Below are 288,358 nucleotides of genomic sequence, written 5' to 3' on the forward strand. Positions count from 1 at the left end.
ATTCAGTACTGAGAAGTTACAAGATTGAGCTAGCAGTCTATGATCAGTAACAAAGCAGTCATTTGATTCACCTTTTTTTGCATTTGCTTGTTAAAAATAAAACGCTCAAATGTTTTATTGAATTGAATTTTGCAATGATGATCAAATTTAGCAACTATTACTTCAAACTTAGTTTTATATTGATCCACCGTATATTGAAAAGAGTTATAGATTTCGATGGCATGTGGACCAGCGATAGTTAGTAGAAGAGCAATTTTATGAGCATCGGTAGCCTTATTCAAATCGGAAGCCTCTAAATAAATTTGAAACTGCTGCTTGAACACTCGCCAGTTAACATCAAGGCCAGTGATCCGGAGTCGTGGAGCTTGAGCTTTGTCCATCAGTCCTGGATTCATCGACGTTCTGCAGTAACAGGTTGGTGCTTCGAGATTCAAATTGCTTCTTAATTTTCTGTTCTAGATCCTCAGTAAACTAAATTATGTAGCTTTGTTTAGAAGCACCTGGTACCATGTTATATTACACTTTGATGTAATATGTCATTATTCTTTGTTTTGAGATCCAGAATGGTTTGATGAGTGGATGGTAAAGAAACCAGCAATCTTAAGATTGAAGAAAAACTAATTTATTGAATAAGGATTAAATTAAATAAAGTTTGCACACTCTACAGAGCTATAACTATTAATACAGTGATCCAAAATCTAATATTAACTAATAATGTACTCATGCTACTTCTTTCTCTAACCTAAACTAGTCCCAGAGCTGTAAACAATTCCTCTCCTCTGCTAACACGACCCAAGATTCCCTGAGATCTGATATTTATACTGGGAACTGGTGGTGTCATCTGGTGTTTGAATTACACTGAGATGTAATAATTAACCCTTTGCTAGTATACCTATATACATATCATTACAAACCCGGGCTGGATTCTCCATTGTGGAGACAAAGTGCTGCGCCCGGAATCGAATCGCGGGAACTGCACGCTCCCGCTGGGAGTGCCGGCCAGGAGAAATTCAGGCTGTGCAAGTGGGCCAGCACGCTGCCCATGGGCAGCCCAAGTGATTCCCGGCCCCACTGGCACCTGATTCACTGGAGTAGGAAATTGACATGCTGGAGCAGCTTTTAAGCTCTCCATTCATTCCAGCCAAGTGGTTGGCTGCACGAAGACCTGCCCCCAGGTTCTGGGAGTCGGTGCTCGACAGAATGCTGGACGTCATTGAAGAGAGGAGAGACACCCTCTTCCCTCGGATGGAGTGGAGACTCAATCATGCCATACTGAATAAGGCCTGGGATAAGTTAGCAGAGGTTGTGAGTGCTACCAGCCTCACTAAGAGGATCGGCATGCAATGATGTAAGAAGATGAACAACCTCCTTCGGGCAGCTTGGGTGAGTCATCACCTCGGTGCTCCTGGCATCACTCCCGTCCCTCACTCGTACATCTGCCCCCAATCTCCTAGAGGCTAACAACACCCCATCGGATGCATCTCCCTTACAAACCACCCTCCACGAAACCCCTACACATGCATTGTCCTCAACGCAGAGAAAAAATGCTGGAAAATCTCAGCAGGTCTGGCAGATCTGTAGGGAGAGAAAGGAGCGAACGTTGCGAGTCCAGAGGACCCTTTGTCAAAGCTGTGACGTAAGGGTACAAAGCTGAGTCCTTTGCTGAGAACAGCACGCTCAGCCTCAGAGATGGGGAAGGTCGGAGAGTATGGTGAACACGCAGCAAGGGCTGGGGCTAGATGAAATGGGGTAATGGGATTGGGACTGGTGGTGGACCTAGGATGGGCAGTGCTGTTTCAAAGTTGTCAATGAATGTGTTCCTTAACATCTAGTTAAGGCGTCGAATGATGCGAAGGATGAAATTAAACTGGGGACAGGGATAGCTTTGAGAGAGAGTAAGACAGTGCTGCTGAAGAGAGATATCGAGTGTCTTCATGTGGTGGCGCATGGCACTGTGTGTGGCTTTCAGAATGTGGCGAGACGGCATTGAGAGCATTTGACTAGCTTGACCAGTGACAGAGGGAAATGTCACGGGCACAGAGGGACATGTCCGAGGGTGAGGGACATGACTCAGTCTCAGTGCGATATGGCTGAGGGCATCAACACCATGGTTCAGCTGAGGGCGGGCCTCCAGGACTGGCAGTGCCAGGTGACGGTGGTGCCTCCGGAGCTCCCCAAGGGAGGAGGAAGTGATGGGGCCCATGCCAGCACCTCCTGCAGGGGAGGCACTGGAACAGCTCAGCCCTTCCAAATCCCTGCACCTGGCACTGGCTCATCTGCTGGGCAGCGGGCAGAACAGGCTGATATGTTTTCACCCGAATGTCAGCCGGGCCCATCCAGGCACAGGACCTCGAGAGGCCGCCCGGCAATGGCAGGATAGAGGGTGAGACAAGCAACAGGCCGCCTCAATTTCTGATATCTTGTCTGGTGAAACACATAAAGGAAGCGGCAGACCACGGACGTGTAGGAAGATAGATGGCACTTAATATGACATGGATGTAGAGACAGTGGTAGAGGGGTAGTTCACTCTTGAGCAAAACAAAGCCAGTGAATAGCGGGAGAGGTCGAAAATGAGAACCGCGCCAGGCAGCAAACAGTTTGCGTGCACCTGGCCCAATCGGGATCTCACTGTCGCGTGGCGAGAAACCGCTTAAGCCCTATTTCCATACAATTAACGGGAGCGACCCCTTATCGCTGGATAAGGCGACGCCTTATCCAGCGGCCTCCAAAGATTCATCGGCTTCCACAGGAAGTGCTCACGCTGACGCCGATTAGTACTCATTTTTTAAAACGTGACCCTGGCGGAAGATCTTCTGTGAGGGAGCCGAGGAGATGAGTGGCCATCTTTGCTCACAGGGAAAGAGCCAAGGGGCATTGGGCTTGCTGCCCGAGTGCTCAGAGGGGGTGGGGGGTCACACAGCTGGGGGTGCGGGTCTCTCGGCTGGGGGTGGGTGATCATCTCCAGAGGTTGGCCGTCATGGGAGAGTGGGGGGAGGCGTTGGGGGGCAACCAAGGGGAGGGTGCAACTGCACGTGGCAACACCATGCCACCCCCTGGATCATGTGTATTAATTCCAGGGGCAACACTTGCGCTTGCCCATCTGTCCCACCGACCACCCTTGACCCCCACTGATTGCCGAGACCTCTGGCCGTGCGGCTGAAGGCTATTGCGGTTAGGGAGTTGGCAATCGTGGTTAAGTGAGCACGTCACACAACTGGTGGATTCCTGTGGGTGTGCGGGCCATGTAGCACGTGGGAGTCATTCCCTAGCATCCCAATCACACCATGATGTCTGGATACTGTGCCTGAACACTGCGGGAGGCAACACCACACATGTAGCAGCCGAGATGCGAATACCCAGTGGGTGGGACACAGCTCCGGGGACATGTCCACAGCTAGAGGGTGGGTGAATGCCATGGGGAGGGGACCAGCACTCAGACCTGGTGATGTTTTGAGCAGTGGTGCTGCTGCTAGACCAGATGTTGGAGACGGCGGCAGCAGCAGCGTCAATAGAGGCTCGAGGCGGCTGACCATGTGCCGGATCCCACTCCACACCCTAAGGACCCAGATGCCCATCAGGCCAGGGAGAGAGCCAGAGGCAGAGTCCGCGATGGCCCAGGGTGTACAGGCGTCGCTGGTCATTCAAACAAATGACAGGAGGAGGCTCGGCCTGAACAAGGAGATGGTGCGACATCTGTGCCATGTCCTCACGGACTGGGCACCACATGGAGGAGGAGGACACCCGCTCCCGGTGGCCGTCAAGGTCACCGCAATCCTGAAATTTTACACCTTGGGTTCATTCCAGGGCTCGAAGAAGGGCATCCGTGCCATCTCACAGGCTATAGCTGACAGAAGCATCTGACAAGTCTGGATGCCCCGTTTGCCCAGGCGAAAAACTACATCATCTTCGACATGGACCAAGCCCAGCAAGATGCCCGGGTAGCAGGTTTCTCCACAATCACCGGGATGCCCCAGGTCCAGGGGCTGATAGATGGCACGCATGTTGCCTTGCACTCACCAGGCCATCTGAGAGTGCCCTACGTTAACAGGAAGGGGTTCTACTACCTCAACATCCAGCTCGCGTGTGACCGCCACATGAAGATCATGAACGTGTCTGCACACTTCCCGGGGAATGACCACGGCAGCTACATCCTGGGGCAGTCGGTCATCCTCAGCCTCTTTGGGGACATCCCAGGATGGGTGGCTGGCTCTTGGGGGATAAGGACCCACTGAGGCTAATGACACCAGTACGGAGGCTGAACATCGAAGCAGAGACCCGATAAAATGAGGACCATATGGCCACCCGGGCTGTCATTGAGCGATGCACCGGACTCCTCATGATGCGGTTCCGATGCCTCGACCACTCCGGTGATGCCCTGCAATACACTGCCCACAGGGTCGCCTGCTTTGTTGCGGTCTACTATGTCCTCCACAACCTCGCACAGCAGCGGGGCGACAAGATGGAGGTTGGTGATGAGGAACATATGGCCCTCCGAGGTGTTCTCCTCGGAGTCAGGAGAGTGGATCGTCCGGGATGGGCTGGTGTCGTCGGCTAGAGGACCTGCAGGAGAATAGACATGTGGTCAGTGGAAGGGTGGGTCAGTCAGAATGGCAATAACAACTCACGTTTGACAGGTCCTCCGGGTGCAGCCCAGTGGTTACTCACCTCTGCTGCGTCCACCAGCTTCCACGTTGGAGACTGCCCTGTCCTCGGCCACCCTAGTCACCACCAAGGTCCGATCCTCGAAGGAGATGAGGATTCCGAGGAACGGCACCGCTCCGCCAGTCTGGGCCTCTCCCAGCAATTGTGGGGCCGCTTTTTCTGAGGGTACACAAAGCGGGCATCGGTAGCCACATGCGCGGTTCACAATGGTGGGGGGGGGGGTGTGTGAGGGGAGGATTGGTGGGGTTGAAGGGAGAGCTGGAGTAAAGGGAGGTTTATGGCGAGTGGATGGAACAACCACACCAACTCCCGATACTTCCAGCTGCACAGGGGCACCAGACAAGGATGCCCACTGTCCCCGCTGCTGTTCGCTCTAGCGATCGAGCCACTAGCAATTGCGCTCAGAGCAGCAAAAAGCTGGAGGGGGATCCGAAGGGGGGGCAGAGAGCACAGAGTCTCGCTCTATACAGATGACCTGCTCCTCTATATTTCGGACCCACAGAGCAGTATGGACGGAATCATCGCGCTCCTGAAAGAGTTTGGCGCCTTCTCAGGCTACAAACTCAACATGAGCAAAAGCGAGATCTTCCCGGTACACCCACAAGTAGGTGGGGCAGCCCTAACGGGACTGCCGTTTAAACAAGCCCGACACAAATTCCACTACCTGGGGATCCAAATAACCCATGACTGGAAAGAGATCCACAAATGGAACCTCACCAGTCTGATAGAGGAAATAAAAAAGGACCTGCAAGGATGGAACACACTCACACTCTCCCTTGCGGGGAGGGTACAGACGATCAAAATGAACTTTCTGCCCAGGTACCTCCTCCTACTTAGATCCATTCCGATCTACATCCCCAAAGCCTTTTTCAAAGCACTAGACAAACTAATCATGGCGTTCTAAGGGGGGGGGGGTGATAGCCACCCTCCAGTCCTGGAACCAACTACGGCAGCAATTTGGCCTGACCAAAATATCGGACAAAGCTCCCATCTGCAACAACCGTAGGTTCACACCAACGCTGACTGACGCCACCTTTAAAAAGTGGGGACAGGACGGAGGGACACTGACTGTCAGGGACCTATACACAGACGGCAGGATCGCAACAATGGGTGAACTGACAGAGAAATTCCAGCTAACCAGAGGGAATGAGCTAAGGTACATGCAACTCAATAAATGCCTACGAAAGGAGACAAGGCCCTACTGTAGCCATCTAAGATGGCCACCTGCAAAGGACCATGGGATTTATGGCCAACCTAGGACTCAGACAGATACAGAGCCTATGTGTATTTGAAACACAGGTAACTAGACCTGTTCGAAACCCCCCGCTCGTTTGCATTTTAATGGCCCATTTTCTCAGGCCAATAGAACTCCAATCAAGAAACCGGTACAGCCACAGATGGATCGGCGCTGTGACGGCACGCTCAAGAAAACAGCAGATGCCACAAAGCATGCTTTCACGAGTAACTGTGTGAAGGACTCGTATGATCCAGAGTGTGGTCCTTGAGCGCAGCAAATATGACAACAAAACCAACCAACACAACAACAACATCAGAAACAATGGCAAGAAGCGTACCAAAGGCAACAACGTCGACAAGAAGCACGACAAAAACAACACCAATGGAACTACGACTGGTACGACATGGTACAACTCTGCAAATGAGGGACACTGTTACTGTTCAGCTCAGTACAATGGCATACCATGGCAGGACAATGCATCTTACCAATTCACGTTTGCTGCACTACCAACAGGCAACCTGGCTTTCAGGACAGATGCCATCAAGAATTACCACCACAAGCATCAAAAGAAAAAAAGAGTCCAAATCAGACAACGAAGTGATGTGACCACTTCTTGGTTCCTTCAGCACAGGGACACTGATGGCATTTACAATGCAATGCCACCATCAACATCACCAACTCACCAACCAAACAAGAAAGCCACTCGACCATAATAATTAGTGAATGTTGGACTCCTGCATATGATTTGGACTTATTGTTTAATGATCACTGTTATCATAACTTGTACAGAGTATCACTCATCTACCTAGTTTGTTCAATTTTCTTTAATACTGTACAGAAAATATGTCACACAAAAAAGGGGGGATGTTGTGATATACATCACTGTAAGTACACAAAGGGTTAATGTACATACACTACACCTAGCTAGACACTAGAGGGAACACCAGAGACATGACACACAGATAGTCAACCAATAGGTCAGTAAGATAGGACACGCCCAATGGGCAGTCACGATACGCACAGAGGTGACACTACCACAGGAGGGCATTACACCAACCCATATATAAGGACACTGCACACATGATCTTCCTCTTTCCAGTGGAGACTCTCAGTGAGTACAGACACAGGGTTGATTACACATCACTCCCACCACGTGGATTGTAGCAGACTGGTTCGTCAGTCTGAGTAGCTTTAGAAGGATTAACAGTAGCGTCGAATCCAAGTAGGAGAATTGTTGATAGTTTAATAAACGTGTTAAAGCTACCTCCAAGTCTGAACCTTCCTTTGTCAGAGTGCACATCAAGGAAGCAGCTTATGCTACGACAAGAGCATAACAAAACAGGCGCCACTCCCTTTACTCAGAAAGCCCAACTGCCAAGGTCAATGACCGCTAAGGACCCGCCCAGCTACCCGACCCTTTATTGGCCGAAATCGAAGACTGTGATCAGTGCCCTGTCGAACTATTGGGCCCAAGGTTAAGGACCGCCCCAAAGAGCGCAAAATCCCAGAGGGATAAAAGAGAGCGCAGCCATGTGTTCTGTCTCTTTTGGATTCGGCCTGTGCCAGCCCAACTGCAGCAGGAATAGCCAGCCAAGTTCAAGACCAACAATCGCTACCTGACAGATGAGCCCAGCAGAGACAGAGCCACTTTCTTCGATCCAGCCAAGTGAAATCCAGATAAAGGCCTTATCCATTTGCACAATTCCGGTCCCCTGAAGTTAAGTATAGGTTATTGCAGCTGATAGGTGGAGTTTAACTCGTGGTAGATATTGTGTTTGCATGTCGACATTACTCTTGTGTATGTAAATAAACCATCTTTTGGACTAACTAACTGGTTGTGTGGTCATTTGATCAATATAAGGGAAGGATTGTGGTTCACCAACCTTATCATTAATATTAGCAACAGTATTGGCGCCGCTGTTGGGATCAAAGCGAGCAACAGTACCCACAACCACCACGACAGACATTACTGGAAGAGTTACTGGATGCAAGCATCCGAGATAAAGGGAACTGTAGCGACATGTATGAACGACTGGCAGAAAGGGCCGACACCGTACTGGACGCAACAAGAAAGAAATGGGAGGAGGACCTGGGGATTGAAATAGGGTGGGGATTCTGGTGCGAAGCACTGCATAGGGTAAACGCCACCTCCACGTGCGCAAGGCTTAGCCTGACGCAGCTAAAAGTGGTACATAGAGCCCACTTAACAAGAACCAGTATGAGTAGGTTCTTCCCGGAGGTGGAGGATAGAGGTGAACGGTACCAAGGAGGCCCGGCCAACCACGCCCACATGTTCTGGTCCTGCCCCAGACTTGCGGGGTACTGGACAGCCTTCTTCGAGGCAATGTCCAAAGTGGTGGGGATGAGGGTGGAGCCATGCCCGAAAGTATCAGACCAGCCAGACCTATTCCTGGGGAGGAGAGCGGACGCCCTTGCCTTTGTCTCCCTGATCGCTCGCCGTAGAATCCTGTTCGGCTGGCGGTCAGCAGCACCACCCAAAGCTGCAGACTGGCTGTCCGACCTCTCGGAATCCCTCCAAATGGAGAAAATCAAATTCGCCATCCGAGGGTCAGACGACGGCTTCCACAGAACGTGGGAGCCATTCACCCAATTGTTCCGGGCCCTGTTTGTGGCCAACGAACAAGCAGTGGAATAGCCAGGTAGCCAAGAATCAGGGGAAAGTAGCCAAGGCATGAGAGGGAGAGATAGACCGGGAGGGGGGGGGGGGGGACCACAGCTAAACCTAAGAGGAAAGAAAGGCGAACCACAGGAGGGGGGAGGGGGCAGGATGCGGGAAGGGGTGGCAAGAGCGAAGAGGCAGGGAACAATAGAGGAGAACCAGAGAGGTGGGGGGGGGGGGGGAGGCAGGGAAATGATAGCCTGAAGGAGGGCTTGGGAAACAATAACAAACTTGGCATCTACAGGAACAGAGGGCAAGGAGAATCCAGGCGAAAGACGGGACGAACGGCTGAAGCGGAGGTGAACACGAGACAACGGCAGCGAGGTCTGTCTGGAAGAAGCAAGCGACAACACCAACACCAGACCCATTTGAGTATTGCCCTCTGTAATTGTTTCTACGGCACCCAAATGTATATCTACCTCCCCAGTCCCAGGGAGGAGACTGGGGAGGTAGATATCCATTTGGGTGCTGGAGAAACAATTACAGAGGGCAATACTCAAATGGGTCTGGTGTTGGTGTTGTCGCTTGCTTCTCCCAGACAGATCTCGCTGCCGTTGTCGTCTCGCGTGGAATGCAGTTACAAGGTTTTGTTCAAATAAATGAACTTAATGCAAGCGATACAAATATTATGAAGACAAATCGAAAGACAAAGGCAGCAAGTTCACAGGAGCACCATCACCTGGAAGTTCCCCTGCAAGTCACACGCCAACCTGACTTGGAATGATATTGCCGCTCCTTCACTGTAGCTGGGTCAAAATATCTCCTTCCCTAACAGCACGGTGGGTGTACCTACACCACATGGTCTGCGGTGGTTCATGAAGACAGCTTCCCCTCATCTTCCCAAGGGCAATTAGGGATGGGCAATAATAATTCTGGCCGAGCCAGCAAGGCTGAAATCACACCAGCTGTCAATTGCTGAGTGGACTTCAGATCATGGACTGGGGTTAAAGGGATCTGGGGATCAGGCAGGACGGTGGATCTGAGACCAAGAAGAGATCAGCCATGATCTGAGTGAATGGCGGGGCAGGCTCGAAGGGCTGAATTTTCTACTTCTGCTCCTAATTCTATTGTTTCTATGTTCATAACCCTGTGATTTACGATCATGAAGTGTGGCACCTCTACTTCTTTTTATCTTTGCGGCAACAACTTGCCAGAATAGCAGTCCAGAGACAGATCAAACATTTTCTGGTGCCGCTTCTCCTTTGCACCCAGCCCCAAATCATAATAACACAAACCAAATCCTTTAACTTTGCGGACTGGAATTTCCGACCCGGCGAAAAGTGAATCCTGCTGACCTTTTCACTCAGACTCCATGGGCGGGATTCTCTGATAATGGGGCTAAGTGTTGACGCCATCGTAAATACCGGAGCGTTTTACAACGGCGTCAACAGACCCCATAGCGCACCGATCCTGTGGCCCACAAGGGGCTAGCACGGGCGCTGCGAGAAGCGCGGGGCAGCGGCCTGAGATCAGTATCTCTACTCTAATACGTTTGTTTGCCACTTGTTTATGTATATGTACGTGAAGTTACTTTATCGTAAATGTACTTCATTAAAAGTGAAATATATTTTATTTTATGGTAAAGGGCCTTTAACCTCACGGTCAAATACTAATATTACATTTGCTGAGACAAGAATTGAAAGTGTACCAAGAGTTTTATTTTTTAGAGTATTGGGTAGGAGAAGTGCAATTAATTGTTTAATCTTCATTTCCAACTACTGTTAAAATTTTTCTGGTGCTTTGGTACAGTTGTGAAATGGTTCCTGGGTGCCCTCTTACTGACATACACTCCAGCTGACGCTGCGAAGATGGCCGCCTGCCGTGCTGTCTCTCTCCTCTGGCCTTGACACCACTTCCCCCCCCCCACCCGACCCTGGAGGCCCGACCCCCCCGACAGCCATGGCCGTGCCCGTTTTACCAGCCTGAGGTCCCCCCACGCCGACCCCTACCTACCTCCTCCGACCGACTCGCTGACGATTTTTCATACCACATTAGAACCACGCCATCGGAACTCCGGCCCATCCGGGGCGTAGTATCGTTGGAGGCCCGGAGAATCGCTCGTCGGGCCACCTCTCGCGATTCTCCGGGCCGTGCGGCGCCCGCCGCGATCGTCTGGGCGGTCAGAGGTTCGCGAACCGGATTCTGGACAGCGTCGTGGGCCGTTCCGGCGTAAACGCCTATTCTTCTGCCTCATGACTTTCCTACTCAGTTAGATATGAACTTTGATCACTCCCACACCCCACCCCTTCACCCCCCCACCCCCAAATTAAAGATTTCTCCCACTTTGACATCATTTCTTGGTTCCAAATTCCCATATAGCTGACTAATAATTATGTGTGCCGGTTGCTTGGCACCTCTCTCATCCCACTACTGAATGGGTTCCCTCGGCACTATACTCCCTCCCGCTCCTCCTATCCACCTTTCCAGCCCATATCTCTCTTCCTCGCCATTGTTCTCGCTCTTGCCCGCCTTGGACTGATTATCCCCTTTCCTACCCTCTAAAGCTCTAAAGCTGTTTTGCCCTTTAATACTGAACTTGTGTGCAACGTTGAATGCTTGTGTGCAACATTGGAGAACTGGTGGAAGTAAAATATCAAATTGGAGCCGAGGACAATGACACAACTTAATGGCTGCAAATATTTTGATGCTGAAGTGCAAGACTATTTCATTCTTAATTTTTATTTTCCATAACAATAACATGGAATTGCAGCCAATTATTGGGTGTATATACAATACATACAATTACATTATAAGACATGATGTATCAGCTATATATACAATACAGATACATTATAACACATATATAATACATACTGTCGCTTTATGACGTGTTTGACATGAGATGGTATACAACCTCCAAATATTGCAGTACCAGTCACATGGCACTGCACACTTTCAAATTGAATGTGACAGCCTTTCTCCAACAATTTTCAACACGGAAATCCTTGAAGTTGGAAAAAGTCTTTGAACTGGAGTAACAGTGCTCAGTCGGCCGAAGGCAGCAACATGAACATGAGGTGTGGATTCAATGAACACCTGGGAGATAGTTTGACACTGTTTTATTTTCCGCCCCAGCATTCTCAAGACATTTATGAAGTAATTGGCATTTCATGCTCATGAAGTGGCAGCTTCTCAGACTGATTTCAATCGATTAACTTCATCAGAAAATTAATCAGAAAATTAATAATTCGCCCATTATATACGATTAAAACTCAATCCCCTTCTTACACACCTGGATGAATAAAGCAATTGTCGACCATATTTATTTAGTTGTCTTAAATGCCTAAAAGGTTTCAAGCAGCATCAAATAAGCTAATGACGACTGATTCTACAGTATACTAACTATACAACAGCTTGAGGTGGGTAGATGCCCTACTTGCTACTTTGTACAAATGGTGACTTCAAACTACACACAGGAGTTTAGAAAATCAAAGAGACATTAGTCTAGAAATTGGTGATATGTGTTCATGAACACTTCAAAGTGTCATCCTTTTGATTCCTATTATAATGCAGTTGTTACCTTGTGGTTTGGCAATGTGTTGTCACCCCCACCCAAACATCAGACGATAACATCTTACAGATAGTCCCATCACCAGTATTGCTAATAGTGACTTCTAGAAATTTGTCTTTTGGCCTCAGATTTCAAAGTTTCGATTTGCCGTGGCTATGTACAGAGGTTTTTTTGATCATTGTAATAATGTTATCTAACGAAGAGAAGAGAAATGCATCGCCAAGTTTGTATGATAAGAGATGATCGCACATTCAATATGCCTGATTTTTGCAGAGCGGGAGCTTCCTTGCTGTTTCCAGAGATGTAATCTGCCTGGTGACAATGGTCCGTTAACTGTCTAAAGTGCAATATGGTACCAGAAAACACCATGTTGAAGTCTGGCCTTAGTTTTAAGATGGGGATGAATGCTGAATATCTCATATTGACTGTCACATCAATTTTGTATATTTTTTTAAAATTCTGTTTATTCTGTACAGGCTCTGTCACTACTTGCTTCAGAAAACTGCCAGATAATGGAGGTACATGGGATGTTCTCCATCCATTGCTGAATCGTTACAATCCATTTTTGAGTGTTTCCTGAGAAGCAAATCTTAGCTTTAGTTTGGGCCCAGGTATTTTGTTTTCGGTGTTATTTCTATCCTCGTCCTCTCCTTTCTGATGTATATCTGTTTCATTAGAACTCTGTAAATCTTCTGGTTCTTCCTCGTTAATCCACTCGGTCCTGTGCGGTTGCTGAGGGGTGACTGACATGGACTTGGGTAGCTTTGGAGAGTTGTTTGCTGAGTTACTTTTATTGCCTCCATATCCTCCAACTGTACAAAAGGAAACACAAAACACAGCTTGAACTCTTTGTATAATAAAAGTCCCATCAAAATCTTTCAAGGCAAATTGTTCAATTGTGGGAAGCACCCAGCAGACCTCAAATGAGACCACTGAATGGGTTAATAATAGGATATAAGAACAAGAATATCAAGCTTCCAGGGAACATAGGAACAGGAGTAGGCCATTCAGCTCCTGGAACATGCTTTGCCATTCATTAAGATCGTGGGAGATCCGAGGCTTAACTCCATATATCTGCCTTTGGCTTATATCCCTTAATACCTTTGCTCCCATGGGAGAGCCATGGGGAGATGGTAGTGTGGTGGTAATGTCACTGGGCTACTAATCCTGAGGCCATGGGTAATGCTGTGGGGACATGGCTCAAGTCCCTTTAAATTCAATTCAGTACCTCGGGGATATAATGTAGCCTCAGTAATGCTGCCCATCGATTTTCATCTGGCCTCTTTCACGGCCATCCTTATCTTGCCTACATGTGACTCCAGACCCACAGCAATGTATTTGACTGAAATGCCCTCTCGAATGGCCGAGCAAGCCACTCAGTTCAAAGGCAATTCGGGATGTGTAACAAATGCTGGCCTTGGCCAATGATGCCCACTACCCAGGGTAAATAACAATGTCATTGAAGTGACCCATGGCCTGAGAGGTGGTCCTTGGGCTAATGAGGCTCTTCTCTCAGAATGTGTAGGGAAAGCACTGAGGAGCAAGAAAGCCACCCTAATCTATCAGGGATCCGGAGACAAGCGGATTCCAGACTGGTAATCCCAACCCCCCAAAATAATACTGAGACATTCACTGAGTCAGAGAAACAGGTCTTCTCATGGTGATACATAGCATAAGGAGAAGTCCAGGAGGGAGATTTTTTTTCCCTTTGGATTTTGGACAGAAAGTTTTCAGCCGAGACCAAAACTTGGATATTTGCTTGGGCTAACTGAGTTATGTGGGAGGATGGGCGCAGGCGGAATTTCGAATGACTAACTCGGATGTCTAAGTTTCCCTGAATGCTCTGGAGTATTAATTCTCCAGCATGACCATTTCTCTTTACACGTCTCCCCAGGCTCGCTTTCCAGTTGGATGGACAACAATCCGGAGCAAACCACAGGCACAGGTAGATCCAATCCGCAATTGATCATGGTGATGTATCAAATACCACCCAATTCCTGGTGCTATGGTGGTGGGAGGGGTGGGGTTTGAGGGGGACCGGGGGGTGGGCGGTGTCAGTCAGGGTCGTCTGATCCATGAACTCAAAGGCCATTTGATTCTGGGGTGCTCTATCATTGACCCAGAGCCAGCCAGGACCAAACCTTGTCGTTCTTTGCATGAGAAATGTATGGGTGGCTCTTCCTGGCCCGCAAGCAGTGCTGGAAAAGCCATTACCATTTCCCCCACTGCTCTCCTCATCGGCCTTTAACTTGTGGGTTTCCTTAGGCCTGGTGATTCAAATATATGCGAAGCAGGTTAAATCTAAAAATTCCAACCTCTTATTTAAAATGCCAATCATTCCATGAGAGAGGGTTAACAGTCTGCCCCTCATTTTTAAAAACCTAGAAATCAATGAGTCAGAATCAGCATCCCAATAAACTTAGTAATTTTCCCCATTTAAATTCTTATCTGCACCCAAATCCACACACTCGCCCATTTTAACAATTTCCCCAACATGTAAGAGAGTCACAGAAAATAGGTCCAGCAATGGATGAGTCACAGACATAGCAGAGCTTTACTGCAATAGACATGCTGGAATGAAGTTGATTTGCACGTGGATTCTTTGTAGTTCAGGTTGGGGATTATTGTCTGCAATAAGAGGGTCATTGACAAGGGGGAGTGTTGCAAGAGGATGTAAAAAGAGTATTGTGGATCCATTAAGTCAGGTAGTTTTGTGCATATTGTGCTGTGGGGGGGTGGGGGGTGGGGTGGAGGGGACGTCCTGGGAGGGAGGGGGGGGAAGGGGGGACTGCCTGGGAGGGTGGATGAGCAAGAGATAACATGAAGGGTTGGGGAAACTGGCACGTACGGGTGAGGGCCAGTGTACAAAGCTGTGTAAATATATCATTTTGCCATGTATATATCTTGCTCTGCGCGATTTCTCGTTTTTTTTTGTTACGGGGGTGGGGTGTTATTGTTTGTAAGGGAGAAAAATTGTGTTAAAAAACTTTAATAAATATTTTTTTTTTAAAAAACAATGAAATCGTATAGAACAGAAGATCCGACCCATCGTGAATTTGCTGGCTTTTTGAAAGAACCATCCTTGTAGTCCTAGCTCTTTACCCTTAATCCTGTAAATATAAGTGGTGAAATTATGTGTGCATGCTGCAGTTATGAGTAGGGAATTTAGTTATTGAATTTATTCAAGGCAGAGATAATTTGATTTTTGACTACCAATGTATTTAAGGGATATGGGGATAGCACAGTGAAAGTGGAATTGAAGTGGAAGATCAGCCATGATTGTTTTGGATGGTGGATTAGTCTCAAAGGGCCAAGTGGGCTACTTCTGTTCCCATTTCTTCTTTTAAAATGTTTTTATTGGCGCTTTTCAATTTTACAGAGCGATACTTTTAATGGATGCTGTGTCTGGTATTTACATGTTGTACAGATTCTTATTTACATACATATTTCTTGACATACATTCTTCCCATCCCCCCCTTACCCCCTCCCTGTCCCTTCGTTGGAAGCCCCCCTTCCGCCAGGATACCCTACTGCTGAGCACCTCTCCTCTGTTCTGCGGCTTTTGTTGTTGACCTCTGGGTTCAGGGGGGGAGGGGTGTTCCTGCCTCCTCCCTTCTCCCGTTTTTTCCCCATGTTTCGCTCTGTGGCTCCCTTGGGTTCCCTCCACAGCTCTTCCCCCCTTCCTCCTTTGTACCTCCTCATTGTATGGGCTCTTGACTACTCCCCCCGCCTCCTCCTCTTTCCCTCGTTGCTGTTGGCTTCAAATAGGTCTTGGAACAGGCCGACAAATGGCCCCCACATTTTGTGGTAGCCCTCATCCGACCCTCTGATGGTCTACTTAATCTTCTGCAAGTGGAGAAATTTCACCAAGTCTGCCAGCCAGTCTGCAGGTGTGGGTGGTGCTGCTGATCGCCAGTCGAGCAGGATTCTCCGGCGTACGATTCAGGAAGCAAAAGCCAGGGCATCGGTCCTCTTCCCCATATGTAGCTCTGGATGTTCCGATATTCTGAAGACTGCCCCTCTCGGGCACGGGCTCCACCCTCACCCCCACAAACTTGGACATTGCCTTGAAGAACCCTACAAGTTTGGGACAAGTCCAGAACATGTGGGTGTGGTTGGCCGGGCCCCTCTGGCACTGTCCACATTTATCCTCCAACTCTGGGAACAACCTGTTCATTTGTGTTCTGGTTAGGTGTGCTCTGTGCACCACTTTAAATTGCATGAGGCTGCTATTTCTGATGTTCTTGTTTGTAGAATGTGTGGTTCTGTGTATATTGCACTTGTAATGTGAAATTCAAGCTCAAGGACTGCAGGAAGGTTATAAAATGGGGCTCTTTTATTACACAAGCATAAAATCTTGATAACCCTTAACAGAAAAGCTTAACTGAGAGGAACAAACTAGTTACAATGGATATTAATGGCCAATACCAGATTCACCAGGAGACTGTTGAGAGTTTAACTCTGGAATTTGAATCAGCCAGGTAGCAAAGTTCAACTGGTAGAGCATCTGCTGCCAACTTCCCATGGCCAAATGACCCACATTATCTGGTCTCCCAGCCACGATCTTCCACTCCTCGGGGCCTCTCTAATTCAGGACAGGCCACCTCGGACTTCTGCAGCCGTTCACGCACTTCGTTGCCATCCTCATGGTGCTCCAGCCACCATCAGAGGCTTCAGTCCCATATTCGTGGCTTGGCTCCTCAACTCTAGGTCTCGCCAGCCTCAGGTTCCTGCTCCTGATCTGTGTTGCTGTCTTGCTCTCCTCCCCCTCTCTCTTTCGCTCTCTGGCTTCAGATCTCCCTGGCTTTTCTAACCCATAATCTGCACCAGACTCTGCCCCTTCGGCTTAGGCCCCGAACCTTCCAAGAGTATCTTTCATGATCTGGAGGAGGTCCACAGTGCCAGCCATGTCCCCTGCCCAGCGCCCTTCTTGGACAATGGCATTTGATGACAGGATTCCAGTGCCCCATCCAGGATGCTCCGCATTGGAAGGGGACTGGCCTCTAGTCCCACACTGACGCTGAAAGTCTGGACTTGGGGGTCCCAGTCATCTCTCAAAGAACAAAGAGAACAAAGAAAAATTACAGCACAGGAACAAGCCCTTCGGCCTTCCAAGCCTGCGCCGATCCTGATCCTCTATCTAAAACTGTCGCCTATTTTTTAAAGATCTGTATCCCTCTGCTCCCTGCCCATTCATGTATCTGTGTGGTGTTTCTGGAACTGAACTAGCAATCTAAAGCTAAAATTCTAACATAGTGTGAAGGAATTCAGATATAAATATGAAGTTTTAATAGAATCCAGCTATACATAAGGAGTTATAAGATTAATAGAGTGACTGTCCGATTAAGTAGTGATTAAAAATTAAAAGCATAATATTTCTGCTGGATAAAGGTTTGAAAGTTTATATATCAGGGCATAATTGTGTGCTCAAGGCCAGAACACCCTGTGGCATAGGATGTGGTGTATTCTCTAACACAAGGCAGTCCTGAAAATATCAGGGACTGGCCTCTACATCAACTCAACAAGCCATTGATAAATTTTAATATACTGCAATGTACCAATGGATAACCTTAAGGATGACTCTAAACAACTTGTCAGCTGAATCCTGGAAACTAGATGTGATCACTGTCTGCAACTCCCAGCATTCTGTTTGCTTGAAGAATGTTGACTAAAATGAAGGTGCTGACTAAAAAAAAGGATGTTGTGCAGCATGAGTGTTCAACATGCTTCCTGTTTGTACAGTTCATTTATGGTATAAATATTGGAGACACACTGTAGGATTTTTTTGATTCATTGTATTCACTCCAGTGTCTCTCAAAGTATCGTGCAATGATGATTGTTCTCCCCTTAATTGAAATAGAGGTGTCTTGCTAGACACGGTAGATTTCTACTTCGGAATTTATGATAAATACTACTTTAAATATCATTAGACATCTTAAGTCTCTCTGTAACATTAATAAGATCTGGACTCTCTAATAGAAATATGGGCCAGGATTCTACAATCCCGCGGCCAAGTTCTGATGCCGGTGTCAAAAGTGGCGCGAGCAATTCCGGTGTCAACTGGCCACCAGGCCCGGATATGCACCCCATCCTAGGGGGCTAGTATGACTCTGGAGTGCTGTCCGCTGCTCCGCCGCTTGGAGGCCGGCGCGCCACGGGTCCGAGCATGCGCGCCACGGCCGGCGTGAGTCAATGCATGCGCGCCAAGGCCGGCGCGGGTCCGCGCATGCGCGTGGGTTCCCGTCTCCGCGCCGACCCCCGGACAATATGGCGGAGCCCATCAGGGGCCCGGCGCGGAGGAACATAGGCCTGCCGGGGGGACTTGGCCAAACTCGGCGGGCACTCGGCCCGTTTTCAAAGGACCCCGACCGGCGCGGCGGCAATCCCGCGGGCGCCCGAGAATCGCCGCTGGAGAATCGGCGGGCCGGCGTCGGAGCGGCGTGGCACGATTCTCGCGCCCCCCCCCCCCCAGTGATTCTCCGACCCGGCGCGGAGTTGGAGAATCCCAGCCAGGATTATATATTTTTTCACGGAACTGTCAATGTTATGATTATCATCAAACATGAATTGCATGTTCAGTTCTTTCGTATAATTGGGAAAACATATTACCTCATATTGCCTCTCTTATCCACACTGAAGAAAACATCGCTGTACATTCTTCACTGGAGAAGGATATTGTTCAGGAGAGATTCTCAGTCCCTTATAGTATCTGAGTGTTATAATATTGCTAAAACTTATCAACCATGCTAGTCAGACCTCAGCTGGAATATTATGTGCAGTTCTGGGTGCCACACTGTAGGAAGGTTATTAACACTTTGGAGAGAGCGCAGAAGAGGTTTACAAGAATAGTCCCAGGGATGAGAAATTTCAGTTATGAGGATAGATTGGAGATGCTGGGACTGTTCTGCTAGGAGAGAAGAAGGCGAAGAGGAGATTTAATAGAGATGTTCAAAATCATGAGGAGGCTGGACAGAGTAGATGGGAGGGGGAGGGTGGAAGGAACAAGAATTAAATGGCACAGATATAAAGTGATTTTGAAAAGAAGCAAATGTGATGTCAGAAAAAGCTTCTTCACGCAATGAGTGATTCAGGTCTGGAATGCTCTGCCTGGACGTGTGGTGGAGGCATGTTCAATCGAGGCATTGAAGAGGGCATTAAATAATTCCTTGCATAGAAATGATCTAGAGAGGTGCGGGGAACAGGCAGAGGAAAGGTACTGAGTCACAATGTTCATTTGGAGGACTGGTGCAGACACAATGGGCCGGACAGCCTCCTTCTGCCTCGTAACAATCCTGTGACTCTTTGAAAAAGGACGGTAATATTCTTTGGTGCTACCTTTCCTTTACAGAGAGTTTGATCAGTTTTTCAGACCCATGTAAGTGTCTGTGGGGTCTGACTTTCTCAACCTGAGGTGAGGATGATCATTTGAAGAGTACAACTGATCTGGAAAAGTCCCAAAAAAGGTTTAGGATTATAATCCACTCCAATGGAACGCTGTGATATTTAATTCAATTAATCTTTCATCAGGAAAAATCATCAAGCACAAGAGGAAAATACCTTTGTCAGTCTCGTTGCTTTATAAACATTCTTTTTTCTATTTTTCAAAATGGCAAGTTGCTGAGCTTAGAAGATTCCTCCAGCTGATCGGGCGGCATGGTAGCACAGTGGTTTGCACTGTTGCTGCACAGCTCCAGGGTCCCAGGTTCGGTTCCCAGCTTGGGTCACCATCTGTGCGGAGTCTGCACATTCGCCCCATGTCTGTGTAGGTTTCCTCCGGGTTCTCTGGTTTCCTTCCGAAGTCCAAAGATGTGTAGGTTAGGTGGACTGGCCATGCTAAATTGCCCTTAGTGTCCAAAAAGGTTAGGTGGGGTTTCTGGGTTACGGGGATAGGGTGGAGGTGTGGGGGTTAAGTGGGGCGCTCTTTCCAAGGGATGGTGCAGACCCGATGGGCAGAATGGCCTCTTCTGCACTGTAAATTCTAATTCTATGACATGCTGGTTTCTGGAAGTTTCTGAACAGTTTGAAAGACTAATACTTCACACCTCCTGAAATGTAGCACTCTTCACATCGTATAAACATTCCAGCCAAGCAAATATAATGGCTGAGCAGCCGGGATGTCTGCCAAGCCATTAGGGACAAAGGCAGCTGTTTGTGACTCCTAATGTTTAATTTGGTGCTCCTAGCCCCATGGTTGCCTGCCCCAAAACATGTGATTCAACCAGCGGCCTGGTTCGCTGAATGGCTTAACCATCCCGAAACCACCCTGTCACATGACCAAGACTTCAGCTGTCAGAAATCCATTAACTATACAGATTTTGAATGTTATTATCAGTCATTGCTTGACTTCAGAAGAGAAGCAGGACTCATCTCAGCAGCAGAAAGTGCCCATATCCAGGTTTAAAATTTCCTTGTGCACATCTACACTGTGAACCACTAGAATGTTGGAACTTCTGTCTCTATGCCTTCAAGACTAATTCATCTCTATGTGCCTTCTCCCATCGTGGAAGTCCTCGCTTCTGGCAAGATAGAATACCCTGCAACCTTCCCATTTTATAATGGTAGCATATTTTTCTGATCAGTTCAGTTTGGAGTGTTCCAAACCATTATTAATAATCCCACAGCAAATTCGAGATACGGTAAAATAAAGGAGATTGGTTTATTTCATACACACACATTGCGGGAAAGGGGTTTTGCAACATCTGCCCCACAGCTGGTTGAATGGTTTATATATAATTGCTACTGGTTACAGGCAATCAAGCTGCTTGAGCAGTGAAGAAGAGGTAAGATTACAGCTGTATACTGATGCTTGGTTTTCTATTGTATCTGTAACAGATACACATCGCAATAAATCATCATTCTCAAAAGTGTGGACATGCATCATTTTCATTTAGGCTTATTAGTCATAGTCAACAATCTGTTTTGAATGATTCCATCTCTCCCAAATGATTCTAACGTCTCGTTGACATCCAGGCATGGTATGTGATTTGATTTATAACCAAGGTAATGGACTGTGGAAGCAAACTTAAGGGACTTTGCATCAGAACATTCTTTGAGATAAAAGGAGAAATTTTAATCTACCATGCCAGGTTGGAATCCCAGGAAATCAGGTGAAATTCTGATTTTACTCCCCCACCCAAATATACTTCTGGGCCGGGATTCTCCCTTCCGGGGTCTAAGTCCCCACGCCGGCGGGAAAACCAGCAACAACGACTCCAGCGTCAACAGGCCCCAAGGTGAGGAATTTTCACCTGTCTCGGGGGCTAGATGGACGCAGGAGGGGTTGGAGCCGGTCCAGCCGGTCCCGAAGGGACGGCGCGAGTTCGCGCATGCGCAGAAGCGCCGGCGTGATTCCGCGCATGTGCAGACCGGACGGTGTATTTTGGCACATGCGCGGGGGGTTTTCTTCTCAGCGCCAGCCATGGCAGAGCCCTACGGGGGCCGGCACGGAAGGAAGGAGTGCCCCCACGGAACAAGCCCGCTCTCAGATAGGTGGGCCCCGATCACGGGCCAGGCCACAGTGGAGGCCCCCCTGGGGTCGGATCCCCCCACGCCCTTCAAGGACCGCCCCCACCGACTTACCTGCCAGGTCCCGCCGCGTGGGACCATACGTAACCCACGCCGGTGGGACTGGCCAGTAACGGACGGCCGCTCGGCCCATCGGAGCCTGGAGAATGGCCGGGGGGGGCCGCTGTTAACGGCCCCCGACCGGCGTGGTGGGAATCCCGCCCCTGCCCGAAAAACGGTGCCGGAGAATACGGCAGCCGGCGTCGGGGCAGCAGGGTGGGATTCGCGCCGCCCCCTGGAGTTCAATAGTGAGTGGAGTTGGGCAGAATGTGAAACCAAGATTACAGCCAATCTTGTTCTTCTCCTGGCCGGTGGGATTGGCTAACATCGCTCTCATTGGATGGAATGTAGAATCAACATTTAACCTGATCCAATAAGACTGGTGATTAAGCTAAAATGTCTTCAAAAGTGTTTGCCTGTACATAGCACGTTCTTCCAGAGATTGGTGATTTGCAACCATAAGGAAGATTTCTGGGTTGCAATCGAAAACTATGGCACTATAGGCAAAAACATCTTGCTGGATACTGTAATGTGGTGGTTATGTTACGTGACTGGTAATACAGAAGCCTGGATTAATAATCCAGAGAACATGAGTTCAAATGCCCTGCATGCCAATTTAATTCATTTTTTAAAAAATCTGGAAATAACAAGCTTGGATCAGTAAAAGTGTCCATGATGTTGAATTGGTGCTAAAACCCAACTGATTCACTATTGTTCTTCAGGGAAGGAAGCCTGCTTTCCTGCCAAGAATGACTTTTGTGTAGCAAGCAACATATTACCACAATCCTTGAAGCCATAGCAGGGGTATACTGTGTAGGACACCCTCACATCTATTCAGGCACCAAACAACTGTTTCAACATGCTAATGGTGTGCTAAATGATTAGTCGGATAACTGCAGGCAACTCATTAGACTGGTGTTCAGCTGGATATCCTCAGATATCACAGAGCTGTCATGCACCACAGCTTCAGAATACAAATTTCATTGATCCATGATCAACCTTGAGACTTGCCTTTGTAGGTTAAACGGCAGCTGGCTGGGAAATAAGCACTCACGTCCTTATCCAAAAAGTGGATAATTGCAAATGCGCGAACATCCAGAGACTACAATCCTTTCCTATTCATGCAAGTGGTTGGTTTAGCACAGGGCTAAAGAGCTGGCTTTTAAAGCAGACCAAGGCAGGCCAGCAGCACAGTTCAATTCCCGTACCAGCCTCCCGAACAGGCACCAGAATGTGGCGCCTAGGGGCTTTTCACATTACCTGCATTTGAAGCCTACTTGTGACAATAAGCGATTTTCATTTTTTCATTTCATTTCAAGTGAAGGTCACTTTGCAATGCCTCACATAAAGGGCTTGGACGACAACCTGCAGCCCACTACTCAACTTGCAGAATTCTTGTTGTTTGGTAAAAGTTGCTGTTGCAAGACAAAGGGGGTTGTTTGAGTAAGCAAGGCGACAATTTCATTTGATACATCTACTGCGGTGATTTTGAACGTGGACTAGCCGTCCGTGGGATTGGCGGCATGGCGGAAAATCCCACGAGAATTGGGAAACACGATCTCTCCCGCGAGAATCGTGTTTCCCGCCCCTTCCCGCCCGTCACCGGCAACTGTGATCTACATCAATTTAAATATGATTAGCAGGCCCACTGCCGCATGATCACTCCCTCACTAAATAGTCACACCAACAGGTTCACAACAGCTTAGGCTGGGCATAAAGTAGTCAAGGGGAATCCCTCGGGGGGGGGGCACAAAGGTTATTATAGCAAACCCCCCCCTCCCCTCTCCCCCCTCCGGAAGTACCTCCGACACTTGTTGGCACTGCAAACCTGACGGTGTCAACCTGGCAGTGCCAACCTGTGCCATGTGGCAGTGCCAGTGCAGGCCCTAGTGAGAGCCCCATGGGGAAGGTGCATTGATGTGTGGTGGAGGGACAGGAGAGTGGATACTGAGGGTGGGCGATGGGGGAGTGTCGGTTATACTTCCATGGTGTTGGTAGGGGGAGTGGATTGCTGGCGATAAATGTTGGTGGGGGAAGGGGGGGGGGGCAGTATTCCGGTGAGGATTGTTGTGGGCAGGACCTCGGAAAGCTCATGATTGGGTCTGGGAACATTAGGCTGCAGAGCTGATCGGGGAGCCCTTCAAAGATGGTGAGCTGACCTCTGTGGAGTTGCTTGATGGCTCAATGAGGCCCCGTCCTGCCAGAGTGATGGCGTAAACAACTCACACTCTTTTTTCTCCCTAAGAAAACCCTGATCTGAAAACTATAAAGTCACACAGCACCCTGGGCTAGTGCGTGGTCAATTCACACCCCACTTGACATAGAGTTGCAATACAGTTGAAATTTGATTAAATTTAAAATACCCAAGGACCTTGGTTGAGCCCAAACAACTACAGTCACCAGGATGGTAACTTAAAAACACAAATATCTTTTATTATGCACAGTATTATAATTAAACAGACAGAAAATGTAACTATCTACTAACCGCTTCCTAGTCCCCCCTTCCTAAATCTCACCACTCTCTACACACACACAGACAAGCCACACAGGCGGTGGAAAGGGAAAGAAACTATTGATACAAATAAAAGGATAAGGATTTTTGATGTGCTAGAGTGACTTCCAGTCAATGGCTTTCTGAAGTTCAGCCTTTGGCTTTGGTACTTCTTCCTTTGAGGCTTGAGATGGCTTTCTCTCGCAAGGTTGTCTACCTTTCAGGTTCACAGCAAAGGATGTTCCAGGCACTCACTGCCTTCAGAACAATAGAGCAGTTCTTTCACTTCAGCAAGCAGGAGAGAAAGAGAGAGTGTTCCCTTCACTTCCAAGGTCTAGACGCCTCTGCTAAGTTCTCTCAGAAAGTATCACGCAGGCACCAATCATTGACTTCTGTCAGGCAGAACACTGTCTCTGGTCAACCCACCAGTTGCCTGTTAGCCAATTGAACCAACTCCCTCCAAAGCTAGTTCCTAATATCCACTTGGTGCTGAGGAGTATGGTTTCTCCTCTCCAAAATACAAAAGCTGGGGACACAGGGCGGGATTCTCTGATCCTGAGGCTAAGCGTTGATGCCGTCGTAAACGCCGTTGCGCCGTCAAACGGGCACCGTGGGTCTGCACATGCACGCTGGGGCCGGTGCAAACCCGCGCACCCGCGCCAGCCCCGATGCAACATGGCGGAGAGCTACAGGTGCGGCGCGGAGTAAAAGAGGCCCCCATCAGGAGAGGCCGGCCCGCCGATCGGTAGGCCCCGATCGCGGGCCAGGCCACAGTGGAGGCCCCCACTGGGGTCGGATCCCCCCTCCCCCCCCCCCAACCAGGCCGCACCCCGCAGGATGGATGCCGAGGTCCCGCCAGGTAAGACCACATGTGGATGGCGCTGGCGGGACTCGGGCTATCTTGGCGGCCACCTGGCCTATCCAGGGACGAAAATCGCCGGGGGGGGGGGGGGGGGTGGGGGGCACGTAGAGCGGCCCCCAACCGGCATCGCGCCAACCTCACCGGCACCAATGGCGCCAATTCTCCAGTCACCAGGGAATCAGCAGACCGGCGTCGGGGCGGCATCGCATGAATCGCGCCCGGCCCGGCGATTCTCCGACCCGGCACCGGGGTCAGAGAATCCCGCCCACAGTGTCCTGGCAGACAGTTGCTTCAACTTTGAGTCTTCTGCTTAAAGGCGCTTTCCAATTATGGGTCCACAGACCAAAATAATAAAATAAAATAAAATAAATGGGAACAAAGGAAATTACACAGCAGTTTTCAGTCTGAGCCTGACACTTTGCCAAATCCTGGTAGGATTCTGCTTACTGTGTGTGGGAAAGACTACAAACGAGAAATATCGCTTTGAAATGACTTGGAATGAACAGAGAAGTTAAGGGCTGTAGAGAACTGCACAACCATAAGACCATAAGACATAGGAGCAGGATTAGGCCACTTGGCCCATCGAGTCTGCTCTGCCATTCAATCATGGCTGATATTTTCTCATCCCCATTCTCCTCCTTCTCCCCATAACTCCTGATTCCCTTATTAATCAAGAACCTATCTATCTATGTCTTACAGACACTCAGTGATTTGGCCTCCACAGCCTTCTGCGGCAAAGAGTTCCACAGATTCACCACCCTCTGTCTGAAGAAATTCCTCCTCATCTCTGTTTTAAAGGATCGTCCCTTTAATCTGAGATGGTGTCCTCTGGTTCTAGTTTCTCCTACAAATGGAAACACCCTCTCCATGTCCACTCTATCCAGGCCTCGCTATATCCTGTAAGTTTCAATAAGATCCCCCCTCATTCTTCTAAACTCTAACGAGTAAAGAACGCAACCGTTCCTCATACAACAAGTTCTTCATTCCAGGGATCATTCTTGTGAACATCCTCTGGACTCTTTCCAAGGGCAGCACATCCTTCCTTAGATACAGGGCCCAAAACTGCTCATAATACTCCAAATGGGGTCTGACCAGAGACTTATACAGCCTCAGAAGTACATCCTTGGTCTTGTATTCTCGCCCTCTTGACATGAACGCTAACATTGCATTTGCTTCTTAACTGCCGACTGAACCTGCACATTAACCTTAAGAGAATCGTTAACAAGGACTCCCAAGTCCCTTTGTGCTTCTGATTTCCTATGCATTTCCCCATTTAGAAAATAGTCTATGCCTAATTTCTTCCTTCCTAAGTGCATAACCTCACACTTTTCCACATTGTATTTAATTTGCCCCTTCATTGCCCACTCTCCTAGCTTGTCCTAGCAGCCCGCTTGCTTCCTCAATACTACCTGTCCCTCTACAGATCTTTGTATCATTTGCAAACTTAGCAACAGTGCCTTCAGTTCCTTCTTCCAGATCATTAATGTATATTGTGAAAAGTTGTGGTCCCAGCACAGACCCCTGAGGCACACCACAAGTCACCGACTGACATCCTGAAAAAGACCCCTTTATCCCCACTCTCTGCCTTCTGTCAGTCAGCCAATCCTCGATCCATGCCAGGATCTTACCCTTAATACCATGAGCTTTTAATTTATTTAACAGTCTCCCATGCGGCACCTTGTCAAAGGCCTTCTGGAAATCTAAATAAATCACGTCCACTGGTTCTTCTTTGTCTAACTTCCTTGTTACCTCCTCAAAGAACTCTTACCGATTTGTCAGACATGACCTCCCTTTGACAAAGCCGTGCTGACTCAGTCCTATTTTACCATACACTTCCAAGTACTTCGCGATCTCATCTTTAATAACAGACTGTAAAATCTTACCAATATCGAAGTCAGGCTAACCGGCCTATAATTTTCCGTCTTCTGCCTCCCTCCCTTCTTAAGCAGTGGTGTTACATTAGCCACTCTCCAGTCCTCTGGGACCCTTCCTGCCTCCAGTGATTCCTGAAAGATCATCACCAATGCCTCCACAATTTCCTCAGCTATCTCTTTTAGGACCCTAGGGTGTAGTCCATCCGGTCCAGGTGACTTATCCACCTTCAGACCTTTCAGTTTCCCCAGAATCTTCTCCTTAGTAATGGTCACTACACTCATCTCTGCCCCCTGATTCTCCTGGAGCTCTGGCATCCCACTGGTGTCTTCCATCATGAAGACTGATGAAAAGTAACTATTCAGTTTGTCTGCCATTTCTTTGTTTCCTATTATTACTTCTCCAGCCAGATTTTCCAGTGCTCCAATGTCTATTTTTGCCTCTCTCTTACCTTTTATATATTGAAAAAAAAACTCTTCCTGTCTTCCTTTATATTACTAGCTAGCTTGCATTCATACTTCATTGCTTTTTTAGTTGTCCTCTGCTCACTTTTAAAGGCTTCCCAATCCTCTGGCTTCCCACTGATCCTCGTCACTTTGTATGCTTTTTCTTTAGCCCTTATGCTGTCCTTGACATCCCTCATCAGCCTTAGATGCCTTGTCCTCCCCTTAGCATGTTTGCTCCTCCTTGGGATGAATTTCTGTTGTGCCTCCCTAATCACCCCCAATAACTCCTGCCATTGCTGTTCCACTGTCTTCCCTGCTAGGCTCCTTTTCCAATCAACTCTAGCCAGCTCCTCCCTCATGTCTTTGTACTGGGAGAAGTGCCTCCATTAGGTGAGTTTAAGACAATACAGAAATTTGCATAACTTGTTTATGGTTTCCTGAACAAATTGCACCCTCATAAAGAAGGGATTTGCAAGCGCAGCTGTGAACTGAGTGTTTTGGGTATTAGGATCTTTGGATATTAAAGGTACCCTGCAAGTCAATACTTGAGCACAACCTGACCTGCCCTGTAATGCTCCATTTCCTCTTATTTCATGAAGGACAGATGGAGGGGAATATCCAGGGAAAACTTAATGTTACTATACTATAGCTGGACAAAAAAGTGATTAGATCCCAATTGTCAAAAAAGGTCCTGAACGGCAAATGACAGCACCAAAGGAAAAAGGAAAATTGACTGAAACTTGAGTTATGAACCTTCTTCTAGAGGTCTTTAAATTAATTTCAATCAATAGCAACATCTCAAGCAATCCTAGACAGCCTATTGTCAATTGCTGAGCCATGTCTGTACCTGAATAAATGGGAGGTCTGGTGAGACATCGGGAGGTTGCACAGATGTCTGAGTGAAATAATTGGGAGAGTATTCCTGGGAACGTTCTTCACCTATCAACCTTTCCTTGGTTTGCCACCTTACCGTGGTGGAGCAGTTTTATCATTGATCCCAAGAGCAATGCCTTCGGGAGTCTTAAATTCCTGTTGGGGTCACCCATGACGGATGGGATGGAGGGGAGGAATTGGACAAAGCGCAATCCAAAACAAGTCCTCGATGGTAGATTAGGTGGAAGATACTCGTGTGGTATCAACAGCTGCAATGGCGGATGAAGGCTGTAGTACGGGGGAGATGCCCAGTGGGTCGAGGTTCCCTTTCCATTGGAACTGGACCTACCCTCTGTCAAGGACAGTGCGTCTGCTGATGTGTCGGGCATACCCACGTTAAAATATGTCCCGCGCCAGGCGTCTACCTAGAGGAAACCAGTGGCGCCACGGCAATCGGTGAGTGGTGACGGAGACAGGACAGCGAGATCTGGAAGTCCCTAGCTTTGGAACGACATGTAGGCAGTAGAGTTTGAGTTAGTCGTCTCGCTCTTGGAATAGGAACAGGGGAGCATTTCGGCCACTTCCTTCACCACTGAGCAGCCCTCGTCAGGATCCACTCTGCTCACCCTGCATGGGCTAGGCATTCTAATGTCTTTACTATGCAAAGTTGGAGCAAATGGGATTGCGGGCAGTGTCTTGAGATGGATAGAAATCTGGCGAGCAAAACATTGGAACAAATGGGTCTTTTTCCAATTGACAGTGACTAGTGGGGTACCGCAGAGATCTGTGCTCGGACCTTAACTATTCACACTTTATATTAATGACTTAGATGAGGGAACTGAATGCATTATCTCCAAATTTATAGATGATACAAAGATGGTGGGAGGTTGATCTGTGGGGAGAATGCAGAGATGTTTCAGCCAAATTTGGACAGGCTGAGTGAGAGTGTGTATGCATGACAGATGCAGTATGATGTGGATAAATGTGAGGTTATCCACTTGGGTAGCAAAAATAGAAATGTAGATTATTATTTGAATGGGTGTACATTGAGAGAGGTGGATACTCAGCGAGACCTTGGAGTCCTTGTGCATCAGACACTGAAAGTAAGCACGCATGTACAACAGACAGTAAAGAAGGCAATTGGTATGTTGGCCTTCAAAGTGAAAGAACTTGAGTATAGGAATAGGGATGTTTTACTGCAATTGTATAGGGCATCGGTGAGGCCACAGGTTGAGTATTGTGTGCAGTTTTGGTGTTCTTATCTGAGGAAGGTGTTCTTGCTATGGAGGGAGTGAAGCAAAGATTTACCAGGCTGATTCCCGGGAATTGTCATATGAGGAGCGACTAAGTCGGTTAGGATTATATACATTGGATTTTAGAAGAGTGAGAGGGGATGTCACAGAAACTTATAAAAATCTAACAGATCGATTCAGAAAGAATGTCCCCGATGGTGGGGGAGATCAGATCTAGGAGTTCTGAGGATAAGGACCTTTTAGGACTGAGGTGAGGAGAAGTTTGTTCACCCAGAGAGTAGTGAATCTGTGGAATTCACGACCACTTAAAAGTAGTTGAAGCAATGTCGTATAAATGTTGTATAATTTCAATAAGGAATTAGATATAGCTCTTGGGGCTAAAGGGATCAAGGGATATGGAGGGAAGGCGGGATCATGGTATTGAACTTGATGATCAGCCATGATCATAATGAATGGTGGAGCAGACTCGAAGGGCTGAATGACCTCCTTCTGCTTCTATGTTCCACATATCTGTGTCTATGTAATGGAGTGGAGGAAAACTGGAGAGCTGTGAAGATCGCCATCATCTCAAAATGTGAAAAAAAACATTGGCTACAAGGCCAGGAAACACCAAGGCAGGTCTGATGAGAATGATCGCACCATCCAACATCTCATCAACAAGAAGAGGAAAGCTCTCCACGCCTGGTAAAACATCAAAACCTGCAAGCCAAAGAGGAGAACTCATCAAAAAGCAAAGGTGGAGATGCAAAGAAGAACTAGGGAAATCAAGAACCAATGGTGGACTGAAAAAACTAAGGAGCTGCAATGCCTCGTTAACAAGCAAGATACCCTTGGCTTCTTCAGTGCCATCAGGGTCCCAGCAGGCCAATACCCTAGGCCTCAAACCGGTACAGAGGAAGGTCAGAACCTTCTTGAGAGGCAGAAAATATTGGCCTTCGATGGAGAGGACACTTCAAAGAACTCCTAAAACGTGACACAACGGTAAATAAGGACGTGAATGAGGAAATCCTCAACTCCCCATGGATGAAGTCGAAGCCGCCATTAAACACATGAAGAATGGAAAAGCCGCAGGAGTGAACTGGTTTCCAGTGGAGATTTTCAAACTAGGAGGAGAATAGGTCATTTCCATCCATCAGCTGTTGCTGAAAATCTGGGACAGAGAAAATAATTCCGGCTGAACTCAGCGATGCCTTCATCACCACCATTTTCAGGAAATGAGACAAAGTGAGGAATCTCCTTATTCTCCAGGTCCGGGGGGATCATTGCCCGAATCATTACTAGTCGCCTTCTCCCAATCTCTGAAGAAACCCTTCTGGTAAACCAGTGTGGCTTATGACCTTACCATGGAACAACGAACATGATTTTCACTGCTCGGCAACTTCAAGCAAAATGCCAGGAGCAACATCAAAGACTCTACAGACCTTCATCAATCTGACCAAGGATTTTGGCTCAGTCAATCGGGAAGTGTTTTGGTAGACCCTGTCAAAGGCTGGGTGTTCAGAGATATTCATCAACATCCTTTGACTCCTCCCCGACAAGATGTCGGCCACAGTTCTCACTGCCAGAATTAAGACAAAAACCTGCGAGGTCAAATCTGAAGTCAAGCAGGGATGGACCTTTGACCCATTCTTTCTCCATCTTCATTGCCACCATCCTTCACCTTGTCAAGAGCAAGCTTCCCAGTGAGTGGACATCATCTGCAGGATGGACGGAAAACTTACCAACCTCAACTGGTTGAAATCCAAGAATAAAATGACACTGACATCGCTCATGGAGCTTCAGTAAGTGGATGAAATTGGCATCTCTACTATCAGAAGAGAATCGCTAAGCCATGCTTGACACCTTCGCGGAAGCATACTGGTGAATCGGTCTCAGCCTCAACTTCAAGAAGACCCAAGCCCTTTACCAACCCACCCAAGGGAATGATCCGGTCTCTCCCTCCATCAAGATCAAAGGAGAAAACATCCAAAATGTGGAGGATTTCCCCTATCTGGGGAGCCAACTCTCCTCTCCGGCTGACATTGATGCAGAGATCCAACATCAGATCTGTGAGTGCCTATTTCGGACGCCGGAGAACGAGATTCTTTGATGTTCATGACATCTCTGCTGACACGAAGATCCTCATGTACAAGGCGGTGATCCTCTCAACTCTTCTATATGGCCCAGACATTTGGACTACATACAGGTGCCCCTTGTGCTGGAGAGGTGCCATCTGTCTGAGATGGATTCTCCACATTAGCTGGGAGGACAGGCATACGAACATCAGTGTCCTTGAAGGAGCCCCAAGATCACCAGCATCGAGATTAGGATCATCCGAATCCAACTCCTTTGGTCGGCCATATGCTTAGGATGCCAAAGTCCCAACCACCAAAGCAAATCTTCTCTGCTCAGCTCAAGAAAGGCTTCCAAACAAGAGGAGGACAAAAGAAGCACTTTAAAGGCTTACCTAAAGAAATGCAACCTAGACATCAACATCCTGGAGACCCTTGTTCAGGAGCGACTTACTTGGAGGAACCTCTTGAGTGAAAGGACACAATTCTTCGAGGCCACCTGACAGCAAGAGGAGGCCTGGAAAAGGAGCCTGAAAAAGGATTATCAGCAATCTAGAGTCAAAGGACCAATCCTATCTCCCGGAAACACCTGCCAAGTGTACGGTCAAAATGCAGCTCCAGGATCGGGTTCATCAGCCATGCAAAGACCCATAGAACCCATGACCAGAAACATAGAATTTTTTAGATGGACAATCATACTCGTTGGCGAGTGATCGCTGAAGAGAGGACATATATCAACCTCCCAACTGCATGTGCTCTAAATGGGCAGAGTGCTGGCTTAATACAGCAGTAGTTGTGATTAAGCTGTATGGAGTTGGAGATGGGATGTACAATGGAAGATGTGTGTCACGAAGACCTGATGCACAGGCATATGTAGGAATCGCCCAGCAAGCTTCAACTTTTGGTGGGCTGATTCTGTGCTGCTCGGGACTCTCGGTGGATGTCTCGGACCCTGAGCTTAGACCAGAAACTTGGACCAGATACCCAGGAAATGTTACACAGTTTAATGCCTCGTCTAACAGCTGTGTAACTCAACTAAGCATCACAGCCAAATCCCCCATTAACCCCACTGACCACCCAGCAACCCTGACCTGACCTAATCCACCCACATCACTACCCTCCCAAACTGATCTGACCTCACCATCCAACAACACCCCATTGACCCAACCCAACTACTGTCCAAACATCCCATGACCCTCCCAAGCTGATCTGACCCCACCACACAATCACCCCTCAGACTCAACCCCAAATTCCCATGACCCCACCGAACTGCGCTAACCACAACACCCAACAACCCCCTCAACCCAAGTCAACCACCTCAATATTCTCCCAACCCATATGACCCCACCAACCAATAACACCCAGACCTGGCCGATCTACATTCCAACCACCCCACCACCCTTCTGAGCTGACCTGATCCAAACCGATGAACCCCCATGGCTACCCGCTTACCCATGACCACTCGACTACCCACCAGCCATCCAACTGCCCACTCGACTATACCAGACTACCAGTCCCAGTCCGACCACCTGACTGCACCCAATCAACCTTGGTCTCTCGACCTCCACCTCCCCCCACCACCAACCGAATACCCACTCCACTCACTTACCCTCTCCACCCAGCTCACCACCCCCCACCTCCTCCACCTACCCCTCTTCTATTATGGGCCAGGGTTTAGAGAACCCAAAGTATGTCATGGAGTTCACCTGACCCACAACTTTTAATAGATTTTGGTTATGGGGAGCACAAGGGCCCACTTTACAGGTGTGATGCAACAGAGGACTAAAAGTATTTTAAAAACAAAACAATATTTATTCTATGTTTGGTTCTATGAACCAAATGGACTGCAGTTGTTCAGGAAAGCAGCTCACCACCATTAATAAATAAAAAAGTCCACAGGTGAGTTATTTGCCGCAGAATTCCCAGCCTCTGACCTTCTCTTGCAGCCACAAACTTTACATGGCTGGTCCAGTTAAGTTTCTGATCAGTGTTGACCCCCCAAAATATTGATTTACAACCACAGGGGAGGTGATTAAGCTCTCCAGTTTGAGATGATAATTGGCTGACACTTTAATGGTGTGAATTTTACCTTCCAACTTACCAGTCTCAGTTTGGATATTGTTCAGGTCTTGCCGCATGCGGGCATGGACTGCTTCAGTATGTGAGGAGTCACGAGCGGAGGCGAACACTGTGCAATCATTAGCGAATCTCTCCCCTTCTTACACTGAGTGAGGGAAGGTAATTGATTTAGGTGTTGATGATGGTGAGGCTTCGGACACTACCCCGAGGATCTCCTAAAGGGTCACTAGCCCAGTAACATTATGATGCTATACTTCCACGTGCTAGACGTTTTGTGGAGAAGAGGCTGATTTTTGTTGTCAGGACTACATACTATGAGGAAAGGCTGGAGGCTTCTGAGAAGTGAAATTATATAGAGTTACATTAAACAGTAATTGGAATGTGCAAGGTTAATCTGGAAAATGTACTTATACTGTGGCAAATGAAGTTTATGTAGACAGAGAAAATAGGAGCAGTAGGAGGCCATTCTGTCCCTCGATACTGTTCCACCATTCATTATCATAGATTATCATAGAATTTACAGTGCAGAAGGAGGCCATTTGGCCCATCGAGTCTGCACCGGCTCTTGGAAAGAGCACCCTACCCAAGGTCAACACCTCCACCCTACCCCCATAACCCAGTAACCCCACCCAACACTAAGGGCAATTTTGGACACTAAGGGCAATTTATCATGGCCAATCCACCTAACCTGCACCTCTTTGGACTGTGGGAGGAAACCGGAGCACCCGGAGGAAACCTACCTTTCGTAAATCCATACTGACTCGCTTCGATTCTGCCACTATTTTCTAAATGCTCTGCTGTTAAATATTTTATAATGGGCTCAAGCATTTTTCACATTACAGACATCAGGTTGACTGGTCTATAATTCCTTGTTTTATCTCAATCTTCCCTTTTAAATACTGGGGTCGCATTAGCTACACTGCAAGCTGTAGGAACTGTTCAAGAGTGGATCGAATCTTGGAACGTAACCACGAATGTGTCCACTATTTCTAGGGCCAATTCCTTAAGTACTCTGGGATGTAGACTATCAGGCCCTGGGGATTTATTAGCCTTCAATCCCAAAAAATTCTCCAACATTATTTCCCTATTAATACTGATTTCCTTCTGTTCTTCCCTCACTAAACCCTCCATTCCCCAATATTTCCGCTACGTTATTTGTGTCCTCCTTTGTGAAGACAGAACCAAAAATATGTACTTCGTTGGTCAACCATTTCTTTGTTCCCTGCTATAAATTCCCCTGTTTCTGACTGTAAGGGACCTACATTTGTCTTCATCAACCTTTTTTTCTTCATATACCTCTGGAAGTTTTTACAGTCAGTTTTTATGTTCCCCGCAATCATATTCTCATACTCTATTTTCCCCTTCTTAATCAATCCTTTTGTCCTCCTTTGCTGAATTCTAAAGTGCTCCCAATTCTCAGGTCTGCTGTTTATTCTGGCCAATTTTTATGCCTGTTCCTTGGATGTAACACTATCTCTAATTACCATTGCAAGTCATGGTTTGGCCACCTTTCCTGTTTCTTTTGTGCCAGACAGGAATGAACGATTGTTGCAGTTCACCCATGTGCTCTTTAAATGTTTGCCATTGCCCATGCATCATCATTCCTTTAAGTAATGTTCCCTAATCCATCATAGCCAACTCATGCCCAAAACCACTGTAGTTTCTTGATTTAGATTCCGGACCCTAGTGTCAGTTTAATTTATGTTGATTTTAATTAGATTTTCAAAATAAAGTTCGAAGAAGTTAAATCTTGTCCATTGGTTTTCCCATTGGGGGTGTTCGTTAAATTTGGATCTTTTGGTTTCTGGCCTCTTATTGGATTCATAAGAACATGTAAGTCAGTGCAGAAATAGGAGGATAGGGCAGGTGAATGCATGGCTGGAGAGGTGGTGCAAGACGGGTGGTTTTAACATTTCTGGAACAATGCGACTGGACCTGGGAGAGATGGGATATATACAGGTCAGGCGATTTGCACATAGACAGAGTCGGGGCCAATTCCTTGTGGTGCAATTTGTTAGTGCTATTGGGAAGGTTTCAAGCTAACTTGGCAGGAGTAAGGGAAGTAGTCGGTAATACTAAAGATGGCAACTACAGTCCACGGAGAATTGAGAGAGACAACTAACACTAGAATAGGGAATAGTACGGTACTGGTTGCAGTCAGAATAAAATGATATGTAATAGTGTTTAATAAATTAGGTTTACTGTGCGTGAATGTGCACGGAGTGCGGTAAATACGATTGATGTGCTGCAGGCTCAGATAGCCACATGATAATATATCGTGGTGATAATGGAGACGTTGGCCGGGATTCTCCCCTACCCGGCGGGGCAGGGGGGTCCCGGCGGGATGGAGTGGCGGGAACCACTCCGGCGTCGGGCTGCCCCAAAGGTGTTTCTCCGCACCTTTCGGGGCCAAGCACTCACCTTGAGGGTCTAGGCCCGTGCCAGAGTGGTTTCCGCTCCACCAGCTGGCGTGGAAGGACTTCGCAGGGCAGTGGAAGTCCGTGCATGCGCGGGAGCGTCAGCGGCTGCTGACGTCATCCCCGCGCATGCGCGGGGGGGGGGGGTGTCTCTTACGCGTTGGCCATCATGGAGGCTGTGGCCGAGGCGGAGGGAAAGGAGTGCCCCCCCAGCACAGGCCCGCCCGCGGATCGGTGGGCCCCGATCGCTGACCAGGCCACCGTGGGGGCACCCCCCGGGGCCAGATCGCTCCGCGCCCCCCCCAGGACCCCGGAGCCCGCCCGCGCCACCAGTCCCGCCGGGAAGGTAGGTGGTTTGATTCACGCCAGCGGGACTGGCATGACAGCAGCGGGACTTCGGTCCATTGCGGGCCGGAGAATCGCTGGGGGGGGGCCCGCCGACCGGCACAGCGCGATTCCCGCCCCCGCAGAATATCCGGTGCAGGAGAATTCGGCGGCCAGCGGGGGCAGGATTCACGCCAGCCCCCGCCGATTCTCCGACCCGGCGGGGGGTCGGAGAATCCCGCCTTAGGTTCAAAGACGTGCAGGACTGGGCACTAAATATTCCTGGGTGCAAGGTGTTGAGCAAAGATAGGAAAGGGAAGAAAGGAGGAGGTATGGTAGTATTAAGTAAGAAGAACATTGTAATGTTAGAGAGAGGGAGAGAGAGGATGTTCCAGAGGAATCAACCCTACCCCTACTTTTTCATGTCATTTGCCATAGTTTTCTTACAACAGCTTTCATTTGCACTGCACTCAGATGCAACCATTTTGCCATCATCTCACACCAGTTTTTCTTAAATGCTCTCATTTGTCATAATTTGATATCACTTACAATCTGAAGCAATCATTCTATCTGACTTTCACTCAGAACTGACAATTTAGCTATGATTTTCACACAGAACCAAACATGCAATGTCAAACAAAGCCATCAATTGCCGTCCTGCACTGATCACAACAAAATGTGACTACATATACAGCCAAAATTTTCCCAAGTCCCAACTGATTATGTATGCAGTCAGGAAGGTCAAACACCTCCCCCACCCCGACATCCCCATCAATATCTCTCTCTCCCCTGCCTCTCACCGTACCCCCTATTCACCTGCCCAAACCCCTCTTACTCCTCTCCCCAAAGTTTCCTTATTCCCCTTCCCTTCTCCCCTCCCCCTACTCCCAGCCACCCCTACCCTTCCCTCCTCTCTGCTCTCCCTCTTCCATTGGGATCTCTTCCGGGGCAGGTGGGACCTGCACAAGAAGGACGGGTTTATCTAAACTGGAGGGGCACCAATATCCTGGCTGGGAGGTTTGCTAGAGTCACTCGGGAGGATTTAAACTAGTATGGCAGGGGGCCGGAACCAGAGCGTTAGCATCGAAGGTGTAATAACTGAAGGGGAAATAGAGAACAAAAATAAAAGAACAACAACATCACTCTGTCTGCTCAAACGCAGTGGTCTGAAGTGTATTTATTTCAGTGCCAGGAGTATAGCAGGTAAGGCAGATGAACTTAGAGCACTGATTAATACTTGGAACTATGATGTTGTGGCTATCACAGAAACGTGGTTAAAGGAAGGGCAGGATTGTCAGCTGAACGTTGGAGGATATAGATGCTTCAGGAGAGATAGAGGGAGATGTAAAAGGGGTGGGGGAGTAGCATTACTGGTTGAGGAAAATATTATAGCCTTACTACGGGATGACACCTCGGAGGACTCAGGCAATGAGGCAATCTGAGTAGAGCTCATGACCAAGAAGGGGGCAATCAAAATGTTGCGGGTTTGTTACAGGCCCCCCAGCTGTCAGCGAGAGATTGAGGAGCAGACAGGTAGAGAGATTTTGGATAGATGCAAAAGTAACAGGGTTGTTGTGGTTGGGGATTTTAATTTTCCTTACATTGACTGGGACTCACAGTGCTAGGAGCTTGGATTGGGCAGAGTTTGTAAGGTGTTTCCAGAAAGGCTTCTTAATGCAACATGTAGATAGTCCAACTGGGGAAGGGGCAGTACTGGACCTGGTATTGGGGAATGACCCTGGACAGGTGTTTGACGTTTCAGCAGGGGAACATTTTGGGAGTACTTTTTCGTAAGCTTTAGGCTCCTTTTGGATAAGAGGGTAACCCTCAGATTAAGATGCTAAACTGGGGAAAGGCAAATTACGATAATATTAGACAGAAATTGAAGATTTTGGATTGGGTGCAGCTGTTGGACGGTAAATCAACATCAGACATATGGGAGTCTTTCAAGAGACAGTTGATTAGGATTCAGGAAAATCACTTTCCTGAGAGAGCGAAGGATAAGTATGGGAATTTTAGGGAGCCTTGGATAATGAAGGATATTTTGAACCTCGTCAAAAAGAAAAACGAGGCTTTGTATGGTCTTGAAGGGTGGGGACAGTCAAAACCTTTGAGGTGTATAAAGGGAGTAGGAAGGTACTTCAGCGGGAAATTAGGAGTGCTAGGAGGGGTCATGAAAAGTCCTTGGCTTTTAAGGTGATCCCAAAGCTTTTTGTTCATATGTAAAAAGCAAGAAGGTGACCAGGGAAAGGATTGGACCACTTAAGGACAGTGGGGGGAATCTATGCGTTGAGCCATAGGAAATGGGCGAGGTACTAAATGAGTACTTTGCATCAATGTTCACCAAAGAAAAGGACATGTGGAAGAAAAATCGACCGTAGATATCTGAGGAAATAAGGGAGAGTATCAAATTGAAGGAAAAAGCATACAAAGTGGAAAAGATTAGTGGGAGACTAGAGGACTGGGAAATCTTTAGGGGGCAACAGAAAGCTACCAAAAAAGCTATAAAGAAGAGTAAGATAGATTATGAGAGTAAACTTGCTCAGAATATAAAAACAGATAGTAAAAGTTTCTATAAATATATAAAACAAAAAAGGAGCGGCTAAGGTAAATATTGGTCCTTTAGAGGATGAGAAGGGAGATTTAATAATGGGAGATGAGGAAATGGCTGAGGAACTGAACAGGTTTTTTGGGTCGGTCTTCACAGTGGAAGACACAAATAACATGCCAGTGACTGATGGAAATGAGGCTATGACAGGTGAGGACCTTGAGAGGATTGTTATCACCAAGGAGGTAGTGATGGGCAAGCTAATGGGGCTAAAGGTAAACAAGTCTCCTGGACCTGATGGAATGCATCCCCAGAGTGCTAAAAGAGATGGCTAGGCAAATTGCAAATGCACTAGTGATAATTTACCAAAATTCACTAGACTCTGGGGTGGTCCCAGCGGATTGGAAATTAGTAAACGTGACACCATTGTTTAAAAAAGGAGGTAGGCAGAAAGCGGGTAATTATAGGCCAGTTAGCTTAACTTCGGTAGTAGGGAAGATGCTGGAATGTATCATCAAGGAAGAAATAGCGAGGCATCTGGATGGAAATTGTCCCATTGGGCAGATGCAGCATGGGTTCATAAAGGGCAGGTTGTGCCTAACTAATTTAGTGGAATGTTTTGAGGACATTACCAGTGCGGTAGATAACGGGAAGCCAATGGCTGTGGTATATCTGGATTTCCAGAAAGCTTTTGACAAGGTGCCACACAAAAGATTGCTGCATAAGATAAAGATGCATGGCATTAAGGGGAAAGTAGTAGCATGGATAGAGGATTGGTTAATTAATAGAAAGCAAAGAGTGGGGATTAATGGGTATTTCTCTGGTTGGCAATCAGTAGCTAGTGGTGTCCCTCAGGGATCAGTGTTGGGCCCACAATTGTTCACAATTTACATAGATAATTTGGAGTTGGGGACCAAGTACAATGTGTCCAAGTTTGCAGCCAACACTAAGATGAGTGGTAAAGCAAAAAGTGCAGAGGATACCGGGAGTCTGCAGAGGGATTTGGATAGGTTAAATGAATGGGCTAGGGTCTGGCAGATGGAATACAATGTTGACAAATATGAGGTTATCCATTTTGGTAGGAATAATAGCAAAATTGATTATTATTTAAATGGTAAAATATTAAAACATGCTGCTGTGCAGAGAGACCTGGGTGTGCTAGTGCATGAGTCGCAAAAAGTTGGTTTACAGGTGCAACAGGTGATTAACAAGGCAAATGGAGTTTTGTCCTTCATTGCTAGAGGGATGGAGTTTAAGACTAGGGAGGTTATGCTGCAATTGTATAAGGTGTTAGTGAGGCCACATCGGGAGTATTGTGTTCAGTATTGGTCTCCTTACCTGAGAAAGGACGTACTGGCGCTGCAAGGTGTGCAGAGGAGATTCACTAGCTTAATCCCAGAGCTGAAGGGGTTCGATTACGAGGTGAGGTTGAGTAGACTGGGACTGTACTCGTTGGAATTTAGAAAGATGTGGGGGGATCTTATAGAAACATGTAAAATTATGAAGGGAATAGATAGGATAGATGCGGGCAGGTTGTTTCCACTGGCGGGTGAAAGCAGAACTAGGGGGCATAGCCTCAAAATAAGGGACTGAACTTAGGAGGAACTTCTTCACCCAAAGGGTTGTGAATATATGGAATTCCTTGCCCAGTGAAGCAGTTGAGGCTCCTTCATTAAATGTTTTTAAGATAAAGATAGATAGTTTTTTGAAGAATAAAGGGATTAAGGGTTATGGTGTTTGGGCGAGAAAGTGGAGCTATGTCCAAAATAGATCAGCCATGATCTCATTGAATGGCGGAGCAGGCTCGAGCGGCCAGATGGCCTACTCCTGCTCCTAGTTTTTATGTTCTTATGTTCTTATGATACTTGGGTAAGGTGTGTGGATAGTCTGGGTCATGTTGACATCAAATAGGAGGAGGTATTGGGTGTTTTAAAAAACATTAAGGTAGATACGTCTCCTGGGCCGGATGTGATTTACCCCAGAATACTGAGGGAAGCAAAGGAGGAAATTGCATGGGCCTTGACTGACATCTCTGTATCCTCATTGGCTACAGGTGAGATCCCAGAGCACTGGAGAATAGCTAATGTGGTACCGCTGTGAAAGAAAGGTAGCAGGGATAATCTAGGAAACTATAGGCCGGTTAGCTTCACATCTGTGGTAGGTAAATTACTGGAGATAATTCTCAGGGACGGGATTTGTACCCATTAGGAAACAAATGGACTCATTAGTGATAAACAGCATGGTTTTTTGAAGGGGAGGTCGTGCTTCACGAACATGATTGTGTTTTTTGAGGAGGTGACAAAGATGATTGATGAGGGGAGGGTGGTGGAAGTTGTTCACATGGACTTCAGTAAAGCCTTTGATAAGGTGCCCCATGACAGACTGGTACAAAAGGTGATGTCACACTGAATCAGAGGTGAGGTGGCAAGATGGATACAGAACTGGCTCGGTCACAGGAGGCAGAGGGTAGCAGTACATAGAACATACAGTGCAGGAAGAGGCCATTCAGCCCATCGAGTCTGCACCGACTCACTTAAGGCCTCACTTCCACCCTATCCCCATAACCCAATAACCTTTTTGGTCACTAGGGGAAATTTATCATGGCCAATCCACCTAACCTGCACATCTTTGGACTTTGGGAGGAAACTGGAGGACGCGGAGGAAACCCACAGAGACACGAGGAGAACGTGCAGACTCTGCACAGACAGTGACCCAGCGGGGAATCGAACCTGGGATCCTGGCGCTGTGAAGCCACAGTGCTATCCACTTGTGCTACTGTGCTGCCCTGTGTTTTTTTGAATAGGAGGTTGTGACTAGTGCTGTTCCGCAGGGATCGGTGCTGGGGCCTCTGTTCTTTGTACTATACATAAACGATATGGAGAAAAATGGAGCTGGTCTGATTAGTAAGTTCACGGGTGACACCAACTTTGGTGGAGTGGCAGATAGTGTTGTGGATTATCAGAGAATACAGCAGGACATAGATAGGTTGGAGACTTGGGCAGAGAAATGGCAAATGGAGTTTAATCTGGACAATGGAGAAGTAATGCATTTTGGTAGGTCTAACATAAAGGGGATTGCTTTGAGCACACAGGGATTGTTTTGAGCACACATACATAACTTTGGGCAAAGGGGATAGCTTTGAGCATTCAGTGATGGCTTTGAGTGAACAGAATAGTTTTGCATAGGCGGGGTTAGCTGTGAGCACAAGGGGACAGCATCAAACATACAGGGATAGCTTTGAGGGCAGAGGGATAGCTATGAGCACATGGGATAGCTTTGGGCACACGGGGATAGCTTTGAGTGCACGGGGATAGGTTTGAGCACATGGGGATAGCTTTGAACATGCAGGGATATCTTTGAGTGCAAAGGGATAGTTATGAGTGCACGGGGGTAGCTTTGAGCACATGGGGATAGCTTTGAGCACACGGGGATAATTTTGAGTGCACAGTGATAGGTTTGAGTGCACAGGTATAGGTTTGAGCACACGGGGATAGCTTTGAGCACACGGGGATAATTTTGAGTGCACAGTGATAGGTTTGAGTGCACAGGGATAGGTTTGAGCACACAGGAACAGCTTTGAGCACACGGGGATAGGTTTGAGCACACATGAATAGCTTTGAGCACACGCGGATAGCTTTGAGCACACGGGGATAATTTTGAGTGCACAATGATAGGTTCGAGTGCACAGGGAGAGGTTTGAGCACACGGGGATAGCTTTGAGCACACGGGATAGCTTTGAGTACACAGGGATAGCTTTGAGCAGACTGGGCTAGCGTTGAATGCTCAGGGATAGCGTTGAGCAAACGGGGACAGATTTGCGTTCACAGGGTTAGCTTTGAGTCCACAGGTATAGCTTTGAGAACACAGGGATAGGTATCAGAGCTGCCAGCAAATAGCTGGAGAATTCGACCATGATAGATGACCAAACCAGGGGTCTTGGAGGCCATTAGAGCTCCCAGATGGTTGGAGATATGGTAGTACCCTTGCACTGGCTCCTGACATATTGGCAGTACCAACTTGGCAGTGCCACGCTGGCACTGCCAGGGTGCAGTGCCAAGTAGCAGTGCCAAGGGCAGGACCAAAGGGAACAGAGCATGAGGGGATGTGGCATTTGGTGACCCCATATTGGGGTGTCACTGAGTTGTGGGGGTTGCCCTGGTATTGCCGATGTGGGGAGGGGGCTGGTACCGGCAGGATGGGCGAGGGGGGTCTTTTGTACTATTCTGAGATAGGGCCCTCTAAAATTACCACCTAGATCTCTGAGGAACCAGATCTTCTGGAATGTTAATGCCCCACCCCACTCACTGCCGGTGCAAATCACACTCCCTTCAATAAAATTACCATGGGCGCAATGGGTGAATCACATGAGAGCCCCAAATCGGGGTTCATGCCAGACCCTGGGCTGATCACGAGTCACCCGACGTGCCCCGTCACAGTCACCCCCCACCCCGCCAAATACGCGTGACAGCGGACTTAGTTTTAAGCCTGCTGAAACTCGCCCTAAGCACGGGAGGATTGGGATTGGAATCAAGTCGGAACAGCGGGTCCGATTTTCGAGCCCAAAATGACACTGCCATTTTTGGGGGGGAAAATCCTGCCCAAAATCTCTGAAGAATTATTGGGGCCCCTCAATCTGCACGACCAAATTCCTTGGGCAATATTTTACTGTCCTTCCACGGCGGGTGTGAGTGTGTGTGTGTGTGTGTGGGGGGGGGGGGGGGGGGGGGGGGTGGCGGGCAGTGGTGGTGGTGGTGGTGAGTGGTGCTGGAAAAAATCCATTGACTTCGGTGGGATCGGAAAATCTCACCAGCGGGAGGGCCCGTAAAATTCCTTCCCTTCACATCTGCTTGCCTCACACAGACACACAGCACTCCACCGGGAATTCTCATTCAAGGACTGTACCCCTGTGTTGGCAGCTCAGTCTGTTGGCTGATCTGTTTAACTAAGTGGAAACTGAGTTGCAATTTAAGACGCTGCTTTTTTATCAAGGTCGGATGTTTAGAGGTCATGAAAATGTACAGGCGATTTGCAGTTGCAACATTTCCACCGACAGTATTCACCTCATTTACATTCAGTACCCTGCTGGAATAAAATGTCAGCGCATCCACGGATATTAATAAAATGAGCTGAATCTCATTGGGGCTTAAGATACTCGTCTTGTACATACTCTACTTTGAAAATGATCAGAGTGAAATTGGACTTCATTGCTCCTGATTTTCAAACAGAAAGCCATTGTAAAGCCATCTCAGAGGGCCAATCCATAACTTGCCGATACGAGCCCAATGTGATTTGACACCAGCTTGCCGCTGCACCACTCAAAGGGATTTTAATCCGATGTTCAGCCCCATATTTTATTTTCTGTTGATTATTGCAGTTACATAAAACACCCATTGTCCCTCTCCACTAACACCATGAGTGGTTTCTCGGTGAGAATTGTAAACCCACACCTACAGTGACAGAGCATGCCATTTTTAGTCACACCTCCCTCTCACTGGCATATTTGCTCCACATAAAGCTTAAAGCTTGATTATTAATGCTCCCAGAGGTGCTCATGTGCTCGGTAAGCTCTGTACAGAAGTAAAAGATGGCAATAGTCATATTGCACAGACACAGCCGCTTATATATTGCAAGCTGAATCCTGAAGCTTGCTACAGACATTACAATGGGATCCACAGCTAGATTGCTAAGTTATTGTTGAGATCCGTCAGCGGATAAATTTGCTGTCTGTGGTGCCTGATGCCTCAGTTGGATACAGTCCATCATGTATTGCATCCCAGATAATTACTTTAAGTGGTTTGAGACAGTTAATTTGAACTAATGTCAGGCAGATGGAGCTTTGTCATGGAGGAACTTCACATTTTGTGATTCACAGGCTATATTCCTCTGAAGGTGAGTAATTTTTAATTGTACATTTTAATTGCCTGCCACATCAATTTACCTGCTCACCCCACTCCAAACGTAACATTAAAGTATGGGTGTATTACACTGGATTCTGGGGCTTATAGCATGTTCTGGAGATCAGATCATGATAATAAGGCATTTGTTTCATGGTGACGACTCTTGTGACTAATTGAATCACTTAGTAGATTCTAAGAGTAATTTGGGGACAGTACTCCATTTTCCAAATGTTCTCAAATATCTTTATAGCCCGCAAGATAAAAATGACATACAAGGGTGGCACGTGGCGCAGTGGTTAGCACTGCAACCTACAGCACTGAGGAGCCGGGTTCGAAACCCAGCCCTGGGTCACTGTCCGTGTGGAGTTTGCACATTCTCCCCGTGTCTGCGTGGGTTTCACCCCTACAACCCAAAAATGTGCAGGGTAGGTGGATTGGCCATGCTAAATTGCCACTTAATTGGGAAAAAAAAATAATTGGGTACTCTAAATTTAAAAAACAAAGGACATACTGAACCCTGTATTGTAGATAGGCAAGTCCACTTATAATGCTCGGGAACAGGTTATGGACCAGCGACACCAGATCGCCATTGTGAAAAAAATGAAATGAAAATGAAATGAAAATCGCATTGTCACAAGTAGGCTTCAAATGAAGTTACTGTGAAAAGCCCCTCGTCGCCACATTCCGGCACCTGTTCAGGGTAAACAGGTGTCTGAGGCAAGGGACTGAGGGAGGGGAAATGGAGAGACCCAAATAGGAGATGGGACAGGGACAAGTCCCAGGAATCCCAGACAAGGGGTAGGGATTGGGAGGTCTCAATTAAGTTACAAATAGTAAGCGGGCAATCAAAGGTAGCTCAGGGGAGGTCCTGGCAATCAGGAAGTAATTGGAAGAAGCCCTGGGGATCTAAGAAGGCAGTGGAAGATTGGTGACTCTGTGCTGAGGGCTGTTGGTGTATAAGTATCCCTTTGGAGCAGTAGCATTCTGCTCAGCATGGCTGACAATCTCAAATCACGCTTGTGAGTTGGTGCTTGGGTGCATGCTTGGGAATCCAGGGGGAGTGAAATCTGGGGAGGAGGGATTAAAACCCTGTGAGGTGGGCCATCGATGATGCTGTCTGAGTTTGTGTGACCTTTGGAGAGAGATCCTCAAAGGTGAAGACTGGAATCCTTCAAGAGAGGGGATGACACTCTGGGGCTATTAGCCCCAGCCACGATTTACGATGGCCTGTTGAATCAGGAGAGAAGGGAAATTCGGGATTCTTGACGGGCATCAAACCCGTTGAGTCTGCCAGACCACGGCACTTGGTCAAATCAGGTTTTTGTCCAGAGTGGGCAAGAACTTGATTACAACTAATCTACATGCATTTAAATATAATTAACAGCTTGAAGCCAAATGCTCCCCTCTCCAAAATAATTTCCAAGTGCCGTTGATCAGCACCTGATTGGCACCAATTACCTCCTGGAGAATCGCGGCCAGAGTTTCAGTAAGATTGATGGACCCGAAGTATTATTGATGTCTGGATAGTTCTTTGAGAAATCTGTGGATTCTATCTTGGTTGTATCTGTCATTTATTTTGCAATGCGGTGTGTTTGACCACAGTTGGCTCGTTAATTCATATATTCCTCATGTTAAGTTAAATGTTACAGTATAAGAGAGATATTGCACATTATTTTATCTTTCTGACCTTACATAGTATTTTATTTTGATCAAAACACATGGAATCTTGTGGCTTTGATCTCTGAGCAAGTTTCTTAAATGGTAATCAGAGATGGAATCTCATCCCTCTGGGTTTCATAATCGTTAAAGTGACCAATGCCCACCTTCCTAACCTCCATCACTATTCTCTCATCCTCTTTCCTTTAAAACCCCAACTTCATTTCCATATCTAGTCTGAGATGCCTTCTCAAACCTGGCCACTTCAATAATGCTAAGTGCTTTCTATGTTAGAAAAGAGGAAGTGGAAGCACTTAACTGCTTTGAGGTGGCAAGTCACTGTAAAGCAGAACAAGAAGATTTATAAACATAGGTTAGGATCAGTGGAGGGTAATTCAGATGCATCCAAGTGTGAAGGGAAAGATAAATAAACAAACTTCCTGGCAGCTGTGTTTAAGCCATTAAGCTGTCAATCAAAGACTAGTTAAAGGCACTGCACTGTGAAATTGAATGAATGCTTACCAAGTCATAGGATCTCTTGGGATTTCAAGGTTTTTCAAGCCCTGTGGGCTTTCTAGGAAGGCTCTGACACTTCAAAAAGCAACAGTTTTAAAAGCATAGGGCTGAGGAAGCAGATGTGAGGAAAGGGAAAGTGGGGGGTCAGGTCACCCTCATGCATACGTGCAGTGGGGGGGTGGTGGTGTTGGTGACCCATTATTCCCGTGGTTGGGGGAGAATGCCCTTCCTTCACTAGGGGTTGAGGGTTCTCCCCTTGTTAAGGGGGGGAAGGTCAATATTTGCATTGTGTGGGGAGGGGGGAGCTTGCCTCTGGACACTGCGTTCGGGGCACCCATTTGAAATGACAGCCTGCGCCAATAAGTGCTGGGAAACTGGTGTGTTCACTGTTGTGTGTTAGATTGCAGAGCAAAGGTCTGAGAATTCTACCTCGGTGACACTCCTAGTGCAGGCGGGACACAGTCCTGATTCTCCGCTGGCGGGAGTGCTTATTTTCCGGATCAGAGAATCCCGCCCAAAGAGGAGAACCCGCGAGGCTGGGACTGCTTTCCTTGTTAGGTCTTAGCAGGGTGAGGAAGCAGCAGTTAGGAGGTGCATTCCATTTGAACTGCCCCTACCTTCCACCAAGTTAAAATTTCAGTGAGTCAGTGCCTAATCTATGGAACAGCCTTTCTATGGAAGTGGTGGAAGCAGCTAGCATTGATTCACTCTAATTAGATTGATGCAAATTACATCAATTTCCTTCAGAAAATAACTTTCTGAGATGCAGTTTATGTATAATTTCAGATCTGAGGTGTGGCATGTTTAGCAGGACTCAACATCTTGACATTTCACAAGAGATAAAATATGAAATAGATTGGTGATAGCTTTACACGCAGCCACACGTTGAGGAAATATATGGGGAAATAATGTTTCTTACCTGTAAGGGATCGAGCTAGTTTGCCCTTCTTTTGTGATTCATCAGCAAGACAAATTGATCTCCTCTGTGATGTAAAGAAATAGAGAGTAATTTTTGGATAGTGCTCCTTTGGCTGCTTGTCACCTGTCAGCAGCAATTCATCAGCCTGAGAAGGCAGCAACATTCTACAATTGTTGAGGTTCAGAAACCAGCCATCCTATAGACAGTACTGTGTCTGCATCAATCACAATTCGTAACTTTTAGCCACTAAAGAGTAAAGCTCCCTTCCTCCTTCACTTGATCCAGATACACTTCCAATGTGTTCAACACCTCCAGAGATTCATCATGGCATGTTAGGGGGCAGATTCCAGAATCTAAATCCCATCTTTGCCTTTCTGATCAACCATCCCCCTCACCTCCCCCCACCCCCCCCCCGCCCCCGACCCAAAATATCATTTGACGTTATTTCTAGCCAAATTTCAATCAATCTTCATGTATCTGGCTATCAACCTAGTATTAAGCTATCCTGGAGTTAGCATGGCGCAGCAGGAGGCCATTTTACCTATCAATTGCAGTCCGTGAAATTAAGCTCCCACCATTAGTAACTTTCTTGATACATACACTGCTTTAGTAATTGACTGGTGAATTCATTCAGGCGTCTGCTCTGAATCTAAAATGCACAGGTCTTAATGAGCTTAAACATTGCCAGTGCACAGTAAGTAACCTCAGGCCCACTGACCACCATTTCTCACCCCCGTTAACTTTGGCCAAGAAAAAACAAAATCAAAGTGAAGAGAGAAATGTGAAATGCATGGCTGGTGGGCCTGCACACCCCCACCTTCCAATACCGCGAACTGTAGAAAGAAACTCTTCAAAAATCATTCTTAAAACAAAAAAGAAGAAAATGAGGCTAGTTATAACTTTGCTGATAGTAGTACTTGTGAGAGATGTCTTTGTACACTGCTCTAAAACAGACATTAACTGACATTCTTTAAATGGAGTAATTTCTACATTGGAAAGCATGCAAAGGCATTCCAAACAGGTATGATAAGGCTGGGAATTTTCAGGCCCGCAATGATAAATAATCTGGTCATAATCCCATTGCTGTTGGTCGAAATTTTCTGTGTGCAGATGAGCTGTCATGTTTCTTTGATTACTGCAGAGTAGGGTTGTCAACTGCGATTAACTGTATTCCAAAAGATTTCATCACATGACTGGCCGCCACACTCCAACTGTTAGTCGGCCAACACCTCCATCCTTCTGACAGGACTGCCTTCCTACCCCAAGCGAAGACCAAAAAGACTCATTGCCCTATCGGATGATGCATGGCTATCAGCCAAACAGCCTCCATTTCCCCCATTTTCAATATTTTTTCTATCGCCAGTGAAGAGAAATGCTCAAAGAAAATTAAACAATGAAACTATCTTCTTTAATACCCCACTGGCTTTTCTCCAGTGTCTCACACAGCAGTGCCATGGAGATTGATCTTCAATTCCTGAGACACTCCAAGCCAATAACTGGGATTGCATTTCTATGTACATTACTGGCTGAAAAATCCTTTTGGATATTTACTGTTCTTGAAAGGCATTATAATAAATGATATATTTTTTTGCCTGTCCACTAATATCAGTAATTTCTAGACTTCCATATATTGATATACAAGGTGATATGTATATATTGGCCGGAGTTCACCGGCCGTTCGCTGGCGGTGGGTTTCTCTGGTCACCCCGGGAGTGCATCTCCACCTACGGGTTTTCTGGTGGCCTGGGGTGGCTTCAATGGGAAATCCCATTGACAGCGACGGGAGCAGCGAATAATACCACCGGCGAACGGTGCGCCGCTGAGAAACACGCAACTGGGTGGCCGGAGAATCCCGCCCTTAACCTTAATCACAGGGTATAACCTGAAAATCAACACAGTTGTGCACTTGTGATAAGCAAAATGTTGTAAGAATGAAACATCAAATCATTGTCCCAGTTGATTCAATGTACCTGCATTATATTCAGGACGCCATCATCTTTGAGGAGGCTCTCTTGGCGACGCAGAAAGATCTCTTTGGCTTGATTAGAATTTTTTCCTTGGGGCAGGGTATGCCTGTTGTAAGACTGCGTCTGTTCAAACAGAACCAATAGATCAAAGTCTCACTTTGTGATGCCACACAACCATTATTCACCTGGCCCCTTTCAACACTCATGACAGGTTTCATCACGTTTAATGATAAAATAGATTGAAAGGAAATTGAAGTAGAAAACATTGAAATAAAATAAAATATGGAGTAATAGAAAGTTTCAAATGATAGGTTTATTCCAATATATCCCTTGACACTTGAGGGAGCGATACTTGAATTTGATGGGGTCGGAGGGGGTACTTGTAAAATTCTGATACACATGGAACGTGGTCGGTAGTGCGTGGGGGAACCTGATGCCTGGGCTTTCACCATATATGTTATGGAGTTTAAACTCCACAATTAGCAAGCTCCCTACCTACTTTCGGGGTGGAGTCAATCCGTGACAGGGTGGGATGGAGATTCCGATCCACATTTGCAGGGGTCTACCAATGCAGTGGTGGTGGGATCTGATCGCAAGGGAATGTTTTCACCAAGGTCTTCTGAACACCAATGTTGGAGGTGTGCAACGCCCAAGGGATGTTGCTTTATATGGTGTTTTAAAAAAAATTCTTTCATGAGATGTAGGCATTGCTGTCTCGGCCAGAATGTATTATCCATTCCTAATTTCCCTTGAGAATGTGGTCGCGAACCACCGTCTTGAACCACTGTAGTCCATGTGGTGTAGGTACATCCACAATGCTGTCAGGACATGAGACCTAAGGGCATCTAACACATTTCCATTTGCTTCCTATTTACTACACCCATCCGACACATCCATTTATGTTAAAATTGTCCACATGGGCCGGGTTTCCTAATTAATTAGACTGGTTACCCCCATCAGCTCAAAAATACTTTGCCCACAAAATTGTTTAAAGGTGAGCTGATAACAGCACAGCGATAGGTACAGGGCATGTGGGTTCTGAATATAAATTAGAGTATGTAAATTTAATGCTAAATCAGGTGCAGAAAGAGAAATAATGGAATAGAAATATTAGGTTAAGAGAGAGAGAAGGGATAAAAAAGGGCAAGCATGCTTTTCTTAAAAAATGGTATTCGTGAAGTCTCCCCTGAAAAATTAAAACAAAAGGGAATGGGACTTCACATTTATATTATTTCATTTTTAGTGCAAGGGAGGTTGATTGACAGTCACTGAATTTACTAGAATGGGAACAACAAGGCTCAACTGTCTTTGCTGAGTTTAATGGAAAATAATTGAGCTGAATAAAACAATTGCTAATTAAAAGGGGGGAGAGATGCCATCTTTTGTGAGACCAAAGTGGGGAGTGGTGCAACTTGAATAACAACGTGTGGATCTTCACAACCAGACATCTCTTCATCTGGAGTTGCTGGAGCATTTAATTTAGATTCTTGTGCACATTTGGATAGCAGGACGCACCATTGAGGTTGAGGTCTTCTCTTGGTAAGAGATTGAGATGAATCAAATTGGTGGCTGACGAACTTGACTGACACTCATCCTAGATAAGGCTGGAGCAGAGAGGCATTTGGATCCCTGCTGCTGATTCCCAGCTACTTTTTCACTGAGCACACTGGACGAAGTGGGTGGAGGGAAATAGGTGATATGTCATCATATTTCCCCCGTTACTGGTAAGCCTGATGCACGGTGGCACAGTGATTAGCACTGCTGCCTCATAGCGTCAGAGAGCCAGGCTCAATTCCAGCCCTTGGGTGACTGTGTGGAGTTTACACTTTCTCCCCGTGTCTGCGTGGGTTTCCTCCGGATGCTCCAGTTTGCTCCCACAGTCCAAAGATTTGCAGGTTAGGTGGATTGGCCATGTTAAGTTGCCCGATTAAATCCAACCATTCCAAATGGGAAGCATAGGGCACTCACTTCTAAAGGATGGAATGAAAGCAATGACATAGAGCAAATTCTAACTTTAGCCCACAGCAGTTTCAGAGCCAAAGTGGGTGAGGAGCTTTTTCTATAATAATTGCAAGGCTGGTCTTGTTGAAAACTGACATTCCGCATGAGCATTAAGACTTCATTTGGAAACTTAAAGGAACTCTGTTAGGCAATGAGCTTTAATTATCGGTTAATTCTCAGAGGTGTATTGGCGGACATTATGAAGGATAATGACACCATTTGAAAGTGAGGAAAGGTAGCTGATATTCTAGCACCTCAGAGAGTAGCTTGGATCAGAAAGAATGAATTAGGTGCTAAGTCCATTTAAACGCATGCAACCGTGTCTATGTTTCAGAGTTTGATGCCACAAGGTTCTGTTCATAAACCAAATTAAATGGAAGTGCGGTGATTTGTAGAAATACAACATATCTTGATAGAATTGAAGGGATAACAAAGGTTGGTTCAATCTTAAACTTGCCAAATGTGACAAAAAGTACCTTCATGCTGTCATGGCAACAATCAGTTTTTCTCCATGCTCTATTGCTGGACTCTTTATCAAAATTGCAAGATCAAGGTTATTCCATGCTTGGTCATTTTTTTAAACTTCATTGATGGGATGTAGCTACCACTGTGGCAAGGCCAACATTTATCATACATCCTTAATTTGCCCTGAGAAAGCAGTGTTGAGCTGCCTTGAACCACTGCAGTTAGTGTGGTGTAGCTACACACACAGTGCTGTTAGTGAGAGAATTCCAGGGACACAATTCAATTAAATGGGAACAAAGTTCCACAGCGAGCGCATTTAGCCGGGTGTTTCCCGGCGCTTGCAGCGCCAAGAAACACCTCGCTATAAAACACCACTTGCATTGAATAAGGGGCCTCAGCAGGGAACGCACACAAAAAATGCCAGCTTGGCATCTTGGCAGTGTCACTTGGTCACGTTGGCAGTGCAAGGCTGGCACCCAGGTGGCATTGCCAGGCTGTCCGGCTGGTAGTGCCAGGGTGGCACCAAGGGGCATGCACCTGGGAGCCTCCAATCCCCTGAGAGACTCCCACGAGTATCATTCTATCTGGTCCCCATTTGTGGAAACGGGTACTGAACGGCGCCCCCCCCAAAATCTTCGAGGCGAAGGGGATAGATCCCAACGCCTTGGGTACCTCGAGAAACTGCATATTAAAGTGAGACTAGCTATCTCGCTCTAATATGCAGATTTTCTTTAAAAAAGAGTTAGCTCTCATGAGGTGTTGCAAGCCGGGTAGATGCCAGGACTGGGGTCTCCCAGACTCTATTGGCCACGCTGCGCCATGGTGAGCTGTCTTTTGGGTGCAGCATGGCCGTTGGATGGCACCCCAGGTTTTTGATTCAGCGACGATGGATGAAGGAACAGCAATATATTTTCCAAGTCAGGATGGTGTGTGAATTGGAGGGAATTTTCAACTGGTGGTGTTCCCAAGCGTTTGCTATCTTTGTGCTTCCACGTGGTATTTCTGTAAGTTTGTAGATACACTTTATACAGTCTAGGTCATATTCATGCTACACCACAATGTGGGGGGAGGGGGGGGGTACAGTTCAGCATTAATCTGACATTAAAAAAGTAATTGAACAGTCTTCACTGAAAACCTTCAGTGATGTCATAACAACATATGCTTCTGCTAAGACACTTTGCCACATAAATTAGACCCTTAAAATATAGTTGCATTGTTTCATTACCATCTCTGTGTTTGGATGGGGATTCACTGAATTCAGTGTTCAAAGTATTAAAGGTAGCTCATTGAATCAAGCAAGTCTATGCTAATTGGTTAATTTGACATGTTGGCTGGACCCAGACTGATTGACTGTGAAACGCCTTTGACCTTTATTCTAAATGGCAAATTTGTTGGGAAATGTCAAGGTAGCAGAGATCATGTGACTGGCTGTTAACTTAAATAATCAGGAGAAATGCAGTTGCTCTTTGCCACACTGATTTTACAAAAGATGTTGAAAAACATACCGATATTTGACTCTGCACTAGTCGCCAGGAGACAGATAATGGCAGGGAGACTGAGCTGGGTTTGTGACTCGGCAGCATCGTTTTGGCATGTGGGTGACGAGAAACTATTTTTCAAAGATTTATTTTAGATGGAGGGGTGTCTCAGCGGAAGCATATGTTACCTTGGTGTTACAGGGCTATAAATCAGTACAAATTTGCAGTGGCGACTGTTCAATTGTGTATTTAATGTCAAATTAATTAGTCTGTTGATTCATAGCCTGTGCGTCAATGCAATAAACTGTATGTTCATAAACTTACCAAGGCTGAGATCACCGCATGGCACAATGTGATATAGTCCTATAAATTGTATTGCAGTCAGAAGGGTTCTCTGTATGATCCCCGAGTCTCACAGTAGTTACTTAGTGGTTAAACAAACAAAAGGGTCACCCTTTTGGAACAGCGATGAAGAGATATTTTCTCTCTCGGAGGATTGTGCGACTTTGGAACTCTCTGCCTCAGAAGGCGGCCGAAGCGGGCTCATTGAATATATTTAAGGTGGAGGTAGATAAATTATTGTTGAGCAAGAGATTCAAAGGTTATCGGGCGGGCGGGAGTAGATGGGACTGTGGAATTTGAAAAGTAAACAGATCAACCATGATCCCATTGAATGCAAGCTCAAGGGGCTTCTGAATAGCCTACTTCTATCCCTATTTCTTATGTTTCCATGTAAAGACACACAAGGGTAGATTTTCAACTCTGCCTCCCAGTTGTTGCCATAATAGAAATCGCCCGATTTTCACCGATATATGCATTGTGGTTAAGTGCCAGTAATCCAGAGGCCTGGACCAGTAATCCAGACATTATAAATTCAAAGATAAAAGCAAATTACTGCGGGTGCTGGAATTTGAACCAAAAACAGAAAATGCTGGACAATCTCAGCAGGTCTGACAGCATCTGTGGAGAGAGAAGGGAGCTAACATTTCGAGTCTGGATGACTCTTTGTCAAAACTAGAGAGAACTGGAAATAGGATGAGATTTATAGGATGAGGTGAATGCTGTATATCGTCCATGTCTCTGATGCTCTGACCAATATGGAAACAAGACTGGCGAATATATTCAATGTACAACACAGGGAATATAAAGTGAGGAAATCCACAAAGCACAAGAACATTTTGAACCAAGTTGTTATAGAAACATAGAATTTACAGTGTAGAAGGAGGCCATTCAGCCCATTGAGGTTTCACCGGCACTTGGAAAGAGCACCCTACTTAAGCCCACGCCTCCACCCCATCCCTGTAACCCACCTAACCCTTTCGGACACTAAGGGCAATTTAGCATGGCCAATCCATCTAACCTGCACATCTAGGACGTGTGGGGGATAACCGGAGCACCTGAAGGAAATCCACGCAGACACGGGGAGAATGTGCAGACTCCGCACAGGCAGTGACCCAAGCCGGGAATCGAACCTGGGACCCTGGAGCTGTGAAGCAACATTACTAACCACTGTGCTACTGTGCCGACCATATACGCAAATCACTCTGGCATCATCTTATATTTCAGTGGGACCATGCAGTACTGCAAAACAAACCGGGCGCCCAAACCAGTGAAAGCTGGAGCCCCGCTGGACTGAGAGAGCTGTGTACTTCAGAAATAAACATAATATTGCAGAACAAAGAAACTTTCATGCATACCGTTTGCCTTATTCGATAAAGATTTCTTATCAAGAGCTCCTGGATGTTATCGAACTGTTCTGAAGGAACCGGACTTTTGGAAACTTCAGCACTTTTTTCATCGCTGTTAAAGGAAGATTAAAAAACGTGATTAATTATCGCAGCATCTCGATGTTGAAAATGCACCAGCTTTTGCCAATTAGTTTCCCAGGAGTTCTCTCATGAAAGTACAAGCTGTTAAATCCCTGCCTTAAATCCCTGTTATTCATCATTTTAAATTGCCATTTACTATGATACCTAGGTCACAGTAATTCAGCATCATGATCAGGGGATGAAACCTGTCTGGTTCATATTTAGAGATGGCTGGCTAAAAAAAACTCCTAAAATTTAAAGCATTGAATGCAAGCTCAAGGGGCTTCTGAATAGCCTACTTCTGTCCCTATTTCTTATGTTTCCATGTAAAGACACACAAGGGTAGATTTTCAACTCTGCCTCCCAGTTGTTGCCACAATAGAAATCGCCCGATTTTTACCGATACATGCATTGTGGTTAAGTGCCAGTAATCCAGAGGCTTGGACCAATAATCCAGACATTATAAATTCAAAGATAAAAGCAAATTACTGCGGGTGCTGGAATTTGAACCAAAAACAGAAAATGCTGGAGAATCTCAGCAGGTCTGACAGCATCTGTGGAGAGAGAAGGGAGGGACGACACTTCGTCAAAACTAGGGAGAACTGGAAATAGGATGAGATTTATAGGATGAGGTGAATGCTGTATATTGTATAATGCTGTATATCAAGGCACTGATTTTCGCTGTCCCCAAACCCCAATTGCAAAGTCTGGTGGGCGGTAGTGCATGCAGCTGAAACAATGACAGTGACTTATCCCCACCAATTGCACTTTCTTCCACTGTGTCCCCTCTAGAACCTGCTCTTTTGAGGAGACGAGCCCAAGTGAAGAAAGTGGGTCCCTGCTTTAAATAAGCAGTTCAGGCCCGAGGACCAGGTGTATCAGAACTCGATCTACAATGAGGGCTGGAGGCCTGGGAGTCAGGGTAGGGTTGTGGACAGTGTATCAGGCAAAACTTTCCAAGTGTTAGATCCTTGGCTCGAAGAAGCTCCATTAATACCCTTTGTCCAATTTTCTTTTCTGTTTCTTTGAAGCCGATTGTCTTCTGGCTGTTTCGGAATATTGCCTGTGTTATATTCCATGATTGTAATACGTCATTACTCTTTGCTTATTTGCAGAATGGTCTGATAGCTATAGTTCAATGAAACTATCAGTCTTCAGTTTAAAGCAAATAACATTTAATGAATAACAAATATAAATACTAATGAGTTTGTTTACTCTTCCACAACTATAACTAATGATAAAGCAAATCAGATGAAGTAATTACTATGTTTCACTACACATGCCAACTAAGCTATCTCTCTCTCTCTAACACTCTGCTATCTAGTCACTCCTGGTACGAAGAGGTGGAAAGATCCTCTTGAGTTCAGTTTATATACCTGGATCTTGTGCTGCCATCTAGTGGTTGTCTAACACTATGATGCTGTTGTTAACCCTTTACATACCACCAGATATACCGATCACTACAGTCTGAGAGAAACGCAACCCGGTTTACCATTGGGCGCTGCTTCCATGAGCAACGCCTTCTATGTTTCTTTGTTCAATTGACCATTTTATAATGCGGGAACCTAGGTGTGTTGTTTGCCTGTTGGGGGGGGGGGGGGGGGGGGGGTGGTTACTGCCGAGAATGACAGTCTACTCTCTAAGGTTAGTCGCTGGATATTAAAGGAGTGCCTGATTTTTCTCTCCCTCATCCAGGGACATTGAGGTCAGTTGCAATGTCCTATTGCCGCCCCAGCTGAGACCTGCTAAGGCATCATGGGTTTCAGTTCACTGTCATCATCAGAAAAGCAAGTAGCCAACTCTGTTTCACCACCCCTGTTTCCTTGCTCACTTGATTTTGGATTAGGCTAAATATTTTAGCATTAATTACAATAACATTGTCGAACTACTTGCTTATGCCGAATCGTGAATCGACAGGGAGCATGGCCACCACATCACGCCCACATACAATTTACACCAACTAAAGCTGGCACTTTGCTACATCTGCTGCTGTATCATTTGCAAGTGACACTGTGGGCATGTGTTACAAAGCGGGTCTGCTGTATTTCCAATGCAGGAGACACGTCAAAACTTGAAAACCCTAGCGGCAGAGCTTGTAATCAGAGTCATTGGTTTATAATGACTGAATCAGTCACGTTCCACTTGCTACATGGGTTTGGGTCTCGGAGTTGGAATTCCGCAATTATGTCCAATCAAATAGTCAGTTTCTCAGCTCAGTAATAACAATGTGTATTTATATCTCGCTTTTAAAATAGAGTAAAATGGCCCAAGGAGCTTCACAAGAGTTTATCTACCAAAGATTTGACAATGCGCCACTGAAGGAGATATCATAACACGACAAAATCATAGAATTTACAGTGCAGACGAAGGCCATTCGGCCCATCTCGTCTGCACGGGCCCTTGGAAAGAGCACCCCACTTAAGCCCACACAGACAGTGACCCAAGCCAGGAATTGAACCTGGGGCCCTGGAGCTGTGAAGCAACGGTGCTAACCACTGTGCTACCGTGCTGCCCTTGCTCAAAGAGCCAGGTAGCAAGGAGCTCCATAATGGAGGAGAGGGAGGTGGAGAGGCAGAGAGCTTTGAGGAAATTCCAGCGCTCAGGAACAAGGCAGCCAAAAACATAGCCAACAACGGTGAAACAAGTAAAATCGGGGTCAGAACCGGAGGGGCAGAGAGATCTGGGAGAGTTACGGAGCTGAAATGACAGAGACAAGGAGAATTTGAAGACAGGGAAAATAACTTTAAAATGTTGGATTGGGAGCCACTGCCAGCTAGCTGGAAAGTGGAGTTCAGGCAGAACGTGATTACATTGAATAGTGGAGCAGGCTCATGGGGTTGAGTGGTCTATTCCTGCTCTTATTCCAGATGTCTGTATGAGCACAGGATGGGTGGATGAATGGGACTTGGTGCAAGTTAAGATCTGGGCAGCAAAATAAGCAAAAATCTATGTAGGGTGGGAACTGTGAGGCTGACTGGGACAGAAATGGAACTGTCACGTCTAAGGGTAAGGCATGCGAGAGGGCTTCTGCAGCAAATGAGCTGAGGAAGAGTTGGGATCAGGTGATGCTTACGACCTGGAGGTAGGCAGTCCTTTGATGGACAGAACTTATCGCTGGGTCATACAAAATTATCTGCAAAAAATGAATTAAAACACACTATTTTTTAATTATCTTAGCGATTTTTCTTCAGGGTCTTTCTGCAGTGCCCTGAAACCCTGATGGGGTTAACTACCCTCTTCATTCACAGTGTTGTGGAGAAGCCGGGTCACCCTGATTTCAACTACGGCTGATTTAGCACAAAGGGGATGGTTTAGCACAGTGAGCTAAACAGCTGACTTGCAATGCAGAACAAGGCAGCAGCGCGGGTTCAATTCCCAGACCGGCCTCGCCGAACAGGTGCCGGAATGTGGCGACTAGGGGCTTTTCACAGTAACTTCATTGAAGCCTACTTGTGACAATAAGCGATTATTATTATTATTATGACATGTGGAGGCGAAAATGGCCACCAAAATGTCCGTCCCCACATCTGCCCCCAGCCATGTGAGACCGAGGAAGCTTTAACTCCCAGGCCTCATTTAAATCTTCCATTGGTGAGTCTCATCTGAATCCGGGAGGAGTGTGTGGTGATATGCATCACTGTATATACACAAGGGGTTAATGTAAATACACTACAACTAAGTAACCACTAGAGGGAGCACCAGAGATGTCATGACATGCAGACATACAGCCAATGGGTCATTACAACAGGAGACAACCAATGGGAAATCAGGACACCCTGAGGTGGCATTACCACAAGGGGGCACTTCACAACCCATATAAAAGGACAGGGCACACGTGCTCGGCCTCTTTCCACAGACAGACACATAGAGAGTACATCAGGGTTGATCAGCAGCATCACACCCAGCACGTGGCTTAGAGAAGGCTGGTAAAGATAGACTGAGTTACTACAGTTAGATTAGCAGAGAGTCGAACTCATTTAAGAACTGTGTTAATAGTTCAATAAACAAGTTGAACTCATTTCATAGTCTGGAGCTTCCTTTGTCAAAGCATACATCAATGAAGCAGCTTATGCTACACAAAGCAGCATAACACAAGAGTGATGAGAAGACTGGTGGCTGGGTGGACGTAGGATTTCAGGATCTGAGGGGTCACTGGCATAAATTCAGTGTTCGTAGGTGGGGTAAGGTGGTTAGGGGGCTGTCTGAGGCAATCTTGGCCAGCAAAGGGACATGGGAAGGTTGAGTGGGGAAGGCCCAAGGTTTCCTGGGCAGGGGGTGGGTCCAGAGTAGACTAAGGTTCAGACATCACAAGGCCCTCAAGAAAACCTTCAAAAATTCAAATATTGGTATTTATCTGGACATGCTCTGGTCACAAATCTGCCTGTCATAGGGATTTAGTGAGCGGACGGGCACTGAGTGTCATGGCTACAACTGGCATTTAAAAATCAGTAAATGATCCCAAATTACAGAATTGAATCTGACATTTAAATACTCAGGAATGGTTGGAAATCCCCCTCTACCAAATTCACGTGTGCGCAAATGTGTCAGAAACACAGCACTGAGCCCCTGACTTCCAGCACTGAGCTCCTGACTCCCAGCACTGAGCCGCTGACTTCCAGCACTGAGCTCCTGACTTCCAGCACTGAGCCTCTGACTTCCAGCACTGAGCCCCTGACTTCCAGCACTGAGCCCCTGACTTCCAGCACTGAGCCCCTGACTTCCAGCACTGAGCCCCTGACTTCCAGCACTGAGCCCCTGACTTCCTGCACTGAGCCCCTGACTTCCAGCACTGAGCCCCTGACTTCCAGCACTGAGCCCCTGACTTCCAGCACTGAGCCCCTGACTTCCAGCACTGAGCCCCTGACTTCCAGCACTGAGCACCTGACTTCCTGCACTGAGCCCCTGACTTCCAGCACTGAGCCCCTGACTTCCAGCACTGAGCCCCTGACTTCCAGCACTGAGCCCCTGACTTCCTGCCCTGAGCCCCTGACTTCCAGCACTGAGCTCCTGACTTCCAGCACTGAGCTCCTGACTTCCTGCACTGAGCTCCTGACTTCCTGCCCTGAGCTCCTGACTTCCTGATCTGAGCTCCTGACTCCCAGCACTGAGCCCCTGACTTCCAGCACTGAGCTCCTGACTTCCTGCCCTGAGCTCCTGACTTCCTGCACTGAGCCCCTGACTTCCTGCACTGAGCCCCTGACTTCCTGCACTGAGCCCCTGACTTCCTGCACTGAGCCCCTGACTTCCAGCACTGAGCCCCTGACTTCCTGCCCTGAGCTCCTGACTTCCTGCACTGAGCCCCTGACTTCCTGCCCTGAGCTCCTGACTTCCTGCCCTGAGCTCCTGACTTCCTGCACTGAGCTCCTGGCTTCCTGCCCTGAGCTCCTGACTTCCAGCACTGAGCCCCTGACTTCCTGCACTGAGCCCCTGACTTCCAGCACTGAGCCCCTGACTTCCAGCACTGAGCTCCTGACTTTCTGCACTGAGCCCCTGACTTCCTGCCCTGAACTCCTGACTTCCAGCACTGAGCTCCTGACTCCCAGCACTGAGCTCCTGACTTCCAGCACTGAGACCCTGACTTCCAGCACTGAGCCGCTGACTTCCAGCACTGAGCTCCTGACTTCCAGCACTGAGCTCCTGACTTCCTGCACTGAGCTCCTGACTTCCTGCCCTGAGCTCCTGACTTCCTGCACTGAGCCCCTGACTTCCAGCACTGAGCCACTGACTTCCAGCACTGAGCCCCTGACTTCCAGCACTGAGCCCCTGACCTCCAGCACTGAGCCCCTGACTTCCAGCACTGAGCCCCTGACTTTCAGCACTGAGCCCCTGACTCCCAGCACTGAGCCCCTGACTTCTAGCACTGAGCCCCTGACTTCCAGCACTGAACCCCTGACTTCCAGCACTGAACCCCTGACTTCCTGCACTGAGCCCCTGACTTCCAACACTGAGCCCCTGACTTCCAGCACTGAGCCCCTGACTTCCAGCACTGAGCCCCTGACTTCCAGCACTGAGCCCCTGACTTCCAGCACTGAGCCCCTGACTTCCAGCACTGAGCCCCTGACTTCCAGCACTGAGCCCCTGACTTCCAGCACTGAGCCCCTGACTTCCAGCACTGAGCCCCTGACTTCCAGCACTGAGCCCCTGACTTCCAGCACTGAGCCCCTGACTTCCTGCACTGAGCCCCTGACTTCCAGCACTGAGCCCCTGACTTCCAGCACTGAGCCCCTGACTTCCAGCACTGGGCCCCTGACTTCCAGCACTGAGCCCCTGACTCCCAGCACTGAGCCCCTGACTTCCAGCACTGAACCCCTGACTTCCAGCACTGAGCCTCTGACTTCAAGCACTGAACCCCTGACTTCCAGCACTGAACCCCTGACTTCCAGCACTGAACCCCTGACTTCCAGCACTGAACCCCTGACTTCCAGCACTGACCCCCTGACTCCCAGCACTGAGCCCCTGACTTCTAGCACTGAGCCCCTGACTTCTAGCACTGAGCCGCTGACTTCCAGCACTGAGCTCCTGACTTCCAGCACTGAGCTCCTGACTTCCAGCACTGAGCCGCTGACTTCCTGCACTGAGCCCCTGACTTCCAGCACAGCCGCTGACTTCCAGCACTGAGCCCATGACCTCCAGCACTGAGCCCCTGACTTCCAGCACTGAGCCCCTGACTTCCAGCACTGAGCCGCTGACTTCCTGCACTGAGCCCCAGACTTCCAGCACTGAGCCCCTGACTTCCAGCACTGAGCCCCTGACTTCCAGCACTGAGCCCCTGACTCCCAGCACTGAGCCCCTGACTTCCAGCACTGAACCCCTGACTTCCAGCACTGAGCCTCTGACTTCCAGCACTGAACCCCTGACTTCCAGCACTGAACCCCTGACTTCCAGCACTGAACCCCTGACTTCCAGCACTGAGCCCCTGACTCCCAGCACTGAGCCCCTGACTTCTAGCACTGAGCCCCTGACTTCCAGCACTGAGCTCCTGACTTCCAGCACTGAGCTCCTGACTTCCAGCACTGAGCCGCTGACTTCCTGCACTGAGCCCCTGACTTCCAGCACTGAGCCGCTGACTTCCAGCACTGAGCCCCTGACCTCCAGCACTGAGCCCCTGACTTCCAGCACTGAGCCCCTGACTTCCAGCACTGAGCCGCTGACTTCCTGCACTGAGCCCCAGACTTCCAGCACTGAGCCGCTGACCTCCAGCACTGAGCCCCTGACTTCCAGCACTGAGCCCCTGACTTCCAGCACTGAGCCCCTGACTTCCAGCACTGAGCTCCTGACTTGCAGCACTGAGCCCCTGACTTCCAGCACTGAGCCCCTGACTTCCAGCACTGAGCCCCTGACTTCCTGCACTGAGCCCCAGACTTCCAGCACTGAGCTCCTGACTTCCAGCACTGAGCTCCTGACTTCCTGCACTGAGCCCCTGACTTCCTGCACTGAGCCCCTGACTTCCAGCACTGAGCCCCTGACTTCCTGCACTGAGCTCCTGACTTCCTGCACTGAGCCCCTGACTTCCAGCACTGAGCCCCTGACTTCCAGCACTGAGCCCCTCACTTCCAGCACTGAGCCCCTGGCTTCCAGCACTGAGCTCCTTACTTCCAGCACTGAACCCCTGACTTGCAGCACTGAGCCCCTGACTTCCAGCACTGAGCCCCTGACTTCCTGCACTGAGCCCCTGACTTCCTGCACTGAAACCCTGACTTCCAGCACTGAGCTCCTGACTTCCAGCACTTAGCCCCTGACTCCCAGCACTGAGCCCCTGACTTCCAGCACTGAGCCCCTGACTTCCAGCACTGAGCTCCTGACTTCCAGCACTGAGCCGCTGACTTCCTGCACTGAGCCCCTGACTTCCAGCACTGAGCTCCTGACTTCCAGCACTGAGCCCCTGACTTCCAGCACTGAGCCCCTGACTTCCTGCACTGAGCCCCTGACTTCCAGCACTGAGCCCCTGACTTCTAGCACTGAGCCCCTGACTTCCTGCACTGAGCCCCTGACTTCCAGCACTGAGCCCCTGACTTCCAGCACTGAGCCGCTGATTTCCAGCACTGAGCCCCTGACCTCCAGCACTGAGCCCCTGACTTCCAGCACTGAGCCGCTGATTTCCAGCACTGAGCCCCTGACCTCCAGCACTGAGCCCCTGACTTCCAGCACTGAGCCCCTGACTTCCAGCACTGAGCTCCTGACTTCCAGCACTGAGCTCCTGACTTCCAGCACTGAGCTCCTGACTTCCAGCACTGAGCTCCTGACTTCCAGCACTGAGCCGCTGATTTCCAGCACTGACCCCTGACTTCTAGCACTGAGCCCCTGACTTCCAGCACTGAGCCGCTGACTTCCAGCACTGAGCCCCTGACCTCCAGCACTGAGCCCCTGACTTCCAGCACTGAGCCCCTGACCTCGAGCACTGAGCCCCTGACTTCCAGCACTGAGCCCCTGACTTCCAGCACTGAGCTCTTGACTTCCAGCACTGAGCCCCTGACTTCCAGCACTGAGCCCCTGACTCCCAGCACAGAGCCCCTGACTTCCAGCACTGAGCCCCTGACCTCCAGCACTGAGCCCCTGACTTCCAGCACTGAGCCCCTGACTTCCAGCACTGAGCCCCTGACTTCCAGCACTGAGCCCCTGACTTCCTGCACTGAGCCCCTGACTTCCAGCACTGAGCTCCTGACTTCCAGCACTGAGCCCCTGACCTCCAGCACTGAGCACCTGACTTCCAGCACTGAGCCCCTGACTTCCAGCACTGAGCTCCTGACTCCCAGCACTGAGCCCCTGACTTCCAGCACTGAGCTCCTGACTTCCAGCACTGAGCTCCTGACTTCCAGCACTGAGCCCCTGACTCCCCGCACTGAGCTCCTGACTTCCAGCACTGAGCCTTGACTTCCAGCACTGAGCCACTGACTTCCAGCACTGAGCCCCTGACTTCCAGCACTGAGCTCCTGACTTCCAGCACTGAGCCCCTGACTTCCTGCACTGAGTCTGACTTCCAGCACTGCGCCCCTGACTTCCAGCACTGAGCCCCTGACTTCTAGCACTGAGCCGCTGACTTCCAGCACTGAGCTCCTGACTTCCAGCACTGAGCTCTTGACTTCCAGCACTGAGCCCCTGACTTCCAGCACTGAGCCCCTGACTCCCAGCACAGAGCCCCTGACTTCCAGCACTGAGCCCCTGACCTCCAGCACTGAGCCCCTGACTTCCAGCACTGAGCCCCTGACTTCCAGCACTGAGCCGCTGACTTCCTGCACTGAGCCCCAGACTTCCAGCACTGAGCTCCTGACTTCCAGCACTGAGCTCCTGACTTCCTGCACTGAGCCCCTGACTTCCTGCACTGAGCCCCTGACTTCCAGCACTGAGCCCCTGACTTCCTGCACTGAGCTCCTGACTTCCTGCACTGAGCCCCTGACTTCCAGCACTGAGCCCCTGACTTCCAGCACTGAGCCCCTCACTTCCAGCACTGAGCCCCTGGCTTCCAGCACTGAGCTCCTTACTTCCAGCACTGAACCCCTGACTTGCAGCACTGAGCCCCTGACTTCCAGCACTGAGCCCCTGACTTCCTGCACTGAGCTCCTGACTTCCTGCACTGAGCCCCTGACTTCCAGCACTGAGCCCCTGACTTCCAGCACTGAGCCCCTCACTTCCAGCACTGAGCCCCTGGCTTCCAGCACTGAGCTCCTTACTTCCAGCACTGAACCCCTGACTTGCAGCACTGAAACCCTGACTTCCAGCACTGAGCTCCTGACTTCCAGCACTGAGCCCCTCACTTCCTGCACTGAGCTCCTGACTTCCAGCACTGAGCTCCTGACTTTCTGCACTGAGCTCCTGACTTCCAGCACTGAGCCCCTGACTTCCTGCACTGAGCCCCTGACTTCCAGCACTGAGCCTGACTCCCAGCACTGAGCCCCTCACTTCCTGCACTGAACACCTGACTTCCAGCACTGAGCCCCTGACTTCCTGCACTGAGCCCCTGACTTCCAGCACTGAGCCCCTGACTTCCAGCACTGAGCCCCTGACTTCCAGCACTGAGCCTGACTCCCAGCACTGAGCCCCTCACTTCCTGCACTGAACACCTGACTTCCAGCACTGAGCCCCTGACTTCCTGCACTGAGCCCCTGACTTCCAGCACTGAGCCCCTGACTTCCAGCACTGAGCCCCTGACTTCCAGCACTGAGCCGCTGACTTCCAGCACTGAGCCCCTGACTTCCAGCACTGAGCCCCTGACTTCCAGCACTGAGCTCCTGACTTCCTGCACTGAGCTCCTGACTTCCAGCACTGAGCCCCTGACTTCCAGCACTGAGCCCCTGACTTCCAGCACTGAGCCGCTGACTTCCAGCACTGAGCCCCTGACTTCCAGCACTGAGCCCCTGACTTCCTGCACTGAAACCCTGACTTCCAGCACTGAGCTCCTGACTTCCAGCACTTAGCCCCTGACTCCCAGCACTGAGCCCCTGACTTCCAGCACTGAGCCCCTGACTTCCAGCACTGAGCTCCTGACTTCCAGCACTGAGCCCCTGACTTCCAGCACTGAGCCCCTGACTTCCAGCACTGAGCCTGACTCCCAGCACTGAGCCCCTCACTTCCTGCACTGAACACCTGACTTCCAGCACTGAGCCCCTGACTTCCTGCACTGAGCCCCTGACTTCCAGCACTGAGCTCCTGACTTCCAGCACTGAGCTCCTGACTTCCAACACTGAGCTCCTGACTTCCAGCACTGAGCTCCTGACTTCTATTTTAATCGTCTGCCCTATTTGGCCCCCCCATGCACCAATACCCTGACTCCCTCCCTCCCCACCACCCTCCTTTCCCCTCTCTCCCCACCACCCCCATTCCTTTCCTTCTGTTGGTACAGAGGCGAGGGTATCTGGTCTCTCCAGCGCAAAGTCTAGTGCTTGCACGATTTTTTTTTTGTGGAAACGTGTTGTGGACTGTTTTAATAATCAGAGTACCCCCCCCGCACATTGGTACTGAGAGGAGGGTACCCTGTTTCCCCAGCACAAATTTAGCGTTTGGACCATTTGGCCTTGTATATATTTTTTACTGTTTTAATAAAAAAATATGGCCAATCCACCTACCCTGCACATCTTTGGGTTCTGGGGGTGAAACACACGCAGACATGGGGAGAATGTGCAAACTCCACACGGACAGAGCCGGGATCGAACCTGGGACCTCAGCGCCGTGAGGCTGCAGTGCTAACCACTGCACCACCGTGCTGCCCATGTTCAAGTCCTCCAGGAGACTGAAAAACGCACAGCCCATTTTCTAAACGAAAAACATTTTCTGTAAATAGACTGCAGACTTTCCAGCATTTTGGAGATGCTGTTCATCAGTACCTGTTACTACATCTCAGTATTGCAGTGCGTTTATGCTACTTTAACATCAGTATGAAATGATTTCTAGTTCACAACAACTACCCTGCATTTATCGGGTTTTAAGGAAGATTGAAGTAGCTGCTTTAGGGGGGGGTCTCATTCTGTGTTGCTCAGTATCAGGTTGAACCCTTACCCAGGATTAGGCTGAACTCCCTGGGCTGGATTCTCTGGTCGCCGATGCCGAAATCGCGTTCGGCGAACAGTTGGAGAATCGCATTTCCCGACCGAATTGGGGGCGGGTCAGCTTTCGCGATGCTCTGCAGAGTGCGCCGTGCACGTATTGATAGCCTCGGGCCATTGCCTGTGGTCCCCCTTGATGCTCCGCCCCCAACTGGCCGAGTTCCCGATGGCGCGAGCCACGTGTGGTCTCATTCGTTGGGAACTCAGCGTGGCGGCTGCGGACTCAGTCCAGCGCCGCCACAGTCGGAGGAGGGCCGATTCCCCGGCAGGGGGAACATTATTTGGGGCTGGGGGCACCGTGGTGGGGCGGTCCGTGGAGCGCGAGCCGGCTGAAGGGGTGGAGGGACTATTTCGAGGGCCGGGACCGCGAGCAGCCTCCACCATGAAGCACGGCGCGGCCGTTGCAAGCTGCAGCTGTGCGCATGCGCGGCCACGGACCTGGGAATTTTTCGGAGCTATCGGCAGCTAGAGCCAGGTGCTCTACGCTGCCGTCCTGCTAGCCCCCAGCAAAACGGGGAATCGGTGGCCGTTTTGCCCCAGTTCTTCTGGGGCAAAACGCCAACGTTCCCATGCCGGCGTGGGTATACAGCCCCAGAATCGGCAAATCCAGCTCCCTATATACCAGTAGAATTAGTGTTAAACACCCTTCACAAAAATGCTTAAAATGTAACGAGACTCGATGGTTGCCTTATGCACTTTGATGCTAATCGATCTGATGTAAATTTCCAACTGTGTGGTTTGTTTCCTCAACTCACCATTTCGGTATTAAAGAGCCTACACTGTGCATAATGCAGCTCAAGGATAGACAGAGAACCCCACGCATCAAGCCAAATGTAATCAAAGTCTCCCCTCACTCCACAGGAAGCAGATGTTTATAAATCTTCCCAACCAAAGCAACCAGTATAGTTGTTCGCAATAATTCAACACCTTCAGACAAAGAGTAAAAGTAAAGGCACAGCAGTTGCTGGAGAATGAATTATGGATTTCCATTACTACAAAGGTTCATGTGAAATGCTTCAACCTGGACCATTGAAACAATCAGATAGAGATTTGTTTTGTACAGAGCGCATGATGGGTCATAACAAATTGGCAGCTAATTTTGGATTTTTTTTTATTCGTTCATGGAAGGCTAGCATTTGTCACCCATCTCCCGTTTCCCTTGAGAGTGGTGAACATTCCTCTTTGACTGCGCCTGTGCATGTTGTGTAGCTACATCCACAGTGCTGTTAGGGAGGGAGATTCAGGATTTGAACCCAAAGACAGTGAAGGAACGGTTTTATATTTCCAAGTAAGGATGGTGTGTGAATTGGAGGGGAATCTCTCGGTGATGATGTTCCCATGTATCTGCTGCCCTTGTCCTACTAGATGGTAGTCTCAGGTTTGGAAGGCGCTGTTGAAGGAGGCTTGGTGTTGTTGCTAACTTTTGGTTGGTTCAATTGGCTCTGTTTTATAATCTTTGCTCTCGAGTCACCAGGTATCTTTATGATACCGCCACGAGGTTCAAGTTCAAGCAATGATCAATAACTCAATACACCGATTAGTAAGATTCAAATCAAAGCACATTTATTATACGCAGTAATCGCTACTCATGCACAAATTCTACACCTAAGCTACTTCTACGACTAACAGGCTTATACTTAGCTTCGGACTGGCCCACCAGGTCAGGGGAACAAATGGCCTTTCATTCGGGTTCTGAGTCTGCGGGATTCGAAGTTGGTATGGACTGGTAGCTAGGTGAACCTATCTCGTAGCGAGCGTTGACTTAAGACTTACTGGATATCGGCGGCAGTTGAACCGGTCATGGTAAAGGTTGGTTCGCGTTGCTGAGTGACCCGGTCAAGAAGAACGATTTGAACTTGGGGGCTTAACTGTATAGTCCCCAGGGGATTCCCGCCTTTCGGGGTGGACCCTGTACCTGGTTCCAAGTGATTGGACTTTGTTCCAATCGCTTGGTTCAATTTCTCCAATACTGGAGCGGTTCCATGATCAATGGGCGGTCTTGAGGTGCTCGTTAACCTCTTTTGTGTTGGCTCCTGCTGGCACCGGGGAGTCTGGTTTAGCTTTGTTTGCCCCAAATGTTGCGATTGTTCCCGGGGATCGCTCATCAGTATGTAGATGGCTGCTACATTATTATGCAGATGGCTGCTTGTATCGATGCTGTCTGGGCTTTTGCAGAGTTTAATACACAGTAAACTTGCACCTGCTGGTTTCTGCCTGTGTTGGCTGAATTTCCCTGCAGCCTTTGCTGTTCTCCATTTTACATCGGGAGTTGGCCAACCCAGGTGAAATGAAATGAAAATCGCTTATTGTCACAAGTAGGCTTCAAATGAAGTTACTGTGAAAAGCCCCTAGTCGCCACATTCCGGCGCCTATTCGGGGAGGCTGTTATGGGAAGGCTGTTAGGTGGCTACAGTGTGTTGCGACAGGACTTCTTGTAGATGGTGCACACTGTTGCCACTCTGCACCCGTGATGAAGGGAGGAAATGTTGAAGTTGGCGGGTTGAGTGCCGACCAAGTATGATTGTGGATGGTGTTGAGCTCCTTGAGTATTGTTGGAACCTCACTTATCCAGGCAAGTGGAGAGTATTCCATCACACTTCAACTTGTGCCTTGGTGACGTTGAACAGGCTTTGGGGAGTCAGGAGATGAGTTACTTGCTACAGAATTGCAGATCCTGATCTTGGCTGGAATTCTCTGACTGTTTGGATTCTTTATTCCTGCTGGCAGCGCATCCCCACCCATTGGTTTCCCGGTGGCATGGGTGACTTCAATGGGAAATCCCATTGATAAGTGGTGGGAAGAGAGAATCCTTCCGCTAGCGTATGGAGCGTCGCCGAGAAACACATGGTTGGGGAATGGAAAATCCAGCCCGTGATGTTTAGCTGCTTTTATAGAATTGTGTCTTGTCCATCGCTTTGAGGTTTCTACTTTCTGCAATCCAGAACTATACAAGTGGCACTGGCCAGCATTGTACAGAGATCAGCATGTAGATCTATATTTTGGCTACAAATTAAGATTTGTTAACAAAAGATAAGCAGAAAGACAAACAGAAAGATAGACTTGGATAGGTAAAAATCTTTTGTTGATCTGGGCTAAAGTTGCATGTACAGCAAAGTTGAAGCTTGGAATGAAAACTCTGCACTGACACGAACATTGACGATTTATCGGGGTACAAATTAGTCTCAGGCAAAATGCCAGGCAATGGCCATCTCCAATCAGAGAGATTGACATTCTTGACATTCAACAACATTAGCATGGGTGACTTCCCCCACACAGGTCCAGACTACCAGAAAGGATTTCCAGTGAGTGACAAAAACAAGATCCTCCATAAATATCAGACATGACACAATTCCTCTTGCTGTGCCTTCCTAACTGATAGCACTGGCGTGGCCAACATGTACAGAGGAATAGCAGCCAGTGGAACTTAGAACTTTGCAATGGTCAACTCAAAGATGAATGAAACAGTGCTCAGTTTGCAACAGGAAGTCTACTCACGGGAGAGAAGCGAGGGATGGTGCTCCAACCAGCTGGCCCGCCTCAGCCAGCTCAATGGCATGCTTCTTCTCCAGCTTCTGGTATAAAACCACAATGCTGGATTTCGACAAATGTTGCTCTCTGATGAAAATCTTGTTGAGATATTTGCTGTTGAAGTTCTCCAACCTGTAAGAAATGGGAAGAAAATTGTAATGGGGATTCTGGAAATGGTTGTGTTTGGACAAATGCAGCTCAACCGATTGCAACCCACTTGCCAGTCCAGATAAAAGAGGAGATTTGATGGAGGTATTAAACATCATGAAGAGTTTTAAAGGAGTAAATAAGGAGAATCTGTCGCCGATGGGAGGAGGTTTGGTATTGGAATGACGCAGATGTAAGATGATTAGCAAAAGATCCAGAGCTAATCCATTCCGTTTCTGGTCAATGGTAACCCCCAGGATACTGATATTGGGGGATTTAGCAATGGTATTGCCATTGAATGTCATGGGGAAATGGTTAGATTGTTGAAGATGGTCATTGCCTGAAATTAGTGTGGCATGGACGTTACTCGGCACTTGTCAGCTCCATTCTTAATATTGTCCAGGTCTTCCTGCCAATGGACACAGACTGTTTCTGTATCTAAGGAGTCGTGAACGATGGTGAACATTGTGCAGAAAACATCCCCGCTTCTGACCTTATGATAGAAGGAAGACCATTGATGTAACAGCTGAAGATGGTTGGGCCTTGGACTCTACCCTGAGGGAGTCCGGTAAGGGCAGCACGGCATCATAGTGGTTAGCACTGTTTCTTCACAGTGCCAGGGTCCCAGGTTCAATTCCCGGCTGGGTTACTGTCTGTGTGGAGGCTGCACATTCTCCCCGTGACAGCGTGGGTTTCCTCCGGGTGCTCTGGTTTCCTCCCACAGTCCAAAGACATGCAGGTTAGGTGGATTGGCCATGCTAAATTGCCCTTAGTGTCCAAAAAGTTTAGGAGGGGTTATTGGGTTATGGGGATAGGGTGGAAGTGAGGGCTTAAGTGGGTCGAATGGCCTCCTTCTGCACTGTATGTTCTATGTCCTGGAACTGAGATGATTGACCTCCAACAAATACAACCCTCTTCCTTTGTGCCAGGTATGAGTCCAAACTATGAACCCATGCTACCTCTTAAAGAGGAACAAGGAGGTTCTCTGCTGTTTTGACTGATATGGGGCGTCATTCTCCGATCCCCCGCCGGGTCGGAGAATCGCCGGGGGCTGGCGTGAATCCCGCCTCCGCCGGTTGCCGAAGTCTCCGGCACCGGATATTCGGCGGGGGCGGGAATCGGGCCACGCCGGTTGGCGGACCCCCCCGCTCGATTCTCCGGCCCGGATGGGCCGAAGTCCCGCCGATAAATTGCTTGTCCTGCCGGCGTGGATTAAACCACCTTTTGAACGGCAGGACAAGGCGGCGTGGGCGGGCTCCGGGGTCCTGGGGGGGGCGCGGGGCGATCTGGCCTCGGGGGGTGCCCCCACGGTGGCCTGGCCCGCGATCGGGGCCCACCGATCCACGGGCGGGCCTGTGCCGTGGGGGCACTCTTTCCCTTCCGCCTCCGCCACGGTCTCCACCATGGCAGAGGCGGAAGAGACTCCCTCCACTGCGCATGCGTGGGAAACTGTCAGCGGCCGCTGATGCTCCCGCGCATGAGCCGCCTGGAGATGTCATTTCCGCGCCAGCTGGCGGGGCAACAAAGGCCGTTTCCGCCAGTTGGCGGGGCGGAAATTCCTCCGCCGCCGGCCTAGCCCCTCAATGTTGGGGCTCGGCCCCCAAAGATGCGGAGCATTCCGCACCTTTGGGGCGGCGCGATGCCCATCTGATTGGCACCGTTTTGGGCGCCAGTCGGCGGACATCGCGCCGTTTCGGGAGAATTTCGCCCACGGTTCCTTCCAAAACTGTAAGCATTCACAGCAACACTGTTTTTGGATTGGAGAAGCAATCCATGTGAAATGCTTTGTGTTTCTGAGAGAATAAATTCCAGTTACTGACTGGAATATTAGATCACCCTTTAGTTAACTTACCAACTTTAAACATGTAATTTCCTAAATAATAATTCTATGTCCTTATATATTTGTAAGTAAACTGCAGAGAAGCCTTCAATGGGAATAAGAATCTATAGGATTTACCTTCCAAGGTTTTCTCTTATATCGGATATTTACCCGAACATAAAGGGGAAACTTTTAACCAGGAAGGGGCCATGGGTTGTCTGTGGATTGGAAAATAAAGTCAGCAAATTGTACGTGTGTATGGAAGCTGGTTCCTGTCCACACTTGAGTTTAATGTTGGCACATCAAGCTGACTTTGTGCGACACCCTGGGGAGAGTCAGGCTGCTTACTAACACAATATTCACTGAATTGAAGTGGTATTTCAACAGAACCTGGATGAGGACCAGCAGCAGAAGCCGAAGTCCCCATTGGTCAACTGTTGCCCCCCTGGCCCACTGCGAGATCCACCACGTCAGGTTCACGACTGCTGAGATCACAAGTGAGCCTCGTCCATGTGATTCTCGGGCGCGTGGACTTGAGAATCATGGGAGGGCAGAGCATAGGGCTCCCAGCCTGCTAAATTCATGCAAAGAGGTCATTATGGAACTCATTCAAGCCACTGGGGAGGGGTCGGGTACGACCCCGATTTTGCCCCAACGCCCAATTCTTCGCCCCATCAGGGAACGCATTCTGTGCATCCGGGCAATGGGGGGGGGTGAGGGGGGGAGACTGGCTGGAATTTTATCTAAGAAGACACACATGCAGCAAAGAGGCTGGCTGCAGGTCAAGAACCTGTTTGTTCTGTCAGACACTGCATTAGCAAACAGGACAGTCGCACAGTACAGGCATGATGCCAACCCACGCTCTGTCAATGAAGGATCTCAATTCAATGGAACCCTGGCAGGAGCCAAAATGGCTGCCGGGAATCTTGATTGTAAAGGTCAGTGGAGGCAAGGAAATGGAAAAGACCAGCAGGTACTCGGATCATCTTCTGCATCTGTTTTTATTTTCATAGCCTGCTACCTTGGAAGGAAATCTTGTTCCAGGAGGTTGTGGACATGAGCAGCAAAGCAACAACCTGCAGCAAATACCTTGATTTCCTGAGGCACTGTTGCTCAGCCGGAGCGAGAAAGCTGATTGTCGCACGACATGACATGTGCCAGGGCGATCACCTCCTTCAAACTCTGTGTTTATTCCTTGTGTCTTGTGGAGCAACATGGCTCTGGGTGCTGCTGCTGCCACTGGGATGCTCCTGTTCCTCCTTCGCAGGAGGCCAGGCTACTGTGGCACAGGCTGACAGCAGGGAATTGAGATCAAGGTCAGTAAACACCAAGGGTGGCGAAAATACTCCCAAAAAGTAAGGTTAGGCCTTCAAAGCAATGAACCAAATTGTTCCAGCATAAACCTATCACAGCAGCTGGCCAGGAGCATTGCAATCTCACGTTTTAAAGCCTTCCCAGCCTATCAGCTTCATTGATCAATGCGCTTCCGTTGCAATCTTGCCTTGTTGACTCTGATAACTTCCACTTGGGAAAGCCATGCGCTGTTTAACACAAAATGCTGGGTTAAAATCTCAGTCGATGACTTCTTTAAATATTTAATTACTTACCCTACAACTTTATGGGTTTTCTCGTTTGCCTGCAAGCCCACCCGCATTAATCTCAGATGTCAAGAGGATTGTGTTGTGTTCCTGATCCAAGACCTCATTTTGGGGCTTTAACCATCACCGCCGGCAAGCCCCGCCCCTTCCCCACCTGTACCTGAATCTGTCTCTCTTTGGCAGTTAACTTTCTGCCCGGTAACTCTCTGACTCCTCAATGCCTGCAGCATTATTTCAAGAGATTAAAACTGGCTGCAGATTTTGACCATTCTGAATCCACTGTCAATGGGTTCTTCCTCCCTTACTTCTAACACTCAACATCTCCAAATTCGGTCTCTGGATTGTCCCCTTACATATGAGAGTTGAGGTCATATAACACAGGTCCTCAATACCGGAATTTGAGAGTGGGGGAGTAGGGATGGTAATTTCTTTTTAAATTCATTTCCGGGATGTGGGCGTCGCTGGTTACGCCAGCATTTATTGCCCATCCCTAGTGGCCCTTCACAAGGTGGTGGTGAGTTGCCTTCTTGAACCGCTGCAGTCCTTGAGGTGTAGGTACACTCTCTGTGCTGTTAGGGAGGGAGTTCTAGGATGTTGCCCCTGCAACAGTGAAGGAGCGGTGATAGGTTTCCAAGTCGGGATGGTGAGTGACTTGTCGGTGAACCTCCAGGTGGTGGTGTTCCCAGGTATCTGCTGCTCTTGTCCTTCCAGATGGTAGTGGTCGTGGGTTTGGAAGGTGTTGCCAAAGGAACCTTGGGGAGTTACTGCAGTGCATCTTGTAGATGGTACACATGGTTGCTACTGATCATCAGTGGTAGCCTTGGAGGCAGAGTCGTTTTCTCTAACGTGCCCCACCTCCTAACAGGCTTGGCACTGCACAGCATCCGCAACGCAAAAGATTTGGTATTGGACCCCCTCATGGTCAATGTTAAATACCCCTTTTGTCTATTCCTCCCGGGCCAGCTCAATGACAACCTACAGCTGGAAGGAGTACATGTGGTGCAGGCTGGCTTCTTTGAGGCTGAGCAGGATTAGCATTACCCCGGACCTGACTTCTCCAAGATGGTGTAGGTAGGGACGGAGGAGCTCACTGGAAACAAAGGGTTAGAATGTTTGTGGAAGGGGAGGAATGAAGCGGGTTGCTTTGTGCTGGATGGTGTCGAGCTTCTTGAGTGTTGTTGGAGCTGCACTCATCCAGGATGAGTGCAGCTCCAAATGGTGAGTATTCCATTACACTCCTGACTTGTGCCTTGCAGATGGCGGACAAGCTTTTGGGGGTCAGGAGGTGAGTTACTTGCCGAAGGATTCCTAGCCCTTGACCTGCCCTGGTAGCCACAGTATTAATGTGGCTAGTCCAGTTCAGTTTCTGATCAATGGTAACCCCAGGATGTTGATTATGGGGGATTCAGCGATGGTAATGCCATTGCATGTCAAGAGGTGATGGTTAGATCCTCTCTTGTAGGAAATGGTCATTGCCTGGCACTTGTGTGGTGCGAATTTAACTTGCCACTTCACAGCTCAAGCCCAGATATGGTACAGGTCTTGTTGCATTTGGACATGGGCTGCTTCAGTATCTGAAGAGTCAAGAATGGTGCTGAACATTGTGCAATCTTCAGTCAACAACCCCACTTCTGACCTTATGATGGAAGGAGCTGAAGATGGTTGGGCCTAGGACACGACCCTGAGGAACTTCTGCAGTGATGCCCCGGGTATGAGATGGTTGTCCTCCAAGAACTATAACCATCTTCCTTTGTGACTCCAACCGGCAGAGAGTTTTACCACTGATTCCCACTGAAAGAGAGTGAGAGAGATATCTTTAGTCTCCCCACGTATCCATTTCATGAGGCAGCACTGTAGCACAGTGGTTAGCACTGCTGCTTCACAGGTTCAATTTCTGGGTTGGCCAATGATGGACTCATTTTCTTGGCTACGGAGGGAATAAGATCTATGACCAAAGCCTAGCCTTCTGCTCTGTTCTCTCTGGATCTATTCAGCAAGGACGCTCACAAAGTTTTGTGGAAGGACCCGCATCAGGTTGGCCCAGATGGTGCTGAGAGTCCAGTTGCTTCATTCACCTTGGGGCAGCACCCTCAGCAACCTCTTGAGGTACAAGCTCCCAGGGCTGGACAGACTGACCATAGAGTTTACGGTATTCTGGGTCCTGGGTGAAAGTTTAGGAACCGGGTAGGTGCCTAACAAACCCATCATTGCCTTGTTATCTAGGAGGAAGGACCTCTGTCACCTTAAGAACGTGTGCCCAGTCACCCTCCTCTGCACAGATTATAAAATCCTTGTCAGGGTCATGTTTCTATGTCTTGGCACCATGCTACACCATATAACCATGGTGGTTCATGAATATTTACTCAGGCTCTGTGAGCATTCACAGAGAGCGCTCAGGCTGCTGGAGTGACTAAAGTTGGGTACATGGTGGATGGCTGAGAAGCATGCTGGATGATGCCACAGCAACGTGCACTGTGTGCCTGTTGATCCCCAATTTGCAGCCAAAGCCATTCACAGCCTTAAAATGGTGATGTTAGGTTAGGTGGATTGGCCATGCTAAATTGCCTTTAGTGTCCCCAAAAAGGTTAGGTGGGGTTACTGGGTTATGGGGATCAGGTGGGGGTGTGGGCTCCATTAAGGTGCCCTTTCCAAGGGCTGATTCAGACTCAATGGGCCGAATAGCCTCCTAAGATAAGCCATGATCTCATTGAATGGCGGAGCAGGCTTGAGGGGCCAGATGACCTACTCCTGCTCCTAGTTCTTATGTTCTGCACTGTAAATCTATGATTCTATGTTTGGAGCCGACGGCACTCGTGTTGTCAAGGTGGCTGAAACATGCCCCCCACTCGGGTGGAATCTCACATTGGCCCTGCACCCTGACACCCCGCCCCTCCTCAGACGCTGCAACCCCACAATTTGAGTCGTCTCGTGGAAATTCCCTCCGTGCCTTTTCATTCAGCATGGACTGCTGCTGCACCCTCCTCATCCCTGCCCACCATCCAGACACGCCATGGGATTCTGTCCTACTGTTCAAGGGTAGCAATTTCCATTTTTATGTGGAGTGTCTGAGGCTGCAACTCCTTTTCAGCTAGTTGAAGGGGTTGCACCTCATTGTTTGATTGCACTTCAACCCCGCGCCTGTGATCTATCGTCACCTCATTCAGAAGAGGAGGCAGGACGACGGGGGATTGAGGAGGGCCTGGCCAAGGTTTATCCTGAGCCTGGCCAAGGTGGATTCTGGGCCTGGCCAAGGTGCCAATAACAGGTACAGGCAGCAGCCAGGTTAGGGGATCACCTCAGGATTGTCTTTCCCTCTTTAATGGCTATATTTGCAGCCGGGTGGCCCTGGAGAGGGGGAACAGGATTCCCTGCAGCCCCGCACCGAAATCGCCTTTTGGCGCGGGGGCCGAGAGTCGATGTTCACGCGGCAAACATGGCCGGCGCTGCTCCCGCAATTCCCCGGAGAATTGCTCGCGCGCGTATTACGCGGCGCGGCTGGGAAGCCATTGTCAGAGGCCCCTCAGCGATTCTCCGGGCAAAACTGGACGAGTTTCCGATGGCGTGGTTCTAACCACGTCTGGCCCGTCAGGAACCTTGGGTGGCGGCTGCGGACTCAGAACGCGACCGCCCTGGGGTCTTTGGGAGTGCGTTACTAGTTAGAGGGAGTCTCTGGGAGTGTGTTAATATTTGCGAGATGGGGGTATTTGAGAGTGTGTCAGTAGTTAGAGGGAGTCTCTGGGAGTGTGTTAATATTTGCGAGATGGGGGTATTTGAGAGTGTGTCAGTAGTTAGAGGGAGTCTCTGGGCACGTGTTAATATTTGCGGAATGGGGTCTTTGGGAGTGCGTTAGTAGTTAGAGGGAGTCTCTGGGAGTGTGTTAATATTTGCGAGATGGGGGTCTTTGGGAGTGTGTCAGTAGTTAGAGGGAGACTGGGAGTGTGTTAATATGTGAGGGATGGGGTCTTTGGGAGTGCGTTAGTAGTTGTAGGGAGTCTCTGGGAGTGTGTTACTACTTGTGAGATGGGGGTCTTTGGGAGTGTGTCAGTAGTTGTAAAGAGTCTCTGGGAGTGTGTTAATATGTGTGGGATGGGGGTCTTTGGGAGTGTGTTAGTAGTTGTAGGGAGTCTCTGGGAGTGTGTTACTACTTGTGAGGTGGGGGTCTTTGGGAGTGTGTCAGTAGTTGTAAAGAGTCTCTGGGAGTGTGTTAGTATGTGTGGGATGGGGGTCTTTGGGAGTGCGTTAGTAGTTGTAGGGAGTCTCTGGGAGTGTGTTACTACTTGTGAGGTGGGGGTCTTTGGGAGTGCGTCAGTATTTGAGTAATCACATCACAGCCGCTGGCAGAACGTTATGGCATTTTTATAGTTTATTTGATTTTTACAGCTCTGTTTTTTTTGAGTATTTAAGAATGCTGTTCAATAGGACAAAAAATATATATAACATATAAAATATATAAATTGCTCCAGAGGAAAACATTGGGAGCATTTACCTTCCTGACTTTAATACCTCATGAATATACATTCTCGTTATTAGTAAGATTTGGTATTTGTACTGTTGGTGAGATTGGTGTTTGACCAGTGCAATCTGCAGAACATTATGCAATCTGCAGTGCTGATTGCCATCGCAGAACACACATCAAATTGCACATTAAGTTTGACCTGGGACCATAAATGCACAAAATAGAAAGGTTATCTCACCAGAGGCAGCAAGATTTAAATATTCTTTCCCTGTTGTAACAATCATTGGAACTCATTCACACGGGACGTCTGTAAGTTACATCACCATTAAGCTGGCACAACAATTGTCATCGGGTGAGGTATTTTCCATTGCTGTACTGTTTCAGTGATAATGGGAATGATTAGGAACCTTACAATTATACAGCCTCGTGTCATTTCTCTTCAAAACATCTCAAAGTATTTTATACAGTGAATGATTTGGGGGTCTAGTAACTTTGAATGTGGATGAATGCAGCAACCATATTGTGCACTGTTCAACCTGACAAATGGCAAAGAAATAGAGGACCACATCATTGGCGCTGTGAAGGGGGGGGGAGAAAGTGGGGTGATATGGAAGGATCGAGGTGTTCCAGCGCCTGACAAGAATGGGCCCTATCACTTCCTCCTCCCTCGGGGTGCTCTGGAGCACCGCAGCCATGTCCGTGTGCGTCCGGGACATGTCTGCCAGTGACTGGGCTCTCCTGTCCTGCGTCTCAGACATGAACCGCACAGTGTGCCTCAAGCCTTGGATGTTCTCATACACCGCACTGGTGGCTTGACCCAGTCTTTCCACCGCAGATGCCACCTTTTCATTGTTGGTCTGGAGGCCATGAATTGTCCGCGCCATCTCCTGCACAGGCGACTGGGCTCCTCCGACTACACTTGCAGGCGCTGAAGAGTTGTTGACACCCCCCTCCAGTAGATTCTGTCTCTGCATCTGCCTCTGCACCAGTGATGGGATCACCTTTTCCAGAAGCGCAGCATCTGTCTGGCGACAGCCATTCCCTGGGACCAGGCAGCCCTCAGACTACCCGCTTCCTCGAGAGGCCTTGCCTGCACCTGATGTGCTGCATGTGTGTGGTGCTCACCAAGAGTGACCTAAGAGCCTGATCACTAACATTATTCACTGAGGTGATAGTATCTGAGATGGTGGATAGTGCAGGTGAAAGCAGTGCTGAGATGTCAGTGTCTTCCTCAAGGTGGTGCTCCAGGGTGTTCTAACTGTCCAGTTGGGGGGCAGTGACCCCGGACGGCTCGGCCTCATCTGATGGGGATCCTGCAAGATAAAACACAAGTGGTGAGATACTGGGAAGGACTGGTCTGTGGGCGAGGGGTGGCTTACTTGCTATAGGGTCATCTGCGGTGCATTGGACTCTTACTTGTTTGGCGCAGGCTGAACTCCATTCCAGACACTGCCTTCTCCTCGGCCTCCCTCGCAAGTTGCAGGGCCCTTTCCTCAGAGGGGGTGAGGACCCGAATATCTGGGATTCCCCCTCCCGTCTTCTGGTGCTCCTGACGATTTAGGCCCACATTGGGGACACAGATAGGAAATAGTGAGACATTGGGATGGGAGTTTTCTGGGGAGTTGTGTGTGCAAGACTCCTGGTCAAAGACGACAGTACATTGTTGGGGATTCATTGACGGGCGACGCAGGCAGGTGGCCTCTATGGATTGGATTCAGATGTGAGGAGTGAGGGACGGGAGTGATGCCAGGGGCACAGAGGTGGTGACTCACCCGAGTTGCTCGAAGGAGGTCGTTCATCTACTTACGGCTTTGCATACCGATCCCCCTTGGTGAAGCTGGCAGCACTCACAGTCTCTGCCACCTCATCCCAGGTTTTGTTCAGTATGGCAGGCTTGAGTCTCCACCCCACCCAGAGGAAGAGGGAGACCCTCTTCTCGTCCACGTCGTCCAGCTTTCAGTCAATTCCCAAGTCCAGGACCCTTGGAGCTGGTCACCATGCAGGCATCTTCTTGGCTGGGGTGACAGTATGTGGTGAGTGGAGCACTTCAAAGCTGCTGCAGCTTGTCACGCTCTGAACGCGAATCCCGAGTCCAGTGAATCAGACACCTGCGGGTTACACGTGGGCTGCATGCTGGCCCATTTGCACGACTTGAATTGCTCCTGGCCGACATTCCGAGCGGCAGCACGCAGTTCCGTGATTCTCCACCGGAGACAGCACTTGTCTCCAGAACGGAGAATCCAGCCCACAATCTGAAAGCAACTACTTGTTACGCCCCTCGCTCTATCTCTTGATATACTTCCTTTCCGGTTCCATTTTTTGCCTCATTTCAGTGGCCACTTGTGGTGAGACTATTCTTCAAATAATGCCGTCTAACCCACGGAAGGGTCTCTACTAATGCGGCTTTTCGTGGGATTATCCGATCCCTGCCGAGGCCGGGATTTTCCGAACCTGCTGAAAGTCAACGGACTTTTGGCTGGCTCTCCCAATTTTTCTGTTCCCGCCCACCGTAATGGGACAACCATCAATGTTTGCAATTATGAGAGAGAAGCTGCAATTCAAGCCAAGACTGACAGCTTTACTCCTCTTTCCCTCCGAGCAGGGTTTAAACTTAGCCACCCGTGACGGGGACAGGGGATGGGGGAGACCATTAGTCTGATATGTTATCTGGCAGCACCAGACTTTGTAACATTGTGGATACTCAGGTTGATGTGCGTAGATGCACCCTGTTTCAATTAGGCCGAAGCCTCCCATTTTGCCTGCCTTCCTGCCTTGCAACCCTCTCCACGAAGTGCTGAACAAAGCTCAGCTCAAATACATTCGGAGAGTCACTTCACCCTCATGCACAGACAGATTGAAGAACAGTGTACCTGTCTTTCCAGTAATATTGGCCCCAATGTCCACAGATGTCTTCGATACCAGCCAACAAGTGATCCAAGAACTGCAGAAAACACATTTTGCAAAATAATTCTGTCAATTATTCACCATAAGCATTTTATATATCATGAAGTATCTTCCACACTAAAGCAGTTTTTTGAAGGAAGGAATTCAGAATCGATAATTGTACTGAACTGATTGTCAAGACAATTTGGATATCTGAGGTGGCATCTTCCATCCTTATTCCACCAATTTTGGATATATCTGGGCATGAACCGGGTAAATGATCAGTTGGAATCCTCAGCATTGGTTTTCTGATGCTCACTGCTGGTTCTAAGATTGGCAGTATCCCTTGCATGCATCCCTCCAAATCCAAGCCAAATCTTACTGACTATGTGCAGTGGGCCTGCTGGCTCAGGTTTTAATACCGAGCATTACTGTGGTGGCAATGATGCGCTCAGGAATATCAGTATGTTCTCACCATGTCTGCGTGGGTCTCACCCCCAGAACCCAAAGATGTAGGGTAGGGGGATTGGCCACGCTAAATTGCCCCTTAATTGAAAAACAAGAATTGGGTTCTCTAAATTTATATATAAAAGAAGGAATGTCAGTATGTTAATTGGGCTCCATTGTCGCTATGGTGATTGGGACGACACATGGGAATATAACATTCCAAAATGCCTTTTTTGAAAACAAATCGACATATCAAATTTGTGCCTCCCCCTGAGACGGTCCCACTCTACCACTACAGGCTAATGTTGAAGAAAAGGCAACATGTCATAACAGTTGATTGTGTCAAATGCATGTGATTGACTTCCCTCCTCCCCTCTGTCTTGTATCCAGCTGCGTATAACATGAGAACATAAGAACATAAAAACTAGGAGCAGGAGTGGGCAATTCAGCCCCTCGAGCCTGCACCGCCATTAAACATGATCTCATCTCGGCCTCATCTCCACTTTCCTGCCCGCTCCCCATAACCCTTCATCCCGCTAAACAGTGATTAGCACTGTTGCCTCACAGCGCCAAGGACCCAGGTTCGAATCCCGGCTTGGGTCACCTTCTGAGCGGAATCTGCCCTTCTCCCCGTGTCTGAGTGGGTTTCCTCTGGGTGCTCTGGTTTCCTCCCACAAGTCCCGAAAGATGTACTGTTAGGTGAATTGGACATTCTGAATTCTCCCTCAGTGTACCCGAACAGGCGCCGGAGTGTGGCGACTAGGGGCTTTTCATAGTAACTTCATTGCAGTGTTAATGTAAGCCTACTTGTGACAATAATAACAATTATTAGTATTATTATTATTAAAATCCTTTCTATCACCTTCTTAAATTTGTTCAGTGGTCTGGTGTCCACTACCTTCTGGGGTAGAGAATTTCACAGGTTCATGACCCTTTGAGTGAAGTAATTCATCCTCATTTCTGTTTTAAATCAGCCACCCCTTAGCCTAAAACGATGACCTCTCGGTCCAATATGTCCAGCAAGGGGAAACATTCGCTCTGCGACTGCCCTGTCAATATACAGAAGCATCTTATATACCTCAATTAGATCTCCTCTCATTCTTCTAAATTCCAGCGAGTATAGGCTTTAACTGCTCAATCTCTCTTCATAAGACAAGTTCTTCACCCCTGGAATAAATCAAGTGCACTTGTATGCTTGTGTGCATATGAGTGCGCATGTGTGTATGCACATGTGGGCGTGTGACCCCAAAACTGTCTGAGTTGGGAGGAAATGAAATGAAATGAAAATCACTTATTGTCACAAGTAGGCTTCAAATGAAGTTACTGTGAAACGCCCCTAGTCACCACATTCCTGTGCCTGTTCGGGGAGGCTGGTACGGGAATTGAACTGTGCTGCTGGCCTGCCTTGGTCTGCTTTCGAAGCCAGCGATTCAGCCCTGTGCTAAACCAGCCCCATAAAGAGAATAAAGAGAAGAGAGATAAAAGTAGAAAATTATGAATAATGAATGTTTGCATTCCTCTGGGTTTTGCTACTTCTTCACACGAAAGGCTTTCCCCAAAGCACAGGGAATTTAGAGGGATAGAGTGAATCCTTGAACAGGGACTAAAAAGTCAGACATATTTGTTTGATTGCTTCTGTAAAAGTGTTCGAGATGAATAACACAAAACTATTGAAGCTGCAGAATTATTTTCAGCATATTTGTTATCCTATTTAACTCAAGATCATCCATGTTAAAATCATGCAAGATCAGCAGTAGGACTTGTGGCAGGGCCATTCAACTCATTGAGTCTGCACCAGCTCTCCAAAAGGTCACCCTACTTCGGCCCACCCCCGCCCTATGCCTGTAACTCCATCTAACCTTTGGACATTAAGGGGCAATTTAGCATGACCAAACCACCTAACCTGCATATCTTTGGACTATGGGAGGAAACCGGAGCACCAGGAGGAAACCCACGCAGTCACGGGGAGAAAGTGCAAACTCCGCACAGACAGTCACCCAAGGCTGGAATTGAACCTGCATCCCTGGTGCTGTGAGGCAGCAGTGCGAACCATTGTGCCACTGTGCTGCAATTTCACATCATTACAGAAATCACAAGCATTTTGCTAAAAAATACCAGGGATCTGAAAATTTAAAGAGGCAATTGCACTGGCCCCTGTCTGTGAACAGGCTGAGGACAGTTCTTTGGTCAATGCAGTGACATGTAGCAAGATATCCTCGGTCATGCTGAAGTGATCACAGTCAATATTGAAATATCATCACAATCTGGCACTCCCGACAGGCAGTATTAAATATGTTGAAATGACTATATTTGATCCTCTAAACTCCAATTCCCCACTGCAGCTGCAGACAGTCTGGAATGTGTTGGCCATTGGATGATTGCCCAGCAGAACGTGTCAGCTGATTGTCCCAACATGCTGCAAAGAGGTAGACTTGAGCTTCAGGCTCCGGCCTCATCAACAGTTGGTGGGGTGGGCTGTGACTTACCAAAGAGGTATCCTGGTTCAACTCGCCAGGCCCTCCCATTCAATGGGCCCTCCCATTGATCTGCCCCAACCACTAGCAAACCGAGTCAGAAGAGGGGGAGCGGGGGGGAGGGGGGGGGGGGGGGGGGGGGAGTGGTTTGCAATTGCAGAGGGTTGGGGAGATCCGAGAACGGCAGTGGGAGATTTGTGGGGCCTGGAGGTCCACTCCTGTCCCTTCAAGTTCCACGAAAACAATTCCAAATTTACTTTTTGGGGGGGTCTGTCTGGCCCCACTGACACTTGGATTCGCTTCAGATGTTTTCTTTACTCTTCCATGGGGGGGCTGATGCCAGCATATTTTTCCCATCGCTCATTTCCATTGAGCTGAGTGGCTTGTTAGGCTATTTCAAAGGCCAGCTAAGAGTCAACCACACTGGTGTATGCCTGGAGTCACATATAAGCCAGCCCAGGTAAGGACGGCAGATTTGTTTTTCCGAAAGGACATTAGTGAACTCGGTGGGTTTTTACAACACTGGATAATAGTTGTCCTGCTCACTACTACTAAGATTAATTTATAATCCAGATTTATTCATTGAAATCTGCCTTGGTGAGATTTGAAGCCATGTCCCTAAAGCATTAGCTTTGTAACATTAAGGGGCGGCATGGTGGCAAAGTGGTTAGCAGTGCTGCCTCACGGTTCCCAGGACATGGGTTCGATCCCGGCCCCGGGTCACTGTCCATGTGGAGTTTGCACATTCTCCCCATGTCGGCGTGGGGCTCACCCCCACAAGCAATTGATGTGCAGGGTAGGTGGATTAGCCACGCTAAATTGCTCCTTAATTGGAAGAAAAAAAAGAATTGAGTACTTTAAATTTAAAAAGAAAAAAAAGCTTAGTAACATTAATACTGCTCATTGTGTGTATGTATAGGAGCTGACCTAAAATGGTGATCAGGGTCCTCGAACTCCAATTTCCATTGTTGGAGGGATTTGCCACCTGAGACAGAGGGATGGGCACTCTGTGTGCCCAGCGGTAAGCTCCTTTTCTGAATAGCCCCAGCTTCCCTGCCAATGTTAAAGGTGTGGTAAGGCTACCAACCCTATTCTGAGGTCGTCACCATCTCATGAATGCCCAGATGAAGGCAATTATTGTCTACCCCTCTGGGTGAATGCCATCGCATGCCTTGCATCTAATATTTGTGGTTTGATTAATTAATGAAGTGCCCTTTTTCTGGAGATCTCAGTAACCTAATTATCAGTGAATGAAAACCTAATTATGATCCTTTACATAATCGTAAAAACCAGCGAGTGTAATGTTCATTAAATCTGTTGAAATGACCAAGGGTTTTGATTTTCAAACAAAAGTAAAGCGTGTACTCTATAGTATGTTCTAACAATACCTTACTGGAGATATGTGGAGATATTACACGAACCAACACCAGAAAGCACACACAGATCCTTTCTCATTATATAATACCCAGTTTTTAAAAAAACAAGGAAACTCAACTGAAACATGTACTGAAGTGTATATGCTAAGTGCATATGCTAAGTGAAATTAAATCAGAACTCATACCAATATTGCATTGACACAGGCGGAGATTGTGAGCGCAACTTACCCTGATATGAATCTGCTCACTTACAGTCGGAGGCGCTTGACTTGTCCTTTTAACTTCCAGTAACTCGACAAGTGGTTTAATTGTCATTCCCTGTGATAATGAAGACAAGAGATAGATGTTAATACAAAAGCAAAATACGGCATTTGTTGGAAATCTGAAATAAGAGCAAAAAATGCTGGAAATGCTCAGCAGGTCAGGCAGCATCTGTGGAGAGAGTAACAAAGTTAACGTTTCAAATCGGAATCCTTTCATCTGAACCGAAGAAAGATAGAAATGTTTGAGTTTTTAAGCCAGCAGAAGGGGGGAGGTGAGAAAGGAAAAACAAGGAGGAAGGTCTGTGGTAGGGTGGAGGGCAGGAGTGATCAACTCACAGAGGATTCCACGGTGCAAAAGTCAAAGAGGGTAGTAATGGGTATAATGAAGAGACAAAGGTTTTGTCCAGATGAAGTGTGAATAGCTTCAACATGGGAACACAGAATATAGGTGCAGCAGTAGGCCATAGGGGCGGCATGGTGGCACAGGGGTCAGAACTGCTGCCTCACAGCTCCAGGGACCTGGGTTCAATTGTGGCCTAGGGTGACTGTATGGAGTTTGTACGTTCTCCCCATGTCTGCTTGGGTTTCCTCCCATTTCATCCCACAGTACAAAGATGTGCAGGGGAGGTGGATTGGCCAATCTTAAATTGCTCCTTAGTGTCCAGAAATGTGTACGTTAGGTGGGATTACGAGGATACGGCGGGGGAGTGGGCCTGATTGGGCTGCTGTTTCAGAGGGTTGGTGCAGACTCTATGGGCCAAATGGCCTCGTTCTGCACTGTAGTAATTCTATGGATTCTATTCAGCCCGCGATCCAGCAGACAACATGATCATGGCTGATTCTCTATCTCAACATCATACTCCAGCACTCTTGACATATAGCAACCACCTGAATGCAACATGAAGCCAGCAAAAAGAAACAAGAGCACATTGGGCAAGATGTCGGCAGAGGTTGGAATCTAACATTGTTGAACTCGATGTTCAGTCCAGAAGGCTGCAGTGTACCAAGATGAAAGATCAATACAATCAGTTTCTTAAATTTCAGCACCATTAACCCATCAGATGGGTTTAATTATTGAACTGCACTGTTGTGTCCAGGTGCAGGAGGTTATATTAAGATCACTCAGGACAAAATATGAACAAAAACATTGGGCGCGATCCAATGGCCACGCTGCATCCGAAAAGCAGCAGTTCCACCCGGCTCACATCGCCTTGCGAGATCTGACGGCAGTACGGAGGCCGGTGAATGCTGCGGAGTCTCAATACAACAAGGCCCATGCTGCCACCTGGTCTGTCATTGAGCCGTGCATCAGGCTCCTCAAAATGCGATTCCAATGCCTTAACTGCTCCGGTGGTTGTAGCCATCTGAGATGACCACCTGCAAAGGACCATGGGAATTATGGCCAACCCAGGACTCAGACAGATACAGAGCTTGTGTGTATTTGCAACCCAGATAGCTAGACCTGATCGAAGCCCTCGCTCGTTTGCATTCTAATGGCCCATTCCCCAGAACAATACGACTGCACTCAAGAAACCGATACAGCCACAGACTGATTGGCTCCACTCCCTTTACTCAGAGAGCCCAACCGCAAAGGTCAATGACCGCTAAGAACCCGCCCAGCCCCAAGGCACCCGCCCCTTTATTGGCCAAAATCGAAAACAGTGATCAAAGCGTGTTGAATTATTGGGTCGAAGACTAAGGATTGCCCCAAAGAGCGCGAAACTCAGAAGGATAAAAAGGGACGCAGCCATGTGTTCTGTCTCTTTTGGACCCGGCCTGTGCCAACCTCCTTTGAATCCGGCCTGTGCCAGCCCAACTGCAGCATAATGACCAGACAGCCAAGTTCAAGACCAACGATCGCTATCTGACGGATGAGCCCAGCAGAGACATGGCCACTTCTTCAAACCAACCACATGATCAAGATAAAGGCCTTATTCACTTGCACAGTGCCGGTCATCTGAAGTTAAGTATAGGTTATTGTAGTTGATAGGTGTAGTTTAACTTGTAGTATGTTGTGCTTGCATGTCGAAGTAACCCTTGTATGTAAATAAATCATCTTTGAACTTGAACTGACTAACTGGTTGTGTGGTCATTTGACCGATATACGGGAAAGCCTTGTGGTTCAGTAAGAGAAATGGAAACACCCACAGTATTGGCGACGCTGTTGGGACATAACGTCATATCATAAAAAGAGCCTCAGTATCATATTGGCGACTCTAAAGAGCAACATTATTATAGTATTCCATTAAATTGGCATCATGGTGCCCTGCAGTACACTCTCAGAGGGTCACATGCTTTGTGGTGATCTACTGCATCCTCCACAACCTGATGCAGCACTGGAGTGAGGTGCTGGAGGTGGAGGGGGAGGAATACGTGGCCACCTCCGAGGAGGAGGAAGATGAGGACAAGGAAGCGCCGGACCAAGAAGGTTCGAGGGCGATCCTGGAGAGGACCCACAGGGTCAGCCGGAGAATGGACAGGCGGCAGCCGCAAGGGTCTGGCAAGCCCGAGGGCCAGGGAGTCCTCATTCTCACCCACTTCACATAGGATGTGGCCTCATCCATCATTCCCCCTCTCGCATCCCTCTGCCTTCCCCCTCCCCCTCTTCACCATCCTCCACCCAGCCCTCAATTCCTACCCCCCAGGATCTGTGTAACATCACCAGGGTGATGAGATTGTGTCAGCACTGTCAGCGGGTCACTGTCAAGGGAAGGGGGTTGATGATAACCCACAGAGAGCTGAAGACTGGAGTTCCTCAATCAATGCCATAGTCTAACACCCGCCTGGCTGCTGGTGCTCGCTCATACCCATCACCTGCACGTGGTGAGTCAGGGGGATGGGAAGGGGGGGAGGGCAAGAAGCCCAGTAGGTCCATGTCCGGGGAGCTGGGGCATAGGATTGGTGCTCGGCCTGCAACGCAGAAAAGGTACCAGAGACCTCATATTAGTCATATTAATGATGTCCCCAACTGCCTCACTCTCCCGTTGGTGTCGCCCCACACTCCTCACCCGTCCCAGCACCTCCCCCGACCCTTTCCCCTGCACCCCTCCTTGCACACTACCCCCCCTTACCCGATACCCCCACCACCTCCCAGTGCCCTCTCAGTGATCCTCAAAGTTAATAGCCTTCCATGCTACACCGTTGTGTCTAGGTGTGTCCCAGGATGCACATCAGAGGTGGGGGGATGGGCTGTATGTTGGGACGGGGGAATGTGGCATATGGGTGGATGTAGAGTATGTGTAATGGGGAATAAGGGGGTGGGGTGTATGGGGGAGATTGTGTGTGGGGAAAACTGTATTTGCGGGGGGGGAGGTGTTGGGGGTCCGGTCCAAAGTCACCCGAGCAGCCCGGTGGAGGTTGTTGACCTTAAGGCACTGGGTGCTGTTCCTCCTGGTCACGTTCACCGAGCTGAGTGCCTTTACCACTGCCTGTACTGCGCTGTAATGTTCCTCCCAGGTGGCAGTGGCTGCCCTGTGATTGGCCTTCCATGACCCTCGGGGAAGTAGGGCATCTTGCCTGGCCTCTACCGCTTTCAGTAGTCTGCCAAGATCGGCATGAAATGAAATGAAAATAGCTTATTGTCACAAGTAGGCTTCAAATGAAGTTACTGTGAAAAGCCCCTAGTCGCCACATTCCCGCGCCTGTTAAGGGAGGCTGGTACGGGAATTGAACCGTGCTGCTGGCCTACCGTGGTCTGCTTTCAAAGCCAGCGATTTAGCCCTGTGCTAAACAGCCCCATTGCCGAATCATGGGGGTGGTCGTCTCAGCGGCATGGCTGTGAGCTGAGTGTGGTTGGCTGTGCAAAAATGGTTTACGTGCTGTTCTCCCATATTGGCAGGGGGCTGGCGAGTGTGGTCCTGGTTTCTAGCCGGGGAGGGGAGAAATCATGGGGGATAGGCTAGAAGGCGGCAAGGGAGGTCCAGAGGTCTCCAGGTCTTCAGGAAAGGGTGCCTCTAGTCAGAAGGGGCCTTCTGATGGAGGGGCCTCCCTCCTCTTGTCTTCTGGCCCTAGATGGTATTTGTTTTTCCCCTGGCCTTGCACGCTCTCTCCCCACCGCCCCGCCCTCTGAATTGTCATCCTCCCCAAGCCGAAAGATTGAGGCTGGGAAGCAGGCCATAATTGGGGCACGGGCGGTCTTCCCGTCTGAGGCCTTGGCCACCCCAGTGTAAAATAACTAACACGCCGTGATAGGCGGAAACTCAGAAGGAATCCACTCTGTGCCTCCGCCCCACCCCCCCACCTCCCCCGCCACAGAACCCGCTGGGATGGGAGTGGGGGGGGGGGTCAGGGTGGTGGGGGACAGCATTAAATTCTGGCCAAGGTCTATTTGTGCAGAGCATTTTCACTGTGTTTCGTACTCACGTACACAGCACAACGGAGATATTTTCAAATGAGAAAATTTGGGTCGAAGTAATTTGAAATAATAAATGTGCCCTATATAATTCAATGCTGGGTGTTTAATAAATGATGTGTTTTAGCCTATATTTGCACCATAACTTCACTCATCTAAATCAGTATTTAATAAACATGGGAGGTGTCGGGGGATTTCATTACTATTCTGCACCCCCAGTGTAATACATATGCATTAGAGCTTGGGCTGTTAGTGCAACAGAGTACCCATGCATCTCCATGTTTATTACGTGCTGTTACTACGCAATAAGCTGTTGAAATTCACAGTGTTCGCTAATTTTAATATTTCATATTATCTTCTCATCCTGAGGTGTGCCTTGGGAATTGTGGATTCCCCTTGCTAATATCACATTCACTTTTCCTGTGGCAGTAAGAAAAACTGAGGCACCTGTTATCCCATTCTAATTCATACACAAAATTCAATTAATTAAGAAATCTTTCCTGGGAATTGTGTGCCCAATGATTTTACAGGAATGATGGAAGAATTCTGGATTGATGTTTTCAACTGAAAGGCAAAAATCACCACATGAAAGAGAAATTGGATATTATCCTAATGTATTCACTTTTATCGGCCTTTTACATTTCACTTAACATTTAAGTGCTGCAGCTACAAGAGCAGGTCAGAGGCGAGTAACTCACCCCTGACTCCCCAATGCCTGTCCACAATCTACAAGGCACAAGCCAGGACTGTGATGGAAGACTCTCCACTTGCCTGGATGAATGGCCATAGCAACACTCAAGAGGCCTGACAGCATCCAGGACACACCATCCAGGACAAAACAGCCCGTTTGATTGATATCCTTTCCACAAATATACACTCCCCCCGCCACCGACAAACATTAGCAACAGTGTGTACCATCTACGAGATGCTCTGCAGAATCTCCCAAGGCACCTTCTAAGCACATGACCTCCGTAATCAAGAAGGGCAAGGGCAGCGGGAACCTGGTAACACCACCACCTCCAAGCCACTCACCACCCTGACCTGGAACGATATCGCCGTTCCCTCACTGTCACTGGGTCAAAATCCCGGTACTCCCTCCCTAGCAGGACTGTGGTTGTACCTACGCCTCATGTGCTGCATTGGCTCAAGAAGGCAGCTCAGCACCACCTCCTGAAGGGCAATTAGGGATGAGCAATAATTGCTGACCTGGCAAGAGAAGCCCACATCCCATGAGGGAATAAAAAGAAGACTTTTCTATTAATTTTTTCAAGCCTCCTGGGTAAAGATTTAATTGCAGCAGCAACATCTATTCACGTTATGTGTTAACATAGAAAAATATCCTAAGATGACTTGACAAAGACAGAGGTAGTAGGAAAGTTGGCCAAATGCTTTGTCAAATAGGTAGGTTTTAAAGCCTTAAAGGAGGAGGGGGAGGGGGAGAGGTGGATCAGTTTAGGAACTGAATTCTAGAGCTTCAGGACTCGGCAGCCAAAGGTACGATGTTAATTGTGAGGTAAAGGGTGGGAACTGGACAAAAGGCTGGAGTGAAAAGGGCAGAGAATTCCGGCGTGCTGGAGGTTATAGTGAGGCCATGAAGTGATTGAAACTTAAAGCTGAGGATGGTAAATGAGAGGAAATCGAGGAACCAGGAGCCAAAGTTGGTTAAGGGTATAATTTGAGTGATACTTGATGAAGGATGCACAGCAGAGTCTCATCTGATTACAGAGGGTGGATGGGAGGTTATCCTGGGTTTGTAGGGGGTGACATTAGGACAGTCAAGCCTGGTGTTCAGAAAGATAAGGGGGGTTGGACCTCAGCAGTAGGCTGGATGAGATAGAAAATATCACCAAGGCGGTCTTTGCAATGGAGCGATTCTGTGGTCAGCAGCTCCTCTCAGGGTCAAATCGGATGCTGGGGCTGTCAATTGTCTGGTTCATTCTGTGACAGTGGCGAGGGAGGGGAAAGGAATGAGGGTAAAATGGTTCGCAGTTTGTGGAGAGGGGCTGAAGATAAGGGCTTCAGTCTTGGTGTATAACAGAAGGAAATTGCAGCAGCAGCTATTATGCACAATGGGTCCCTAATTACACAGACAAGGCTCGACCCCTGATCCAGTCCACAACCTTCCCCCTGTCGACGGAGGCCCGCCAGGCCTTCTGCCGCATCAAAGCGGACATCACAAAAGCCACGATGCGCGCCATCGACGAGTCCCTCCCCTTCCAGGTCGAGAACGACGTGTCTGACGTAGCTCTGGCGACCACCCTCAACCAAGCGGGCAGACCCGTGGCTTTCTTCTCTCGCACTCTCCATGCTTTCGAAATTCGCCACTCCTCGGTCGAAAAGGAGGCCCAGGCCATAGTAGAAGCTGTGCGACACTGGAGGCATTACCTGGCCGGCAGGAGACTCACTCTCCTCACGGACCAAAGGTCGGTTGCCTTCATGTTCGATAATGCGCAGCGCGGCAAGATTAAGAACGACAAGATCTTGCGGTGGATGATAGAACTCTCCACCTACAATTACGAGATCTTGTACCGTCCCGGGAAGCTGAACGAGCCTCCTGATGCCCTGTCCCGCGGCACTTGTGCCACCGCACAAGTAGACCGCCTCCGAGCCCTCCACGAGGACCTCTGCCACCCGGGGGTCACTCGTTTCTTTCATTTCGTTAAGATCCGCAACCTGCCCCACTCCATCGAGGAGGTCAGGACAGTCACCAGGGACTGCCAAATCTGCGCGGAGTGCAAACCGCACTTCTACTGGCCAGAGAGAGCGCATCTGATAAAGGCTTACCGCCCTTTCGAACGCCTCAGCATGGATTTCGAGGGCCCCCTCCCCTCCACCGACCGCAAAACGTACTTCCTGAACGTGATTGATGAACACTCCCGGTTCCCATTCGCCATCCCCTGCCCGGACATGACCACGACCACCGTCATCAAGGCCCTCCAGGGTATTTTTACACTGTTCAGTTTCCCCGCGTACATACACAGTGATAGGGGGTCTTCCTTTATGAGCGACGAACTGCGTCAATTCCTGCTCAGCAAAGGCATCGCCTCCAGCAGGACGACCAGTTACAACCCCCGGGGAAACGGGCAGGTAGAGAGGGAGAACGGAACGGTCTGGAAGACCGTCCTGCTGGCCCTTCGGTCCAGGAATCTCCCAGTCTCCCGCTGGCAAGAAGTTCTCCCAGTGGCCCTTCACTCCATTCGGTCGCTGCTATCAAACCAGACACCTCACGAACGTCTCCTTATTTTCCCCAGGAAGTCCTCCTCCGGGACCTCGCTCCCAACCTGGCTAGCGACACCCGGACCCGTCCTGATGTGAAAACATGTGAGGGCGCACAAGTCGGACCCGTTGGTCGAGAGGGTCCACCTGCTGCATGCCTACCTCCAGTACGCCTACGTGGCGTTCCCCGACGGCTGCCAGGACACGGTCTCCCTTCGGGACCTGGCGGCCGCCGGAGCCCCACGCGCACCCACACCAATGTCCCCACCCCCACCCTCCCCGCAGCACCTGACCGGAGGGTCAGTACTGCCGCCGCCCCTACCCGGCGCCGAACGAGCACTGACGCCCCCTACAGGCGCCCCTCCCCCTGCCCACTTTTCACACCAACAGTGTCGCCTAGGGGTGACAAAGCTGCCAGGGAGGAAAACACCACGTTCCCGGAGCCACAACCGCCGGGGCCCCCACCAGGATCATTGCAGAAGCCCACACGCTCCACAAGGACGACCAGGCCACCCGATCGTCTGATTGCTGCACCTTAAAACACTAAAAACTATCTCTGTTACCCTCGACATCACGGTACCTGCAATGCCTGGTCCTCCATGCAAAAGGCGACAGTAATGCTGGCCATCACCCCGCTGGGTTCGTTTTAACAGGGGGTGAATGTGGTAATACCAGGTATTGCAGTACCTGAGAGGTGGATGCCCATTGGCTAGACCTAGGAGTCTACCATTGGCCAACGTACGTAGCTCCGCCCTGAGAGGCAGGGTATAAGAACCCATGCCGCCCCAGCAGCCTTCACTTTCTGTATCGAAGCTGCTGGGTACAGTTCTAGCTGATTAAAGCCGATTAGTATGACTCTCCTTGTCTCACGAGTAATTGATTGTGCATCACTCAGCAAGACACAATGTTGGACAAACAGTCTGAGGGAATGAAGAGGTTGAAAGAGGTGATGGAGAAGTTGAAGGGTAAGTGGCATAATATAAAGCTATTTTGTAAAAGGTGGCCATTAATTACATTTTTTAAAGTGTTTCTTCTTACACATACAATTCAGCCCAAGGCTCATTTTAACTAATTCACCATGAATAATATTTTGCATCCTCCCTGTGCTAGTGCAGCCCTTTAAGGGGTGTGTCCTAGTGGCCCACATGACTGGATCAGGGCCTATAGCGAGGGAGCACGCGAACCCCAATCAATGGGAAAAACCACAGGGCCCAGGGAGCGGGTTTACAGCACAGAGGGCCCTGAAGCCAGAGAGTGAAGATCCGTTTAGAGACCATGGGCTGGATTCTCCAATTTTGGGGCTATGTCTGGAGGGTCCGTGGCGTTTTACGTGGGAAAAATCGGCGAGGCCTCAGCACCGGTCCTCCGACTGGTGAGGGACTAGCAGCCGCGCGGTCTTCCCAAAATAAACGGCAGGAGAATTGTCAGGTCTGTGGCCGCACATGCGCATGTGCATGGCGACGACCTGCAGCGGTCGCGCCGTACAACATGGCACCAGCCGCACCTGCCAGATAGTGCCCCCCCCTTGGAGACCCCTCACCACCCCCGGGCCACCCTCCCCACCAGTCACCCCAGCCCTTGCCGAAGCTGCCCCAGCCAGCAGCACGGCTCCCGCCAGACTTTGGCGGCGCTGGGCACAGTCTGCAACCGCCATGCCTGTTTGTCGACCGCTGAGACTACAGCTCCCCTGCGTGGTCGGGAGCTTGGCAGGGCGATCGAGATTGCTTCGGCAACCGAGTGCGCTGAGAGAGGCATGTCAGAACTTCAAAATGTGCAAAAGGGTGAGGTGACCCGGCAATGGGGCAATATGGCTGCAAGGCGCACATCTCGGCCGACAGGCATGGAGGCAGTTCAGCCATGATCCCAGGAGGGATCAAATTAAGGTATATAAGATTAAAAGGATAAAGTAGATGTGGAGTGAATGCTTCCTCTTCTGGGCATTCTAGAACGAGGTCATAGTCTCAGGACAAGGAGTAGCAAATTTAAAACCAGAGATGAGAAAAAACTACTTGTCCCAAAGGGTCGTGAATCTGTGGATTCTGAGACAGTGAGTAAAGTTAAGGGAAAGTTAGACAGATTTTTAATTAGTAATGGGTTGAAGGCTTACGGAGAATGGGTAAGACAGTGGAGTTGAGGCCATGATGAGATCAGCCATGAGCATATTGAACGGTGGAGCAGGTTTGAGCGGCTAAATTGTCTATTCCTGTCCTAGGTTTTATGTTCTAAGAAATAACCATTCAGTCTAATTTCACCTTCTAGCTCTCGGTCTGTAGCCCCGTATGTAACAGCACCTCAAGCACAAATCTGGGGCGTCATTCTCCGACCCCCCCGCCGGGTCGGAGAATGGCCGTAGGCCGCCGTGAATCCCGCCCCCACCCCCGCCAAAGTCTCCGGTACCGGAGATTGAGCGGGGGCGGGAATCGGGCCGCGCCGGTTGGCGGGTCCCCCGCTGGATTCTCCGGCCCGGATGGGCCGAAGTCCCGCCCAGAAATTGCCTGTCCCGCCGACGTAAATCAAAGCTGGTATTTACCGGCGGGACCAGGCGGCGTGGGCGGGCTCCGGGGTCCTTGGGGGGGCGCGGGGCTATCTGACCCTGGGGGGTGCCCCCACCGTGGCCTGGCCTGCGATCGGGGCCCACCGATCCGCGGGCGGGCCTGTGCCATGGGGGCACCCTTTCCCTTCCGCCTCCGCTACGGCCTCCACCATGGCGGAGACGGAAGAGACTCTCCCCACTGCGCATGCGCGGGAAACTGACAGCGGCCGCTGACGCTCCCGCGCATGCGCCGGGAAACTGTCAGCGGCCGCTGACGCTCCCGCGCATGCGCCGCATTTCCGCGCCAGCTGGCGGGGCAACAAACGCCATTTCCGCCAGCTGGCGGGGCGGAAATCCCTCCGGCGTCGGCCTAGCCCCTCAATGTTGGGGCTAGGCCGCCAAAGATGCGCATTCCGCACCTTTGGGCCGGCGCGATGCCCGTCTGATTGGCGCCGTGTTTGGCGCCAGTCGGCGGACATCGCGCCGTTGGGGGAGAATTTCGGCCCAGGTGTCCTTGATTAATAAGATAATTTCTTGATTTATAAGGGGATCAGGGGTTAAGGGGAGAAGGCAGGAGAATGGGGTGAAGGAACATATCAATCATGATTGAATGGCGGAGCAGACGCGATGGGCCAAATTCTGCTCCGACAACGTATGGTCTTATGGAACACGATCATAGTCAGTAGCCAGGGAGGAAATTGTGTTGTGAGCCCATAGGTCAAGACAATTGCCTTTGATGTGGGGGAGACCACCCCCGAGACTCGTGTCACTGCAAAGAGCTATTTGTTTTTGGTATAATAGGAAGGGTCATATCCAGGCACATTGCCCTGCCCATCAGAATGCACTAGATGAACAAAGAAATGTACAGCACAGGAACAGCCTCTTCGGCCCTCCAAGCCCGTGCCGACCATGCTGCCCGACTAAACTACAGTCTTCTACACTTCCTGGGTCCGTATCCCTCTATTCCCATCCTATTCATGTATTTGTCAAGATGCCCTTAAATGTCACTATCGTCCCTGTTTCCACCACCTTTTCCGTTAGCGAGTTCCAGGCACCCACTACCCTCTGTGTAAAAAACTTGCCTCGTACATCTACTCTAAACCATGCCCCTTTCACCTTAAACCTATGGCCCCTAGTAATTGACCTCTCTACCCCGGGGAAAAGCCTCTGACTATCCACTCTGTCTATGCCCCTCATAATTTTGTAGACCTCTATCAGGTCGCCCTTCAACCTCCTTCGTTCCAGTGAGAACAAACCGAGTTTATTCAACCGCTCCTCATAGCTAATGCCCTCCATACCAGGCAACATCCTGGTAAATCTCTTCTGCACCCTCTCTAAAGCCTCCACATCCTTCTGGTAGTGTGGCAACCAGAATTGAACACTATACTCCAAGTGTGGCCTAACTAAGGTTCTATACAGCTGCAACATGACTTGCCAATTCTTATACTCCATGCCCCGGCCAATGAAGGCAAGCATGCCATATGCCTTCTTGACTACCTTCTCCGCCTGTGTTGCCCCTTTCAGTGACCTGTGGACCTGTACTCCTAGATCACTTTGACTTTCAATACTCTTGAGGGTTCTACTATTCACTGTATATTCCCTACCTGCATTAGACCTTCCAAAATGCATTACCTCACATTTGTCCGGATTAAACTCCATCTACCATCTTTCCGCCCAAGTTTCCAAACAATCTAAATCCTGCTGTTTCCTCTGACAGTCCTCATCGCTATCCGCAATTCCACCAACCTTTGTGTCGTCTGCAAACTTACTAATCAGACCAGTTACACTTTCCTCAAATCATTTATATATACTACAAATAGCAAAGGTCCCAGCATTGATCCCTGTGGAACACCACTGGTCACAGCCCTCCAGTTAGAAAAGCATCCTTCCATTGCTACTCTCTGTCTTCTATGACCTAGCCAGTTCTATATCCACCTTGCCAGCTCACCCCTGATCCCGTGTGAGTTCACCTTTTGTACTAGTCTACCATGAGGGACCTTGTCAAAGGCCTTACTAAAGTCCATATAGACAACATCCACTGCCCTACCTGCATCAATCATCTGAGTGACCTCCTCGAAAAACTCTATCAAGTTAGTGAGACACGACCTCCCCTTCACAAAACCATGCTGCCTCTCACTAATATGTCCATTTGCTTCCAAGTGGGAGTAGATCCTGTCTCGAAGAATTCTCTCCAGTAATTTCCCTACCACTGAAGTAAGGCTCACCGGCCTATAGTTACCTGGATTATCCTTGCTACCCTTCTTAAACAGAGGAACAACATTGGCTATTCTCTAGTTCTCCGGGACATCACCTGAAGACAGTGAGGATCCAAAGATTTCTGTCAAGGCCTCAGCAATTTCCTCTCCAACCTCCTTCAGTATTCTGGGGTAGATCCCATCAGGCCCTGGGGACTCATCTACCTTAATATTTTTTAAGACACCCAACACCTCGTCTTTTTGGATCTCAATGTGACCCAGGCTATCTACACAACCTTCTCCAGACTCAACGTCTACCAATTTCTTCTCTTTGGTGAATACTGATGCAAAGTATTCATTTAGTACCTCGCCCATTTCCTCTGGCTCCACACATAGATTCCCTTGCCTATCCTTCAGTGGGCCAACTGTTTCCCTGGCTACCCTCTTGCTTTTTATGTACGTGTAAAAAGCCTTGGGATTTTCCTTAACCCTATTTGCCAATGACTTTTCGTGACCCCTTCTCGCCCTCCTGACTCCTTGCTTAAGTTCCTTCCTACTTTCCTTTTATTCCACACAGGCTTCGTCTGTTCCCAGCCTTTTAGCCCTGACAAATGCCTCCTAATGTCACTAATTTTTTAAAAAGCGACAAACCAAAGCTCCAGTGAACAAAGTGAGGAGGAATTCATGATGAAGAATCATAAAATGAAGATATAGATTAAACATGAACATGATTACAAGGGCAGCACGGTAGCATTGTGGATAGCACAATTGCTTCACAGCTCCAGGGTCCCAGGTTCGATTCCGGCTTGGGTCACAGTCTGTGCGGAGTCTGCACATCCTCCCCGTGTGTGCGTGCGTTTCCTCCGGGCGCTCCGGTTTCCTCCCACAGTCCAAAGATGTGCAGGTTAGGTGGATTGGTCATGATAAATTGCCCTTAGTGTCCAAAATTGCCCTTAGTGTTGGGTGGGGTTACTGGGTTATGGGGATAGGGTGGAGGTGTTGACCTTGGGTAGGGGGCTCTTTCCAAGAGCCGGTGCAGACTTGATGGGCCGAATGGCCTCCTTCTGGACTGTAAATTCTATGATAAAAAATGATGAAAGTGAGCAAAACCGCCCCAATTGAAACAATCCTCAAGGTAAATGGAGGACCACTAATGATTTTTTGTTTTTTTAAATTTACAGTGCCCAATTCATTTTTTCCAATTTAGGGGCGATTTTAGCGTGACCAATTCACCGACACTACCCCCACATCTTTTTGGGTTGTGGGGGTGAAACGCACGCAAACATGGGGGGAATGTGCAAACGCCACAGGGACAATGACCCAGAGCCGGGATCGAACCTGGGACCTTGGCGCCTTGAGGCAACAGGACGAACCCACTGCGCCACTGTGCTGCCCAAGGACCATTAATGATGGAGGGTGACAACGGGGCATTGGTTACTGTTGTGGGTGAACAAATGTTTAAATATCATCAAGGAGGAGTTCAGTTTTTGAATTTGCGTAACTTAACATCCAGGTTGGTGACATATACAAAGGAGACACTGAGAATTGTTGGAACAACCGTGACTCCTGTGTCATATCAACAACAAAAAGCCTTGCTACCTATGATCATTGTCGAGGGACATCTACCAAATCTAATGGGACAGGAATGGTTGCACAAAATCAAGTTGATCTGGTTGGAAATGTTTAAAATCTCAGACAGTGTCTTCCAGGAAGTCTTATGCAAATATAACGACGTGTTCCAGAGTGAGTTAGATTGAATAAAGGGGGTAAATGCCAAGGGGCTGGATTCTCCATCGACGGGATCCTCCGTTTTGCCGGCAGCGCACTCACACCCGGGGATTTCCCGATGGCGTGTGGGTGGCCACAATGGGAAACTCCGTTGGCCGGCTGCCAGGATGAAGAATCCCGCTGCCGGCGTTGGTGCGCCGCACCAGAAAATGGGTGCGGCGGGACGCAGAATACCGCCCAAGATTTCCCAGACTCAAGAACAAAGTTTTTTTCAGAGCAAGACCTTATGCTTTTCACCAAAAAGTGAAAGCCGAACGTAAATGCCTGGAAAAATTGGGAATTATCAGACACTTGCAGTTATCTGAATGGGTGACCCCCATCGTCCCTGTGCTAAAACCGAACTGTTCAGTTAGAAAATGCAGGGATGACAAGCTTATGATAAACCAGGCAACCCAAGTATAAATACCCAATGCGAATTTGGTGGAGGCCCCACATATACGAAATTCGACCTTAGTCATGCCTATTGCTGTTAGAACTTAATGAAGATTCCCAAAGGTTTGCGACAAGTAACAGCATAGAGGCCTGTTTCCATATACCAGATTACCCTTTGGCACTTCCTCGGTCTGTGCTACATTCTAGGGCACAATGGCGAATCTACTCCAGGGCATCCCATAGGTTGTCATCTATCTGGATGATGTCTTAGTAACAGGAACATTGCATGAGGACCACCTGGCAAACTTTGAAGAGGTGCTGAGAAGATTCAGAGATGCAGGAATCTGACTGAAACATGAGTAGTGCACTTTTCAAACTCATGAGGTCACTTACCTAGGCATTAAAGTGGCCTCAAAATGCCTGCACCCACTTGAAGACAAAGTGAGAGCCAGAGGAGGAGTCCTGGCACCTAAGAATGTGGCAGAATTAAATGATTTCATGGGCTGTGCTACCACATTCTTCCCCCCTTAAGTCCCTCAATAAAATATGTGCAAACAAGCTATGTACAATAATTTTATACAATAAGGCTGAGGAAACACAAGGGAAGAGAGTCCAAATGGTCAATTAGAGCATTGACCTATCGGGAGATTTCCTGGGTCTCATGGGCTGCCTCAATCCCCCAACTGGCTCCTCCAACCCGGAGGTAACAAAGTCGTCACTCTTAGCAGAATGTTGCTCAGAGTCAACCAACCCCTGTAGCTTGTCCCTGGATTTTCAATGAGGCCTCCTTGAGACTTCTGGATTCCCTTTGTCCTGGATCCAGCACAGGTGCACTGGTGCTGCCTACCTGCTCCAACTGTTCTGGGATTGGGGTTGTTTTACTTACTCACCATATTTAATCTGCATGTTTCAGGTTCTTCCTCTGAATTCCTCTCCATTTTGTTTCCTGGTGCTATGGTTTACTGCTTTTTTAAAAATTACCGTTGAAGTACTAACTTGGCGGAGTTCGAGCAGGCACGAAAACCTGCCTGGATACAGCTCTTCCTAGTGCACTGAAAACAAGTAAACTCTTTGCAGCGGCACGGTTCCTGGGGCCGATCTCCCCCACACCAGAAATAGTCATCTTGACTCCTGTGCTGACCGCCAAATTGTTTTCCTGGCCACTGACTACGATCCTGTTCCTAGGATCGTGGCTGAACTTCCTCTGTGCCTGTCAACCTGGCTGTGCACCTTGCAGCCATATCGCCCCACAACTGGTTGACCTTGTCCTCTTGCTCTTTGAAACTCTGACATTCCCCTCTCAGCACACTCAGTCTCCTGGTCAATCTCCATCGCCCTGTCTAGGGTAATCATTGTTTCAGTCAGAAGCTTCTTTTGAACACTTATGTAGTTAATACCGCATACTAAACAGTCAGGCTGTATATCATCCAGTGCTACACCGAAGTCACAATGCTCGACCATTTGCCTGGTCTGGCAACAAAGACGGAGATTGTTTCTCCTGGGTCCCTGACAGCCGGGTTTACTTGTATCGCAGTAGTATGATAGAGGGTCTGGGTTTGAAATGCTTTCTGCCCAGCTTCACCAATTGGTCAGGAGCCTCCGGGATGGCAAATTGTAGGTTGTTGGCCCACAAACTGTCAATGTGATAACATTCTGCATATCCTCCCTTGTTATTTCATTTGTTGTAAAGAAGCAACAGAACTGCTCAATACACTGGCTCTCGTCTCTGGCCCCCTGATCGGATGGGTCTAACTTCCCAATCATGGGCGTTTTCGCTGTTCTCTGAAATTGTCATTGCTTTCCAACTCTTTGTTTGTCTTGGAGGCTTTTCCTTCCCCCTTCGAATTCGACAACTGCGGGCTTGCAATCGATCCATTCCATATCGGCAATGTGGTGGCTCGAGGCAATACCAAGTCGATGGTAGTAATGAAGAACAAAGTGTTTATTGGCAACTAACAAGGGTAACTTTTATGGAGGCATAGAGTCTCTCATACAGGTGTTAACGCTCTGGCCCCTGGATTCACTCTAACTTGAGCCCCACTCCCTGGGCTCCATGTTTTTCTTCATTGGTTGGGGTTCGCAGGCTCCTGCACGATAGGCCCCGAGTCAGTCACAAGGACCGCATGGGAACCTGCCTTAAAAAGGCTGCGCCATGAAAGATATTTGGCGAAGAGCAAGAGGACTGCTTCCCTTTTCCTGGCCAACATTCCCCCTTGGCAAACCCCACCAAGAAACAGATTATCTAGTTAATCACCAAATTTGGTGTTGATGGCACCTTCTGAATGCCAAATGGTTCTATATTTTTTAAAGGAAGACAACAGCGTCTGCATTTCAAAAGTAATCTATAGGTTGGAAAATCCTTTTGGACATCCTGATCATAGAAGAAGGAGGCCATTCGGCCCATCGAGTCTGCACCAACTCTCCGAAAGAGCACCCTACCTAGGCCCAAGCCTCCACCCTACCCCCATAACCCCAACTAACTTGCGCATCTCTGGACACTAAGGGGCAATTTAACATGGCCAATCCAACTAACCCGCATATCTTTGGACTGTGGGAGGAAACCAGAGCACATGGAGGAAACCCATGCAGACCCAGGGAGAACGTGCAAACTCCATACAGACAGTGACCCAAGGCCAGAATTTAACCCGGGTCCCTGGTCTGTGAGACAGCAGTGCCGTCCCGGTGATGACACAATAAGTTGGAAGATAAATATCAATTCAGATTGATTTTGTCTATACAATTTAAAATCTTGTGTGTTTCTACCATGTTGCCTTCGACTCAGCTCTTGACTGAAAGGGTAATGCGCATGCTATCAACAATCTGGGTGTGGCCAGTTCTGTGGGTGGAACCAGGTTCTGGCACGATATTCAAAAGAGCACAGGAACTCAATTTGCATTGGACATAGTTTGAGTTTAAAACACTCTGACCTTTTGCACTGGGCTGACTAATTTGGCGAAATTGCGTCAAGGTAACCGACGCTATATATCACAGACTCCGGGGCATAAATATCTCCATTTTCCTCAGTCCCTCTTGGTGATTCAATTCCTTAACAACAGGAACCAATCTTGTGACTTTTCTCTTCTCCACTTCAATTGTTTATTTGGTATGATTTGACAGCCCAAACTGCAAACAGCACTCAATCCAAATGTGGAATATCCTTTCATTCATAATGTGGTAGTCACCACTAGCAGTATTCCATGTATTACGGTATGGCCCATACAGTAGGCGGCGTATAAATGTGTGTGCTCGCCGGTGCTGCAGTCATTCTGGGTCCAGCTACAGGAGGCACATCTTTGCTTAATAAAGCATCGATTATTCCACTACTCTCGTCTTTGTGGTAATTGATGGTGCATCAATTTATTGAGCAAAGTTTTTTAAATGATGGATCTCCGCATCAAGCCTGATCGCCTGCAGCTGAGCCCTCAAGCAGCCAACGCTACGTCCGCCTTTGCCCACTGGCAAGCCTGCTTCGAAAGCTACCTCCGAACATAAACAGAGGAACCCTCGGACTCCCAGAAGCTCCAAGTCCTCTATTCACGGGTGAGCCCTGACATTTTTCCTCTCATCAGGATGCGCCCACCTACTCCGAAGCAATGGAGCTCCTGAAGGGACATTACGTTCGACCAGTCAATCAAATATACGCCAGGCACCTCCCGGCCATGAGACAGCAACTCCCTGGGGAGTCTCTGGACAATTTCTGGCGTGCCCTGTACATCCTAGGTAGGAACTGTGACTGCCAGGCAGATTTCGGCAGTCCAGCACACCAAACTTTTAATTCCAGATGCTTATGTTACGGGCATGAACATCCGCCAGCGGCTACTGGAAGAGGGTACGCTTGATCTTGCGGGAACTAGGCAGCTCGTTAACTCATTAGAAGTGGCCTCCCGTAACGTTCAATTCTACGCCCCCGACCGTGCGGACCCTCATGGGCATCGTGGGCCCTACCAGCTGCCGACTCCAGCTCACCGCAAGCCTGCGCCGCGCGGCAGCCAGCCAACTCTGGGGGGCCCAAGTGCTATTTTTGTGGGCAGCACAAACACCCAAGGCAGAGCTGCCCGGCGCGGAGCGTGACCTGCAACAGCTGTGGGCAGAAGGGACACTTTGTTTCTGTTTGCCAGGCCCGGTCAGTCGCCGTTGTTTCCAGGCCCGGCGTTCCTGGTGCGACCCAGGGGCGCCGCCATTTTCATCTTCGCACGCCATGTGCAGACCGTGGGCGCTGCCATCTTCTTCACCGCAAGTCATGTGCGGCCCCTGGGTGCCGCCATCTTTGATGCCCCCCGCCATGTGCACCCCGTGGGCGCCGCCATCTTCGCCGCCATTTTGGATGGCGCCTCAGGACCCCTGCTCATCTGGCCGTTCATCGCCTGCCGCTACCTATGCCACCGCTGACCAGCCCGGGACCTCCCAGCATCTTCTGCAGCTCGCCTCTATCACCCTAGACCAGTTCCGGCCCCGCAACCTTGCGACCGCGACGACGATGGTGAAAATCGATGGGTACGAAACGACCTGCCTTTTTGGCTCTGGGTGCACAGAGAGCTTCATCAACCCGACTACGGTAAGGCGCTGCTCCCTCCCGGTACACCCCGTCACCCAGAAAATCTCCCTGGCCTCCGGATCCCATTCCGTGGAAATCTGGGGGTATTGCATCGCAACCCTCACCGTCCAAGGCATAGAGTTCAGCAACTTCCGGCTCTCCATCCTCACCCACCTCTGCGCTGCCTTGTTACTCGGCCTGGACTTCCAGTGCCACCTCCAAGGCTTAACCTTAAAATTCAGCGGACCCCTACCCCCCTCACCGTATGCGGCCTCACGACCCTTAAGGTCGAACCACCTTCCCTGTTTGCGAACCTCCCCCCGGATTGCAAACCCGTCGCCATCAGGAGTAGATGGTACAGTGCCCAGGACAGGACCTTCATCAGGTCGGAGGTCCAACGACTTCTGCGTGAAGGGGTCATTGAGGCCAGCAACAGCCGATGGAGAGCTCAAGTGGCAGCAGTAAAGACTGGGAAGAAGCACAGGATGGTCATTGACTACAGTCAGACCATCAATCAGTACAGGCAGCTCAACGCGTACCCCCTCCCGTGCATATCTAACATGGTCAATCAGATTGCGCAGTATCGAGTTTTTTCCACAGTGGACCTGAAGTCCGCCTACCACCAGCTCCCCATCCGCCTGGAGGACCCCCAATACATTGCTTTGGAAGCAGATGGCCGCCTCTATCACTTCCTTAGGGTTCCCTTCGGCATCACTAATGGGGTCTCGGTCTCACAGCGAGAGATGGACAAAATGGTTGACCGGTATGGACTGCGGACCACCTTCCCATACCTAGATAATGTCACCATCTGCGGCCACAATCAGCAGGACCACGACGCAAACCTCCAAAAATTCCTCCAGACCGCCAAACTCCTTAACCTCACGTACAATAAGGAGAAATGCGTGTTCCGCACCAACCGCTTAGCCATCCTTGGCTATGTCGTGGAAAATGGAGTACTAGGGCCCGTCCCCGACCGCATGCGTCCCCTCATGGAACTCCCACTCCCCCACTGCCCAAGGCCCTGAAACGATGCCTAGGGTTTTTCTCCTACTATGCCAAGTGGTTCCCTAATTATGCGGACAAGGCCCGCCCACTCATCCAGTCCACAGTTTTTCCCCGGACGACTGAGGCCAGCCAGGCCTTCAGCCGCATCCAGGCAGAGATCGCCAAGGCCACAATGCATGCGGTCGACGATTCGCCAGCCCATGCCCCGATATGACTTCTGCCACGGTCATTAAAGCCCTACACAGCATCTTCACCCTGTTCGGTTTCCCCACATATCCACAGCGATCGGGGATCCTCTTTTATGAGCGATGAGCTGTGTCAGTTCCTGCTCAGCAAGGGCATTGCCTCGAGCAGGACAACCAGCTACAACCCCTGGGGAATTGGCCAGGTGGAGAGGGAGATCGTCTGGAAGGCCGTCCTGCTGGCCCTGCGGTCTAAGAATCTCCCGGTCTCCCGCTGGCAGGATGTCCTACCAGACACGCTCCACTCCATCCGATCGCTCCTCTGCACCGCGACTAAAAAGACCCCACACGAACGTGTTTTTGCCTTCCCCAGGAAGTCCACGTACGGGGTCTCGCTCCCAACATGGCTGACAGTTCCTGGATCCGCCCTCCTTCACAAGCACGTGCGGACCCATAAGTCGGACCCCTTGGTCGAAAGATTCCAACTCCTACAAGTGAACCCGCAGTATGCCTACGTGGCACACCCTGACGGGCGCGAGGACACAGTCTCCCTCCAGGACCTGGCACCCGCTGGATCCCCACCCACGACCCCCGACATGACAACCCCCCTCCCGGTTGCCTCATTCACCCCTGCGCCACTCACCCTCCCTCCAGCGAACCTCACCGTAGCCCCCGCCCCAGTAGGATCCGTCCTCCCGCTGGTTCCACTCAAGGCTGACGAAGAGGAGGACAACACGCTCCCTGAGTCGCAGGTGACCAAATCGGCGCCCACATCACCACTAGGACTGTGGCGATCACAGAGGACGGTCAAGGCCCGCGACAGACTGAACTTGTAATGTTTTCCACCATCCCCGCCGGACTCTTTTTTTGAACAGGAGGTGAATGTGGTAGTCAGCACTGTAGTATTACATGTATTACGGTATGGCCCCTATAGTAGAGGTACATTGGGTAAATCCCTGCCTGCTGGCTCCGCCCAGTAGGCGGTGTATAAATGTGTGTGCTCGCCGGTGCTGCAGCCAATCTGGTGGCAGCTACAGGAGGCACAACATCTTTGCTCAATAAAGCCTCAATTATCCCACTACTCTCGTCTTTGTGGTAATTGATAGTGTTATCGGTAAGTTGTTTTCAGAACGCCAAAATGTATCATGGAGTTCAACCAACCTCCCCCTTTAATGGATGGTTGCTTTTGAAGTACACGGCTTGTTCCCCAGGTGTGATATTACAATTATGGACACGTGGTTTTTAACACAAAACAATGTTTATTCCATGAACTCAACTTAACCTTCTAAATAAACATTGGATCCCTTAACACCCCTTACTTCAAAGATAACCCCGAAAATAATACAACACTAAATAATCCCTCAAAATGTTCCTTTTCATTCATTCTTTTCATTCATTCATACATCCATAAGGCTTCACCTTTAACAACAGTAACACACCAGGTCACAGTTAATATATATTTTCTGTTGGATGGCGGAGATATATCAGCTTGGTTGACTTCAGCTCCAGCACCTTGCTTTTCTTCCTGCAGCTCTCTGGAAACACACAGACACACACCCAAGCTGCTCTCTCAAAACGAGCCAGGCACTTTTCAGCTGCTCTCAGCAAAACTGAAACTAAAAGTAGAAGTGAGCTCAGCTCAGCTTCCCCCCTGTGACATCACTTCAGTAATATGATCAGCTTCATCTGTTAAAGGTGCATCCAAATCTTAAAGGCACTCTCACATGACAATAGTGCATCACATATTTAAGAAAGAAGCCGCATCTTTTCTAACATTAAGTGCACATTTCTCATTTCAGCTTCTTAATGCTGATCATTGATATGTTTGATCAATATTTTGATCTCCAGTACTGTATAAGCACTCTCTCAGTAATTGAGCTGTTGTACTTTTTGGAAGATTTATTGATGTGCGCAATAAAAAGATTTGAAAGGGAACATGGCACTCAACATATAAAATAACCTTCACTACAACTAAGCCTAGAACTGATGGGGCGTTATTAGCAGATGGACATATGACTGGGTGAACATTGAATGTTGTTTAGAGGTACGGCAGGGAGGGTGGGGCGGTGGGGTGTTGGTTATTTATTTGGTATGAGATTTCCTGGTCGTTCTCTTTTTGGTTTTGGTTCTGTTTGATGTATATATATATATATATATACATACATATATATATATATATATATATATATATATATATATATAATATATATATATATATATATATATATATATATATATATATATATATATATATATATAATATATTTATATATATATATATATATATATATAAATGCCTTAATAAGAACAATTTTAAAAAACTTTCCTTTGTCATCCATAATAATCGATATGTTAAACCTATTTAAAAATAGATAGGTTAACGCTCCTGTTCAATTTGAAGATTGAAATGAAAGATTTACTAATGTTACTCCAGCTGTGGCTCACTCAGTTGGTATCATTCTTGGCTCCAAGCCCAGGGATTGTGGGTTGAAGTCGCACCGCAAACACACAGGCTGACATGCCTTTGCAGTGCTGAGGCAGCGTTGCACTGTTGCGAGGTTCAGTCATTCAGATGAAATTCCAAAGGGGTCTTTCTGCTTTGAATGTCAAATATTCCATGGCACTATTTCAAAGCAGGGCACAGAGGAGTCCTCCCTTATGTCTGGCAACCCTTTGCCAACATTACAAGAACAGGACCTATGCATGACGCCCAAGCTACTGAGCAGCTTTTCCACACCAATCCAGGCTCTCTATCAGTTGGTGAGGACCCCTCTTGCCAACCCTCATAAGGAGAGCCTCCCGCCATTTGCTGAAAACTGGAGGGTGTTCAGGGAGTCGTGGGGTCATCCGTTCATATTCCTCTGCCACTGGCGATGGGTGAACAATGAGGTTAGCTCTCTTCAGGCACTTGCAGTCTTTGGGCTTCTGTCCTCAGCCTCCGATAACGCACGGTCAATCAGGTGGCAATGGGGCTGGCAAGATCTCAGTTGCCCCTCTGCATGCAACTTCCCTTCACTGCCTTACTAGTCAAGTAGCCACTATCTTCTCCTTCAGTTCGCTCCTTTGAGCAGACCGGCACTATTCTTGTCCCTTTAAACTCCCAGTGGCAGCATATTCTGCCTTTGAGTCCGCCCCATTAATTGGCCATCCCGCACTTGACTGAAGCGGGAAGACTGTGGATAAAGTGCGAGCGGATGTTACACACGGTTCTGTTTCCATTCGGGGGACTCGCTCGCTCCCCATTAAATTCTGCCCATGAGTTTAAAGCAGGGAGAAATGGACCTTTCCAAAGAAAGACTGAAGGATAATGGAGGGCAGTGGGCACTTGAAAGGAAGATGATGTTGAGGCAGCAGGGGATAAAGAAAGGGGTTCCCCAGAAGTTGGTTCTAATATATATCAAAGTTTAGATTCAGAAGCCTCAAGCAAAGTTGTCAAATCACCATGCTGGAGAACTCAAGTTAAATCAAATAAAGTGGTCACAGGAGAAATGAGAATCTCAGTGAGGCCAGATGATATTCAGTATGGTTACGAGTAGAGGACTTCGGTGACGGGGGTGTGCTGAGTGGACGCATGGAAGGCATCTCTCCTCCTGAAAACCTGAAATTAGGCATTATTGGCCAAAAATAGACCGCTAAACCCAGGGAAAAAAAACCCCAACCTCCTCCAAAACCACCACAATGAACAAGGCTTGCCAGGCAACAACCCAAGGAACCGAAAAGACGGCAGACTCAGTAAAAGTCTGGAGAGGAAGATTGAGGAGATGGCAAACATGCGGGGTGACAAGGATCCAGCCATACCCAAATGGTATGTGCCTCCAGTACATATGCAGGGCTAACCCCCCAATAAATGAATGGAGGGACCTCCGAACACAGGAGCTCCAAGTCCTCAAACTTGAATGATGGTGCCAATGAACATGGTAGTATGGAGGTGCTGGTCCCTCTCCAAGCAGCGTTGAGAAAGATGGAGCGGTGTGTGGAGACACAGGAGGTGAGGATCAGAGAGCTGGAGAAGGCCGTGACCGACCAAAGTGACCGGATCACCTCGGTGGAGGCAGACATGGCAAGGTTGGTGGCGACTAGGGAAGGAGCGGTACTGGACCTGGTATTGGGGAATGAGCCCGGCCAGGTGGTAGAAGTTTCAGTAGGGGAGCATTTCGGGAACAGTGACCACAATTCAGTAAGTTTTATAGTGCTGGTGGACAAGGATAAGAGTGGTCCTAGGATGAATATGCTAAATTGGGGGAAGGCTAATTATAACAATATTAGGCGGGAACTGAAGAACCTAGATTGGGGGCGGATGTTTGAGGGCAAATCAACATCTGACATGTGGGAGGCTTTCAAGTGTCAGTTGAAAGGAATTCAGGACCGGCATGTTCCTGTGAGGAAGAATGATAAATACGGCAATTTTCGGGAACCTTGGATAACGAGAGATATTGTAGGCCTCGTCAAAAAGAAAAAGGAGACATTTGTCAGGGCTAAAAGGCTGGGAACAGACAAAGCCTGTGTGGAATATAAGGAAAGTAGGAAGGAACTTATGCAAGGAGTCAGGAGGGCTAGAAGGGGGTCACGAAAAGTCAATGGTAAATAGGGTTAAGGAAAATCCCAAGGCTTTTTACACGTACATAAAAAGCAAGAGGGTAGCCAGGGAAAGGGTTGTCCCACTGAAGGATAGGCAAGGGAATCTATATGTGGAGCCAGAGGAAATGTGCGAGGTACTAAATGAATACTTTGCATCAGTATTCACCAAAGAGAAGGAATTGGTAGATGTTGAGTCTGGAGAAGGGTGTGTAGATAGCCTGGGTCGCATTGAGATCCAAAAAGACGAGGTGTTGGGCGTCTTGAAAAATATTAAGGTAGATAAGTCCCCAGGGCCTGATGGGATCTACCCCAGAATACTGAAGGAGGCTGGAGAGGAAATTGCTGAGGCCTTGACAGAAATCTTTGGATCCTCACTGTCTTCAGGTGATGTCCCGGAGGACTAGAGAATAGCCAATGTTGTTCCTCTGTTTAAGAAGGGTAGCAAGGATAATTCAGGGAACTACAGGCCGGTGAGCCTTACTTCAGTGGTAGGGAAATTACTGGAGAGAATTCTTCGAGACAGGATCTACTCCCATTTGGAAGCAAATGGACATATTAGTGAGAGGCAGCATGGTTTTGTGAAGGGGAGGTCGTGTCTCACTAACTTGATAGAGTTTTTCGAAGAGGTCACAAAGATGATTGATGCAGGTAGGGCAGTGGATGTTGTCCATATGGACTTCAGTAAGGCCTTTGACAAGGGGCTCATGGTAGACTAGTACAAAAGGTGAAGTCACACGGGATCAGGGGTGAGCTGGCAAGGTGGATACAGAACTGGCTAGGTCATAGAAGGCAGAGAGTAGCAATGGAAGGATGCTTTTCTAATTGGAAGGCTGTGACCAGTGGTGTTCCACAGGGATCAGTGCTGGGACCTTTGCTGTTTGGAGTATATATAAATGATTTGGAGGAAAATGTAACTGGTCTGATTAGTCAGTTTGCAGACGACACAAAGGTTGGTGGAATTGCGGATAGCGATGACTGTCAGAGGATACAGCAGGATTTAGATTGTTTGGAGACTTGGGCGGAGAGATGGCAGATGGAGTTTAATCCGGACAAATGTGAAGTAATGCATTTTGGAAGGTCTAATGCAGGTAGGGAATATACAGTGAATGGTAGAACTCTCAAGAGTATTGAAAGTCAGAGAGATCTAGGAGTGCAGGTCCACAGGTCACTGAAAGGGGCAACACAGGTGGAGAAGGTAGTCAAGATGGCATACGGCATGCTTGCCTTCATTGGCCGGGGCATTCAGTATACGAATTGGCAAGTCATATTGCAGCTGTATAGAACCTTAGTTAGGCCACACTTGGAGTATAGTGTTCAATTCTGGTCGCCACACTACCAGAAGGATGTGGAGGCTTTAGAGAGGGTGCAGAAGTGATTTACCAGAATGTTGCCTGGTATGGAGGGCATTAGCTATGAGGAGCGGTTGAATAAACTCGGTTTGTTCTCACTGGAACGACGGAGGTTGAGGGGCGACCTGATAGAGGTCTACAAAATTATGAGGGGCATAGACAGAGTGGATAGTCAGAGGCTTTTCCTCAGGGTAGAGGGGTCAATTACTAGGGGGCATAGGTTTAAGTTGAGAGGGGCAAGGTTTAGAGTAGATGTACGAGGCAGGTTTTTTTTTTTTTTTTTTTTTACACAGAGGGTAGTGGGTGCCTGGAACTCGCTACCGGAGGAGGTGGTGGAAGCAGGGACGATAGTGACATTTAAGGGGCATCTTGACAAATACATGAATAGGATGGGAATAGAGGGATACGGACCCAGGAAGTGTAGAAGATTGTAGTTTGTCGGGCAGCAAAGTCGGCACGGGCTTGGAAGGCCGAAGAGCCTGTTCCTGTGCTGTACATTTCTTTGTTCTTTGTTCTTTGACGCAAGGGATCTAAGGGGGTTGGTCGAAGGCCAAGAGAACCGTTCATCCCGCTAAGTCCTCCACATTGTGGGCCTATCGGTGGGTAATGAGGGCAGGGACCCTATGGAATATGTGGCACAAATGCTGGAAAGGGATGAGGAAGGGAGGAAGAGAATCCCAATGGTCATGGAAAGGTGTGGATCGATCCCGGGGAGGGGGGGGCACCACACTAGTGGGTGAGCTAGCACATCGAAATACAGGCAAGGGGAGTCCTGTGGCACAACTCCCACTGGGGAGAGAGTGCTTGGCAGCAAGGGGGGGGGGAAACTCCAGATGGGGGGAGAGCAGAGGGGAAAGGGTTGGGTGGAGGGGGGGGGCATACAGGCTCTGGGGGAAAATCGAGGCCTGGCGGGAGAAGTCGAAGGCTTGCTACGATGGACATGGCAACAATGGAAACAAGGGCACCTCAAACATCCAACTCAGAGGGCCCCCAAGCAAAGGGAAACCCCGGAGTGCAGGAGCGCAGCCACAAGGCAAGTATGGTTGACCCCACAGGAAGGGGGGAACTGAAATGCCCCCTGTCAGAATAGTCATCTGCAACATCAACGGACTTAATGACCTGGTGAAAAGATCCAGAGTCTTCACCCATCTGAAAACTCTGAGAGCCAACATAGTCTTCCTCCAGGAGACTCACTCGAGGGAGAACAACTACTGTGGGACAGACTTACCGATCATACTGCAGGATGAGAGTGAGGAGGGTGGCCATACTGCTTAATAAGAGGACTGCATTTACAGCGATGAGGGTGGTTGTGAACCAAGGGGAGAAGGAGTTCTCCTTCTTCTCTCAGGTACACAGAGTATATACTAAGATGACTTTTCTGTAGTGGGGAAAGCGATGCTTCCAAGGGTAGTAGGAGTGGAGCACTCCGCAATCGTAATCACTGACCAAGCTCCATACTACGTGGATGTGAGGTTGGAGCTGGGCTGGCCACAAAGCCTCATGGAGGCTGGACATGACATGGCCCTACTGGCCTATAAAGCATTCCGCGATGGATATCACAGGCCATAAATGGGTTACCATCATCCAGAATGGGGAGGTCTCACCCTCCGCGTTCTGAAGGCACTGAAGACAGTGATAAGGGGGGAAATTATTGTGTCCAAGGCAGGCAATGATGGGAAGGAGAAGGTGGCCAGGCAGCAGCTGGTCAATGCCATACTGGAGGTGGATCGGTGCTACTCCTCGATCCCAACCATGAAATTACTGGTGGAGAGAAAAGAGCTACAGATGGACTTTGACCTGCTCACCAGTAGGAACGCGGAGCAAAAGCTCCATCAGACAAGGGGGAACCTTCTCACAACATGGAGACAAAGCCAGCTGCCTGCTGGCTCACCAGCTGAGAAAGCAGCCACGAGGAAAATAGCCCAGTTCAGGGACAGGAGTGGTCAGCTGGTTGCCACGCCAATAAGGATCAACAAACCCTTTTCAACCTTTTACCGGGGACCATACACCTCCAAGCCCCACGAGGGGGACTTGGGGATGAAACAGTTCCTCGACGGACTGGAAATGCCAGTCGTGGGGGAAGATAAGAGATGGGACCTGGAAGCACCATTAGAACTGGAGGAAGTCATGGAGAGTATCAACTCTATGCAGGTTGGAAATGCGCCGGGGCCAGATGGCGCCTGCTGAACATGATAACGACCCCACCCAGGGAGAGAACACCAGAAGTGACCATCTCCTTGGACACAGAAAAGGTCTTTGACAGAGTTGAATGGAAGTACCTCCCAGAGGTATTGGAATGGTTAAGGTTTGGACCAGGGCTCACCTCCTGGGTGAAACTACTGTACAGTTCTCCCACGGCGAGCATACAGACAAACACCACCAGCTCTAACTACATTTGGCTGCATAGAAGCATGAGACAGGAAAGCCAGCTATCCTCGCTGCTGTTTGCTCTGGCATTCGAGCCACTGGTGATCGCCCTCAGAGCGGTGAAGGGGTGGAGAAGTATCCAAAGGCAGGACAGAGAGCACACAGCTTCACTCTATGCGGATGGTCCGCTCTTGTACATCTTGAATCCCCGAACCAGCATGGAAGGGGAGGAAAACCCTAAAGAAGTTCGGAGCCTTCTCAGGCTAAAAGCTTAACCTGTGTAAGAGCGAGATCTTCCCTATGAACACAGTGGGGAGGGGCAGAGTTGGAGGGACTGCCATTCAAACAAGCCATCACAAAATGTTGCTAGCTGGGGGTCCACGTAGCCCACGACTGGACATGGATCCATAAATGGAACCTGATGTGCCTGGTAAAGGAAGTCTAAAGGGACCTGCAGAGGTGGGACTCACTCCCACTCTCCCTCACAGAGAGAGTGCAATCAAAATGAACGTGCTGCCCAGGTTCCTCTTTCTGTTCAGATCCCACCTGATCTACTTCCCCAAGGCCTTTTGCAATGCAGTCAACAAACTAATCATGGTATTTGTGTGGGGGAGGAGGTGGGGTGTGTGTGGAGAGAGGGGGGGGGGGGGGGGGGAAGAGCCCAAGGATTCAAAAGAAGGTCCAGCAAAGTAAAATAAACATAGGAGGCCTTGTCCTCCCAAACCTACAGTTCTACCATTGGGCGACCACCGCAGAAAGTGTACAGGGATGGATGAAGGAACGGAGGGCAGAATGGGTGAAGGTGGAAGACAGTTCCTACATAGGGACATCCCTCCGAGCCTCAGCTGTCATAATATACACCAGTATATTATGGTGCAGACACACACACACACACTGATGGACATGCATTGGGACCAATCAGCATACACAACACCGCAGCCAATCACCAGTGAGAGCACACGCACTATAAAGACAGGGGACAGGGGAGTTCCCGCTCATTCAAGTAGCAGCCAGCTCAGAGCACAGAGCTCACAGCCTGCAACACAGACATTTACCATGTGCTGAGTGCATCACCTGGTTAGGACTAGGCAAGGGTCAACAGTTAAAGCTGGTATTGCGTTTACCCACAGTTCAAGTATGTTAATATAGTTAACTTTATAATAAAATAGAGTTGCACCACTTCCAGTGTTGGTGACCTTTTTGTGATCCAGAACACCCAAAACATCATGGTACAAGGAGTGGTTGCATACTAGCAATTCTGAGACCCACCTGCAACTAATCAGCATTCCGGCATCCTGAAGTATGGAGATCTTCAACCCGCCGCCGCCGCTCCGCATCGCCGGCAATCTCGGGGTCAATTCAATTGGAAGATTTTTAAACAGCGCTTCCAGCTCTTCCTCAAAGCCACGGACAGGGAGAACGCCTCGGACACCAGGAAGATTGCTCTGCTCCTCTCCACGGCCGGGCAACACGCCATCCACATCTTCAACTCCCTCACATTCGCAGACGACGAGGACAAGACAAAGTACAAGACGGTTCTCCTCAAATTCGATACCCACTTCAGCATAGAGGTCAATGAAAGCTTCGAAAGATACCTGTTTCAGCAGCGCTTGCAGGGTAAGGACGAGCCTTTCCAATCCTTTTTAACACACCACCGCATCCTTGCGCAGTCCTGCAGCTACGGGCCCACCTCCGACTCCATGACACGCGACCAGATCGTGTTTGGTGTTCTGTCGTACCCCCTGCGTCAGCAGCTCTTCAAAATTAAGCAACTCACCCTGGCGACTGCCATCGAGCCCTGTGTCCTGCATGAAAATGCCACCAGCCGGTACTCCCACATACAGGTGGCTGAAACGGTGCGGCAAGGTCCCCACGAGGCGAAACGGGTCCAAACAATTGAACACCTCCAAGGCTGCAGCCTGGATGAGGGCGGCCATTTTGTGTGTTTTTTGCGGCCTCCCGCGCTTGTACGCGCCAAACGAGGGAACGGTGATGTGGAGGAACATGATGCGCAGGCGCGCACCGTGCAGGACCGCACCGCGCATGCGCGGTGGCGCAACGAGCGTACTGACGTCACGACGCGTGGCAACTGTGCTCCGCCCATTTAAAGCTGCAATGTCCTGCAAAATCGCAACAATGCCTACGATGTGGCTGACTTGGCCACTATGCTGCCCGCTGTCGAGCAGCTCAGTCTGCCAATTCGCATTGCTACAGCCAGCCTCGCAGGAACGTTCGGGCAATTCAACTCACGTTCACCGAGTCCGATTCAGACTTCCCGCAGATCAGTGACACCGAGGACCCGAGGGAGCCTTTTCAAGTCGCTGTTATAACAAAGAACTGGCTGTCTCCGAATCAAAACCACCAGCCGCTGTCGGTGCACAGCATTGATCCAGATGGCGAGTGGTGTGCCACCCTGACGGTCAACCAGAATTCGTCGCCCACCTCAGAGACTTGACTTATGAGTTTTACAATGTTGGACTCTTTGATCTGTTCTGTGATCCTATTTCATCGTTCCAGTAGTTTGTATATAATGTTCATTTCGTTGTTGGTGTGACACCCAATTTCGCTGCACTAGGCACCTTCCCGTGTAAATAGATTAGCCTCATGTACATAGTCATGTAAATAACTCACACAGACATATTCAGGTACATTCACTACACAATATTTATTGTCACGCAGGCACATGTTCTTTATATAAAAGGGGGATGTCATAATATACACCAGTATATTATGGTGCAGACACACACACACACACTGATGGACATGCAGTGGGACCAATCAGCATACACAACACCGCAGCCAATCACCAGTGAGAGCACACGCACTATAAAGACAGGGGACAGGAGCAGCTCGGAGCACAGAGCTCACAGCCTGCAACACAGACATTCACCATGTGCTGAGTGCGTCACCTGGTTAGGACTAGGCAAGGGTCAACAGTTAAAGCTGGTCTTGCATTTACCCACAGTTCAAGTATGTTAATATAGTTAACCTTATAATAAAATAGAGTTGCACCAATTCCAGTGTTGGTGACCTGTTTGTGATCTAGAACACCAAACACATCATGGACCACTGGGATCTCTTCCGGGACAGGTCACAGATACTCTCCTATTCCCGCCCCCCCCCCCCCCCCCCAACCCCAGCCAAACACTTGAGGAGCGCAGTGGTAGTAGCCACACTCCAGGCATGTTGCCAAATTAGGCAAAACCTCGGCTTAATGAAAATGTCCATCATGCCCCCCATCTGCAACAAACACAGGCTCACCCCCCGCATCATGGACGATACCTTCAAAAGATGGAGACAGGACGTGGGGACACTGATGGTTAGGGACATTTACAGGATGATAGATTAAGGACTCTATTTCCAGTTACCAAGAGGAAACAACCTGGGATACATTCAGGTCAAAAGCTTTGTCTGTAAGGAAATAACGACGTATCCCCAGAAAACAGGACACTGGTTAGTAGAGGAACTGCTGGACGCAGGCGACCTAGGGAAGAGAAACTGTGCGAGCCTGTACGGGCGACATTTGGAGCAGGTAAACTGCTCCCTGGACGTGACAAGGAATAAATGGGAGGAGGAACTAGGCATAGAGATAGGGTGAGGACTCTGGATCGAAACACTACACAGGGCGAACTTCACCTCCACATGCGCAGGGCTGAGCCTAATGCAGCTAAAGGTGGTGCACAGCGAGCACCTAACCAGAACCCAAATGAGTGGGTTCTTTCCGGAGGTGGAGGACAAATTTGAACGGGGACAGGGAGACCCAGCCAACCACACCCACATGTTCTGGGCCTGCCTTGACTTGTCGGGTTCTGGACAGCAATTACCTCTTTAAGGCAATGTCCCTGGTTGTGGGGGTGAGGGTGGAGCCGTGCCCAAAAGTGGCAGTCTTCGAGGTTTCTGATCTGCCGGAGCTCTTCATGGGGAGGGGAGGCTGACGCCCTAGCCTTTGCCTCCCTGATCGTCCACCGGAGGTCCTGCCCAGGTAGCAATCGGCAGCTACGGACTGGCTGGCTGACCTGGCGGAATATCTCAGGCTGGAGAAAATAACATTTGGCACCCAGAGGTTGGAAGAGAACTTCCACAGGTCGTGGAAGCCGTTCACCAACTTTTTAGGGGGGGGGAGGGGGAGACACAAATGAGTCAAGGGACAAAGAGGGAAAGGAAAGGGGATTGGGAATGGGGGGAACGGGTGTTGGGAGGGGGCAAAGATATGCAAAGAGAACGAGTGGGACAAGGGACAAAGCCGCAAGGAACTGGCCCAAGGGCAAGCTGAAGCCCAAACCAAACTGTAAATAGACACTTGTCCATGCGTGCTCTGGCCATACTGGGGAATGTAACATATGTATGCTGAATAAAAAGGGGCCACGGCCACAGCAGGTGGGAAGACAATTGCCGGTAAATATATGCACTGATTTCTGTTTGTCTTTTTTTATTTTCCTTTTTGACGTGGTTTTATAATATGTAACCTATGAATTGTGAAACATAAGATGTGAAAACTCAATAAAAACACTTTTAAAAATATGGACGGGTAAGTATCATCTGTCGGAATAAAACTGAGGAGCACACAAACTATGAATAAGGCCCAAATCCTCGAGGTTAGATTAAAAGGCTCACCTTGCCTGCACCCATTCTTGAAAGAGCTACCCATTTCGTTCCAACCCCCCTGACCTTTACTAATACCCTTAAAATTATGATCTTTAAAATAGTTATCCATTTTGCTTCTAAAACCTTTATGACCCATCATTTCCTCCATTGGGTTGGCACTATCGACTGACTTACCGTCGCTGACATTGTCAAGTTCCTGTCTCTCCCAACCTTCCTCTCTCAGGCTGGGAGAGACAGGAGCAGCGAAGCAGTCCCCGGCTGCATCGGAATCGGCGTGGAGTAACTGGGTGCAGAGAGATAAGTCACTCCCCCTTTTTATAGGGGGGGCGTGCAGGGGGAGATCCGTCTCGGAGGGGGGAGGGTTCAGACTGGAAGGTGGGAGGGGTGGATGAGTCCGGGAGAGGGTGGGGTCAGACCGGCGGGAGCAGGTGGTCAGTCACTGATGGGGGTGGGTGATCAGGTCCGGGAGGGGGTGGTGGTCAGTCCAGGCCGGGGGATGGGTGGTCAGTCCGAGACGGGGGGGTAGACGGGGGTAAACGGGGGGGGGGGGGGGTCAGTCCGGGAGAGGGGGTGTCGGACTGATGTCAGGAAGAACCACTTAATGCAAAGAGCATTGAATACTTTGAGTTGCCTTCTGGAGAGAGCAACAAGTGGAAATTCTAATGAGAAAAATGCAGTTACACATTGGGAAGTTTTAATTTCCTGCCTAGGCACATAGTCTTAAATGGGCTTGGTGACCTTTCTCATTTGCACTTAGCTTGTGATTTATGGAACAGTGGGGGACTTGCCATCATCCTTCTGTATGTGTTGAGGGTTATAAGAACCGTTTAATCCAGGCAGCAGTGAAAGTTTAATGCAGATGCCTATTTGCCAGGTATGTACATACTCAGTTACTGAAAATGGCATCCACTGCTGAGGGACTTTGGCCATGACCCATATATCACAACAAAAGGGATCATAAATATTTCTCATGTCTTGACGATGTACGGAACATATTAATAGCACACCATAATTAGGCGTATCCCTGCTTACCTGAACAAAGACTGTGAAAAAGATGACCACTATAGTAGCCGTCGTGAATAACTTCTTCTGAGGGAAATTTGGAAGCAAGAAAACCAGGGAGAAGCAGATTGCCCCTCGCAAGCCACCATAGGCGATGATGAACTGATCCTTTGTCGTCACGACATTCACACGGACTTTATTCACGATAAATGTCAGGAAAATGACGCCTGAGAACAAAAAGGAAATCGAGGAGAAAATCTGTTACCAGACATTGCCAGCTGCTGGAAAGTCTGAAGGTGATAAAATTGAGAAAATTAAATTCTTTCGCCTTCTCACACCCCCTGAAAAGCAGCTCAGTTATCTTCTCAGGAACAGATAGTTGTTATCTGCTTCTCGAAAATTGAGTTTTCTCAGTGTGTTTTTTTTTCCAATTAATTTTGACATTCGAGGAAGCATTACAGCTCACAAGAAATCACATTTGTTTGACCGTATTCTTTCACAGGATGTGGGTTTTACTGGCTAGGCCAGCATTTATTCCTAACCCCAACTGCCTTTGATATAGTGGTGATGAACCACCTTCTTTGCGATCTGCAGTCCATGTGGTGTAGATCCATCGACAATGCTGTTAGTCAGGGATTTTGACCTAGCGACAGTGAAGGAACGGCAATATGGTTCAGGCTGGTGTGTGGCTTTGAGGGTAACCTCCAGGTGGTGGTATTTCCCCATGCATCTGCTGCCCCTGTCCTTCCATGTGGTGGAGGTCATGGGTTTGGAAGGTGCTACCTGAGGAGTCCTGGTGAGTTCCTGCAGTGCATCTTGTAGATGGTGCACATGACTGCCACTGTTTGCCTATGGTGGAAGGATTGAGTGTTTGTGGAAGGAGTGCCAATCAAGCAGGCTGCTTTGTCCTGGATGGTGACTGATTTCTTTAGTGTTGTTGGAGCTGCACTCATCCAGGCAAGTGGAGAGTATTCCACCATGCTCCTGACTTGCGCCTTGTAGGTGGTGAGCAGGTTTGGCAGAGTCAGGGATCATCTACCAGGCAAACTATTACTCAGCTCTGCCTGAATATCATGCTAGAATAATAGCAAATCCTGATACAACAAGCAGGTCTGCTTCACACATTGTCCTTTGCGAGTCGAGTTCAAATTTTGTGAGACGCTGCACTCTCCACAATCTCTTGCTTGACAGAAATATTGGACATGGGAAGAGATCATTTGCTTCACCAGGAGCCATTCCCAAACTTCCAAGAACCCATAATAAATTGTATCTCTTGATGTACACTGTTTTTTCTTCAGCCAACATTAATCTTCTCAGCCACTATTCCTTCTTGCTTCCTCTACAAATTGCAGCTAAAATACATATATTTCGAAAAAGGTATTAGTTACTTCATGCCAGTTAGCTTGGGTTTCAATTTCCAGAGTATAAATTCACACACTATACTGACTAGAAACTAGACTTGATTTGGTTCTGAAGTAAGTGTCATGTTGCCAGAGCATGTCAATGCCTCAGTTGTTGCAAACTAGTGGGATATGTGAATCCTTTCCCATGATTTTTTGCATGGCAAGATTTCAATCTGGGCAATGTCACGAGAAGTGAGGTAACAGGCACAGGAATTTGCTTTCCTTCGCGGGGAGAGAGGTAAAATCAAACGCTTTCTTATCTCCATTCTGCTCTCTTATTGAAGGTTCATTTCCTGAACAAGAACAAAAGAAATGGAAGTAGGAGTAGACCAGACAGCCTGTCAAGCCTGCTCCGCCATTCACTACGACCATGGCTGATCTCGGGCTTTAACTCCACTTGTCCACCGACTCCGATGTCCCTTCATTTCCTCAGAGACTAAAAATCTGTCTATCACAGCCTTGAATGTGTTCAGCTAAGGAGCATCCACAACATTCTGGGGTAGAGAATTCCAAAGATTCACAACCCCGCCTGTTAAGTAATTTCTCAGCCCTAAACAATCCACCTTATCCTGAGACTGTGTGTGGTAAACCACTGTGTTACATTGTGTTGTATTGTACATGCCTGGGCTTGTCCTGGCCGGCTCCGCCTGTGGCTCCTCCCCTCGGGCTCATGTATAAAGGTGGCTAGTCTCAGCCTCTGGCCTAGTTCGGGACCAGAGGCCAGGAGGCTGGCTGTTTAGTGTATTAAAGCCTCAGTTACATTCATCACTCGTCGTGTGCTTATTGAAGGCATATCAATTGAATACACTAAACTTTACGATGAACTCATCACTCAAGCCTGATAGTCTAGAGCTGGACCCACAGGCAGCCAACGCCACAGAAACTTTTGAGCATTGGCTAGGCTGCTTCGAAGCGTACCTCGCATCCTTCACCGAAGACTTCACAGACCTCCATAAGAAACAGATCCTCCACGCACGGGTGAGCCCAAGAGTCTTTCTTCTCATCAGGGACGCCTCCTCGTATGCGGAGGCAATAATGCTGCTGAAGGGACAATATGTAAAGTGCGTTAATGAGGTGTATGCTAGGCACCTCCTTGCCACGGGATGGCAACGTCCGGGGGAATCATTTGCAGAATTCCTGCGTGCTTTGCGTGTACCCTGCCGGAAATGTGATTGCCGGACAATATCCGTTACCCAGCACGCGGAGCTGCTGATCAGGGATGCTTATGTCGCGGGCATGAAATCAAATTACATCCGCCAGCGATTAGTAAAAGGGGGTACACTCGGCCTCCCAAAGACAGTACAATTCTCCAGCTCGCTGGAGGTGGCCTCCCAGAACATGGAGGCCTATACTCCGACCGCACGGCACCCTCGTGGGCACAGTCATCATCCGACCCGGGTGCGACGCAAGCCTGTGCCGCGCAGCAGCCCGGCGACGCCGAAGGATCGAGGTGCTACTTTTGCGGCCAGGGCAGCCACCCCAGACAACGCTGCCCTGCACGGATCGCAACTTGCAACGGCTGTGGGAAGAAGGGCCACTTTGCAAAAGCCTGCCAGGCCCAATCTCCCCCTAAAACCTCTAGGCCCAGCAGCGCTGCCTGCTGCCTGTCGGGGCCGCCCCCAGCTGCCGTGCCACCCGCCATGTGCGACCCGTGGGTGCCGCCATCTTCGCTGCCATCTCGAACTTGCCCGCCATGTTTGACCCGTGGGCGCCGCCATCTACACCGCCATCTTCAATTTCGGCAGCCACGTGCGACCCGTGGGTGCCGACATCTTTAATACATCCTTCAACTGCCATGCGCGACCCACGGGGGCTGCCATTTTGGATGCCATCGGCGATGCCTCCTGCCACGCACGACTCATGGTGGCCGCCATCTTGGGACCACTCCACTGCCTCCAGTGAGTCTGGCTCACCCGACCGTAAGCTGGCCGCCGCTACCTCCGACCGCCTTACCAACCGCCTTCTGAAGCTCGCCTCCATCATGCTTGACCAGTACCGGCCGTACCACCTTGCGAAGTCTACGATGATTGTCCGGATCAACGAGCACGAGACGGCCTGTCTTTTCGATTCCGGAAGCACAGACAGTTTCATTCACCCAGATATGGTAAGGCGCTGCTCCCTCCCAATTTTACCCGCGACCCAGAAAATCTCCCTGGCTTCCGGATCCCATGCAGTAGAAATCCGGGGGTACTGTGTCGCGACCCTTACTGTACAAGGCGTAGAGTACGCTAACTTCAAACTCTACGTCCTTCCCCATCTCTGCGTTGCCCTATTACTGGGGCTCGACTTCCAGTGCCACCTCCAGAGCCTTACTTTAAAGTTCGGTGGACCCCTGCCCCCCCTCGCCGTCTGTAGCCTCGCGACCCTGAAGGTCGACCCACCCTCGCTCTTCGCAAACATCACCCCGGACTGTAAGCCTGTCGCTACCAGGAGCAGACGATACAGTGCCCAGGATAGGGCCGTTATCAGGTCGGAGGTCCAGCGACTCCTGTGAGAGGGAATCATTGAGGCTAGTATCAGCCCCTGGAGAGCCCAAGTGGTGGTCGTCAAGACTGGGGAGTAGCACCGGATGGTCATCGATTACAGTCAGACCATCAACTGGTACACGCAGCTCGATGTGTACCCCTCCCCCGCATATCTAACATGGTCAACCAGATTGTGCAGTATCGAGTCTTCACAGATGCCTTGAAGTCCGCGTACCACCAGCTCCCTATCCACCCAGAGGACCACCAATACACTGTCTTCGAGGCAGATGGCCGCCTCTACCACTTCCTCAGGGTGCCCTTCGGCGTCACCAATGGGGTCTCGATCTTCCAAAGAGAAATGGACCGAATGGTTGACCAGTATGGGCTGCGGGCCACTTTCCCATACTAAGATAATGTCACCATCTGCCACCATGACCTGCAGGCCCATGACGTAAGCCTCCAGCACTTCCTTCACACCGCTAAACTCCTGAATCTCACCTATAATAAAGAAAAATGCGTTTTCCGCACAACCCGCCTAGCCATCCTCGGCTACGTCGTGGAACACGGAGTCCTAGGGCCCGACCCCGACCTTAGGCGCCCCCTCATGGAATTCCCCCGCCCCCACTGCCCCAAGGCCCTTAAGAGATGCCTGGGATTCTTCGCGTACTATGCCCAGTGGGTTCCCAATTATGCGGACAAGACCCGCCCACTTATCAAATCCACCGTTTTTCCGCTGACGGCCGAGGCCCGACTGGCCTTCAATCGCATCAAGGCAGATATTGCCAAAGCCACGATGCACGCGGTGGACGAGTCCATCCCATTCCAAGTGGAGAGCGTTGCGTCGGACTTTGCTCTGGCCGCTACCCTCAACCAAGCGGGCAGGCCCGTGGCTTTCTTCTCCCGTACCCTTCATGCCTCCGAAATTCGACACTCCTCCGTCGAAAAGGAAGCCCAAGCCATCGTAGAAGCTGTGCGGTATTGGAGGCATTACCTAGCCGGCAGGCGATTCACTCTCCTCACTGACCAACGGTCGGTTGCCTTCATGTTCAATAACACACAGCGGGGCAAGATCAAGAATGACAAGATACTGAGGTGCAGGATCGAGCTCTCCACCTACAACTACGATATCTTGTATCTGCCTGGGAAGCTCAATGAGCCCCCAGATGCCCTATCCCACGGTACATGTGCCAGCGCACAAGTAGACTGACTCCGGGCCCTCCACAATGGCCTCTGTCACCCGGGGGTCACCCGTTTTTTTCTCTTCATCAAGGCTCGCAACCTGCCTTACTCCATCGAGAAGGTCAGGATCGTGACCAGGGACTGCCAGGTCTGCGCAGAGTGCAAACCGCACTTCCATCAGCCAGACAGAGCACACCTGGTAAAGGCCTCTCGCCCCTTTGACCGCCTCAGCATCAACTTCAAAGGGCCCCAGCCCTCCAATGACCGTAACGTGTACTTCCTCAACATTGTTGACGAGTACTCAAGATTCCCCTTCGCCACCCCGTGCCCTGACATGACTTCTGCCACCGTCATCAAGGCCCTGCACAGTTTTTTCACCTTGTTCGGGTTCCCCGCCTACATCCATAGTGATCGGGGATCCTCATTCATGAGCAAGGAGTTGCGTCAGTTCCTGTTCAGCAAGGACATCGCCTCCAGCAGGACAACCAGCTATAACCCCCGGGGAACCGGATAGGATAGAGAGGGAGAACGCGACGGTCTGGAAGACCGTCCTCCTGGCCCTACGATATAGGAGCCTCCCAGTCTCCCGCTGGCAGGAGGTCCTCTCCGATGCGCTCCACCCCATCCGGTCGCTCCTGTGTACAGCCACCAACGAGACTCCTCACGAGCGTATGTTTGCTTTCCACCAGGAAATCCGCCTCCAGGGCCTCGCTCTCATCCTGGCTGGCAGTCCCAGGGCCCGTCCTGCGCAGGAAGCATGTGAGGAGCCATAAATCCGACCCCCTTGTCAACAAAGTCCTGCTCCTCCACGCCAATCCACAATATGCATAACAGGGCGGGCGACAGGACAGCCTCCCTTCGGGATTTGGCACCAGCAGGCTCCCCAGCGGCCATCACCACCACCACCCCCGACCCTCCACCGTCTTTCCCCACCCCTGCTCACCTACCTCATGAACTAGCATCCGCAGGCCCACCGGCGGCGATTACCACCACCTCCACCCATACACCGCTTCCCCCCCCCCTTCGCCGACTCAACAACTGGGCAGCACGGTAGCATTGTGGATAACTCAATTGCTTCACAGCTCCAGGGTCCCAGGTTCGATTCCGGCTTGGGTCACTGTCCGTGCGGAGTCTGCACATCCTCCCCGTGTGTGCGTGGGTTTCCTCCGGGTGCTCCGGTTTCCTCCCACAGTCCAAAGATGTGCAGGTTAGGTGGATTGACCATGATAAATTGCCCTTAGTGTCCAAAATTGCCCTTAGTTTTGGGTGGCGTTACTGGGTTGTGGGGATAGGGTGGAGGTGTGGACTTGGGTAGGATGCTCTTTCCAAGAGCTGGTGCAGACTCGATGGGCTGAATGGCCTCCTTCTGCACTGTAAATTCTATGAAAATGTCATCATTTATGATGAACTGTGTGAAGAAGAGGACAACACGCTCCCTAACACCACAGCCGGGACTGAGGCAATCACGGCAGAAGGTCAAGGCCCCCGACAGACTTGACCTTTAAGACCACTTCACCCCCGCCGGACACTTTTTTAAACAGGGGGCGAATGTGGTAAACCACTGTGTTGCATTCTGTTGTGTTGAACATGCCTGGGCTTGTCCCGGCTGGCTCTGCCTGTGGCTCCTCCCCTCGGGCTCATGTATAAAGGTGGCTAGTCTCCGCCTCCGCCTCAGTTCGGGACCAGAGACCAGGAGGCTGGCTGTTTAGTGTATTAAAGCCTCAGTTACATTCATCACCCGTCGTGTGCTTATTGAAGGCATATCACTGTGCCCCCATGTTTTAGATTCCCTGAGAGGAAAAAAATGTCTCAACATCCACGTATCAAACCCCTTCAGAGTCTTTTAGGCTGCAATGCAATCGTCTGTCATTCTTCTAACCTCCAGTGAGGATAGGTCCACTATTAGTGAATACTGCAGCAAGGAGAAAACAATGGGGTGCGATCAACCGGCCATGCTGCACCCAAAAAGCAGCGCTCCGTGGTGCAGCATGCCCGGTGAATGCTGGGAGACCCTGCTCCCGGGATCTACCGGCTTGCCACACCTCGTGAGATCTAACACGATCTCATGAGACATCGCGATGTGAAACCCGCCCATTGTGGGTGGGATCACTTTGTTCATTCAATCATCCAATCTGTACATTGGAGTGAAACAGCTAGTCTCACTTCACTATGCAGTTCCTGAAGTAACCAAGGCATTTGGATCTATCTCCTTTGCCTTGGAGACCACAGGCGAGCGCCATTCTGTACTGGTCTCCACGAATGGGGACCAGACTAAACTGCACTTGTGGGGGGCTCCCAGGAGGTAAGAGGCCCCTAGGTGATTCCCTCTGGACAGGGGGCACCCTGGCGCCATGGTGGTGCCAGCCTGGTACTGCAAAGGTGCCCAGGTAGCACTGCCAGTCAGGCAGTGCCAAGGTGCCAAGCTGGCATTTTGTGTGTGGCAGTGATTGGGTCCAAGGGTGCCCTGTGCATGGTAGGTGGGGTGCGGGGGGAGGGGAGAGGTTACGAGGACCCCCTTATAGGCGAGTTGCAGTTTTGGAGGGGTTCGAGGCTCGTGTCCTGGCATCGAGAGATCAGGACTTCATTTAAAAATGGCGAACAGTGCTCCTCAGTGCAGAAAACAGGAGTAAGTGCGGCCTCAGCCGCGCATTTCCCGCTGAGGCCCCGTATCGAAACAGAGTCGCGTTAAATAGTGTGTTTCTCTGCATTGCAAGCACCAGGAAACACGCGGCTAAACGGGCTCGCTATGGGACATCGTTTCCATTTGGTTCGATCACGTCCAGAAACGTGTTGTAATTTTGACGAACCACTTTGTCGTATTGGTTAAAAAAAAAGAACCTGGAGATGGGGAAAGAAAGCCGTTTGACTTGGACAGCTGTAAGTGAATGGCCATGTGATTAGGCCGCTCGGAATAAATCCAACTCTATCTTTTCTACCTATTAAAAGTTACCACATAAAGGGCAGCAAGGTGGCACAGTGGTTAGACTGCTGCCTCACGGCGTTGAGGTCCTAGGTTCGATCCCGCCTCCGGGTCACTGTCCGTGTGGAGTTTGCACATTCTCCCCGTGTTTGTGTGGGTTTCACCCCACAACCCAAAGATGTGCAGGGTAGGTGGATTGGCCACGCTAAATTACCCCTTAATTGGCAAAAATGAATTGGGCACTCTAAATTTATTTTTAAAAAGTTACCACATATGTGTCAGGTGTAATTGCTAATTTGTATGGACTTTATTGGCAGGGGAGCAAGGGAATGAGTGAGCAAGTTATTGAAAAGAGAGAGAGAGAAAAAATAAATTCTAATTACCAACTGCTCTCCAGACAAGGCAAAATAGCATTGTGAAACATACATAGGGCCAACTCCATTCGTGCTTGTCTCCAACAGTGGAAACACCGAGGAAAATGAAGATGAGGGTCTCACTCACACTGCTCCACATCTTCATGAAGTACTTGATTGTAGTGTGAGACTTCTGAGAGATATTAGCTTCCACGTATCGTTTCATACTCATCGAGCAGGCAATAATCCTGAAAGATATATTTACATAACATTAATTGGACCAGTTGAGGAATAACCGTGATTGTCCTTTATCAATACTTTACTTTAAAATCTTGTCAATCTGCAAACCAATTTGGCATTTTCAGTATCTGCTAGTTAATTGTTGACTCGACCTCCTCCTTAGGGAGGTGGATGCGCACTTACAGGAGTCGCATATTCAGTTCTTACAAAGATCCGGGAGGCCCCGAGAAGGTAAGTTAAGTGGGATTTATTTAAAGGCAAAAAAAAATGGCCGCTATGGCGACATACAACACAACAGGTCTTGGTCGGGACTACGAAAGTGCCGGCCCCAACTCAGGTCAGTTTTCACAGAGCAAGGTAATGAGCCTCAGCTGGGCGAGCCTCTACCCACTAACGGGGAAGATCATGGGCTGGATTCTCCATTTCAGGGTCTATGTCCCCACGCTGTCGTGAAAACTGTGGTCTTTTCCTCCAGAAAAACCGGCTCCAAAAGGCCACAGATCACAGCCTTGCAGGGGGCTAGCACCAGCTGCCGATACGGCCCCAAGCACTTCTGGGTCAGAGGCCGCGCCATGCTCCATGGCGGACTCAGCCCGCGGACCTGGACTACGGAAATAGTGCCCCCGATCGGTCGCACACCCGACCCCGACCGCCCGCACATTGAAAGCCCAGTCCCGAATGAGGCCCTCCTTGCCCTCCGATCGGCCCGTCCCCGATTGTGGCAGCCACGGACTGAGTCCAGATTAGATCCACGCCATAGGGAATCCGGCAGTTCAGGGGCGGAGAATAGCGGGCCGTCCTCTGGCAATGGCCTCAGTTGGTGGATACCCTGTGCGGCGGCTTTTTGGGTAGGAGGAGAATCGACGAACTGGCACCAGTCCCAATTTCATGCGGGAAACTGGATTCCCCGCCCCGTCACCGAACGCGATTTTGCCGTCGGGGTCTGGACATCCAGCCTCATAGTCTATGAGTACCACAGGGGGATCGATCAGTGTGTCACCCTGGGCCTCATAAGGGTTATTATATTCCTAAAGTCTGTTCTACCATTCAATGAGATCATGGCAGATCTGGGGCGAAATTCTCCGGTATCGGCACGATGTCCGCCGACTGGCGCCCAAAACGGCGCAAATCAGTCGGGCATCACGTCGCCCCAAAGGTGCGGAATGCTCCGCATCTTGGGGGGCCGAGCCCCAACCTTAAGGGGCTAGGCCTGCGCCGGACGAATTTCCGCCCCGCCAGCTGGCGGAAAAGGCCTTTGGTGCCCCGCCAATGCTGATGGCATTCCCGCGCATGCGCAGTGGAGGGAGTCTCTTCCGCCTCCGCCATGGTGGAGACCGTGGTGAAGGCGGAAGGGAAAGAGTGCCTCCACGGCACAGGCCCGCCCGCGGATCGGTGGGCCCCGATCGCGGGCCAGGCCACCGTGGGGGCACCCCCCACGGCCAGATCGCCCCACGCCCCCCCAGGACACCGGAGCCCGCCCGCGCCGCCTTGTCCCGCCGGTAAGGTAGGTGGTTTAATCTACGCCGGCGGGACAGGCATTTTAGAAGCGGGACTTCGGCCCATCCGGGCCGGAGAATCACGCGGGGGGGCCCGCCAACCGGCGCGGCGCGATTCCCGCCCCCGCCGATTATCCGCTGCCGGAGAATTCGGCAACCGGCGTGTCGGGATTCACGCCAGCCCCGGCGATTCTCCGACCCGGCGGGGGGTCGGAGAATCTCGCCCCTGAAGTCTAACTTCACATAGCCTCTTTTCCCCCTTGTCCCCAAATACGCTTGGTTAACAAAATATAGATCAATCTCAGCATTAAATTTTAGCAATTGATCTGGAATCAATTGCTGTTTATGAAGAAAGCTCCAAACTTCTGCCACCCCTTTGTATGTGGATGTGTCCCCAGATTTCATTCCTGAAAGGACTGGCTTGCTTTCCCGGAAAAACGGAAGAATCCGATGTAATTCTCTCTAGAATCGTCACAGAATCATAGAATTTACAGTGCAGAAAGAGGCCATTTGGCTCATCGAGTCTGCAACGGCCCTTGGAAAGGGCACCCTACCTAAGCCCACTCCTCCACCCTATCCCCGTAACCCAGTAGCCCCATCTAACCATTTTGGACACTAAGGACAATTTAGCATGGCCAATCCACCTAACCTGCACATCTTTGGACTGTGGGAGGAAACCGGAGTACCCGGAGGAAACCCACGCAGACACGGGGAGAACGTGCAGACTCCGCACAGACAGTGACCCAAGCCGGGAATCGAACCTGGGACCCTGGAGCTGTGAAGCAATTGTGCTGACCACTATGCTACCGTGCCGCCAAAGTTCAGGAAAGTTGACTTAGTGCAATTGCAGTGAAGAATTCAAGAAAATGATGCCCATTTGTTTCAGAGTGGTTCTGTTGGTAGAACTCCTACAATGGGTAAAAAGGTTGTGGGTTCCAGCCCCACATCAGGGGCTTGAGCACACAACTCTGAGCTGCCAGGTTCGTGCAGTACCGAGAGAGTACCGCATTGTGGAAGGTGCAGTTTCTTTTTGGATGAGATTGAACAGAAGTTCATCTGGTCCCTCAGATGGACACAACCTGTCCCATGGCACACATTTTAAAGAAGTGTAAGGGAGTTCGCCCAGGTGCCCTGGCCAATAATTAGCGCTCAAGCAATGCCATTAAAATAGATCAGCAAGTCATTAGCACATTGCTACTTGTGTGATCTTGCTGTGCAGAATTTGACTGCTCCACTGGTCCTTTCAGTTCCCTTTTCTTCAAATCCAGCCCAATGAAATCTATTCTTAAAGGCTAATTTCAGAACTGTATCCCACAGAAACCTTTGTGAAAAGGAAAGGCTATAAATACCTTTGCATCGTGCTTCTTTTTATGATGCTGCAGAGGCTTGGAGCGATTGCTGTGGTGTAGCACCGCTGTGTGGCCCACACAGCAGGGCTGAGGAGAAGCATGCACGTGGGCGTGCCACCTCCTTGGGCGTTGATACACTCTACAACCTAAGCGGCTGCTGGGATGGCAGGTTTACAAACTTAGTGTTATGGGTCAGGATTTAGAGAACCCCAAAGTGTATCATGGAGTTCACCTGACCTACAACCTTTACTAGATTGCGGTGTGGGGGAGCACACGGCCCACTCTACAGGTGTGGTACAGCAGAAATGGAAAAGTATTTTTAACAACAAAACAATGTTTATTCTATGAACTCAAGTTAACCTTTTTAAAACAAACAGTGAACATCTTAGCAACCATTAATTCAAATACAACCGCCAAAGAGTACAACACTAAGTAATGCTTACGCTGTCCTTGTAACATCCAGAAGACTTACAAAAAACATAACCTTTAACAGAAGCGCATCAGGTTAAAGTCACTACTGAAAACATTTATAATTCTGAATTCACCAAATGATCAAGAGATAGTCTTTTCATGGCAGAGAGAACAGCAGTACAGCTGCTTTGTCTGACTTCAGCTCCAACACTGAAAACGAAACTAAAACACACCCTGCAGCAAACAACCTAAAACAAAAGTAAAAAGCTGACAGACAGCCCAGCTCCACCCACACTCTGACATCACTGATAAACACCCATTTCTTAAAGGTACATTTCTTAAACACCCATTTCTTAAAGGTACTCTCACATGACGTTCGGCAAAGTTAGTCTTCAGAAAGGCAAGGTGAAATCACAGAAAGGCAAGGTGGGCCCGCTTCTAGATGTATTTAAATGGCCACTCGAGAAGTTGCAGGTGAGGTATTTTCACTTACTTTTGCTCAGGTAGAATTGGTGGAAACGCTGCAATGAGCTGCTGAAGCTTTTGTGGCAGGTTCTGGAAAGAAATCAGGGAGGAGAGTAGAGTACTGGACTCAGGTAGAGAAGCAGGACATTCGTTAAACTAGCTTTTAGCTCATCAACCTGATCAGGAGATGAACAAGGTAGAGAGGAGAAGCTCTGCAAGGAACGGAGGGGGAACAAGCCTACCCATCAAAGCTCCAGGTGCAACAGTCTGACATACCAATGAGCCAGGAGCAATACCTGAGACAATGGTCACAGTACTGAGCCACTTCCTTCAGCCCCATCTGCAGCCTCACACTGGAGTGAGAATCACCACCCTCACTTTTATGCCTTTAGATCCAATATATCCATTATAAAGTTAGGCCAAGCATCCAGGAAGTGATGGAGGTCAAGTACACCAAGCACAGGAATCACCCTCTTCCACAACAGGAGGCAAGAGCAAGGTAAAGGTTAACACATTTCCTAACAGAGGTGGGTGCCATTAAGTATATCTGTGTGACATTCCATGCCCCATGTTAACAGGAAGCGGGACAGAAGCTGTGTGTCAAAGTATTTGGGTGATGTTGCTTCCATGGCTGAATAGTTGGAGGAGTGTGGAGGCAGTGAGAGATGGATCTGATGCCTGCAGGATTACTCGGTTTGTGAGGGTAAAGTGTTACATGTGAATGTTAAGTATGAGTCCCAAGTGGCAGGGAATACTGCTGGGTGAGAGATGGGGAAGCGGTGCATTAAGCAAAGCAGGAGGTTGTTGCTGTGGTGGATATAAGATGCGATGTATAGCGATACATTCACTCATCTTGACCACCCATGTGTGGTCACTATTTCTTCTGGCACTATTGCAATGTCCTTCATGTGAGACCCTGAACATTGACCTCTCTGAAAATGTGCTTCCACTCTCAACCCGGGTTGGTGCATGGGTGATTTCTGCCTTCTACTCTCAGGTTCCTATGACAACACTCCCTCCCTCCTGGGTTACCAGTGACTCTGAGATAGCATCACTGAATCTAGGAGTTCCGCCCCTTGTCTGGGGCATCATTCCCTTTCACCTCTACTCTTCCCAATTGATTACCAACAGCCTTCAGGTCACAAGTGTAGTTCAGCTTTAACAGCTGGTAAATCATTAACAAAAACTGATTGGCTGCTGGACAACACATAGGCTCCCCTGCTGAGCCCATTAGCAGCCAGTAGTGGTACAAGGAAAGAAGCAAGGCGCGATCCACTTAGCTGGTTCTTAAATTGTGCAGACATGGTGAGCACGCAAATAATTGTATTTCTCATTGTGGTAGTCACCACTGTTGTATTATATTGTATATATGGGTATTACGGTAAGGCCTCTGTACTACAGATACGGGGGTAGATCTCTGCCTGCTGGCTCCGCCCAGTAGGCGGAGTATATATGTGTGTGCTCTCCGAACAGCAGCCATTTCGTAAGCTGCTGTAGGAGGCCACACATCTCTGTGTAATAAAGCCTCGATTACATTCTACTCTCGTCTTGTCGTAATTGATAGTGCATCACTCATCTCTAAACAGGACGTGCAGCTTGCAAATCAAAACTCCTTTGTCGAAAACCAGGTTTTAGCCCAAGGTTTCTCCTGCTCATTGAAAGATTTGTAAGTTCGGAGGACCTTCCTGGTAACAGATGCGTGAAGCATTTAGAATGATTTGGATTCATTTGGTTGATTACAATGACGAATGCATATCTTTTTTGCGAACGCACAATGTGAAAGCTATTCCTCAGCACTAATTGTCAGGATGGAAGTAACAGCCTGCTACTAGAAATTTTAGATCGATCGAGACTTGGCCAGTTTCCAAGTGTGTTAGTGAATGGAGTAATCTGCTGAAGCACCCTTTCTTCTTCTGAAAGGTTTCCTCCTTTCAAAGGATAAATTAATGGGAAACTTGACTGAGCTGTACACTGGGCCAAGATATATCGCAGATGATGATGAATTATTTAATGAGAAAAGGAGTCGGCAAATGGATCTTTTCTCTTTTCCTTGCGGTTGTGGAAACCATACAATAGTTCTTACTGAAGCACATCAACTTCCCATGAGCAATGATCATTCTTTAATCGCTAATCTGATCCGCTAGAGCAATCTTGTGATACTTGAAGAGTGGCCTAACATCCCACTTCAGATTATGCTGTGTGAGCCTCTGATGATGGCAGCTAACTGACTGATCTTTTGGCTGACCCAGGTAGAGAACTAACTCTTTGGACAGTGTTCCTAGCGTTCCAGTAGTGGAAGTGTTGGTGTTTTCCCAGGTTATTTTTGCTATTCCAGTTTTGGTCTCATTGCCATGTGCATGTTATTGCAGTGTCAATGTAATTGTAGTGCAGGATTCTGATGCAGTGGTGGCGTTGATGTAGTGTCGGTGCTATCACAGTGTTGATGGTATTGCATTTTCAGTAAGTTTCTGTGTTGTCACAGAGTTGGTGTTCTTCCAGTGCTGCTGTTATCAAAGTTTCGGTATGTTAGGAAAACAAGGGTAGTTTTAAGTGATTTATATTTGTTTTGATAAACATTAGAAATAAGGGGCGGGATTCTCCCCTACCCGGGGGGGGGGGGGGGGGGGGGGGGTCACGACGCCGAGGAGTGGCGTGAACGTCTCCAGCGTCGGGCCACCCCAAAGATGCGGAATCCTCCGCACCTTCAGGGGCTAGGCCAGCCCCGGAGTGGTTTGTGCCGCGCCGGCTGGCGGGGAAGGGGCTTGGCCAACCGGCACTGAAGGGCCTCCGCCGGCCGGCGTGAGCTGGCGCATGCGCATGCACAAGGGGGGTTCATCTCCGCGTCGGCCATCGCGGAGGAATAGCAGCCGACTCGGAGGAAAATAGTGCCCCCACGGCACAGGCCCGCCCGCGGATCGGTGGGCCCCGATCGTGGGCCAGGCCACCGTGGGGGCACCTCCCGGGGCCAGATCCCCCGCACTCCCCTCCCCCCCCCCCCCCCCCGAGGACCCCGGAGGCCACCCGCGCCACCAGGTCCCGCCGTTAAGGACCTACTCTAATTTACGCAGAAGGGACCGACAATAAACGGGCGGCCACTCGGCCCATCACGGGCCGGAGAATCGCCGGGGGGGGGGCGCTGACAGCGGCCGCCGACCGGGGCGTGCGATTCCCGCCCCCGCCAAATCCCTGCCACCGAAGAATTCGGCAGTCGGCGGGGGCAGGACTCACGCCACCCCCCCCCCCCCCGGCAATTCTCCGACCCGGCGGGGGGTCGGCGAATCCCGCCCAAGGTATAGTTTTAAAAAGTTTAATTTTATGTTTCTCATCCTGGAAGGCTACAACCTCCAGTTAGATCCATGCTGGACAAAGGTGTTTGGATGTTAGGGGTTGGTTTTAATTCCAGCTGTGATTGTATTGTGCATAGAGAGGTTTACAGTGTGAAAAGTAAACAGAAGTAAGTCATTACTTAGCAACCAGAGGCCACTTTCCAGTGGGAAGTGCTTTCCTTTATTCTCAGCTTTAGCTGGAAATCAGAGCAATTGGAGATCGGCAATGAGAGAGAAGGCAGCTCTCACAGCTCTGATAGAAACAGTTGATTTGAGAAGGCTAAAGAGGGATCATCTCTCTTTGACTTGCTGGAGGAAAAACCATACTATGGAGAAATGATAAAGGAAACAGATGCTAGGAATCTAAATTCCAGCTAGTTAAGGAAACTAGAGAAATGAAGAGAAATTTTCAAGAAGTCTGGAGTTAATGGAACAGAAGAAACTAGGAACCAGAACAGATTACTGTTCAGTAGTCACAGAGAATTGGAAAGGCATTGGAACGTGGGAGGCCATTCTCTGCTCCCATGTTACAAGAATCTAAGCCAGTTGATGAAGTCAAAACTAAGATAGATGACAGGATTCTCCATCTGTTCACGACAATGTGATTCTCCGGTCCTCCTGCAGTGGGTTGGGGATTTGGCTGAGTGCCAAACTCTCTGGGCTGGATTCTCTGCCGGCATGATTCTCCTTTGCGCCAGCAGCGCACCCCACCATGGGTTTCCCAATGGTGTGGGGTGGCCACAAGCAACTGGCGGGCGGGAAAATCATGCCCTTTGCCTTTGCTAGGGACGTACTCACAACATATGGGATATCTGCCGTAGTGCTGAGGTTTGTGAGAAATTACTGCAGTTTGGGAGACATTATTTGAAACCATTGTGGAAATCGATGGCTGGACCTCGGAGTTTGTGTAAAAAATTTTAAGACAAAGGAGACCTGAAGGGTGAGGTGCGAAACCTGAAAGCAAAACCTTGATGGAAGCAGAGGGAAAGCATAATTTAAAAGAAGACTTGAAAGTGACCTTTGAAAGCAGAATTTAAAATCATTTGTGCGGAAGACGGAGAGCAGTGAGACAAGGTAGCCCATGGTATCAGAATCACCTTGGGGGATCTTGAGGGGGAATTCACATTCATTTGGGTTCAGAGAAGAGTGTGTCTTACCACAGTCATCGTGTTTGGTTAAAAGGGACTTTGTGGGTTAATGAGACCAATGTAGCTTAAGGTGTACTTTGTAATCCATGTTAATATTAAAATCTGTGTGAAATTGTTAAGTTAAGGGGGAAAAAATACTTATATTCTACAATAATCCACCTTTTCATGTTTAATTATTTTTTTCTTGTTATTAAAAGTGATTTGCAGTCCTGTGACTCAGTTCCTCCAGGTTTTATATGTCTTTTGAGGCAGAGTTCCATTCTTCCCATCCAGTTATAGCATCGACTGGGAGACATTATTTGGTGGTTGATTCAGTGCCGTTGTTATTGTGGTTGTAAAATAACCACCCTGCTGCTTTTAAAACAGTTTTGATGTTGTTGCAGTGCTGGTTTTATTGCGGTGTTGGTGCTATCACAATGCTTATGTTCTTACAATCTCAAAATTAACATAGCATTTATCTTGTACCAGTTGCCAACATTATTGGCAATTACATTATTCAGGTTTCATGAAAAATTTGGATGGGACTTAGCAGCCACCGCGGGGGGCGATCCGCCAGCGGGATCTGCCGATGCTGCTGCTGTCAATGGGACCATCGTCGCCGGGAAACTCATGGGTCAACCGGAAGTTCCTGTTGACGTGTTGTTAGCGGCATGGTAGCACAGTGGTTAGCACTGTTGCTTCACAGCGCCCGGAACCCGGGTTCAATTCCTGGCTTGGATCACTGTCTGTGTTGAGTCTGCACGTTCTCCCCGCGTCTGCATGGGTTCCTCTGGGTGCTCTGGTTTCCTCCCATAAGTCCCGAAAGACGTGCTTTGTTAAGTGAATTGGACATTCTGAATTCTCCCTCCGTGTACCCGAACAGGCGCCGGAGTGTGGTGACTAGGGACTTTTCACAGTAGCTTCATTGCAGTGTTAATGTAAGCCTACATGCGACACTAATAAAGATTATTATTATTCTGAGATTTAACAGCAATTACATTGTTTAACAAGTGATGGGTATTTGTACAACTATAAATTGCAACAACAGGGACACTGTCAGGGGGTGGGGGGTGGAAAAGGAGCCTTGCTTCTGTACTAAATCAATAAACGATCTGTGAGGAAAGGCACTGTGCTGGAGATTTTATGTTGTGAGTACGCCCCTAGCAAAGGCAAAGGGCGGGATTTTCCCGTCTGCCAGTTGCTTGTGGCCACCCCACACCGTTGGGAAACCCATGGTGGGGTGCGCTGCTGGCACAACGGAGAATCATGCCGGCAGAGAATCCAGCCCAGAGAGTTTGGCACTCAGCCAAATCCCCAACCCACTGCAGGAGGACCGGAGAATCTTAAGTAGCCAATTGGCTAATTGGCTACTTAAGGTCCTCTATCTTAGTTTTGACTTCATCAACTGGCTTAGATCCTTGTAACATGGGAGCAGAGAATGGTTGCCTGAAGGTGAAGATTAGAAACTGGGAAGAAGTATTTTTCAGACGACTGAAAGATTGTAATCAGAGTTACGGACAGAGGATTGTCATCAGAGATACTTTGGAGAAGAATGGCAGAAACCAAGTTTAAAGTATCAGCAAACGACTTTCCACCATTGCTCTGTGAAGCTGAATAACCGGTGGAAGAATGAAGTAGCTATGTGGACATCGGTAATGTCCTTACCAAATAAAAAGCAAGCTATGACCTTGGCATTTTCGCATCTCACCAGAAGCAGGATCAAGTGCAAAATATTTGAGAGCTAGAAGCTCATCAATTGGACACTGAGGAAGGATTGGAAAACATTTGGCTAGGATTTTTAAGATGGCGGGGTCTCCTTCACCGCCATCTGAAGAGTTGGCAGGGAACCTTTCCTCTCTGGCACCACCTGTTTTGCAGCCTTTTAACACTCCAATGAGCATTGATTGGCTGGGGGCAGGACTTGCACCACTCACTCGAGAAGACGTCTGCGTCAGAGAATGGCTCGTCTTTCTGATTGGCCAGCAGCTCCCTGGTCCGTGCAGTGCCAGAAGCTGCAGTGGACAGGGCTGGTTCTGCAATTAGTCCCCAATGCCTAAGTACCGGGATTCCAGGACAGATGTTTTGTGGATCTCAGGGCGGGAGGGTAAGGGAGGTCAGGGGGTTTGGACAGAGGAGGTTTATGGTGTGGGTGGATGGAGGTGTGGGGTGAGAAGGAGCTCCTGCGGTTACCAGAACTTAATGTGTGGGGGTTGGGCAGGGGGGGGGGGGGGGGCGGTTAGCGGGGCTTGAATTCATAAAGAGGCTGCTGAAGGACATTCCCCTCACCCCTTCCAAACTGAGGCCTCAATTTGGTTTATCTTCAGGTTCCTCCATACTTCTCCTGCAAGCCTGGGAACTGAGTGGTCAATAATTGACTACTTAAGGGCCTTCAATGGGGGAAGGAGGAGGCGCAGAAGGGAGAATTGTAAATCTTCTCTTAAAATTTATGAAAGAAGTTTCTTAGATGATCTGGCGAATGGTTATGAGGCCTGGTCAGACTTTGATAAACTTAGAAGGATGGATGGTTATTCTGTAGAAGAATATATCACGGAATTATAAAGGTTATATAACAGAAATTATGGTCATGATTGGGGACCCCCCCAAGTGCCGTTACACCTCGTCTACGTGAGAGGAAACCAGTGCTAAATGGCGCCCACTCGAGGTCTCCGAGACCAGGCCATTTGGTCCCGGGGATGGGTAACTCCGGCACGAGCATACTAAAGCGAGCTGAACTACACACTCAAATATGAAAATCTGAATCCCGCTCATTGAGGGTGCATAAATATTAATATTAATGAAGAATGTGATGAATGTAGGAAATGGCTGCTAAAGCTGTAATTAAAGGATTAACAGCTAGGTAGACAGTGATTTCACTCATGGGCTATGTCCTGGGCCTGTTGTTTTTAGTTTGATTTTTCGAGTTCTGCCCTGGTTCCTGAGGAAAGGAGGTGTGTTTCTCAGACTTCTGAAAGCTTCATTCCCAAGGACTTAGTGCATAAATCTGAAACCCACTGAATGTTGACTGGATTAATAAGTGGCACTTAACCTGCGTATGGATTTTGCTTAATTGAAAATTTAGAAGTAGATGGAAAAGTAAGCTCCAAGGCCTTTCATTTTTTGGAAGAACTGTTTAACTGTTAATGGAAATATTTTTCCCTTGAATGTTAATGGGGTAAATTCTATGTTGATAATAAAGTTTGTTTTAATATAAAAGATAACTAGTTGTCCGCAGAATCAGCCCTGGAGCGAAGTCTCCTTTCCTCGCAGTTTACAAATCGAACAATTGTTGGCATCTCTCGTCCGGCTTCTTAATTTTGAAATGAAACAGGACAAGGAAGGATTGGAGGGGGAAGATGATGATACTGAACAGTTGGAAGGAACTGTGCTGGTCAACCAGAGGGTTTAGTCCAGTGTGCTGTGTTAGCCAGTGGGTGCACATACACACTACCTGGAGTGGATTGGTTAAAGTGTTAGCTGGATTCTCTAAATAGTAAAGACCAATGGAAGGCTTATAAAAGGTCCACTTATTTCAGGTTTGGGGACAATAACATGTCTAACTCACTAAAGAGGTGATTCCATATAAAACAGCCAGGGCAAACCATTTTATCAGCACAGATGTAATAAGCTGCCTCTGAAAAAGGCCCTTAACATATGCATATATTGCACAATTATCTGGAGCAGACTATGGCGGATTAAAGGCTGACTGAACATGAACGAAGTGACGCTGAAAGGCAGGGTGAAACTATTCATCCCTAAGGACAACTACCCAAAGTTGTCACCAGAGCATGCCAGTAGGGGGCAGTGTATGGAGAGACGCCACCATTATAGGAAGAGCAAATAGAAGCATTGGCTGAATGCGCAAGATGAGGGGTAGGAGATAAGATCCCGGCATTGGAAAAATGAGGTAAAGATGTGGAGGGCCAGAAAAAACAGTGTGAGTTCTGAAAGGGGGGTTGGAAGTGATGATGGCCCTCGGAAAAGATCAAGGATTCTGATTGTCGGAGGGAGAGCATTAACATTAATATAACATTAATCCAGAAAGAGATGGGAGGGCAAGTAGAGGTCGTAGTTTGACAAGAACAAGGACCACAGAACAGGCTATGAATGCCACTAGAAGTAGAAGCCCTTATGATTGAGAAGTTGGAGTGGCTATTTACAAATTTAAAGACAACTTGATAAGGCAGGTCAAGCAAAAGAGTCATAAAGAGTTTGGTGTATACGCTGAAAAGCTAGCCTTATCACAGCTGGAAATGCACAGAAAAGGCACGTTGAAGGCTAAACCAGTAGCTCAGGGTTTCAAAGAAGGACTCGGTGATTAAGATGTCAGAGTGGACTCCTCCACTGCAGAAAAAATGTGCTTCAAGATTTTCCTTGGTCTTCAGTAACATATTCCTGAGAACATAAATTGAATTATACAAATATTTCCTTTTTGTACGGTGAGAAATTTCAAAGAGAAGTGTTTATGAAACCAGGTAAAGAGTATCGCGATTGTCATAACCCCCACAAGGATCACGGGGAAACCATTATTGATCTCCCTCTGGGACCAGTGAAATATGGGCTCCCTAGGTACCTGGCAGAGGTCAACACCTGGGGCTCGTTATGAGCTAACAGAAAAGCTGGCCAAAACAGGGCCTGGTGTGGTTAATCCTCCCAGCTAGGATTGTAATGGGAGTGAAATGCTACGTTATGCAGACCATTGTAAATAGTGTAAATAAATCAATGTTTGTTTACTGCCAGCTTCAGTGGAATCATTAAATTGGCGACAAGGATTAAAGGAAGCTCCGCAGTTGTTCCAGGATTCGCCAGAAGTTTATTGTTTGGGAATATCACGTCATGCCGGTTAAGATGCCATTACTTGGAAAGTTGGAAGCCTTTGGTGCAAGTCTGGAAGATTCGAACCACACGTGAGGTATTTGTTTCCTGGTGAATGGGGTTTTTGGGGAAGACCGACAGGATGTTCTCCTCCTGACCACCTCACAGAGCCCAGATGCTTGGGATCTTAAAAAGCTTGATTTACCCGGCTGCACTGGACTCCAAGTCTTTTTAGGAGCTGTTTGCTTTGTTTTTGAACACTATGATCCCATGCCTTCCATAATTATGCAATGTTGTTGTTTTAATATGGTGGGTGCAGTCTCGTCTCCAGGTGAATCAGTCACTGACGTTTTGACCCACTGCGGCATTTGGCTGAACACTGCGAGTTCGAGCCATCCCTCTCCGAGGTGTTGAGGGACCAGCTCATGTGTGGGATTAATCAATAAAGGTGTTCAGGAATTGCAGGGTTCCATAGACTAGGTGTCCACAGTCTGGGTTGCTCACCCTTTCGACCTCCCTCCAAGTCACGGGATGGTATTGGACTGGTCAGACTTCCTCTGACAGATCAGCTCCAAGGTAATTCGGAGGTACAGTTCGGGTGTCAGGCTCTGCCGCCACCCGGTGAGATTCTTCCCCCGAGGATGAAGGAGAGAGCCGGCTGCATTGCCAACTGTGTGGTCAAAGGAGTCATGAGGGTCAGGGTCGCCCAGTTCGCTGCAGGAAACACAGTCCATGGCAGCTACCTAGCCTGCCACGAACCAGGGCCTTGCACGTGGATGCCCCAGATGAGGACGACAGATTAATGCAATTAAACTGTGTCTCAGCTCCGAGAGTTACACCAATCTAGATCACCTTGCAGGTCAATGGCTATCCAGTGCCGATGGAAATGGACACTGGAGCTGCTGTTTGCATTGTCAATCTCCGCACATTTCGTCGGCTCAGTACTGGGATCATGCCACTGGCATTGCGAGACACCAGAACGAGGTTGGCAACCTATATGGGGGAGCCTTTGATGATTGTAGGGACCACCATGACTCCGGTAACGTACGGGAAGCAGTCGGTCTGCCTTCCTTTGGTTGTGGTGCAGGGACCGAGTCCAAACTTGTTGAAGCGAGACTGGTTAAGAGTCCTCCGTTTCGACAGGTAACAGGTCTAGGAAACCACTCAATCGCATCAGACAGCTAAAAAGTCTAAATGAAACTGGACGGACCATCTGGCATTGACCTAAGCACTTGAAACAACAAAGGCGAACTCAGTCCTGTCAACCCTCCAAAGTCCTCTTTATTGACATCTGCGATTGTGCCAAAATTGGGAGAGCACAGGTGAGCCTGCCATAGATATACTCACAGAATCATACCCAACAGATACCACACGAAGCAGCAAGAGGGATAAACATACTTGACTTTATCCTCACTAACCTGCCTGCCACAGATGCAACTGTCTATGATGGAATTGGCAGGAGCGGCCATCACACCGTCCTTGTGGGGACAAAGTTCTGTCTTCACGTTAAGGATACTCTCCATCGTATTGTGCGGCACTACCACTGTGCTAAGTGGGATAGACTTCGAACAGATCTAGCAACTCAAGACTGGGCATCCATGAGGTGCTGTGGGTCATCAGCAGCAGCAGAATTGTATTCACCCACAATGTGCAATCTCATGGCCTGGCATATCTCCCCCTCTACCATTACCACCAAGTCAGGGGATCAACCCTGGCTTAATGAAGAGTGCAGGAGGGCATGCCAGGAGCAACATCAAGCACACCGAAAAATGAGATGTCTACCTGGTGAAGCTGCAACACAGGACTATTTGAGTGCCAAACAGCATAAGCAGCAAGTAATAGACAGAGCTAAGCGGTTCCACAACCAACAGATCAGATGTAAGCTCTGCAGCCCAGCCACAACCAGCCGTGAATGGTGGTGGACAATTATCAACTCACTGGAGGCGGGAACTCCACAAATATCCCCATCCTCAATGATGGAGATGGCCAGCACATATGTGCAAAAGATAAGGCTGAGGCATTCACAACAGGCTTTAGCCAGAAGTGCTGAGGTGATGATTTATCTCGATCTTCTTCAGAGCAGGGGCGGATTTACAATGAAACACACTGTTTATGGGCACAGGGCCCTGATCAATTGGTGGGGGCCCCGACCATTGGCTGTCCTGGTGTATGGTCACATCTGGTACTGGAACACTCAGAGTCAGCTCAGCTGGAGTGCATGTCAACATGGCCAGACAGTTTGCAGGGTATCCAATCAGAGGTTGATTACTAGAGATAAAACAAATTATTGCGGATGCTAGAATCCCAAAGAAAAACAAAAAGTACTGGACAATCTCAGCAGGTCTGACAGCATCTGTGGAGAGAGAAGGGAGCAGAACAGAACCCAATCTCACCCCAGGCCAGTAGCAGGCGCGTGTAGGTAAGGCAGGCTGCTTCGAGGACATCTGGCGAGCGAGGTGAGAATGGAAGAGTATGAGCGGCCGAGAGGTGAGGGCTTAGGGGGAGACTTGGAGGGGATGGGGGTGGAAGGGAGCGAGTGAGCAAGTTGAGGGGGGGAGAGTTTACTGGGCGTTCGTGAAAGAAAGAATTTGTTAGGGGCATCCAGACGGAGGGAGAGAGTGTGAGGGGGTTCCAGACGGAAGGCAAAAGTGAGGGGTTTGCGGGGTGGAGAATGTATCAGGGTTTTGCGATGGAGGGAGTGTGTGTTTGGGGGTTTCAGGGGAGGGAGAGTTTGTGAGGGTATTGAAGATGGAGGGAGAGTTTGTGAGGGGGTTGCAGATGGAGGGAGATGTTCTGAGAGGTTTCAGAGGGAGAGTGTGTGTGTGAGTGGTTGCAGACAGAGGGAGTGTGTGAGGGATGTATAGGCGGTGAGGGTGAGGGAAGGTTTATGTGGGGTTTGCATACGGAGGGTGATTTTGTTAGAGGTTGTGGGGAGGCAGAGTGTTTCAGGGGGTTCGAGGGAGGGAGAGGTTATAAGGGGTTTGCGGGAGAGGTTGTGAGGGGGTTGCAAGGCTGGGAGAGTATGTGAGGGATTTGCAGGAGAGGGAGAACTTTGAGGAGTTTGCGGGACATGAGAGCGTGAGGAGGTTTGAGGGAAGGATATTGTGTGTGAGGGCAATTCGGGGGGGGGGAGAGATTTTGTGAGGGGTTTGCGAGGGAGAGTTTGTATGGGTTGCGGGTGGAGGGAGAGTTTGTGAAGGTGTTGGGGGAGGGAGTGTTTGTGAGGGGTTTGGAGGAAGAGTTTCTGAAAGGGTGGCAGGGGACGGTGAGTTTATGAGGGGGTTGTGACGGAAGAAGCGTATGTGAGGGATTTGCGATGGAGGGAGAGTTTGTGAAGGAGTTGGGGGTGGGAGAGTTTGTGAGGGATTTGCGGGGAGAGAGCTTTTGGAGGAATTGGGGGAAGCTGTGTTTTTAAACGGGTTGTGGTGAGGGAAAGTTTGCGATGGGGGAGGGAGAGGTTGTGCGTGGGTTGCAAGGGAAGATGAGTTTCTGAGGGGGTTGGGAGGGAGGGAGAATGTGTGAGGGGTTTGCGACGGAGGGAGAATTTATGAGCGGCTTGCAGGGAGAGAGAGTTTGTGAGGGGTTTGCGGGGAGAGAGGTTTGTGAGGGGTTTGCAGGGAGAGAGGTTTGTGAGGGGTTTGCGGGGAGAGAGGTTTGTGAGGGGTTTGCGGGCAGGGAGAGTTTGTGAGGGGTTTGCGGGGAGGGAGAGTTTGTGAGGGGTTTGCGGGGAGAGAGGTTTGTGAGGGGTTTGCGGGGAGAGAGGGTTGTGAGGGGTTTGTGGGGAGGGTGAGTTTGTGAGGGGTTTGCGGGGAGGGAGAGTTTGTGAGGGGTTTGCAGGGAGAGAGGTTTGTGAGGTGTTTGCGGGGAGAGAGAGTTTGTGAGAGGTTTGCGGGGACAGAGGTTTCTGAGGGGTTTGAAGGGAGGGATAGTTTGTGAGGGGTTCGTGGGGAGGGAGAGTTTGTGAGGGGTTTGGGAGGAGAGAGGTTTGTGAGGGGTTTGCAGGGAGGGAGAGTTTGTGAGGGGTTTGTGGGGACTGAGAGTTTGTGAGGAGTTTGCGGGGAGAGAGAGTTTGTGAGGAGTTTGTGGGGAGAGAGGTTTGTGAGGGGTTTGTGGGGACGGAGAGTTTGTGAGGGGTTTGCGGGGAGAGAGAGGTTTGTGAGGGGTTTGCGGGGAGAGAGGTTTGTGAGGGGTTTGCGGGGAGGGAGAGTTTGTGAGGAGTTTGTGGGGAGAGAGGTTTGTGAGGGGTTTGCGGGGAGGGAGAGTTTGTGAGGGGTTTGCGGGGAGAGAGGTTTGTGAGGGGTTTGCGGGGAGAGAAGTTTGTGAGGGATTTGCGGGGAGGGAGAGTTTGTGAGGGGTTTGCGGGGAGAGAGGTTTGTGAGAGGTTTGCGGGGAGAGAGGTTTGTGAGGGGTTTGCGGGGAGGGAGAGTTTGTGAGTGGTTTGCAGGGAGATTGGTTTAGAACATAGAACATAGAACGATACAGTGCAGTACAGGCCCTTCAGCCCACGAAAAAAAACAAAAGCCATCTAATCTACACTATGCCATTATCATCCATATGCTTATCCAATAAACTTTTAAATGCCCTCAATGTTGGCGAGTTCACTAGTGTTGCAGGTAGGGCATTCCACGGCCTCACCACTCTTTGCGTAAATAACCTACCTATGACCTCTGTCCTATATCTATTACCCTTCAGGTTAAGGCTATGTCCCCTCGTGCTAGCCATTTCCATCCGCGGGAGAAGGCTCTCACTGTCCACCCTATCTAACCCCCTGATCATTTTGTATGCCTCTATTAAGTCTCCTCTTAACCTTCTTCTCTCTAACGAAAACAATCTCAAGTCCATCAGCCTTTCCTCATAAGATTTTCCCTCCATGCCAGGCAACATCCTGGTAAATCTCCTCTGCACCCGTTCCAAAGCTTCCACGTCCTTCCTATAATGCGGTGACCAGAACTGTACGCAATACACCAAATGCGGCCGTACCAGAGTTTTGTACAGCTGCAACATGACCTCATGACTCCGGAACTCAATCCCTCTACCAATAAAGGCCAATACTCCATAGGCCTTCTTCACAACCCTATCAACCTGGGTGGCAACTTTCAGGGATCTATGTACATGGACACCGAGATCCCTGTGCTCATCTACACTTCCAAGAATTTTACCATTCGCCAAATATTCCGCATTCCTGTTAGTCCTGTGAGGGGTATTTGTGAGGGGTTTGCGGGGAGGGAGAGTTTGTGAGGGGTTTGCGGGGAGAGAGAGCTTGTGAGGGGTTTGCTGGGAGGGAGAGTTTGTGAGGGGTTTGCGGGGAGGGAGAGTTTGTGAGGGGTTTGCGGGGAGAGAGGTTTGTGAGGGGTTTGCGGGGAGAGAGAGTTTGTGAGGGGTTTGCTGGGAGGGAGAGTTTGTGAGGGGTTTGTGGGGACGGAAGGTTTGTGAGGGGTTTGCGGGGAGGGAGAGTTTGTGAGGGGTTTGCGGGGAGAGAGAGGTTTGTGAGGGGTTTGCGGGGAGAGAGAGTTTGTGAGTGGTTTGCGGGAAGGGAGAGTTTGTGAGGGGTTTGCGGAAAGAGAGGTTTCTGAGGGGTTTGAAGGGAGGGAGAGTTTGTGAGGGGTTTGCGGGGTGGGAGAGTTTGTGTGGGGTTTGGGGGGAGAGAGGTTTGTGAGGGGTTTGCAGGGAGGGAGAGTTTGTGAGGGGTTTGCGGGGACAGAGGTTTCTGAGGGGTTTGAAGGGAGGGAGAGTTTGTGAGGGGTTTGCGGGGTGGGAGAGTTTGTGGGGGGTTTGGGGGGAGAGAGGTTTGTGAGGGGTTTTCGGGGAGAGAGGATTGTGAGGGGTTTGCGGGGAGAGAGAGTTTGTGAGGGGTTTGCGGGAAGGGAGAGTTTGTGAGGTGTTTGCGGGGAGAGAGGTTTCTGAGGGGTTTGAAGGGAGGGAGAGTTTGTGAGGGGTTTGCGGGGTGGGAGAGTATGTGTGGGGTTTGGGGGGAGAGAGGTTTGTGAGGGGTTTGCAGGGAGGAAGAGTTTGTGAGGGGTTTGCAGGGAGAGAGGTTTGTGAGGGGTTTGTGGGGAGAGAGGTTTGTGAGGGGTTTGCAGGGAGGGAGAGTTTGTGAGGGGTTTGCAGGAAGGGAGAGTTTGTGAGGGGTTTGGGGGGAGAGAGGTTTGTGACGGGTTTGCGGGGAGGGAGAGTTTGTGAGGGGTTTGCAGGGAGAGAGGCTTGTGAGGGGTTTGTGGGGAGAGAGGTTTGTGAGGGGTTTGCAGGGAGGGGGAATTTGTGAGGGGTTTGCGGGGAGAGAGGTTTGTGAGGGGTTTGCGGGGAGGGAGAGTTTGTGAGGGGTTTGCAGGGAGGGAGAGTTTGTGAGGGGTTTGCAGGAAGAGAGGTTTGTGAGGGGTTTGTGGGGAGAGAGGTTTGTGAGGGGTTTGCAGGGAGGGGGAATTTGTGAGCGGTTTGCGGGGAGAGAGGTTTGTGAGGGGTTTGCGGGGAGAGAGGTTTGTGAGGGGTTTGCAGGGAGGGAGAGTTTGTGAGTGTGGCGCACAAAGACTCCGTGAGACAAACAGAGTGAAGTCGATGAGGCTTTATTAAGCGTGTCTGTTCCCCAGCAGCCCGATAGTAAACTGGCATGCGGGGGAAGGCACCGGCTTCTTATACTTCGCCTTCAGGGCGGAGTATGAGGTCAACGGCCAACCAGGACCCGGGATCTGTCAGCCAATGACATTAGGGCTTCCAGTCCCACATGACCCCCAATACATACTACCACATTCACCCCTTGTCAAAAATGAACCCGGCGGGGTGATGCTTCGTATGGTGGTAAGGGTTTACAGTACTGGTCCTGGGAGGAGAGAACAGTTACATGGTAGGACCGTATTGGACAGTATCGTCCTGTTACAACTATTTACAGAGGATATATGAAAACAAAATGTTCATTGGACAGTCCATCTTTGTTTTACATCGACGCCACGAGTCGGTCGGGCGGTCTGGTCGTCCGTGTCGATCGCCTCGGCCCCGGCGGTGGTGGTGGTGCTTGTACCAGCGTTGTCGCCTCCGGGAACCGCACGGTTTTAGCTGTCGGTGCAAAGGGGAGGGGGGCTGATCCTCCTGGGAAGGGGGCGGTCGCGGGGTGCGGCGGTGGCAGGAAGGGGGGCGGTTGGGTTGATGGTGCCGGGGGGGTGTGCGTGGTGCCGGCGGGCGCCAGATCCCGCAGGGAGACCGTGTCCTGTCGGCCGTCGGGGTACTCCACGTAGGCGTACTGGGGGTTTGCGTGGAGGAGGTGAACCCTTTCGACCAACGGGTCCGCCTTATGTGCCCGCACGTGCTTTCGGAGCAGGATGGGTCCTGGGGCCGCCAGCCAGGTCGGCAGCGACGTTCCAGAGGAGGACCTCCTAGGGAAGACAAGGAGACGCTCGTGCGGCGTTTGATTAGTGCTCGTACATAATAACGACCGGATGGAATGGAGAGCGTCCGGGAGGACCTCCTGCCACCGTGAAACTGGGAGATCCCTGGACCGTAGAGCCAGTAGGACGGCCTTCCAGACCGTGCCGTTCTCCCTTTCTACTTGCCCGTTCCCCCGGGGGTTGTAGCTGGTCGTCCTGCTTGAAGCTATACCCTTGCTGAGCAGGAACTGGCGCAGCTCGTCACTCATGAAAGAGGACCCCCTGTCGCTGTGGACGTATGCGGGGTAACCGAACAGTGTGAATATGCTGTTCAGGGCTTTAATGACTGTGGCCGCGGTCATGTCGGAGCAGGGAATGGCAAAAGGGAAGCGGGAGTATTCGTCCACTACATTAAGGAAATACGCGTTGCGGTCGGTGGAGGGGAGGGGCCCTTTGAAATCGAGACTGAGGCGTTCAAAGGGACGAGAAGCCTTAATCAGGTGCGCTCCATCTGGCCTGAAAAAATGCGGTTTGCATTCTGCGCAGATGTGGCAGTCTCTTGTGACTGTACGGACCTCCTCTAAGGAGTAGGGGAGATTGCGGGACTTGATGAAGTGGTAAAACCGAGTGACCCCCGGGTGGCAGAGGTCCTCGTGGAGGGCTTGGAGGCGGTCAATTTGTGCGTTGGCACATGTCCCGCGGGATAGGGCATCAGACGGCTCGTTCAGCTTTCCGGGCCGGTACAAGATCTCATAGTTGAAGGTGGAGAGTTCGATCCTCCACCGCAAGATCTTGTCGTTCTTGATCTTGCCCCGCTGTGCATTATCGAACATGAAGGCAACCGACCGTTGGTCAGTGAGGAGAGTGAATCTCCTGCCGGCCAGGTAATGCCTCCAATGTCGCACAGCCTCCACTATGGCTTGGGCTTCCTTTTCCACTGAGGAGTGGCGGATTTCTGAGGCGTGGAGGGTTCGGGAGAAAAAGGCCACGGGTCTGCCCGCTTGGTTAAGGGTAGCCGCGAGAGCTACGTCAGAGGCGTCGCTCTCGACCTGGAAGGGGAGGGACTCGTCGATGGCGCGCATCGTGGCCTTTGCGATGTCCGCTTTGATGCGGCTGAAAGCCTGGCAAGCCTCTGTCGACAGCGGGAAAGCCGTGGTCTGTATTAGGGGGCGGGCCTTGTCTGCGTACTGGGGGACCCACTGGGCGTAGTATGAAAAGAACCCCAAGCAGCGTTTCAGGGCTTTTGGGCAGTGCGGGAGGGGAAATTCCATGAGTGCGCGCATACGTTCGGGGTCGGGGCCTATTATCCCATTGCGCACTATGTAGCCCAGAATGGCTAGCCGATCGGTGCTAAAAACGCACTTGTCCTCATTGTACGTGAGGTTCAAGGCTTTGGCAGTCTGGAGGAATTTTTGGAGGTTGGCGTCGTGGTCCTGCTGATCGTGGCCGCAGATGGTTACATTGTCGAGGTACGGGAACGTGGCCCGTAACCCATGTTGATCAACCATTCAGTCCATTTCCCGTTGGAAGACCGAGACGCCGTTTGTGACGCCAAAAGGGACCCTTAGGAAGTGGTATAATCGCCCGTCTGCCTCGAAGGCTGTGTACTTGCGGTCACTTGGGCGGATGGGGAGCTGATGGTAGGCGGACTTGAGGTCCACGGTGGAGAAGACTTTATACTGGGCAATCCGATTGACCATGTCGGATATGCGGGGGAGAGGGTACGCGTCTAGTTGTGTGTACCTGTTGATGGTCTGGCTATAGTCAATGACCATCCTTTGTTTCTCCCCTGTCTTCACTACTACCACCTGCGCTCTCCAGGGACTATTGCTGGCCTGGATTATGCCCTCCTTTAGTAGCCGCTGGACTTCGGAGCGAATGAAGGTCCGGTCCTGGGCGCTGTACCGTCTGCTCCTAGTGGCGACGGGTTTGCAATCCGGGGTGAGGTTCGCAAACAAGGACGGGGGTTGCACCTTGAGGGTGGCGAGGCCGCAGATAGTGAGTGGGGGTATGGGGCCGCCGAATTTAAACGTAAGGCTCTGTAGGTTACATTGAAAATCTAAGCCCAGCAAGGTGGGGGCACAGAGTTGGGGAAGGACGTTAAGTTTGTAGTTTTTGAATTCCCTCCCCTGTACCGTTAGGGTAACTATGCAGAATCCCTGGATCTGTACGGAGTGGGATCCTGCGGCTAGACAAATCTTTTGTGCGCTGGGGTAGGTAGTTAAGGAACAGCGTCTTACCGTATCGGGCTGCTGGGGAACAGACACGCTTAATAAATTGTGGCGCACAAAGACTCCGTGAGACAAACAGAGTGAAGTCGATGAGGCTTTATTAAGCGTGTCTGTTCCCCAGCAGCCCGATAGTAAACTGGCATGCGGGGGAAGGCACCGGCTTCTTATACTTCGCCTTCAGGGCGGAGTATGAGGTCAACGGCCAACCAGGACCCGGGATCTGTCAGCCAATGACATTAGGGCTTCCAGTCCCACATGACCCCCAATACATACTACCACAGTGAGGGGTTTGCAGGAAGAGAGGTTTGTGAGGGGTTTGCGGGGAGGGAGAGTTTGTGAGGGGTTTGTGGGGAGAGAGGTTTGTGAGGGGTTTGCAGGGAGGGGGAATTTGTGAGGGGTTTGCGGGGAGAGAGGTTTGTGAGGGGTTTGCAGGGAGGGAGAGTTTGTGAGGGGTTTGCAGGAAGAGAGGTTTGTGAGGGGTTTGCGGGGAGGGAGAGTTTGTGAGGGGTTTGCGGGGAGAGAGGTTTGTGAGGGGTTTGCAGGGAGGGAGAGTTTGTGAGGAGTTTGCGGGGAGGGAGAGTTTGTGAGGGGTTTGTGGGAGGGAGAGTTTGTGAGGGGTTTGCAGGGAGAGAGGTTTGTGAGGGGTTTGCGGGGAGAGAGGTTTGTGAGGGGTTTGTGGGGAGGGAGAGTTTGTGAGGGGTTTGTGGGGAGGGAGAGTTTGTGAGGGGTTTGCAGGGAGAGTTTGTGAGGGGTTTGGGGGGAGGGAGAGTTTGTGAAGGAGTTGGGTGTGGGAGAGTTTGTGAGGGGTTTGCGGGGAGAGAGCTTTTGGAGGAATTGGGGGAAGCTGTGTTTTTAAACGGGTTGTGGTGAGGGAAAGTTTGCGATGGGGGAGGGAGAGGTTGTGCGTGGGTTGCAAGGGAAGATGAGTTTCTGAGGGGGTTGGGAGGGAGGGAGAATGTGTGAGGGGTTTGCGACGGAGGGAGAATTTATGAGCGGCTTGCAGGGAGAGAGACTTTGTGAGGGGTTTGCGGGGAGAGAGGTTTGTGAGGGGTTTGCGACGGAGGGAGAGTTTATGAGCGGCTTGCAGGGAGAGAGAGTTTGTGAGGGGTTTGCGGGGAGAGAGGTTTGTGAGGGGTTTGGGGGAGAGAGGTTTGTGAGGGGTTTGCGGGGAGGGAGAGTTTGTGATCGGTTTGCAGGGAGGGAGAGTTTGTGAGGGGTTTGTGGGGAGGGATAGTTTGTGAGGGGTTTGCGGAGAGGGAGGTTTGTGAGGGTTTTGCGGGGAGGGAAAGTTTGTAAGGGGTTTGCGGAGAGGGAGAGTGTGTGAGGGGTTTGCGGAGTGGGAGAGTTTGTGAGGGGTTTGCAGGCAGGGAGAGTTTGTGAGGGGTTTGCGGGGAGAGAGGTTTGTGAGGGGATTGGGGGGAGAGAGGTTTGTGAGGTGTTTGCGGGGAGGGAGAGTTTGTGATGGGTTTGCGGGGAGGGAGAGTTTGTGAGGGGTTTGTGGGGAGGGATAGTTTGTGAGGGGTTTGCGGAGAGGGAGCTTTGTGAGGGTTTTGCGGGGAGGGAGAGTTTGTAAGGGGTTTGCGGAGAGGGAGAGTTTGTGAGGGGTTTGTGGAGGGGGAGAGTTTGAGGGGTTTGCAGGGAGAGAGGTTTGTGAGGGATTGGGGAGGAAGTGTTTTTGAGGGGGTTGCAGGAAGGGAATATTTGTGAGGGGGCTGAGGGTTAGGGATATGTTGCGAGTTGTTGCAGGGGAGGATGAGTTTGTAAGGGGATTGCAAGGGAGGGAGAGTGTTTTCGAGGGAGAGTCAACTTGTGAGGGGGTTACGAGGGGGTGCGAGTTAAAGGGTTTTGCAGACAGAGGAAAAGTGTGCAAGCGGTTTGCAAGATAGGTTTATCAGGGGTTCTGCAGGGTTAGGGAGGACGTGTCTGTGAGGGGCACAGATTGAGCGAGAGTGTGTGAGGGGATTGTGGGGACCATGGGTTTGTGTGGAGTTTGCGGGGAGAGAGCGTATCAGAGGAGTTTGCAGATGGAGGGAGAGTTTGGAGGGGCTTGCAGATGGAGGGTGAGTGTGTGAGGGAGTTGCAAGGACGGTGTGTTTGTGAGGGGTACAGATGGAGCGAGAGTGTGTGACGGGGTTGTGGGAAGAATGAGTTTGTGAGGAGTTTGTGGGGAGAGTGTCAGAGGAGTTTGCAAATGGAGGGAAAGTTTGTGAGGGAATTAAGGGGAGGTAGAGTTTATGAGGGAGTTAATGGGGAGGGAGAGTTTGTGAGCGGGTTTCAGATGTGGGGGGAGTTTGTGAGGGGTTTGCAGACGGACAGAAAGTCTGTCAGTGGTTTTTGGTGGGGTGTTTATGAGGAAGTTGCGGGAGAGAGAGTTTGTGGGGAGTTTACAGATGGAGGAAGAGTTTGTGAGGGGGTTGTGGAGAGGGCGGGTTTGTGAGGAAGTTGCAGGGAGGGAGAGAGTGTGAGGGGTTTGCAGACAGAGGTAGTGTTTATGAGGGGTTTAAGGGGAGGGAAAGTTTGTGAGGGGTTTACAGATAGAGGAAGAGTTTGAGAGGATTGGAGGAAGGGAGAATTTGTGAGGAGGTTGTTGTCATAATATACACCAGTATATCATGGTGCAGACGCACACACACTGATGGACACACAGCAAGACCAATCAAAAGACACAACACTGCAGCCAATCACCAGTTAGAGCACACTCACTATAAAGACAGGGGGCATCAGAGTTCCCGCTCATTCCGGATGCAGCCTCTTCGAAGGACAGAGCTTACAGCTTACAGCACAGATCTTCACCATGTGCTGAGTGCATAGACTGGTTCGGACAGGCATAGGTCTTTAGTTTAATCTAACATCACGTTAACCCACAGTGAAAGTATGTTCAACAGTTTCTAACATAATAAAATAGTGTTGCACTATTTTAAGTGTTGGTGGCCTGTATGTGTTCCACGGATCCAGAGCACCCAACACATCAGTTGTGAGCAGGGAGAGTTTGTGCGCAGTTTGCAGACAGAGGGAGAGTGTGTGAGGGAGTTGTGAGGAGGCACAATGCTTGAGGGGTTTACGAGGGGGGGGGGGGGTTTGGGGTCGTGCGGAGGGAAAGTTTGCAAGCAGGTTGGCGGAGGTGGAAGGAGTTGTGAGGGGTGCTGGGAGGATGAGTTTGTGAGGTAGTTGGTGGAGGGAGAGATTGTGAGGGGTTTGCAAGGAGGAAGATTTTGTGAGGGGGCTGAGAGAAGGGTTGAGGAGGGAGAGTTTGCGAGGGGGTTAAGGGGGAGGGAGAGTTTTGTGAGAGGGTTGCAGCCGGAGGGGGAGTTTGTGAGGGGTTTGCAGACGGACAGAAAGTGTGTAAGTGATTGGGGGGAGAAGGTGTTTGTGAAGAGGTTGCGGGTGGGAGGAAGGGATTGTTTTTGAGGGGGTTGTGCAGAGGGAATGTTTGCAAGCAGGCTGACGGAGGTGAAAGTTGTGAGGGGGTTGCAAGAGGATGGGCTTGTGAGGTCGTTGGAAGAAGGAGAGATTGCGAGGGGTTTGCAGGGAGGGTGATTGTGTTAAAGGTTTGTGGTGAGGGAGAGTTTCTGAGGGAGTTGGGGAGGGAGATTTTGTGAGGGGGATAGGGGAGGGAATGTTTTTGAGGGGGTGGGGAGAAGGTGTGATTGTGAGGGGGTTGGGGGAGGAAGAGTTTGAGAAGGGGTTGTCCAATGTCCAAATGCAGCAAGACCTGGATAATATCCAGGCTGGGACTGACTGGCGGCAAGTAACATTTGTGCCACACAAGTGCCAGGCAATGACCATCTCCTAAAAAAGAGGATCTAACCATCTCCCCTTGACATTCAGTGGCAATGCCATCGCTGAATCACCCACCATCACCTCCTGGGGATCATCATTGACCACAAGTTGAACTGGACTAACCATATAAATACTGTGGCCACAAGAGCAGGTCAGAGACTAGGAATCCCGTGATGAGCAACTCACCTCCTGTCTCCCAAAAGCCTGTCCACCATCTACAAGGCACAAGTCAGGAGTGTGATGGAATAGAATCATAGAATTTACAGTGCAGAAGGAGGCCATTCGGCCCATCGTGTCTGCACCGGCTCTTGGAAAGAGCACCCTACCTAAGCCGACACCTCCACCCTATCCCCATAACCCAGTAACCCCGCCCAATACTAAGGGCAATTTTAGCATGGCCAATCCACCTAACCTGCACATCTTTGGACTGGGTTAGGTGATTTCAGTGGTAAATGGAGCCCAAACCTGGCATCAGGGCCCATACCAGTGGGAAGTGCAGTAGGGTTTCTGGAAGAAAGATGTCTCAATAGTGCTTCAGGTGGCATAACGCCCAACACAAGTGAGACAAGTTTATAATGTGACTGCACCGTGAAGTAAAACTGTTGAAGCTTTTCTCCAAAAGCACTGTATTTGGCAACAGGCAAGAAATGGAAAACACGGGAAGGATAGAATACAGTTCAATTAGTGCAAACAAACGACAGATCTGTTGCTCGCTCAGCAGACTGTCTGTCCATGAAAAAAAATAGGAATGGAAACTAAGTTAAGAAAGATGAGTCAGTGAGTTTGATGTTGCATAATATAATAAATCTGAACAAATAAGATGTCACTGACGCTGTGAAGCATTGTTAGCCTCATCCTTCTATTTTTATAATCGTATTGTTCTTTCTAAATGCTGATTGCTGTTTTTCCAAGTGACAGGGAATGCATGAAATATGGTTCAGAATTCCAATTATAGCTCTCGCGGATCTGCCTTTCAGAGGTTTATTCAAATCGATTTGATGAGATTAAATCACTTTTATTCCATGTCAGGGCCCCTGCTCAGGTTTGAACTTAGGTAAGTACTGCTTAACCACTTCCTTACCTTGCAGGTCAGCTGTTAGTTTCGGGAGATCAGTTTCGGGAGCAGGCTTATTGGCTGACTGTAAATCAGGAAGGATACAAAGGGTGTGGCTGAAGTGCCGATAGAAACAGAGTGCTGGAGGCAAACAGAGTGTATCTGAGTTTGGGTAAGGCTGAGTTCGGGTAAGAGGTGAGTGAGGGCTGTGTTTTTGTTTGGAGTTTGGTGTTTGGGGTTGAGTTTCCCCCTCCCCCCCCAAAAAAAATCCAATTAATTAAGTAAATTCATTAACTAGTTAAGGAAATTTGGTGCTCATCTTAAGGAGGTGCAGAGAAGCAGACCTGTGAGGGAGCCTCAGGAGCAATTACATCACAGCCAGCAGGTGAGAGATTGGCTTGTGACTGGTAAGTGATTTCTCTCTCTTTGACTTTCTCTTAGCTGTGTAGTGTAGTTCAAATTTAACTTCAGGTTTAAGTCATGGCAGGAGAGCTCAGACCAGTGTCATGCTCCTCTTGTGAGATGTGGCAAGTCAGGGATCCTTCTGGTGTCCCTGACTCCTTCATCTGCAAGAAGTGTGTCCAACTGCAGCTCCTGTTAGACCGCTTGACGGCTCTGGAGCTGCGGATGGACTCACTTTGGAGCATCCGCGATGCTGAGGAAGTTGTGGGTAGCACATTCAGTGAGTTGGTCACACCGCAGATTAAAATTACTGAGGCAGATAGGGAATGGGTGACCAACAGACAGAGGAAGAGTAGGAAGGCAGTGCAGGGATCCCCTGTGGTCATCTCCCTCCAAAACAGATTTACCGTTTTGGAAACTGTTGGGGGAGATGGCTCACCAGGGGAAGGTGGCAGCAACCAGGTTCATGGCACCGTGGCTGGCTCTGCTGCACAGAAGGGCGGGAAAAAGAGTGGCAGAGCTATAGTGATAGGGGATTCAATTGTAAGGGGAATAGACAGGCGTTTCTGTGGACGCAAACGAGAATCCAGGTTGGTATGTTGCCTCCCTGGTGCAAGGGTCAAGGATGTCTCAGAGCGGCTGCAGGGCATTCTGGAGGGGGAGGGTGAACAGCCAGCTGTCGTGGTGCATATAGGCACCAACGATATAGGTAAAAAACGGGATGAGGTCCTACAAGCTGAATTTAGGGAGTTAGGAGTTAAACTAAAAAGTAGGACCTCAAAGGTAGTAATCTCAGGATTGCTACCAGTGCCACGTGATAGTCAGAGTAGGAATGACAGGATAGCTAGGATGAATACGTGGCTTGAGAGATGGTGCAAGAGGGAGGGTTTCAAATTCCTGGGACATTGGGACCGGTTCTGGGGGAGGTGGGACCTGTACAAATCGGACGGTCTGCATCTGGGTGGGACCGGAACCAATGTTCTCGGGGGGGGGGTGTTTGCTAGTGCAGTTGGGAAGGGTTTAAACTAATGTGGCAGGGGGATGGGAACCGATGTAGGAAGTTAGTGGGGACAGAAACAAAAGGCAGGAAGGGAGAGTGTGTAAAGCATGTGTGGTAGTATGTATTGGGGGTCATGTGGGACTGGAAGCCCTAATGTCATTGGCTGACAGATCCCGGGTCCTGGTTGGCCGTTGACCTCTAGCTCCGCCCTGAAGGCGGAGTATAAGAAGCCGGAGTCTTCCCCCGCAGGCCAGTTTACTATCGATCTGCGGGGGAACAGACACGCTTAATAAAGCCTCATCGACTTCACTCTATTCGTCTCACGGAGTCTTTGTGCGCTACAATTTATTTGTATCTAATCTAGTCTTTGTGCGCTACGGCATGACCAGAGAAAGCAGGGCAGAGAGCAAGGAAGGTCTACATTAAACTGCATTTATTTCAATGCAAGGGGCCTGACGGGCAAAGCGGATGAACTCAGGGCATGGACGGGCACATGGGACTGGGATATTATAGCTATGACTGAAACATGGCTAAGGGAGGGGCAGGACTGGCAGCTCAATGTTCCGGGGTACAGATGCTATAGAAAGGATAGAACAAGAGGTAAGAGAGGAGGGGGAGTGGCATTTTTGATCAGGGAGAACATCACGGCAGTACTTAGAAGGGATATATCCGAGGGTTCGCCCACTGAGTCTATATGGGTGGAACTGAAAAATAAGAAGGGAGAGATCACCTTGGTAGGACTGTACTACAGGCCCCAAAATAGTCAGCGGGAAATTGAGGAGCAAATATGTAAGGAGATTACAGATAGCTGCAAGAATAATAGGGTGGTAGTAGTAGGGGACTTTAACTTTCCCAACATTGACTGGGACAGCCATAGCATTAGGGGCTTGGATGGAGGGAAATTTGTTGAGTGTATTCAGGAGGAATTTCTCATTCAGTATGTGGATGGACCGACTAGAGAGGGGGCAAAACTTGACCTCGTCTTGGGAAATAAGGCAGGGCAAGTGACAGAAGTGCTAGTGAGGGATCACTTTGGGACAAGTGACCATAACTCCATTAGTTTTAAGATAGCTATGGAGAATGATAGGTCTGGCCCAAGAGTTAAAATTCTTAATTGGGGCAAGGCCAATTTTGATGGTATCAGACAGGAACTTGCAGAGGTAGATTGGGGGAGACTGTTGGCAGGCAAAGGGACGGCTAGTAAATGGGAGGCTTTTAAAAATGTGTTAACCAGGGTGCAGGGTAAGCACATTCCCTTTAGAGTGAAGGGCAAGGCTGGTAGAAGTAGGGAACCCTGGATGACTCGAGATATTGAGACTCTTGTCAAAAAGAAGAAGGAGGCATATGACGTACATAAGCAACTGGGATCAAGTGGATCCCTTGAAGAGTATAGAGATTGTCAAAATGGAGGTAAGAGGGAAATCAGTAGGGCAAAAAGGGGACATGAAATTGCTTTGGCAAATAATGCAAAGGAGAATCCAAAGAGATTCTACAGATACATAAAGGGGAAAAGAGTAACTAGGGACAGAGTAGGGCCTCTTAAGGATCAACAAGGACATCTATGTGCAGAACCACAAGAGTTGGGTGAGATCCTGAATGAATATTTCTCATCGGTATTCACGGTGGAGAAAGGCATGGATGTTAGGAAACTAAGGGAAATAAATAGTGATGTCTTGAGAAGTGTGCATATTACAGAGGAGGAGGTGCTGGAAGTCTTAAAGCGCATCAAGGTAGATAAATCCCCGGGACCTGATGAAATGTATCCCAGGATGCTGTGGGAGGCTAGGGAGGAAATTGCGGGTCCCCTAACAGAGATATTTGAATCATCGGCAGCCACAGGTGAGGTGCCTGAAGATTGGAGAGTGGCGAATGTTGTGCCCTTGTTTAAGAAGGGCAGCAGGGAAAAGCCTGGGAACTACAGACCGGTGAGCCTAACATCTGTAGTAGGTAAGTTGCTAGAAGGTATTCTGAGAGACAGGATCTACAAGCATTTAGAGAGGCAAGGACTGATTCGGGGCAGTCAGCATGGCTTTGTGCGTGGAAAATCATGTCTCACAAATTTGATTGAGTTTTTTGAGGGGGTGACCAAGAAGGTAGATGAGGGCAGTGCAGTAGACGTTGTCTACATGGACTTTAGCAAAACCTTTGACAAGGTACCGCATGGTAGGTTGTTGCAGAAGGTTAAAGCTCACGGGATCCAGGGTGAGGTTGCCAATTGAATTCAAAATTGGCTGGACGACAGAAGGCAGAGGGTGGTTGTAGAGGGTTGTTTTTCAAACTGGAGGCCTGTGACCAGTGGTGTGCCTCAGGGATCGGTGCTGGGTCCACTGTTATTTGTGATTTATATTAATGATTTGGATGAGAATTTAGGAGGCATGGTTAGTAAGTTTGCAGATGACACCAAGATTGGTGGCACAGTGGATAGTGAAGAAGGTTATCTAGGATTGCAACGGGATCTTGATCAATTAGGCCAGTGGGCCAACGAATGGCAGATGGAGTTTAATTTAGATAAATGTGAGGTGATGCATTTTGGCAGATCGAATCAGGCCAGGACCTACTCAGTTAATGGTATGGCGTTGGGGAGAGTTATAGAACAAAGAGATCTAGGAGTACAGGTTCATAGCTCCTTGAAGGTGGAGTCGCAGGTGGACAGGGTGGTGAAGAAGGCATTCGGCATGCTTGGTTTCATTGGTCAGAACATTGAATACAGGAGTTGGGACGTCTTGTTGAAGTTGTACAAGACATTGGTACGGCCACACTTGGAATACTGTGTGCAGTTCTGGTCACCCTATTGTAGAAAGGATATTATTAAACTGGAAAGAGTGCAGAAAAGATTTACTAGGATGTTGCCGGGACTTGATGGTTTGAGTTATAAGGAGAGGCTGGATAGACTGGGACTTTTTTCCCTGGAGCGTAGGAGGCTTAGGGGTGATCTTATAGAGGTCTATAAAATAATGAGGGGCATAGATAAGGTAGATAGTCAACATCTTTTCCCAAAGGTAGGGGAGTCTAAAACTAGAGGGCATAGGTTTAAGGTGAGAGGGGAGAGATTCAGAAGGGCCCAGAGGGGCAATTTCTTCACTCAGAGGGTAGCGAGTGTCTGGAATGGGCTGCCAGAGGTAGTAGAATCAGGCGGGTACAATTGTGTCTTTTAAAAAACATTTAGATAGTTACATGGGTAAGATGGGTATAGAGGGTTATGGGCCAAGTGCGGGCAACTGGGACTAGCTTAATGGTAAAAACTGGGCGGCATGGACTGGTTGGGCCGAAGGGCCTGTTTCCATGCTGTAAACTTCTATGATTCTATGATTCTATGATTCTAACTTCATCACATCCCGCACCAGCCCCATGACTGGGGCAATCAGCGTGATTTGTAGCCACAGTAATATTTGTTGCTCAATGCAGAGAGTTTTAAAACTCAAAATGTTGTTCTAAATCTCTCTGTTCACAGTGTATTGTAAGCGCAATTAAATGAAAGAAGCCATAGTCCCCGAGGACCGCAGGCTGCTCTCCCCTTTTTGAGAGCGAGCTGACTGGTGGTGATTTAACCTCAGAGTCACCACTCCTCAGGTGAGGGGTAAGGATGAGAAGGCGGGCCCTGCACGGATAACCGGTACGGGAATTGAACCCACGCTCTTGGCAATGCTCCACATCACGAGCCGGCCGTCCAGATGGGTTGCTCTCCACACAGGCATCCAGCCCCTGGGCAGAAACACATCAGCATTCCAGGTAAACGTTTTTTGCGCTGGTTTTGTGGTCCGCACTTCCAATGCTGCCTGCAAAGGCGCTGGGAAAATGTTCTACAATCTGACGCTCCCAATCACCAGCATTATTATTGGGCAGATCCTTGGCATCCCGAAAGAGGTTTAGATGCCTTGAGTGGTCATGAGGTGGCCTGCAGTCCTCAACTCAGAAGCTATCCTGATTTGCTGTGCGCGCCACAGTGTGAACGTAACGAGAGAGCCAACTGTCTCTGCCAGCAATCGTGTTCGAGAATTCTGCTCAGATGGAAGAAGAGGAATACTTAGTTATTCATAGACACATAGAAGATAGGAGCAGGAGGAGGCCTTTTGGCCCTTCGAGCCTGCTCCGCCATTCATCACGATCATGGCTGATCATCCAACTCAATAGCCTAATCCTGCTTTCTCCCCAATAGATATTCAAATGGGAATCCCGATGCTGAACGTCTGGATTCGCTTTATGTCACTGGTGGGTGTGGCGGAGACAATCAGAGCGAGGAATCCCGCTGCCATAAATTGATAGCCCACCCCTAAACTCAATATTGTGAGTTGACTGTATTGTATTTTTAATCCGACAACAAAATACCTTTCAAGTTCTCAAATATCAGACACTTTCCCCGTTAGTGCAGTTGAATATTATACAATATAACAAACAGGTGGATAAAGTTAGTTCAAATACTATTGCTTCCTTAAATCAATCACAAAGTTCATCTATAGCGAGGGAGGATCAGCGGTGGGAGCGGGAAATTCGCAAGGCTCCCAAAATGCAGGGGTCCCTGTGGGGGGTCCCTTTAGTTCGGGTATCTCTGTGGTGGGGGTTCCTTTAGTTAGAGATCTCTGTGGGGAAGTCCTTTAGTTGGGGTGGTTCTCAGGGGGTCCCCCTATTAATGGGGTCCCTGGTCAGGGTCCCCCTATTAATGGGGTCCCTGGTCAGGGTCTCCCTCTTAAAGGGATCCCTGGGGGTCTCCCTACTAAGGGGTCCCGGCGGGGGTCTCCTATTAAGGTGGTCCCTGGTGAGGGGGGGGGTCTCTCTCTCTCTAAAGGGGGGTCCCGGGAGAGATCTCCCTATTAAGGGGTCCTGGGGGAGGTATCCATATTAAGGGGTCCTGGGGGGTCTCGCTATAAAGGGGATCCCTGAAGGTAGGTCGTTTCACACCTGTATTTGGGGGAAGGGGGCACCCAGGCAATCCAGGGTGGGGGGGTTGCTTTGTGGTGTGGTGGAGGGGAGGTTGCAGGCCGCAGGACTTCACTACCGGGCCGCCCGCTCAAAATGGCGGCCTGATTCTAGGATTCCCTCGGGAATCGCTCATGTTCTTCGCCACGCATAAATTTGCGCGGCAAGGGTACAATTGCTTCCTGATTTGCAGTCTCAAGAGTTTGTAAATCGGTTGCAATTCCCCTCCTGCGGGAGAACAACAGGCTGGATCGATTCCGCCGCCAGCGCACTCATGCCGCTGATTTCCCGACGCCGTGGGGGTGCCCACAATGGGAAATCCAATTGGTCGGCTGCCGGGCGGGGCGTGCCACACCAGAAAACCGTGTGCGGCAGTGTGCTGAACCACTGTTATTGTAGTTCCACTGTTGTTCCACTGTTACTTACAGCGCTGTATATATTCTCTGTTACTGTTTGTTCCATTGTTACTCACTGTGTTATATATTGTTGTTCTTCCATGGCTCCGCCCCACTGGGTGGTGTATATAGCTGACTGATCTGTAGCCCTGTCTCCAGTCTGGGTTCAGAATCAGACAGGCTACATCTTAGAGTATTAAAACCATTACTTTTTTTTCTACAACTTGCCTCGTGTGTAATTGGTGGTGCATCAGGCAGGATGCAGGATCTCACATATAGGGCGCGATCTTCCGGCCTAGTTACACTCATGCTCACGGGTAACCAGGCCGGTGAACAACGAGAGAGGCCAAAAATGAGATCCGTGCTGGGCGGCAAGCAGTTTGCGTTGCAACCGGCCCACTCCTGTCGGCGGAATTGGGATCTCGCTGGATTGTGGCGAGAAACCAATTATCACATCTTAAGCCCCATTTCCATAGAGAGCAACCCTGTATCCAACAGCCTCCCGTCATTCAGCGGCCTCCCCAGCGAGTGCTGACGCTGACGCCAATTAGTACTCCTTTCGAAAAACGTGAACCTGCGGAAGGGTTTCCGTGGGGAGCCGAGGAAGAGAGTAGCAATCTTTGCTCACAGGTGTGCTGGTCTTGACATCCCAGTGCTCGGCGGGGTTGGGGGTCCCTCCGTAGGGGTGGGCCACAATCCAGGGACATTTCCATGGCCAGAGGCACGGTGAGCACCGGGGGGGCGGGGGGGGGGGGGGGGGGGTGCCAAGAGGTACGGGGGGTCAGCCTGCATTGCGAAAGAAACTGCGCTGTATCGTTCTATGTTCTATGTAAAGTGACAGAGGCATCATACTGGTTGTACAAAAGGTTGTTTAATGCGCTGTACAATACCACATTTCTGAGAGTACAGCCCACCCCGGTGCCCTCAGTGATCCTCGATGTGCTTGGCCCTCCTAGCTCTACCACTATGCCTTGGTGTTTCCCCAGGATTCACATCAGAGGTGGAGGCAGCCAGCTGCTTACCTCGTCCCTTGGCACTCGATGTCCCTGGCGGGCGTCCCCTGGGACTCTCGGGCCAGCGGGCGCCAGCTCACGTGTCGGCAGCACGTGCACAGCCGTGCCGCCCTGGTCTGTGTGCTGCCTGCGAGATGCGGTTTTGTCAGAGGGGTGGACACCGGGGGAGCGGGTGGCCACCGTCGCCAGTCCATAGGACGGGTCCATTCTTGCACCTCGCATTCCCTCCTCCCGATCGGTGTCCATAGGGCCCTGGGGTTCACCTTGGGGCAGAGGGCAGCTTTGAGGCCCGGCTGCCTCTGCATCGTCTGGCTCTGCCAGTCCTGGCGGTTCCCCACGGTCCGCACCATGGTGTTGACGCCATCAACGATGCTCCTCAGTGACTGTGACATGATCTGCAGTGCCTCAGCAATGCCCAACTGCGACTGGGACAAGCTCCGCAGTGACTTGGTCCATTCCCATCTGAGAGCGGGACATGTCCCGCAGAACCTCATCAAGGTTAGCCTCCTCCAGCGAATCAGACATTCTGCCAAGACCCTCAGCCATGGCCACCAGTGACTGCGCGACGCCTTGGACACCTTCACTCATGGTGCAGACATTGTGCACCAGGCTCTCCACTGCGGTCGGTCACCACCCTTGCAGTGTTGGCCTCGGTGCCACTCACTGCCGGCGCCATCTCATGAGCCCGTAGCCTCTCGGACTCTGGATGACCGATCTGTCCTCGGCCACCCTGGTCGCCTCCAGGGCCCGCTCCTCGAAGGAGTTGAGGATTCTTATGTCTGACACCCCTCCGCCAGTCTGGGCCCTCTCCTGTCGATTGTGGGAGAGCTTTTCATTCAGAGACACAGAGAGAGCATTGTTAGCCATACGCGTGGTGCAGTGGTGGAAGTGGGGGTGTGAAGGCAGTGTTGGGGGGCAAGGGGAGGGAGGGCTGGGGTTCACTTGGAGAGTTGGGGGGTGGCGCTGGGGTTAGTGTCTACTCGCTCGTGCTGCCCAGTGTAGGTCATTGATCTTCTTCCTGCATTGCTGGCCAGTCCTCTTGTTCATACTGTTGGAACTAACGGCTGCTGCCACCTCATCCCAGGCATCACTGGTTGCCTTGTGGCTCACCCATCCGGGACCCTTGGGGGAGAGGACATCCCTCCTGGCCTCTACCAAGTCCAGGAGCCTCCCCAGGTAAGTGCTCCGAATCTTGGGGCCGGTCTCCTCAGCGACATTATTGCGAGCTGGTTGGGCAAGTGCTGCTCGACCTTGTTAGCGGAGGGGAGGGGGGGTGTGGCGGCAGTCAAGCGCGATCCCGGTGAATCGGCTGGCGAGGCGTTATTTGTGATGAGAAGCCCATGAGGCCTCCTTAAGTGGACCAATTAATATTGAATTGCACTCGCTGAGCCGAGCGACGGGAATCTTGCGGCAATAGCCGCTCGCAAACTACACTTGGAAAGTTTTCCAGAGAATTGCGTCCTTAGTCTCTCAAATGCAAAATCTCACCCTCCTTTTCCTCCCCCTTTAAATCAAAGGTCCCTGACACAATAAACAATATAACATTAACAATCAATCAATAACAACAGTCACTTCGGAGGCCATCATTCTCTGTGTGGTTTTGGTGAACCTCAGGCGTCTGCCTTTTAGTGCTTTGACTTGGTCTCGACGTCATCAGTGATCGTCTTAACTGGAGTCGTCACAAATGTTCTGAGGTTAACTCGGCATCTGGTTCACAACTGAGATACTGCTTTCCCCAAATAGATCAATTAGTGTCAGGTTCTCGGGAAGGTCTAGGTCATCTCTTGGCAAAGTTTGATTTGGACTCTGTCGGTTCTGTCTCTGGCAGATTGGTTCTTGCCTCCTCCATATTATATCATCTTGGGTTTGTATGGTGTAGGAGACTGGTCCTGTCTGGACTAAAATGGTGGCAGGGATCCTCTTTACACTGGTGGCATAGTTCCTTGCCAGAACTTCTTGATCCTGGTGAAAATCTCAATGTTTCACCTTATTCTCCCGTCATTTGACCTGATCCTGCTGCTTTTTCTCGACAATTTATTTTGTCTTGGGTAGTTTTATCAAATGGAATACTGTGCGTAGTTGACGTCTAACCATTAACAATGCTGGAGAAACTTGGGTTTGTGAATGCACAGTATTTTTGTACGTCAGCAGGAATTGGCTTAAGCGTTCAGACAATCAATCTTGTTCGCTAGTTACCTTCAATGAATGTTTCATCGTCTGTACAAAATGTTCTGACAGCCCATTTATGGCAGGTTGATAAGGAGCAGATCGGATATTCTGTTTTCCTTGAAGTAGTGTACAAAACCTTGCAAAATGAATTGCGGCCCATCATCGCCCATGCGTTTTACAGGGTGTCCAATCTTCAGGAGATTTCACCCAATCTCTCAATTCATTTCTCCACTGATGTAGTCTTCATGATGGCCACTTCAGGCTATTTCAAGGTAGCATTGATGAGAGTAAGAAACATGTGCCTTCCAAAACGGTAATGGGAAATCAGCATGTTCCTCGTCACCAGGCCTCATCTGACAATTTCAACGGGTGTAATGAGGCTAATGGTGGCAGGTCCTGCACTTTTTCTCAAGACGAACACATTTCTGCCTTTTCCTTGATTTTGATAACTAATTCCAGCCACCAAAAATAGTTCCTGGCTATCTTCTTCATCCTTACAATGTCGCATTGGTGTTTGTGTCATTGATTTAATACATATTTTCTTAGTAGTGGTGGAATGATGACTCTCATTCCCCAGATGTGGCAACCTGCCTATACAGATAATTCAAGGCTTCAAATGGAATATGGCTCAGGGTTTGATCCTGAAGTCTTTCTTCAACAATGTTTGGACACTAAGAGGCAATTTAGCATGGCCAAAACACCTAACCTGCAGATATTTGGGCCGTGGGAGGAAACCGGAGCACCCTAAGGAAACCCACGCAGATACATGGAGAATGTGCAAACTCCACACAGAGAGTGACCCAAGGCTGGAAATGAACCCAGGTTCTCTGGTGCTGTGAGGCAGCAGTGCTGTCCATTGGCCTCCCTTTCTTCTTGGTTGCGTTTGTCAATAGTGAATAGTGGTCCTGCAATATTTCATCGTAGGTTTTCGTGCATAGCTTTTCCAGCTGTACCAAAATCCTCAGGAGGTTAAATATTTACCCCCCTCCCATTATGCTCAAAAAAGTTGGGGCTTTTATATCTGCTGCTATTTTGTTTGCTTGAACAAAACAGTTGAATCTCTCTGAAAAACAGTTCCATCGCTCGGATATGTTGAATTCTGTTCTTCTTCAAGTAGTGTACAAAATCTTGCAAAATGAATTGCGACCCATCATCGCTCATGAGTTTTACAGGGTATCCAATCTTCAGAAGATTTCACCCAATCTCTCAATTCATTTCTCCACTGATGTAGTCTTCACGATGGCAACTTCAGGCTAGTTCAACGTATTCTCATCAAACTGTTCCACTACGCCCAAAATCCCCACCATCTTTCACTATGGAAGGACCTACTCATGCACAATGTGCCACAAATTCCTCAGGCTGCCTGCTGTCCCAAATTGGACAGGGCTGTTGGAGGCAGCTTCTTAATTGGCCTCCACACTTCCTGGTTCATAACCCGGAAATCGGTCTGTGGTGGGCTCACGACTCGAATGGGAAAATCCGTCTAGTTTTGGGAGCCTGTGACTTCCTCAAGAGTCGCGAGCATTGACATCAGATGGTATGGCTTGTCACTTCGTAGTCATTGATGAAGATTGCAGTGGAGTTTCAAGATCTGTGGCACAGGTAGTTCTGTCCTAAGAAGCCCATCAACCTCTGCTAGCAGCCATTTTCCTGCCATTGGTTGGCAAGAATGACTGCTGGTTGAGGGAATGGAATGCCTGTCTGTTCCAGAACTCATCCAGTTTTAAATCAGGGGCTCAAATGGCCACATGGAAATCCTGAAATCTTGTTGAATTCTCGAGTTCTCTGCCACTAGTTGTCTCTGGCAATAGGCAATAATAGTCACTGTATGTGCAGCTGCAGAGACCTTCCTTTTGTAAAAGTGTGCAGAAGATTGTGAGATATGAATCATATCACCTTTGATAGCCTGAAAATGTCCAGTAACATAAAAAGTAAGTGTGAATGTGATCTTGACTGCCACAGGCAATGCATTCTGACTGCTCCATTGTATCTGAGTCTTCATTCCATGGGGCCACAGGTCGCTTTTACTGATCTCCTTGGTGAAGTGCAGGGTCTTCATGCATTTATCCTGGGTCATGTGAATATAAGAGAAGTACTCACTGGCGGCCTTGGGTGAATAGGCCCTCCTCACCCTCATGGCTGTCTCTCCTCCAGCAGTTGGTGCTGCTCTACCCTTTGGTGGATTCAAAATTGGGTCAGCAGGACTTGGAAGTCCAACCAAAACGTAGAGGTTTATTGAGAGGATGTTAGCACAACAGGCTGTGATGTTCGGCTGCCCGCGCAAGTGGCTGATGTGTCAACTCCGATGACGTTCTCTTAAAGTACCCCTATTCAGCTGTAAGGCTGCCTGTGAGGAAACACCAAGAATACACAACATACCTGACCTGACCTCGTCCTCCAGTGCTCATCCAGAGAATGGGGGTCCCCCACCACCCATCCAGAGGATGGGGGTCCCCCGGGGGTGCCCCCCCTCCCCCTCCCCCCTCCCCCTCCCCCCTCCCTCACTCACAAGATGACCAATGCACTTCTTTCCCTTGGTGACTCCTGTCGGCTGTTCAATCAGATAGAGTTGCACAATGTTGACTCACTTTAAGTGAAGCTCTGAGATAAATTTCCAGGAGAAATGTTGAGAGTGTGTTGCTGCTGAAGTCCCAAAAACTTTTTCTAACACGGTGCAATCAGTGCATCTTAGTCACCAATTGGACACGGAAAGCTGAACATCGGTTTAAGTTGTACTCACAATCCTCATAATGACTTGTTTCATTCCTGTTCAGCTGGTCACTGTAAGGTTATCGGGATCAGATGGCAAGGGACGTAGGCCAGGAACACAAACTGTCACATGAGACCCTGGCTGGAATCGTCTGCAAGAGCACTCAAGTCAACGCTTAAACCCATTATCGTTACATGGACTTTGTGATTACCCATTCACGGTAAAGAATAGAACATCAGAACTGACCTTGAGCGATAACCTGGGAGCCCCCCAGGCACAACCATCGCAAGAAGACAGAGGGCGCGATTCCCCACTCCCATGCCGGTTGGGAGAATCGCCTGGGCCGCCAAAATTTCCGGGGATGCCGGTCCGACGCTCTCCTGCGATTCTCCCAAGCGGCGGGAACAGCCCGGTCGAGTTTTGCGGGCCGCAGTCCGGAGAATCGCCGGAGACACCCAAAATGGCGATTCTCCGGCACCCCCGCTATTCTGAGGACCGGATGGGCCGAGCGGCCAGGCTAAAACGGCGGGTTCCCCCCAGCGCCGTCCACACCTGGTCGCTACAGTCGTGGGCGGTGCGTGAACGCTGGGGGGGGCGACCTGTGGGGGGGCGAGGGGGGATCCTGCACAGGGCTTCACCTGGAATGTGGGGTGGCCCGCGATCGGTGCCCACCGATCGTCGGGCTGTCCTCTCTGAAGGAGGACCTCCTTCCTTCCGCGGCCCCGCAAGATCCGTCCCCCATCTTCTTGCGGGGCGGATTTAGAGAGGACAACAACCACGCATGCGCGGGTTGGCGCCGGCCAACCCGCGCATGCGCGGATGACGCCCGTTATGCGGCGCCGGCCGCGTCATCTGTGCGGCGCCGCTTTTACGCGGGCGACAAGGCCTGTCGCGTGTAGATGACGCGGCCCCGATCCTGGCCCATTGTCAGGGCCTGAATCGGTCGGGACCGGGGCCGTTCCGCGCCGTTGTGAACCTCGACGGCGTTCACGACGGCGCGGCCACTTCGGCGTGGGAGTGGAGAATCCCGCCCAGGGCCCAGGGTTTCGAAGCCCTGCGAAGACATCCACATCCAGTGATCATAGCCTGGCCAGCCTCCTTCACTAAGTGCTGGCAAAACCTAAAGCTCCGCAGTGAGTCTGAGTCATACTTTGTTGAGTGAGAGAATTGTGAATAAAATTGCGTAAAACCGTGAACCTTTTTTGTCCTTTGTTCATCTTGCAAATAAGGGCACCTCGGTAAAACTTTTGATTAATGTACTGGTCGAAGTATCTGAGGTTTTACAGATACAACTGTTATCATTTGAAATGATGTGGAGATGCCGGTGTTGGACTGGGGTGAGCACAGTAAGAAGTCTTACAACACCAGGTTAAAGTCCAACAGGTTTGTTTCGATGTCACTAGCTTTTGGAGCGCTGCTCCTTCCTCAGGCGAATATCATTTGAAATGACCTCTACCAGGCAATTTAATTGTCGATCAGTCTCTTAATGATCCTGATTAATATTCCCAATGCACGTCAACTAATATATGCACTAAAGGGTCCACAAGTATCTGATTGATATACTTTCTGGTGTAGAAGTGGAGGTTACAATTGCCGATGCTTAAATGTCTATGGAAATAAGTACAACAAAATACATTTAAAATCTAAAATAAAACACAGTGCACCAAACAAGTGTTTCAGCTGAAGATCAAATCCTGGACACCAAGGAAGATCTTTCGTACCTAAAGTATTGGGTCAAAATTACCCCTGTTAAATAGTCTTAATATTCATGAGCAAGTCATGATAGCAAAGGAGAATATTACATTTTATTTACTATTAATACTCCATGTACTGGAGTATAACCAGTAACGCACCGCTCAGCAAAGTATTGAAAAATATGTATGTGATGGGCATGGAAATTCAGAATGCAATGAGTTTCAAACCATTAATGCACTCACAGAGCTGGTGTGTTAATACAAAATCCACATATGTACAAAGCACTCCAAAAAAGGAATATACGTTATTTGAAATATAATAGGGTTGTATAATTTTAAAAGCCATAGTTTAAATTTGGAACTCAGAGTACAACTTCACTCATTTTGTTTGAAACACAACAATTGGATTACTTTCCAATTATTCCCTGAACATTTTTGTCCTGTTTTCCAAAAATCAACTTTCCTCTCTACCATCATTTCATCCTTTATAACACTTCGTGAAGGTTCACTTTTGGACCAAAGTTTTGACCGCCTTTTCTAATCTCCCCTCAAACACTTCTGAAGAGCCGAGGATATTACTAAAGGTGCAATGCAACCTTTATTGAGAAAATCAACAACTTATGGCCATGAGCAGTTCATTCTCTGTCAAGGAATCCAATACATAGGTTTCAATGAGAGCATGTCCATGACATTACAGTCATAGATTTTAAACTTCACACGGGTAGCTTGTTAGCCCCAGTGATTAACGCATTAATAGATGCAATACTTACGCCACAATGCCAGAGAAATGGAACATTTCAGCGGTCAGATATGACAAATAACTGTACAGGAATACGAAGAGAGGTTCAATCACACGGATATTCTCTGTGAAGCGAGTAGTGAGAGCTGCGATGATTCCATAAGCAATGCCAACCAGTAAACCTCCGAACCCCACGAGAAAGAACTTAATAATTCCAACCAAAATATCTGAAACTCCAACTGAGGGCATGATGCAGAAAGTCTTAAAGAGTTTGTATAAAACCTGCAACAAAAAAAATCATGAAAAGATTAAGAAATGTTATTACTGATTATCCTGTATATAGTAATCCTTTTGAAGACAAATTCAGTGGAGAAGAATTAACACATTCAAAGACTGTACTGAAAGAAACATCAACACACCACTGACTTAACATATGTTAAGTACTGACTTAACATAACAGAAGCTGTAAATTACTGTTGACAATATCGACTAATGACCACTCGATGGTAAATTCACCAAGACACTCCCAGCACAGAGCTTCACTCATAGGGATTGCAGGTTAGAGGTGGGCCTCCAACTCTCTGTTGCTAAATCTATGACCAATGTTCTCTGACACATGACTCCGAGATCAGTGAATGGCCCCTTTTAGTGTACTTGCATGATCACGCCATTGAAATAGTAGCCAGAGTGAGATCATGTGAATGCAGCATGTGTTAGTCAATGTTGGTGAGTCAATTTCCAGCCCAAACAAACTTTAAATGTTGCGATTTGTGAAATATTGTAAAACTTACCAAATTTATCTCTGCTGTTTTAATTTTATTTCAAAACATACGCCCAAACACTTTTGTTCTCTTGCCAGAGCTTGGGCTAATTGATATTGATTGGTTGCTACAATTAATCAAGTGCTCCATTATCATTGTACCATGAGACTAAGGTGAACTAAATAGACCATTTGCTCATCTAGGAATTGCTGTGTTCCAAACTTATTCCCCTCACTCCAGTTTTCGTTTAACATAGCAGTTAGAATCACAGACTGAAACAAAACCCAACACATACCTGTAATGTATGCTTCGTTTTCTTCTTAGAATGATGCTGGTTATAATAATAATCTTTATTGTCACAAGAGGCTTACATTAACACTGCAATGAAGTTACTATCAAAAGTCCCTGGTCGCCACATTCCGGCGCCTGTTCGGGTACACTGAGGGAGAATTCAGAATGTCTAAATTACCTAACAGCACGTCTTTCTGGACTTGTGGGAGGAAACTGGAGCACCCGGAGGAAACCCACTGTCATGTGGGGGTACATTTAAGAAATGGTTGTTTAAGAAATGTACCTTTAAGAAATGGGTGTTTATCAGTGATGTCAGAGTGTGGGTGGAGCTGGGCTGTCTGTCAGCTTTTTACTTTCATTTTAGGCTGTTTGCTGAAGGGTGTGTTTTAGTTTCGTTTTCTATGTTGGAGCTGAAGCCAAACAAAGCAGCTGTACTGTTGATCTCTCTGCCATGAAAAGACTATCTCTTGCTCATTTGGTGAATTCAGAATTATAAATGTTCTCAGTAGTGAATAAAACCTATTGTGCTTCTGTTACAAGGTGTTTCTTTTGTCTTCTGGATGTTGTTTGGGAAGGTATTAAGGATTGCTCAGTGTTGTATTCTTTGGGGTTGTATTTGAATTGATGGTTGCTAAGATGTTCACTGTTATGTTTTAAAAAGGTTAACTTGAGTTCATAGAATAAACATTGTTTTGCTTTAAAAAATACTTTTCCATTTCTGCTGTACCACACCTGGACAGTGGGCCGTGTGCTCCCCCACACCACAATCTATTAAAAGTTGTGGGTCAGGTGAACTCCATGATACACTTTGGGATTCTCTAAAGTAAACCCTGGCCCATAACACCACGCAGACACGGGGAGAACAGGCAGTGACCCAAGCTGGGAATCGAACCTGGGACCCTGGTGTTGTGAAGCTATAGTGCTAACCACAATGCTACCGTGCTGCCCAATAGATATTATAGATTATAGGTTATAGGTATCAACTGGAATTTTATGCCCCCCCCCACCCCTCTGGTTGTTTTGGCCAGTGTGTTATTATCATAACTGTCAGAACTGCAAGGGTTAATGAACTGTCGCGAGTAGCCACTACAGGGAGCCACAACTATATAAGGCCTTGTGGGAGAGTGTGTGCAGGAGTTTGCTCGTGAGAGTCAGAGGTACAGATAGTGTAAGTGAGTGCAGATCATAGTTTAAACCAGTCGTGAGATTAGCTGCAGATGAGTGTAGTTTAGATGTTGTTAATCAATTGTGTATTCTTTAGGAGTATGTGTCCATATTTAAATACATTTGAATATTATTCGCAGGCTTCATCCACCACCCACATTTGTACTTGGGACTTGGCGAAGAGAACTAGTCGGCGCCGCAAAGTTAAATAAGCCCCCAGGGCGGAGGGGGCATCTCCGGGTAGTACCCTGACACCGCCCTAGACTGCCTCCAGAACTGCCCTGTGCCACTAGACGATCGGTGCCAGGCATCAATGCCAAGGGGTGACAGTGCCGGGGAATTACTTCATTTGGGGAGGTCCGTGGGGGTGGTTATGTGTTCCCTGTGTCTTTTGGGTAGTGGTTACCCATGTGCGTGTGCATGGGGGGGGTCCCTCTGTGCATGGGGGGGGGGCTTCTCTCTTTATTTTATTTGTGTGAGATCCGGCACACTCTTGAAAGCGGAATTTGCTGGAAGAGACCGCTCTGCCAGCGCCACACCTACCCCCAGTGTTTTGTTCAACTACTTGTTTGAAAAATCTGGCAGGTAAAGCCGTCAGTGAAGCCAGCAGGTTATTCGCCACTTTTCCTGTCCAAAACAGGCCGCACGGTAGCATAGCAGGGTAGCACGGTAGCATAGCAGGGTAGCATGGTAGCATAGCAGGGTAGCACGGTAGCATAGCAGGGTAGCACGGTAACATCGCAGGGCAGCACGGTAGTATTGTGGCTCGCACAGTTGCTTCACAGCTCCAGGGTCCCAGGTTTGCTTTGCGGCTTGGGTCACTGTCTGTGCGGAGTCTGCACGTTCTCCCCGTGTCTGCGTGGGTTTCCTCCGGCTGCTCCGGTTTCCTCCCACCTCCAAAGATGTGCGGGTTAGGTAGATTGGCCATGCCAAATTGCCCTTAGTGTCCCCCAAAAAAACGTTAATAGGGGGTTACTGGGTTACGGGGATAGAGTAGATACATGGGCTTGAGTAGGATGCTCTTTGTAAGGGCCGGTGCAGACTCGATGGGCCGAATAGAATTTATCATAGAATTTACAGTGCAGAAGGAGGCCATTCGGCCCATTGAGTCGGCACCAGCTCTTGGAAAGAGCACCCCACCCAAGGTCAACACCTCCACCCTATCCCCATAACCCACTAACCCCACCCAACACTAAGGGCAATTTTGGACACCAAGGGCAATTTATCATGGTCAATCCACCTAACCTGCACATCTTTGGACTGTGGGAGGAAACCGGAGCACCCGGAGGAAACCCACGCACACACGGGGAGGATGTGCAGACTCCGTGCAGAGAGTGACTCAAGCCGGAATCGAACCTGTGACCCTGGAGCTGTGAAGCAACTGTGTTATCCACAATGCTACCGTGCTGCCCAATAGCCTCCTTCTGCACTGTAGATTCTATGAAAACGATTTTAAAAAACTGAAAATGTTGCCCATTGTACAATATATTGCGAGTTGCAATTCCATATATGATTTCCAGCTGAGTATTCAGTTTACAAGTCCTACCAACAAGAATCACAGAATCAGAAAGTCCCAATGATGTTGCACATCTCTGTGGGATCCTGTGCATTTTCCACAGATGTGTCAATAAAGCCGGTATGAGGCCATTCATGGGTGCAATTGGAGTGGGTATTTTTGTGAGCTCGTACCATGAACAGTCGCGTTGTGAATCATGTAAGCCCCTCGTACTGGACTAGAAGGCAAGGTTTTTGTTGCCAGTTAGCGAGGTAACCCATTGCTTTTCATGCTTCAGCGATGTGATCAGCATGATGTGGCTCTGTATCTATTGATGATCAAAAGCCAATGATAGCTTGATTTAAGAAAGTCTTCTGTCAAGTTTGTTTAAAATTCCTAAAATGATTTTGTAATAACCTGCACAGGACTCATCCACCTGGGGATGATTGTTCCCTGTGTTCAATTGGACTGAGTTAACCTAGCACTAGCATAAAAGTCAGGCAGCTGTAGAGCCAGCTAAAAAGGAATGAGGACCCGGCGAAAGGGAACCGGGCCCTGTGTATGTATGATGCGGTTGCTGAAATAAAGGACTTTTAAGAAGCTCGTTGGACTCCCCTGGCTTTATCACAGATTTTAATTAAGCTGTTGAGGTGAAAAGATTAGTATGCCTGGGCAGATAGAGATCAAGACCTACATTTCACTCACGCAAAGTGGAATAGATTAAATGATGTAGGACTGCATGGTAGCCTGCCAAGTCGATAACTAAATTTTTCCTGATGTTCGTGATAGAACCCTGAAATTTACACTATTAGAAGTAAATTGAATGGGACACATTCCTCTTTGAGTCATTGCAAGAACAAATTGGAAAGCTATTAAAATGGTCAGTCTCCCTCGCATTGTCAACCAATAATCTTTCACAGCTCAAGTCATTAAGAAACAAAACGTAATTATCTACATTGCATCATCAAACTCTCAGCTAGTCGTCACAACCTGTTAGCAGAATGCATAATCAGTGAATGCTGGTCTTGCCAGCAAAGACAACATCCCAAGTGCTTTAAAGTGTACCTTAAAATCTTGTCCATTATGAAAGGATGTGTTGCAAACTTTCTTCACAAATGCAAAATTAAGTTCACAAAGAGGAGACCAAAATTATGTGGGAAAGAGAGCAATATTTCTTAGGTACAACATTTTTTTAGTCTTTCATGGAATGTAGGCACTACTGGCTGGGCCAGCATTTGTTGCCGATCCCTGAATACACTGAGTTCGGAGAGTGTCTTATCCATTTGTTAATCTTTTCAGGCCCCCAGTAGGCCAAAGTTAATGAGGTGCCTCAATAATTGTCTGAAGGATACGGGCAGCACTATTTTTAAATCCAGGGCTACGTTCCAATCCTTTTATCTAAATCAGCTAGCAAGGCATCAAAGTCCATTTCAATTATATATTTTTAATACCTAATTGCACTGCGGCCTTTTATTTTAACTTGATGGAAAAATTAAATAGGGAGGAAATAAGGTTATAACATTCAAATTAGCTGCGGGGAGCAGCATCGAAACTGAAACTTGGAATGTGTGAAGCAAATGCAATAAATAGCTGAGGGATGCAGCAATCTCAGCAAGCCTTTCAGCAGGAGCGCTGCTTATTGAAAGAAGCCATGCGGCCCTTCGTACCCAAGCAAGCTAGTCACACACCACTGCCTATTTCCTGCAATTGTACAGCTCATTTTTCCTATTCAGATAATTCGCTAATGTCCTATTGAAAGCCACGATTGAACCTGCTGAGCAGCCGTAAAAAAAAAAACCGAGTCCCACCGGCGCCGTTCTAACATGCTCTGGGCCGGCGGGACCTCGGCGTTGAAGGGTCCGGGGGTGGCCTGTTGGGGGGGGGGGGGGCGCCGACCCGGGGGGGGCCTCAGATGTGGCCTAGTCTGCGGGCCGGCCTCTCTGTCTCCCGACCTCCTTTCTTCCGCGCCAGTGCCTGTACTCCTGCGCCATGTTGGGTCGGGGCTTGGCGCGGGCAAGGGAGAAGCCGCGCATGCGCGGAAATCGTGCCGGTGGGATTGCGCATGCGCGGGTTCAGGTCGGACCAACTGCGCATGCGCGCATCCCCCCCCCCGGCGCCCATTCCACGGCCGGATCAGCAGCTGGAGCGGCGTGAACCGCTCCAGCGCTCTGCTGGCCCCCTGCAGGGGCCAGAATTGCTGATCCTGGGGCCGTGTTGATGTCGTCGAGCAACGCGACGGCGAGAAATGCGATGGCGTTTCCGACGGCGTCAACACTTAGCCTCAGGATCAGAGAATCCCGCCCCCGTGTCTGCATGGGTTTCACTCTCACAACCCAAAGATGAATTGGCCACGCTAAATTGCCCCTTAATTGGATAAAAATAATTGGGTACTCTACATTAGTTTTAAAAAGTGAGCAGTAAGGCTCACTTAAATGTGTTTGCGCTCTATACTGCCGGGGCCAGGAACTAACATCCATGCCTGGGAGACCTCACATTGCGCCATTTAGTATTGGTCCACACAAACGTGGACCAGGTGTAACAGCACAAGCCCACTGCCACCTAGGGACCTTGACATTGCCAGCCTGGCACCTTGGCACTGCCACTGGGCACTGAGGCAGCACGAGAGATTGGGCCCGAGGGTGCCCTGCCCTTAAGAGGCTGGGTGAGGGGGGGCTTGATCACCCCCTAACAGGTGAGGTGGGATATTGGGGGTATCCGGATTTCGTGGTGGGGATGCTGAGCGGGAGACGAGAGATCAGGGCGACTTTTAAAAATAGTGGCCCGATCTCTTCCTGCGCGGACAAGCTCAGCTCATTAGTGCAGGAAGCAAGGTAAGTGTGGCCTCGGCAGGACATTCCTCGCCAAGGCCAGAAAAAAAGAGTTCCATTTGATTGTGGGGTGGCTCTCGGTGCCGCAGGCACCAAGAAACACCCCTCTAATGCACCCAAATTGCGCCCTCTATCTTTGTTTCTCTGAGGCCAAACTTCTCCAATCTAAATAGGCCCTGTAACATAGTGAAACCTTGATCGGACAGTAGTGAGAGAAAATCTGGCACACAATACATCAGGAGATATTAGGATAGGTGACCAATTTGCATCTTGACGAAGAGATCATTGTAGGCCCTGTCTTAAGAGGGGAGGACGAGGTTTTGGAAACAACATCCAGAGCTTTGGCCGAGATAGCTGAAGGCAAAATTGTCAATGGTGGATGTTATCACCAGCACATTCTAAGAGCAAGAAGTTTCATTTTGTGGTGCAGCAGGCAATTAAATAGTTCCAAGAACATTTAGTGATCTTCTCAATTGAATTGTCTACATCTAGCTTTACAAATGTATCACAATCATGAAGCAAATCCTTGAATTAAGAACGGACATATTAAACTTTGAATGGATATGCAAATCAAGGATGGCTAAATATGTAAATTCTGGGAATGTAAATTCAGTGACTGTCTGAGAGGTTCCTGTGCAATTGATACTAAATCCTGAGAGATAATGGATTATCACTGAATGGATTATGACAGGAAGGCAAAAAGCCATGCAGTAACCAACTGTAATCTCCTGTGGAGATAATGGAAGCTGTTGACCATGTCATTAGGAATCACATCCTGCAAATTATGTCTCAGAATTGGTTGTGGGTTCTCCCCTTTTTTCAGGATTACACAGGAGATTGGGATTAAAAGCAGCTACAAACTTGGTCAGGGTGGTCTAGTACTGGTATGTCAAAATGTGTGGCACATAAGCAAAAGTCACCCCTGCTCGGGCAGGTAAAAATACAAGTCTTGCTGTCTATCTGATTGCTGAAAGCAAGCAAATTCAGCAAAACCACAGCTGAAAAGGAGCCAGAACCGCTGAGCTAAACCCTGGAATCCCAGAACCTACTATTCAACTGCAGATATCAGTGCTATTAGAATCACAAACCTTAAACGGCTGGAACGTTCCACCATCTACTCCTCATGGACAAATCAAAAACTTTTTTGTATATCTCTTTTTTTTAAACCTATTTTTGTAGTCCCTTCCCATTTCTAATCTGTGGGAATACATGTGCTTTTCTTACTATTTTCCTCACGTTTAGCAGCTGATAAACTCACGCTTTCTGCAACGCAAGAAAGCCTTATTAAATTGGTACTTTTTAAAACACAATACATTGGGACTGAGAAAAAGTTGTTTATTAAGGAAGGAACTTCCTTTTGAAGTTGTCTTGTTGCAACCAGGCAAGGGTGGTTGAATAAAGTAAAGGGAGTTCATCACTCACCATGGGGCAGAACAATTTAGGGGTATCCCATCCAGAATTTGACAAATGAGGGCTCATGCCAAGATAGTTCTCACAGAGCTGAGAGAGGGTGACAAATTTGGGGACCTCGCCCAGGGGCTGATCATAATAAATGTCAATGAGGACACCATTATTGCCACTCTGGTAGTGTTGCCTTGTATATCCGTTGTGCATGGTTTGGACGAGTTTGGTTCAGTCATTAGCTATAGTGCAGACCATGGGCAGGATTTTCCGGTTGGTACCTGCCCAATCTTATTTTGAATCAATGTCAATGGATTATGAAACAGACCTCTGATTCGTTAACTCCTGCCTTGAGCTGCCGCCCAAAGTGAATTTCTCCCCCATTGTCTTCCAAAGAACAATTTTGAAATGATTAAGGGATGGACCAAGAAGAGCGTCAATCATTAACATCACAAAAAAGTGACAAAATGATGCATTTGCACATCTGCTTCATCATTGCACCAGGCTTAGAAATAAATGTGCCTTTTCTTAGAAGATCTAGAGTGCAGGAGGTGGCCATTGGGCCTATTCAGTCTGCTCCGACCCTCTGAAAGAGCACACCACCTAATACCACTCTCCCGCCCAAACATAATAATCCCTTAACCTAACCTACACATCTTTGGACACCAAGGGGAAATTTAGCAGGGCCAATCCACATAACCTGCATATCTATGGACTGTGGGAGGAAACCGGAGCACCCGAAGGAAATCCCACGTAGACACGGGGAATGTGCAAACTTCACACAGTCACCCAATGCCAATTTTGAACCGGGGTCGCTGATGCTATGAGGCAGCAGTGCCAACCACTGTGCCACCGTGCAGTCCTTTTTTTAATGATTACTTCATTTAATATTGCCCCTAGAAGCTGACCATCTCCTAGTTTGCTCCGTCCGCCCTTCTCAGTCTAATCCGGGATTGGCAAGGACAAAAGAGCTGTTGCGAGGGCTGCTTGGGTAACAGAGAGCTATACTGCTAATGATGTGCCAAGAGTATATTAATAATAATAATAGCTTATTGTCACAAGTAGGCTTCAAGGAAGTTACTGTGAAAAGCCCCTAGTCGCCACATTCCAGCATCTGTTCGGGGAGGCCAGTACGGGAATTGAATCCGAGCTGCTGGTCTTGTTCTGCATTACAAGCCCCTAAAGGGATCGAAGTGCTGGTGTCTGTGCTGTGTGCTCTTACCCAATAGGAAAAAACAGTTCGGATCAGTATTCTTATTTTCCCATTTTTCCAGTTTTCTTCTTCTGGGTAGCTGGTGCACCCAAGTGGATATGTGCTGAGGCATGATCAATTTGACTGGAGACGAAGTTGAATCCAAACTGAGGCTTTATTAGTATCAGATGGGTGGCCTCCACAGCAGCTAGCGAAATGGCTGCACATATTTATAACCTGCCTCCTGGGTGGAGCTAGCATGCAGGGGCCACAGGTGAACCTGTAGTGCAGATTCTACCGTTCAACCCCTAATATCAGAACACAGTGGTTGACCACATTCACCCCCTGTTAAAATTGAGTCCGGCAGGGGTGGTGGATAAGTATATACAATTGGCAATTTTTAATATTTAAAAGCAGTAAAAAAATGTCTCTTGGCATCAGGCGGGCCGGTCAGAGGTTCAGCCGGTCCGGTGCCTTGATGGTTCTTTGAGATCAACAAAGTGGTGACGGCGATGTTGGCGCTGTCGTGGTCGAAGTTGAATCCGGTAGCGTGCCGAAATCCTCTTCATCAACGGGGGTGGGCAGCGGGAGGAAGGACGGTCCTCGGAGGGGTGATGGGGGTGGCGGGGGAGGGGAGATTGGCGCCGGGGGCGACGAGGGTGGTGTGGGGGTGGAATCTGCAGGTGCCAGGTCCCTGAGGGTGACGGTATCCTGGCGGCCGTCGGGGAACGCCACGTAGGTGTACTGTGGGTTTGCGTGGAGCAGGTGCACCCTTTCCACCAACGGATCCGCCTTGTGGAGCCGCACATGTTTACGGAGAAGCACGGTTCCCGGAGGTGTAAGCCACGTTGGGAGCGATACCCCAGATGTGGACTTCCTGGGGAAGGCAAAAAGACGTTCATGTGGTGTACTGTTAGTAGCAGTGCAGAGTAATGAGCGAATGGAATGTAGTACATCAGGCAGGACCTCTTGCCAGCGGGAGGCCGGGAGATTCCTGGACCGCAGGGCCAGCTGGACGGCCCTCCATACAGTCCCATTCTCCCTTTCTACCTGTCCGTTTCCCCGGGGGTTGTAGCTTGTCGTTCTGCTGGAGGCGATACCCCTGCTGAGCAGGAACTGACATAGCTCATCACTCAAGAATGAGGATCCCCTGTCACTGTGGATGTAGGCGGGGAAGCCAAACAGGGTGAAGATAGAATTAAGGGCTTTAATGACGGTGGCAGACGTCATATGTTGGGGCATGGGATGGCGAAGACGAAACGGGAGTATTCATCGATCACACTGAGGAAATGTGTGCGACGGTCGGAGGAGGGGAGGAGGCCTTTGAAATCCACGCTGAGGCATTCAAAGGGGCGGGAGGCCTTCACCAGGTGCACGCGGTCCGGCCGGTAGAAGTGCGGCTTGCACTCTGCACAGACCTGGCAGTCCCTGGTGATTATCCTTACTTCCTCGATGGAGTAGGGCAAATTTTGTGCCTTAATGAAATGATACAACCGAGTGACCCCTGTGTGACAAAGGCTGTCGTGCAGGGTCCGGAGTCAGTCTACTTGTGCGCTGGCACTTGTACCTCGGGATAGGGTGTCTGGGGGCTCGTTGAGTTTGCCAGGGCGATACTTAATCTCGTAATTAAAGGTGGAGAGCTTGATTCTCCACTGCAAGATTTTATCATTTTTGATCTTGCCCCGCTGTGTGTTGTTGAACATGAAGGCTACCGACCGTTGGTCGGTGAGGAGATTGAATCTCCTGCCGGACTGGGAATGCCTCCAATGTCGCACAGCCTCAACGGTAGCCTGGGCCTCCTTTTCAGCGGATGAGTGCCGAATTTCAGAGGCATGGAGGGTGCGGGAAAAGAATGCCACGGGCCTGCCTGCCTGGTTGAGGGTGGCGGCAGGGGCAACGTCCAATGCGTCGCTTTCTACTTGGAAAGGAAGTGTTTTGTCTACAGCGTGCATTCAAGCTTTGGCAATATCAGCTCTGATCCGGGCGAAAGCCTGTTGGGCCTCGTCCGTCAGGGGGAAATGAGTGGACTGTATGAGTGGGTGGGCCTTGGCCGCATAGTTTGGGACCCACTGCGTGTAATATGAGAAGAACCCCAGGCAGCGTTTGAGGGCCTTGGGTCAGCGGGGGAGGGGGAGCTCCATGAGGGGGCGCATGCGGTCGGGATCGGACCCCAGAACTCCGTTCTGGACCACGTAGCAGAGGATGGCTCAGCGGTTTGTGCGAAACACACACTTCTCCTTGTTGTACATGAGGTTGAGGAGAGTGGCGGTGCGGAGAAATTTGGCGAGGTTGGCGTCGTGGTCCTGCTGACCATGGCCGCAGATGGTCACATTGTCTAGGTATGGAAACGTGGCCCGCAAGCCGTACCTATTCGAGACAGGATCTACTCCCATTTGGAAGCAAATGGACGTATTAGCGATAGGCAGCATGGTTTTGTGAAGGGGAGGTCGTGTCTTACTGACGTGATAAGAGTTTTTCGAAGAGATCACAAAGATGATTGATGCAGGTAGGGCAGTGGATGTTGTCTATATGGACTTCAGTAAGGACTTTGACTAGGTCCCTCATGGCAGACTAGTACAAAAGGTGAAGTCACACGGGATCAGGGGTGAGCTGGCAAGGTGGATACCGAACTGGCTAGGTCATAGAAGGCAGAGAGTAGCAATGGAAGGGTGCTTTTCTGATTAGAGGGCTGTGACTAGTAGTTTTCCAGAGGGATCAGTGCTGGGACCTTTGCTGTTCGTAGTATATATAAATGATTTGGAGGAAAATGACACTGGTCTGATCAGTAAGTTTGCAGATGACACAAAGGTTGGTGGAATTGCGGATAGCGATGAGGACTGTCAGAGGATACAGCAGGATTTAGATTGTTTGGAGACTTGGGCGGAGTGATGGCAGATGGAGTTTAATCTGGACAAATGTGGGGTAATGCATTTTGGAAGGTCTAATGCAGGTAGAGAATATGCAGTGAATGGTAGAACCCTCAAGAGTATTGACAGTCAGAGAGGTCTAAGTGTACAGGTTCACAGGTCACTGAAAGGGGCAACACAGGTGGAGAAGGTAATCAAGAAGGCATACGGCATGCTTGCCTTCATTGGCCGGGGAATTGAGTATAAGAATTGGCAAGTCATGTTGCAGCTGTATAGAATCTTAGTTAGGCCACACTTGGAGTATAGTGTTCAATTCTGGTTGCCACACTACCAGAAGGATGTGGAGGTTTTAGAGAGGGTGCAGAAGAGATTTACCAGGATGTTGCCTGGTATGGAGGGCATTAGCTATGAGGAGCGGTTGAATAAACTCGGTTTGTTCTCACTGGAACGACGGTGGTTGAGGGGCGACCTGATACAAAATTATGAAGGGCATAGCCAGAGGCTTTTTCCCAGGTTAGAGGGGTCAATTACTAGGGGGCATAGGTTTAAGATGCGAGGGGCAAGGTTTAGAGTAGGTGTACGAGGCAAGTTTTTTACCTTGAACTCACTGCCGGAGGAGGTGGTGCAAGCAGGGACGATAGTGACATTTAAGGGGCATCTTGACAAATACATGAATAGGATGGGAATAGAGGGATACGGACCCAGGAAGTGTAGAAGATTTTAGTTTAGACCGGCAGCATGGTCGGCACAGGCTTGGAGGGCCGAAGGGCCTGTTCCTGTGCTGTACTTTCCTTTGTTCTTTGTTCTTTGCTTCTGGGACAACTTGCATCCTCGCAAATGGTCTATATGCTTCGAGATAATTCTTCCTTGTGTATTTACATCATAGGACAAAGGTTTTGTTTTTGATGCAACTCCTGGGGCTCAACCCGAGCACTTCCAAAATTTCTGACATATGTGGTTTCCTCCACTGAAAACAACTTTGTTGATTTGCCTGAATCATGATTTTTCGTCTGACTGACCTCTACCCTCCTCGGCAAATTCAGAAACACCAGGTTTAGTCTGGTGCTAAGATGCCAGCCCATCAACAACTCTGTTGGCAGCACTCCAGTTCTATAGCCCAGGAGAATCATGAGATTCTGGTCTCCAGGGTTGCCTCTGACTGCTTCTAAAGGCCTGCCTTTAAGGTTTGGACTTCTCATTCAGCCAGTGCATTGGATGCTGGGTGGTAAGGCACAGTTCCGATCTGCTCCAGTTAGGGAGGAGAAGTTTTGAAACTCAGCAGTCGTGAAGGTTGTTCCATTATCTGGCACTATGACTTTGTGTGTTGAGAAACAGATTCAATTTCTCAGTTGTGGCATGCAACGTTGAAGACTTTGTTTCAAATATTTCCATCCACTTTGAACGGGCATAAACAAGGGGCAAAAACATTGTGTCAAAGAATGGCCCCAAACGATCAATATGAACCTGGCCATTTCCAAAGTTTCAGTGGGGTTGTAGCAGGCACCTTTTGTTGCATTTGGTACTATTCGCAGCGCTTCATCAGACTCTCAATGTCGGCATCGATGCCAGGCCACCACATATAACTCCTGGCAAGAATCTTCACCTTAGAAATACCCAGATGGGCACCATGCAATTTGGCTAGGAGCATCTCCCTTTCTGATACAGGGACAACTACTCCGGCTCCCCAAAGTATGATACCATCTTCGCAACTTAATTCCTCCTTCCGTACATGGTGCGATTTCATCTCTTCCGAAACTGGTTCACTGGTCCAGCCTCTAATTGATTTGCTGCGTCAAAATTGGCAACATGTCCAAGAAATTCATCACCATAACAATTTCCTGTGGTACTGGGGGAGGTGCTATGCTCTCTGGTAAAGGCAGGTGATTCAGTGCATCCACATTCGTGATGTGTTCCTGCGAGTGTTTGAATGAATATTCATTGGCAGACAGAATTAACGTCCAATGCTGAATTCTTGGCGATAGGATTTGTGGAATCACCTCAACTTGTTTAAAAGACCCACGAGTAGTTTATGATCTGTAACAATGGTAAACTGCCTCCCATATACATGATGGAACTTCTTTACCCCATATATTGACAAGCCTTCTTTTCCAATCTGAGTGTAGCCTTATTTGGCCTGTGAGAAGGTTCTTGAGACAGACCCTATAGATCTTTCAGATCCCTCATCCATCTAATGGGATAATACTGTACCGATGCCATATGGAGAGGCGTCACAGATTAAAACCAATACCTTAAACCGGTCGAAGTGCACCAGCAAACTCAATGAATGTAACAATTGCTTTACTGTGTTAAAAGCTTCTCTCAGGGACGCCTTCCAGACCTTACATTGGTGCGTCTTTGGTAGCATATGCAAATAGGCCAGTAATGTTGACAAATTTAGTACAAAACACCCAAATTTGGCAGAAAACGCCCATGGTCATTCAGTATTCCTGAGAATGACTTGAGTTCAGATGTGTTTCTGGGGACCTGCACCTCCTTTATTGCTCTGTCCTTGCCTTCCATGGGTTGTAATCCTTGTGCATCTACAGAATACTCCAGAAAGGTGGAATTTGACTTGCTGACTACAGGCACTGCAGAGGCACAATGGAGGAAGGCGCAGGGTGTACAGTATGAATATGGGGAGAAGGCGAGCAGATTGCTGGCACACCAATTGAGGAAAAGGGGAGCAGCGAGGGAAATAGGGGGAGTGAGGGATGAGGAAGGAGAGATGGAGCGGGGGGCGGAGAGAGTGAATGAAGTGTTCAAGACATTTTATAAAAAATTGTATGAAGCTCAACCCCCGGATGGGAGGGAGAGAATGATGGATTTTTTGGATCGGCTGGAAATTCCCAAGGTGGAAGAGCAGGAAAGGGTGGGACTGGGAGCACAGATCACGGTAGAAGAAGTGGTGAAAGGAATTAGGAACATGCAGACGGGAAAGGCCCCGGGACCGGACGGATTCCCAGTTGAATTTTACAGAAAGTATTTGGACTTGCTCGCCCCGGTACTGACGAGGACCTTTAACGAGGCAAACGAAAGGGGACAACTGCCCCCGACTATGTCTGAAGCAACGATATCGCTTCTCTTAAAGAAGGAAAAGGATCCGCTACAATGCGGGTCCTACAGACCAATTTCCCTCCTAAATGTGGATGCCAAGGTCCTGGCCAAGGTAATGGCAATGAGAATAGAGGAATGTGCCCCGGGGGTGGTTCACGAGGACCAAACTGGGTTTGTGAAGGGGAGACAGCTGAACACGAATATACGGAGGTTGTTAGGGGTAATGATGATGGCCCCACCAGAGGGTGAAATGGAGATAGTAGTGGCGATGGATGCCGAGAAAGCATTTGATAGAGTGGAATGGGATTATCTGTGGGAGGTGTTGAGGAGATTTGGTTTTGGAGAGGGGTATGTTAGATGGGTGCAGCTGTTGTATAGGGCCCCAGTGGCGAGTGTGGTCACGAATGGACGGGGATCGGCATATTTTCGGCTCCATAGAGGGACAAGGCAGGGATGTCCTCTGTCCCCATTACTGTTTGCACTGGCGATTGAGCCCCTGGCGATAGCGCTGAGAGGTTCCAAGAGATGGAGGGGAATACTTAGGGGAGGAGAAGAACACCGGGTATCTTTATATGCGGATGATCTGCTACTATATGTGGCGGATCCGGCGGAGGGGATGCCAGAAATAATGCGGATACTTGGGGAGTTTGGGGAGTTTTCAGGGTATAAATTGAACATGGGGAAGAGTGAGCTGTTTGTGGTGCATCCAGGGGAGCAGAGTAGAGAAATAGAAGACCTACCGTTGAGGAAGGTAACAAGAGACTTTCGTTACCTGGGGATCCAGATAGCTAAGAATTGGGGCACATTGCACAGGCTAAATTTAACGCGGTTGGTGGAACAGATGGAGGAAGATTTCAAGAGATGGGATATGGTAGCACTGTCAATGGCAGGGAGGGTGCAGGCGGTTAAGATGGTGGTCCTCCCGAGATTCCTCTTTGTGTTTCAGTGCCTCCCGGTGGTGATCACGAAGGCTTTTTTTAAAAGGATAGAAAAGAGCATCATGGGTTTTGTTTGGGCCGGGAAGACTCCGAGAGTGAGGAAGGGATTCTTACAGCGTAGTAGGGATAGGGGGGGGCTGGCATTACCGAGCCTAAGTGAGTATTATTGGGCCGCTAATATTTCAATGGTGAGTAAGTGGATGGGAGAGGAGGAGGGAGCGGCGTGGAAGAGATTAGAGAGGGCGTCCTGTAGGGGGACCAGCCTGCAGGCTATGGTGACAGCCCCATTGCCGTTCTCACCGAGGAACTACACCACGAGCCCGGTGGTGGTAGCTACACTGAAGATTTGGGGACAGTGGAGACGACATAGGGGAAAGACCGGAGCATTGGGGGGGTCCCCGATAAGAAACAACCATAGGTTTGCCCCGGGGGGAATGGATGGGGGATATGGAATGTGGCAAAGAGCAGGAATAACGCAACTGAAAGATCTATTTGTGGACGGGAAGTTCGCAAGTCTGGGAGCGCTGACCGAGAAATATGGGTTGCCCCAAGGGAATGCATTCAGGTACATGCAATTGAGGGCTTTTGCGAGGCAACAGGTGAGGGAATTCCCGCAGCTCCCGACACAAGAGGTGCAGGACAGAGTCATCTCAAAGAAATGGGTGGGGGATGGTAAGGTGTCGGATATATATAGGGAAATGAGGGACGAAGGGGAGACTGGTGGACGAACTAAAAGGGAAATGGGAAGAAGAGCTAGGGGAGGAGATCGAGGAGGGGCTGTGGGCAGATGCCCTAAACAGGGTAAACTCGTCGTCCTCGTGCGCCAGGCTAAGCCTGATTCAGTTTAAGGTATTACACAGGGCACATATGACTGGAACACGGCTCAGTAAATTTTTTGGGGTGGAGGATAGGTGTGCGAGGTGCTCGAGAAGCCCAGCGAATCATACCCATATGTTTTGGTCATGCCCGGCACTACAGGGGTTTTGGGTGGGGGTGACAAAGGCGCTTTCAAAAGTAGTAGGAGTCCGGGTCGAACCAAGCTGGGGGTTGGCTATATTTGGGGTTGCACAAGAGCCGGGAGTGCAGGAGGCGAGAGAGGCCGATGTTTTGGCCTTTGCGTCCCTAGTAGCCCGGCGCAGGATATTGCTAATGTGGAAAGAAGCCAAGCCCCCGGGGGTGGAGACCTGGATAAATGATATGGCGGGGTTCATAAAGCTAGAGCGGATTAAGTTCGTCCTAAGGGGGTCGGCTCAAGGGTTCACCAGGCGGTGGCAACCGTTCGTCGAATATCTTGCGGAAAGATAGATGGGGGAAAAAAGAAGGCAGCAGCAGCAGCCCAGGACTTGGGGGGGGGGGGGGGGAGGGATGGGGGGGGGGGGGGGGGGGTGGGTGGGGGGGGTATAGCCTGTGACAAGTTGCCAATTAGGGCTAGTTTTCATTTTTGTTATTTAATATTTATTTATTTGTTGTTTTTTGTTTATATAAAAAAGGTCATTATTATCTGTATTGTTATAATGTTGTGTAAAGGAGGCACAATGTACTGTGTTGGTTGACCAAAAATTTTCAATAAAATATTTATTAAAAAAAAAAAAGAATACTCCAGAAAGATTACCTCGGTGGCCTAAAAAGTGCACTTTTCCTTCTTTTGACATAGTCCAGCCTCTTGAAATTTCTTTCACACCTCCTCTACGTTAGCCAGGTATTTAGCTTCTGATGATCCAGATATCAATACATCATCCAGGTATAGGACAACTCGAGGCAGGCCATGCGATAGACTTTGCATTGCCGATGACACACCAAATTGCAGAACCTTGGGAAACCTCGTATTACTCAAGTTGCTGATAAATGTATAAGACTGACTTCCAGCCAAATTTGCTTGCAAGTCTTCAGACTTGGGGATTGGACATTTATGGACCCTGGCAGCCTGATTAACTGTTAATTTATAGTCTCCACAATGCAGACGGTCTTGTCAGGCTTTATCACAGGTACTATGGGTGCTGCTCACTCTGCGAATTGAACTGGCTAGATATTATCCAGTTGGTCCAATCTCTTCAATTCCATGATCAACCTTTTTGGCAAGGCATATGGTACTGGTCCCGCTCTAAAAATATGAGTTGTTCCTGGATTTCCATGGATCTTCGCTTGGAGACCCTTTATTTTACCAAGCTCATCGTGAAAAAAGTTCTCAAATTTCTTCAGGAATTCAGGCTGTCTCTTTTCCCCGACTTGGAAGATCTCCATCCAGTTTAACTTGATTACCTTGAGCCAATAACAGCCTAAAAGATGAGGGGCAGGATTCTCAGACCAGTGACGCCGGAATCGTGAATCGGGATTGGTTTGAGATTCGCACCAATCGAGCGGAGAATCGCGCGTCAGCCGAAAATCGAGGCCGGTGCTGGGCGTTGAACGGAATGACACGCTCAGTCAGTATTGGCAAATTGTGCAGTAAAGGGCATTGGTATATCATTAACGGGCCCGATCCGGCATTCACTGGGCCGCCCGCGATTCCCCGCCTTAGCCAGGCAGAATTAGCGACTGCGTGGTTCACTTGTGGTATTTAAAAATCGGGACTCAGGCGTAGTGGCTGCTGATGAAGAGAGAGGAGGTAAGACATGTTTCCGGATGTGCAGGCATGGGCTGCCAATCCTGCCGCTGGCTGTGGGGGTGTCTGCCAGAGCCGGGGGGGGTGGGTCGTAAGGTTTGACCAGGAGATGAGCCATGGGATTGAGATGACCGTGAGACCAGGGTGTCCAGGCACGAACCGTCATGTTTGCGGCATCCAGCTGCGCACCCCGCTGAATGCCCTCCATGGCATGATGTGCAGAGAGTCACCGGCCATTCCCCCTCCACTTACAACAGGGTACCATTCTGCTGGTGAGGCATCACTCGGACCACCCAGGAAGGACGCCCATGGTCAAAGCCACAGGAGGGCAGAGGATAGCGGCCCCAGAGTGTACAACTGGCATGGGTGCGCCAGCCACTGGTATCCTAGCTGGCAAGGTTGGGTGCCAGGGTTGGTGGACCCACCAGTGGCAGACACTGACAGGGCCAGGAGTGCAGTGTGGCGGGCAAAGCATCAGTGGAAATGATCGGGGGTGGGGGTAGGAATTGGGGTGGGGGCAGGAGGACATCATAGAATTTTATCATAGAATTTACAGTGCAGAAGGAGGCCATTCGGCCCATCGAGTCTGCACCGGCTCTTGGAAAGAGCACCCTACCCAAGGTCAACACCTCCACCCTATCCCCATGACCCAGTAACCCCACCCAACACCCAGTAACCCCACCAAACACTAAGGCCAATTTTGGACACTAAGGGTAATTTATCATGGCTAATCCACCTAACGTGCACATCTTTGGACTGTGGGAGGAAACCGGAGCACCCGGAGGAAACCCACGCACACACTGGGAGGATGTGCAGACTCCGCACAGACAGTGACCCAAGCCGGAATCGAACCTGGGACCCTGGAGCTGTGAAGCAATTGTGCTATCCACAATGCTACCGTGCTGCCCATGCAGGGACTACAATGCACGTCGAGGCCACCATGCAGCCAGTCAGGCCTCGTTGGGCATGGGTGTACGCGCCATGCTAACTTATCCGCCTTTCACCCCCTGCAGACAATGGAGTTCGGTATTCAATCAGTAGTGCTTGGCATCTGCCTGGCTACCGCAGACCTGGTGGACGCAATGAGGCTGTACGAGCAGGAGCTGCTCCGGGAAGGCCCGGCAGCAGAGAAGGCAGGAGCCAACTGGTGAGGATGGAGAGCCAAGGAGAAGGAAGACGGTTTGCAGTGCTGCATCAGGACTTGTGTGTACCGGTAGCCCCTGTCATTCGGGGACCTGTCTGACCGGGCGTGTCATCAAATACCAGGAGACCATACGACATATCTCCCAAATCATGGTGCACCTGGGACTGCGGGGAAATGGGGAGGACACCTGCTTTCGGTGGCCGCCAAGGTGGCAGTCGCCCTGAACCTTTACGCCACGGGGTCCTTCCAGTCGGCGAGTGGGAACCTGTCGAGGATCTCACAGATCTCAGTGCACAGGTGCATCCGTACCGTAATGGAGGCCCTGTATGCCTGGGCGGCGCAATACATCAATCTGATCATGGTCCACCTAGTTGTCCGGCCAGCGGGGTTCCCCGTCATCGCTGGGATGGCCCAGGTCCAGGGGATGATCGACGGGATGCATGTCCTCGAATGAGCACCACAGCATGAGGGGGTGCACTTCACGTACCGCAAGGAGTACCACTCCATGAACGGGTAGCTGATGTGAGACCACGAGCTGCAATCATGCACTCGATACCGGGCAGCGTATATGACACCTTCATCCTGGTGCACTCCTTGGCACTAGACAACTTGGAGCCGTTCCCCTGGGTGAGGGGTTGGCTCCTATCTGACAGGGGTTATCTGCTTCAGTCTTGGCTAATGATGCCGAGCCAGAGGTTACAGACCAACACGGAGAACGGCTACAATGATGCCCATGCAATGACCAGGAGCATCATCAAGTGCTCCATCGGCATCTTGAAGATGCCAGGTGCCTGGGCCGCTCTGGAGGGGCCCTCCAATATAGCCCCAGGATTATCTCCCATATCGTGAGGCCGGCAGTGTCCTCCACAACATTGTGCAGTAGAGGGGCGACATGCAGGAGGAGGAGGATGAATGCCAGGCCTCGTCCAATGGGAAGATGTGGCGGAAGGCCAGGATGGTGGGGGGTGGGGGGGGGGGGGGGGGGAGAGGGCAGCAGGGTTGGGTACAGGGGCGGTGTGCGCTGGTGGATCATGCACCAGGTAAGCCCTACCGCATGGCATCCCCGCATATCTAGCCCCGTCCCCTGCCGCCACCAGGGGCGACACCAGGGGTGGCCTAGTGGCCCTGACACGTGCCCACCTCCAACACCTGCGCCCCACACCAGCGACTTCCCAACCCCCGACTCGGCACACCCTCGACACCCAACCAAGCCCACCCGCCCCCCCACCTTTCTGATAGAGCACCAGGGCTGGTCGGAACATTGGTGAACAGGTGTTCATTCTGCATTTGTAGATATTGTGCACTAGCCCCTATTGCTAACCTATGTGCTTCACCTGTGCCAACTTAACTGGTGCCGAACTTTCTCGCCTTACGTGTCCTAATGCTCCATCCAGGTGGGTGCCCAGGTGTTACATCAGAAGTGGAGGCAGCCTGCTGCGATCCCGGCCCTGCGACCTTGGTCCTCTGGAGCGACCGGCCAAGATGGGCCCGCCAGTTTACGGGGTGTCACAGGTGGAGTGGTGCCACCCTATTCTGCTCACTGCCCATCGGATGCACTGGGAACAGGCGGGGGGGATTTGGAGCTACTGAGATGTTCCAGCATCTGCCTTGCGGGAGTCATTGACACGGGCCCCATCACCTCCTCATCCCTCAGAGTGCCCGATGGCCCTCGGGCTACTCCCTGGGATGGGTGCGTGGCTGGATCGAGCTCCGGGGCCTCCAATGTCACCTGGCACTGTCAGTCCTGGAGGCCAGCTCTTGTCTCAACCAGGGTGTCTATGCTCATAGTCAAGGAGCACAGGAACTGGGCCACGTCACTCTGGGACAGTGCCACGTGACTCAGGGATCCAGCCACATTATTCAAGGACGGTACCAGCTTCCTCCATGACAGGCTCAGGTCAGCCAGCGCCAGGCCAATGCTCTCGACGCCCGCAGCCATGACCCGTTGTGAGTAGGCCGTGCTCTGGAGTCGCACTGCAATGTCCATGTGGCCCTGGTACATGGCTGCCTGTGGCATAGCCGCCCTGTCCTGTGCATCAGCCACCGCCTGAACACTGTGACCCAGGACTTGGACATCGTGACCCATGAATGGTACCTTCGCCCCCAAGGCCCCAATGCGGTCACCACCAATTCAGTTTGTCTGGGTGGCAGGCACGGTCGGCATAGCCTCCTCCCCTTGCAGGCAGTTGAACTCCTTCAACTGCACCTGCAGGCGCTTGATGGTTGCTGGCACTCTCTCATGTAGTTTCCGGCTCTGTGCCTGCATCTCCAACATTGATGGGCCTGAACTTTCCAGAAGCCCGAGACCCGTCTGGATGGCAGCTAGTCCCTGGGTCGGGCCGCCCTCCAACCCTCCACTTCCTCGGGGGTTCCTACCTCCACCTGATGTACCACTGCATGTGTTTGGTGCACACCATAAAGTACTCCAGAACTCTTCACTAACAACTGAGGTGATTGTCTTTGGGATGGCGGAGGGTGTTGGTGGCAGCAGTGCCAAGAGGTTGGTGTCGTTCCCGAAAGTGTGCTCCGGGGTGTCGCGGGATTGCAGCTGGGTGGGTGCAGTTCACCAGCAGGTCCTGCCTTGTCAGATGAGTCACGGGGTTGCGGCTGGGGGCAGGGGACACCAGATGGACCCGCTTCATTCCCAAGTGATCCTGCAAAGCAAAGGACAAGACACATGGTTAGATCACGGGCAGGGATGGTGGAGGAGGTGCCACACATGCCATAGGGTCATCAGGATTCATTGTGGCCTCACTTGGATCTCTGCCAATCTCGGCCTCAGAGACTGCCCAATCTCCGGCCCCACCGACCAAGTCCAGTGTCCTCTGCTCTACGACGGTGAGGTCCGCAGGTCCAGTGGGCCCCCTCCAGTTTTCTCCCACTCCCAGGGCTTGTGGACCGAATTCTCCTGGGAGAAATTGCACAATATGAAACACTAAGATGCGGGCAGAACAGGAGGTCAGCAGGCGGTGGTCTCTGTGCGCAGGGCACTGGGCCAAGGAGGGTGGCATGGATGTTGACAGATGGTGCAGGGTGGGGTCCACATGGACTGCCAGCAAGTGGGGTTTGATCGCCCTCTAGTTGGTAGATGGAGGGGAACACTGGGTGTTTGGGATGGGACTTGTGCCAGGGGCACGATCGTGGAGGTGGCACGTCCTGGCTAGCCTGTTGGGGGGGGGGGGGGGTGCTCACCCTCGCCCAGCACTGCCTACCAGGTTGCCTGGTGGGGTGGCGTTGGTGGAGTGGGGGATGGGGGCGGACTATGGGTATGGGGTGTGTGGGACAGAGATGGTGCCAGGGGCACGGAGTTGGTGACACATCCTGGCTGCCTCGAGGAGGTCATGCAGCTTCTTCCTGCACTGTTGGCCAGTGCTGGCGGTGGGACTCCTTCTTGTAAATATCGAAATGTGTGTTCTCCTATCCCCATGGCAGAGACTCCTGTGTCATCTTCCATCTTTAAGGGCCTACCACTCACCAAAAGCATCACAGTGATGAGGGCCAATTTTCCCGCTTTCACGATGAACAATGAGTGAACATTTAAATCCGTACTAGTGAACTCTTTATACTCTTGTGATGTATTACTAACTGTGTTACTGGATAGTCTTGACTTACTTTTACATCAGTGCCTTAAGTGACCTTTCCTGTGGCAGAAAAAACATTCAACCTCTTTATACAGGCAAGCTTCAGGGGAGTGAGCACCCCCCGCACTGGTAACCTTCTCCTGCAATCCTAGATGATTAATTGACTCCCTTCAATCTTCTTGCTTCATTCTCGCTGCATTTGTTTCCTATTGTAAAATGACGTCTTCATTTTTGACGCCACTGCTGACTGCAGCTTCCTGCCTTAACTGTTGGACTATGCCACTTTGCATGCTCTGGCGCTCTTGTGCTCCCTTCTCCACGTTCTCCATCACGAACAGTATCACCAGTGCCTTTTAAAATTTATTTCTATCTTTACTCATCGTTTCCTTTGGGTGGCTTCATTATTTATCCCACAGACTCCGAAGTCGATGTGCTCTGCAATCTGTCTTAATTTGATATTATTGGGTAGGCACGGTGGCACAGTGGTTAGCACTGCTGCCTCATGGCGGCCTTGGGTCATTGTCTGTGTGGAGTTTGCACATTCTCCCCGTATCTGCTAGGGCCTCACCCCACAACCCAAAGATGAGCAGGTTAGGTGGATTGGGTACGCTAAATTGCCACTTAATTGGAAAAAAATAATTGGATACTCTAAATTTACAAAAAGAAACTGATATTATGATTGGAGTAGTCGCCATGGGCTCTCTCAGTTAAATTAAACTTAAATTGCTGCAATATTACCGATTGGTTTCAGGCCATAGGTGTATTTTTGCCAATTCAACAATCTCAGTGAATGACTTGGAGTCAGGTGTGCTTGGGGATGTAGTCTTGGGTCCCATACACGCAGAGAAGGATTGCCTTTCTCTTCCCCTCCTCCTCTATTTTGTTGGCCTGAAAAAAGTAGCCCAAACGTTCAATGTATTGTGTCCAGTTCTCCACAGAGGCATCACAAGGATCTATCTGTTCGAATAAGGGCATATCTGCAAACATTGTTCTCTTTCTGAACTCGAACTGAACTCGAACTGAATTCCAACATGACTTAATACTCACAAACTTGGGACCGCTTTGTTTTTTTTTAATCCTCATCGCCAATGTAATATTTCCCGTTCACCAGTTAGTTGAAAAACAACTGCAACATTTATTTACATGTAATTTACACTGCAGAGGGTTGCAACCTCGTGACTGCGAATCAGCTCCCAGGATCGAACTGATACAGAAACCCACACTTCCTGGGGTGCTCTCCCTCCCTGGTCCCTGATTGGTTACCCGGGCCACATGACCCTCTCAGCAGATCGCCCCTTAAAAGGGGACAAACATCACAGTGATGTCCCAGTCTTATATTGTACCAGCGCTTCTATCAGTGCTTCCCACTGATTGCCTATGGATTTAACCGTTAAGAGCAGAGTCTAGTGTACTGCGGTTAATTTAAGTCTCATTGCTTCAACAGTTTTTCTGGCTTAAATTTAAAACCTTGATTTTGCGACTCTCACTTCTTACTCTCAAATCTGATATCAAATTTAATCATTTTATGGCCGCCAAAATGTTCCCTTCCTGTCAGTTTGTTAACTAATTCTGGCTCATTATTCATCATATGGTTTGTTTCCTGCTGGGTCTGAAACACATTGGTTTGAACACGCAACCATAATCACAAAAGCGTGATTCTAATCCTAAATAGTTTTGTACTACACAGACATGTTCCACAATTTCCACGACATGTTGGCTGTTTACAATTGAATAAATTATCCCTCTGACCCTCAGAAATGCTGATATTATTGTGCTTATAATATCTGGGCTCAGCCTATTTTTGACCATGATAACTGGTTAGGCCACAGCTGGAGTAGTGTGTGCAGTTCTGGTCGCAACATTATAGGAAGGAAGTGATTGCACCCGAGAGGGTGCAGAGGAGATTCACCGGGATGTTGCCTGGGCTGGAGAGACTGGATAGGCTGGGTTGTTTTTCTTGGAGCAGAGAAGGCTGAAGGGGAATCTGATTGAGGTGTACAAAATTATGAGTGGCGTAGATAGGAAGGAACTTTTCCCCTAAGCGGAGGGATCAATAACGTTGGGGACGTAGATTTAAGGTAAGGGGCAGGAGGTTTAGAGGAGATGTGAGGGAAAACCTTTTCACCCAGAGTGTGCTTGGAATCTGGAACTCAATGCCTGAATGGGTAGTAGAAGGTGGGGGGAAACCTTCTCAACATCGAAGCAGTAAGGTGGACTGGCCATGCTAAATTGCTCCTTAATGTCCAGGAATGTGCAGGTTAGGTGGGGTTAGGGTGGGGGAGTGGGCCTAAGTAGGGTGCTCTTTCAGAGTGTCGGTGCAGACTCAATGGGCTGAATGGCCTCCTTCTGCACTGTAGGGATTCGATGATTCATATATAGAAACACACATAGAATATTGAAGCAGGATTAGGCCATTCGGCCCTTCGATCCACCATTCATTATGCTCATGGCTGATCATCAACTTCAATACCCTGATCCCACCTTCCCCCTTGATCCCTTTAGCCGCAATGGTTATATCTAATTCCTTCTTGATTTAGATGAACACTCGAAATGCCAGAGCATACAAGACTACGGGCCAAATGCTGGAAAATGGTATGCCCAATCCCCCACCTTATCCCGCAATTTAGCGATGCCAATCCACCTAACCTGCACATCTTTGGACTGTGGGAGGAAACCGGAGCACCCGGAGGAAACCCACGCAGACTGTCACCCAAGGTTGGAATCGAAAGCTGGTCTATGGCGCTGTGAGGCAGCAGTGCTAACCACTTTGTCACAACCTGGACAGGTGTAACTAAAATCAGGGAAATACTGCGGAGATGTAATATGAAACAAGAACAGAGGGCACTTAAAAAAAAACCAGCAGATCTGGCAACACCTGTGAGGAGAGAAACAAAGTTAAAGTTTTGAGTCCATGGACTCTTCATCAGAATTGAAAGGAGGGAGAATGTGTAAGTGGTGTGGAAACACTCTAACGCAGTGTTTCTATAGAGTGTTTCCACAGCTCTAACACATTCTGCCTCCTTTCAATTCTGACAGAGTCTATGGACTCAAAACTTTTACTTTGTTTCTCTCCTTACAGATACTAGCAGGTGCGCTGAGTTCTTCCAGCACACTGTTCTTGTTGTGGACGTAACTATGTCATGAGGAAGTTATAAATGATTGTTGGTTATAATGAATATTCAGTGCACGTTATAATATTCCTCTGCATCCTGTGGCATTCACCTATTTGTAAGAGACAAGTCCATAGACTCCTCTCTGCAGCTGTCCCAGGTCATATGCTGCTGGAAACCTCATCGTGCCTTTCTTAACATCTGAACTTAGCTGTTCCAATGGACTCCTACTGGCCTCCGACTCTCTTTTAACTTAGCTCATCCAAAACCCTACTACCCACATCTTAACTTGAAGCAAGGCCCATTTCTCCATCACTCCTCAGCTTGCTGATCTATATTGACTCCCAGTTTGGCAATGCATAACTTTAAAATTCTCGTTCTTGTTTTCAAATACCTCCGTGGCCTCTCCCTATCCCCTCGTCACAACTTTCTCTGTCCGTATGACCCTCTACAATTTCTACCTAGTTCTGACCTTTTACATAGCCCTGACTTTAGTCGCTCCACCATTGACGATCCTGCTCTCACCTGCCTAGGTTCCAACTTCTGGATTCCTTCCCTAAACCATTCCTCTTCTCCATCTCTGTTCACCATTAAAACAACATCTCAACACCTACCTCTTTGATCAAGCTTTTGACCAACCTATCTTATCATCGCCTATTGTGGCTTGGGTCCAATATTGTTGATAATGCTGCTGCAACATGCTTAAGGATATCATACTATGTTAAAGACACTATATAAATACAAGTTGTTGGTGCGTGTAGTGTGTAAAACTGCCTATGATGGTGCCTACATTTTCCCTTGGAAAGGGTACAGAGGATATTCACAAGTCTGATACGTTGAAGGGTGACGACTTCTGTCATGAGGAGAGGTCGGAGAAGTTAGGACTCTTCTCCGTGGAATAGGGGAGATTAAAAGGTGACCAAATCGAGGTTTTCAGACATTGAGAGGTCTTAATGGTGCAGATCGAGGAAAACTATTCCCCATGACAAGTGGATCAATAACCAAAGGTCATAGATTTAAAATCACTGGCAAAAGGTCTCGAGGACTGATGAGGCAAACTTTTCCAAATGGGATGTAAATTGGGAACTGGAACTCCCCCTCAAAGGAGATGAAAGCTGATTCCATAAATAATTCTGAAAGGGATTGGGACAGTTATGGAGGAACTAGAATTGGCATTGGCCATTACATCTTTTGGTGCCTATGAATTGTCCCTAACTGTCCAGCTATGGCCTAATTCTTGATCTTCAATGTTCTGGCATTATCTCTTTGCTCTTATCATCTATGCGTCTAGCTATAAAGCCGGGTAATCCATATACCTTTACAAACAGCTTGCCAACTTGCCATCTGCCACTTTTAAGTATATGTGCACACGGTAACCAAGGAAGTAGGTGGGGAATGTGGAGCTCAGCATGACATCGCTATCAAGGAGTGAGCACAGGCACAATGGCTGAATGGCCTCCTTGCAGCTTTCTATGATTTTGTTTGGGTTGGACAACCGTTATTCCAGAATGAGAATCTTTTGCTGATTAACCAGGATAACGAGTCCAAGAATTATGAGTCCATGAACCAGGGGTTTAACACCTCTTACCTGCTCCATATGCGCTCCGAAGCCAAATCGCTCAAGGGGCTACTTACCACGGTGACGGCATCATTGAGGAGCGATTCCCCAAAAACCAGAATGTGCAGCTGCTCGTTTACATGGATCTCTTCAAAGACGGACAGGACAGCCACTGGATCCACTGCCGCAATCAAACTGCCGAACAGTAAATTGTAGAGCAGGGAAATGTCCTTTAGGCCAAAGGACTCGATCTGGCAAATCCCATAGAGGGACAAGCCAATTCCAAAAACATTCCACATGGTTCCCACGACCGCATACCACAGGATTGTCCCAATGTTCTCAAAGAAGGGCCTACTAGGCATGAAGTAGCCTGCGTCGAGTACGATTGGGGGCAGTAGGTAAAGAAAAAAGACATCAGTGCTCATAACTGGTGCAGATCTCTCATTCACTCCATAGATTATTCCTCCCATTATCAGGCCCACGATTATAAGCAGGCAGCTTTCAGGTACAATAGAGGGTAGTTTGATGTAGAGATGAAATCCTGAATAGGGTTTAACAAAAACAAAAGACGGTTCAGTTCTCATACAGATTTCAAAACTGAAAAGAATGCTCCTGACAGCACTAATAAGATTGAAAGTGTTAAAGTGTATTAACAGTTTACATCTCAAGCTCTCGCCATGGTAGCTACAAAATTGAAGCTACGTGCTGTCTGCATACAACTTCACATCTGAACTTCGCAGACAATTAAAAAAAAACACACACAAGTCATTGACGTTCGAGTAGATTGTTAACAATTCTTCCTGCCCACTTCCTCTGTAAACTTTGAAACTGCTCAGGGACAAAATATTGCAGATGTTGAAAATCTGAAACGCAAAGAGAAAATGCTGGAAGCACCATCTGTGGAGAGACAAGTAAGTGTTTCAGGTGCCTTACCTTTCTTAATACTGAATAATGTGTGGGCAGGCACAGTAATACCAGCTTTGCTTCCTTTCTTGAAGGATATGTCTAACACTCTTGTTCTGCTCGTGGATCACCTCCTGTTCTACAGTTAGGGCTTTCAATCCTTGACAATCGCATTAACTACAATTCTATATTTCGCCCTCCTCTCGCTGTCAGGTTTTCACGAGGATTATTATACCTGTCGACCGCCTCCTTCTCAGTTCTGAACCAGCAATATTATCCTCTCCATTTCCTTTGCAGGCAGACCTGATGTGTGCTTCCAGCTGTTTCCTCCCTTGGAAAATAGTAATTTCACATTCAGAGGAATTATTCCATATTGGATTTGAAGAAAAGATTCCACGCTGAGTGTTTCCTTTAAAGCTCATTGACCTCACATTTGCCGAGGGTGCCTTGTTGCCATGCTCCACCAAGTGCGCCATCATGCAAAAGATAGCTATTCCCACTCCAGATCCCAACAGACATACCAGTGCAGGACTGAGTGAGTGCTGCATTGTCAGAAGTGACGTTCTTTCAATTAAACGTTAAACTGAAGTCCTGTCTTTCTGTCCACGACATCTTTGTCAATCTCCACCTATCGCTGGCCCCCCTATCCAGCCCCACCGCTCCACTCCCCCCCCCCCACCCCCAGAACAGTATCAATCTGATCCTATTTCCAGTCCTCTCCAGCTTTGACAAAGAGTCATCCAGACTCGAAATGTTAGCTCCCTTCTCTCGCCATAGATGCTGTCAGACCTGCTGAGATTGTCCAGCATTTTCTGCTTTTGTTTCAGATTCTACATCCGCGGTAATTTGCTTTTCTTATCCTGTCTTCCTCCTCTCTTAGTCGGACATAACAATCCCATGGCTCTATTTGAAGAAGATTTTCTCCTCAGTGCCCTGACCAATAGTTACCCCTCAACAGAAATCTTTAAAATACATTAGTTGGTCATTAACCCATTGCTGTGAGTGCATGCGGCTGCCATATTTTCTGTATTAAAGGGCAGCACGGTGGCGCAGTGGGTTAGCACTGCGGCCTCACGGCGCCAAGGTCCCAGGTTCGATCCCGGCTCTGGGTCATTGTCTGTGTGGAGTTTGCACATTCTCCCCGTGTTTACGTGGGTTTCGCCCACACAACCCAAAGATGTGCAGGCTAGGTGGATTGGCCATACCAAATTGCCCCTTAATTGGAAAAAAAATGAATTGGGAACTCTAAATTTATTTTAAAATATATATATTTTCTGTATTACAATAGTAGCTAAAATTCAAAACTTTATAATTTGTTGTAAAGCACTTTATAAATGTGCTTTAAAAATGCAAGTTCCATCTTTTCCCACTCCAGCCCTTCTGCCGGGACCTGCAGCTTGCGGACAAAGCACAATCGAGCTGTTCAACAATTATGGTGCTGATCCTACTGGGGATGCCCACATTTCCTGGTTTCCAGTAATCATGCCCTTTTCTGATTTGCGGCTTTGCAAAGGTCAGCGTTCTTGCTGGTAAGCTAAAGGAAAGGCAGATGTGCTGAGTGGTCGCACAGTGATGGAGATTAGCATACTGCCCTTGTACCTTGAACCCAGCCTAAATGGTAAGGCCCAAGTCACATCTTTCTGCAGCTCTATCAACCCTATTTTATGTTTCGAGTTGCCATGGGGAGGAAAACTAGGCAGAAAGCTGCAGCAATACCTACTGCTGGTAATATTTTTAGCTTTCTAATAAGTCACAGCTTCCACACACATTCTGGATGTTTAACTACGCCCACTCCTTCTTAAATTAAACAGCTTCTCATGAAGCTTCGCACTGACAGCTGCTTAGCAACTGACCAAGACTTAATCCTTCCCCAGAGCAGCTTTCAGCAGGGGCCTGTCGCAGTGAGCGAGAGATATAGTGGTAGTAATTGGAAATTGCTGCTCAACTTACATCTCACAGAATCTAAAGGGTGTTGCACATTTTATGGGCTATTATGGGAGCTCAAGTGCCCATGGTCACCATGGCAACACTTACGTCTCTTGTTCCCCTCCTATCCATCATTTATCAAGGTTTTTATTGTCAGCTCTGTCGTGTTGGGTGCTCTGCTACACAGACGAACCAACACGGTTGCGGATGGTACAACTCAGTTTTATTACTAACAATATTTACAATGGTATACTGGTTGCTGTGGTTCGTTCATTCCCCTTGAATCTGTGGACCTATCCCTAACACTATCTTGGAGTGGCACTCAGCACATGGTGGATGTCTGAGTGGCTTGCTGTGAGCTCTGTGCCCTGAGCTGTCTCCTGCTGGAATGGACGGGAAGTGTCGTGTTCCCCGTTTTATAGTGTGTATACTCTTGCCTGTGATTGGCTGTGGTGTTGTGTGTGTATTGATTGGTCCGTTGATCTGTCCATCAGTATGTATGTATGTTTGCACCATGATGTTTACCTGAATATCATGACATCCCCCCTTTTTTACAAGAACATGTGCCTATGTGGTTATAAATAGAAATGTGTACTGAATGCAGCTGAATGTGTGTGTGTGTGTGTGCAATATCTACAGCATGTACATGAGGCTAAACTATATACATGGGGCGATGTCAGGTGCGACATAGCAACGAGGTTGTACCATAAACAAAACACGTGGAAATGTTAAACGTCAAAACGAACTCCTGTAACGACAAGGAAAAAGAGAAACATATTAACACAGTGGTATGATACATCATAGAACATAGAACAATACAGCGCAGTACAGGCCCTTCGGCCCACGATGTTGCACCAAAACAAAAGCCATCTAACCTACACTATGCCATCAGTGAGTTCAATGTTCAAACAGGCTCATATGTCCAGCCTAGTAGGCGGGCGACGAATTCGGGTTGACCGCCTCAAGGGTGGGTCAGGATTCACCGACTGAGGAATGGGCCTGGCCACGGGCGACGACGGAATGGGCATGGTGGCAGGAAGCTCCACGAAGTCGACATCAGGAACAACAGGAGGGTGTGGCACCGGAGTAAGTTCCCGTGGCGAGCGTGGAAGCAGGCGAGAAACCCGGCGATTGTGCCTGCGAATGGAGCCATCAGGCATGCGAACCAGGAACGAGGGGGGAGCCACGTGTCGGAGAACTTCGGCAGGTGCTGACCAGCCACCTTCTGGTAGGTGGATACGGACGTCGTCCCCAGGTGCCAGGGCGGGAAGATCAGTTGCCCGTGTGTCATGTGCCACCTTCTGGCGAACGCGCTGCTGTTGCATCCTGTGCAGTACTGGAGCATGGTTGGTTGTGGGGACCAGAATGGACGGCACAGTGGTCCTGAGGGCGCGACCCATCAACAGCTGGGCTGGTGAGAGGCCAGTGGCTAGTGGGGCCGAGCGATAGGCTAGCAGGGCTAAGCAGAAGTCCGATCCGGCAGCAGCAGCCTTGCAGAGGAGCCGCTTGACGATGTGAACGCCCTTCTCCGCATTTCCATTGGATGGGGATGCAGAGGGCTGGACGTCACGTGTGTGAAGCCATACAAAGCAGCAAAGGAGGACCATTCCTGGCTGGCAAAATAGGGCCCATTGTCCGACATGACAGTAATCGGAATGCCGTGGCGTGCAAAGGTGTCTTTGCAGGCCCTTATGACAGCGGACGATGTCAAATCGTGCAGGCGTATGACCTCTGGATAGTTTGAAAAGTAATCTATGACGATTACATAGTCCCTGCCGAGAGCGTGAAAAATGTCCACACCCACCTTCGTCCAGGGGGACGTCACCAGCTCATGGGGCTGAAGCGTCTCAGGAGGTTGTGCCGGCTGAAACCTTTGGCAGGTGGGGCAGTTGAGCACCATATTGGCAATGTCATCACTGATGCCCGGCCAGTATACCGCCTCTCGGGCCCTCCGTCTGCACTTCTCGACCCCCAGTTGGCCTTCGTGTAGTTGGTCGAGGACCAGCTTGTGCATGCTGTGTGGAATCACAATCCGATCCAGCTTTAGAAGGACACCATCAATGGCGGCCAAGTTGTCCCGGACATTGTAGAACTGCGGGCACTATCCTTTGAGCCACAATCCCGTCATGTGACGCATCACACGTTGTAGAAGGGGGTCAGCTGCAGTCTCCCGGCGAATACGGGCCAGACTGGAGTCATCGGCTGGCAGATTTGCCGATGTGAAGGCCACCTGCGCTTCGACCTGATAGACAAACCCCTCCAAGTCGGGCGGTGTGCTCACTGCTCTGGATAGGGCATCTGCAATGATAAAGTCCTTTCCCGGGGTGTAGACTAGTTGGAAGTCGTACCTCCTGAGTTTGAGTAAGATGCGCTGGAGGAGAGGGGTCATCTCGTTCAGGTCCTTATGTATGATGCTGACCAGGGGGCGATGGTCAGTTTCAACGGTGAACTGGGGGAGACCACACATGTAGTCATGGAACTAGTCTATTCCGGTTAGCAAAGCCAGGCACTCCTTTTCGATTTGCGCGTAGCGCTGTTCTGTGGGGGTCATGGCCCGCGAGGCATAGGCGACCGGGGCCCATGACGCAGTGTCATCCCGCTGTAGGAGTACCGCCCCAATGCCGGACTGGCTGGCATCAGTCGAAATTTTAGTGTCACGAGATGTGTCGAAAAGCGCCAATACCGGGGCTGTGGTGAGCTTAATTTTGAGCTCCTCCCATCCCTTCTGGTGTGCGGGCAGCCACTGGAACTCCGTTGACTTCTTGACTAGGTGGCGAAGAGCCGTCGCGTGGGAGGCAAGGTTGGGAATGAACTTCCCGAGGAAATTGACCATGCCTAGGAAGCGTACCACTGCTTTCTTGTCTGCTGGCTGCGGCATGGCTGTAATGGCGCTCACCTTGTCTGCATCCGGACGGACCCATGACCGGGAAATGTGGTCCCCCAGAAACTTCAGCTCGGTTTGGCCGAAAGAACACTTGGCTCGGTTGAGGCGCAGGCCGTTTTCCCGTATCCTTGCAAAGACGCGCTGGAGAGGATTGATATGCTCCTGTGGTGTGGTGGACCAGATGATGACGTCGTCAACGTAGACACGCACCCCTTCGATCCATCATCTGTTCCATGATCCTGTGAAAGACCTCGGATGCCGAGATGATGCCAAACGGCATTCTGTATCGCAGAACCTGCCGAAAGGAGTGTTGAAGGTGCACAGCTTCCTTCTGGACTGGTCCAGTTGGATCTGCCAAAAACCCTTCGAGGCGTCCAGCTTTGTAAAGATTTTAGCCCAGGCCATTTCGCTCGTGATCTCCTGCCGTTTGGGTATGGGGTAGTGTTCCCTCATTATGTTGTTGTTCAGGTCTTTCGGGTCAATGCAGATCCGGAGTTCGCCAGAGGGCTTCTTAAAACACACCATGGAGCTGACCCATGGCGTGGGCTCCGTGACCTGGGATAGCACCCCTTGGTCCTGGAGATCCTGCAGCTGCTGCTTGAGGCGGTCGTTAAGTGGCGCTGGGACCCTGCGAGGTGCGTAAATGACTGGGGTGGTGTCCGGTTTGAGTCGTATTCTGTAGGTATAGGGCAGTGTGCCCATGCCCGCGAATGCCTCCTGGTTGTGGGCGAGGAGCAATTGAAGCTGTGCCCTAGATTCTGCATCCGGGAATTCTGATGCGCCTTCTGGAGTCAGAGCGTGGACCCGCTGCACGAGGTGGAGAACCTTGCATGCCTGTGCACCTAGCAGGGAGTCCTTTGATGATCCGACTATTTCGAAGGACAGTGTGGCCGTGTATGTGTTGTGTGTCACCTGGAGCTGGCAGGATCCCATGGTCGGGATAACGTTTCCATTGTAGTCGACCATCTTGCAACGGGATGGCCGAATTGGTGGTCTGACCTTCATGGCGTAGAAGTCTGACCATGCTATGAGGTTGGCGGAGGCGCCAGTGTCCAGACGGAATGTTATCGGTGATCGGTTGACCGTTAGGGTGACACACCATTCATCACCTGGATTGACGCTGTTCACTGGCATCGGCTGGTGGGTCCTGCCTGGAGACATCCGGTTCCTATTAATGACTGCAACACAGAAGGCGTCCCGGTCGTCTGTGTCACTGGTTTGGATGTCGTCTGGGCACGACTCGTAGTACGGAGGCGGAATGGTCCGCACGTCCCTGCGAGGTTGTCGGAATTGGGAAGCATTGGCAGGTTGAGCTGCTCGACAGCAGGCAGCGTAGTGGCCCATCTTGCCACAGCGGAGGCATTGTCATTTTTTTGCCGGACATTGCTGCTTTAAATGTGCGGCTCCGCAGTTGCCTCACGTCGTGACGTCATGGCGTTCGTTGCACCACCGCACATGCGCAGTTCGGTCTTGCATCGAGCACGCCTGTGCATCACGTCCCTCTGCGTCAACGTCTTTTTTGGCGTGCACAAACGCGGGAGGCCGCCGAAAGCACGCAAAATGGCTGCCCTCATCTGGGCCGCGGGCCGGGAGGAACTCGATCGCCTGGACCCGTTCAGCCTCGTAGGACGCCTGCCGCGCCGATTCGGGCGCGTAGGATCACTGCCGCGCCGATTCGGCCGCTTGAAATTGGGGGTAGCAGCTGGTCGCGTTTTCATGAAGGACACAGGCTTCGATTGCGGAGGCTAGGGTGAGGCCTTTCATTTTGAGGAGCTGCTAGAGTAGGGCGCCCGAGGTGACCCCAAAAACAATCTGGTCCCGAATCATTGAATCGGAGGTGGTGTCGTAACCGCAGGGCTGCATGAGGATATGGAGGTGTGTAAGGAAAGATTGAGAGGGCTCATCCTTACCCTGCAGGCGCTGCTGGAAGAGATACCTCTCGAAACTCTCATTTACCTCGACGCTGAAGTGTTGGTCGAGTTTGAGAAGGACCGTCTTGTACTTGGTCTTGTCCTCACCTTCCACGAACACCAGGGAGTTGTAGACATGGATGGCGTGTTGCCCTGCCGTGGAGAGGAGGAGGGCGATTTTTCTGGTGTCCAAAGCGCTCTCCCTTTCGGTGGCTTCCAGGAAGAACTGGAAGCGCTGTTTGAACAGCTTCCAATTGACGCCGAGGTTTCCAGCGATTTGTAACGGCTGCGGCGTGCTGACGGTGTCCATGGCGCAGGATGGCGGATTCCTGAGGATTCGTAGGTAGGTCTCACAGTTGCCGGGTTCCAATCCTGGTACTATGTCGTGTTGGGTGCTCCGCTACACAGACGAACCAACACGGTTGCGGATGGTACAACTCAGTTTTATTACTAACAATATTTACAATGGTATACTGGTTGCTGTGGTTCATTCATTACCCTTGAATCTGTGAACCTATCCCTAACACTATCTTGGAGTGGCACTCAGCACATGGTGGATGTCTGAGTGGCTTGCTGTGAGCTCTGTGCCCTGAGCTGTCTCCTGCTGGAATGGACGGGAAGTGTCGTGTTCCCCGTTTTATAGTGTGTATGCTCTTGCCTGTGATTGGCTGTGATGTTGTGTGTGTATTGATTGGTCCGTTGATCTGTCCATCAGTATTTATGTATGTTTGCACCATGATGTTTACCTGAATATCATGACAAGCTCCATGTGGAAATCGCTAATCTGCACTTTGCAGTAATGGGTCGTCACACTGAAGATTCAAATATCGATTAACTGAGGTGTCTTCTTTGATATCAATGCTTTGTTTTCTCTCTCAATGGCAGCCTTGTTGGCCTTTTCCCGGTCCGGTTGGTCAAATTTCTGCCACTCGTTGCATTAGCAGAACAAACAAGTGTTTCTTCGTTGAGAAAATGGGTGAGCCTGACAGAATAATCTCGCGAGAACATGTTAAAGGCACTGTTGTTCCTCATAATCCAAAGCGTGACACAGTAGCACAGTGGTTAGCACTGTGGCTTCTCAGCTCCAGGTTTCCAGGTTCAATTCCCGTCTTAGGTCACTGTCTGTGTGGAGTCTATACGTTCTCCCTGAGTCAGTGTGGGTTTCCTCCGGGCGCTCCGGTTTCCTCCCACAAGTCCCAAAAGACGTGCTATTAAGTAATTTGGATATTCTGAATTCTCCTCTGTGTGCCCGAACAGGCGTCGGAATGTGGCGACTAGGAGCTTTTCACAGTAACTTCATTGCAGTGTTAATGTAAGCCTACTTGTGACAATAATAAAGATTATTATTATTAATGTCAAGGGCGACATGTGGCGCAGTGGATAGCACTGGGACTGCGGCGCTGAGGCCCCAAGTTCGAATCCCGGCCCTGGGTCACTGTCCGTGTGGAGTTTGCACATTTTCCCCATGTCTGTGTGGGTTTCACCCCCACAACCCAAAGCTGTGCAGGTTAGGGGGATTGGCCACGCTAAATTGCCCCTTAATTAGAAAAAATAATAATTGGGTACTCTAAAAAAAATGTTTTTTTAATTATTATTAATGTCAGTCTGTGGCCTGTAGGGTGAAAGTATTTGGCATAACTGTCCTTTTTTTTTTAGCAAAAATACCATTACTATTATGAAGCAGAAGAGCATAATGAATTGGAGCAAAAGTGGGCCAAAGGCGTCTTCAGCCTGCTCCACCATAAAAGACCACGGCAGATCTTCTGCCTCAACTCCACTTTCCTGCCCAATCTTCTTTTCCTTTGGTTCCTTGGAAGACAAAAATATACATCTCTCAGTCCCGAATGTTCAATGTCCGACCATCCACAGCCCCACCGGAAATAGAGTTCCAAATGTTTGCATTTGCAGTGGAGAGATTTCTCCTCATCTCAGTCTTAAATAAATGACACCTTGGGCGAAATTCTCCCCAAACGGCGCGATGTCCGCCGACTGGCGCCCAAAACGGCGCCAATCAGACGGGCATCGCGCCGCCCCAAAGGTGTGGAATGCTCCGCCTCTTTGGGGGCCGGGCCCCAACATTGAGGGGCTAGGCCGACGCCAGAGGGATTTCCGCCCCGCCAGCTGGCGGAAACGGCCTTTGTTGCCCCGCCAGCTGGCGCGGAAATTACATCTCGGGGCGGTGCATGCGCGGGAGCGTCAGCGGCCGCTGACAGTTTCCCGTGCATGCGCAGTGGAGGGAATCTCTTCCGCCTCCGCCATGGTGGAGACCGTGGCGGAGGCGGAAGGGAAAGAGTGCCCCCACGGCACAGGCCCGCCCGCGGATCGGTGGGCCCCGATCGCAGGCCAGGCCACCGTGGGGGCACCCCCCGGGGCCAGATCGCCCCACGCCCCCCCCAGGACCCCGGAGCCCACCCACGCCGCCTTGTCCCGCCATTCAAATGGTGGTTTAATCCACGCCGGTGGGACAGGCAATTTATCGGCGGGACTTCGGCCTGATTCCCGCCCCTGCCGAATATCCGGTACCGAAGACTTCGGCAACCGGCGGGGGCGGGATTCACGGCAGCCCCCGGTGATTCTCCAACCCGGCGGGGGGTCGGAGAATGACGCCCCAGATTCTGTAACTATGCTGCCCTTGTTTTAGACCCGAAACTTGGAGGAAATTACCTCTTCCCCATTACCTTGCCAAACACTGTCAGAATCTTGTAGGTTTCAATGAGATCTCCTCTCATTCTTCTACACGCCAGAGGATATAGACCCAGTTTGCTCAGCCTCTCATCATAGGACAATATTCACATCCCAAAAAAGAATCCATTCAACCTTCAATGTACCACCTCCAAGGCGAGTGTATTATTATTTTGGTAAGGAGACCAAAACTGCAAACAGTACTATGAAGCCAGCCTCACCTAAACCCTGCAAAAATCTAGCAAGTCTAGATTCCCAGCCGGGTATCGAACCTGGGACCCTGGCGCTGTGAAGCCACAGTGCTAACCACTGTGCTACCGTGCTGCCCTAACATGCCGACCAAACAAACTGTTTGGTCCTCATCCCACATCAATTTTGCTACCAAGAACAATCTAGAATTTATTTGTGTCCTCCAGCTACCTTACAACCTGCCATTTAACTCCTTAATTGATTGCTGCACCTGTGGTATTTTTCTAATGCTATGGTTCATTGTTGAGGATGGCATCATTTCCTCTGCTCACTTATTCACTTCAGTGGCCCCATCACATCTCCAGTTACATCTTACCCTTTGGTCATATTATCTGGAAGCTTGAGTTCAGCATCCACACACACACACAAACACACACATATATATATATATATATCAATGAAATTCTCTTCAAAAGCTACTGCCACATTCTCCAACTGCCAGTCTGACATTGAGATCTTGAAGAATCAAAATGCTTTGACAAAGTTTATTGTATCCTCTTCAGCTCCTATATGTTTGTAAGAAACATGGAAAAAAGGAGCAGGAATAGGCTATTCAGCCTATTGAGCCTGCACCATCTTTCAATGTAATCATGGTTGATCCTCTATCTTGACACCATACTCCAATGCTCTCCCCATACCCCTGACACCTTTAGTGTCCAGAAATCTATATTAAAAAAAATTGATATCTTCACTGACTTGGCCAACACAGCCCAATGTGATAGAGAATTCAACAGATTCACCACCCTCTTGAATGAAGAAATTTCTCTGCATTTCAGTCTTAACCCATATCCTGAGTCTGTGACCCCTTGTTCTAAGACCCCCGCCTCCACCAGTCAGGGGAACTATCATAAATTTTGGTACTGACTCCATCAAACTCTCCAATTGGGCCTCAACATTAGTCAATAAACATGACATAATAATAATCTTTATTGTCACAAGTAGGCTTACATTGCAATGAAGTTACTGTGAAAAGCCCCTCGTCGCCACATTTTGGCGCCTGTTCGGGTACACAGAGGGAGGATTCAGAATGTCCAAATTACCTAACAGCACGTCCTTCAGGACTAGTGGGAGGAAACCAGAGCACCCGGAAGAAACCCACGCAGACACAGGGAGAACGTGCAGACTTCACACAGACAGTGACCCATCCAGGAATCAAACCTGGAACCCTGCCGCTGTGAAGCCACAGTGCTAACCACTGTGCTACCCTAACATGCTGACCGAACAAACTGTTCGATCCTCATCCCACATCCATTTTGCTACCAAGAACAATCCAGGACCAGCAACAATGCTTTAGTAGTCAAAACAAAATTCTATGTATTTGACATCTCCAGATTTAGTCAGTCATCAATGTGCATAAACTACAATTCAGTTGAAAGTGACATGACCCATAGACACCAGCAGCTCCATCGTTCTTATGATTTCGAAGCACTTCTGGATCTCACACTGACTCTACATCCTTCTTGATATCCATTTATGACTTAGAGATGTCTTCCTATGCATGTGGATTGGTCCCAGAATTACTGAACTTGTAGAGCAAGCTTTAACTCTGACACCAGTCTGTGCTGTACCAGCATTGGGACTGTGCAATACGGCAAAGTGGGAGCAAGAGTGTTTGCTCTACTGTGCAACACTGATAGTCCTCACCACGAAGGAATATTAATGACTTGGGTGAAGGGACTAAAGATATAGAACATAGAACATAGAACAATACAGCGCAGTACAGGCCCTTCGGCCCACGATGTTGCACCGAAACAAAAGCCATCTAACCTACACTATGCCATTATCATCCATATGTTTATCCAATAAACTTTTAAATGCCCTCAATGTTGGCGAGTTCACTACTGTAGCAGGTAGGGCATTCCACGGCCTCACTACTCTTTGCGTAAAGAACCTACCTCTGACCTCTGTCCTATATCTATTACCCTTCAGTTTAAAGTTATGTCCCCTCGTGCCAGCCATATCCATCCGCGGGAGAAGGCTCTCACTGTCCACCCTATCCAACCCCCTGATCATTTTGTATGCCTCTATTAAGTCTCCTCTTAACCTTCTTCTCTCCAACGAAAACAACCTCAAGTCCGTCAGCCTTTCCTCATAAGATTTTCCCTCCATACCAGGCAACATCCTGGTAAATCTCCTCTGCACCCGCTCCAAAGCCTCCACGTCCTTCCTATAATGCGGTGACCAGAACTGTACGCAATACTCCAAATGCGGCCGGACCAGAGTTCTGTACAGCTGCAACATGACCTCCCGACTCCGGAACTCAATCCCTCTACCAATAAAGGCCAACACTCCATAGGCCTTCTTCACAACCCTATCAACCTGGGTGGCAACTTTCAGGGATCTATGTACATGGACACCTAGATCCCTCTGCTCAGCCACACTTTCAAGAACTTTACCATTAGCCAAATATTCCGCATTCCTGTTATTCCTTCCAAAGTGAATCACCTCACACTTCTCTACATTAAACTCCATTTGCCACCTCTCAGCCCAGCTCTGCAGCTTATCTATATCCCACTGTAACCTGCTACATCCTTCCACACTATCGACAACACCACCGACTTTAGTATCGTCTGCAAATTTACTCACCCACCCTTCTGCGCCTTCCTCTAGGTCATTGATAAAAATGACAAACAGCAACGGCCCCAGAACAGATCCTTGTGGTACTCCACTTGTGACTGTACTCCATTCTGAACATTTCCCATCAACCACCACCCTCTGTCTTCTTTCAGCTAGCCAATTTCTGATCCACATCTCTAAATCACCCTCAATCCCCAGCCTCCGTATTTTTGCAATAGCCTACCGTGGGGAACCTTATCAAACGCTTTGCTGAAATCCATATACACCACATCAACTGCTCTACCCTCGTCTACCTGTTCAGTCACCTTCTCAAAGAACTCAATAAGGTTTGTGAGGCATGACCTACCCTTCACAAAGCCATGCTGACTATCCCTGATCATATTATTCCTATCTAGATGATTATAAATCTTGTCCCTTATAATCCCCTCCAAGACTTTACCCACTACAGACGTGAGGCTCACCGGTCTATAGTTGCCGGGGTTGTCTCTGCTCCCCTTTTTGAACAAAGGGACCACATTTGCTGTCCTCCAGTCCTCTGGCACTATTCCTGTAGCCAATGATGACATAAAAATCAAAGCCAAAGGTCCAGCAATCTCTTCCCTGGCCTCCCATAGAATCCTAGGATAAATCCCATCAGGTCCCGGGGACTTATCTATTTTCAGCCTGTCCAGAATTGCCAACACCTCTTCCCTACGTACCTCAATGCCATCTATTCTATTAGCCTGGGGCTCAGCATTCTCCTCCACAGCATTATCTTTTTCCTGAGTGAATACTGACGAAAAATATTCATTTAGTATCTCCCCTATCTCTTCAGACTCCACACACAATTTCCCATCCCTGTCCTTGACTGGTCCTACTCTTTCCCTAGTCATTCGCTTATTCCTGACATACCTATAGAAAGCTTTTGGGTTTTCCTTGATCCTTCCTGCCAAATACTTCTCATGTCCCCTCCTTGCTCGTCTTAGCTCTCTCTTTAGATCCTTCCTCGCTACCTTGTAACTATCCATCGCCCCAACCGAAACTTCACACTTCATCTTCACATAGGCCTTCTTCTTCCTCTTAACAAGAGATTCCACTTCCCTGGTAAACCACGGTTCCCTCGCTCGACGCCTTCCTCCCTGTCTGACCGGTACATACTTATCAAGAACACGCAGTAGCTGATCCTTGAACAAGCCCCACTTATCCAGTGTGCCCAACACTTGCAGCCTACTTCTCCACCTTATCCCCCCCAAGTCACGTCTAATGGCATCATAATTGCCCTTCCCCCAGCTATAACTCTTGCCCTGCGGTGTATACTTATCCCTTTCCATCATTACGTAAACGTCACCGAATTGTGGTCACTGTCCCCAAAGTGCTCTCCTACCTCCAAATCCAACACCTGGCTTGGTTCATTACCCAAAACCAAATCCAACGTGGCCTCGCCTCTTGTTGGCCTGTCAACATATTGTTTCAGGAAACCCTCCTGCACACACTGTACAAAAAACGACCCATCTATTGTACTCGAACTATATATTTTCCAGTCAATATTTGGAAAGTTAAAGTCTCCCATAATAACTACCCTGTTACTTTCGCTCATATCCAGAATCATCTTCGCCATCCTTTCCTCTACATCCCTAGAACTATTAGGAGGCCTATAAAAAACTCCCAACAGGGTGACCTCTCCTTTCCTGTTTCTAACTTCAGCCAATACTACCTCGGAAGAAGAGTCCCCATCTAGCATCCTCTCCGCCACCGTAATACTGCTCTTGACTAGCAGCGCCACACCTCCCCCTCTTTTGCCTCCTTCTCTGAGCTTACTAAAACACCTAAACCCTGGAACCTGCAACATCCATTCCTGTCCCTGCTCTATCCATGTCTCCGAAATGGCCACAACATCGAAGTCCCAGGTACCAACCCACGCTGCCAGTTCCCCTACCTTGTTTCGTATACTCCTGGCATTGAAGTAGACACACTTCAAACCACCTACCTGAACGCTGGCCCCCTCCTGCGACGTCAAATCTGTGCTCCTGACCTCTATACTCTCATTCTCCCTTACCCTAAAACTACAATCCAGGTTCCCATGCCCCTGCTGCATTAGTTTAAACCCCCCCAAAGAGCACTAACAAATCTCCCCCCCAGGATATTTGTGCCCCTCAGGTTCAGATGTAGACCATCCTGTCTGTAGAGGTCCCACCTTCCCCAGAAAGAGCCCCAGTTATCCAAAAATCTGAAACCCTCCCGCCTGCACCATCCCTGTAGCCACGTGTTTAAATGCTCTCTCTCTCCCTATTCCTCATCTCACTATCACGTGGCACGGGCAACAACCCAGAGATAACAACTCTGTTTGTTCTAGTTCTGAGCTTCCATCCTAGCTCCCTGAAAGCCTGCCTGACATATGGTTGATAAGTTTGCTGATGACAGAAAAATAGATGGGATAGTAAGATGTGAAGTGGACACAAGGAGGCTACAAAGGGATATAAAAATGTTGTATAGTTGGGCAAAGATGTGGCAAATGAGGATGACAAGGTAAAATCAAACACTAGTTTTGTGCTTAAACAAAGGCGATTACAATGGGATGAGAGAAGAACTAGCTAAGGTAGACTGGGAGCAAAGACTTCATGGTGAAGCAGTTGAGGAACAGTGGAGAACCTTCCGAGCGATCTTTAACAGTGTTCAGAAAAGATTCATACCGACAAAAAAGAAAGACGGTAGAAAGGGGAAAAATCGACCGTGGATATCTAAGGAGGTGAGTGAGAGTATCAAATTGAAGGAAAAAACATACAAAATGGCAAAAATTAGTGGGAGACTAGAGGACTGGGAAGTCTTTAGGGGACAACAGAAAGCTACTAAAAAGCCATAAAGAAGAGTAAGGTAGACTATGAAAGTAAACTGGCTCAGAACATAAAAGCAGATAGTAAAAGCTTCTACAAATATATAAGGCAAAAAAGAGTGGCTAAGGTAAATAATGGTCCTTTGGAAGATGAGAAGGGAGATTTAATAATAGGAGACGGGGAAATGGCTGAGGAGCTGAACAGGTTTTTTGGGTCAGTCTTCACAGTGGAGGACACAAATAACATGCCAGTGACTGATGGAAATAAAGATATGATAGGTGAGGACCTTGAGATGATTGTAATCACTAAGGAGGCAGTATTGGGCAAGCTAATGGGGCTAAAGGTAGACAAGTCTCCTGGCCCTGATGGGATGCATCCCAGAGTGTTAAAAGAGATGGCTAGGGAAATTGTAAACGCATTAGTGATAATTTATCAAAATTCACGAGACTCTGGGGTGGTTCCAGAGGATTGGAAAGTAGCAAACGTGACACCACTGTTTAAAAAAGGAGGTCGGCAGAAAGCGGGTAATTATAGGCCGGTAAGCTTAACTTCGGTTGTAGGGAAAATGCTGGAATCTATCATTAAGGAGGAAATAGCGGAGCACCTGGAGGGAAATTGTCCCATTGGGCAGACGCAGCATGGGTTCACAAAGGGTAGGTCGTGTCTGACTAATTTGGTAGAATTTTTTGAGGATGTTACCAGTGCAGTAGATACGGGGAGCCAATGGATGTGGTATAGCTGGATTTCCAGAAAGCTTTTGACAAGGTGCCACACAAAAGGTTGCTGCATAAACTAAAGATGCATGGCATTGAGGGTAAAGTGGTAGCATGGGTAGAGGATTGGTTAACTAACAGAAAGCAGAGAGTGGGGAGAAATGGGTGTTTCTCTGGTTGGCAACCTGTAACTAGTGGGGTCCCTCAAGGATCAGTGTTGGGCCCGCAGTTGTTCACAATTTACATAGACGATTTGGAGTTGGGGACCAAGTGCAATGTGTCAAAGTTTGCAGATGACACTAAGATGAGTGGTAAAGCAAAACGTGCAAAGGATACCGGAAGTCTGAAGAAGGATTTTGATAGGTTAGGTGAATGGGCTAGGGTCTGGCAGATGGAATTCAATGTTGCCAAGTGTGAGGCTATCCATTTTGGGAGGAATAATAGCAGAATGGATTATTATTTAAACGGTAAGATGTTAAAACATGCTGCTGTGCAGAGAGACCTGGGTGTGCTGGTGCACGAGTCGCAAAAAGTTGATGTGCAGGTGCAACAGATGATTAAGAAGGCTAATCGAGTTTTGTCTTTCATTGCTAGAGGGATGGAGTTCAAGACTAGTGAGGTTATGCTGCAATTGTATAGGGTGTTGGTGAGGCCGCATCTGGAGTATTGTGTTCAGTTTTGGTCTCCTTACCTGAGAAAGGACATATTGGCACTGGAGGGAGTGCAGAGGAGATTCACTAGGTTGATCCCAGAGTTGAGGGCATTAGATTATGACGAGAGGTTGAGTAGACTGGGACTGTACTCATTGGAGTTTAGAAGGATGCGGGGGGGATCTTACTGAGACATATAAAATTATGAAGGGAATAGATAGGATAGATGCGGGCAGGTTGTTTCCACTGGTCGGGGAAAGCAGAACTAGGGGGCATAGCCTCAAAATAAGGGGAGGTAGATTTAGGACGGAGTGTAGGAGGAACTTCTTCACCCAAAGGGTTGTGAATCTTTAGAATTCCTTGCCCAGTGAAACAGTTGAGGCTCCTTCTTTAAACGTTTTTAAGAAAAAGATAGATGCCTTTCTAAAAAATAAAGGGATTCTGGGATATGGTGTACGGGCCGGAGAGTGGAGCTGAGTCCACAAAGATCAGCCATGATCTCATTGAATGGTGGAGCAGGCACGAGGGTCCAGATGGCCTACTCCTGTTCCTAGTTCTTATGTAAATGGAGTGTGAAATTGTCCATTGTGGCAAGAAAAATAAAAAATAAGCACATTATTAAAATGGTGAGCGACTGCAGAGCTCTGAGATACAGAGGGATCTGGGAGCCCTAGAGCATGAATCACAAAAGGCTAGTATGTAGGTAGAGAAAATAATTAGGAAAATAATAGAATGTTGTTGTTTATCGTGAATGGAACTGAACACAAAAGGTCATGCTTCAGTAATACAGGACATTGGTGAGACCACATCTGGAGTTTTGTGTACAGAATGGGTCTTATTTGAGGAAAGACGTAAATGCATTGGATGCAATTCCGAGATGGTTTACTCAAATGGGCGGGTTTTCTTAGGAGGAATGGTTGAATACGCTAGGCTTGTATACGCTGCTGTTTAGAAGAGTAAGAGGCAACTTGATTGAAACATTTAAGATCCTGAGGGGTACTGACAGGGTCGATGTGGAGAGTTTCCTCTTGTTGGAGCATCTGGAACTAGGGGTCACAATTTAAAAATAAGGGGTCACCCATTTAAGACAAAGATGCGGAGTAACTTTGTCTCTCAGAGGGTCGTGTGTTTGTGAGTCTTTGGAACTCACTTCCTCAAAAGGCGGTGGAAGCAACGTCCTTAAATATCTTTAAGGTAGAGGTAAATAGATTCTTGATGAGCAAGGGGGTGAATGGCTATTGGGGATAGGTGGAAATGTGGAGTTGAGATTGAAATCAGATCCCCCATTATCTTATTGATTAGCAGAGCAGGCTTGAAGGGTCACCTGTCCATATCCTGCTCCTATGTTCAAATGCATCCCTTAAAGAGGAGATGCAGTCTGGCTGCAGAATGTGCTGGAAGTGGCTGGGGAAGGGTTTCTGAGGAGGAAGAAACTGGAGAAGCAGGGCAAAGAGAGGAGTCCTTGATTCTGAGATGCAGTGCCGCAGGCCTTAGTGCAGAAGGAGGTAAGGAAGAGTGCTCAATCCCCAGGGGGCCAAAACAGGCAAAGATTTAGAAGCAAACCAGAGCAGGTAGCTTGAGATGTAAATGTCAGCAGTCTGCTCTTGAGGGCCTGAATAAAGTGCTGGGAAATTTTCCATGACCTTGCATTAGTGGTCAAGGTCATATTCCAGTAACTGCACCTCAAATTACCCCCGACTCAACATTGTGGATTGCAGATGGTTGGAATAGATGATTGGTGTGTAATGAATTCATGAATGTGACCATCTGTGTACGATCACAGAAGCAGGACCAGATTTTCATCCTCAAGGCGGGAATCATTTGAAGACTTGTCCACTTTAACAATGCTGGTCCACCATTTGTGAACAAAGCCTTATCATCAATCACTGCATTAAAAACATACTTAACTTGTCATAATGTAATGCTGTATGATAAGTGTAGGTGACAACACCTGTTGTAATTATCTGTCAACCGGTTCCTATCTTTTGACTACACCACCATCTCCCAGTGACGTATATATCCCCAAAATGTTTTGAAGAAAACTGTTGTACTGCTGCCTCACAGCGCCAAGGACTGGAGTCCCGGCCCACAGGTCACTGCGTGTGGAGTTTGCACATTCTCCATGTGTCTGCATGGGTCTCAACCCCACAACCCAAAAAGCTGTGCAGGTTAGGTGGATTGGCCGCGCTAAATTGCCCCATAATTGGAAAAAAGGAATTGGATATTCTAAATTCATACTAAATAAATAAATAAAATTTAAATGTTGCAAACCATTTTCTTCAGATGTTGAGACTTACTGTTCATACTGCAATATTTGGAAATGTTAAAGCTACCTGTAATGTGTTTTGACACCATACGGCATTATTCTGTGTTTGATACTTAAAGAGCACGATTACTAAACATCGAGTCAGAATTTCTGTCTGGAGAAAATGCGACTTCAAGTTTGAGTCTTAGGTTCCAAAGCTTATCTAAAGTACGACATCATAAATAATCAGCAATGAAAAATCCCATTCTGATGATAAGCATAGGAAAGTTCTCTCAGTTGCTCACAAAGAGAAATTGGTGAGCCAGTGGTTGGAGCCATGTGCTAAACTTTAGAGCGAAATTAACTAGGGCTGGTAAGTTGGCTAGGAAACATTTAAAATTATCACAACATGTGATGAAAAAAGAGGCGGATAAGAAATCAAAAATTTGTAGTTTTGTTAGTGGGAGACAGTATTGTATTGTTACCAATAGTACGTGAACCATGAAAGAAAGAGAGAGAGAGGGGAAAAAGAAAGAGAGAGAGATAGAGAGGACAAAGAAAAGGAGAGAGAAGAAAGGAGAAAAGAAAGAATAGCCCAGGCAGAACAAAAAGAAAGAGAAAGGGAGATACAGATCAGGGAAAAAAGATAAAGAGAGAGAGTTTGAACTTCAGAAAATGGCCATGAAACATAACAGTCAGTTAAAATTGGCAGACGGAAAGGGAAATGTACAGTTTGAGGATAGTGAGAAAGAGCATCAAAGTCAAAGACTTGGTTGGAATCTATTTAAATATGTCCAAGCACTGCCAAGGTGAGAAGGTGGCGAAACAAATGAAATGGCCATAGGACATGTGGGTATTACTGATTCAAACAAAGCTGATAGGTAGGGCTAGTGAAGTGTTTGCATCACTACCGGAAGAGGTATCTGGGACGTATGAGGAGGTGATAAAATCCATCTTAGGTGCATATGAGCTAGTGCCTGAAGCTTACAGACAAAGGTTCAGAAATTTAAGGAAAGAATTTGGTCAAACATACATGGAGTTTGAAAGGCTCAAACAGAGTAATTTTGATCAGTGGATAAGGGCTTTGAAAATAGACCAAATGTATGAAGCTCTCAGAGAAATTGTACTTTTGGAGCAGTTTAAAAATTCAATTCCTGAAGTAGTGAGAACTCATGTGGGAGAGCAGAGGGCTAAAACTGCGAGATTAGCAGCGGAAATGGCAGATGATTATGAATTAGTTCATCAATCAAAGCTTGGTTTCCGACATCAGTTTCAGCCTGTGAGGGATAGAAACTGGGGACATGAGAAATACTCAAGTTGTAGAGGCAAAGGTGATCCTATGGGAGATAATAAGGAGAGTGTACCTCAGATTAAAAAAGAAATCCAGGAGGGTGGAAGAGACATGAAAAGTTTCAAATGTTTTCACTGTAATAAACTAGGCCATGTAAAGTCACAGTGTTGGTGGTTGAAGAAAAGCACTGGGAAGGCTGATGTGGGAAAACAGGACAAGACCGTTGGGTTTGTTAAAATGACAAAGGAAAGCCCAAGTGAAGCGAAGGAGGTGCAAAAGATTGTACAGCCTGATCAAGAGGTGATTGATAAGAAGGTGCCAGATGTCTTTAAAGAATTTACTTGTGTGGGTAAAGTTTACTCATGTGTATCAGGAGGAGCAGGTAATGAAGTCACAATTTTAAGAGATACGGGAGCTAGTCAATCTTTAATGGTAAGAAATAAAGAGTTATGTAGCTTGGGAAGAATATTGCCAGAAGAGGTGGTAATATGTGTACTTCAGGGTGAGAGGAGTAGTGTTCCATTATATAAGTTAAGGTTGGAAAGTCCAGTGAAGAGTGGTGAAGTGATAGTTGGAGTAATAGAGAAACTATCTTATCCAGGAATAGTCTATCTTGGGTAATGATATAGCTGGATCGCAGGTGGGAGTGATGTCTACTGTGACGGATAAGCCAGTGGAAAATCAGACAACTGAAGTGTTGAAGGACGAATATCCTGGGATTTTTCCGGATTGTGTCGTAACAAGGTCACAAAGTCACAGGTTAAGACAAGAGGAGAAATCAAAGAGTGAAGGTGCAGTTGAAGTGCAATTATCAGAAATGATTTTTGATCAGATGGTTGAAAAGCATATACGGAAGAGGAATCTGAGTGTATAGCAGAGTGTTCTTACCGTAAAAGTGATGTCTTGATGAGAAAATAGAGACCTTTACATATGCAGGCGAATGAAAAGCGGGCAGAGGTTCATCAAGTAGTATTGCCGGTAGGGTATAGAAATGAGGTGTTGCGAGCTGCACATGAGGTACCAGTGGGAAGTCATTTGAGAATAAGGAAAACTCAAGCTAAAATCCAGAAACATTTTTATTGGCCTAGACTAAATAAAGATGTAGTAAAATTTTGTCAATCATAGAATACACAGTGCAGAATGAGGCCAGTCGGCCCATCGAGTCTGCACCGACCCACTTAAACCCTCACTTCCACCCTATCCCCATAACCCAATAATCCCTCCTAACCTTTTTGGTCACTAAGGGCAATTTATCATGGCCAATCCATCTAACCTGCACGTTTTGGACTGTGGGAGGAAACCGGAGCACCCGGAGGAAACCAACGCAGACACGGTGAGAACGTGCAGGCTCCGCACAGACAGTGACCCAGTGGGGATTCGAACCTGGGACCCTGCCTCTGTGAAGCCACAGTGCTATCCACTTGTGCTACCGTGCTGCCCTATGTCACACATGTCAATTGATAGGGAAACCTCAAGTAGTGATAAAACCAGGGCCCTTAATACCCATTCCAGCATTTGAAGAACCTTTTACAAGGGTCCTAATTGATTGCATAGGACCGCTTCCTAAAACGAAAAGTTGGAATTAATATCTTTTGACGATAATGGATGTGTCAACTAGGTTTCCAGAGGCCATTCCAGTATGTAATATTACAGCTAAAAAGATTATGGAGGAGTTACTTAAATTCTTTACTAGATATGGACTACCCACAGAAATACAATCGGATCAAGGATCAAATTGTACCTCAAAGTTATTCAAAGAAGTTATGGATAGCTTAGGAATAAAACAATTCAAATCAACTGCGTACCATCCAGAATCGCAGAGAGGGTTAGAAAGGTGGTATCAGATATTAAAGACAATGGTGAGGGCTTATTGTCATGATTATCCAGAAGATTGGGATAAAGGAATTCCATTCGTACTGTTTGCAATTAGGGATGCACCTAATGAGTCAACCAAATTCAGTCCTTTTGAACTAATTCTTGGTCATGAGGTAAGAAGACCACTTAAATTGATTGAGGAAAAATTGGTGAGTGAGAAGTCGGAACTTACATTATTGGATTACGTTTCAAATTTTAGGGAACAATTAAATAGAGCAGGTGAATTGGCTAGACAACATTTAAAAGTTGCACAAAATGTGATGAAACGGGTAGCGGACAAGACATCCAAAGTTCGTAGTTTTGCCAGTGGAGATAGAGTTTTAGTCTTGCTACCACTGGTAGGTGAACCAGTGGTTAAAAGCAAGGTTTTGTGGATCTTATCAGATTGAAAGGAAATTAAGTGAGGTGAATTATGTGGTTAAAAACACCAGATAGAAGGAAGACTCACCGAGTGTGTCATGTGAATATGCTTAAAAGGTACTTTGAAAGGGAAGGAGAGAAAAAAGAGGTTTTAATGATTCTAACTCAAAGTGACAAACCAAATCCAGATGACTGTGAATTTGACATACCTCAAATTAAATTGGAAAATGAGGATGTTCTTAACAATTGGGATAAATTGTTGAATTACCTTCCAGAGGAAAAATGGACTGACCTGAAAGAGTTATTGATATCACGTGGGCAGGTTTGTGGAGATAAATTGGGAAGTACTAAAATGGCTATACATGATGTCGATGTGGGAAATGCTGTTCCAATCAAACAACATCCATTCAGACGTAACCCTTTAAAATTGGTACAGGTTTACAAAGAGATTGATGGTATGCTTAAAAATGGCATAATTGAAGTGATTTGCAGCCAATGGAGCTCACCCATAGTGATGGTAACAAATCCAGATGGTACCCAACAGTTGTGTGTGGACGATAGAAAGGTTAATGCAGTTACAAGAACGGATTCTTATCCTATCCCACGTTTGGAGGAATGCATTGAGAAAGTGGGACAATTAGCTTTTACTTACAAACTGGGTTTACTTAAAGATTACTGGCAGGTACCTTTATCCGAAAGGGCGAAGGCGAATTCAGCTTTTGTGACTCCAGATGGTATATACCCAATTCAAAGTTATGCCATTTGGCATGAAAAATGCCCCAGCTACATTTCAACGGTTAACTAACAAAGTTGTTTCAGGATTACCCAATTGTGCGGTGTACATCGACGAACTGGTAATTTTCAGCCAGACATGGAAAGAACATTTAAAACATCTGATGGAATTATTCGATCGACCTTTTTGTGATAAACCTCGCCAAAAGTGAATTTGGAAAAGCCCAAGTCACTTTCCTTGGCCATACAATCGGACAGGGTCGAATGGTCCCACGAGATGTGAAAACAAAAGATATTGGCGAGTTTCCGATACCCTCGACATGACGGGAAATAATGCGATTTCTTTGTATGAGTGGATTTTACCGGAAATTTGTACCGAATTTTAGCAGTGCAGTCGCTCCACTGACGGACTTGCTCAAGAAGCGTAAGAAGTTACAGTCGGCAGCGGGGTGTCAACAGGCATTTGACAGCCTGAAGGCTGTGTTAACCACTGCTCCTGTGTTAGCCATCCCAAATTATACCAAACCATTCAAAGTGGTTGTTGATGCGAGTGGTGTGGGCATAGGTGCGGTGCTTCGACAAGATGATGACGAAGGGCTAGAGCTGCCTATTGGGTATTTTTCAAAGAAATTGAGTCTCAATAGAAAAAGTATTCAACGATTGAGAAGGAGACTTTGAGTTTGGTGCTGGCTTTGCAACATTTTCACATTTATGTGATCAGCAATCTGTCTGACACCATTATATATACTGATCATAATCCGTTGATGTTTTTGGAGCGATTCCGGAATAACAACGCAAGGCTGGTTCACTGGAGTTTATTGTTACAGCCATTTCATTTAAAAATAGTACATGCAACAGGACGAGAAAAAGTGATAGCCAATGCTTTGTCACGAATGTGATGAACAGAAGCAGTTCCAGTTGGAGGAAGAAACAAAAAAGGACCATATTATTATACCTGTTTGCGCGTGTTGTTTTTTGAAATGAAAATGTATATTTACTGTGTGCATTTCTTAAAGGATAGTGAAAAGATGAAAAATGAAACCATCTAGAAGTTGATGGTTTATTTTTTCTCTTGGGGGGAGGTGTCACGTGAGAGTACCTTTAAGAAATGGGTGTTTATAAATGGGTGTGTATATAAATACCTTTAAGAAATGGGTGTTTATTACTGTAGTGATGTCAGAGAATGGGTGGAGCTGGGCTGTCTGTCAGCTTTTTACTTTCGCTTTAGGCTTTTTGGTGCAGGGTGGGCTTGGTTTCATTTTAGTTTTGGAGAAGCTGAAATCACAGCAGGATATGTATGAATCTCTGCAAGCTTATGAATGTTCATTTGCTGATTTCAACGTGGTAACTGTTCTCAGTAGTGAATTTAAACCTGATGTGCTTCTGTTAAAAGGTTTTGTTTTAAGTCTTATGGATGTTAAAAGGAAAGTAAGGATTACTTAGTGTTGTATTCTTTGGGGGTTGTATTTGAATTGATGGTTGCTAAGATGTTCTCTGTATGTTTTAAAAAGGTTGATTTGAGTTCATAGAATAAACATTGTTTTGCTTTTAAAAAAAATACTTTTCCATTTCTGCTGTACCACACCTGTAGAGTGGGCCGTGTGCTCCCCATACCACAATCTATTAAAAGTTGTGGGTCAGGTGAATTCCATGATACACTTTGGGGTTCTCTAAACCCTGGCCCATAACAATTACAATATTTTAACATCTATGTTAGCAACAATTTATCTGACACAATTGTATAGAAGGACCACATCCATTAAAATTCTTGGACAAATTTAAAGCGCAAGACTATTCAAATGGAATTTATTATTACAGCCATTTAATTAAGGAATTCTTCATGTGGCAGGAAGAGGAAATGTGATTGCTGATGCTTTATCACGACTGTAACTTGTGAAAAGACTAAAATGAACGATATTTATGTTGATGTTTACCTGTCTAAAAATGTAAAATAATATATTGTATTGAATGTAAGTAATCTTAAGAAATGTTTAACGTTAAAAGGGTTTTGGAAAAATGAAGCCATCTGTTTACATTGGTGGATATTTTTTTTAAAGGTGGGTGGTGTGGCGACTGGAAGACTTTGGTAATATTGGACTCTAAGCTATTGGTCAATTTAAGGTTTAAAAGTCTGCGCAAGAGTGTGTTTGACTGCAGTGGTCACGTTTGTTTTAAAATAACTCTGTTTTGCAGGGCCTAGGGGCTTTTAGCGGGCAAAAGGTGAAATTGACAAAGGAATATGTTTTACAATCTGGACTACTGGACTGTGGTTTGACTGGAGAAACCCCTGGGGAATGAATGTGCTCTGCAGCCTGCAGAGATCATTTGTTTTCAGCTTGGGAGCCGAGGATATTGCTGGGTGGAGCCAAAGAAGGCAGAGACATTTTGAAAAGCTTTACAAAAGTAGTTTTTGGAGAAAGCTTTGGAGAGAGGAGTTGAACTCTGTTCTGACTGATACAAAGTTGACAATTCTCCCACAGTAAGATAGACTGAGAGTTGTATGTTTCTTTTCTTGTTGTTTAATCGTAAATCGAGTAGGAGTGTTTAAGAGGTAAGCTATTTTGTTCAGGTTTGAAGTTAAAACGTTACTATTGTATTCATAATAAACTAATCAAGCCCTATTTCTTCATGCAATCATTCCTGGAGTGAATCATTCTTTCCGCAGTTTTAAATAAACAAACCAAAACATTGGGGTTTTGGTCCCAATATCCTAGCCACTGTTGGGGTCTAGTCTGGGATCATAAGAGTAGATATTTGCTGCTGGAAAGGGCTGCCAAAGAGTCCTGGATGATATTGAGCTTCTTGAATGATCTGGAAGATACATGCATGGTGAGTATTTCCATCACACCCCTGACGTGTGTTGGCAACACAGGGGTGAAATGCTTTTCGCGCTTCTCCTGACATATTTACTACAAATTACTTCTTAATTGTCATGAGTTTTAATCATTACCTGGGGAAAAAAATTCTCTTGAATTCTTTATTGGGCATTTTACTGACTATCTTATATTGATGGCTCCTCGTCCAGGTCTTGCCAACCATGGGCTGGGTTCTCCACCACCCGTCCCCGTTAGAGGAGGTCCCGATGCAGCAGAGAATAGAAGGTCAGGGATTAATCTCCTTGGCACCTCCTCCTCCTCGGAGAGGAGGGGAAAGCTGCAGCAGCAGAGCTACCAGCAGAGGAATGACCAGCAGAGGACGGGCTGCAGAGCACCTGGCTGCAGAGGAACGGGCTACAGAGGACCGGGCTACAGAGGGGCAGGTGGTGACCGCACAGCCTGAAGGGCCAGCCGCCCAATAGGCTGAGGAGGAGGTGCCAAGGAGGCGCCGTATGAGGCCTCATGTGTACCGGCAGCGCCTGTCATTTGAGCACCTGCCGGACTGGGCTGAACTCCAGCTCAACAGAGAGACAGTGTGACACATCTGCCAGATGATGGCACACCTGGCACCGCAGGGGAGGAAACCCATCTCTCAGTGGCCGTCAAGGTGACGATCGCCCTGAACTTCTACGCAACGAGGTCCTTCCAGTCGCCGAGTGGGATCTCACCTGTCCGGGATCTCACAGACCTCGCCGCACAGCTGCATCCGTGTCGTCACAGAGGCCTTATGTGACCAGGCAGATCATTACATCCATTTCCATGTGGACCGAGCCCAGCAGGATGCCCGTGCAGTGGAGTTCGCTTCCATCGCAGTGATACCCTGGGTCCAGGGGGTGATAGACGGGATGCATGTCGCCCTATGGGCAGCAGCGAATAATAGGCCACTCTACACTGATCGAAGGGGGAACGACTCAATGAACATCCAGCTGATCTGTGACCATAAGTGGCGCATCGTGCACCTCTGCACCCGATACCCGGGCAGTGTGCACGACTCCTTCATCCTGGCACACTCGGTGATTCATGACATGTTTGAGGTGCACCCCCCCCCCCCCCCCCCCGCCGACTGAGCGGTTGGCTCCTGGGCGACGGGGGTTACTCGCTGCTGATGCCACCAATCCGGACACGGCGAGCCTCCACAACGACTCGGAGTGTGATTGAGCGGTACTTCGTCATCCTGAAGATGCTTCAGGTGCCTGGACAGCTCTGGAAGTGGCCTCCAGCATGATGCTGAGAGGATTGCCTGCATCATGGTGGTCTGCTGCATCCTCCACAATATTGCACAGCAGAGGGAAGGTGTGCTGGAGGAGGAGGATGAGGAGGAAGTGCAGGCCTCGTCTGACATGGAGAATGCGGGGGAGGCGGACGATGAGCAGCACATGGGGCCCGGACAGGCAGAGGAGGCAGCATGACGTTATCACCAGGGCTAACGCGCACCGGACACTGTGATCACCTCAAGGTTCACCGATAAGGAGGGAAGGGGTGGCGAGGAGGGGGAGAGTTGCTGGCCAGAGGCACGGACACCACATCCCAGACCCACACCCTCTCGCCTCCCACACCGCCAAACCGCCCGCTTGCACAACCCTCCATTATATATACCTGCGGCGCAACGAGCTGAGGGCCCTGGGGGTTGGCAGTGACAGCTGATCTGGTCTATGGGAACGAGGATTACGACAACCCGCTCTGCGATGAGCTCTAGTGCTCCACATCGTCTTACAACGTCTGACTCATGCCCGCAGTAGCACCTTCCGCCTGGGTGATCCGTGCATGCAAGCTGGCCTGTCCATCACACGGTCCCGTCGTATCCCTGGGGCAGGGTGTTGGGGGCAGTCGGGGCACATGGAGGGCGGGAGGTGGGGGGGGGGGGAAAGCACGGTTCTCCCACAGAGCCTACACTGGTTCCCCTGCCCCACATCCCCCACCCCCCACCCCAACCCTCTAGCCAGCCTGACCAGCCCACACCAATACCCAGCAGACAGAGCACCGGCAGGTTTTAACCATGTTAATAGGTGTTTATTGCATGGAAATATATACACAGTCTGTGCCCTAGCCCCCATAACTCAACTGTGCCCTGCACCCGTACCAACTTAACTAGTGTCTAACTTTCTTGCCTTACATGCCCTAACACTACGCCTAGGTGATTCCCCAGATGGTACAGTATGGATGGAGGCGGCCTGCTGTGACTCCTGCCCTGTGAAAAGAGTCCCCATTGGCGCACATCTCCTGGCGCGACCCGACCTGGATGGGCCTGGCCACTGCTCAGGTGTCACGGGTAGCGTGGTGCCGACCTGTTCCGTCCGCTGCCCACAAGATGCACCAGGGACAAGGGGAGGAGAGTCCAAGGTGCTGCGGTGTTCCGGGACCTTCCCTGTGGTAGTCAACAGGACGGGCGCCATCACCTCCTTCTACCTCGGGGTGCCCGATGGCCACTGGGCTTCACCGTTGGACGGGTGCGCGATCGGAGCCATTCCCTGAGGCCTCCCCCCGCCACCTGGTGCTACCAGTCCTGGAGGCACGCTCTGGTCTCAACCAGGGTCTGCACGCTCGCTGCTGAGACTGCACCACATCATGCTGTGACTGCCGCATCAGCCAGTGACTGGGCCACCTCCCTCTGGGACTGGGCCACCCTGCCCAGTGCCTGGGCAATGCCACCGGCGTGACTGGGCCATGCTGTTGAGCGCCGCTGCAATGTCCAAGCGGCTCTGGCACATGGCTGCCTGTGAGATGGCAGCCCTGTCCTGGGTCTCGGCCTGCACAGAATGCCCCTGGCCTTGGAGACGCTGATCCATAGCCAAAACCATCACCACCTCCTGCTCCTGCACGCAGATGGACTCCTCCACCTGCGCCTGCAGGTGCTGGATGCCTGCCATCATCCCCTCTTGTGGTCCATGGGTCTGCATCTGCACTGTGGCTGAGACTGGATGTTCCAGAAGCCCGGGACCCGTCTGGAGGGCAGCTGGTTCCTGGGGCCGGCCTGCCCACCGAGCGTATGGCCCCTCTCCACCTGCTGTACTAGATGCGATGTATGGTGCGCACCAGATAATGTTGCAGGAGCCTCTTCGCTAATGTGCCCAACCGAGATGATAGTCTTTGAGATGGTGGAGGGTGTTGGAGATAGCTATGATGGAAAGTCAGTGTCATCCTCTGTCCCGGGTTCCGGGGTGTCCTGAGTCTTGGGCAGAGGGCAGATGCCCGGGCTGCTCTCCCTATCAGTGCTCGGCTGTCTGGGGGACACCGGCTCTGGCACTGGCTGGAGAGCTCCGGATGGACCGGCCCCATCTCCGGCATGTCCTGTAAGACACAAGATGGCATGTATGATTAGACACTGGCCGGGGTGTGGGGGGGGGGGGGGGGGGGGGGGGGGGGGCGGTGTTGAGCGGCGTGGGCTGAGGGGGGTTGGCTGAGGTGGGTGAAGGAGGTGCGGATTGAGGAGGGCGAGGAGGTTGTTGGAGAGGGGGGGGGGGCTGTCATGTGGATCCGCAACTAAGCAGGGTCTTACTTCCACGCCCGCCACCGAACTCCACCTCAGTGACCTCCCTTACCTCCAGGCCGCCGACCACGTCCAGTGCCCCCTGCACGTGCATGGTGAGTGGCCGCAGTTCTGGGTTTCCCCTTCCGGAATTCACCTGCTCACGGAGGTTGTGTGCGGCCTTCTCCTGCGGGGGGGGGGGGGGGCGGGGGGGCATACAACACCATTAGACCCTTCAAAGCATGCAGCCTAGGGCTTGGGTAGTTGGTGGCCTCAGTGACCAGGGCAGCTGGCCATGGAAGCTGGCATGGCTGCTGGCATGTGGGGCAGGGTGGGGGTTCGGCTGTCCACTGGGGGCGGAGGGGCCGGGTTACCGGTGGGGGGGGGCACAGGGTTAGTGCCAGGGACACGGAGCAGCCAACTCACCCTGGCCGCCCTGAGGAGGGCGTGGAGTTTCTTCCGGCAGTTGGCCAGTCCGGGCAACGTTGCCCACGGCGTGACCGCCTCTGCCACCTGTGCCCAGTAACGGCGAACGGCAGCATCTGGGCTGGGGTACAGGATCACTCCTTCACGGCGTCCATGAGGGTGTCCAGCTCAGCGTCCCTGAACCATGGCGCTGCTATCCTTCCAGCCATCTTGTTGACTGGGACGGTGTGTGTGGGGGGGGGGGGGGGAAGGATCGTTTAAGTGCGGCTGCGGTGTGTGAGCCTCATCTGCGCCAATCGCAGACACAGCGAATCCGGCCCCGTTTTCTATGGAATTGATTGTGTTCCACGTGGCGATGGTGTTAGCCCATTTAAAGTAGCTGCATCGGTGCAGCTGTTGTGCCATCTTTCTGTCGTAAAACATCACAGTTCCCACACCGGCGTCAGCACTTAAGTCTCAAAATCGGAGAATCCAGCCCATAGTCTCCTGAACTGAGAATCCTGCCCCGTCTCTTTGACTCCCCTATAAAATCCTTTCATAATCTTCACGACCTCTATTGGGTCAACCCCCAGTCCCCTCTTTTCTAGGGCAAAAAAGCCCCTTTCTGGCAGCTGCAAACTGCTGGTTCCGGTATCATCCTTGTAAAACATTTTGCAGTTATCCAGTGGCTCGATACCATGTACTAAAAATTAAAACCAGAATCGTCCACAAACTATCGTAGCATTCACACACACCTCTTTTTATGAACACTGTTTTAGTGCTGAGTGAACTCGGACTTAATGTCACTTTCTGCTACTGCAATACATTATTGATGGAATGGAGCAGTGCAGTGCCCAGATTGGCACACTGCCCTAATGCATCTGATTCTGTCTGAATACAATAACATTTATATCTATGAAAAGTGGCAGACAACATGGTACACATCACCAGAAGTATCAGGATTGAGAAGTGTTGATTAAAACTTAAATTATTGAGCAATTATCATCATAGAATTTACAGTGCAGAAGGAGGCCATTCGGCCCATCGAGTCTGCACCAGCTCTTGGAAAGAGCACCCTACCCAAGTCCACACCTCCACCCCATCCCCATAACCCAGTAACCGCACCCAGCACAAAGGGCAGTTTTGGACACTAAGGGCAATTTAGCATGGCCAATCCACCTAACCTGCACATCTTTGGACTGTGGGAGGAAACCGGAGCACCCGGAGGAAACCCATGCAGACACGGGGAGAACGTGCAAACTCCGCACAGACAGTGACCCAGTGGGGAATCGAACCTGGGACCCTGGAGCTGTGAAGCAATTGTGCTAACCACCATGCTACCGTGCTGCCCCAAGTCTCAATTACTTACATTAAAAACCCCAGTGTACTCCCACCTATAGTCAATCATTCATATATGCGCAACTCCAGACATTTTGCATAAAAAGCATTTGATTGATAAGACCATAAGACATAGGAGCAGACGTAAGGCCATTCGGCCCATCGAGTCCACTCCACCATTCAATCATGGCTGATTTCAACTCCATTTACCCGCTCTCTCTCCATAGCCCTTAATTCCTCGAGAAATCAAGAATTTATCAACTTCTGTCTTAAAGACACTCAACGTCCCCGCCTCCACCGCCCTCTGTGGCAATGAATTCCACAGACCCACCACTCTCTGGCTGAAGAAATTTCTCCTCATCTCTGTTCTAAAGTGACTCCCTTTTATTCTAAGGCTGTGCCCCCGGGTCCTAGTCTCCCCTGCTAATGGAAACAACTTCCCTACGTCCACCCTATCTAAGCCATTCATTATTTTGTAATTTTCTATTAGATCTCCCCTCAATCTCCTAAACTTCAATGAATATAATCCCAGGATCCTCAGACGTTCATCGTATGTTAGGCCTACCATTCCTGGGACCATCCGTGTGAATCTCCACTGGACCCGCTCCAGTGCCAGTATGTCCTTCCTGAGGTGTGGGGCCCAAAATTGCTCACAGTATTCTAAATGGGGCCTAACTAATGCTTTATAAAGCTTCAGAAGTACATCCCTGCTTTTATATTCCAAGCCTCTTGAGATAAATGACAACATTGCATTTGTTTTCTTAATTACGGACTCAACCTGCAAGTTTACCTTTAGAGAATCCTGGACTAGGACTCCCAAGTCCCTTTGCACTTCAGCATTATGAATTTTGCCACCGTTTAGAAAATAGTCCATGCCTCTATTCTTTTTTCCAAGACCTCGCACTTGCCCACGTTGAATTTCATCAGCCATTTCTTGGACCACTCTCCTGAACTGTCTAAATCTTTCTGCAGCCTCCCCACCTCCTCAATACTACCAGCCTCTCCACCTATCTTTGTATCATCGGCAAACTTAGCTAGAATGCCCCCAGTCCCGTCATCTAGATCGTTAATATATAAAGAGAACAGCTGTGGCCCCAACACTGAACCCTGCGGGACACCACTCGTCACTGGTTGCCATTCCGAAAAAGAACCTTTTATCCCAAATCTCTGCCTTCTGCCTGACAGCCAATCGTCAATCCATGTTAGCACCAGATTGATGGGAGAATTGCACTGGTGCCAAAGGCATCACAGGCAATGAACAAATCTCAATGAAGCAGACTCTACATATTGCTGACAAAAATGCTAAAGATTGCACCAAGAAACAAACAAGTATTGATATCTTTAAGAAGTATGTAACATTTTAATATATTAAAATATGACAATTTTACATTCATAATGAATTAAGAAATGTCTATGATGTTTTATTGTTTAAACATTTATGACCACAATGGAATACTTATGACCACAATGGAATACTTATGACCACAATGGAATACTTATGACCACAATGGCCAGGGGTTATCAACAAAGACAATGAAAACTTTACAAAACATTGTCCACAAAAACCTGACAAAACCTACAAACTAATTTCTCAGCATTGAAACTTCATGTCCACCAATCCGTTACATTAACAAGAACTTGAAAGAAATACTCTGTCCAATTTTCACTGAGAGCCAATCCATTAGAGTGGTCCGCTGGAAATTGATAGCTTAAAAAAAATATTTTTCCAATTAAGAGGCAATTTAGCATGGCCAATCCACCAACCCTGCACATCTTTGGGTTGTTGGGGAGAGACCCACGCAGACATAGGGACAATGTGCAAACTCCACATGGACAGGGATCCGTGGTGGGGATCGAACCTGCGTCCTCATTTTCAGTGCAGTGATAACCATGGTGTCCATCTTTAGCATGTCCATATCAGTTTTTAGGATGTGTGGAGCATATAACATCAATATATTAATGACAAACGATATATTTAAACAATTATATTAGGGTTAAACATAAGATGATTTATTTAGCAATTAAATTTGACATCATGAGGCAGTAGGTTTGAATAATATTTCTGTTTGAAATGTGGTTAATAGCCATAATGAGGATGACACACGTTCTAAAGGTGTTTTTAAAAAAACATCTAGTGCAAAAGTAAAACAAGACACTGTTTATGGGGGACAAATATTACTCGCATTGGTGTTCTGTGCCTCTTGCTGCTTCTTACTTTAGGCAGATGGATTCTACATCTTGCTTTTCTGAGTTAAGATAATTTCCCTCCATTATACTGACTCCCTTTGTTTATTATCAGGGCTTTATCTAATCCCTTTCCATTTTTCCTCTTTTGCAAATATAAACTTTTCTGGACTATTTAGTTCCTTGTCTTGGTTACTTTGCAACCACATTGCTGTAAGATTAGATCAAATGCATTAATTTCTATCTGCACTATTAATTCACCTCTTTTGTTGTGAATGCTTCACACATTCTGACATTGTGTCTTCAGATTTAGCTTTTTTTTCCTATTTTTCACCAATGTCACTGTAGTCACAAATGCCATATTACCTTTTTTAAGCTCTTCCTAGTCAAATCTTTTTTACTCAAATCACTGCTCTGATCCAGAGCCGTGATATTTTTCTTGCTGTGTTTAGATTTTCCGTTCCTAAATCATCCTACCTCCTCCCTACAGAGATCCACTGTCCCCATAAGCAATTAGGGCAGCTCACTACCAGCTCTTACAAACAGCAATATGATACCTTTTAATCTGTTTAAGTTCTTGGTTGAGGCATAATTGTTGACCAGGACACTAGGGAGAACTCTCTTACTCTTTCAATACATTTCCATCCTTTACACCCATCTGAGTGTGCAGATTTGGCTTGAGTATTGTTCAAAGGATGGCACCTCCAACACTGCACTGATTCAATACTGTGCTCATGTGCCGCCTTTCTCTTGAGCTTTTAACCTATTCCCAAATAGAAAAGGCACCGTGCAGATTGCAAGAGTCCTTCCTGTTTACTTCCTTTGTTCCTATTTACTTTCTTTTATTATTTTTGGTCCGTGGACCCATAATCAGAATGTTTCTTTAAGTAGAAGAGTACTTGCCAGTACAGTGTGTTCCTAGGCTTTGTATTTTGGAGAGAAGAAACAGAGTAATGGCGCTCGATGAATCTTAGGAACCAGTTTTGGAGGAAGTCGGAATTGGCTAACTGGCAACTGGTGGGTTGCCCTGTAGGTAACAGCACCTCAAGCACAAATCTGGTGTTCTTGATTAATAAGGGGATTGCTTGATTAATAAGGGGATCAGGGGTTATGGGGTGAAGGCTTAATTCTCCACCTATATCTATGGTCTTAGAGTGTGTCAGTCTACACTAAGTACTCCTAACCCCTGGACTGGGCCTTGTATCCAAGTCTTTTTCATTCAGAGGCAAGAGTGCAATCCACTGAGTAACAGCAGATATGAATGTGACAGACTGCCCTTTCACCCAAGTGATGTGACTGGGAAATTACAAATTCTACTTTTCATCGACGGAGCAATTTTAACGAAAACAACATTCTCCGAGAGAATGGGTGATAAATATTACATGATGTTGGAACTGAATTTCATTTTTAAAGATGCAACCAGCGGATGTGATGAATGCCAGGCCTAAACCAAAGAGATTAAAAATTAATCCAGTATAAAAATGCCATCGCACGAACAATTGCGAGAACATGGTTTGCACAGTCACAGCAGGCCAAGTGTTCAGAATGAATTGAGATTTCTAGAAAGGAAGTTAAGACAGGAGATTCAGACATATGGGGAAACAGCAGGGGGTTCTGATTAAAACAACAACAATTTATATCGCACCTTGGATGTATAAAATATCCCAAGGTGCTTCACAGAACTATCATCAAAACAAATTATGACACGGAGCTACGTGACTTATTAGGTCAGGTGACCAAATACCTGGGAAGAAGTCTGACAACACCAGGTTAAAGTTCAAAAGGGTTGTTTGGAATCACTAACTTCCGGAGGGTAGCTCCTTCATGAAGGAGCTGCGCTCCGAAAGCTAGTGTTTCCAAACAAACCTGTTGGACTTTAACCTGGTGTTGTAAGACTTCTTACTGTGCCCATCCCAGTCAAGCACTGGCATCTCCACATCAAAAACTTGGTGAAAGAGATAGTTCTTGAGTAACGTCCTAAAAGAGGAATATGAGCTGGAGAAGAGGAAAGGTGTAGAGGAAGTGTATTCTAGATCCAGGGGCCGAAGGCAGCTGAAGGTGCAGTCATCAATGGCCGAGCAATTCAAATGGGGAATGCTTTAAACGGCCAGGATTAGAGGAGAACACTGGAGGGCTGAGGGGATTAAAAGAGATAGGAATACAGACATAGTCAGTAACAAATGAGAGCTAATTAAATGGTGCAGCAGGCTCAAGGGGCTGAAAGGCCGACACCTGATCTTACTGGCCCAGTTGGGTGCTTTTGCTAACACTGTTGGGGAGGTTTTAAACTAATATGGCAGGGGGATGGGAACCAGATTAGGAAGTTAGAGGTCAGTAAAGAGGCAGCAACTAAAGCCAGTAAGGTACTAGATAATAAACTCAATGTGACTAAGGGGAAGAGTAGACAGGGAAGAGATGATGAACGCAAAGAGACAGGTGATCTGAGGTGCATTTGTTTCAATGCAAGCAGTGTAGCAGGTAAGGCAGATGAATTTAGGGCTTGGATTAGTACCTGGGAATATGTTATTGGTATTACTGAGACTTGGTTGAGGGAAGGGCAAGACTGGCAACTAAATATCCCAGGGTATAGATGCTTCAGGAGGGATAGAGAGGGAGGTAAAAGGGGTGGAGGAGTTGCATTACTGGTCAGAGATGATATCACAGCTGTGATTAAGGAGGGCACGATGGAGGTTTCGAGCACTGAGGCAATATTTGTAGAGCTAAGAAATAGGAAGGGTGCAGTAACATTGTTGGGACTTTACTACAGGCCTCCCAAAAGCGAGCGTGAAGTAGAGGTACAAATATGTAGACAGATTATAGAAAAATGTAGGAGCAATAGGGTGGCCGTGATGGGAGATTTTAACTTCCCCAACATTGATTGGGACTCATGTAGTGTTGGAGGCGTAGATGGAGCAGAATTTCTAAGTAGCATCCAGGAGAGTTTTTTAGAGCAGTATGTAAATAGTCCAACTCGGAAAGGGGCCATACTTGACCTGGTGTTGGGGAATGATCCCGACCAGGTGGTTGAAGTTTCAGTCGGTGATTACTTTGGGAGTAGTGATCACAATTCTGTAATTTTTAGAATACTCATGGACAAAGATGAGAGTGGTCCTAAAGGAAGAGTGCTAAATTGGGGAAAGGCCAAGTACAACAAAATCTGGCAGAAGCTAGGGAATGTGGATTGGGAGCAGCTGTTTAAGGGTAAATACACCTTTGAAATGTGGGAGTCTTTTAAGGAAAGGTTGGTTTGAGTGCAGGACAGACATGTCCCTGTGAAAATGATGGATAGAAATGGCAAGATTAGGGAACCATGGATGACGGGTGGAATTGTAAGATGAAAAAGGAAGCATACACAAGATCTAGGTGACTTAAAACTGATGAAGCTTTGGAGGAATATTGGGAAAGTAGGACAAATCCCAAACGCGCAATAAAGAGGGCTAAAAGGGGTCATGAAATATCTTTGGCTGCAGGGTTAAGGAAAATCCCAAAGCCTTTTATTCGAATTTATGCGTGGAGTCAGAGGAAATGGGTGAGATTCTTAATGAGTACTTTGCATCGGTATTCACCAAGGAGAGGGACATGACGGATGTTGAGGCTAGGGATGGATGTTTAAATACTCTAGGTCAAGTCGGCATAAGGAAGGGGGACGTTTTGGGTCTTCTAAAAGGCATTAAGGTGGACGTCCCTAGGTCCAAATGGGATCTATCCCAGGTTACTGAGGGAAGTGAGGGACAAAATAGCTGGGGTCTTAACAGATATCTTTGCAGCATCCTTGAGCACGGGTGAGGTCCCGGAGGACTGGAGAATTGCTAATGTTGTCCCTTTGTTTAAGGAGGGTAGCAGGGATAATCCAGGGAATTATAGACCTGTGAGCGTGACGTCAGTGGTAGGCAAACTGTTGGAGAAGATACTGAGGGACAGGATCTATTCACATTTGGAAGAAAATAGACTTATCAGTGATAGGCAGCATGGTTTTGTGCAGGGAAGGTCATGTCTTACAAACCTAATAGAATTCTTTGAGGAAGTGACAAAGTTAATTGATGAGGGAAGGGCTGTAGATGTCATATACATGGACTTCAGTAAGGTGTTTGATAAAGTTTCCCATGGCAGGTTGATGGAAAAAGTGAAGTCGTATGGGGTTCAGGGTGTACTAGCTAGATGGATAAAGAACTGGCTGGGCAACAGGAGACAGAGAGTAGTGGTGGAAGGGAGTGTCTCAAAATGGAGAAAGGTGACTAGTGGTGTTCCACAGGGATCCGTGCTCGGACCACTGTTGTTTGTGATATACATAAATGATCTGGATGAAGGTATAGGTGGTCTGATTAGCAAGTTTGCAGATGATACTAAGATTGGTGGAGTTGCCGATAGCAAGGAGGACTGTCAGTAAATACAGCAAAATATAGATAGATTGGAGAGCGGGACAGAGAAATGGCATATGGAGTTCAATCCAGGCAAATGCGAGGGGATGCATTTTGGAAGATCTAATTCAAGAGCGGACTATACGGTCAATGGAAGAGTCCTAGGGAAAATTGATGTACAGAGAGATCTGGGAGTTCAGGTCCATTGTACCCTGAAGGTGGCAACGCAGGTCGATAGAGTGGTCAAGGGGCTGTTTAGCACAGGGCTGAATTGCTGGCTGAAAAGCAGACCAAGGCAGGCCAGCAGCACGGTTCGATTCCCGTAACAGTCTCCCCGAACAGGCGCTGGAATGTGGCGACTGGGGCTTTTCACAGTAACTTCATTTGAAGACTACTTGTGACAATAAGCGATTTTCATTTCATTTTTTCATTTCATACAGCACGCTTGCCTTCATCGGACGGGGTATTGAGTACAAGAGTCGGCAGGTCATGTTACAGTTGTATAGGACTTTGGTTAAGCCACATTTGGAATACTGTGGAAAGTTTTTTACGCAGGGGTGGTGGGTGCCTGGAACGCTTTGCCAGCGGAGGTGGTAGAGGCGGGCACGATAGCATCATTTAAGATGCATCTAGACAGATATATGAACGGGCGGGGAACAGAGGGAAGTAGATCCTTGGAAAATAGAAGACAGGTTTAGATAAAGGATCTGGATCGGCGCAGGCTGGGAGGGCCGAAGGGCCTGTTCCTGTTCTGTAATTTTCTTTGTTCTACTTTCAGCCTCCAGTAACAATGACAAGCTCTTTACAGTCTCAATTTATTTTGTAATTATAATAATCTACAAACGAAAATAGACAGTCGGGTGGATATTTCTAGGACGGCGGAAGGAGTTATTTGTTAAAAGAGTTGTTGGTATTTTCTTGTTATGGCAAAAACTAGTTTTATCTTCACAACACAATCCAGGGAGTTCATCAGCCAATGACAGCAATGACAGGTCGGCACAGTGGTCACCACTGCTGCCTCACAGCGCCAGGAACTCGGATCGATTCCAGCCTTGGGTGACTGTCTGTGTTCTCATGTTCTCCTTGTGTCTGCGTGGAATTCCTCCGGGTACACCAGTTTCCTCCCACTGCCCAAAAATGTGCAGATTAGGTGGATTGGCCATCATCGATGCACGGGGTTACAAGGATAGGGTGGGGGAGTGGGCCGAGAGAGAGTGCTCTTTTGAAGAGTCAGTGCAGACTCGATGGACCGAATGGCCTCCTTCTGAACTGTAGGGATTCTATGGCATTCATATTCCGGGATTTACTTGTCCATTCCAATTTACACATTTATCTGATCACGAATGCTTGTGTTTCTGGTTAATTCATTTCTGTTCAACTGCAAATAGCAACCTTAGCTAAATGAGTAAAATGACAGGTGTTGGCTACAGCTAAACACCTTCCACTCACGTGACTACAAATAATAAATTCAGGCAATATCCAACGCTGCATGGATCACTAAATTATTTGACTCTGAACAAATAATCGTTTTACCAAGGGAATTGTTTGAATACTTGAAAATTAAAGCAACTGTAATGCTGGGGAGGAAAGAGCAGCCAAGTGAAAATTATTGGGCAGCTCTTCCCAAGAGACGGTGGGCTAAAAGGCCTATCTCTGTGCTCTATGATGTGACAATTAATGTAGAATCTAATGTGTCACTACTTAAACCCATCCATCCTCAGCACGTTTGGTACCCACGTTGCACAATTCAAGTATTATCATAGAATCATAGAATTTACAGTGCAGAAGGAGGCTATTCGGCCCATCGAGTCTGCATCGTTCCTTGGAAAGAGCATCCTACCTAAGCCCCCACTCCCACCCTACCCCGGTAACCCAACCCAACCTTTTTGGACACTAAGGGCAATTTGTCATGGCCAACCCCCCTAACCTGCACATTTTTCGACTGTGGGAGGAAACCAGAGCACCTGGAGGAAACCCACGCAGATACAGGGAGAAAGTGCAAACTCGGCACAGGCAGTGACCCAAGTCGGGAATCGAACCTGGGACCCTGGAGCTGTGAAGCAACTGTGCTAACCACTATGCTACAGTGCCCCCCCATAAATCAATGATTCCTCAATTGTTGCCCTCTAGGGGTAGGGGAGGTTGGGGGAGGGGGGAGGCTAGGGGATATGTAGAGTGACAGGTAGTGTTGAGGAAGCGGACAGGCTGCAGAAGGACTTGGAGAGGCTAGGAGAGTGGGCAAAGAAGTGGCAGATTGAATGTAATGTGGAAAGGTGTGAAGTTATGCACTTTGGTAGGAAGAATAGAGGCATAGACTATTTTCTAAATGGAGAAAAGCTTGGGAAATCTGAAGCACAAAGGGACTTAGGAGTCCTAGTTCAAGATTCTCTCAAGGTTAACATACAGGTTCAGTCAGCAGTTAGGAAGGCAAACCTAATGTTCGCATTCATTTCAAGAGAGCTAGAAAACAAGACCAAGGACGTATTTCTGAGGCTGTATAAGGCTCTGGTCAAACCCCATTTGGAGTATTGTAAGTAGTTTGGGGCCTCATATCTAAGGAAGGATGTGTTGACCTTGGAAAGGGTCTAGAGGAGGTTCACAAGAATAATCCCTGGAATGGACGGCTTGTCATATGAGGAGCGGTTGAAGACTCTGGGTCTGTATTCAATGGAGTTTAGAAAGATATGGGGGGATTTTATTAAACTTACAGAATACTCAGAGGCAGGGATAGAGAAGATGTTTCCACTAATACCAAAGGCTAGAACTCGAGTGCACAGCGTCAGACTGAAGGGATGATCCTTTAAAACTGAGATGAGGAGGAATTTCTTCAGCCAGAGGATGGTGAATTTGTGGAACTCTTTCCACAGAAGGCTGTGGAGGCCAAATCACTGAGTGTCTTTAAGACAGAGATAGATCGGTTCTTGTTAATCAGGGGATCGGGGTTATGGGGAGAAGGCAGGATAATGGGGATAAGAAACACATCAGCTATGATTGAATGGCAGAGCAGATTCAATGGGCCGAATGGCCTAATTCTACCCCTATGTCTTATGGTCTTCTGGTCTTACTAATTTGGCACACTTCCCAGGCCTACCCCCAGGACTCCACGCTAAGTTTGGAAAGATAGTGCCAGCTAGCCACATGAAAACCATGACAGGTGCAGAAAACATATCTCACTGACTTCAAATTAAAATGCAAACAAAACAAATAGGAAAAGGTGATGATTGACCTACAGAAATCAGAGGTCACCCCACTTTCAGACACCCCCACACACACACACACATCTCCTCCTCGAAGCCCAGGTGATTTGGAGAATCCAGTTTGAAAAGCTGTGCTCAAAAAAGAGAGAAGTTGAATCTGTTCTGCATCCTAAACAAATCCAGTCGCTCCTTGGATCAAGTTACAAAATTATAATTCATGGAATTGGAAGAATAGCTATGTTTTCTTCTTTTTTAAAAAAATACAGCTTTTGAAAATGACAAACAAGAAATAAACGATTCCTTGAATTTTATTACAATGCCCAAAGGTAAACTATGCTGTACATATTTAACTGTCGCAAATCAGTCAATGGGCAGATTTTAAGGATTGTATGGAACAGTGGTGATATTGGACAGACACTGGGGAGAGCTCTCTCAGATTTTTAAAAATTAACACATTTCAAGGAGATAGCTTGGGTTGCATTCTCAGGCTTAACTGTGATAACGGGGTGTGTACATGCATCGGCAAAGTAAGGTGAAGCTGTCAGTTTTTGCTGGACCGCGGGTAATCGGCTCTTGGGAACACAAGATGGGGATAATGAACCAAGGAAGCTTCCTACAGACCTGACTCTGAGGCGGTTCTAATAAAGGAGAGTGTTTAGCACACAAGAGAGATTCCCCATGTCCTTACCTATCTTGGCCAGCGATGCTAACATGATCCATAGTGTTATCTCAAAGGGGACCTGGACGTGATGATAATCCAGGGAGAAGATCTCCAGCCTGTCGGTGGATGTAGTCTGGTTGCCCTCCTGCTCCAGGCTCCAGACCGGTTGAATTGCTTTGGACTCGGGCTGACGGCTGGAGGTGACCGGATTCCAGTGCAAGCTCTCATTATTGCTCCGTCCGGCTGCTTTCGAGGAGTCCCAGACGGTCTCGGCGAACAGCGAGCCCCCTGCTAAAAGTTCAAACAATAAAAAGATGCCAATCCACATACTGCAACGGGACACGTCGAGCAGAGCCATTGAACAGCCTGTGCTCACTCTCCACCGCACCCTTTAAAAGTGAGCTGGAGACTGAGGCTCCAGCGGGCTGCTTTATATTTAAAGCTGAAATGTCTCCTATTTTTCTTTCCAAAGGTGCATGGTTTTATTTTAATTCCGACCCTCCCCACTCTAACGGGTTGGTTTTTCGCTGGGGTCAGGTTCCAAGGCTGCACCATGCCTGGCATCCAGCTGTGAGTCCAGACTTTGCAGGAATTGGAGGTCATTCGACCAGGGGGTGGGTCTCTCGCAGCTCATCCTTATCCTATCTTCTCACTATCACATCCTCACTCCCAAACCCGCCAGCTTTCTTACCTAGAAGGACCAGGGCAACAGACTCATGGGGCGCCACCTGAGGACCTGCTGAGTTTGTCCACCATTTTGTTTTACATCGCCACCTCTTAAAGGTCCCCCTTCGAGGCACGCGCCACCCTGACTACCATCGTCCTTCACTGTCGCTGGGTCAAAATCCTGGAACTCTCCCTTCCCGACAGCACCGTGGGTGCACCAGCACCAGCTTTGACAGAGTCACCCAGACTCGAAACGTTAGCTCCGTCCTCGCTCCACAGATGCTGTCAGACTGGCTAAGATTATTCAAGATATTCTGGTTTTGCACCTACATCGCACGGACTGCAGTCGTTCAAGAAGGCAGCTCACCACCACTTTCCCAAGGGCAATTAAGGGTGGGCAAGCAAATGCCGGCCTCACGAGGGATGCCCACGTCCTCCGAAACAACAAATAAAAAAAACTGACCACAGACCAGCAATTAATCCTGGGCCCATGCTTGTCGTTAAACTCTATAAATGGCGTTTGGTGAGGCTACAAGGCTTAATTAGATACTGCTTATTAATCATGATTATAAACTTGCAATGTCATGTACAACTGAAGAATAACATCCCTTCTTTTATGTTCAATTCCTCTTGGAATCAAGGATAGCATTCCATTAGATTTCTTAATTACTTGCTGTACCTGCAAACTAACTTTTTGTGACTCATGCACTGAAACAACAAGGTCCCTCTGCACCTCGGAATTCTGCAGTCGTTCTCCATTTAAGTAACACGGGGGGCTGGTTTAGCTGACTTGGCTGGACAGCTGGTTTGTGATGCAGAGCGAGGCCAGCAGCCTAGGTTTAATTCCCGTACCAGCTGAGGTTATTCATAAAGACCTCACCTTCTCAACCTTGCCTTTCCCCTGGGCAGCACAGTAGCACAAGTGGCTAGCACTGTGGCTTCCCAGCGCCAGGGTCCCAGGTTTGATTCCCCGCTGGGTCACTGTCTGTGCAGAGTCTGCATGTTCTCTCCGTGTCTGCGTGGGTTTCCTCCGGGTGCTCTGGTTTCCTTCCACAATCCAAAGACGTGCAGGTTAGATCGTTTGGCCATGATAAATTGCCCTTTGTGATCAAAAAGGTTAGGAGGAGTTATTGGGTTACGGGGATAGGGTGGAAATGAGGGCTTAAGTGGGTCGATGGGCTGAATGGCCTCCTTCTGCACTGTATGTTCTATGTATGGTGATCTTCTGGTTACATCACCACCAGTCCCTTCTTACAGGGGAAAGCAGCCTATGGTCATCCGGGACTATGGTGACTTAATCTTTACTCTGCCTTTTTATTATTCCTGTCAAAGTGAACAACTTCACGTTTTCCCACATTATACTACGTCTACCAGATTTGTGCCATTCACTCAACTTACCTACATCCATCTGCAACCTTATGTATTCTTCACAACCTGCTTTCGTATATATCTTTGTGTCATCTGCAAATTTAGCTACATGTCTTCGTTCCCCTCATCTAAGTCATTGAAATAAATTAGAAAAAGTTGAGGTCCCAGGACAGACCCGTGTGGGACTCCACTCATTACAAACTCTCTGTTTTCTGCCAACCAACAATCTTCTTTCCATAGAAATATGTCATCCCTTGCACTATGAGCTTTTATCTTCCACAATAACCTTTGATGTTGCACCTTATCAAATGCCTTCTGGAAATCCAATCCAGTACTTTCACAGTGCATATTTCTCCTTCAAATAACTCCAAAAATTGGTTTTGAGCCATGATTTCCTTTTCGCTTTCCCAAAACCGTGCTGATTCTTGCAGATTACCTTGAGTTTTTCAATGTGCCCAGTTATGACCTCCTTAATGATTTATTCCAACACCTTCCCCATGACGTCAAGCTCACTGGCCTGTAGTTCCTGTTTTCTGCCTCCCTCCCTTCTTGAAGAGAGGGGTTATATTTGCTACTTTCCAGTCTGGTGGAACCTTTCCAGAATATAGTGTTCTGGAAAATTAACACCAACGCATCTACTATCTCATGTGCTGCCTCTTTTAAAGTCCTAGGATGAAGTCCATTAGGACCCAAAGATTTCTCAGCCCAGAGCTCCATCTGTTTGCTCAGTACCGCTTCCCCGATTGTAGTTTCACAAAGCTCCTTTCTCCCTTCCACCTCTTACTTTACACTTGGAATGGTTTTTGTATCCTCAATAAAGAAGACAGAAGCAAAATATTTGGGGTGGCCCGGTGGCACAGTGGTTAGCACTGCTGCATCACAGTGCCAGGGACGCAGGTTCATTTCTGGCTTCGGGTGACTGTCTGTGTGGAGTTTGCATGTTCTCCCTGTGTCTCCATGGGTTTCCTCCAGGTGCTCCGCTTTCCTTCCACAATCCAAAGACGTGCAGGTTAGGTGGATTGTCCATGAAAAATTGCCCCTTAGTGCCCAGGGATGTGCCGGTAAGATTATGGGGATAGGGTGTTGGGAGTGGGCTTAGGTAGGATGCCCTTTCAGTGGGTCGGTGCAGATTCGATGGGCTGGATGGCCTCCTTCTGCCTGTAGGGATTCTATGATTTGTTTATTTGATCCGCCATTTCCTTACTCTCTACTATTAACTCCTCATTCACACTCTCTAGAGGGCCAACACTCACTTTCCGTACCCTTTTCCTTTTTACATACGCTTGGAAACTCTTGTTATACATTTTTACATTTCTAGTCAGCTTCTCCTCAAAGAGTCTCCCTCCGGGTGATCTGTTCCCTGTAAGACACTATTCACAACGTCCTATGCTGCTCTTGCTCATGTATTTGCTCTGTTTGGCCCTTGTTCCGCGCTGTAACCAATTACTTATTTGTCAATGTACTTTGTCGATTATTCTTTTTGTTTACTGTGTACGTCCCCTTAGCCGCAGAAAAATACTTTTCACTGTACTTCGGTACATGTGACAATAAATCAATCAATCAATCCTTTCATACTCCAATTTCTTTCTCCTGATTAACCTTTTAGTCATGCTCTGTCGTTTTTTATATCCTGACCAACCATCTGACCTGCACCTCACTTTGCGCAGGGATATGTTTTTCCTTTTGATGTGTTCTGTAACTTCTTTAGTAATCACAGATGGTGAGTCTATCCCTTAGAATTTTTCTGCATGGTTGGAATGGATTATTCTGAATATTCTGAAATATCCGCAATAATGTCTGCCTCTGCTTCTCTATTGATCTATCCCCTAGTCTAGTATCCCAGTTCAGTTCAGCTAGCTCAGTTTTCTTGGACACATGGTTCACTTATTTAAGTTTTAAATACCAATGTCAGACTAGCTCTTCTTCATTTCAAACTGCATGCAGAATTCAATCATGCTGTGGCCTCTGCCACCTCCGGTGCCTGTACTTTAAGGTTATAAATGAATCTGTCATATGACTGACTACCAAGTCCAATATACTCTGCTGTCAGGTTGATTCCAGAATATGCTGCTCTAGGAAACTATCTCAAAAGCATTCTATGAACTCCCCAACTACTGCCAATCTGATTGTTACATTTTATATCTAAATTAAAATCACCTGTGAGCATTACCATTCCTTTACCACAAGCAGTCAATATTTCTTCTTGTACACTTTGTCCGACATTGTGGTTACTGTTAGGGAGCCTGCAGACTACTCCAGCTGCTGACTAACTGACTAACCCTACTATTCCTCATCTCCACCCATACTGATTCTACACCCTGATCTACTGAACCAAGGTCACCTCTAATGATTGCACCGATGCCATCCTTGAGGACAGCTACCCCTCCACCTTTACCTAACTTCCTATTCTTCTTGAATGTCATATACCCCTCAATATTCAGAACCCAATCATTGGCATCCTGAAGTCAAGTCTCCATAATGGCCGTCAGATCTTATTTATTTTACTTCAATGTGCGCTATCAATTCATTTACTTTGTCAGGAATGCTATATGCATTCAGATACAGAGCCTTTAGTTTTGTCTTTTTGTTGTCCTTGTGGCATCTAGTGTAGTCTGTGTAGTCTTAGGTGTTTTCACTTTGTCCTTTCCTGCTACTCCCTCACCCTCATTTGCCATATTCCTGCCTTGACTTTACCCGTCCATTTCCTGCAGCTACCCAAGCTTGACCCTTCATTCACCTTGTTTAGTTTAAAGCCCCCTCTACTTCCCTACATATGCTGTTTGACTTTGCATCTGACTCATTTAATAATCCAGGGATTATTACCCTTGAGGTTCTGCTATTTAATTTGCGCCTAGTTCCTCACTCTCTTCATACAGAACCTCTTCCCTAGTTCTGCCTCTGTTTTTGGTATTTACATGGACAATGACAGCTGGATCCTTCCCGTCCCATTGCAAGTTCCTCTCCAGCCCTGAAAGGATGCCCCAAACCCTGGCACGGGGCAGGCAACACAGCCACCTGGACTCTTGCTCTTTGCTGCAGAGAACAGTGTCAATCCCCCTCACTATACTGCCCCATACTACCACTATGTTCCTTTTTGCTCCCCCCCCCCCCACTTTAATGGCTTCTTGTAGCATAGTGCCATAGTCAGTCAGCTCATCCACCCTGCAGCATCCATTCTCATCCAAACAAGCTGAGGGAACGTGAAACCTATTGGATAATTGCAGAGGCTGACCCTCCTGCACTCCTGCCCTCTGGGTCACCGTACCTGCCTCACTCGCAGTAACACACGCCCATCCCAGACTGCTGACCAAATCACAAGACCTTACAGTAAGTGGTGTGACTGCCTCCTGGTGCAAAACATCCAGGTAACCTTGCCCCTCCCTGATGTGCCGTAATGTCCACAGCTCGGCCTCCAGCTCAATGACTCTGAGCCGAAGCTCTTCGAGGCTCAAAAACCTACTGTAGGTGTTTGCCCTAGATTACAATGTTATCCAAAACCTCCCGCATGCTGAAAGCCTTGACACCTAGGAACACAGGAATTAGGAGCAGAAGTAGGCAATTCAGCCCTTCGAGCATGCTCCACCATTCAATCAGATCATGACTGATCTCTTCCTGGTCTCAAAGCCATCTCTCTACCTGTTACCCATATCCCTTTAACCGATTTTGTCTCAGAAATATAACTATCTCCCTCTTGAAACCTTTAATGGTTCGGATTCCACAGCTCTATGGGGCAGTGAGTTCCACAAATTCACCACCTTCTGCGAGAAGTCGTGCCTCCTCATGTCAGTTCCAAATCTACCGCCTCTCAACCTATATCTGTGACCTCTTGTTCTAGATTGTCCCACAAGGGGAACAGTTGGTCTACATTTACTTTGTCAATCCATTTTAATATTTTATATACCTCGATCGGATCCCCTCTCACCTGTCTAAACTCCAACGAGTACAGAATCGTAGAATCTACAGTGCAGAAGGAGGCCATTTGGCCCATCAAGTCTGGCCCGGCCCTTGGATAGAGCACCCCACTTAAGCCCACGCCTCCACCTTATCCCCTTAACCCAGTAACCCAACCTAACCTTTTTTGGACACCAAGGGCAATTTATCACGGCCAATCCACCTAACCTGCACATCTTTGGACTGTGGGAGGAAACCGGAGAACCCGGAGGAAACCCATGCACACACGGGGAGAACGTGCAGTCACCGCACAGACAGTGACCCAAGCCGGGAATCGTATCTGGAACCCTGGAGCTGTGAACCAACTGTGCTAACCACTGTGCTACCATGCTTCCCACTGTAAGACCAACCTGTTTGATCTCTCCTCATACGACAACCCTTTCATCCCCAAAATTAATCTGGTGAACCTCCTCTGAACTGCCTCCAGTGCCACCACAGCCTTCCTCAAATAAGGAGACCAAAACTGGACACAATACTGCAGGTGTGGTCTCACCAACACCCTATACAATTGCAACAATTCTTCTCTACTTTTATACTCCAGTCCTTTTGCAATAAATGCTAACATTCCATTTGCCTTTCTTATTACATTCTGTATCTGCACACAGGCGTTCTGCGATTCATGAACAAAGACACCCAGATCCCTCTGCCCAGATGCATTTTGAATCTGATTTCTATTTTTTCAGCCAAACTGGATAACCTCACACTTATCCACATTAAACTCAATCAGCCAAATTTTGGTCCAATCTCCTAGACTATCTATATCCATCTGCAATATCTTTATCTTCTCTTCACTGCCTGCTTTCCCAGCTATTTTAGTACCATCCAAAAATGTTACTGTATTACACTCTGTCCCTGCTGCCAGATCATTTGTATAGATTGTAAACAGCTGCGGACCAAGGACTGAACCCTGCGGCAAACCACTAGTCACAGTTCGCAAGCCAGAGAAGGACCCCTTTAACCCAACCCTCTGCTTTCTGTCCACCAGACAATCTTCAATTCAATCTAGTATTCTACCCCCAACCCCCTGCAATCTCATCTCCTGTATCAATCTTTTATGCAGCACCTTGACAAATGCCTTCTGGACATCTAGATATACCACATCCACAGGTTCCCCATTATTCCACCTTGCTGGTTACATCTTCAAGAACTCAAGCAAGTTTGTCAAGCATGACTTACGCTTCATAAAACCATGCTGACAATGGTAGATTGAACTTTATCTTTCCAAATCTTCAATCATCTTCTCCTTAATTATTGATTCCAGCAACTTCCCCACCACAGATGTCAAACTACATCACCTGTCCTGCCTTCTTTAAAGTGTTTTAATTAATTACTTAATTATGTTAATAAACTTATTTAAATACATTTTATAAACATGATCACTAATATGTATACAATTTCAAACCTTAGAACTGTGGCAGACCTTAACCAACTACCAGGTACTCACCAAAGAGCTAGCTTTTAGCACAGGGCTAAATCGCTGGCTTTGAAAGCAGACCAAGGCAGGCCAGCAACCTGGTTCAATTCCCGCACCAGCCTCCTGAACAGGTGCCGGAATGTGGTGACTAGGGGCTTTTCAAAGTAACTGCATTTGAAGCCTACTTGTGACAATAAGCGATTTTCATTTTGTTTCCTGTCTCTGTACAGTAAGAACCAAGTCCTACAGGGTATGCAAGCTAGAAAAAGCAAAAGGAAATGAATACCTCTTTCCCCAACTCCCCAAACTCCAAGTGTACAATTCAGTTCCTCAGCTATACTTGTTTGCCCTGGACCAGTTGTCTATCGATGAGGCCAAGGAGTTGATGCTCAGAGAAGCTCTGGGGCAGTTGTCAGCTCAATGAAGCTGAAGTGAAACTGTCTGCACTGTGAAGCTGGCAGTTGGGGCAAAGAGAAGCCCACGATGAGTAATGGTTTTCTGATCGGAACGGCTAGCGAGGTCACGATGCTGGGGTGCAGTCTGGCTGATGCAGTGGGACGTCGACATGAAAGGCATGATCGAGCGGTTGGGAGGTGAGCAACCCCTGGATGCCCGACAACTCATTGCAAGCAGTAAAATGCATTAAGGCTTCCAGGCTGAATTGGAACTGCCTTTGAGGAAAATCTGAGGCTATGTCCTGAGGAGAGGAGCTGAAGCCCCTGACAGAATTTTCAAGGGTTTTGGGACTCACACTAACATCTGGGTGGGCTGCTGAAAAACATTGTGTGACCTGCCTTGGTTGTGTCTGCAATTTAAGGTGCAGCTTCTGGTGTGTTTGATCACAGTTTGTCTGTTAATTAATGTTTACCTCATGTTAATTCTGTATGTTTGAGTATAAGTCAGCTAGCATTGAATGTTTACCTTCTTAATTTTTGTATCGTAAAAAAAATCTTGTTTACAGCTGTGGGAATCATGTTTTAGTAAGCACCTGGGATTTCAAAGTTCATCCACTTTACAACAAAGGTTACTGTTCCCTAAATGGATCGTAGCAGTAAACATATGGTTATTGAGCTCTCTAAGATGCACCGAGAGCTATAATGACTGCACTGTGTGCCATTCAACGAGGTACACATATTATTGATCATGAGCTGCATTTTGCAAAGCACGAAGCAGCCATTTAGACCTTTTGGGTAGAGTTAGAGGTTCCTGTCCATCTATGCACTGGAAGATTGGTATAGACCATTGAGTACAGGAGATAAAGAAAATTCTGCAAGAATTTCCAGGTGCTTGAAGCAGTGCTGCAAGGAATCTGAAGAAAGAGAATATATCATATGGGTTGACAAGTTGCCACAGCCCTGACCTCTTCTTAAGCTGTTGGTGCAATCGGCATGGGAGGAAACATTAGAATCAAAGATGGATTTCAAGAAGTCGCAGGATCTGGCAAGATCCCAGGTAGATCTGAAGAGATTTTACTATAGTAAGCCAACATTATCAATATGCATTACAACCATCTGCCACCAGAAGGCATACAAGTAAGCCATCTCTGGCAAACATCGCACTTCTCCATGGAAACCCGTAAGGGGGTGTTAACTCAGTGATGCACGAACATGATAGAACCAAGGTAATGAATGCTGAGCATGAATAGGAATAATGGGTGACAGCAATGTAAGAATGAACAGGGGAACAAGACTCGGCCATTTTGCCAATTAAGGCCTGCTCCTCTATTCAATTAAATTGTGGCTGATCTATACCTTGTGATTGAATCTGTGACTCTTGAAGTTTGTATTTTTTGAGGCAGACTCAAACTGCAAAAGGGAGATTGAGGGAGGAAACTGCCCCTCCCCGCCTCTCGAGAAACTGAGACTGAAACTGCGATTGGAAACCAACACTTCTGGAGACTGAACTGGTTGAAAGCATATTGCCATGTGAGAGTACCTTTAAGAAATGGATGTTTAAGCAATGTACCGTTAAGAAAATAGTGATGTCAGAGAGTGGGTGGAGCTGAGCTCAGTTCGGCCATTTTGAGGTTAGTTCTGGGTTTTAGTTTCAGTTTGAGACAGCAGCTTGGGTGTGACCTTGTTTTTGGGCTGTGAGCTACTTGAAGAAAAAGCAAGGCGCTGGAGCTGAAGTCAACCAAGCTGATATATCATAGAATTTATCATAGAATTTACAGTGCAGAAGGAGACCATTCGGCCCATCGACTCTGCACCGGCTCTTGGAAAGAGCACCCTACCCAAGGTCAACACCTCCACCCTATCCCCATAACCCAGTAACCCCACCCAACACTAAGGGCAATTTTGGACACTAAGGGCAATTTATTATGGCCAATCCACCTAACCTGCACATCTTTGGACTGTGGGAGGAAACCGGAGCACCCGAAGGAAACCCACGCACATACGGGGAGAACATGCAGACTCCGCACAGACAGTGACCCAAGCCGGAATCGAACCTGGGACCCTGGTGCTGTGACGCATTGTGCTATCCACAATGCTACCGTGCTGCCCCTGTATCTCTGCCATCCAACGGAAAATATATATTAACTGTGACCTGGTGTGTTACTGTTTTTGTGAAAGTGAAGTCTTTTCGATGTGTAAAGGAACAGTTTGCAGGATTGAGTAGTGTTGTATTATTTTCGGGGTTATCTTTGAAGTAAGGGGTGTTAAGAGATCCAATGTTTATTTAAAAGGTTAATTTGAGTTTATGGAATAAACATTGTTTTGTTTTAAAAAACCACGTGTCCATAATTGTAATACTACACCTGGGGAACAAGCCGCGTGCTTCAAAAGCAACAATCCATTAAAGGTGGGGGTTGGTTGAACTCCATGATACATTTTGGGGTTCTGAAAACACCTCTCCCATAACAATATAAGAGGATACAGAGACTCTCAGATAATGATCATCCCAATGGTTCAGTATAGGCAGGATGAAGGAGACAAAGGCTAGATCCAGAATCTGAGAATAGGCAAATATACAGTTGCTGTAGTTGTTTCTCTCCCCCCCATGGCTCCACAAGGCATGCCGTAAGTGTAAATGTTTAAGCCACTCATCGAAATAGTCAATTGTTTACCTTTGCTGCTGCTAAACTCAAAATAAAAGATACATTAACCGGGCTTCTTTCAATTGTCTTACAGTAATTGACATTTTATGAAACAAAACTTATTTTTCGAAAACAAGCTGAAAAACTGATTAACCTACAGTTTGTAATCCAGATGTGTAATGGATTGTCCCTTTTCAAACCCCAAAACTCAGAACAAAGGACAAAACAAATAAGGGGCAGGTTTCTCCGTCCCGTCGCACCAGATTTCTAGTGCTGCACGCCGTAGGGATTCTCCGTTTCACCGACTGGTCAATGGGGTTTCCCATTGTGGGGCAGCCCCATGCCGTCGGGAAACCCCCGGGCTGCCGGCAAAATGGAGAATGCCGACAGCGGGGAATTCAACCCAAGGTCTCTGCAGAGGTTGATGTAAGGGAATACTTTATGATAAAGTTCAAAAAGATCTTGATGACATGGATCTGCTGTTCATACAGGTGAAGGCAGATTGCTGCTCACAGTAGTTATCTGGAAGTAACGTCCAAAGGATCTTTGGTAAAACACCGCTTTTGTTAATTCTGGCTTGTTGCAGCTTTGCAGGCCTTCAAATATACACAAGTTATATTAAGATGATGTTTTTCCTCATTGTAGGTGAATGCCCACTCTGGACTCCAACCATTACATGGTAGAGAGAGAGAGAGAGAGAAGGAGAAAATCTTCCTTCACAGTTTTGTCCCCAGAGCACACTGAGTTCAACAAAATCATGTACACACAGAATTTCTTCCGGCCAATCAGCAGGGCCCACAGTCGGTCAACAGCGGATTTTTCCCCTATCAATGAAAGCCTTGCTGATCATTTATCCGAAGGCATGCGATATCTTGGAAAAAGCAGCCTGCTCACAGGCCAAGGTGAATTTATACTCTTATTGTAAAAAAGAGCAGATCAGTTCCCAAGAATTTGTCCTGACATCCATCGTCCTTCCAATTTTAAAAAACATATACAGTTCTTAGAGATATGGATTCCGAACAATTGTCATAAGCAGTGCTGAGGAGGTTCTGCAGATGGGTGCCATTATGGTGAAGATCATGCCAACAGAACTTGAGCTGTTTGTGAGCTACTGTCAACTGGAGATCAGGCTAAATTTGATAACAAACGCAGCTGAAATTCTTCATGAATAAGATAGAGTTCAAAAGGACTTTGTGACTAAGATTGACAACAAACATGCTGAGTGGATTGCTGAGTCAATTCGCAAGATCTGTCTTAGTTGTGTCGACTATTGACATATAATTTATAGTTTATAATTGACCCCACTTTACCTTTGAAATCATGTTTAACCTATGTTTATTCTAGGTTTTAGAGTGGTTAAGATAGCATTTATTTTTTGCTTTTTTGACTCTTGCATAGTGGTGGCTGATGGCTTTATTCTTGCAGTAAATAACTGCAATTTTGTATTTCTTCTTTTCATCAAATCGGGGGTTACTTGTCTCAACCAAGATCATAACAATCTTAAATCCACCTAATTATCATGGTTCCCTGAATTTCAATTCTCTTCCGCACCTAGTAGGGTAGTAAGGCAGACTTTTGTTCTTTTCCATAGCTAGCAATTCCCATAACAAGTCACACCCCTGCCGCCAGGGTCTCATAGCTTGAGGGGCACCACTCCATGTCAAGTATGGCTGACTAGGAGTCTCTCCCTTTCTAACCACCAGCCATTGCCATGTATTGAAGGATTTGTAGGTTGACACACTCAACATGTTTGATCATGTTATGAATGCACTTCCTTGGCCATCAAGTCCAAATGTTGCTGCCCTCTGCTGGCGGCAACTGAGGAAACAGACAAATCAGTCCTTACAACGATTTGATAGCAATACAGATGTTATTCAACTCACTTAAGATTTCAGCTATGTGCTTATTTAAATCATTACATAAGCTTCAAGACTCAAAACTTGAACTAAAATATTATACCCATTAGAGAGAACTTGGCGTGGTTCACTTTGGAGGGTCCAGACTCAGGGGGCAGGATTCTCCGCAACCAGGCCATGCCGCCCCGATGCCGGCACGTGGCGCGGCGCGTTTGACGCGGCGCTGGTCGGGGGCCGCTATACCCGGCCGGGCCGCCGATTCTCCGGCCTGGATGGGCCGAGCGGCCGCTCTAAAAAGGCAGACTCCCGCCGTCGCCGTCCACACCTGGTATACATAAGTATTCAGTGGCACATAATTTTCCCATCAAGTGTTCCTGTTATTGCACAACTCCATCTTTCATTTATCTTCCATCTTAACCTCCATCTTAACATAACAATAATATAGGTTTGATACAATAAAACAATAAGCTTAGCAATTATTACTGAATGCGATATAATTCATTCCCATGGGTAAAGCTGTGCATTTGTCCCCCAGTTCCAAATATCATCCCACAAACTAGTTTCTTGCATATTTAAGGTGTTTTTAAAATATTTCTTAAAGTTACTGGCAACAGTTGTAACTTTGTCGCATATTTTCCGCAATAATAGAAATACAGACTTTCTACAGGAGGACATTCAGTCCATCAAATCTGCATCAACCCTCTGAAAGAGCTCCCTACCTAGACCCACTTCCCCACCTTCACCCACATAACTTAACCTAACGTGCACGTCTTTGAACAGTGAGAGGAAACTGGAGCACCCGCAGGAGACCCGTGCAGACAATTACCCAAGGCCAGAATTGAAACTGGATTGCTGGCTCTGTGAGGCAGCAATGTTGACCATTGTGCTGCCATGCCGCTCTTAAGTTCATTTAATTTCCTCCGTGACATTAATTCGATCATGTTTTCATTTATGAATATTAATTCTAGCTGAAACCTGGGGTTTTATGCAAAATATGGGTTTCTAATAGGGCAACACAAGGTATACAATGTAACTACATAAGCACCGGCATCGGATGAAGCATACAGAGTGTAGTGTTAATGAGGCCAGTCCATAAGAGGGTCATTTAGGAGTCTGGTGACAGTGGGGAAGAAGCTATTTTTGAGTCTGTTCGTGTGTATCCTCAGACTTTTGTATCTCTTGCCCGATGGAAGAAGTTGGAAGAGTGAGTAAGCTGGGTGGGAGGGGTCCTTGATTATGCTGCCCACTTTCCCCAGGCAGCGGGAGGTATAGATGGACTCAATGGATGGGAGGCAGGTTCGTGTGATGGACTGGGCGGTGTTCACGACTCTCTGAAGTTTCTTGGGTTCCTGGGCCCTGCAGTTGCCATACCAGGCTGTGATGCAACCAGATAGGATGCTTTCTATGGTGCATCTGTAAAAGTTGGTAAGGGTTAATGTGGACATGCCGAATTTCCTTAGTTTCCTGAGGAAGTATAGGCGCTGTTGTGCTTTCTTGGTGGTAGCGTCGACGTGGGTGGACAGGACATATTTTTGGTGATGTGCACCCCTAGGAATTTGAAACTGCTAACCATCTCCACCTCGGCCCCGTTGATGCTGACAGGGGTGTGTACAGTACTTTGCTTCCTGAAGTCAATCTCCAGCTCTTTAGTTTTGCTAGCATTGAGGGAGAGATTGTTGTCGCTGCACCACTCCACTAGGTTCTCTATCTCCCTCCTGTATTCTGACTCGTTGTTATTCGAGTACTGGCCCACTATGGTCGTATCGTCAGCAAACTTGTAGATGGAGTTGGAACCAAATTTTGCCACGCAGTCGTATGTGTACAGGGAGTAGAGTAGAGGGCTAAGTACGCAGTCTTGCGGGGCCCCGGTATTGAGGATTATTGTGGAGGAGGTGTTGTTGTTCATTCTTACTGATTGTGGTCTGTTGGTCAGAATATCGAGGATTCAGTTGCAGAGTGGTGAGCCAAGTCCTAAGTTTTGGAGCTTTGATATGAGCTTGGCTGGGATTATGGTGTTGAAGGAGGAGCTGTAGTCAATAAATAGGAGTCTGATTGAGGAGTCCTTGTTGTTGAGATGCTCTAGGGATGAGTGTAGGGCCAGGGAAATGGCGTCTGCTGTTGACCGGTTGCAGCGGTATGCGAATTGCATTGGATCAAGGCGTCTGGGAGTATGGAGGTGATGCGCTTCATGATCAACCTCTCGAAGCACTTCATTACGACTGAAGTCAGGGCCACCGGACAGTAGTCATTGAGGCACGTTGCCTGGTTCTTCTTTGGCACCGGTATAATGGCGGTCTTCTTGAAGCAGGTGGGGACCTCGGAGTGGAGTAGGGACAGGTTAATGATGTCTGCGAACACCTCTGCCAGCTGGTCCACGCAGGCTCTGAGTGCACGACCAGGGATCCCATCCGGGCCCGTCGCCTTCCGAGGGTTCACTTTCAGGAAGGCCGATCTGACTTCGGAAGCTATGATGGTGGGTATGGGTGAGTTATTGGCTGATGGGGCACTCGACAGCTGATTGTTGGTTACCTGCTCGAACCGAGCATAGAATGCATTGAGTTCATCGGGGAGGGGTGCGCTGCTGCCGGAGATACTGCTCGGCTTCGTTTTGTAGCCCGTTATGTTGTTTAGTCCTTGCCACAACCGCTGAGAGCCTGTCTGTGACTCTAGTTTGGTTTGATATTCTCTCTTGGCATCTCGCATGGCTTTGCGGAGGTCGTACCTGGATGTCTTGTATAGGTCAGGGTCGTCTGACTTGAACGCCTCAGATCTGCCCTTCAGTAGAGAGTTTTTTGGACACATCTGATGGATGCACATCATTTGAAAATTGATTAGTTCAATTGATCAGTTCAACAGTTGTTGCCATCATCATCGATTTACTGTCATGTCGAGTGGCTATGGTCTTCCCAACTTTCCAATCACAGCAACAGTGGACAACTTTGTTGTTGGAGTTATGGTTAAGCCAATTGTTAATGTTGTTTCACTGTTTCCTTCACTGTAGACCTCTTGCTCCTCCATTAATCCTTCATAGGAACATAAGGACATAAGAACTAGGAGCAGGAGTAGGCCATTTGGCCCCTTGAGCTTGCTCCACCATTCAATGAGATCATGGCTGATCTTTTGTGGACTCAACTCCACTTTCTCGCCCGAACACCATAACCCTTAATCCCTTTATTCTTTAAAAAACTATCTATCTTTATCTTAAAAACATTTAATGAAGGAGACTCTACTGCTTCACTGGGCAAGGAATTCCATAGATTCACAACCCTTTGGGTGAAGAAGTTCCTCCTAAACTCAGTCCTAAATCTACTTCCCCTTATTTTGAGGCTATGCCCACTAGTTCTGCTTTCACCTGCCAGTGGAAACAACCTGCCCGTATCTATCCTATCTATTCCCTTCATAATTTTATATGTTTCTATAAGATCTCCCCTCATCCTTCTAAAAAGTACAGTCCCAGTCTACTCAACCTCTCCTCGTAATCCAACCCCTTCAGCTCTGGGATTAACCTAGTGAATCTCCTCTGCACACCCTCCAGTGCCAGTACGTCCTTTCTCAAGTAAGGAGACCAAAACTGAACACAATACTCCAGGTGTGGCCTCACTAACACCTTATACAATTGCAGCATAACCTCCCTAGTCTTAAACTCCATCCCTCTAGCAATGAAGGACAAAATGCCATTCGCCTTCTTAATCACCTGTTGCACCTGTAAACCAACATTTTGCGACTCATGCACTTGCACACCCAGGTCTCTCTGCACAGCAACATGTTTTAATATTTTATCATTTAAATAATAATCCCTTTTGCTGTTATTCCTACCAAAATGGATAACCTCACATTTGTCAACATTGTATTCCATCTGCCAGACCGTAGCCCATTCACTTAGCCTATCCAAATCCTTCTGCAGACTTCCAGTATCCTCTGCACTTTTTGCTTTACCACTCATCTTAGTGTCGCCTGCAAACTTGGACACATTGCCCTTGGTCCCCAACTCCAAATCATCTATGTAAATTGTGAACAATTGTGGGCCCAACACTGATCCCTGCCAACCAGAGAAACACCCATTAATCCCCACTCTTTGCTTTCTATTAATTAACCAATCCTCTATCCATGCTACTACTTTCCCCTTAATGCCATGCATCTTTATCTTAAGCAGCAACCTTTTGTGTGGCACCTTGACATTAAAGGACTGGTAATGTCCTCAAAAAATTCCACTAAATTAGTTAGGCACAACCTGCCCTTTATGAACCCATGCTGCGTCTGCCCAATGGGACAATTTCCATCCAGATGCCTTGCTATTTCTTCCTTGATGATAGATTCCAGCATCTTCCCTACTACCGAAGTTAAGCTCACTGGCCTATAATTACCCGCTTTCTGCCTACCTCCTTTTTTAAACAGTGGTATCACGTTTGCTAATTTCCAATCCGCCGGGACCACCCCAGAGTCTAGTGAATTTTGGTAAATTATCACTAGCGCATTTGCAATTTCCCTAGCCAACTCTTTATATAGTGTTTAGACACTTCCGCATGGATAACATGTCCGAAGAGCCCCATTTGTCTCCTTCTGATAATATTTAACAGCTCTCTTCTTCTTTTGGCCTTGTTCAGTACTTGTTCATTCATTCTTTTCTCCACCCAGATTTCCCTTGGGATCCTTCCTGAGCACCACATTTCAAAGCTGTTTTTCTTTTCTTCCTCTTCCCGATGCTTCAAGCTTCACATCCGTAATTCGTTGCTGAACAGACACAACATTTGAGTAGACGGGTTCTCGCTTCACGGTTTAAGCCAACATTCCTTAAAATATTGCTTAATTTTGTAAAAACGCTGGCTTGTGCAATTCTTTTTTCGGGTTTCAGTGCTGCGTTTGACATTGGCTGTTACTGTGCTTCCTGGAAAGCTGAATTAATTGCTGTGCTCTAATTTTCTTCCATATACTGTGATGTTTCATATTGGAATAACCTTTTGTTTTGTCATTGCCAAAGGGCACATTTTTTTGCAGTTGTGTGTAAGCCTGTATCTAGCACTTTAATTTACGACTGTATCAATTAATTTTTGCAAGTCCCCTTCATTTGTTGTTATAAGTGCAGTGCCACCAGCTTCCCCGATGTTGGTGATGCCTCTCCCTCTTACCAACAGCATTGTTAAATTTATAAGGGATGAGGATTTAAGTACATTAGATGCTGGCTACACTGTGCAGTTGATTGATGGACATTGATTGTTATAAATGCCTTGAGCCATCTCCACAATGATTATCGGAAAGCGAAAGCCAAGAGATTCAATATGGATAAATTAAAATGGGCCAAATGACTTTAGTGGTTTGTAACGATCTTGTGATTGAGATGACGAGTTTGAACTGATCCTTGTAAATACGTTTAAGGATGGACTATTCCATGAAGAGTGAATAATGCGTCTATCACCTTGATGCCTCTATGGTAGCAAGCTGACTGACACTGAATGTGCTTGCTTGGACGTGTAAAGGTTTTCCTGTTCGTTCCTGTTTATTCCCATTTTTCCCCTTTCTTTTATTTTAGCAGTTACACTCTTGATTCATGGATGATTAATGAACATCTCACTTTAAGACAAGCAGCCTGTACCTTTAATCCAGAAGGCTGTGCTGGTTTACACTGGTGATTGCAGACTGACCGGCATCAAGGAGGACTCAGTTTGGTTGATCGGCTGGTGGCCAATTAATTGGACCAAAAGGCTGTGTTTTGCCCAGTAACAGGTGGTGATTGGATCTGGTCTCCCTGGAATGTTTTTCAGAGTTTCAAGGGTTGAGTTTGGTTTAGGTTTGAATCCTGGCAGTCCTGAGGAAGGTCTGCTATCCTCTTCTCTCCATTTATCTGCATAATGGCTATGTTTCTGAACTGGCAGAGAGCCTGGATGAATCTATGTACAGGCAGAGTCCAAAATCAACCAACTCTCTCTCCTGAAAGGCAAAGGCAGAACCAATAAGCTCTCTCCACAGAAAGATAGAGGCTTGCATGCGAACCTCAAATTGAAAGCAAAGTTGAACAGCAATAAGGTGACTTGCCAGAAGGCCTGTCGCCTGTGAATATTGCATTTTCTAACCGAAGGAGACCTTGAATGAATGAATCTACAAAGAAGGTCATTACAAGCTGTAAACCAGAGACTTTGATCTGCAAGCTTGTTGTGAAGAAAGTGCGAGAAAGATGTTCCACCTGAAGCAAAGATTCTTATCTCACAGCACTTGATCTCATTCAATCCAGGAGGATGGTAGCTGGAGGACCAGCTCCCATATTCTTGGAGGGGCCCCTCATGCAATTGCTGGTTGCCGTGGAGGAGAGGCAAGCCACAATATACCCATGGGTTGGCAGGAGGCCCTCCAAACAGCTCACCAATCCTACCTGGGAGACAGTGACGGTACTGGTCAGTGCCAGGAGCCTGACGAAGAGGAAAGGAATCAATGTCGGAAAAAAAACTAATGAGCAACTAGAATCTACAACGGTAAGTTCTCCCTGTCTCCCCTTGGCACTCCATCCATCTGCCAACCCCCGAAATGCTACCTTGAACCCATGCTAGCACCACTTAGGTTCCCAGAACCCAACCTCCCAGCATCATCCTCAAACACCCCCCACCCCCGGCAAACCTCATCTGAACCCTTCTCTGCTTAAGCACAGTGGCCACACATTCCAGTTGTCCTCGACCTCTGACCTGCTGCTGTCCAACTCACATTCAACCCTTTTGTTTCCCTGCAGGGGAAAATTGCGCACAACCGCAGAGAGAAAGAGAAATCGGGCAATGGAACGTCCGAACTAAGGATCTTAACTCTTCTCAAGGAGAGGGCCATGAAGCTCACAGAGGAGGACCAAGGGCAGGCTTGTACAGAGATCGAGGCTGATGTGAAACAGAAAAGTGAGAAGCCACTGCGCCTACATCCAGATGATCAGTCGCAAGTGAGTACTTTATTGTCCCAATCCTTGACCAGGCCATGTACTAATGTCATGTCCCTTGCCCTCCAGGATCATTAACCGATGAGCCTCAGCCATAAACCAGCAGTGTCCCCCCCACCCCCAGCTACCCTCGACAGCACCTCGGAGGAAATCTCCAAGGAGCACGTGAATGAGGCAACACCTGCAGTATCTACCATCACAGAGGCATGCAACTCGGTGGGTGAACTTAACAGTCTTCTGAGTCACTATCTCCTAAGCACCACACTGCTTCTGATGCACATCAGGTGGAGACATAAACATCTCAGGGATCGGGCAGTTGACGGTCTGCTAGATCCTAATGCATTCTGATGGGTATCCATGAAGGCACCAGCAAAGCCTGATAGTTAAAAGGGCTAACTCTGCATCAGCATACACTATTGTGATCTGCAGCGAAGAACAGGATGTGCAGTCAGGGAATGAGCACAGGAGCTGATTGGACAATACCATGTTGCTATGCCTTGGACAGACAGTGATTGAGCACATACCCCCGTGTTGCGCTCCTGAAAGAAATCGGACCCCTGAGAGAGTCACGACTCCTGAGCATTTGTGACCTAAAGAAGAGTGATTCATTAGTGCTGTCCTGTAAGTACATTAATGGAAGTATGAGTGAGATCTGAAGAAAAAGGAGAAAAGGGACTTTGTGAGGTTTGGTTAAGAGATTATCTACCACCTGCACGTTGCCCATTGCGGAGCGGAACCACTGGACCCCACACCCAGTCACTACAGTGTCATTGACCAGGTCAAGAAGTAGCGAAAGGCTGTTCAAACCACCTTGTGGAAGGTGGCCCATGGCAAAATGCTCCTGGAAGGACCATTGGTGTCAAAGGGAGGGGAGGGGGGGCTGGTGAGAGATATGAGAGATTGCTGAGACCGACCAAGTGATATTGGGATAGTCAGGGATTATCCCCAAGAAAAGAAAGTCGTGAGTCTTGATGCTTGTGTGGAATGGGTGTGTGAATTGATGCTCCGGGAGTAACTTCATGAACAGCAGTAAGTGTCAAAGTGATACAGACAAGTTAAAATCTCTACTCTGAGTCCAAAGCGCCTTTGGGGACAGAGAGACGATAAAGACGATGGTGAGAACAGATATATCAATAGGGGAGATCTGGCGGTTGAGTTTGTAAAAGTGAATTAACAATTTGATAATATTTTGAATCACTGCATTTTGGTTGCACATTTGAAAGAAAGTGTCCAATTCGGGGAAATGATTGGTTTTATTGAATGCAAGGTTAAAAGGTATTTTGAAAACTTTAATCAACTAATTCAGAGCTGCTCGCAACTGAGTTGAAAAGAAAAACTTATGGGGTGGTGATTCTGGATAGGAGCGAAAGCAACAGGGTAGTTGTTATGGGGGACTTTAACTTTCCAAATATTGACTGGAAACGCTATAGTTTGAGTACTTTAGATGGGTCCGTTTTTGTCCAATGTGTGCAGGAGGGTATCCTGACACAGTATGTAGATAGGCCAACGAGAGGCAAGGCCGTATTGGATTTGGTACTGGGTAATGAACCAGGACAGGTGTTAGATTTGGAGGTAGGTGAGCACTTTGGTGATAGTGACCACAATTCGATTACGTTTACTTTAGTGATGGAAAGGGATAGGTATATACCGCAGGGCAAGAGTTATATCTGGGGGAAAGGCAATTATGATGCGATAAGGCAAGACTTAGGATGCATCGGATGGAGAGGAAAACTGCAGGGGATGGGCACAATGGAAATGTGGAGCTTGTTCAAGGAACAGCTACTGTGTGTCTTTGATAAGTATGGGCCTGACAGGCAGGGAGGAAGTGGTCGAGCAAGGGAACCGTGGTTTACTAAGGCAGTCGAAACACTTGTCAAGAGGAAGAAGGAGACTTCTGTAAAGATGAGACATGAAGGTTCAGTAAGGGATCTAGAGAGTTACAAGTTAGCTAGGAAGGACCTAAAGAGAGAACTAAGAAGAGCCAGGAGGGGACATGAGAAGTCTTTGGCAGGTAGGGTCAAGGATAACCCTAAAGCTTTCTATAGATATGTCAGGAATAAAAGAATGACTAGGGTAAGAGTCGGGCCAGTCATGGACAGTAGTGGGAAGTTGTGCTTGGAGTCCGAGGAGATAGGAGAGGTGCTAAATGAATATTTTTCGTCAGTATTCACACAGGAAAAAGACAATGTTGTCGAGGAGAATACTGAGATTCAGGTTACTAGACTAGAAGGGCTTGAGGTTCATAAGGAGGAAGTGTTAACAAGTCTGGAAAGGGTGAAAATAGATAAGTCCCCTGGGCCGGATGAGATTTATCCTAGGATTCTCTGGGAAGCTAGGGAAGAGATTGCTGAGCCTTTGGCTTTGATCTTTAAGTCATCTTTGTCAACAGGAATAGTGCCAGAAGACTGGAGGATAGCAAATGTTGTCCCCTTGTTCAAGAAGGGGAGTAGAGACGACCCCGGTAACTATAGACCAGTGAGCCTTACTTCTGATATGGGCAAAATCTTGGAAAGGTTTATAAGAGATAGGGTGTATAATCATCTGGAAAGGAATAATTAGATTAGAGATAGTCAACACGGTTTCGTGAAGGGTAGGTCATGCCTCACAAACCTTATTGATTTCTTTGAGAAGGTGACCAAACAGGTGGATGAGGGTAAAGCAGTTGATGTGGTGTATATGGATTTCAGTAAAGCGTTTGATAAGGTTCCCCACAGTAGGCTACTGCAGAAAATACAAAAGCATGGGATTCAGGGAGATTTAGCAGTTTGGATCAGAAATTGGCTAGCTGGAAGAAGACAAAGGGTGGTGGTTGATGGGAAGTGTTCAGACTGGAGTCCAGTTACTAGTGGTGTACCACAAGGATCTGTTTTGGGGCCACTGCTGTTTGTCATTTTAATAAATGACCTGGAGGAGGGCGTAGAAGGATGGGTGAGTAAATTTGCAGATGACACTAAAGTCAGTGGAGTTGTGGACAGTGCGGAAGGATGTTACAAGTTACAAAGGGACATAGATAAGCTGCAGCGCTGGGCTGAGAGGTGCAAATGGAGTTTAATGCAGAAAAGTGTGAGGTGATTCATTTTGGAAGGAATAACAGGAAGACAGAGTACTGGGCTAATGGTAAGATTCTTGGCAGTGTGGATGAGCAGAGAGATCGCGGTGTCCATGTCCATAGATCCCTGAAAGTTGCCACTCTGGTTGAGAGGGTTGTTAAGAATGCATATGGTGTGTTAGCTTTTATTGGTAGAGGGATTGAGTTTCGGAGCCATGAGGTCATGTTGCAGCTGTACAAAACTCTGGTGCGGCCGCACTTGGAGTATTGCGTGCAATTCTGGTCACCGCATTATAGGAAGGATGTGGAAGCATTGGAAAGGGTGCAGTGGAGATTTACCAGAATGGAGGGAAGATCTTATGAGGAAAGGCTGAGGGACTTGAGGCTGTTTTCGCTAGAGAGAAGAAGGTTAAGAGGCGACTTAATTGAGGCATACAAGATGATCAGAGGATTGGATAGGGTGGACAGTGAGAGCCTTTTTCCTCGGATGGTGATGTCTAGCATGAGGGGACATAGTTTTAAATTGAGGGGAGATAGATGTAAGACAGATGTCAGAGGTAGATTCTTTACTCAGAGAGTAGTAAGGGTGTGGAATGCACTGCCTGCAACAGTAGTGGACTCGCCAACACTAAGGGTATTCAAATGGTCATTGGATAGACATATGGATGATAAGGGAATAGTGTAGATGGGCTTTAGAGTGGTGTCACAGGTCGGCGCAACATCGAGGGCCGAAGGGCCTGTACTGCGCTGTAATGTTCTATGTTCTATGTTCTACCCAGCAGGGCAGGCTGTACCGGCGCTGAGGAGTGGCATGGCCCAGAAGGGCCGCCCGGAAGGTGCGGAATCCTCCGTACCTTCTGTAGTATTGGGTGCTCTGGATCCGTGGAACACATACAGGTCACCAACACTTGAAATAGTGCAACACTATTTTATTGAATCATTAACTGTTGTAACATACTCTGACTGTGGGTTAACACGATACTAGCTTTAACGAAAGACCTTTGCCTTGTCCTAACCAGTCGATGCACTCAGCACATGGTGAATGTCTGTGCTGCAGGCTGTGAGCTCTGTCCTCCTAGCTAGCTGCAGCTCGAATGAGCAGGAACTCTGATGCCCCCTGTCTTTATAGTGAGTGTGCTCTAACTGGTGATTGGCTGCGGTGTTGTGTGTGTCCATCAGTGTGTGTCTGCACCATGATATACTGGTGTATATTATGACACCTTCATGGGCTAGACTGGCATCGGCAGGGTTGGCAGCGCGCCAGCCAACCGGCGCCGAAAGGCCTCCGCCGGCTGGCGCGAGTTGGAGCATGCGTGGGAGTGCCAGCATGTGCTGGCGCATCCCAGCGCGTTCGCAGGGGGGTTCTTCACCAGTGGCAGGTCGGGGAGGGAGACCCTTAGGGGAGTGGCGGAGTTTGGATTTGTATCATAAATAAACCTTGTTTGTTAATTTCTATGCGCCCTGCTTACTGCGGATTCAACATCCTTTTTTTTAGTCTACTGCCCAGCTCCCTGAATTCTTGGTGCAATACCTCATTCCTCTTTCTACCGAGGTCATTGGTACTAACATGTACCATGACCTCCCCCTTGAGGATGCCCTACAGCCATTCAGTAACATTTAAAAACATTTGTTCTGTTTTTTCCCAACGATCAGGGGCGTCATTCTCCGCCGGCGGGAGTCTCCGTTCTGCCGGCGCCCGGGGGTTTCCCGACGGCGTGGGGCTGCCCCACAATGGGAAACCCCATTGATCGGCCGGTGTTACGGAGACTCCCGCCGGCCGGTCGGGGCAGAAATGTGGCGGGGCGGGTAGGAGAATTTCGCCCCAGATATTTCCCTATTTTCTGTTTAATACAGTGAGTAAATGTTATCTAAGGGATTGATAGAATTCCTACAGTGCAGAAGGAAGCTATTTGGCCCATTGAGTCTGCTCTGAGCCTCTGAAAGTGTACCGCACCTAAGCCCACTCTCCCACCCCATCCCTGTAACCCCACCTAACCGTTGGACATTAAGGGGCAATTTGGCATGGCCAAAGATATTTTTTAAATCTAGAGTACCCAATTCTTTTTTTTCCAATTATGGGCAATTTAGCGTGGCCAATCCACCTATCCTGCACACCTTTGGGTTGTGGGGTGAGAACTATGCAGACAAGGGGAGAATGTGCACTCCACACGGACAGTGACCCGCGCTCGGGATCAAATCCGGGTCCTCGGCGGTGTGAGGTTAACAGTGGTGGCCCCAGCTTGGCACTCCGCTCTGGTGTTACTGCTCTGCGCGCTGCTCGGCTCATCCCCCACCACCGATCGGCAGTACGCGACCAGTGGCTCAGTGGTCAAGCTGTTCAACAACCGCACAGCGTCCGCTTGCACTCCCACGACGTGAAGTGCTGGTCACGAAGTGGTCAGCAGTCTGTCACTGTGGTGGATGCAGCTACTGGACAGTGAGAGGGAAGCCAAGCCAGGTGTGTCGTCAAGGAATACCAATCAAACGAGGCCAGTCAATACGGCTGACACATGTCAACAGGAAGAAACCTACAGCCATCACTTTACGTCGCCACTCTCTGAAAACCAGGAAGTAAGTGCTTTTGATGAGAATGGAGCAGGAGATTACTTGGATGTTTGACCGTGCAATGCAGTTGAACCACTAAGAAATATTGTGACATTGCATGTGTCTGCAAGTTACTTCATCTCGTCTTAAGTCATACTTTATAAAGTAAAAACAAGATTGTACTTTCTTCTATACCTGTTTAAATTTCTAAAGAATTGGGGATATATTTAAAACAAAGGTTGTGTGTAAATGCAAGGATGAGCATGTGCAACTGGTCGTTTTATTTTTCAGTAGTTAAAAAGTCATAAACTTGGAAAAATCAGGTAGTGGAAATAAAGTTTCAAAGTAAAAAACAGAATGCAGGCCGCGACCGACCTTTAAATTTGAACTACGGAGTCATGCCACCAGAGGCAACAGCAGAGAGAAGGTTACGTACCCAGCACATATACTGACGCCACGTGTCCTGTGTATCCGTGCTTTGGGCGTGAAATCATGGAGAAGAGATTCCTCCATTTTGTAGCTGCTAGCAAGCAGACAACAGGACTGTGTGAAGGATTGAAGATGGATTATTTTGTAATAAGGAAGAGAGGACCCGAGGCAAAAACAGGCCAGGATCTCACAATTGAATCTACCGGAGAGAGCTTCACAGGAGAGTCCAAGGCAGGACAAAGCAGTGCTGGTGTGAGTTGTATCCAGAGCTCCATGAACAAACAATTAAGAATAAACTGAAATTGTGAGCAAAGCAGTAGAAAGATAATTTCTTGAGGTATGGCTTTAATTGTGCCAATGCAAATGAGGATGTAAAGGCCATTGGAGGGGTTCTCCCTCCCGCCACACTGGATTTCTGGTGCGGCGCGCCCCCAGAATTCTCCGTCTCACCAGCCAGCCAATGGGGTTTCCCATTGTGGGCAGCCCCATGCCGTCAGGAAATCCCTCGGCTGCTGGCGCAACAGAGAACCCTGACAGCGGAGATCCAGCCCCATGTGTGTTATATGCAGGGAAGTACTGGTAAATGAAAGTTTAAAACCCTCAAATCTTCAAAGGCATTTGAAGACTAAGCATGGGGAGTTCGAGGACAAACCTGTTGATTTTTGTGCAAGGGATGCAGCAGGAGGCCTCACAATGTGTGCGCCGGGGTGCTGTGCATGGGACAATCTAATCGCCTCCAGGTTCGATGACAAGGGGTCCTGACCACAGGCACATCAGCCATCCTATCCCATCTCCACATACCCCCCACATGGCCACCCACCACTCCCCTACACCCTCGTCCCTGCACTCCATCCCCCCCCCCACCCCAACATCTCCACCCCCGCTCCGAGCTTCCCACCAGCTTCACCACAGGGTGTGGGCCCTGGGTTGGCCGTATCAGTGAGTCTGGTCCATGGGTCAGAGGATGATGACAACCTGCTCCACGATGAGTTCTGGTTCTCCACATCGTTTGACATAGTCTGACTCCTTCCCCGGTATCATGTCCCACTGTCTGCCCGGATGATACCTGCACGCATGCTGGCCATTCCATCTCACGGGTCCATCGACTCTCTGAGGAGGCAGGGATGGGGATAGGAGGAGGAGTTGTTATTGGGGTGTTGAGTGATGGTGGGTAACTCACCGGGTAGGCCCCACCACATGACACCCCCACATATCTGGCACCGTCCCCTGCCACCTCCGGAGGTCACCCGGGGGGGGTAACCTCCAACTGGCCCAGGGTCATTGACTCATGCCTTTTCCCAACACCCAAACCGCACACCACCGGCCTCCCACACCCCCTCCCCTTCCCCACGGCAACCCTCTACACTGAGCCCAATCCATCATCACACCTTTCAGATACAGGACCAAGACGGTTAGGAACATCTGTGAACAGATGTTTATTGTGACATTTACAAGTACTGTGCCCTAGCGCCTAACGCTACCCATGCCAACTTAACTAGTGTCTATCTTTCTAATGTTATGTGCTCTAATGGTCCATCTGGGTGGTCCCCCAGGTGGTACATCACATGCAGAGGCAGCCTGCTGTATTTCCCACCCTATGACCGGGGTCCCCTTTGATGGCCGTCCTCTGCCAGCGCAAATCATGATATTTTGCAGTCATTATAGGATATGCACCCGCAGCTAACAGACCTGCAAAATTGCGCCCATGATTTTTGGGATAGTGTTGCCAACCAGGTCCTCCAGAGAAGACGCCCTCCACCTGCATTGTGCTGTGCGAATCGTCATAGCTCAGTTATGGGGTAAGAGTACTCTGAACTTGTACAAACAAGGAGCTTTATGACACACAAAGACCCAAATGGCCTTTTGCATGTATTTAGTGTTTCTCTGGGCTAATATATGAGGAATAATTCTGCTCTTGCTACCCAGTGCTACAAGGAATGAAAGTGTTGACATTACATCTGCATGTGTGACCTACATGAAACAACAAAACAACTACATATAATCACGAAGTGGAAGAACTCAACGTACAGAAAGATAGGGCTGTGGTGAATTTCAGAGTCGCTTTTTTTAAATTTGGAGGTTTAGCTGTGTCAGAGATCCTCACCAAATAAGATTTCATAGTTCGGTCACAGATCCCTGCTTATCTCAACTTCTGAATTCCTGCTTCACTGTTTCTCCCAGGTAGCTGTGCCTATGATGTTCGATCCAAAAGAGTTAATGGGACCTCATCATATGCCTTGTGTGGCCATTTTATATCCTGGACGTCTTTTCTGTTCTTCCTCATGATTCTCAATTAGCCACAGTGCAACTGAAGAACTTGACCCTGAATAAGAGATAAGCAAAGAAAACAGAGCAGGGGGTAGGTAAATAGAATGGCACATTTGATCCACGTGTGCCTGGGTCACTACCTTGAGGAACTCATGCAGTGATGCCCTGCGATACAATTTATTGATAGGAAATCCCAGCCAGGTCAATGTTTCCCTGAAGTACCATACACACTCATGTAAAGTCAAGTTTTTTTAGACCAAATTCTTCTGCAAAGAAGTAGGGGGTCGACTTAAACACAAATAATACTTTCAAAGGGTATGAAAAATGTTTGCCAGTTAGTGGTCAGCTTCGCCATGCTTACAGTAGGCTAAATAAGAATGTCAAGGTGAGTATTGAATTGAAAAAAATACTACACAGACCTGCGAAGATCAGTGGTGGGTCAGAAGATTGGACAGACTTTAAGAACCAACAAAGATGGGGCAAAAATATAAGAAAGAGGCAGAAATCAGAGTATAAGAGAAAGCCAGCTATTAAATAAATACATACAAGATGAGTTTCTGTGAGTATTAATTTTTAAAAAGTAACTAAAGCTAGTATTGGTACTGTGGAAGATGCCTGGAAAATTGATATTTGAAAAATAAAGATTGACAGAGGCGTTGATCAGGTATTTTTCTTCACAGTCGAAGTCTTGGAAAACTTCCCAAAAATAATTGAAAATCAAGAGGTGATAGGGAGGGATGAACTTAAAGGAATCATCATTGCCAAGGGCAATATGCTAGGAATGCTTCTAGACCTAAAGGCTGACACATCCCCAAGACCAGATAACCCTCATCCTAGAGCCTTAGAAAAATTGGCTGCAGAGGTAGTAGATGCGTTAGTTATAATCTTATAAAATTCCTTAGACTCTGAAATTGTCATACGGATTGGAAAATACCTAATGTGACACCTTTACTCAAGAAAGGAGTGAGGCAGAAATGGGAAATTGTAGGCCAGTTAGCCTAACATCGGCCATCGGGAAAGTGCTGGAATCCATTATCGAGGTAAGTAAGGCTTTGTCGGGGCGTTTACTCGTCGAGCCAAAAAAAAGCAGAGTGCTGCAGTCGCCGAGAAACACCCCGCAATTGGCACCCAAAATGGGACTCTATTTTCCGGGTATAAAATCATGCCCATAATTGCTTTAGAAGTAGTTCAGTGAAGGTTCAGTTGAGTCTTCCTGGGATTAAAGGCTTATCGATTGAGAAAGGTTGAACAGAGTAGGCCTGAACCTAATGGAGTTTCAAAGAATGAGAGGTGATCTTATTGAAACATTTACAATCCTGGGGGAACATGATAGGGCGGGTACTGAGAGAATTGTTCCTCTCGTGGGGGACACTAAAACCTGGGGACGGAGGGTAAAATTAAGACAGAGAAAGGGTGATTTTTATTCCTCTCAGAGGGTGATTAGAGTGTGGAATTCTCTTCCTCAGAAGATAGTGTAATGGATCTTTAAATTTATTCAAAGTTGAGTAAGGTAGATTTTTTGAGAGACAGTCAAGGGTTATAGGGGGCAGGCAGGAATGTGGAGCTGAGATCAAGACCAAATTAACCATGACTTATCGAATTACGGAGCAGGCTCCAAGTGCCAAATGGCCTGTGCCTGTTTCTACGTCCTATGTTCCGATCCTAAGCAGTGGTAGTCGTAGACCAGATTTCCTCTTGAAGAAGGGCAAAACTACAATGAATCGCCACATTCTCATAGATTATCATAGAATTTACAGTGCAAAAGGAAGCCATTCGGCCCATCGAGTCTGCACCGGCTCTTGGAAAGAGCACCCTACCCAAGGTCAACACCTCCACCCTATCCCCAGAACCCAGTGACCCCACCCAACACTACTTTAAATCTACAAATAAAATATTATCTCACTTTTTAATTCATGTTAGTTGGGGTGCCATCCTCTTGCATTGTCTCTTGTATGAGAGGAAAACATCATGAAAAGATAACTAGTCCAAAATAATTAGTAGATGTGATCATGAGATCTGGAAATTAAAAGCAATAACAGGTTATTTGTTATTGCCCATAAGCATGACCCCAGCCTTCATGTCGCTTGCCATTTTTAACTTGGCAACTTGCTCTCATGCGCACATGTCCGTCCCTGGCCTGCTGCAATGTTCCAGTGAAGCCCAACGCAAGCTGGAGGAGCAGCATCTCATCTACCGATGAGGCACGTTACAGCCCTCTGCATTCAACGCTGAGCTGGACAACTTTGGACTTTTCTCCACCATCTTAACATTTTTTGAAAAATATCACACCCATTATTTATCTCAATACAGTAATCCTCCCCCACTCCCGTCCCACACCGCGCCTTCTTAACTCTGCTACACTTCTGTTGCAATCTCTCCCAGCTACAGTATGTCCAACACATTTTTCCTCTCCTTAATTCTGAAGAAGTGCCACATGAACGTGAAGTGTTAGCTCTATTTGCTCTCCCTGCAAATGCTGCCAGACCTGCTGAGTTTTTTCCAGCACCCTCTGTTTTGTTGTTTATCATAGCGTTGGCTGGGTTAGAGACCAGGATTGGCTGAAATGCAGTTTCCGATCTGATGTTGTTAGCGTCTCTTGTTTTCTTGGTATCCCTCCTCAGAATGGGTTCATACTGAAGGTATTTTGCATGCCAAATAGCTTTCTAAGATGTAACATGAAGCACGGTATCAGAAGATATTGTGATTAAGGTGTAGGTAGTCTAATAATATTGGTGTACGATTAGAACATCAGGGAAATTATAATTACCAGTAGTCATTTGTTTTCATGCTATTTTTTTGGTGTCATGCTGTCCACCTGAGAAAATTACTAACTTTCACAAGCTGGATCAATTTATACACGGGATCTATAACAAATTAGGGATTTTCTAGCCAAATGTCAGGGGTCAACATTCACAGAAGATTGATCATTCCTCGAGTGTGTGTGGAATCTACAGATAGTGCTGTGATTGGCAATTGCGATATTACATAATTGCTACGATGATCCAGCCCTGACACTCAGCTTGGCTCGATTAACACAGAGGGATTTGCTAAGGGTGCAAGGACTCATAGGGTGGAATTTTTTTTTTTTAATTCCTAAGTGTTGTCTCTGGCGGGTAAAGCAGAGGGCAGCCTGCCAGCTGCTTTACTGAGTTTCCCTATCGTATTTTCAAAAATCTAGAGAAAAAAAAGTTAAGGAGCAGGTTCCACAACGTCATGCTGGAGGGGCAGGTTCTGCATGAGCAACCTCAGCTCCTGAGAGACCAGGGTGCCCTTTTTAAAGGGACACAGGACCCTCCCCACTTAGACAAGTGAACCCCACCCCAGTTCAGGGAATACCCCTACCCCCACAGAATGGGACCCGCCCAGAGAACAACCCACCACCCACGGACGTCCCCAATTGAAACCTACCAATGGCAGGATGTTCTTGGGGGCAGTGTGGGTTAAACTGCAAGCCCATACATGACCCTCTCCCCTCTGAGGTCTGTAACTACAGGTGCACCCCCAGCGGGTCCATTCACCAGGTCCCTGTTTGCCAGGATCCTTTTTAAACCCAGCCAACATGGCGACACGCTGGTGGGTGGGTGTGATGGGAGAGTGGGAGGTGTGTTGGCGCAATCCTTCAATTGGGGTGGGGAATACAGCAGGGAGACCCACTAATGATATTCAAATGTCTGACAATGGGGTTCCTGACCTTTCATGGCAGGAATCCTGTGACAATATGGGTATTATAAGGATAATTAAGGGTTAACAATTTGCTGTGTCTACATCCAACCACTAGATGGCAATCAAGTGCATACACGTGGACCACTTGATACTCTTGATTCGGGAAGTTGGTTGTTAGGAGAGATAGAGAATTGCCTTGTTATCAGGAACTCTGTAGTTAGAATTATAGTTTTAGTCAATCTGTAATATTTATATCTTATGGTGTGGAGATGCAGCGTTCGACTGGGGTGAGCACAGTAAGAAGTCTTACACCAGATTAAAGTCCAAAGGTTTGTTTCGAACTACTAGCTTTCGGAGCGCAGCTTCACCTGAGGAAGGAGCTGTGCTCCGAAAGCTAGTGATCCAAAACAAACCTGTTGGACTTTAACCTGGTGTTGTAAGACTTCTTACTTTCTATCTTAGCAAGCAAGTCGAATCTATTTATTTTGTAGTGTTAATAAGTTAGCTTTGTTCAATACATAGTTTGATGTTCTTTGTGAGACACTACACTTCGAAGCCATCCTCAGTGAGAAATCAAAGAACGTCAAAAACCCTATTATGCCATTAGCCGGGGCGTGGACTCTATCAAGGGGAAAGCCCATCGGCGTAAATGTCCATTTTGGGACTCCGGAAAATCCCCCCCCTTTATCAAAGTCTCAATATGTGAGACAAATGTGAAGCATTTTAATTAAATTGCTGTGGCGACATCTACACCACTCCACATCTTTACCCGAAGGCCTGAATTTCCCTCCCAAACCCTGACGAGGTAACAAAAATATCTGGATCACAACCGTTTCACCAGCCCCACCCCCTCCTACACCCCCAACCCGCCATACCCCCACCTACCTACCCTTCATCACTCCTCCATCAGCTAAACCAGGAGTGTCAGCTTTTGCTCAGCTGGTAGCAATGTAGGACCTCAGCACTAAAACCAAGGCTGATAATCCAGGTTAATACCGAAAGAGGAAAGCACCATTGAAGAAGCTACCTTTTCGGTGAGACTGAAACTCTGCTGCCATCTCAGGTGGTGTCAATGACTCCAAAGCACTAATTTGAAGTAGAACAGGGGAGGCGAATCCAGTGTCCAATATTCGTCCCTCAACCCAACCACAAAGGCAGATTATCTGTGAATCCTTTGATTGTTGTTTGTAGGAGCGTGCTGGATACATAATTGGCTGCTGCACCTCCCAAATTGCAAGAATGACTACATTTCAAAAGTACGTCATTGTTTGTATAGTGCTTTGAGATGCCTGGTGGTGGTGAAAGGCGCTAGATAAATGGCAGGTTTTTTCAATGTCCTGCAGCTAGCCCTACCTCTCCTCTGCAAGAGATTTTCCAAAACACAGCTGCAACTTACTGAAAATATACCCTTCTTTCTCTCCATCTTCTAGCTCTTCCCCATTCATCTCCCTTGCACTTCCACCCCCCCTCCCGCCCCCCTGCTACACACCACTGCCCATTTCTTCCACTTAGCCATTTCTCTACCTTGGTCCAATAATCTCCTGACCCTCTTGTAGAACGGGCGGCAGGCTGGCATAGTAGTTAGGACTGCTGCCTTACAGCTCCAGGGTCCCCGGTTCAATTCTGGCTTTGGGTGCATGTCTATTTGCACTTTCTTCCTGTGTCTGCGTGGGTTTCCTCCAGGTGTTCTGGTTTCCTCCCACAGTCCAAAGATGTGCAGGTTGGGTGGATTGGCCATTCTGAATTGCCCCTTATTGTCCAAAAATGTAAGGTGGGATTACGGGAATAGGGTGGAGGCATGGGCTCCAAGGGCCGGTGCTGACTCGATGGGCTGAATGGCCTCCTTCTGCACTGTAAATTCTATGATTCTAATAAAGAGATGCGGGAATATACTGTAGGATAAAAATGAGCTACTGGTTCATTCAGGTTTTCACAATATACAGTACCAGCAACTCCTCTCCCCAAAGGGCCACAGTCCCTGACCTGCACTCAGGTCGGGCGTTTTATACAGAGGTTCACCCTTGTTAAGGGGAAACCCTGCCCCCAATTACCTGGGGGACTTCATTCTCAGAGGTAAATATAGGAAACCGGATGGAACATAGTCCGTGGCTTTCGAGGGGGCCATAACACATCTAATTTCTCTTGACATAAATATTAACCTTGATCTTAATGTCTTGTGTTCAATGACACGAGCTCGGCTAATATACTTGAGCAATTACGCACAAATAATAACTTGAAGGCAAACATGATATATTTTTGTGAAAGACACTGTTGTTTTTACTGAAAAATACAAATGTTCCTAACTCATCATTCTTAATTGCAAAAAAATTAGAAAGTAATGGAGGTATATTTTTGTCATTAGCTCAGAGCTCTATCCAACAACTGCTGAGTGGTATCAATGTTGAGAAAATAGTATGAGTCATACATAGAAACAAGGAACATATTGTTCCAAATTAGATAATACAGGTTTACTATATTAATTGAAGGAAAAAAGGTTACTGTCTTAGTGCTCCAGGGAATTAATGCTTTTTCATTGTCAGTCACAGCCATCCTCAATGATTTGGAAGATGTTAATCATGGAAAAACGAGCTTTAAGCTCCTCAGTTGATTTGATCATGAAGAAAACGTAGGCTTTCTTCTTTCACAACATCACAATGCCCTCACGCGCATTATAACCAAATTTACTTTTGTCACGTAGCAGCCAATGTTCACACTGCAAGGTACCACAAACAGCTAGAAGGCAATAAGCACCTAATGTTAGTTGAGAGGTAAACACGGGTCAGAGCTGCTGCCTCTTGTGGGGCAATGGGTAGCATCCCTGCCTCGAAGCCAGAAGTCCCAGGTTGGCGTCCCACCCCAGGACTTGATGGCTAAGGAAGGTGTGTACTTAACGCGGTCAACCAGGTTCAGTGTGAACCTTGTTACGGGCCAGGGTTAGAGAACCCAAAGTGTATCATGGAGTTCACCTAACCCACAACTTTTAATAGATTGTGGTATGGGGAGCACACGACCCACTCTACAGGTGTGGTACAGCAGAAATAGAAAAGTAATTTTTAAAGCAAAACAATGTGTATTCTATGTACTCACATTAACCTTTTTAAAACATACAGTGAACATCTTAGCAACCATCAATTCAAATACAACCTCCAAAGAATACAACACTAAGTAATCCTTAATAACTTCCTAAATAACATCCAGAAGACAAAAGAAATACCTTTTAATAGAAGCACATTAGGTTTACATTCACTACTGAGAACATTTATAATTCTGAATTCAACAAATGATCAATAGATAGTCTTTTTATGGCAGAGAGCTCAACAGTACACCTGCTCTGTCTGGCTTCAGCTCCAACACTGAAAACGAAACTAAAACACACCCTTCAGCAAACAGCCTAAAATGAAAATAAAAAGCTGACAGACAGCCCAACTCCACCCACACTCTGACATCACTGCATTAATATGAGCAACCAAACATATCTTAAAGTGACATTCTCATGACACCTCCCCCCCAAGAAAAAAAAAAATCATCAACTTCAAGATGGTTTCATTTTTCACCTTTTCACTATCCTTTAAGAAATGCACACAGTACATATACTTTTCGTTTCAAAAAACAATACACGCAAACAGGTATAATAATATAGCCCATTTTTTTTCTTCTCCCTCCTACTGAAATCCTTCTCCATTGACAGTCCCTTTGAACAAGAACGTCTCTGCACGATCCGTCCATTTCTCTACGCCTCGTCATTTCTCTTTAAAGTCAGAACTTTAGTTCAATCTGATCACAGAGTCCCTTGTAATTCTTCAACACAGGGAGCATTGCTTATCTCTGCTTTCAAGCCATCAAATGCCTGTTGAAAGTCCGCTGCCCACTGAAATTTTTGAAGTTTGTTCAGCAAGTCCATCAGTGGAGCAATCACGCTACAAAACCTTTGCACAAATGTTCAATCAAATCCACTCATGCCAAGAAATCGCATTATTTCCCTTCGTCTCGAGGGTATCGGAAACTCCACAATAACTGTTGGTTTCACATCCTGTGTGACCATTCGACCCTGTCTGATTGTATAGCCAAGGAAAGTGACTTGGGCTTTTCCAAATTCACTTTTGGCTAGGTTTATCACCAGACGCGCCTCCTGAAGTCAATCGAATAACTCCATCAGATGTTTCAAATATTCTGTCCATGTCTGGCTGAAAATTACCGGATCGTCGATGTATACCGCACAATTGGGTAATCCTGAAAGGACTTTGTTAGTTAACCGTTTAAATGTGGCTGGTGCGTTTTTCATGCCAAATGACTTAACGTTGAATTGGTAAATACCATCTGGAGTCACAAAAGCTGAAATCTCCTTCGCCCTTTCGGATAAAGGTACCTGCCAGTAACCTTTAAGTGAATCTAGTTTGGAAATAAAAGCTGATTGTTCCACTTTCTCAATGCAACCCTCCAAACATGGGATAGGATAAGAGTCCATTCTTGTAACTGCATTAACCTTTCTATAGTCCATACACAACCGTTGGATACCGTATGGTTTAGGTACCATCACTATGGGTGAGCTCCATTGGCTGGAACCCAGTTCAATTATGCCATTTTTAAGCATACTCTCAATCTCTTTGTTAACCTGTGCCAACTTTAAAGGGTTAAGGCTATATGGATGTTGTTTAATTAGAACAGCATTTCCCACATCTTCATCATGTATAGCCATTTTAGTACTTCCCAATTTATCTCCACAAACTTGCCCATGTGATATCAATAACTATTTCAGGTCAGTCCGATTTTTCTTTGGAAGGTAACTCAACAATTTATCCCAATTGTTAAGAACATCCTCATTTTCCAATTTAATTTGAGGTATGTCAAATTCACAGTCATCTGGATTTGGTATGTCACTTTGAGTTAAAATCATTAAAACCTCCTCCTTTTTCTCTCTTTCTCTTTCAAAGTACCTTTTAAGCATATTCGCATGACACACTCGGTGATTCTTCCTTCTATCTGGTGTTTTTACCACATAATTCACCTCACTTAATTTCCTTTCAATCTGATAAGGTCCACAAAACATTGCTTTTAAAGGTTCACCTACCACTGGTAATAATACTGAAACTTTATCTCCACTGGCAAAACTACGAACTTTGGATTTCTTGTCCGCTACCCGTTTCAGCACATTTTGTGCAACTTTTAAATGTTGTCTAGCCAATTCACCTGCTCTATTTAATCGTTTCCTAAAATTTGACACGTAATCCAAGAATGTAATTTCTGATTTCTCACTCACCAATTTTACCTAATTCAATTTAAGTGGTCCTCTTACCTCATGACCAAAAACTAGTTCAAAAGGACTAAATTTGGTTTACTCCTTAGGTGCATCCCTAATTGCAAACAGTACGAATGGAATTCCTTTATTCCAATCCTCTGGGTAATCTTGAAAATAAGCCCTCAACATCGTCTTTAATGTCTGATGCCACCTTTCTAACGCTCCCTGCGATTCTGGATGGTACGCAGTTGATTTAAATTGTTTTATTCCTAAGCTGTCCATAACTTCTTTGAATAACCTTGAGGTAAAATTTGATCCTTGATCCGATTGTATTTCTGTGGGTAGTCCATATCTAGTAAAGAATTTAAGTAACTCCTCCACAATTTTTTTAGCTGTAATATTACGTACTGGAATGACCTCTGAAAACCTAGTGGACACATCCATTATAGTCAAAAGATGTTGATTCCCAATTTTCTTTTTAGGAAGCGGTCCTACGCAATCAATCGAGACCCTTGTAGACGGTTCCTCAAATGCTGGAATGGGTATTAAGGGCGCTGGTTTTATCACTGCTTGAGGTTTCCCTATCACATGACATGTGTGACGTGATTGGCAAAATGTAACTACATCTTTATGTAGTCCAGGCCAATAAAAATGTTTTTGTAATTTAGCTTGGGTTTTCCTTATTTCCAAATGATCTCCCACTGGTACCTCATGTGCAACTCGCAACACCTCCTTGCTATACCCTACCGGCAATACTACATAATGAATTTCTGACCACTTTTCATACGCCTGCATATGTAAAGGTCTCCATTTTCTCATCAAGACATTACTTTTACGGTAAGAACACTCTGCTATACACTCAGATTCCTCTTCCGTATATGCTTTTCAACCATCTGATCAAAAATCATTTCTGATAATTGCACTTCAACTGCACCTTCACTCTTTGATTTTTCCTCTTGTCTTAACCTGTGACTTTGCAACCTTGTTACTACACAGTCCGGAAATCTCCCAGGATATTCTCTCTTCAACACTTCAGTCGTCTGATTTTCCACTGGCATATCAACCACAGTAGGCATCACTCCCACCTGCAATCCAGCTATATCATTACCCAAGATAAACTGTATTCCTGGACAAGATAGTTTCTCTATTACTCCTACTACCACTTCACCACTCTTCACTGGACTTTCCAACATTACCTTATATAATTGAACACTACTCCTCTCACCCTGAATTCCACAAATTCACATCTTTTCTAGCAACATTCTTCCCAAACTACATAACTCTTTATTTCTTACCATTAAGGATTGACTAGCTCCCGTATCTCTTAAATTGTGGCTTCTTTACGTGCTCCACCTGAGTAACACATGAGTAAACTTTACCCACACAAATAAATTCTTTAAAGACATCTGGCACCTTCTTATCAGTCACCTCTTGATCAGGCTGTACAATCTTTTGCACCTCCTTCGCTTCACTTGGGCTTTTCTTTGTCATTTTAACAAACCCCACTGCTTTATCCTGTTTTACCATATCAGCCTTCCCAGTGCTTTTCTTCAACCACCAACATTTTATTACAGTGAAAACATTTGAAACTTTTCATGTCTCTTCCACCGTCCTGGATTTCTTTTTTAGCCTGAGGTACACTCTCCTTATTATCTCCCATCAGATCACCTTTACCTTTACCACTTGAGTATTTCTCATGTCCCCAGTTTCTATCCCTCACAGGCTGAAACTGATGTTGTAAACCAAGCTTCGATTTATGAACTAATTCATAATCATCTGCCATTTCTGCTGCTAACGTCGCAGTTTTAACCTTCTCAAATGAAATGAAAAAGGCTTCTACTTCCTTCTTGTCAAACCGTGGCAATTCTTGGACATATTTCAATAGATTTCCACCAAGCCTTCGACTTTGACGCTCTTTCTCACTATCCTCATCACTATCATCCAACTGTACGTTTCCCTTTTCGTCTGCCAATTTCAACTCACTGTCATGTTTCAAGGCCAATTTCTGAAGTTCAAACTCTCTCTTTATCTTTTTCCCTGATCTGTATCTCCCTTTCTCTTTCTTTTTGTTCTGCTGGGGCTATTCTTTCTTTTCTCATTTCTTCTCTCCCCTTTTCTTTTTCCTCTCTCTCTCTTTCATTTTCCTCTCTGTCTCTTTCTCTCTCTCTGTCTTTTTCCTCTCTCTCGTATTCAAGCTGCTTTAATTCTCTCATGTTCCATTTGTTTAATTTTTAACTGAAATTTTGCCATTTCCAATGAGTCAAACTGTATCTCAGGCAACTTTAAATGCTTAACCACCGCCATAATTACCTCACCTTTTCACATTTTGTCAGGTAATGTTATCATAGATTATCATAGAATTTACAGTGCAGAAGGAGGCCATTTAGCCCATTGAGTCTGCACCGGCTCTTGGAAAGAGCACACTACCCAAGGTCAACACCTCCACCCTATCCCCATAACCCAGTAACCCCACCCAACACTAAGGGCAATTTTGGACACTAAGGGCAATTTATCATGGCCAATCCACCTAACCTGCACATCTTTGGACTGTGGGAGGAAACCGGAGCACCCGGAGGAAACCCACGCACACACGGGGAGGATGTGCAGACTCCGCACAGACAGTAACCCAAGCCGGAATCGAACCTGGGACTCTGGAGCTGTGAAGCAATTGTGCTATCCACAATGCTACCGTGCTGCCCACTGCAAAGTTATCTGCAATGTTTTTGCCAAATCTAACAGTCTGCTTTTAATTGGTGTCCGTAAGATACTGCGTGTGACCGTCTCCACCCCCAAAAACTTCAGAGCCTCTGAAAGAGCCATTGTCCACAACACACTCCCTACTAAAACTAGAATAACACACCTGAAAAGCAACCACAATATGCTCACCCCTCACTGTCTAAGTTCACTAAGCCAATCCAATAGATAGACTTTTATCCCCCTCGAGCCCCCAATTTGTTATGTGCCAGGGTTTAGAGAACCCCAACGTGTATCATGGAGTTCACCTAACCCACAACTTTTAATAGATTGTGGTATGGGGAGCACATGGCCCACTCTACAGGTGTGATCCAGTAGAAATAGGAAAGTAATTTTTAAAGCAAAACAATGTTTATTCTATGAACTCAAGTTAACCTTTTTAAAACATACAGTGAACATCTTAGCAACCATCAATTTAAATACAACCCCCAAAGAATACAACACTAAGTAATCCTTAATAACGTCCCAAACAACATCCAGAAGACAAAAGAAACACCTTTTAACAGAAGCACATTAGGTTTACATTCACTACTGAGAACATTTATAATTCTGAATTCACCAAATGATCAAGAGATAGTCTTTTCATAGCAGAGAGATCAACAGTACATCTGCTTTGTCTGGCTTCAGCTCCAACACTGAAAACATAACTAAAACGCACCATTCAGCAGTCAGCCTAAAACAAAACTAAAAAGCTGACAGTCAGCCCAGCTCCACCCACACTCTGACATCACTGCAGTAATATGAACAGCCAAACATTTCTTAAAGCAACATTCTCATGACAACCTGAAAATCCTTCCAAGATGCCAATGGCTCGTGGTAAGAGAGGGAGAGACTCCTGGTCAGCCATGCTTAATGTGCAATGGTTCCCCTCAAGCTGCATAAGTCTCTGGTGACAGCCTAGCTGTCCCAGGAACAGCTAGCGATGGAAAGAGACAAAAGCCTGCCTTAGTGCACCTCTAGGAGCAGGAAGACAATTGGAGGGATACCTCCCCTCCTTTTTGATACAGTAGGATGAGATTGTTTACATTCACCTGAACAAACAAACTGAGCTTAAGTCCAATATCCAGAATGAGAGACAGAACAGCTCTTAATTGAAGCATCAGATGATGTCCCTGGGAAAAGACTTGAATGGATAACTTTCTCACTGAGAAATGGGTATGCTAACAATTGCACCATAGTTGGCACATGGATTGTAGCTCTGGCTCCTTCCTCTCATAGGGAGTAATTTTATAGAATCATAAAATTACAGAGTCCCTACAGTGCAGAAGGATGCGAATCGGGCACTAAAGGGCAATTTGCATGACCTAACCATCTCACCTGCACATCTTTGGACTGTGGGAGGAAACCGGAGCACCCAGACGAATCCCACGCAGACACGGGGATTATGTGCAAACTCCACACAGCCAGTCACCCAAGGTTGGATTCGAACCTGGACACCTGGTGCTGTGAGACAGCAGTGCTAACCACTGTGCTACTGTGCTGCTTTTGCTAGTTTCCTGTGCCATTTGGCACCCTAATTTCCCCACATTACAGCAGCGACTACACTTTAAAGCTACTTGATGGGCTGTAAAGCAATTTACGATGTCTTGTGGATTTGACAGGCACTAGATGGATTCAAGCTTATTCTTCTGGGGGATGTGTCACTTGCACAGTTTCACCCATTCATTAATGGTTCAAAAACTATCCAGTTTGCTGGTGAATCTGGGTGTGCCCTATCGAAATGCCGGGTTCCCAAAGACAGGCGATCAAGGACTTATCACAAACAACAGTTTATTTACTCGCTGAGCAGCCATCCAGACTTGTGCTCCGGTGAGAACTCCCTCGCACCGCTACGTGACGTCTTAAGCAACCAGGTCATCACCTCATGGCATGAACACTCGGTCTCCATACCCCTCCAAGACCAATATCGTCTTCCTGGGATATCCCAAACTATCCAAAATTGATGTAACTTAATTTGCTTTGAAAGAAAATTGGAATTTTAACCCAGGTTTTTTTGGGATTTGTGCGTTAATTTGCTGTGATATTTTTTCAATGGCACTTGAAGTTAAATTTATTTGGGGAGGAAGGATATTCAACTTCAAACCTGAACAACCACAATACCCTCCTTTGTGTCCTGTTTTATCGATCATTCGATAACTGCGATAGAAAACTCGGACTTCTAAAGCACAATATAACGTCAGAATGAATTGTGTGTCTTAAAGTGCTAATGCTGTGATTGAAGGGACGTTCTGTTACATGATCAATGCTTTATCTTCCCTTGCAACAAATGTACATTTCTTTATGGCTCAAAGCCCCACAGAAAAAGTGATCCAACTGTAACTAACAAGAGGAGTTTTGGATAAAGGAAGAGGCTTATACGGTTGCCAAAAAGACTCCCACGCAGGAGGTTTGTGAGGACTTTGACATTCAGCATTTAAAGAAGGACCAGGAAATCAATAAAGAGAAATGATAGCATGTGAGTAGACTAGCGAGAGAGAGAGAAACAGATTGGCAGCATTTTTAGCGGTATGAAAACAGGAAGAGGTTAGTGAAAGCAAATGTGGACTGTATCGAAGCAAAGACTGGTGAAATTCTACACACTGGACATCATTCTGACGGCACAGTAGCACAAGTGGATAGCACTGTGGCTTCACAGCGCCAGGGTCCTGGGTTCGATACCCCGCTGGGTCACTGTCTATGTGGAGTCTGCACGTTCTCCCCATGCCTGCGTGGGTTTCCTCCGGGTGCTGCGGTTTCCTCCCACAGTCCAAAGACGTGCAGGTTAGGTGGATTGGCCATGAATAATTGCCTTTCGGAGGGGTTATTGGGTTAAGGGGATAGGGCGGAAGTGATAGCTTAAGTGGGTCGGTGCAGACTCGATGGGCCAAATGACCTCCTTCTGCAGTGTATGCTCTATGTTCTATGTTAATAATGATTATTATTAGTTTCCACAGTTTTGCTACTCACAATCCATCAATAACATTGAGTACCTTCCTGATCCTATCTGCATGACTTAAAGTGCCTCCTATCTTAATGTGGACTGCAAATTTGGCTGTACAACCCCTATGCTCTGTCTTATAGTTCCCACTCAATCACTGACCCGTTCTACAAAACTACTCCTAATTCTGTGACATTTCGTTTCTGCTAATAATGTTGTGTGTGGAACCTTATTAAATTCATTTTGAAAGTTCATGTCCCAGTAAAACGTCAAATAACTTTTTACATTTTAAAACTTGTGGTGAAATGCAACACTGTAAATCCACAAGGGGTTAATGTAAATACACTACGACTAAGTGAACACTAGAGGGAGCACCAGAGACGTCACAACATGCAGACATACTGCTAATGAACACATAGAATGGGACACGACCAGTGGGCAGTCAAGACACCCAGAGGTGACAGTACCACAAGGGGGCATCACACAACCCATATATATAAGGACAGGGTACATGCTCTGTCTCTTTCCACAGGTGACACTTGGAGAGTAGGACAGGGGCTGATCAGAAGCATCACACCCACCACGTGGCTTAGAGCAGACTGGTTAGTTAGACTGAGTTACTATAGCAAGATTAGCAGGAGAGTCGAACTCATAGAGAACTGTGCTAATGGTTCAATAAATCATATTGAACTTACTTCAAAGTCTGGAGTATCTTTTGGTCAAAGCTGTATCGAGTTGCAGCCTGTGTACATTGAAGCATCCGACACAGTCATGGACGAGTTCTTTGGATTTGAGGATCCTCAGCCCAGCATAGACGACATCCTGACCCATGAGTACAGGATTCAGCTGCGGCCTGAGACAGAGAGTGGTACAAGCCCACAGAGAGTGGCCTGACGCCAAGAGAGTGGCCTACCCATCATGAAGAGTCCCCGTCTCACACAGAGAGTGGTCCACGCACCACGAAGAGTCCCCGACTCCGCACAGAAAGCGATGACAGACTCCACAGCGAGACAACTGCATGTCTCCACACAGAGAACACAGCATGACTCCACAGCGAGACCACTGCACGACTCCGTTGAGAGCGCACAGATCGAATACACAGCGAGACCACTGCATGACTCCACACAAGGAACGATGCCAGACTCCAGAGAGAGAGCGACACAAGCCTCCACAGCGAGCTCATTGACAGACTCCACGATGGAAGCAATGCAAGACTTCAGAACGCAATCAAAGAACAAAGAACAAAGAAGAGTACAGCACAGGAACAGGCCCTTCGCCCCCCAAGCCCGTGCCGACCATGTTGCCCGACTAAACGAAAATCTTCTACAGTTCCTGGGTCCGTATCCCTCAATTCCCAACCTATTCATGTATTTGTCAAGAAGCCCCTTAAATGTCACTATCGTCCCTGCTTCCACCACCTCCTCCGGCAGCGAGTTCCAGGCACCCGCTACCCTCTGTGTAAAAAACTTGTCTCGTACATCTCCTCTAAACCTTGCCCCTTGCACCTTAAACCAATGCCCCCGAGTAATTGACCCCTCTACCCTGGGGAAAAGCGTCTGACTATCCACTCTGTCTATGCCCTCATAATTTTGTAGACCTCTATCAGGTCGCTCCTCAACCTCCGTCGTCCAGTGAGAACAAACCGAGTTTGTTCAACCGCTCCTCATAGCTAATGCCCTCCATACCAGGCAACATCCTGGTAAATATCTTCTGCACCCTCTCTAAAGCCTCCACATCCTTGTGGTAGTTTAGTGACCAGAATTGAACACTATACTATACGCCAAGTGTGCCCTAACTAAGGTTCTATACAGCTGCAACATGACTTTCCAATTCTTATATTCAATGCCCCGGCCAATGAAGGCAAACATGCCGTATGCCTTCTTGACTACCTTCTTTCTCCACCTGTGTTGCCCCTTTCAGTGACCTTTGGACCTGTACTCCTAGATCATTCTGACTTTCAATACTCTTGAGGGTTCTACCATTCACTGTATATTCCCTACCTGCATCAGACCTTCCAAAATGCATTACCTCACATTTGTCCGGATTAAACTCCATCTGCCATCTCTCCGCCCAAGTCTCCAAACAATCTAAATCCTGCTGTATCCTCTGAACGTCCTCATCGCTGTCCACAATTCCACCAACCTTTGTGTCATCTGCAAACTTAATAATCAGACCAGTTACATTTTCCTCCAAATCATTTATAGATACTACGAACAGCAACGGTCCCAGCACTGGTCCCTGCGGAACACCACTAGTCACAGCCCTCCAATTAGAAAAGCATCCTTCCATTGCTACTCTCTGCCTTCTATGACCTAGCTAGTTCTGTATCCACCTTGCCAGCTCAACCCTGATCCTGTGTGAGTTCACCTTTTGTACCAGTCTACCATGAGTGACCTTGTCAAAGGCCTTACTGAAGTCCATATCGACAGCATTCACTGCCCTACCTGCATCAATCACCTTTGTGACCTCTTCGAATAACTATCAAGTTAGTGAGACACAACCTCCCCTTCACAAAACCATGCTGCCTCTCACTAATACATCCATTTGCTTCCAAATGGGAGTAGATCCTGTCTCAAAGAATTCTCTCCAGTAATTTCCCTATCATTGACGTAAGGTTCACCAGCCTGTAATTCCCTGGATTATCCTTGCTACCCTTCTTAAACAAAGGAACAACATTGGCTTTTCTCCAGTCCTCCGGGACATCACCTGAAGGCAGTGAAGATCCAAAGATTTCTGTCAAGGCCTCAGCAATTTCCTCTCTAGCCTCCTTCAGTATTCTGGGGTAGATCCCATCAGGCCCTGGGGACTTACCTACCTTAATATTTTTCAAGACGCCCAACACCTCGTCTTTTTGGATCTCAATGTGATCCAGGCTATCTACACACCCTTCTCCAGACTCAACATCCACCAATTCCTTATCTTTGGTGAATACTGATTCAAAGTATTCATTTAGTACCTCGCCCATTTCCTCTGGCTCCACACATTCCCTTGCCTATCCTTCAGTGGGCCAACCCTTTCCCTGGCTATCCTCTTGCTTTTTATGTACGTGTAAAAAGCCTTGGGATTTTCCTTAACCCTATTTGCCAATGACTTTTCGTGACCCCTTCTAGCCCTCCTGACTCCTTGCTTAAGTTCCTTCCTACTTTCCTTATATTCCACACAGACTTCGTCTGTTCCCAGCCTTCTAGCCCTGACAAATGCCTCCTTTTTCTTTTTGACGAGGCCTACAATATCTCTTGTTATCCAAGGTTCCCGAAATTGTCCGTATTTATCCTTCTTCCGCACAGGAACATGCCGGCTCTGAATTCCTTTCAACTGGCATTGATAAGCCTCCCACATGTCAGATGTTGATTTACCCTCAAACATCCGCCCCCAATCTAGGTTCTTCAGTTCCTGCCTAATATTGTTATAATTAGCCTTCCCCCAATTTAGCACATTCACCCTAGGACCACTCTTATCCTTGTCCATTAGCACTTTAAAACTTACTGAATTGTGGTCACTGTTCCCGAAATGCTCCCCTACTGAAACTTCTACCACCTGGCCAGGCTTATTCCCCAATACCAGGTCAAGTACAGCCCCTTCCCTAGTTGGACTGTCTACATATTGTTTTAAGAAGCCCTCCTGGATGCTCCTTACAAACTCTTCCCCGTCTAAGCCCCTAGCACTAAGTGAGTCCCAGTCAATATTGGGGAAGTTGAAGTCTCCCATCGCAACAACCCTGTTGTTTTTACTCTTTTCCAAAATCTGTCTACCTATCTGCTCCTCTATCTCCCGCTGGCTGTTGGGAGGCCTGTAGTAAACCCCCAACATTGTGACAGCACCCGTCTTATTCCTGATCTCTACCCATATAGCCTTGCTGCCCTCTGAGGTGTCCTCCCGTAGTACAGCTTTGATATTCTCCCTAACCAGTAGCGCAATCCCGCCACCCCTTTTTCATCTCCCTCTATCCCGCCTGAAACATCTAAATCCTGGAACGTTTAGCTGCCAATCCTGTCCTTCCCTCAACCAGGTCTCTGTAATGGCAACAACATCATAGTTCCAAGTACTAATCCAAGCTCTAAGTTCATCTGCCTTACCCGTAATACTTATTGCATTAAAACATATGCACTTAGGGCCACCAGACCCGCTGTGTTCAGCAACCTCTCCCTGTCTGCTCTGCCTCAGAGCCATACTGGCCCTATCCCCTAGTTCTCCCTCAATGCTTTCACCTTCTGACCCATTGCTCCCGTGCCCACCCCCCTGCCATACTAGTTTAAACCCTCCTGTGTGACACTAGCAAACCTCGCGGCCAGGATATTTATGCCTCTCCAGTTTAGATGCAACCCATCCTTCTTATACAGGTCACACCTGCCCAGAAGAGCTCCCAGTGGTCCAGATAACTGAAACCCTCCCTCCTACACCAGTTGTTTAGCCACGTGTTTAGCTGCTCTATCTTCCTATTTCTAGCCTCACTGGCTTGTGGCACTGGGAGTAATCCCGAGATTACAACCCTCGAGGTCCTGTCTTTTAACTTTCTGCCTAACTCCCTGAACTCCTGCTGCAGGACCTCATGCCCCTTCCTGCCTATGTCATTAGTACCAATATGTACAACGACCTCTGCCTGTTTGCCCTCCCCCTTTAGGATGCCCGCTACCCTTTCGGAGACATCCTGGACCCTGGCACCAGGGAGGCAACATACCATCCTGGAGTCTCTTTCACGTCCACAGAAGCGTCTATCTGTGACCCTGACTATAGAGTCCCCTATGACTATTGCTCTTCTGCACTTTGACCCTCCCTGCTGAACATCAGAGCCGGCCGTGGTGCCACTGCTCTGGCTGCTGCTGTTTTCCCCTGA

General features: G+C 48.2%; 1 protein-coding gene across 1 annotated transcript; it reads right to left on the bottom strand.

Moving 5' to 3' along the window:
* Positions 1-11,239: 11,239 nt before the first annotated feature.
* On the bottom strand, positions 11,240-241,947 carry LOC140420946 (sodium/hydrogen exchanger 2-like). The gene is made up of 12 exons (XM_072505131.1): positions 241,490-241,947; positions 199,248-199,711; positions 171,216-171,466; positions 128,533-128,750; positions 120,213-120,409; positions 86,071-86,160; positions 81,533-81,603; positions 70,610-70,774; positions 55,467-55,569; positions 49,829-49,948; positions 47,859-47,922; positions 11,240-12,902 (listed from the first exon to the last, which is right to left on the bottom strand). Exons 1-12 carry the CDS (start codon positions 241,818-241,820, stop codon positions 12,643-12,645), a joined length of 2,334 nt encoding a protein of 777 aa, XP_072361232.1. The 5' UTR covers positions 241,821-241,947; the 3' UTR covers positions 11,240-12,642.
* Positions 241,948-288,358: the final 46,411 nt, after the last annotated feature.

This window comes from Scyliorhinus torazame, chromosome 5 (assembly GCF_047496885.1).
Source record: "Scyliorhinus torazame isolate Kashiwa2021f chromosome 5, sScyTor2.1, whole genome shotgun sequence".
NCBI classification, from domain to species: Eukaryota; Metazoa; Chordata; class Chondrichthyes; order Carcharhiniformes; family Scyliorhinidae; genus Scyliorhinus; species Scyliorhinus torazame.

Excerpts from the sequence above, each read along its gene's own strand:
- LOC140420946 (XM_072505131.1), bottom strand. The coding sequence starts at position 241,820 with ATGGCTCTGCTCGACGTGTCCCGTTGCAGTATGTGGATTGGCATCTTT. Across the intron at positions 86,161-120,212 it reads TTTTCACAGTCTTTGTTCAG|GGAATGACAATTAAACCACT; the intron begins GTAAGCAGGGAT and ends TCATTATCACAG. Across the intron at positions 47,923-49,828 it reads GCGTCCTGAATATAATGCAG|AGGAGATCAATTTGTCTTGC; the intron begins GTACATTGAATC and ends TTTACATCACAG.